Source organism: Hippopotamus amphibius, chromosome 12, assembly GCF_030028045.1.
Source record: "Hippopotamus amphibius kiboko isolate mHipAmp2 chromosome 12, mHipAmp2.hap2, whole genome shotgun sequence".
Classification (NCBI taxonomy): domain Eukaryota; kingdom Metazoa; phylum Chordata; class Mammalia; order Artiodactyla; family Hippopotamidae; genus Hippopotamus; species Hippopotamus amphibius.
Window position 1 is genome coordinate 24,034,744 of NC_080197.1, and position 238,315 is coordinate 24,273,058.

Genomic DNA, 238,315 nt, shown 5'->3' on the forward strand with positions numbered 1-238,315 from the left:
TCTTCGTTGCTGCGCGCGGGCTTTCTCTAGTTGTGGGCTCTAGAACACAAGCTCGGTAGTTGTGGTGCATGGGCTTAGTTGCGGGATCTTCCTGGAGCAGTGATGAAACCCGTGTCCCCCTGTTTTGCCAGCCAGATTCTTAACCACTGCATCACCAGGAAATTTCCTCCCATAACTCTTATCTGGGCCTTTCTTAGGGTGCCTAGTGCTTTGTAGCTTATGCTACGGTTATTCTTATATCCTCTGTGAGATTGTCTCAGCCCCTGCTTTCTCCAAGTGCTCCACTTTTTGTTCAAGTGTTCAATTTTTCCAGGCATTTCCTGACTACCTCTTACGTGCAGAGATTGTGTTATGCTCTGGGGATACAGAGTTGGGTAAGACACAGTCCCATGTTGAATGGATGGATGAATGAAAATGCTTCTCTGGGCCTCACCCAGCTTATCACAGGGGATTTGAGCTGCAGAAAATAGTAGCTATAAAGTCCAAAGTTGTTAGCCTGGCATTCAAAACCTTCTACAATCTGGTTCTAATTTTGTCTCCCCTATACACACCCATAGCTCCAACCAAACTGAACTGGTTTGGTCCTAGAAAACCCTGAGATGTCACCACCTGTGTGCATTTATCCAGGTTGTGCTCTTCTCTCACCGTTTCTCTTCCTGTCTTTCTCTTTCATTCCTACCTTCCCCCTTCCCCATCTCATTTCACCCTTTTTCTTTCATTCTTACCTCCTCTCGCTTCTGCTTTCCCTCTTCCACCATCCCCCTCTTCCCTTTTCCTTCCCATTATCTCTCCCTGAGCTCTCTTTCAACACTTCCCTCTATCCCTCACTTACCTCTTTTATTTCCTGACCCCCTACCTGCTCTGCGCACAGTCCCCTCCCTCTGGGGGCAAAATATGGGATAAAACAAATCTAAATCAAACAACTTCTAGATCTCATCACAAGAAGCCTTCAAAGTGGGGTGGAAGAGCGGGGGGAGGGGATCCTGGAGGCAGAGAAGACGCTGCTTAGCGACTGCTGGTGCATCGCCGAGAGCACTGTGTCAGTTACCTACCTTCAACCCACCCCCAGTTCTTCCTTTTCCACCCTGTGATCACAGAATTTTGAAAAATCAGAACTGCAAAAATCCTTGACATTCATCCGCTCTGCCGCTATCAATTTGCAGCTGGGAAAGTGAGGCACGGGTAGAAAAACAGCGGTACAGGAAAGGAAAGCAACTAGCCATTGTCACCCAGAGAGTCAGTGGCTCAGCAGGAACTAGAGTCCTAGGCCTCCAGACCCCCAGCCAGTGCGTGCCCTTTCACCGATACCACACGACCTTCCTTCCTGTGGCCGCTGGTCCCTCCCCTTGATTCCTACCCACCAGGTTTGGGATGACATCTAAGGATTCCCAGTCTGCCCTCCTATCCCCCATCCCCCAACCCCCACCCCTGAGTGGGCGTAAGGTCCAGTGAAACAGGGGCAGAAGGGACAACCCATGCCAGAAGGGCCAGCCCTAGATCCTAGGGGCATAGTTGGCAGGGGAGGGATGGTGAAAGTGTCACTCTGACCTGTAGGGGGACCGGTCTCCTCTTTGGAGAGCTCCATTAGAAGCAGCCTCTGTTTCAGCAGGCCATCCTGGAGGGACCTCTCCTTGCCCTTCCAGCCTAGCTGGCTGCCTGGAGGACCTACCTCATTCTGCCAGCCAGCGACCACCCAGGAGCAGGATGGTCCACACTGCCGGCGGGGTTGGGGGTGGGGGGGAGGCGGGGAGCGGTGCAGAGAAACAGAGAAAGGGTTTCCATCAGCTCCACTTTCAGTCCTGCTCCTCTGCTCCACAAAAGGCCACTGTCTGAGCATAGAGCAACCCTGGAGGGAGGCCTCCCAAGGTGCTCGGCAACAGGGCCAGGTTTCATCACGCTGGGCCTCCTGGCCAAGTAAACATCAGGGTAGGAACGGGCCCAGCAGTTTCTGCAGACAGGCTCCTGGCTCTGGGCTGGCTCAGTGGCATCCTCACCTGGGGCTTCCCCGAGACAATAAGGAGGGCCAAGTTCATTTTCCCACTTTTCTCCAGAAATGGAGAGTCAGGGTGAGGAACTGGCTCTATCTCAGTCCACCTCCTATTGTTCAAGGAGCACAGAACCATCCTATTCCCCTCTTAAGAAGCAGATGTTTTACAAGAAACTTTAAAATTGGTTCAGAGGGAAAAGAAAGCTCCGTGAGCTTGAGTAATCAGGGAAGACTTCCTAGGGGAGGTGTGATTTAGGTGTGATTCTGCCTCACTGTGTAGGTAGAATCTCCACAAATAGACAGGAAGGAGAGAGGCATTTCAGACAGAGAGCACAGAACTGGCAAGTTGTGGTGTCTGGAAAGCAGGAGCATTTGGGGTCAATGAAGAGACCTATTTGGCTAGGGTAGAGAATTCACACAGGAGAAGGTGGAAAATAAGGCTGGAAAGTTTGGTTAGGAACTAAACCACAGCTAGTCTTAATGGCCATGTGGAAGAGTCCTTACAGTTTCCAAGCAGAGTGGTGATGGGGTTCTAAAAGCAGAATTTTTGAACGCTTAATCTTAAGATGTTATGAAAGAGGCCCCAGGTTGAGCCTCAGTCCTCTGGGAAAACTTGGGCTGGTTACGGCCTCTCTGGGGCTTGGTTTCTTCATCTTTAAAATAAAAGCATTATACCACAGAATCTTAAAGCCCTTTCCATCTCTAAAATGCAAGGATTCTTGAATGGAGTAACATGGACTATAGGATATCAAAGGAGGAGAGGCTGTGGCCACACCGTGGACACCTCCAGGCTGCATTTCTGCAATGATTCATCTGCTTAGAGCTGTGGAATGGCTGTCACTGCCACCACCACCGCTGCCAGGCACTATGCTAAGTAGTTCCTTTTTTTTTAAACTTCATTTTTATGAACAGAAAGTGCATGTACATACTGCAAATTTTAAGTCATAAAAAGATACATGTATGGTAAAAATAAATTTCCCTCCTTCCCTCTTTCCAGCCATCCATTTATTCTCCCACTGTACCCTGAGTTTGGTTTCACAGCTAACCCATGCATTTTTAAAGATTCTATAGATTCTTTTTCTTTACACAAATGGGAGCATACTAGACACACTGTTCTGTACCTTGCTTTTCTAACTTGAAAATTCTGGAGATCTTTTCATATGAGTCTACAAAGAGCTGCCTCATTCTTTTTTTCTTTTTTAATAAAATTTTAAAAATTTTATTTATTCATTTACTTGGCTGCATCGTGTGTTAGTTGCAGCACATGGGTTCTCTAGTGGTGGTGCACAGGCTCCAGAGCTCACAGACAGCGCACGGGTTTAGTTGTCCCACGGCATGTGGGATCCAAACCATGTTCCCTGCATTAGAAGGCAGATTCTTAACCACTGGACCGCCAGGGAAGTCCCCATGGAGCTGTCTCATTCTTCATATGGTGGGACCATGATTAATTAAACCAGTCCCCCATGGATAGATATTTAGGGTGTTTCTTTTCTATCATAAACAATGCATCAATGAATATCCTGAACAGACATCATCCAGCATATGCTGGAATAGGTCTATAGGATACATTCCTAGAATTAAAACTCTGTGCAAAGTCCTTTATATGACTTAATACTCTCAACAAGGGTTTAAAGTGATCACAATTATACTGATTATGCAAACGAGAAACTTGAAGCACAAATTCATTAACTTGCACAAGTCACACAGCTCTTACGTAGTAGAGATTCCAGTGTGAACAGTCTGACACGAGAGCTAACACACTCAATCATTCCACTAGTGGTTCTGAAACTTTAGTACACATCAACATCACTGGGAGGGCTTGTTAAAACATAGATTACTGCGCCCTACCATAAGAGCTTCTGATTCAGCTCATCTACAGTCCAGCCCAAGAATTTACATTTCTAACAAATTCTTAGGTGATCGCTCTTTGAGAACCATTGCACTCTACTGGCTCTTCCGCCTTCAGCAGTGCAGGTTGTCTAAAAAGAAAGCAGTTGATACTTATTATCTGGCTTTGATAGGACCAGAGTTGAGAGGCACAGGAAAGAATTCCTGGAGCCCATCTATATAAGGTCTTTGAAGGCCCTGCACAGTGACTGGCACATGGTACTCAATAAATACTTGTTGAACGAACGAATAAGGAAATGAGGTATATGTATTCCATGCAACTTGTTGCTACCTCTTTTCCCAGCCCCCTGGGAGCCCCTGCCCCTGGGGAAGCTCCCCTGCCCACACTGGCTGAGATCTACCTTCATGTCATAAGAGCCTACTAGGGACTGAATGTGTGTTCCCCTCCACCCAAATTTGTATGTTGAAGCCCCAACCCCCAATGTGATGGTATTTGGAGGTGGAACCTTAGGGAGGTAATTAGGTTTAGAAGAGGTTTTGCAGGTGGCGCCCCCACAATGGGATTAGGATCCTTATAAGATGAGGAAGAGGACTTCCTAAGTGGCGCAGTGGTTAAGAATCTGCCTGCCAATGCAGGGGACACAGGTTCGATCCCTGCTCCAGGAAGATTCCACATGCCACGGAGCAACTAAGCCCGTGTGCAAAAAAAAAAAAAAAAAAAGAAGAGGAAGAGCCCAGAGCTCTCACTCTCTCTCCGCCACATGAGGACACGGTGAGAAGGCAACTGCCTGCAGGCCAGGAAAAGGGCCTCATCAGGAACTGAATCCACCTTCACCTTAATCTTGAACTTTCCAACCTCCAGAACGTTGAGAAACAAATATGTGTTGTTTAAAACTCAGTTTATGGTATTTTTTTATAGCAGCCCAAGCTGACTAAGACAGAGCCCTTGGGAGCAGAGCTGTTTATTTCCTTCCGTTCCTCCCTTGGCTTATAATGAAATCAACGAAGCGGCTAGGTCTCTGTTACTGATGGAAAGGCAGCATCTCAGAATGCTAGAGCTCGATCGAGATGAGCTAGTACAGTGCTCTCATTTATCATTATTAATAGCAATAGCTATAATTCATAGCACACCCATGCACTTGACATGCTTACCTTTTTTTCTTCATTCCCTCTAATCTAATTCCCTGCACTTCCTTTCCCCTCTTTTTCCATTCCATGCATTTGATGTGGCTAGTATACACACACACACACACACTGTGGGAAAGATTTAAATTCGAAATTCGGGAATTTGGGAGGAAACCTGAGGTCTGTGGAAAGCCCCTGCTGCAAGAGTAGCACTGACAGAGACATCCCACAAACATGAAGAAACAAAGTTTTCAGAGTCAGGCATTGTTGCACCCACACATCAGTCCACCTCCTCCAGGTGCTCTGTTACAGAATTACAGCCCTGAGCTTGGGGCCTTGAGGACCCCCACAGCTTCTTCCAGCTGCTCCCTATGTGGCCTTTTTAAATAAAATTATTTATTTATTTATTTATTTGTCTGTGTTGGGTCCTCGTTGCTGCCGGGCTTTCTCTAGTTGCAGCGAGCAGGGGCTACTCTTCCTTGCGGTGCGCAGGCTTCTCATTACAGTGGCTTCTCTTGTTGTGGAGCACAGACTCTAGGTGTGTGGGCTTCAGTAGTTGCAGCACTTGGGCTCAGTAGTTGTGGTGCACAGGCTTAGTTGCTCCACGGCATGTGGGATCTTCCCAGACCAGGGCTCAAACCCGTGTCCCCTGCATTGGCAGGCAGATTCTCAACCACTGAGCCACCAGGGAAGTCCCTCTCTATGTGGCCTTGAACCCTGTGCCTGCTGCCTCCCTCTCCCACAAGCCTCTGTCCTGGGTTCCGTTCCCTGTTGGTGCCCTTGTTATGCACGCCCCAAAGCCAGACTTATAGCTGAAAACGTTGTCTAGGCCCCAGGCCTCTGGACAAGTAAAACCTCAGAAGCCATCTGTTGGACAGCTGGAGTGAAGGAGGTCATTAAGGAGAGAATTTCAGGGGCCAAGTCAGATTCAGCTGGTCAGCTGCCCTTCAGGTAGCAACCCGGCCCAACTGACATTATTGAATACAGAGGAGGCAGCCCTCAGGCAGGTGTAGCCACACACAGCCGCTGTCCATCAAGCCGAGTCAGGCAGAGGTGGTCAGGGAGGGACAGTCAGGCAGACTCAGTCACTCAGAAACCGGGTCCCTGACATACAGTTAGACTCAGACGGTCAGCCAGCACCAGCCAGCCGCACACTCGGCCACGCAGTCTGGCAGATGCGGTCAGTCCACCCGTCAGATGGCCAGTCAGGCGGACCGCACCAGGCACAGAGGCTGTAGTGAGGCCAACGTAGCCAGCCGGCTCGTCAGCCGGCCAGCCGGGGGACTCGGGCAGACACGCAGGCCCGGGTGTAGTCAGAATCGGCTGGTCAGGCTGTCCGCGCAGCCCGCTCAGCCGAGTCGGGGTCAAAATGCTGGCACAGAGAGATCGGAGAACTGGTCGGCCAGTCACAGACGGCCTCGGTCAGTCAGAAACAGCTTGTCGAGCACAGACGGAGTCTGGTCAGTCAGAAAGAAGCAGTTAGATCGACTCCGTCAGACACGCCCCGTCAGGCCCGGATCCTGTCAGCCGGCTAGGGCAGTCAGTCAGTCAGCCGCAGTCAGGCAGACAGATCACGCGGTCTTGGTCCATCAGGCATCCCTGAAATGTGTGTTCAGTCAGACACAGCCAGACAGGCGCGGATTATCAGGCAGTGATGGCGTCTGTGGTCACTCGGACACAGTCGGCCAGTCACACGGAGTCTGACTGGCACTGATGGAATCAGGGCGCCGCGGAAGCCGCGGAATCCCGGGACTGAGGCCACGGGCCTCCTTCTGGGAGGAGCTTTGTTGGGGGCGGGACCTCCCTTGGGGCGGGGCCTAGTTTCCGCACAGGGCCGCCCCAACGCTGCCTTCCCGGCAGCCTCAGGGCGTTGCCATGGCAGCTTCGGACCCTGCCGGAGCGGCGCATTCCCCGCCCCCGGCGCCCTCCCCCGACTCCCGCGCCTGCGGAGGCGAGGTCCCGATGGTGGCGTGGAGGGGCGGCGGGGGTGGGCAGGCTGCCCTCCGCACGATGGCAGAGGCTGTGGCTCGCGCTTTTGTCGTTCCCCTTGTGCAGATGGGGCTGATTGGGAGGCCAGGAATGACGCACGTCAAGCTATACAGTGGCAGACACCCAGAACCTCTGGGTCACTTGCTCCTCTCCAGAACCCCGCGCTCTCCCTCAGGAGGAATCAGATTTCCCCAGGCAGGGGGGGTATACGGAGAAGAGAGAACAGCCCACGCAAAGAGGTGTTTAGGGTTCTCTGGGCTTAATAATGACTAGGGCGAACATTCACCTTGAACCAAGTACTGTAATAACAGCTTCGTGTACAGTAATTCACTTGAGCCTCGCAATTTTCCTTTGAGGAAAATAATGATGATTTCCTTTTTACATATGGGAAAACAAACACAGAAGGGTTGTGACTTGACCAGAGGCAGAACAGTGAGGTGAGCCAGGATTAGAACCCAGGCAGTCTAACTCCTGACATTGGCTTCTGGGCCCTCAAGACACACCCTCTGGCCCTTTCCTTGTGACCATCGAGGGCAGAGCCTGAGTCCCCGTCAGCAAGCCTCCCTGCTCTATTTCAGAACACCCAACCCTGTGCATGAGGCTTCTGTTAGAGTCTCTGCTTCAAGGACTCAGAACAAGGAGCTATCAAAACCAGGAACCTGGCCAAACCAGGGGACAAACTATGGGTCTGTCTCACGGAGTTCAGAGAAGGGAAAGCCTGTGAGATCAAAGAAGCCAGGGCCAAGAGGCCACTGAAAGCTGTTGCTGGGGAACCCTATGAGCAAGGCCTCAGGGCTTCAAGTTTAAAGATCTTTGAGCAAATTCCAGCAATGTGAGCCTGGAGTTAGAAACACATCATGGGTCATAAACTCAAATGCCTACAGGGCCAGAAAGGTAATGAAAGTCACAAAAACAAGTCAAGTGACCAGACTGGCAAATTCTCCCCATCTAAAGTGGGCACTGCCTCTCAACTCCTGCCCATCATGTTCTCAGACACCTGCTGTCTCTAGCCTTCTAATTGAGTGATGTTGGCAAAGTCAATTAACATTGAGTCTCAGTTTTTCCATCTGTACAATGGGAAGGAAAATTTGACTTTATCTTGCAGGTGAAATTTTATGGCAATTAAACATGTTTTTGTATGTAGAAAATATTTTGTGAGCTGTAACATGTTCTATAAAGTGGAGGTGGTGTGAAGAGAAGGTTAATTGAATATGTGTTGTACATCTGCTACATGTTCTGCGGGTTCTGACAGCATTCCTCTAGGCAGGGCTTAGCATCCCTCTTGTACAGAAGATGAGAATGCCCTTCAAAAAGTATGCTGACTTACCCAAGGTCACAAGTTTGTATATGATGGAGCCAGATTTAGGAGTTAGGTCTCTCTGACTCCTAAGACCAGTCTCTTGCACCAGTTGTTTTGCAAAGTGTTGCTTGGTCCCACTACTTGCACTGAGATGATTTCAGGTGAAACCCAAATGAACAGTTTAAAAATAGTTACATAGTTTTTGTTATTTTCAATTTTAGAGGAAGCTTATTGATACTATAGATGTCCTAAATTTCACACAGCCAGGCTGTAGTAGGTTGAATAATGGCCTCCCAAAGACATAAGGTTCCTAATCCCTGGAACCTGTAGATATTAACTTATTTGGGAAGAGAATCTTCGCAGATGTGATTAAATTAAGGATGTTGAGTTGAGGAGATCAAACGGGATTATCGAAGTGGGCACAAAATACCATCATAAATGTCCTTATAAGAGGGAGGCAGAGAGAGAGAGGCAGACAGACACACAGAGAACAGCAAGAGACAAATCCACCTTGGAGGCAGAGATCAGAGTGATGTGGCCACAAGCTAAAGAATGCAGACAGCCAAGGGCGATTCTCCTGTAGAGCCTCTAGAGGCAATGTGGCCCTCTCAACATCTTGAATTCAGCCCAGTAAAACTAATACTGAACCTCTGGCCTCTAAAACAATGAGAGAATACATTTCTGTTATTTTAAGGTATCAGCTTTGTGGCAATTTGCTACATCAGCCACAAGAAACAAATACACAGGTCTGCAAGGCTTCAAAAATTCATGCTCCAAACCCCTAGTGTATACATAACACTAGCCTCTCTTATTAAAAAAATTTTTTTAATTATTTTACATTTACAGAAAATAAATGTAAATCTTTGATTTACAGAGTACAGAGATTTCCCATAGCACAGAGAGTTCCCATATACTCCTCCCCCAGTTTCCCATATTGCTAACATCTTACATGACTACGGTGCACTTGTCATAACTGAGAAACCAACCTTGGTACCTTCCTATTAACTAAACTCTACACTTTATTTGGATTTTACTAGCTTTCCCCTTAACATCCATTTTCTGTTCCAAGGTCCCACCCAAGATATTACATTACATTTAGTCTTCATGTTCACTTAGTCTTCTTTGGCCTGGAACAATTTCTCAGACTTTCCTTGCTTTTCATGACCTTGACAGTTCTGAGGAGTAGTGGTTAGGTGTTTTATAAAGTGTCCCTCAATTTGGGTGTCTCTGATGTTTTTCTGATGGTTAGGCTGGGGTCATTGGTTTCAGTGAAGGGTACCACAGAGGTAAAGTGCCCTTTTCATGGCATCATGTCAGGGGTACATGCTGTCAATGTGACTTGATCACCTTGAGTACCTGGCCCAGGTACTGTTTGCCAAGTTTCTCGCCTGTGAAGTTACTTGTTGTTCTTCTCTTTCTACTCTCTGAAAGCAAGTCACTAAGGGCAGCCCACTCTCGGGGGGGATTAAGCTCCACATCTTGGAGGGGATAAATTATTTGGAATTCTTCTATTAGGAAGATTTGTCCCTCCTCCTCCATTTATTTACTTATTCAGTTATTTATTTACATCAGTATGGACTCATGGATATTTAGTTTATACTTTGGGCTATAATCTGGTACCATGTTATTTCCTTTGTTGTTCAAATTGCTCCAGCTTTGGCCATTGGGAGCTCTTTCAGGATGTCTCTTGTGTCCTTTTGACACCAACTGTTTTGCATCTTAGTTACAATAAGATGATTTGAAGTGGAACTCAGCTGATCTTTTTTTAAGAGTTATATATTTACTTTAATAGATCTTAGGAACACATAATCTGCATGTCAAATTGATGATTTCACAAATATCACTTAGGACAATGCTAATGCAGTGATGGTTGTGCTGAGTCAATTCACAGAGAGGTATTAAGTAAAAACTGGCATTGATGGTACATAGGTATGGAGGAAGTTGTTAAGCTGGTTAGGGAATGATTCACGTTTGAGAAACTCTGTACTAAAGCAGAACCAAGTCCGAAATTCAGGCACTGATGCTAACGATGAGGAATATGAGCAGCCTCTTTGGGACACACCCACGCACAAACCATTCCCAGGGCCCTGCTGCCAATCAGACCTGCCTCAGTGCAGATGCGTGCTGAGGTTGATAACCGTGGAACTGCGCATGCCCAGGCCCGGGAGGGATGGATGCTGCCCTGTGTTTGTTTCCCAAACGAGCTGCGTGGGTGGCTTGCAGCTCAGCACCATTCCTGCTAATGAGCTTGGAACCGTTGGCCTAACAAACATGTTCTATGTCGCAGGCCTGACATCTGATGTTTCCCAAGGAGAAGTGGCAGGAAAGCTCGTTATTCTTACTTTTCCCCGCCGTGTTTCATCCTTAATCTGAGATAGGCAGAAAGACATGGCGGAGTCAGCGGGTCAGACCCGGTACACCCCTGGCTCACAGTCTTGTCTGGGCTCAGCAGACCGGTCCCCCAGCCCCACTGAGGATGCTCCACATTGAACTGAAGTATCTAGCTGGCCCTACTCTGCACGATCCTGAGCCCTGACCCAGGCCCTGAATCCACCTCCTGGTTGAGCGGTGATGTTCCAGAATCTCTGGCCTGATGTGAAAAAAAAGCCCTTCAAGAAAGAAGTCTTTTAATTTCCCCGCTTCTAGTCTGAACTGTGGGTGGCTGCAGGCTGATGTGTGCTCAGGCCTCTGAACCCTCTACGGTGCCTTCCCAGGGAGCTCTGGAGTCACATGACCTAGGTTAGACTCCTAGTTCTTCCTAAGAACTAGAAAAGTTACATTGCTTCTCATCTCTAAAAGGAAGATAGTAATAATACCTACTTCACAAAATCACTGTGCAAATGAAATGAGACAATATATATAAAGTGCTTAGCACAGTGCCTGGCCCACAGTAAGTGCTCAATAAATTCATTCATTTGTTTAACAGTTATTAATGTCGGCTATATATGGGCCACAGTACTGGGTGCCAGGGACACAGGAGAAAATAAGAAAGAGAAAAAATAAAGTAGCAAATTAATAAATAAGGTAAAGCACACAAAGCCAAAAGCTGTGTGCTGTGCCTTGCACATAGGAAGTACACAGACATGTTAATTATTAATAAAATAATGAAATATTGTGATGAATAATGAATGAAATAACCAGGGTCACATGATGATAACTGGAAGAAACCTTTTTGAGACAGGAAGGTCAGGAAACGTCCTCAAAAGAAATAATATCAGAGCTGAGACCTATAAGATGAGAAGAAACTTAGCCTTGCCGAGAACCAGGCAAAGAGCTTTCCAGGTAAAGTCAACAACACGGATAAAGGCCCTGAGGTTGAAATGTATGGATACCAAAGGGTAAAGGTGGGGAGTGGAAGGGATTGGGAGATTGGGACTGACACATATACGCTATTGATATTATGTATAAAATAGATTAGGTGATGAGAACATACTGTATAGCACAAGGAACTCTACCTAATGCATTGTGGTGACCTAAATGGGAAGGAAATCCAAAAAAGAGGGGATATATGTATATGCATAGCTGATTCATTTTACTGTACAGTAGAAACTAACACAACAGTGTAAAGCAACTATACTCCAATAAAAATAAAAATAAAAAATTTTTTTTAAAAGGCCCTGAGGTTGAGAAGAGCTTAAAGAGTAGAAGAATAGCAAGGAGGCCAGTGTGGCTGGGATGTAATGACAGAGAGCAGCAGGCCATGGTAAGAAGTTTGGATTTTTTGGGACTTTCCTGGCAGTCCAATGGTTAAGACTCTGTGCTTCCACTGCAGGGGGCACAGGTTTGATCCCTGGTTGAGGAACTAAGAACCTGCATGCTGCATGGGGCTGCCAAAAGATTAAAAAAAAAAAAAAAGTTTAGATTTTGTTCAAAGTGCAATAAAAAGCCACTGAAGTTTGAAATGAGAATAACAAGATCTGATTTCTGATTAAAAGTTAACTCTGATGGCCAAGAGGCACATGAAAACCTGCTCAACATCACTAATTATTAGAGAAATGCAAATCAAAACTACAATGAGGTATCATCTCACACCGGTTAGAATGGGCATCATCAGAAAATCTACAGACAGTAAATGCTGGAGAGGGTGTGGAGAAAAGGGAACCCTCTTGCACTGTTGGTAGGAATGTAAATTGATACAGCCACTATGGAGGACAGTATGGAGGTTCCCTGCAAAACTAAAAACAGAGTTACCGTATGACCCAGCCATCCCACTACTGGGCATATACCCAGAGAACACTATAATTCAAAAAGACACATGCACGCCAATGTTCATTGCAGCACTACTTACAATAGCCAGGACATGGAAGCAACCTACATGTCCATCAACAGATGAATGGATAAAGAAGATGTGGTACATATATACAATGGAATATTACTCAACTGTAAAAAGGAATGAAACTGGGATATTTGTAGAGACATGGATGGACCTAGAGACTGTCCTACAGAGTGAAGTGAGTCAGAAAGAGAAAAACAAATGTCGTATATTAACACATATATGTGGAATAAAGAAAAATGGTACAAATCAACCATTTTGCAAGGCAGAAATAGAGACACAGATGTAGAGAACAAACATATGGACACCAAGGGGGAGAAGCAGGGGTGGGGGGTTGGGGTGGGATGAACTGGGAGATTGGGATTGTCATATATACATTACTAATAAGAAAAAAATATCAAATTGTACACTTTAAATATATGCAGTTTATTGTATGTCAATTATATCTCAATAATATTCTTTAAAAAAAATGACAATTAAGAGGCTGAGTCACCCAGACTAGAGATATTGCTGATTTAGACTAAGTTATAGATCAGCTCTGTCCTATGACTTTCCGGATGGTGGAAATGTTGTATATCTGTGCTCATACAGTAGCTACTACCCACCTATGGCTCTTGAGCACTTGGGATGTGGCTAGTGCCACTGAAGAATTGAATTCTTAATTTCATGTCTTTTTAGTTAATTAAAATTTAAGTAGCCTCCACAGTTCACTTCCAAAATATACAAATAGCTCATACAACTCAATAACAAAGAAACAAACAACCCAATCAAAAAAAAAAAAATGGGCAGAAGACCTAAATAGACATTTCTCCAAAGACAACATACAGATGGCCAACAGGCACCTGAAAAGATGCTCAACATTGCTAATTATTAGAGAAATGCAAATCAAAACCACAATGAAGTATCACCTCACACCGCTCAGAAGGGCTATCACCAAAAAGTCTACAAATAATAAATGCTGGAGAGGATATGGAGAAAAGGGAATCCTCCTACACTTCTGGTGGGGATTGTAAATTGGTGCAGCCACTGTGAAAAACAGGATGGAGATTTCTTTGAAAACTAAAAATAGAGCTACTATATGGTCCAGTGATGCCACTCCTGGGCATATACCCGGAAAAGAGGAAAACTCTTATTTGAAAAGACGCATGCACCCCAATATTCATAGCAGCACTATTTACAGTAGCCAAGACATGGAAACAACACAAATGCCAATCAATAGAGGACTGGTTTAAGAAGATGTGATATATACAATGGAATATTACTCATCCATAAAAATAAATGAAATATTGCCATTTGCAGCAACATGGATGGACCTAGAGAATATCATACTAAGTGAAGTCAGAGAAAGACACATATGATATCACTTACCAGTGCAATCTAAAAAATAATACAAATGAATCTATATACAAAACAGAAACAGACTCACAGACATAGAAAACAAACTTACAGTTACCAAAGGGGAAAGGTAGGGGGAGTGGAATAGATGAGGAGTATGCGATTAACAGATACAAACTACTATACATAAAATAGATGAGCAACAAGGGTTTACTGCATAACACAGGGAACAATATTCAATATTTTGTAATAACCTATAATGGAAAATAATCTGAAAAAATATATATGCATATATAACTGAATCACTTTGCTATACACATGAAACGAACACAATATTGGAAATCAATTATAGTTCAATTTTTAAAAGAATAGCCTCCAGTAGCTAGCAGCTACGATATTGGACAGCACAGGAAGTTGGCTGTACCTTAAATATATTTAGGAGGAGGATAGAACTTGTGATGATTGGGGGATAGGGAGTGAGAGAAAGAGTAGAATTAAGGATGATGCACATTTTTTATTGCGGAACTGGGTGAATGATACTACCATTTACTGACTTGGAGAAGAGCAGGCTCTGGGGAGATACCAAAGGTTTTGTTTTGGGTTCTCTTTTATTTATTTATTTATTTATTTATTTATTTAATTGGCTGCGTTGAGTCTTCATTGCCGCACGTGGGCTTTCGCTAGTTGTGGAGAACAGGGGCTACTCTTCCTAGTGCTGCTCGGGTTTCTCATTGCGGTGGCTTCTCTTGTTGCAGAGCATAGGCTCTAGGCACACAGGCTTCAACAGTTGTGGCACGTGGGCTCAGTAGTTGTGGCTTGTAGACTCTAGAGCACAGGCTCAGTAGTTGTGGCACACTGGCTTAGTTACTCCATGGCATGTGGGATCTTCCCAGCCCAGGGCTCGAACTCATGTCTCCTGCATTGGCAGGCAGATTCGTAACCACTGCACCACCAGGGAAGTCCTGTTTTGTTTTTAAATATGTATGTATGTATGTATGTATTTAGCTGTGCCGGGTCTCAGCTGGGGCAAGCCAGATCTTCACTGCAGTGTGGGGGATCTTTAGTTGTGGCTCATGGGATCTTTGTTGCAGCATGCGGGATCTAGTTCCCTGATCAGAGATCGTACCCAGGCCCCCTTAATTGGGAGTGCAGAGTCTTAACCACTGGACCGCCAGGGAAGTCCAAGAGTTTTGTTTTGCACAAGAGGAGTTTAAAATACTGTTGGAACATTCAAGTAGAGATATCAAGCAGGATACGTACATGGTTGCCACCATCATCTTTAGGTTCCAGCAATACCAGCCTGTTGGCTGCTTAGAAGGGCAGGAGATCAGAAAGGGGACCAAGAATTCCACACTGAGACTTTCCTTCTCCTTGTCTTGGTTATTGTTTCAATCATTCACCAAGCCAGCCAGTCCTTGTTTTAAACCCTTGTATGATCTGTGGCTCCTCCTTCCCCTCCTCCTTCTTCTCTCCAGGTATTGAGCTGAGGGGCTCCTTCCTTTGCAAACTAGAAACCCTCACCCCACCTGTTTTCTACTCCTGTAGTCACTCCTATGGCTCAGGCCTTTGTCATCTCACTGTGGACTAGAGCCCCAGTGCCCAGAGCCCCTGGCCTTCTCACTGCTCCTGCTTTCCACCTTCCAGCAGAAGGGTCTTTCTGATCATAGGATTTTCCTCCTGGGAATCCTGTCTGGGTCTGCATCAAGAGTCTTAAGCCTGAACCAATCCTTTGATCTTTCTTTACATTTCTAGAATTGCATCCAAAGGAAATCAGAAGCTTCCACAAAGTTTGAAAATCCACAAGAATGTTCCTCACGGCATTTATTATAAAAGCTAGAAGTATACTTCTCAACCATACCTTACGTGACCTATCAGTAGTGTTTGACACTGTTGATAACTCTCCCTTGAAACACTTTCTTCATTTACTTCCAGGATACCATGTTCTGTGGTTGTTCCCCTACCACTCTGGTCACTCCTCAGTCTCCTTTGCTGGTTCTTTCTCCTTGCCCTGATCTCTACATGTTACGTGCCCTGGCCTCAGGCCTGAGAGTTCTCTGTCTCTGTCTCTGTCTGTGTGTGTGTGTGTGTGTGTGTGTGTGTGTGTGTGTGTGTGTACACCCTTGGTTCTCTCATGCAGCCTCATAGCTTTAAAGATATCTATATTCTGATGACTCCCAAAAGTATATATCCAACTCCGACTCTCCCCTGAATGCCAGACTCACAAATCCAACTGACTACTTGACAGCTCCACTTGAATGTCAAACAGGCATCTCACACTTACCATGCCCCAAACGGAAGTCCTTGGTATTCTCCGATCTCACTTAATGGCAATTCCCTCCCTCGTTTGCTCAGGTCAAAAGCCTTGGCGCCATCCTTGATTCCTCTTTCCCACTTCACATCTGGTCTATCAGCAAATCCTGCAGACTGGATCTTATATTTATCCTAAATTCAATCTCCGTTTTGCCATCTTTGCTGCCATCACCCTGGTACAAGCCACTATCCAGTTTCACCTCATTGACAGCAATGGCCTATTAGCAGGTCTCCCAGCTTCTACCTCTGGTCCCACTTGAGCTCTTCTCCATGCTGCAGGGCAAAGCCCTCCAACGGCTCCCATTTCACTCAGAAAAATAGACCAAATTCCGTTTTCCATTCTTCGCATCACGTGAGCGGTTTAAGGTCTACCCTCTTGCTCGCTCACTCTGCTCCAGGCTGTTTGCTGTCCCTGGATCAGGGCAGCCCCACATGCCTCAGCTTTATGGCCTGCGCACTGGCTGCTCCCTCTGCCAGGAAGGCTCTTCGACCTGACCTCCCCTTGGATGGCTCCATTTCCCTCACCTATGTCTGCTCAAAAGTCACCTGGCCACCATCTAAAAATTCCACACTCACACCTCATAGTCCCCTTCTCCTTTTATTTTTTCATACTATTTTCACCATCTGCCCCTTTACACATTTTAAGGATCGTCTGTTTTCCCTACTACAGTGTAAATTTCAAGGGGGAAGAAATTTTCGCGCCCCTTCACTGCTGCATTCCCCAGTGCTTATGTGGCACACAGTAGGTGCTCAATAAGTAGATGGTAAATGAGGGAACGAAGGAAAGATTGTAAGGAGCCTCAATGTCCAACAGTGGGGGTGTGAGGGAACGGAGAAATACGCATGCCCGGGGAATTCTGAAAAACTACCGTTTGCAAGTGCAAGCCAGGAGGACGTATTGTCTCACGTGACGCCTCCCTCGTCCTTCCCCCTGCCGGAACGTTTCAGTCCCGGAACCTTGGCTCGCGAGTCCCGGCGCGAAGGCACTTCCGGTGCCCCTCTTCGCGAGCCAGCGAAGAGAACTGCCAAGTCAGTTCCGGCAGAGAGCGCGGCGAGAGGCGGCTTGCGGCCTTCTACCCCGGGGCCCTCCAGGCCCTCCGGCCTCCGGTCGGCAGGTGAACTGGGGGGCCCCGGGACAGGCTCGGGCTGTGTCTTGCCGAGCCCCAGAGTCCTCGCCGCAGCCGCCCACTGGCAGGACCCGAGCCTGGGAGCCGCAGCGACCCTCTCCCCCACCCCCACCTCCGCGACCTAATGGCGGCGGCCCCTCGGTCCCGGAACCCGCCGACCGCCGGGTCTCTTGACCCAACGCTGCTGCAGGGCTTAGGCGAAGCCTCCGCTAGGCCACCGAGGACGTGGCGCCTTTAGGCGTCGGGCGTGGCAGGGCGAGAAGAATGGCGGCCGCTCGAACGCCTGGAGGGCCGTTAGAGCCTCGAGGGCCCTGGAAGGCGGGTGTGCGTGGATGCCCGCGCGGATCCGGGACCGGAGGTGACCCCTCTGTCCCAGTTGGACGAGACCTCACCTCGTCCGGACGACGACGGACAAAGGCCTTCACAGGCCCGAAGGTGAGCGGAGCCCCGGCCGACGAGCGGGGGAACGTTGGCGGGTCCTCGGGCGGTTGGTCGTCGTTCCACCGAGACCTTGATGTCGGAAGCTAGAAATGGTAGAAGAACGGACCACATGTGGCCGATAGGACGTGCCCACCACTCTCTGGGAAGAGTTACTGGCCGTTTATAGAAGGCCTGTGTATATAATATGAAAAAGCTGCTCTCAACTTACCCCCCAACCTTTCAAAAGGAAACTTTAGCTACATCTAGGCCTTCTAGGTGTAAAGAGGTTGCCGACGTATGATAAAGTAGAGTTAGAAAATCACACGTCTTGTAAATGCCCATTTGTTTTTATTAAAAAAAAAAAAACACCTAGAAATGTCTTTTGGAAATGACTTTTCGAAATGGAGTTGTTTGACCACCTCTAGAAGCGACATCAGGAGCCACAGAGGTCCACGTTGGTTCAGTGGGTTAGAGGACATGGAATAGAAGACCTTGATGAAGAAAAGAAGGTTCTATGCCAGACTGGTCGTACTTAGAAGACATTTCCGTAATATAACCATTGTTTTGTGTGTGCATTTTACTCCTCGCCACTGTATATATAGTTGGCAATAAGTACTTTTTTGAAATATGTAGTCTTTCTAGATGTTCTGAAGTGCCTGATATTTGTTAGAAGTAGAGGTAGTAAAAAGACATTTTGTAAATATCTTTTTGTTAAAATTCATATGAAGTGTTTGGGGGGCGGGGGATTTGCCAAACCACCTTTTTGAACGGTCCGCATGGTGTTTGTGCACTGGTTCAGGGTGGGGGGGGGGGAGGAGAAGGAAGTGCAGAGCGCTCTGCCAGTGTGTTTATAGTGAGGCGGGATTAACCATTGTCTTTTTTATGTTGGTGCGTTTTGTTTCATTTTGCTGTGTATATAGTGTATATAAAGGACAGATGAGTCCTAATTTACAACATCTAGTCTTTCTAGATGTTAAAGAGGTTGCCAGTGTATGACAGAAATAGAGTTAGTAAATAATACATTTTGTATGTCTTGTGTTAAAATTTCTAGGAAAGATTGTCTTCTGAAAATGTGAGCATTATAGCCCTCTGGGTTGGTGGAGTGGGGAGAGAGGAAGGGGGTTGGTCTTAGGCTAGAATGCTCATATTTTGAAGACACTTACCCATTATAACTGTTACATGTGTGCAGTTTACTCAAGACTGCTCTGTATATAGTGGACAAATTAAGTCCTTATGTGAAACATCTAGTCCATCTAGATGTTTAGAAGTGCCCGACGTATGTTAAACGTAGAGGTAGTAAAATATCCCTTTGTAAATATCTTTTTGCTAGAATTCATGGAAAGTACTGTCTTTGGGAATGTTAAATGCTAAGCCACCTCTGTTGAGCAGTATACTGTTGTCTGTACTTGTGCAGTGGTTTGGAGGAGGTGGGAGGGAAAGAATTGCAAAAGGTAATATGCTAGTGTGTTCATACCTGGACATTTTCAGACAACCATTTTTTGTATGTTATGTGAATTTTGTTTTGCTGTGTATATAGTGTATATAATGGACAAATGAGTCCTAATTTTGTAACATCTAGTCTCTAGATGTTAAAGAGGTTGCCAGTGTATGACAAAGTAGTAAAATTAGCATATTTTGTACACTTTGTGTTGAAATTCTATAGGAAAGCTTGTCTTCTGTAAATGACTTTTGGATATGAATTTGTTCAGCCACCTCTAAGCATTACACATGCCTGTACTTGTCCACTGGATTGGTGGTGGAAAGGGAAGTGAGGGAGGGAATGGTTCAGGCCAAAATGGTCATATTTAGAAGATACCTCAGATTATAACCATTGTTACACGTGTGCAATTTTATTTAACAGTGCTGTGTACATAGTGGACAAGTAAGTTCTTATATGAAATATCTAGTCTTTCTAGATGTTTAGAAGTGCTTAATGCATTTAAAAGTAGAAGTAGTAGACTAGTGCTTCTTGTAAAGTTTTTAAAAACTGATGGGAAATACTATCTTTGGAAATGGAATTGTTAAACCTCTGCTCTGAACAGTATACTCTGTGCTTGTTCATTGGGTTGAGGGAGGTGGGAGGGAGGACTGCAAAATTTGTTTTGCTAGTGTGTACTAGAACATTTCAACTTAGGCATTGCTCTATATGTTACATGCATTTTGTTTAACTTTACTGTATATATTATGTATATACTGGACAAATGGGTCCCAATTTTATAATATCTAGTCTCTAGATATTAAAGAGGTTGCCAATGTATGACAAAAGTAGAGTTAGTAAACTAACACATTTTGTACACTTTGTGTTAAAATTCATTGAAAGCCCGTCTTCTGAAAAGGACCTTTGGAAGTGGAATTGTAAATCACATCTAAGTGGCACATGTGCCTGTACTTGCCCACCGTTGGATAGATGGCGGAAAGGAGGTATTGGGAGAAATGAAGGGTTCTAGACTAGAATGTTCTTATGTAGAAGACACTTTCAGATGTAGCCATTGTTACACGTGTGTAGTTTATTCAACACTACTGTGTATATAGTGGACAAACTTAAGTCCTTATTTGAAACATCTAGTCATTTCTAGATGTTTAGAAGTGCACAAAGTATGTTAAAAGTAGAGATAGTGAAATAACATATTTTGTAGATATATCCTTTTGTTAAAATTCATATGAAATACTGTCTTAGAAATGGAATGATCAAAGTGATCAAACCACCTCTCTGAGCTGAGCAGTACACATTATTTTATTTGTGCTGGTTCAGGGAGAAAAAAGAACGTGCAAAGGGCTTTACACCAAGATTAACCATTGTCCCATATGTCTGCATTTTGTTTTACTTAGCTGTGTATATAGTGTACATAAAGGACAAATGTCCAAATTTATAACATCTAGTCTTCCTAGATGATAAAAGAGGTTGCCAATGTATGACAAAAATAACAAATACATCGTGTACACTTTGTGTTGAAATTCATAGGAAAGACTTCTGAAAACAACTGGAGGAAGTGAAATTGTTAAAATCCCCTCTAAGCTTACAGGTGTTTATTAACACTTGTCCACTGGGTTGATAGAGATGAGAAGGGGAAGGGTTCTAGGCCAGAGTAGTGTTCCTGTTTAGGAGACGCTTTGAGATTATAATTACAGCCTTTGTGTGCAGTTTATTCAGTGCTACTACACTGTATATAGTGGACAAACAAATCTTTATTTGAAACATCTAGCCTTTTCTAGATATGTAAAAGTGCACAACATATGTTGAAAGTAGAGAGTTAAAGTAACACCTTTTAAGTATTTTTTTCTGTTAATTCATAGGAATGGTTGTATTTGGGGAGTGGAATTGTTAAACTTGAGAGTAAGCTGACTGTTCACTGGGTGGTGGGGGAGGGGGGAGGGGACAGGTAAGGAAGTGCAGAGAGAAGGGTTCTGAGCCCATAAGTATTCAGACAAGTTCAGGTTGTCTAACCATTGTTCTGTTTGTGTGTTTTAGTTGATATTGCTGGGTATTAAATAATAAGCAAGTCCTAATGCCCAAAGTATATTAAAAGTAGATGTAGTAAAATAATCCTTAATAAATGCCCTGTTGGTTTTTAGGAAGGGCTCTGTCTTCTGGGAGTGTGTATGTTAATCCACCTCTTGGAGCTAGATGTAGTCTTACACTTAGTCGCTGAAATGCTGGAGGAGGGGTAAGAGGAAGGGTGAAGGGAAGGGCTTTTGGCTAATATCTGCATATCTAGAAGACAGTTTTAGGTTATAACCACAGGTCTATATGTGCATTTTTGTAAAGTACCAATGTTTATTATGGACAAGGTTCATTATTTTGCAACATCTAGGCTTTTTAGATGTCCTGAGGGGACAGTATATGATAAAAAGTAGAGCTAGGGAATTAGCCAATTTGTAAATATCTTTGTTATAATTGATTAAAAAGAAAGGCATCTTGGACATGGAATTGTTAAACCGTCTCTGAGAAATATACATCAGGACTTGTTCATTAGGTTGGCAGCAGAGGGGCAGAAGGAAGTATAAAGGGAAGGATATATGAGGATGTGTTCATATTTATATTTTGATGATAACCATGGATGTGTGTGCATCTCTTGGCTGTGCTATAGGAATACATTGTTAAGTAATTCAGTGGAAACATATCTCCTTGCTAATACTTTAATAGTTTAGATTGGATAATGAATTCTCTTAAAAGCATTATACTTTGTGTACTCTGTTGCTTTATGTCTCATTTTTAATTGAACATTTAAGGGAATGCAGTATTTTAATCATAAGTCTGCCAATATCTTTATCTAGAGGCCTGTTGCCATTTTTGTCTTTTCTGAAATTTCTGTTGCCAAGAAAGGCAGGATTACATTTGTTTCCTTCCAGATTGAGTTGGTGTAGTGTACTCCTGGTTATGAAAATACTCATTGCCTTGGGACTTTGAAATGGTAAATATTCATGATGTGTGAAAAAGCATGATGCATAACTGTGTGATCTTAATTACATACAAATGGATGCTTAGTTGTGTAAATACACAAAGAAGACCTAGAAGGACACATCAGACAGTAAACTGCTTGTGATGATGGATGACTTTGTTTTTTGCTTCTTGTGTTCTTTGGTTTCCTATTACGCACATGTTAACTTTTAAGAAATAAATGTTACTTTAAAAACCTTAATGAAGTCTCCATAGAATCATAGTGCCCACAGCCTTCATGCCTGGGCTCTAAGGTATCTGATGTGTTATGTCTTTATGATGCCTTCCATTGCTTAGGTTAACACCCCCACTACACCACACACACACACACACACACAGTAACTCCAATTCCAACTGTGCTCACGCTATTCCTTATGCCCACAGTGCCCTTTCCACATTTTTCATCTAGCAAAATCATTCTTCATTGTCCTCTCATTTTATATAGTCTTGCCTACAAGGACCTGACACCCCAGAATTAAAGTGCCAGAACCCAACGTCAGAAGTTAGGCCCTTTCCCTTGCAGCCCTTACTTGTGCCTCTTGTATCAACATATGGAACCTACTTGTACTGTCATCGTCACCTGAAATTCTACTGGATCGAGCTCTGGCTTAAATCGTTTTACCACAGGGTACAGCACAATGCCTGACACATAGTAAGTGCTTAGGGAATGTCAGTTGAACACGAGACAAAAGCTCAGCTTTTCAGACTGCCTTGTATTGCATAACTGCCACCAGCACTGGTTGAATAGTCAGGGCTTCCCAAACCAGAGGGTGAAGTTTAGATGCAGGACCACCCACCCCTAAATCGGGCATGAAACATTCTCTAATGGAACATCAGAGGGGTTCTTATGCCTAGCTTTGAGGGTGAAGCTCAAGAGACGCTGGCCTTCAAATGTGGGGAAGTGGCATTTCTAGTGTTTCCGTGGGTGGGCCGGGAGCCAGTGAGGGCAGGTAGAGGAATCCCTTCCCATTGCCATCTTCTGTTGATGCCCCTATAAGACATGTTAGCTGACCAAAATGGGCTTCAGGGAGGCACATATGCCTGGAACCCCAGGCCTAGAAGGGGAGAACCAGGTGCATTTGGACAACTCATCCAAGGCCAGGACCAGTCTGCAACCCCAATCCACCAGAGCTGGAGATAAAAGCTGAAGCTCTGTAATTTAAGGTGCAGTCATCCATAAAGGTCTTGGCGGGGAGGGGGGTGGCGCAGGGAGGAAGGTAGGCTCATAAAGAGACAAGGTTAGCTCTCAGAAAGGCCGTCCTGGACTCCCAGGCAAAGCTAACCCTCAGTGGATGGAAGAGGAAAGTGAAGTCCAGGGAGGAGACTGGCTGCACTGGGATCACATCTCATAGCTAACGATATGTATTGCCAGGGAAAGAGCACTGGAAGGGAGTCAGAGGCCTCAGCTCTCTTATGAGATGGGGAATACTGGCCACCTGGTCCCATCTGAGTTTCAAAGCCACAAATTTCATCAGCATCAGAGTCTGGGTCAGAAGCTTCTAAATCCCAGTCTTTACTAAAAGGAAGCAAGGTCCTTGGAGAGATGGCTAATTCCAGGGCTGCAACAGGAAAGTACAAGATCGTCCTAGAATATCCTGTTGTGGCAGAAAACAATAAAGTACCTCAGAGAATGATAGAAGCATGTCAAAAGGACCCCAGAAGCCACTTGAAGTGGCTTCCATTGGCCTAATCTGTGGCAATTTGTGCATCAAAATAGAAAATGATAACAGATTATAACACGTTGAATAAAATAGGAAGCCATGAGTTCAGTGCTGGTATAAATAAATGAATAAATAAAGTGTGATAAAGAAGGGGATATTTACATAGTTCCAAAGCACCGCCTCACAAAATACTTATTAAAAGGGAATAAGACACACTCAACAGAGTGAAAGGGCAACCAATGGAATGGGAGAAAATATTTGCAAATCGTGTATCTGATACATCTAGAATATGTAGAGAACTCTGACAAGAAAATCAATCCAATTTAAAAGTTGACAAAAGACTTGAACAGACATTCTTCCAAAGATGACATACACATGACCATCAAGCATATGAAAAGATGCTCAACCTCACTAATAGAGAAATGCACATCAAAGCCACAATATCAACTCACCCCCATTAGGATGGCTACTAACAGAAACAATAACAAGTGTTGACAAGCATGTGGAGAAACTGCAGCCCCTGTTCACTGTTGGTGGGATGGTAAAATGGTGCGACTTCTATGGAAAACAGGATGACAGTTTCTCAAAAAAATCAAAACTAGAACCACCATATGACCCAGCAGTCCCGCTTCTGGATATACATCCAAGAAATATGAAAGCAGGTCTCAAAAAGATATTTGCATGCCCATGTTCATAGCAGCACTATTCACAAAAGCCAAGAGGTAGGACCCAAATTTCCATCAACAAATGCATGGATAAACAAAATGTGGTAATGCACGCTATGGAATATTATTCAGCCTTAAAAAGGAAGGAAATCTTATGCTACAACTGGGATGAACCTTGAGGACATTGTGCTGAGTGAAATGTCAGTCACAAAAAGACAAATACTGTATGATTCTGCTTATATGAGGTATCTAAAGTTGTCAGGTTCATAGAGACAGAGCGCAGAAGGGTAGTTACCAGGGGCTGGGGATAGAGGAGAAAGGGGAGTTGTTTAGTGGGTACAGAGTTTCAGATTTGCAAGATGAAAAAGTTCTGGAGATCTCTCTCACAACGTGAATATACTCAACTCTCCTGAAATATACAGCTAGAAATGGTTAATATGGTGAATTTCCTGTTATATGTTTTTTTTTTTACCACAACATACATACATACATCCATTTTAAAATAAAAAAAGAAATAAATAACAAGAGTAACTTTACAGTGGAGACACCATTTTAATCCAATAATCAAAGTTACCACCAGTAATGGGACAAATTGAAATCTTGCACCACTTGATAACATTCAATGGGAAGAACACAGCATCACTCCTGAGATTTCCTGCCCAAGATGCATAACCTAAATCAAATCATGAGAAAACATCAAACAGGCCCCTTCTGGTAGAAAGAACACTAAAATAACTGGCCTATAATCTTCAAAAGTATCAAGGTCATGAATGTCAAAGAAAAGCTGAGAACATATCAGATAGAAGGGAACCAAAGAGGCCCACCAACTAAGTGTACTAGAGGATCATGAACTGGATCCTTTGCTATAAAGGATGTTATTGGGACAACTGGCAACATGTGGATGGGCCCTGAGGATTCGATGGCTGTAATGTGTCAATGATAATTTCCTAATTTTGATAGTTGTGGTTACGTAAGAGAATGTCTTTGTCTGAAGGAAATAAACACTAAACTATTTGGGTGTGTTGATGCATCTGGTCCTGATTTACTCTCAAATGGCTTTTGTTTTGTTTTTTTTACTGTAACTGCAACTTTTCTGTGAGATGATTTCAAAATGTATAAAATTATACAAAAAAGAAATGTCCATGATACTCTGTTAAGTAAAAAGCCAAAATGCACTGCCCGTTATGGTAGCCACTACCTACCTATAGCTATTTAAATTACTTAAAATTAAAAATTCAGTCCTCGGTCCCATTAGCCACATTTCAAGTGCCCAGTAGCCATATGTGGCTTGTGGACATGTATGATAGAACACTGTCATCACTGCAGAAAATTCTATTGGACAGAGCTGATATAGCTTCTTCCTTTTTTTTTTTTTTTTGCTAAAGTAATAAATAAGGAAATGGGTATGACTATGTGAACTTTGAGAAGGTTATGTACCAAATTGTTAATCGACTTATCCTTGGGAGATGAGATTAGATGGATGAAGTAGTGGAAATGTTTCAATTTTCATTATATACATTTAAAATTTGGGATTATGAAAAATTAAAACATTTTTAGAATTTTTCTAATATTTATTTCTATATAGATGAATATCTACCTACCTACCTACTACCTGTCTATATTTTTTTTAAACTCTATGTTCATTAGGTTAAGCTTATTGGTTTTTTAAAAATATTTATTTATTTATTTTTATTTGTTGCACCAGGTCTTAGTTGCTGCAGGCAGCCTCCTTAGTTGTGGCATGTGAACTCTTAGTTGCGGCATGCATGTGGGATCTAGTTCCCTGACCAGGGATCGAACCCGGGTCCCCTGCATCGGGAGCGCAGAGTCCTATCCCCTGTGCCACCAGGGAGGTCCCCATCTATATTTTTTAAAGCATGTTTTAGGAATTACTTGATGTCAGTGAAGTTTTGAACGACCTTTCTTGTGATGAAGACCTATGAAAGGGGAATTTAAATTTCATGGCACTACCAATAATGCCTGAAGAGGCAGATAGCTCACGGGCTGCCACCTGCTTCACCACACAAAACAGGAGCTTGCACACCTCAGGTGACATAACCCAAGAGTCCCAAACAAAGGGTCAGGCTCTAACTGCAATAGGACAGGCTGCCATTAAACACGAGGAAGAACTTTCTGAGAGTATCAACATGAAACCTTTAGGACAAGGGATCATGGAAGACTGAGGATGTTTAAGAAGAGAAACAGACCCAGGTTTGAATTCTGGCTCTTCTGCCAAACCAGCAGTGTGAAGATGGGGAGAATACTAACCTCGCATGAGTGGGCATGAAGCGCCCGGTGATGCTCTAACTGCTTTATATATGTTGTCACTTCATCCTTAAATCCTTTTTTTTTAACTTTTATAAACCACACTCCTGATATTCACCCCTAAACAAGCTTCTCCTGCAGTCTTCTCTATCTTGGGGAATGGCTCCTCCATCCTTCTACTTGCTGAAACCAAAATCTTTGGAGTTATCCTTAATTCCTCTCTCTCACCCCTCACATTCAATCCTTCAGCAAAGCCTGATCGGTTCTACCATCAAAATATATCCACAATCAGCCCCATCGAGACACCACCACGATCAATATGGTGATCAGAGCCACCATAATCTCCTGCTTGGATTATGGCACTGGCTTGCCAACTGTCCCCCACCCCCGCCTCCCCATCCCACCCTCATGCTTAAATCCCAGGTCTGTAGCCAGAGCGTAGCCCTCCTCTGCTAAGAACTTTCCAAAGGCTCCCTTCACATGATCATGAGCTGGCCCCTGGCCCTCCTCTGCCCTTGCCCTCTTCCAGTTTCTCTCTCCTTTGACTCCATTCCAGCCACACCAGCCTTCTTGCTGTTACTAGTCATGCTGAACCGGCTGTGTCTCTGCCTGGAACTATCTTCCCCCAGATATCTGCATGGCTCATCCCCTCACTTCCTGTGCTCATCAATATCATGGTCTTGGAGAAGCCTTCTCTGACTACCCTTTACAAAGTAGTAACCTTGAACCCACCTCCATCCCCTGTTAACCCTGATTTGTCTTGTATTCTTTAACCACTGACCCAGAATGTAAGCTCCTTGATGCCAAGGACTTTGGTTTGGTTTGGTGCTATATCTCTAACCTCTGACCAGCTCCCTCTCCCTACAGCATGTCTGCTAATTGCAGATATACTGGTTGAATTCACCTAGATTTTCGTTCAGTCCTGCCAGTTCCCATATGCCTTCCTATTCAGTGGAGATGCCAGGAGCCAGGCCGCTAAGGGACAGAAGACAAGCACTGGCACAAAGGGAGGAGGAGGAGGAAGGAGGCAGCCAACAGGCTCCAGGGCTCTTCTATCAAAAACGCAGAGGACCCCATGAGCTGGTAATCATGGAAGCTAAGATGTGTATGATAACAGAGCAATGTGCAAATGCAGAATGATTCACTGCTGAGAGCTTTTTACATGTGCAAATCCCCCAGCTGCTGTGATCTGTTAAACTGAGAAGTGCCCATGTGTGGGACTCTTTTATTTCAATTCTGTGGGCAGGGCTGACCTCCCAGTTGGTCTACAAGTCTCACAGACCTACTATCTGTATTATTTTGCTCCTGGGTACCCTTTTTTCTCCCACCCCAGGCAACTGCTTTCTGAGAGTCAAATTCTGAATTTAGTGTTTTATATGGACTACTTAAGTTAATCTTCACGACTTTATGAAGTGGATGCTTTTATTGTTTCCATGTTACACATGGGGAAACTGAGGCAAAAAGCAGTCACTTGCCTCATGTCACACAGCTCTTTGGAAGCAGAGCAGCCTAAATCCAGAACTCCCGCTCATAATCCCGCTCCTTCTGCTCTATGACATCAGTAAATCAGACAGCAGGCCAGGAAAAGGGCTGGCTTTATTGGGAAGAGGCTTCCAGAAGAGCGATGAGCAATTCCTCTCCATCTCGACAAGAAACAAGAAAAAGTTTTGAGGGAGTTCCCTGGCAGTCCAGTGGTTAGGACTCGGCACTTTAACAGCTGGGAGCCCAGGTTCAATCCCTGGTCAGGGAACTAAGATCCCACAAGCCCCATGGCACGGCAAAGTCTTGAACAGTAGCATGAGTTTTAAGTTATGACCGGAAGAAGGACTTTCTGATAGTATCTTTCAAGATAAAAACCTGCTCTCAGGGCTTCCCTGGTGGCACAGTGGTTAAGAATCTGCCTGCCAATGCAGGAGACATGGGTTCAATCCCTGCTCCAGGAAGATCCCACATGCCGCGGAGCAACTAAGCCCATGCACCATGGCTACTGAGCCCACATGCCGCAACTACTGAAGCCTGCACGCCTAGAGCCTGTGCCCTGCAATAAGAGAAATCACTTTAATGAGAAGCCTGCACACCACAAGGAAGAGTAGCCCCGCTCACTGCAACTAGAGAAAGCCCACATGCAGTAACGAAGACCCAATACAGCCAATAAATAAAAATAAAATAATTTAAAAAAACATTCTATAAAAAACAAAAAACAAAAACCTGCTCTCAGGAAAAGATATGGTCTCAGTTTCTAACCATTAAAATCATAGATGATCAGCGTTGTTAGGGCTTAAAGACATTAGTCTACCTCCTTCCACGTGATAAACCTTCAATAAGGGAGCAAGGGGGGAACACCCTCACCAGAAGCCAACCATTCTAGATACTAACTTTGTGGTGCCAGAAGGGACCTGAGGCCAAGAAGTCTAGAGCTGAGTAAGAACAAGCAGACCCCTAATTTAAGGTACCCTAGGAGAAGGGAGCTCACAGTAAATGTTTAGTAGGAGGCACAGATAAAAGAAGGGAGTAAAGACAAATTTCTTCCCCAGCTTCTTGGATGAGAAAAAATTTTGTAACTCTCTTCAGGGACTGAGCAGATTCTTCCTTTCAAATAAGGAAATACTGTTTCTCTTTTTTGCCTTGGCTGTCAGGGAGCTCAAAGATAGATTTTATAATCATCATGGCTAAGGCTTGTATAATACAAATCCATACTGACTTCCTCTGCTTTCTTCCTCATCTTATCATTTCTAGTGAAGTAGCGTGTTTCCCCTTTTGCCCTGGATATCAGGGAGCTTCTCACTAGATTTTAAAATAAATAACCAGGACTTCCCTGGTGGCGCAGTGGTTAAGAATCTGCCTGCCAATGCAGGGGACACGGGTTCAATCCCTGGTCGGAGAATAGCCCATGTGCCGCAAACAACTAAGCCCGGGTGCCACAACTACTGAGCCCGCGCTCTACAGCCTGTGAGCCACAACTACTGAGCCCATGTGCCGCAACTACTGAAGCCTGCGAGCCTAGAGCCGGTGCTCCGCAACAAGAGAAGCCACTGCAATGAGGACCCATGCACCACAACGAATAGTAGCCCCTGCTCACCACAACTAGAGAAAGCCCACATGCAGCAACAAAGACCCAATGCAGCCAATCAATCAATCAATCAATTTATTTATTTACTTAAAAAGAGGTTAAAATAAATGTAATTGGAAGAATGAAACTTTTAAAAATTAAATTAAAAAATAAAGTAAAATAAAATAAATTACCACCTAACTACAAAGTCAATAACAAAGTTAATTAGAGCTATGATTTTTATTTTGAAATAATTTCACACTAAAATTGCAAGAATAGTGCGGCCACTATGGAAAACAGCATGGCAGTTCCTCAAAAACTTAAAAATGGAATTACCATATGATCCAGCAATTCCACGTCTGAGTATATACGAAAGGAATTGAAAGCAGGGTCTCAGAGATACCTGCACACGCATGTTCACAGTAGCATTACTCACAATAACCAAAAGGTGGAAGCAATCTAAATGTCCATCAACAGATGAATGGATAAACAAAATGTGGTATACACATACAACAGAATCTTATTTAGCCTTAAAAAAAGGAAATTCTGACACATGCTATGACATGGGTGATCCCTGAGAACATTATACTAAGTGAAATAAGACATTTACAAAAAAGGCAAATATTGTATAGTTTCCACTTGGTTAAGGTATGTAAAGCAGTCAGATTCATAGACAAAGTAGAATGGTGGTAGCCAAGGGCTGGGACAGCAGGGTGGGGAGTGGAGAGTCATTGTTTCATGGGTTGATTTTGACAAGATGACAAGAGATGGATGTGGTGATGGCTGAACAGTGTAAATGTACTTAAATGCCACTGAACTTAAAAATGGTTGAGAGGGTAAATTTTATGTGTATTATACAATTTAAAATATTTTTTTAAAAATTATAGGAATGGTTCAAAGAACTCCTAAGTACCCTTCACCCAGATTCGCCAATTATCGTTTTTCTATATATGCTTTGCTGTTCTAAATATACACACAACATATTTCTAATCATCTGAAATTAAGCTGAAGAAATCATCTCTTTTAGCAGCCAAGTACCTCGGTTATTTCCTACGAACAAGGAGATTCCCTTACATACCCACAGTACTATTACCAACATCAGGACATCTAACATTAATACTGTTATCTCATGTCCTGTTCATTTTCACACTTCACCAAGGGTCTTGATAATCCTTCTTCTTGATTCTGATTTTCTGTTGGGCTTGGAGGGAGGCTTAAGAATATGTACCAGACCCTGCAAATTTACAAATGGCAGTAGTGAAGCTCCAGAAAGGGAAGGAGCCTGGCTGAAAGTCACACAGCACTTCTCCAGAAGTGCCACCCTCCCAATGCTCTCAAGTTCTGTCCCCAGAGCTAAAGCTCACAGTCTTTAGAAGCCACGAAAAACCCTTGTTCCAGCTTCGGTGTCGCTTTTCAGCCACTTAGAAACCACTCGTCTTCATTGTCAGCTCTGAACCAGTGATTACAAATTCTGCAACTTAACACCCTTGTGGTTAAACCCCTTAGATCCGCAAATAACAGAAAAGCATCCCAGCAAAACAGCCTGTGGTGGGAGTGATGGGAGTTGCAAAGTGACCCATCTCACCCCTTAGACTTCCCATAAGTAGAAGGTAAGATTTTCCCATGAGTTATATAAAAGGAATAGAGGATTTAAAGAGTATTTTTTGCTTCCAACCCTAAGTTGGGATCTTAAACACTTCCTATAACAAATGCTGGCAATATCTCCTGTGTTTCTCAAATGGTTTTTTTCATTTTCCCCAAACTGTGGAAGCTATCAGTGCTGGGGGCTATATTTTTGGCTTGAGTGACCTGGGTGTGCCTCTCCAAGTATGACTAGCCTTATTTACATATGGAAAATCATCCCAGAGGGTGAATATATTCTCTCCAGCACAGTTCCAGGGTTGTGTGTACAGAATTTGGTTTGGAAACAGGTGGCTCATGTGGGATAGCTGAGTAAGGGCGCTGTCACAGTACACACGCTGCACTGCGCTGCTGCCTGCCTGGGAAGGTGCCAGGGTGCAGTGAAAGCACTCGAGTTTCCTGGTAGCCGAGTGAGCTTAGACCAGGCCTTTGGCTCCCTGGGCCTCAGGCTCCTCATCTATCAAATGGGGACAATGCCACCTGGTTAGTTGCCAGGAAGTATTTTCAGGATAAGTGATGGCCTCTGTAGAGTCCTCACACAATGCGGGCAGGCAGGGGGCCCTCCATACCTGAGCCGAGCCCTTCTCCCTTGTGACAGGTCACAGTGGGCTTCCTGACCCTTGGATCTGTGCCAGGTGGGCAGTGAGAACCTCTGTAGCGCTGAAAACATGTTTGCTGCTATCACTTGTGCCAAGGCGTGTCAAACTGGTTCCTTCTCAATGAGCTTTTCTCCCAAATAAATCCTAATGTGTCCTCCCTGTCTGATTCTGATCCCTGCTGCTCATTGCAGAGCATGTGGAGGAGAGAGGATTCTGAAGCTCACAGCGTGGAAGATAAGAGACTCTCACACACCCACAACCACAAGCCCTCCCCACACTTCTCCCCTCCCCATTTTTCCTTCAGACTGCACCCTTGCCCCTAGTGCTAGTTAGTGCTTTGGTGACCTGCCTCTGCCCTCTCCCTCCAAGGCTGCCCCTTAATATTAACTTCTTCACTTGGTGAAGGATGTGGGGGTTGGGTGAGATGACAGCCAGGACCCTCCTATCCCAAATCCCTTGGAGACGGTCTTTATCATTGATTATGAAGGCTTAGCCTTCCAAAGCCCCGGTTTCCTAGTCCATTGAAGGTGGAAGAGAATCTCTGGATGGCCAACGTGATCTTTATCAAACGTGTATTGAGCACATACCAGGTACCAGGGACTTTACATGTGAAACCGAACGTAACTGGGGCCTCCTGCTGCCCACTGTCTGCTTGGTTACTGAACTCAAAGAAACAGCAGTACTGCATAAAATCATAAATAAAAGCTACTCAGATGTTTACCTGGCGACTTTCCTGGTGGTGCAGTGGTTAAGAATCTGCCTGCCAATGCACGGGACACGGGCTCGAGCCCTGGGCTGGGAGGATCCCACATGCCGCAGAACTACTAAGCCCCTACGCTGAAACTACTGAGCCCACGCACCACAAGTACTAAAGCCTCTGCGCTCTAGGGCCCGCATGCCACAACTACTGAGCCTGTGTGCTGCAGCTACTGAAGCCCACATGCCTAGAGCCCATGCTCTGCAACAAGAGAAGTCACTGCCCTGAGAAGACTGCACACCACAACAGAGTAGCCCCCGCTCGCCACAACTAAAGAAAGCCCACGTGCAGCAAAGAAGACCCAACATAGCCCCCAAAAAAGCAAGAAAATGCCACAGGAGAAACACATCCTCAGTGCACAGGAAAGCTCTTTGAAGACCTCTCTGGGCATTTCTCATTCTCAAGTTCTGTCTGTTACATAGTGGCTTCAGAAAAAGCTTTGCTTTCTCTGCTCCCCTCAAGACTTCCCAAAGCCCCAGGCCTCACAGCCTCTCCCCCACACATGGCGCCCTTGCTTCCAGGTTGCTCTTCTAATTTCTCACCCCTAGAAAACATGCTCTGCCTCTCACACGGGAAGTTTTTTCCCCCACTTCCCAGGAAGCTGGACGCAGGGGTCTCGGTGAATGAAACCCTCCACCTTGCTATACATGTATCACTTCTTTTCATCCTCAGCAGCCATTAAGGGGCAGACCTAGGACCTTAGCCCAAGTCATTCGTCTCCAGTCCGATGCTTAGCAAGATGGCTGCCATTGAATAAATGCTCAATAAAAAGCTTCCCACCCCTTCTCTGGTCGTGTCAGGTCTGCTCAAGAACCTTCAAGGACTCCCTATTGTCTAGAGAAGGGGTCAGCGAACAATGGCACACAGTTCAAATCCAGCCCGTCACCTGTTTTGTAAATAAAGCTTTATTGGAACATTAAAGGCGCTTTCACCAGAGTTCAGTAGAGACCGTAAGGCCTGCAAAACCTAAAATATTTATTATTTGGCCTTTTATAGAATAGAAGGGGCCAACCCCTAGCCTAGAGAATAAGAGGGAATGCAGGCTGCCTCTTACCCTCCTTTAGATCTGCTACAGAGCAAGTATTGAAAACTTAATAAATACATTTCAAATGAATGAACAAGATGTCCACACCATCATCTTGGGGCCACAGCCCTACACGCAAAGAGATCTCTAAATACAGTCAGATACCCCAGCTTACCTGGTCCCAAAACCATGCCACCCCATCCCTGTAGGTCACAGGCAGCCCTTCCAGAACTGCCACAGATGTCCCAGACTCCTCGACCCTCTGGAGCTATCAGGGAAGTTGAAATGATTAAGTCCACTGCTTCTCTCCTCTCTCACATCCACACCTTCTGATAGACAAATCCCCTACTCCTCCGCCTTTGCTGTGTAACATGAAAACAATTTTCTTTTAAATTCAACAAACAAAAGTATAACGTTGAATATGCTTTTCAAACTATACTCAGCTCTCACCTGTGAAAACCGCTGATCTCATCCAACATGCTCGTTTTGCCACTGGGGAAACCGGGGTGCAGGTGAAGGACTCGAGGTGCTCAAGGGGGTGCCGTGAGACAGGAGCAGAGCCAGGCTCTCCAGAACTCCCGACGCCGGCTCAGCGCCCGGTGTTTCTCTGAGTCCACTCCTTGCGGCGGTGGCGTAGGTGGGTGGCTGGGTACTGGGTAGGGGAGGGCTCCTGTCTCTCCTGGCAGCACCAGGCTGGGCTCTTGTGCTGCCATGGCCTCTACCAGGCCCCTCAGGGCTCTCAAAGCTAAACCATGGGGTTTCCCAAGGAAGAGAGGTGACTTGGTCTTGGGTCTGTGGTGCTGGGGCTGGAGCGAGACAGGAACCCTGAGTTCTAGGCCCAGCACTACCAACAAGGAGAGCCAGCCAGGCCAGTGGCTGACGGCTTTCAGGACCAACCAGAGGGACCAAGGAGCGCTCGTTAAGTCCCACTGACTACCTCCTTGTCTCTGGTCTGCATCCTCTCTCTCAGGCTGCCTGCTCCTCGTCCTTGACCCAGGACGCTGGCTCCCGTCATGCTGCCCATCTGTCCCGGGCTCCTTGTACCTCCCCCGACGGTCATGCCTCACTCCAGTCTCTGGCAACACCCTGTCATTCTGACAGAGCTGCTGGACAAGCTATTGGCAAACCAGCAGCCTGTGGGCCCAAACACAGCCTACATGTGTGTTTTGTTTGCCTAACACATTATTTCAAAAACAATTTGAATTCGTTGCTCACATTTGAAAACCAGTAGGAATCATCTAAAACATTGCCTTTCTGGGTTCTCCTGAAAAATCTAAAGATGGGCAGTAGCGGGCCTGCATTATTTCCTGGCATGGCGTCAGCTGACTGGGGCTACGGAGCACCTGCTCCACCTGGATGGGAAATGTACACACCAGTCCCCCCCCCCCCCCATTCCCTGCTGCTTCCCTAGTCCTTCTGCTACACTCCGTGAGATGACCTGTCTGGCCTCGAAAGGTATTTGAGTTTGCAACCCCGTCTTGCCTCTGTCTCCCATCTATCTCCTCAGATAAGACCCTCGCACCCTGAGGCCACCCCCAGTGATTAACCCATCCCCACCCAGCCTCCTGACCATCACTAAGCCCCACTCGTGTCAAGGGAGACAGTGCCCCAGTTGCTGCCCCCAAACACCTTTTCGCACCCATAGCTCAGCCCCCAGGATCCCCCACTTAAGCCCCACAGCTCCCATGGTGGTGATTCAGGAAATACGGTGGTCAATCCAGCATCTTTTATTGATTCTGAACAAGGACCCCTGCATTCTTATACTGAGGCAGGAGTTCTCGGATTTTGTAGCGGGGTGCTATAATGGTTTGGACAATCCTCAATGGGGGGAGATATTTCTGGGGCGCCATAAAAATGGGATGACGACGTTTCGTCTTCTTGTCTAAACTACACAAATCCAGCATCATAGCCTTGGGATTGTAGATCCCTTTCTTCTTGGTCTGGACTGGGGTGAATGGTGGACACCGGCGAGGCTCCACCAGCAGCCGTACCAGGTCCTTCCGGAAGATATTCCAGCTGTTCTCCTTGAGGAACTTCTGACACATATCTTCATCACTGAAGGTAAGGCACAGAGGCTGAGGTTCCCACACCAGCTCCTCCCTGTCCCCCTGCCCCTCTAGCCCCACCTGCTGCCACTCCTTCCAACCCCTAAACACTCGGAGCTCCGTCCCACCTCTGCGCCTTTCCCCAGACTCTTCTCTCTGCCCCCTTTACCTTTCCACACCTTCATCCCCTAGCCCTGCACTATTCCATGCGGTGGCTGCGAGCCACGTGTGGCTACTGAGTACCTGAAGTGTGATTAATCTGAATTAGAGATGTGTGTTCTGAGGGTAAAATACACACCAGATTTCAAAGCCTGAGAACAACAACAACAAAAACAACGCAGAATATCTCAGTAAATTTTATGTTGATTACATGCTGATAGTATTTTGATATACTGCATTCAATAAAATATATTATTAAAATTAATTTCACCCATTTCTTTTGATTTCTTATAACGTGGCTACGGAAAACTTTAAATTAGTATGTGATCATTAGCCACCAGGGAAATGTAAGCCAAAGCCACACGAGATACCACGTATGCCCTGGTGGTCTCAGCAGTGCCAGCGTCAGCTCCTACCAGCTCACAAGAGCAACTCTGTGCTCAGTGATAGCAGGTTAGTAGCTCAAAACTGGCCATGGCCGTAGCATGTGCACCACAGAAATCAGCAAACACTTCCAATCAGGTTACCTCCCACCTCCCAGAGAGCTGCTTGTTGAACATTCCCCAGCACACCACTGGAGAGTCTCCACCTAAAAAGTCCCATTAACTCCCAATTTCTTACATAATAAATAACAATATCTAACTCTGACTTTGCACTTACCATGCACCAGGCACTCTACACTTGTTCACTCTTTTGGGGTTCATGACCACCCCATTTCACAAACACGGAAACTAAGGCTCAGTGCGGCTACGGAACTCACCAAAACCTATGAGGGGGCAGGCATGTGCTTACAAATTCTTAAGAGATCTTTTTTTGTTTGTTTGTTCATTCAGAGTCCAAGTTAAGACAGACAAGATTCCACGTCACCTAGTGATACTGATGGATACATTGGTTTCTAGCCTAGTGTTTCACTAAATGGGGCAGCTCTTCTCAAGGCCTCAGCTTCACGCAGGGGTTCCAGTTCCACTCTCTGCCTCGCTGGAACTGAAACTGTCATCTGTCCTTGTAGGATGCAACACTTCAGCCCATGGTGCCCTCAGCCACCACCCCCACCCCAAGCCTGCCCAGCAGTCCAGCACTAGATCACACTCTGTGCTTTGGTTTTAGGCTGCTCTGCATTTGGGCCCTTGGAGATTTCCCTTCTTTCCTGTGAACTCAGCTGTTCGTATTCTGCGTGGCGCTCCCTGAGTTTGCAGGGAGAGAGGCTTCAGAGAATCTAGCGTCCACGGGACAGGTGTCTCACCCACTGACTGTGTGATCTTCAGAATGTCACGTCCCCTTTCCGGGGCCTCACACTCCTCAATTAAAACATGGAGGATTTGAACTAGATAATGGATATATTTTCTGCCTGCTTTAGCAGTCTAGAAAACCGTGAGTTCAACAATTAATGAATAAGGCAGAATTCTATCTGTCAGCATTGCAGATGATTGCAGCAAAGCGCTGACTGGGCAGCACAGATGCTGAAGGCCCAAACATCTGCCACCCTCAAGTCTATGTCAACCTTCTCTAAATTTCAATTCCAACAAGATTAACTGACACCCAATCATGTACCAGGTGTTATGTGAGAAGCTAAGGCTCCTTAAATCCTTTTCGGAGTGGGTGACTCTAAATAGGTATTTTCTATGTTGGTAGTACAGGAGTCAGAGAACTGGGGCATCACTGAGCTACAAGGAACCACCAGTGTTTCCCAACTTTTTTTTTTTTTCTACAAAACTGCCCCAATTTGGACCAGAGCTACATATCATCTGTTCTTTTATTAATGATTTTTCTTAATTCTACTTAGTTTCTTTTACTTAAATATTTACTTTGGCTGTGATCTAAGCAACAAGATTATCAAATCATGGGTTTAGTGAGCTAGTCATGTTTTTCTAATTCACACTAGAAAAAACACATAGCTGTTTAAAATCCGTGTAACACCTAAAGTCATCCTGTAAGCCTTCTGTGAGTGTGTTCCATACTTTGGGAGACACTGTTCTAGTCTAATTTTCTTGTTTTGTTAGATTGGAGTCTGAAGCCTAGAGGAGGGAAAATGACTTATCCAAGGTTATGTAGACGCCATGTCAAATTCTTTCACGTGCTTATGGGACACGGCTGAAGCAATTCTACAGATCTGCTTGCCTTCACACCTCTTTCTCAACCACAGAAATCACTTGCTTCCCACACCTGCCCACAAAACCATGGCGGATCACAGCATCACCACAAAAAAAAAAAAAAACGGGTGAAAATGCAAAATTGTATAATTGGTGTGATCGCCATTATGAGACTTTGTGCACCTGAGTGATAAATGCGTATCTGGCATATAGCCATGCAGAACAAATACTGAAAGGAAATATATAACATGCTAACTGGGATTGCTGGAGAAATGCAAGTGCTTTTGGTCTTCACCTTCTTTAAATGTTCAGCATTTTCCAGTGTTCCCCAATGAGTGTGCCCCATACATTCACTCACTCATCCAACCTTCATCAAGCACCTACTGTGTGCCAGGTACTGTACAGGTGCTAGAGATGAAAGGCTGATAAAGCCCAATCCCTTCCTTCATGAAGCAGTTAATCAAGTGGTGGGGAAAGAACTGTGCGAAAACTACACGGCCCTAAACAGCTGTAAGACAACGTGGTGTGGCCACTGTGAGAGCTGCAGAGGGAGTACTGTGAGTGCACAGAGAGGGGTACTTAGCCCAGCCTGGGGGCAGCCAAGAAAGATTTTCTGAAGGAGGTGAATCTTAAAGAATGAGCAGGAATCAGGAATTCCCTGGCAGTCTAGTGGTTAAGACTCCACGCTTTCACTGTGGAGAGCCTGGGTGCAATCGCTGGTCAGGGAACTAAGATCCCATAAGCTGCGCGCAGCCAAAAAAAAAAGAAGGAATTTATCAGAAAAAAAAAAAAAAAAAAAGCGGGGGCAGGATAGAGGGATGGTGTTGCAGGCAGAAGGGCCCGCTTTGGCAAAAGCATGTATGTGCCCCGCCAGGAGGCAATCTACCTGGGTTGCTGGAGGGGGTCAGAGGTGGCAGGAGGTGCTGCAGCATGTACGTGGCTTTGAATCTGCACTTTCTCTTATAGGCAGTGAGGCACCGCTGAAAGGTTCTGAGCAGGAGTTTCCCATGGCCAGATCTGGGTTTTAGCAAGAGCACAGCATGCAGAAGGGATCTGACAGGGAGAAGACTGAGGCAGGGGACCAGCAGTAAGATGGCTGCAGGAGTCTAGGCTGCGGATCCCAAAGTGGGGGTGGGGAGGTCACTAGGGAGGTGAATGAGACCCACTGGGCTGTGTGAAGAAAACAGTGGGACTTCATTTATATTTATCTTTGTCTTCTTCTTTTTTAAAATATTTGGCCAAGTCACGAGACTTAAGGCATCTTGGCAGTGAAAACGCAGAGTCCTAACCACTAGATCACCAGGGAATTCCCTCTTTCTCATATTCTTCTCTCTGGCCACACCTAGCAGCATGCGGAACTTCCCCAACCAGGGATCAAACCTGCGTCCCCTGCAGTGGAAGCTCAGAGTCTTAACCACTGGACCACCAGGGAAGCCCCATGTCTGATTCTTTTTAAAACCTATTTTTGCATGTTTATAATGTATATGCTATATTAGTATAGCAATATATGGATATAATAAAAATAAATTAACATGTTATTTATATTACATATTTATTCTATGGGGTATACACTCAAACACTCTTTAGTAATAGCAGTGTGAGATCAAAACAGTTGTGACCAGTGGTCAGACAATAAATTACTTCCTATGTAAAAAATAGGTTTTTTCCCCACACTATAAAAGTATTCACTCTGGAAAATTTGGAAACTAGGGAAATATAAATAGAAATCTTTTTATCAAATCTTTCAAGACAATTGGTTTTTAATTATAAAAGTAATATATTATCATTACCAAACATTTGGAGAATAAAGGGAAAAAAATCCACTTGGAATGTCACTACCCTGAAAACAGCTTTAAAAAGTGTATCTTTTTTTCCCCCTTATTATAAAAGAAATGTGTACTCGTTGCAAACAAACATCAGAGGAATATATAACTATAACCAGAAAGTCCCTCTCAGCCCTACCTTCCAGAGAGAATGACTATTACAAATTGGGCAATACTACAGATATCATTTTTGCTCATTTCCTTCTAGATTTTTCTCATGTAAGTGTTCTACAAAGGCATAATCATAGTATATATAAGTTTGTACCCTGTCCTTTTCATGTAGCATTTTATCACTCATTGTATTTATGATTTTTTAATAAAAGCTACTTTCTATCAAGGGAATGTAGCACAGTTTTCTACACTATCCCCTCTGTGGGACATGTGTGGGTGGGGTGGTTGTTCTCCTATTATGAACATGGCAGCTCTAAACATCTTAGTGTATGTAGCTTGCCCTATAATTTAGTTGTATAAAGAGAAATTCGCAGGTAGACCATTGCTTCAAAGGTAAGAACAGTTTTGTGGTCCTTGAGACACTATTATCTAAAATTACTATCAAAAGGATTGAGCCAGTTTTGAGGGTACCAACAATTACCAGTTTCATTCTACCCTTGTCAGCAGTAGGTATTATCACTTTTTTCTTTCTTTTACTAAAATAAGAGGCAAAAAGAATTGTTCATTTGATCTGGTGGGATGTATGCACATTTCCAGCACTGACCTGGGGTACTTGATATTGAACTTCGACAATTTTTCTATTGTCTTACTGTCAATCAGTTCACAAAATTTCTCTTTCCTGATCCGTATCACTTCCGCTCCCAGGCTCACGAGGATCAAGGGCCGCGTGTCATGTTGACTCTCCGGGAGGAGGATCTGGTGAAGGCCCTAGAGAAAAGAAGTCCCAGAAAGTTCGACCTTGAGACCATCCTCTTCTACAAGCAGATTTTCAGGATGGGAAAAACAAGGCCCCAAGCAGGAGATGAATCCATCTGGGGGCATTCAGCAAGGGATAGGGATACGTCCAGGGGCTCTCTTTGCTAATGACATCAAAGTCCTCAGGCTTCTCAAATTAGAAGAGCCCTCAAGGCACTTTGTCTGTTGTCCTACCTCCAGGCAGTGGACTCTGCAAGAATCACACTCACACAGTCACTTGCCAGGTTGACGGCATTTTACAAGCTTTACCCAGTGTCCAATCGCAACTCTTCTTTGTGCCGAGTCAGCCCATTTTCTCTTCCTTGGGACTATGACAAACAGCTCATTTTCCTCTTCTACATCCTCCCTTTTACAGCCACCACACCCTCCCCTGCCCTTTCCTCCAGGGCTTTGTTCGTATGTGCGTGTCCCCCAGAGCCTTAGTTCTTTCTGTCCCTCACAGGCTCTGGGGCCACCGGCGGCCTCTGCGCAGCTCACATTGCTGCTCGGACTCCCTGGCGTGGACTCCTACTCGGTTATATCTGGAAGGGAGATGGAGATCAACAGGCACATCTGCTGGCTTTACAGAGTGTAACCCCCTTTGTAAGGAGACACTCTGAGATGGGGCAAAGCCGGGACCAGGGTCCTTGCTGCTGAATCCCCAATCCAGTGCTCACTCAGCCTCTCGGCTATTAAGACTCAGGCAAGGAGGGGAGAGGAGGTCAACTGCCCAGAGCCTACAATGCCCAGCAGTCCTGGGCTTAAGAAGACACGAGCCATAAACCAAGAGGTCTGCTCCATGGAGGCCGTGTGGGACTGGGAATGATCCTGGCTTCAGAAGGAAGATCCATATGGTTACTTGTCATGTGACTCTGGGCCATTGTTTGCTCACCTGTCAAATGGAGGTGAGAATACCTGCCCTGCATATCTCCTAAGGATTCTCAATTCAAAAGGAGACATGAAGTAGGATTTGGAACAGCTTTCCCTCTCCCGCCCTCACCCATACAACCACCACCATTTGGGTTCTAGACTTTGAAGAATGACCATCTGCTCTGAGCCCTGGCCTTGTCTCTCCTTGGTAAGACTGGAATAGAGACGTGTTATCTTTCTTACGAAGCTGTTGAAAGTCCAAACAAGATGGTGTGTGTGAGGACGCTCTGGGAGATGTGACACTCCTCATACTTCTGTTGTGCTCAGTGCAATGGGCACGAAGGCCCTTCTAACCAGCGCCAGGCCTTGCACAGGAGCTAGATGGCTGCTCTTTAGTCAGCTTCTACTGTGTAGGAGAAACATGTATATAAATGTCGTCCTCACAACCACCCTGGGATGTAGGGATAATCAGTCTCAGGTGTGGAAAATGAGGTTCAGAAAAGGAAATTTACTTTTCAAAGGTCATGTATCTTATAATTATGATAACAGTGATGGTGATGGTGACGGTGATGACAGCACCAGCTAATGTTTAATGAGCCTTTACTAAATCCCAGGCCCTCTTGTAGCTTTGGGGTGTGTTAGCTCATGGAATCTTCACTAGAACCCCATAAGGTGAGTCCTTTTATTATCATCATTTTATAGAGGATGCTGATGAGGTTAAGAAACTTGTCCAACATCACACAGCATGGAAGCAGTTAAGCTAGGATTTGAACTTGGATGCGTCTGTCTTGAGTCCATGTTTTTAACCACTACACTCCAAGGAAACTGAGGCACGAAGAAGTTAACTAACTTGCCCAAGGTGACACGACAGAAAGGGGTGCAGCCGGGATGTGGACCAGCAATCTGTCCAGGGCCTGACAGAGGGCAGCGCCGTCAGCAGCACTGTTACCCACCTCCAACCCACCCGCCACGTTCCAGCCAGGGTCAGGTCTTCAAACAGCTGCCCAGAGCCGCCAGGATAAAATCAAACTCTTCCCTGTGGCCACCAAGGCTTCGGCTATCTCGCCCCTGTGGCTCCTGCCTCGTTTCCTCTGTTCCAGCCACACTGCCCTCCCTTCCAGTGCCCTCAACATGCCAAGCTGCTTCCCGCCTCAGGCACGACCTGCTGTTCCTCTGTCTGGAACACCCTTCCCCCCAGGTTGTCTGTAGTTTATTCTTTTTGTCATGCAGGTCTCAGCTTAAACGTCACTGCCTCAGGGCAGCGTTCCCTGACCGCTCCGTGTCAGAAGACCACCCCCCCAACCCAGATTTCTGTTCCGTTCCCAACAGCATTTCAAAACTTCCTGTGTGTTTGCCACTTTATCTGTTTACTAGACTCCAGACTAGATCATAAGCCCCATAAGGGCAAGGATGATGTCAGTTTTCTCGCCCACACTGGCACCTTGGGCCATGCTTGGAGCATGACAGATGCTCAGGAAATACCTGCTGAGTGAATGCTCACATGGAGTCACAGACCATTAGAGTGGACAGCTCACCCAGGTCAATGTCCTCATTTTCTGCTGAGGGCACAGATTCAGAGAGGTAAAGTGATTTGCCCAAGGCCACACAGCAAACTAATTAGAAGCAAAAATAAAAGACGTGAGGTGGCCCAACTGCCATCTCCCTGCTGCTCTGCCCAGTCTTGACTGTGTCTGAGGCCTCAGCCTGCCTGTTCCCTGGAGAAGCTGTCCCCTACACCTCCTGGCTCAAAACACGGGTCTCTTTACTCCAGGCCCCAAGCACTGCTGTTTCCAGTGCTGACTTAGCTGTACACTCCTGCCTCCCAAGGAAAAATGTGATCTCCCACCTCCAGGTAGGTGAATACAGTCACAGCTGTTACCACTCAGTCTCCTGCAAATGAAGGCAGGCCCTTGAAAGCAGGGAGAACAGAATTTTACCACAGGCACAGCACAGGCGTTTTCTTCCACAGGATCAGGTTAATGAATATTTGGTGGGGGAGTTTCTATGCCCCGGGCCCTGTGTGGTGAATGAGGTGGTCAGGGCCTGGCTTCAAGCCTTCCAGGATTGCCTAGAGATTCAAGTCCAAAGTCCCTCTTGTTCTTGTTCCGTCTTCCACAGCCTCCTGCTCCTGTCACCCTAACCAGAGTGGGCAATGCCTTGCCTGCCTTGTGGTGCCTCCCTCCACCCAGGGTGCCGCGTGGGCCAGCGCCTCCGCCGGGCAGTGCACGGAGCTGCATGCACGGCAGGTCCGCGTCCAGCCCTGAGCACCTCCCTCTGAGACACTGAAACTGCAGGGAAGCGGGAGGGAGAGGGATGCAAACTGCATCACATGAAGACGGAAGGAATGGAGGAATGTTTTCCCTGAATCAGAAAATAATTAACGGGCACTGGCATGGTGCCTGGCTCCACAAATGCTGAATGAAAAACAAAACAGCATTCTTTAAATATCTAAGAGGCTATCATGTGGCAAGGAAGCTGATTTCTGTTTGTTCTTGGCGGGCGGGTAAGGGGGGGCCGCAGAGCTCCTCAAAAGTTGCAGGAGGCAGAGTTTTACTGAGCAAAAGGAAGAGCTTCTGAAAAGCTTGAAAATATTTACTCAGCGTTGAGCGAGGGCTGTGCCAGGGCCTGGAGCTCCAGCAGGGCCGGGCTGACCTCCCTGCCTCCGGAGGCGCCCAGGGCAGGAGCACTAAGGGCCCAGCACACCACGGGGTGAGGACCCTGGGGGGTCATGGCGACAACCAGGACCACACACCAGAAGACAGTCCCCCCCGCCCCCAGGAAGGGCGAGGCGCATCGCTACCCAGCAGGAGGCCTCCTGCCCTCCCCGTGCTGCCCACCCAGCCACCCAGCTCCAGCACCTATCACCCAGCTCCCATGATGGTCAACTCATGGCCAAGCTGGTTTCACCCATACATTTCTCCTCCACGATTGGATAGTTACTTTTTTTTTTAAGATTTTTGTTTTGATGTAGAGCTTTTTTTTTTAAAGAACTTTTATTGAGATACAGTTAACATACAATAAACTGCATATATTTAGAGCGTACAATTTGGTATCCCAATCTCCCAATTCATCCCCCCCAGGCCTCCCCGCTTTCCCCACTTGGTGTTTGATGTGGACCATTTTTAAAGTCTTTATTGCATTTGTTACAATACTGCTTCTGTTAAATGTTTTGGGTTTTTGGTTGTGAGGCATGTGGGATCTTAGTTCCCCCACAAGGGATCATACCTACACCCCCTGCACTGGAAAGCGAAGTTTTAACCACTGGACCGCCAGGGAAGTCCCATGAGGATTCTTTAAAAACATAACCACAATACCATTATCATACCTTAAAAAAAAAACCAACAATATTCCTTAATATCATGGGATTTAGAACAGGATGATTTTAAACCTTTACTCTCATTACTCAGCACCCCCAGCCCCTGGTGTTACACACACTCTCGTGTGAACAAGGCTCTGCACACTTACCAAGACTTCTCCTTGCTCCACGGTGTGGATCTTCATGTAGACCCCCACTGCAGCCTCCTTGGGGAGATCACCATACTTGGTATCCATCATGGGACATTCCACCACATGAGGACACCTGGATCTGAAATTTGACACCTTGTTAAAGAGAACTTGTTTGTAACACAGTTCATGAAGCCCTGGGTAAGCAGCCCGCACGGTACCCCACATTGAGATCGCCCCTCCCTTCTCCCAGGTGGTGAGAAAATGGAAAATCAAGCCCCGGGAGAGACCGACTGTCAGGAGTTGGAGAGGTTTAATATGGAGGAGACTTGGGAGAGGGGGAGATAGGACCCCTTTAAACACCAGAAGCCTGTGATGTAGAAGAAGAGGCTGACGATCTCATGCACCTGAGCCAGGCCTGATGGGTGAGAAGTCCAGGCTGGCCGGCTTAATGCTCAGCACGAGGAAGGGATATCTCATCAGCGCTGTCTGAAAACGGAACAGACTGCTTTGAGAAAGAGTAAGCTCTGTGCCCCTGGGGACACAGCAGAGGTTGGGGCTCTTTTTGACAGGACAGCAGAGAAGGGGTGGTTCCCTTAGTTTGTTTACAAAAATGGGTTTCCGTGGGTGGTCTGCAGACTGAGTACTTTGTTCATGTTGGAGTGAATTTTACACAGGCAATCCTGTTGTGGTTTCTTTGGTCTCAGGCTAGGTAGAAGGAAGAGACAGAGTACGCTATTTGGATTAGAGGCAGGGGAAAGATTGTTCATCAGCTGAGAATATAGCTGAACTCACCCAACACACACACAAGGCAGGCTTCCATTCTAGCCCCGACAACATGCCCCGCACGTGTCTTTTATTTTTTACTGTGGGGCCAGCCTGTCCCCCTTCTCCTCACTGTTTACAGCAGAGAAACTAAGTCTGTTCCATCTCTACCTTCAGAAGAACTAGGAGTGGGGTTTCAAGCACTTTGGAAAGAGTATCCATCAGAGATAAAAACAACAAAGCAATCACGGAGTGCTCATTACGGAGGCAAGCAGGCTGGAAATGTCAATAGGCAAAGGATGCCAGTGAAGTGGTACCTGGGGCCCTGGGGAGATTGTGACACTGATGCCATTATGAGTATGATATTTTTATTTCATACTTAATGGGGGCAGTATGCTGCTCTGGGCCAAGCACTGAGCTGCCTCTAGGACAGTGGCCACTGAGTGCCCCTTCCTCTCCAGGAAAGGCAAAAAGTGTGGCTTTCATTGTGCATCCACCGTGTCCCTGTCACGACAGTTGTACCAGAGAACAAGACTGAGCACTAACAAGCTCCTCAGGTTTGAATCCTGGCTCTGCCAATTCCTATCTTTGTGACCTTGAACAAGTAACTTAATCTCTCCCAGTACCTTGGTTTTCTCACCTGAAAAATGGGAGTGATAATAGCAGTACTTACCTTGTAGGGTTGTTGTGAGGATTAAATTAGATAATCCAGGCACAGAGTAATTTCCATAAGTGTTAGCTATAATTATCATTATTTCATTTCATTGCTGGTTTACAATAAACCTGAGACTTAGATGTTATTAGCTACAGGCCAGGAAACTAAGTCTTATAGAGGGCAAGTCCCTTGAGCAGGGACACAGAGCTAAAATAAGTGGCCAAACCAAGATTTGAACCCAGGTTGGATTGACTCCAAAGCACTTATCTACTGCCTTCCTTAGATGGGTAGACTTTTCTGAAGAAGCTCAGGGTCAAAAAGACCCAGTGATACACAGACAGAATGTCATCACCAAAGATGTGTCCTGCCCCTTGTTCTTCAGATGGGTTCCCTGAGAAAGGAAGCAGCTGGCCGCCTAACGTGGCCCTGTGAGTTAGAGGCAGAGAAGGCAGCCCCAATATCAAACCCAGGACCTCTCTAGGCTGCCTTCTGCACACTTCCCAACCTTTGGGGTCAAGCTATGATTTCTACTTTTGAGCCCTTCCCAGCATCCCTGACATTCTGCCCTGTCAATTATATCCCCCTTTTCAACCAGATTCTGGACCCTTCTATCAGTCAAGAGCAAAGCTTACCTGATCTTTGAGCCCAAGGTCTTTGGAAGAGTATTTCCTGAAGTTTTAATCTTTCTGCTGAAGCTGGATCCCTGTTGCTCCTGGGCTTTCCGGAGATGCAGAAGTTTCAGAAAACTAAAATCCTGTACAGGATATGACCTGATCTGGAAGTCCTTAAATCTCTCCGCAGGAGACATATCTGTTAGAGAAAGCACAGGAAAACACATTAATGGGTCTTTGCATATATGAGGATTGTGGTGGCAGTGTCTGTAGGTATATCACAATCTCCTGCCTGGCTAGTCTGATGCATGGGGGAATTAAGAAAAACAGAAAAGAAAAACACTGTGGCCTCCATGTATTGTCCCTCTGTGCCAGGCTCTGAGCTAGAGCCTCTACATCCATTACATCCAGACAAATGTCATTAGCCTTATTTAAGAGAGAAAATAAGAAGCAAAGTTTAACATCCAGGAAAGGGCTGAAGCTTGTATTTGAACTCAGGTGTTTCTGATTCAAAGCTAGTGTCTTTCCATTAACGGATCACATTTATCTGGGCTTTCAAACCAGGGTTGGGGACAGGGACAGCAATAAAAGATAAATGGATAACCAGCCATAGAACCCTGGACAAGTCTCAATCTCCTGGAATCCTCCTAGGACTATTGTAAGAATTACAGATAAAGTATGTGCTATGTCTAACGCAGTGCCTGGAACATAATAGGCCCTCTGTGAGAATTTTTTTTTTAATTAATTAATTTTATTGGCTGTGTTGGGTCTTTTTTTTTTTTGCTGTGTGCGGGCTTTCTTTTTAGTTGCGGTGAGTAGGGGCCACTCTTCGCCGTGGTGTGCAGGCTCCTCACTGCCGTGGCTTCTCTCGTTGCGGAGCACGGGCTCTAGGCACCTGGGCTTCAGTAGCTGCAGCACATGGGCTCAATAGCCGTGGCTCACAGGCTCTAAAGTGCAGGCTCAATAGTTGTGGCGCACGGGCCCAGTTACTCCGCGGCATGTGGGATCTTCCTGGAGCAGGGATCGAACCCGCGTCCCCTGCATTGGCAGGCGGACTCTCAACCACTGTGCCACCCAGGAAGCCCTGTGAGAATTATTAAAAAGATCTCCAAGAGAATACCACTCAGAAACACTAGCCTGAGTGAAAGAAGCCAGATACAAAAGAGTACATACTATATGATTCCATTTACATGAAGCCCTAGGGAAGACAAATGTAACCTGTAGTGACAGAAAGCAGATCAGGACTTCCTAGGTGGCGCAGTTGGTAAGAATCCACCTGCCAATGCAGGGGACACGGGTTCAAGTCCTGCCCCAGGAAGATACCACATGCCGCAGAGCAACTAAGCCCGTGTGCCACAACTATTGAGCCTGTGCTCTAGATCCTGGGAGCCACAACTATTGAGCCCATGTGCTGCAACTACTGAAGCCCACGTGCCTAGAGCCCGTGCACTGCAATGAGAAGCCCATGCACCACAACGAAGAGTAGCCCCTGCTCACCACAACTAGAGAAAGCCTATGTGCAGCAATGAAGACCCAACACAGCCAATAAAATAAATAAATAAATAAATTTATATATATAAAAAAAAAAAGAAAGCAGATCAGTGGTTGCCCAGGGCCAGAGGTGAAGGACAGAGATTGACTGGAAGGGGTGCAAGGGAACTTTTGGGGGTGATGGAAATGTTCTATAACTTGATTGTGGTGATTACAACAGAGGTAAATTTGTTAAAGTTCATTCAACCACACACTTTAAATGGGTATCTTTTATTGTATGAAAATTAAACCTTAATGACATTGGTTTAAAAAATAGATCTTCTGGACCTAAATAGGCATTTCTCCAAAGAAGACATACAGATGGCCAAGAGGCACATGAAAAGCTGCTCAACATCACTAATTATCAGAGAAATGCAAGTCAAAACTACAATGAGGTATCTATCACCTCACACCGGTTAGAATGGGCATCATCAGAAAATCTACAGACAGTAAATGCTGGAGAGGGTGTAGAGAAAAGGGAACCCTCTTGCACTGTTGGTAGGAACGTAACTTGATACAGCCACTATGGAGAACAGTATGGAGGTTCCTTGCAAAACTAAAAATAGAGTTACCATATGACCCAGCCATTCCACTGCTGGGCATATACCCAGAGAACATCATAATTCAAAAAGACACATGCACTCCAGTGTTCACTGCAGCACTATATACAATAGCCAGGACATGGAAGCAACCTACATGTCCATCAACAGATGAATGGATAAAGAAGATGTGGTACATATATACAATGGAGTATTACTCAGCTGTAAAAAGGAACAAAATTGGGACTTTTGTAGAGACATGGATGGACCTAGAGGCTGTCATACAGAGTGAAGTAAGTCAGAAAGAGAAAAACAAGTATGGTATAGTAACACATATATGCGGAATCTAGAAAAATGGTACAGATCAACTGGTTTGCAAGGCAGAAATAGAGACACAGATGTAGAGAACAAACATATGGACACCAAGTGGGGAAAGCGGAGGGTGGGGGGGATTGGGGAGATGAATTGGGAGACTGGGATTGCCATATATACATTACTAATAAGAAAAAAATATCAAATTGTACGCTTTAAATGTATGCAGTTTATTGTATGTCAATTATATCTCAATAAACGTTCTTAAAAAAAATCAACAATAACAACAAAATAGATATTCTGGGAGTTCCCTGGTTGCCTAATGGTTAAGATCTGGGGCTTTCACTGCCACGGCCTGGATTCAATCCCTGGTCAGGGAACTGAGATCCCACAAGCCATGCAACATGACCAAAAAAAAAAATCTCCAGTGCTAGAATCAACTATTAAAATTAATGTTAAAAGAAATAAACCCAAACTACATAAGGAGTAGGCCTGGAAAAACAGAACACATATAAAAAAGCCCTAAGTACAACCTATTTAGAAGACATTTTAGCAATACTTATCAACATTTTTAATGTACATAGCCAGTACACACTGAACCAATTACTTGATCCAGTAATTCTAAGAATTTATCCAATATGTTTTTGTGCACAAGTATGCAAAGATAAACACACCAGGAGATGCACTATAGTAGGATAATAGTGAAAAACTGGAAATAACCCAAAATATCTGTAAAAGGTAATTGGTTTAATTGTGGTATATCCGTATAGGAGAATAAAACTCAGCTATTAAGAACCATAGATCTAGACTTCTGCTTCCAGCCAGAGTAACAGGGACTACTCTTCCATCTGAAACTAATAAAATACTGGGTTAAATACATGAAAAAATGGTTTTCAAGGCACTGGGCATCCCTGCGAGATAGAAAACAAATGGGGTGAGCCCTACTATTGCCCCAGCTGACCACCTGGAGACTTTCTGGGCAACGGTACAGGAAAGGGAAACCCAGGAGGAGCCCAGCAATCTCTCTAAGTTAATGACCAGAAGTGAGTCCAGGGAAGACAAGGCAGCTGGAGTTCACAGAGCAGAGTCCCAGAGAGGAGGGAGCTGCACAAAGAGAGAAGTCGGAGGACCTTCTGAGGGTCCCTTTCAGTCTCAGCTGAACACTGAGCGATACAGGTATGACGCTAGGAAACCACCAGTGGTTAGGCAGCCACTAAGATGGCCCTCAGTATTTCCCACTTCCTGGGGGCCACACATTTGTGTGCCATCCTCCCATTACGTGTGGGCTAGACTTGATTCTAACAAATAGAATGTAGCAGAAGGGATGGGATGTCACTTTTGAGATTAGGTTTAAAGGATTGTGGCTTCTGCCTTGGGTATACTATGTGCTGCTCTCTCTCTCTCACACCCGTTGAAGCGAGCTGCCATGTCATAAAACAGCCCTGTAGAGACACCCACAAGGTGAGGGACCAAGATTTGCAAACAGCCATGTAAGTGAGCTTGAAAGTGGGTCCCTCTCAAGTGAGTCTTCAGATGAGATCACAACGCTGGCAGATGGCTATAACCTCACGAGAGAACTTGAGCCAGAGGCAGCTGGCTAAGCCATGCTCAAATTTCTGACCCACAGAAACTCAGAGATAAATACTGTTTTAAGTCATGTTTTGGGATAATTTGATATGCAGTAATAGATACTAAAATACTACCCAAGGCTGAGGAAGGAACCACCCAAAATGTTTAGAAGGATAAATAATCAGAGGACACAGGACCAGAAATAGTTCCTATTCCCAACAGCTAGAATAGAAAGCCTTGCAAGTCATGGGGCACTGTGGAATATTCAAAATGATTTTGTCTCACAAATGGAGCAAAATTAGCTCTAGATTAAACACTGCTCTGGTCTTACCTACCAAAGCCTAAATGCTAGTCTTTAAAAGATCAAAATATTTCCAAGTAACTTACTTGCATCCCAGAACAAATCTCAAAAATATTTACAGAAAGTTTTACGTATGCAGCACCCAAAACTCACAGTTTCTAGCATTCTGTGAAAAATTACCAACCATGCAAAGAAGGAGGAAAATATGAACCATATAAAGAGAAAAAACAATTAACTGAAACTGACCCAGAAATGACACAGATAATAGAATTAGTATGCAAGGACATTAAAATAGTTATTATAATTGTATTCCAAAGAGGAAATTGTGTATATATTAAACAGAGACATGGGAATTATTTTTAAAAAAAGACCCAAGTCAAACTTCTAGATATGAAAAGTACAAGTCTGAAATGAAAAATACATGGATGGGGGACTTCCCTGGTGGCGCAGTGGTTAAGAATCCACCAGCTAATGCAGGGGACACAGGTTTGATCCCTAGTCCGGGAAGATCCCACAAGCAACTAAGCCTGTGTGCCACAACTACTGAGCCCGTGTGCTGGAACTATTGAAGCTTTCGCACCTAGAGCCTGTGCTCCACAACAAGAGAAGCCACTGCAATGAGAAGCCCGAGCACTGAAACGAAGAGTAGCCCCAGCTCTCTGCAACTGGAGAGAGTCTGAGTGCAGCAACAAAGACCAAATGCAGTCAAAATAAATAAACAACATTTTTTAAAAAAGAAAAGAAAAATACGTGGATGGGATTAATAGCAATTAGACAATGCAGAAGAAAGACTACTGAATTTGAAGACAGCAACAAAAATGATCAAAAATGAGAGAAAAATGAAAACAACAAAAATTAATAGAGCATCAGTGAAACAACTTCAAACAGTCCAATATACATGTGACTGGAGTCCCCAAAGTGGAAGAGAAAGAAGGAAACATAATTTTTTTTTTTTTAAATAACAGTCAAAACATTCCAAATCTGGTGAAAAACACAAACCCAAAGATCCAAAAAACTAAATGAACCCCAAACACAAAAACATGACAATTTTGCCAATGTGCAATGTAACCAAATTGCTTAAAACTACCAATAAACAGAAAAAAAATTTTTTTTAATTTTATTTCTTAGATTTATTATTTACTTGTTTATTATTGGCTGCATTGGGTTGGGTCTTCATTGCGGTGCGCAGGCTTCTCATTGTGTGGCTTCTCCTGTTGCGGAGCATGGGCTCCAGGCGCACGGGATTCAGCAGTTGCAGCACTTGGACTCAGTAGTTGTGGCCACAGGCTTAGTTGCTCTGCAGCATGCGGGATCTTCCCAGACCAGGGCTCGAACCCATGTCCCTTGCATTGGCAGGCGGATTCTTAACCAGTGCACCACCAAGGAAGTCCCAACAGAAAAATTTTAAACCAACCAGGTCAGGGCAGTGGTGATCATTTTACCATGTACAGAAACATCAAATCACTATGTTGTGCACCAGGGACCAGCATCGTGTTGTGGGTCAATTATACTTCCAAAATAAACACGCTCACAGAAAAGGAGATCAGATTTGTGGTTACCAGAGGCAGGGGATAGGGTGGGGGGGGGGGAGCTGGATGAATGTGGTCAAAAGGTACAAACACTGAGTTATAAGATAAGTACTAAGTAATAGAGATGTACAACACAATTAATATAATTAACAGTGCTGCATGTTATATACGAAAGCTGTTAGAGTAAATCCTAAGAGTTCTTATCACAACAAAAATAATCTTTTTCTTTTTCTTTTATTTTGCAACTATGTGAAACAATGGATGTTGACTGAACTTGTAGTAATCCTTTCATGATATATTTAAGTCAAATCATTATGCTGTATATCTTAAACTTGCCCAGTGCTGTATGTCAATTATATTTCAATAAAACTGGAAGAAAAGAGAACAGCCACAGCAAAAAAGGCATTATTATGTACAAAGGATACACAAAGTTATGCAAAGAGATTATACAAAGAATGTTGGCAGACTTCTTATTGAAAACAATGCAATCCAGAAGACAGACTTTAATGCAAATCTCTAAAATACTGAGCAAAAACAAAAACAAAAAAAATCTGTTAACCTTGAATTCTATACCCAACAAAAAATTTCTTTTAAAAATTAAGACAAAGTGTTATTAGACATAGAAAAGCTGAAAGAAATGTTAAAGGAAGTACTTTGGGCAGAAGGAAAGGGTACCATGGAAATCTGACCTATACAAAGGCATGACAAGCATCAAAAATGGTGCCACATAGGTAAATATAAAATGTTTTTGTATTATTTAAATATATTTAAAAGATAATTGTTTACAGCAAAAGTGACAACCATGTATTGTAAGGCTATTAACATATGTGGAGGTAGAATATATGACAATAGCCCAAAATCTGAGAGGAGAGAAATGGAAGTATACTATTGCAAGGTTCTGATTCTATATGTGAAGTGGCATAATACCATTTTAAAGGCATATTCAACAAACTATAAAGCAACCACTTAAATAACATGACAAAGAGTTAGGGCTAATAAGCCAGCAGAGAAAATGAAATGGAGTCATACAAAATAGTCCAAAAGAAGGCAGGAAAGAAGAAGAGTATATTTAATACCACTGAACTATGTGCTTTAAAATGGTTAAGACAGTAAATTCATGTTATGTGTATTTTGCCAGAGTAAAAAAAAAGAAATGGGGGGAAAATGTGTGGGATGTAGCTTTTGCTCTAGTAGATTAGCAATGGAAAAGAGAGAGAAAAAGAATTGGCATAAGAGAACTGAAATTTACTGAGCACCTCCCAGGCCCTGTGCACACATGATCTCATTTAGCCCTCCTGGTCCCCCGTGTGGTGACAACAGTGAACAGCTACTATTTACTAACCACCTAGGTGGTGTTCGAAGACCGTTATATATTCATTTGCTTGATTTTGTAACCAGCCTATGAGGTAGGGACCATGAGTCACATTTTACAGACTCTGAGGGCAGCAGTGTGCAAGCACCCAGAGTCACTTGCCCAGTATCCACACAGCCAGTAAAAGAAGGACCCTGAATTCAAACGCAGTTTGGCCCTGGGCCTATGCTCTTAACCACAACACCAGCGACAGACCCCAAGACACCAGGCCCAGAGGCTTGAGAACTCACCAGAATCACCCCACTAATCAGTGGGATTCAAGCCTGGCTCTGTCTAGCTCCAAGCTCTCTTTCTTCCGCCCCTCTCCCTGGGAGAACCTGAAGCAAAGGGGAAAGGCTGAAACTGGCTGCAGAGGTGGGCAGGAGCCTCGCCTGGGAGGGCTGCATGGACCAGGTTTCCACAGCTGGCAGAAGAAGGATGTCTGTCCTGCCAGGTCTTTCCAGCTCTAGATTTCTAAGGTTTTGTGGACCAGGCACTGAGAACCCGCAGATCAGGTGCCCCCTGCCGTGCTGCGGGCTGCCGGCTGTGGGTATGGGCTTACCCTTGAGGTGGGTGTGTGCAGGTCTGTCGTCTATCAGCTCCAGGTGCTGCCAGGTCCATCTGTGGTAGAAGGGCGAGGTCCCAAGGTCTATCAACCGCAGGACGTCACAGCTGCCCTGGACGCGTCAAGGGACACAAGCAGAAGGTTCAGCCCCAGCTCCAGGCAGGCTTGGCTTTGAAGATAAGCTCTCTTTTGTTTTACTTGCTTAATGCAAGTGGTTTCAGGTCCTTTTTAAAAACGAAAATGTTATCTACTCATCATAAAAAATTAAAATAGCTAAAGAGTCAAGAGAACTAAAAAAAAAATCACCATTGAGGATGCTATTGGGACAATTGGTGAAATTGATTACAGACTATAGATTATATATTATATCAATGTTAAATTCCTAGATTTCAATAATTATTCTGTGGTTAATTTCTGATCTTAGAAAATAATCACTTAAGTATATAGGGGTTAATGAATATGATGAATGATACTTAACTCTCAAATGATTCAGGTAGGAAAAAAATATATATATAAAAGCAAATGTGGCAAAGTGTTAACAATTATTGAATCCAGGTTAGGGTTATACAGGAGTTCTTTGTACTGTTCTTGCAAATTTTCTGTAAATTTAAAATCACCCCAAAACTAAAAGTTTAAAAAATATTCAAATCAAACAAAGAAGAACAAAGAGAAAGTTAAAACTATGTTAATCCTAACACTCAGAAATAACAAGTGTAACACTTTGGTGAATGTTATTTCAAACTCTTCTAAGCACATAAGATATACAAATATAATTTTTCATAAATGAGGCCCTTTATGTAAAACAGACTCTTGTAACCTTTTTAAAATCTCAATAATACATCAAGGACATCTTTTCATGCCAAGCAATATGGCTCTATGCTGTTGTTTTTAATGATTGCATATTAGTCTATGTGTGCGATAATTTACATAAAATTAAAAATAAATATTCAGTTGAGAAAAAGAAGTCAGATACAAAGAGTACATACTATATGATTCCATTTACACAAAGTTAAAGAATAGGCCAAAGTAATCTGTGGTGACAGAAGTCAGGAGAGTGGTTACCTGTATGGGGTGATTTTGTCTGGGAAAGGACAAAAGGGAGCCTCTGAGATGCTGAAAATGTTCTCTATCTTGATTTGAGTGATGCTTACACAGGAGTACACATATGTAAAAATTCATCAAGCTGTAAAAGTTTAGATTTGAGGTCCTTATTGCATATACGTTATACCTCAAGAAAATATTTTTCAAAATTAATATTTAGTTGTTTCTAATTTGCCAGTATTATATATAACTCTGATTTCATTCAGGACAGCAAAATCCCCAGTTAAAAAGATTCACCACTTTCCCAAACTCTCCTACAGTGGGGCTAGCAGTGACCCAATTCTGGCTAATGAGATAGAACTGGAAGACTGATGGATAAAGCTCTCAGGAAAGCTATGGTTATCCTTCCCCCTACACTCTGCCTGAAACTCAGATGTGATGGCTGAAGGTCGAACAGCCATATTGTGACCATTAGGATGAAAGCCATAATCTGTGGCTGATGAAGGGAGAAGCTAGAAGGGGCCTGGTTTCTTGATGACTTCCTAGGACAGCTGTTCTAGCCCTGGATTACTTAATTCTAGACTATCATTTAATACTGTGACCTGCAGTGAGCAGCAACTTTAACTGATAACATTGTACTTACATCTTAATGCCCATAGTTGCCATTAAGGCTGTCCACAAGTACTTGAGTTCTCCTCCCAGGCACATGGCAGAATTATACTTTTCTACCCTTTGAATTAGGCATGGTCTTCTTACTGCCTTGGCCAATTTCCTTAGCAAAGTGATTTGTGATATTCTGGATAGAAACTTTAAAAGCCAGGGATTTCCCTGGCAGTCCACTGGTTAGGAATCGGTGCTCTCACTGCTGGGGCCCCAGGTTTGATCCCTGGTTGGGGAACTAAGATCCCACAAGACACTCAGTGTGGCCAAATAAATAAATAAATAGAAGTCAGATGCAGATGGCTAACAAACACATGAAAAGATGCTCAACATCACTAATCATTAGAGAAATGCAAGTCAAAGCCACAATGAGGTATCACCTCACACCAGTCATCAAAAAATCTAGAAACAATAAATGCTGGAGAGGGTGCAGAGAAAAGGGAACCCTCCTGCACTGTTGGTGGGAATGTAAATTGGTACAGCCACTATGGAAAACAGTATGGAGGTTCCTTGAAAAACAAAAAATGGAACTACCATATGACCCAGCAATCCCACTACTGGGCATATACCCTGAGAAAACCATAATCCAAAAAGAAACATGTACCACAGTGTTCACTGCAGCACTATTTACAATAGCCAGGACATGGAAGCAACCTAAATGTCCATCAACAGATGAATGGATAAAGAAGATGTGGCACATATATACAATGGAATATTACTCAGCCATAAAAAGGAATGAAATGGAGTTATTTGTAGTGAGGTGGATGGACCTAGAGTCTATCATACAGAGCAAAGTAAGCCAGAAAGAGAAAAACAAATACTGTATGCTAACTCATATATATGGAATCTAAAAAAATGGTACTGATGAACCCAGTGCCAGGGCAAGAATAAAGAGGCAGATGTAGAGAACGGACTTGAGGACATGCAGTGGGGGGCGAAGGGGAAGCTGGGACGAAGTGACAGACTAGCATTGACATATATACACTACCAACTGTAAAATAGATAGCTAGTGGGAAGCTGCTGCATAACACAGGGAGTTCAACTTGATGATGGGTGATGACTTAGAGGGCTGGGATAGGGAGGGTGGGAAGGAGTCATAGGAGGGAGGGGATATGGAGATATATGTATAAATACAGCTGATTCACTTTGGTATACAGCAAAAACTGGCACAGCAGTGTAAAGCAATTATATTCCAATAAAAAGCTTTAAAAAAATAGAAGTCAGTACTTGACTCTCAATATTACTTTCTCTTGTTCTATTGATCACTGTGTCAAGAGTGGCCCAGGTCTCCATGTGACCTGGGTCCCTGAATGACTAGAAGGAGTAAGGCTTCCTGCTGACCTGCTCTGATCAGGTAGTGGAAGGAAGGAATATATCTTTGTTAATCCACTGAGATTTGAGGATTTTTTAAATAACTGCAGCTTAATCCAGTTTATCCTAATATAATACCTATGCTTGACTATCTCCCTGGGATTCATTCCTAAAGGTATTATGCATGTTTAAAATTTTGATACATATTTCCAAACAGCCCTCCAGAAATGTTAGATAAGTTTAGACTGTCTCCAACAGTGCATAACATGTTGTAATACATCTTTGTAGTACATTGACAACTGGGTTTCCACAACCCTTTTAATCTCTTCTAATCTGAGAGACAAGAAAGATATGTCATTTTTCTTATGTATTTCATACTTTATAAAATCTTACTTTTTTTAGTAGGAACTCTAAAAGACACATCATAAAGGGTTAAGGTTCAAGACAGATTACTGTTGAGGAGGAAGAAGAAGAGCCCTTATTATATTATAGGCATTGTGTTAGGAGTTTTATTCTACACTCATTCAACAAATATTTATCCACCAGGAACTGCAGGTACTAGAGAAACACACATGAGCGGTTCTCTCCGGAAAGACTCTCGTGGGTCTTTAATCACATCTGTATCTGTGGAGAAAACAATTTCACCATGTGTTCCCAAGTGATAAACTGTTCAAAATGAGTTGATTATGGGCATTAATTATGTTTGCAATCCTAGCGGAAATCGCGTTGCCCAGCCCCAAGGACGCCCGGCCACCCGCTGCTGATTTCTCCCTCTAGTGGAAATATCGGTAAACTACAGGAGTTGGGGCAAATATTTTTAGCAGATGAACGTTCAAGCAGCTGGCCAGGTGGGAAATTAAAATGAGAAAAAAAGAGCAGTCCCTGTAGAGGTGGAAGGTGCACTTCAACTCCAGCCAGAGGGGCCACACCAGAATATAGCCTGGTATTGCCTGATCTTCTGAATATTCAAAAGAAGCCAGAAATCAGAATTTTTATATAGAATCTTCACAGTAACAATTATATCAGGTTTTAGCAAAAGACTATAAGGGACAAACCAAATCATCTGCTAGGCAAGAGGCCCTCTACCTGCTGTCACTTTGTGGCATCTATACTATTTTTCTGAGAATGAAGTTCAAGCACTAGAAATCCCTGTGATGCGTATTCAGATGCAGATTTGCAGAGTTAATGAAGCAGAATCTCTAGGGTGAGGCAGGACTCTGCCTGTTTAAGAAGCACTCTAGCAGTTCGTTATGCTTACCAAAATTTGAAAACTCTTCCCTTAGATCAGGGGTCCTCCAGCTTTAGTGCACATCAGAATCACCTGGAAGCAGATGTCAGTGTTGTCAGAACACAGATTACTGAGCCCCCTCCTCCCAGAGTTTTGGGTTTAATAGCTCTTGGGTGGGGCCTGAGAATTTGCATTTTTAATGAGTTCCCAGGTGATGCTGATGCTGCTGGTCCAGCGATAACACTTTGAGAACCACGGGATTAGAGGATGACAGAGGTGAGTGAGTATGTGCTAAACGAATCTCATCCTCACAGGCTTGATGAAATAAGTACACAGTCCCATTTTACAGATGAAGAAATGAAAGCTAAACCAGATTAAGAACTTCCTGCTGGTCAGAATGTAATCATCATGCTGATTAAAGGAAGTCTTGAATTTATATCCCTTATCACTCATCTCCGCCATCTTTCCTGGTGATATGGTATCAAAAGAGCTTAGAGTTAAATTTGGAGACACATGGCATTCTTGGTTTTGGAGGTAATCACCCCAAAATTTTAAGAAAGAGGAAGCAGATAGCGGGAGCAGGAACTGCAAATTATTCAGGTTGGCCTTCGGGGCTCTCCACCACCAGTTCCTCTTCTAGGCTCTCTCCCACCTCTCCTCCCATGATCATCAGGATTCTCCAAACTTATCAAACTATTCCCCCCTCCACTGGCAAGGTCCTCATCCTCATCCTCACCTTCTCTGGGTCAGATCCTGTGCATCCAATCCTCTTTTAGTGTTAGTGTGTAGAGGCTGGAAACCAAACACTACATTTCCCAAGCTCCCTTGAAGCTAAGTCTCTGGATGTGATTTGGGTTCCACCAATCCAATGCACCTGGGCAAGGCTTGGTTTGGGAACTGCAGGACATCCACTCTGTTAGTGGAGACAGTGGCTGTAGAGGTAGCTTCTTGAACTTGGCAGGAACAGCAGCACCAGTGACAGTCCAGTTCTGGACTCTGATTTGGAGTCATTTGGGACTTTTCAGTCTAGAGTCTGTTTCTTCAGGTCTCCCCTCACCAGTAAATCTGTTAGCCATTTAACATCCTATAGTAAATCCCTTCCTGCTTACATTAGCTAGACTTTGTTCTCTGGGACTGAACCCAGAATCACAACACAAACACATCCCTGGTGATGCTGAAACAACTGGCTCTTGGGTAAAAGTATGCAAAGTCGATACATTTTACTGTTATGAAGGGTGTGTTACACACAATTTATAAATAATAATAAAATATACCACACTCTTATTGGAAATTCCATATAGCCAATCGATTCTCACAGAATGCTTTTGTTGACTTTGGCTGAACTCTTGTATCTGTAGCTAGACTATAGTCACAATTCAACCATGATTTTTTTTTTTTTTTGGTCCATACTCCGGGGTATGTGGGATCTTCCTGGAGCAGGGATACGAACCCGTGTCCTTTGCATTGGCAGGCAAATTCCCAACCACTGTATCACCTAGGAAGCCCCTCAACCATGATTTGACAAACGAATTTGCATCCCAATCTACTCCTTTCCCAGTAAATTTAAGATTATTGAGTCTGACTTGTAATCTACTGATAAACTATTTCTCACCCCCATGTAAATTATATTCATGAAATTGAAACCTCTTTTAGCTTTAACACCATGCATATCAGAACTTCAGCTGTTCATCAATGATATAACTTTTATGATGAATCTATGATGAGTCATTTTTAAATATTGGAAAAACATTTCCTTAATTTTCTTCTCTTTACAATGTAATGGCTACAGACCCAGCCCACTTTGAAATTTAATCTGCATCATAAACATTTTCTCTGTAGCTTTTCTTTTTAACACTTGTTCTTATTTATTTATTTATTTAGGCTGCGTTGGGTCTTTGATGCTGCACACGGGTTTTCTCTAGTTGCAGCGAGCAGGCGCTACTCTTCATTGCTGAGCGCGGGCTTCTCACCGCGTTGGTTTCTCTTGTCACCGAGCACGGGCTCTAGGCACGCGAGCTTCAGTTATTCTGGCTGGCGGGCTCTAGAGCACAGGCTCAGTAATTGTGGTGCATGGGCTTAGTTGCTCCGTAGCATGTGGGATCTTCCCGGACCAGGGATTGAATACGTGTCCCCTGGCAGATTCTTAACCACTACACCACCAGGAAAGCCCACTATAGCTTTTTTAAGACAATCAGCAAAACCATAAATCAAGACTGGACTTAGAGTGTCTGCCTATTTCCATTGTAGGCATACTCCCACCATGGCCGATTTTCAGCTACCAATGGGAAGTAACTGAACGTGGAATTGAGAAGAGATGTGCACAGTGGTATAGATTTCCACCACATGGATACGATAAGCAAAAGTAACCTCAAGAGCATAGATAATAGTAAAATGCAATACCATCCAGGAAACAAGTTTTTCAGTATTTATTACCCTTATTTTCAATATAAAGTATTTAATTGTAGGTTTATATAATTTCATTTTTAATAATTATTGTGTGTACTGACTTGCAAAATTCCAAAGAACTTAACAATCAGCTCTCACAGGCCAGGAAGAGCCAGCTCCAGCACACAACAATTCTTGCCCCCTACTTTTGTCTAAGGGCCGAATATTTCAAGGCTCATCTCCCACCTCACCTCCACCAGGAAGCCCTCCTTAGAGCCTTCAGCCTTTAGAGAGTTCCCCATTCTGAATTCTTGTAATTCACAGAGCTTGCACTAATCACTTGGTAGTTGGCCTTGACAACTTTGTTTGTCTACACTCAGAATATAGTGGAGAAGATATATAAGGAGAGAGAACCAGTCTTTTCCACCTGTGTATATCCCTCCGGAGCCTGAACCAATGTGTCATAACCTTGGCAAAGACTCGGCAAACGCCTGTGATGGCTTAACAGGTCAGCAACAAGTACATGCGGGATACTAAATATGGGAGTCTGGGGGCAGGATTCTGGCTCTGCTACTTACTGGTTAGGTGGCCTTTCTTAGAGCTTCAACTTCTTCATCTGTAAACTTGGAATAATAATATCTTCCTGGTAGAGCTATGGTGAAGATTTATGGTAGAATGGTACTAGGTACACGGTTATTTATCAAAGCACTGCTTGAAATAGCAAACGTTGAGATAACCTAAATATTCATCAATTAAGGAACTGGTTAGATAAAGTACAACTAGCTAGTGGTAAAAGAGGTACTAAGCTGGTGGTAAAAGAGAATGAATGAGTTCTTTAAGGTACTGATATGGAACAACCTACAGAAATACTTTTAAATGAAACATCAAAGTTCAGAACAGTCTGTATAGGATGACACCACTTACGAAAAAAAGGAAAAAATATATATACACTCATTTGCCTATATATACAGAGAATGTGTGCAGGACAGAGACATAAGAAACTGGTGCTGGTGGTGGTCTCTGGGGAAGGATACTCAGGGGGAGACGGGTAAGAGGGAGACCACTCTAGTGAATATTTTGAATTTTGAACCATGGGAAGTACTACCTATTCCAAAATAAACAAAAAAATATTAATGATGCTAGTAGAACTCCTAGCACAGGAGTGAAGAGCCTCAAAAAAATAGTGGCTCTTATGATGATGATGATGAAGAACTACTTAGGGTTTGAGCAGAGTCAACAGTTAACAGAAAGGTCGACTCAAATCCCAAATCCCAACTCCTGGGAAGAAGAGCTTTGGGGTCAGAGAGACCTGGATTGAACCCTGCCTCTGCCTCTCATCAACTGTGTGACCTTGAACAAGCCACTTAACCTTCCTTTCCACCTTTGTAAAATGGAAATAATGACAATACCAACCTCCTCTGGGTACACTGTAAGCACTCAGTAAGTGTTACATTTTCTTTTCATTATGAACCAACAGAGAAGTTGGCAAAGGACTTAAAGCCATGCACAAAACACAAAATTTAGATAGTAAACAAATGATTCATTTTGCTAGTAATCAGAACAAAATATAAGTTAAACCCTCAATGAGGTAGTAATTGCCACCTATTAAATTAAAAAACTTTTGAAAGAATGACTGGCAGAGGTTGGTGGCACTGGCAAAGTTGGACACTGCCGGGAACTAGAAAAAGTGGATCTCTCCTTTTGGAAAGCAATTTGTTCCAAGAGTCATAAAAATGACTTCAAGCAATTCCACTTTTGAAAATCTATTCTGAGGTGATGAGCTCACTTTTCCCTCACCGGAAAGTTTTATAATGTGGTTGTATAACTTTTACAATTTAAAGATTATAAAAAGTGGGACTCAGCTTCCCTGGTGGCGCAGTGGTTAGGAATCTGCCTGCCAATGCAGGGGACACGGGTTTGAGCCCTGGTCTGGGAAGATCCCACATGCCACGGAGCAACTAAGCCCATGAGCCACAACTACTGAGCCTGCATGCCACAGCTACTGAAGCTCTCGTGCCTAGAGCCTGTGCTCCACAACAAGAGAAGCCACTGCAATGAGAAACCTGCACACCACAACAAAGAGTAGCCCCCGCTCGCCACAACTAGAGAAAGCCGTGCACAGTAGTGAAGACCCAATGCAGCCAAAAATAAATAAATAATAACATAAATCTTAAAAAAAAAAAAAGTGGAACTTCCCTGGTGGTCCAGTGGTAAATAATCCGCCTTCCAATGCAGGGGATAGGGGTTCAATCTCTGTTCGTGTAACTAAGATCCCACATGCTGCGGAGCAACTAAGCCCGTGCACCACAACTACTAAGCCCAAGCACCTCAACTAGGGAGCTTACACGCCACAACTAGAGAGAAGCCTGTGCGCCACAATGAAAGATTTTACATGCCACAACTAAGACCTGACGCAGCCTAAAAAAAGAAAAGAAAAAAAAGTTAAATCTTAAAAAAAAAATTAAAAAAATAAAATAAAGATTATAAAAAGTGATGTGGCATTACTAAAATTCAAGAGCCAAATGCATAATTTAAATATATTACCTGTAAATAAACATGTATATACGCTCAAGGAGGGGGTACCCTCCCTCCACACCTGCCCTTTTTCTAACATAACAGCTATATCTTAACACAGCAACCCTCTGAGGGAGAGAAGCCGAAGTGCGTCCTTGTTTAGCCAGGACGTGGGCGCTCAGAAAAGGACACGTTACTAACCAGGGCTCTGCCCGGTCACCTGGCCACAGGACATTAGACTAGACACTCTCTTCCCAGCTTCACCACCCCCCACCCCAGACCTCTCACCTTACAGACAAACATGACGGAGGACGATTCTACAAAGTCCTTTGAGATCAGCTGCCCGTATGAGAACTTCTCTACCTTCCCCTGGATTACGAGCTTCCAGAGCTTCTCATCGGACCAGGAGTGAAACAGATCCATCTTCCTGAGAAGAAAAGCCTGTTAGACTTCATCGCCCTTCATCCCCAAAGGGGCTCAGCACTTAGTGATTCCTGGAAAAGGAACATGTTCTCCTGCTCTTGCAAAGGCCTGAGGTGGAAGATTTCACACATACCCTGCCCGATAGCCTAGCCTACAGCCATCTCCTGTCACTTGTCCTTTGCTCCCCTGCCCTATTCTGGAGGCCCTGCCCTCCAGCTGCTCCCCTCACTACACTTCAGATGCACCTGGGGTGATCGGAGCTCTGCTTCTCTCACTTCCACTCCTCCCTCCAGGAGCTTCTTCTGGCTGAATCCCCTGCCAACCTAGCTACGACCAAGCTACTCTCATTCCAAGGAGCACCTGAGAGTTCCTCACTTCAGCTCACCGGCTGTTCTGTCCCCCAGCAAAGCAGCCTGGGCCCTACCTTTGTTTTGGGCAACTCATTCCAGCCCCTGTCTCCTCCAGTCTATTGGCTTCCGATCCTCAGCCCTGGGCCTGGGAATGGGGGGCGTCTGGACTCTCCTCTTTTGGCCTGTTGGTGCCCTGTGGTGGAAGGCCCACCCCGCAGTGACCACCCCTTCCCCTAACTTGAACCTCATACACCGCCAATCATGGGCTTTCCTTCCCTCACAGGTGGCCCCGCGGGGCTGCTAACAAAAATCATCTTAGCTCTGCTCAGCTCCAACAGATTACGAGCTCAGAACGCGGTGACTCGGGCCTCAACCTGCGGGTGGTGGGAGGGGGCACCGAGCTCCATCCAGGGCATCAAAGGGGAACAGGGTCGGTGCCACGTCCAAGGAGGAGAAAGGTCTGGAGACACAGGAGGAAAGTGGGGCCACCACAGAAGGAGCACCTCCTGGGCCAAGACTGGGCCACACACTTCCCACAATCACCTCATTTGATTCTTACAATGAGAGAGGAATCGTTTACCCCCATTTTACAGGGCAGGAGATTAAAGCCCAGAGAGGCGAAGGGACCTATCTAGGGTCCCATGGCGGGTAAGCCGAAGAGCTGAGATTAGAACACAGTCCTATTTTTCTTCCATTGTGTGAAGAAATGAATGGCCCCCCCTTCAGGACTGAACCCCCCCTCTTCGGGCTGCAGCCCTTCATGCAGATGGCTCTCTCTCAGCTCCAGCCCGCAGGGCCTGACCCCCCTGCTCATCACGCTTCCCTGCGGCCCTGCAAACCTACAACCTGTATTCTCAGTGCCAGTGCAGATATTCCACTTGATTTTCACTCTCTGCCTCAAGGTGAGTACCTAAAGGTAACTAAGTGAGCACCTGCATGTGCCCGGCGCTGTGACAACCCAGGGCTGACCATGCTGAAGAAGGTGCCCTGGCCACTGTGCTGCTTCCTGTCTGATGGCACAAATAAACTCTATAGAAAGTGTTATGGGATCAAGAGTCATAGTTTGGATGGGGCTTTATGGAAACACAGGGTATGACAGAAGCCCTGAGGGGGCACCCTCTCTATTCTGGGGTGAGGGAAGGTGGGCTTGGTTAGTGAGGTGGGGCAGTGAAGCCCAGGAACTTCTGAGCCAGACATTCTGGACACATCACCATCCTGAGCCTTGCTTCCCTCACTATAAACTGGGGAGAAAAAGAGAAACGGCATCATGAGATTGAATGTGAGATTAGAGAAAACGGGTGGTACAAAGGGCTGAGCACCTGCCCGGCCCAGCCAGTGCTCGATGCGTGTTAGCTGTTCCGTCGTTACTATCCCATAAGGAAGGGACATGTGAGCTGCCACCTGAAGGTGTGTTAGAAGTTTGCTGGACCAAGAAGTTGGGTGGGTGGTGGGTACCGAAGAGCATTCCAAGCAGAAAGAACAGCGCTAGTGTTCCCCGCTGGGCCTAGGACAAAGGTGCCTAAGAAATACACAGAGGGAAGATGCTGGCTGGTGGAGTTACCTGAAAAATTCAAACCGAAGTTGAGCATCCTTTTTAACTTCTTGATCCAGTTTATTGGCAAGGAAGTCCTCTCTGTCAACAACCAAGAACTCTGTCTCCTCCATACAGACCACGGTGGCCCTCCTCACTGAAGAAGTCAGAAAGCCCACCTCCTGTTGGGTGGACAGGGGCGAAGGCTAGTGAGAGGCCACCCCCGGCTTTCTGCCCGCAGCCTTGACCATCTCTTCCCTGCTTCCACCTCCCCCCAGAAATCTCTCCTCCCTAGACGGCAGCTTCCCTGGCCCGTCCTGTGCCCCTGCTCACTCCCCGCTTCTGTGGGCCCACTTCCCCTCCTTCTCAACATGCTGCCTGTGGAAAAGAGGCAGCCGGCTTGACCAGGGCAGAGGAAGGAAGCTGGAGAGGCCCTGCTGAGGAGTCACTGCATAAAGAGGGGGTTATAGAGGGAACATACTCTTTAAATAGCACAGATGAAGCGGTAGGACTTGGACATCACCGGGTCCAACTCAATCGGCATTTGACAGGTAAGGGCGCTAGGACCCACGGCAGGGCAGTGACCCTCGCAGAGTGAAAGGCAGGACTGGGCCTGGCCTAGAGGTTTCAGCGGGAGTCTTGTCACACCCCCAACCCTGCCCCAGGAAGGCAGACCCTTCCCCCATGCCTACCCCGAAACAGCTGCCCTTTTGCAGCAGCATCGGGTGGGGGTCCAGGAAGGCACTGCTGCCATCCTCGTCCTCGGTCACGGCCACCGTGCCCACGTAGATGAAATAAAAGCTGTTGCCCCTCTGGCCCTTCTTGACAATCACACGCCTGCGACCAAACCTGGGAAAGGACCACAGCCAGCTGATCTGGTAGCAACGCAGAGCCCGGTCCCTGTGGGGAGGAGATCTGCACCGGCCGCGCTCATTGCTCTGGAGTATGAAAGCACAGACTGGGACTGGAAGGGACCTCAGAACAGCCCAGCCCTGGCTCTACCAAGCTGGACCTCTTCGCTAACCTTTGTCCAGCTGCCCGTCTCCATCAGACGGAAGCTTCTGGAGAGCAGAGACTTCGTCAGTCTGCTTAGGCATGTAAGTAAATGCTCAATGAACGGTCGCTGAATAAATGAATGAACACATGCTGGAAGCAATGGATGAGTAGCTAAATGATTCTGAGCACTGGCTTTAAAGTCAGAGCAGGATCCAAATCCTGGTTCTGCCCTTAGCTCTGGGACACTAGGGAACTCATATCCCCTCTCTGAGCCTCAGTTACTCTTGTCTGTAAGGCGCAGATGAGCATACCCAGAATGAGATGGATAAATGGTCTTATTATGACCCCTAATAGCTCACTACCCAACTGGGAACCTTTAGGGCAGAGGCACCTTCAGAGCAAACTAAGAGTTCTTACCCTCCGAGAAGGACAGTTTCTGTATTTCAAATGCAAGTTCAAATCTCACTTCTTTTTAATATATTAATTTCCTTCCTTCATTCAATAAGTTAGACAAATACCAATGGTGTCTATCAGGCATAGTGATAGAAACCATAAATTTTGTTCTCAAAATAATGGTTAAGTACAGGAAGTAAATAAGGTTTTAAAATGCTTTAAGAGAGGTAAAGCACAGGCTAATTCAGAAGCATAGAGAAAGAGAACTTAACCTAGTTTAGGGAGGCCAGAGAGGGCTCTAGGATGGTGGCTGGAGTGATCCAGGTGGACAGAGAGGTGGAAGATTGTCCTTGGCAGAGGGACCACCATGTCCAAAGGCACAGAGATGGCTGGAAGCCTGGCACATTCAAAGAAATAACAGTAAGCTCCATTAGAGAGGACAATGTACAAACCGGAGGCTTTATCAATGGAGGAAAGAGGAGATGGCCCAGGTGACAGTGACTAGAAGGGAGAAGGCAGGCATACTCAGCCTGGAAATAAGACTTTGGGGACAAGAGAACACAGGTCCACCTTTAGTCCAGGGTAGACCCTCAGCAACCATCTAGCTAAATCTACATTTTGGGGGTGAAGAGGTATCTCATACAGCAGATATCTGTTTTTGCTGCCAAGCATCTGGTCACCTTTTTCCACCAACTGCACCCTGATTTTACTTTGGGGGAAACACCTTTTCTTGACTCTTAGACAATCAGAGCATCATTGACCCAATAGTGATTCAAGTGAGGTCAACCTGGTTCAGAAAGAACTAATCCCAAGGTTTTCACTTGACTGGGAAGATGTATTCTCTCTTTCCCAATGGACTGAACCTGGAAGTTTGGAGCTGTGGCTGTAGCAGCTGGCTTGCCATCATGAAGGGAGAGTCTCAGACAGAGACTCTCCTTTACATTTGCATAAGCTGCTTATGCAAACAAAGCGCCAAGAGATGGAGAGAGACTGACACAAATGTGGGTCCTGGTGACACTGAGCCCCTGAATCCAGCTGAGCCTGAAGCTGGAGAACTATCCCAGGACTTTTCAGATATGTGAGCCACCAATGCATTCCCTTAGGCTGGGTTTTCTGTCACTTGGAAGTGGAAGAATCCTATCTAATCTGCTAATTCCAGTCCCAGAAATAGTAATCAGCAACTAGCAGAGGGCTTTAACAATCACCACCTCCTGATGCTCACAAAAAGCCTGTAAAATTCATATTATTATCCCTATATCACTCATGGGGATACTAGGCTCAGAAAGGTTAAGTGGCTTGCCTGAGGTCACACAGCAGATGGGGCATTAAATTCCAGAGCTTCTAGGCCTGTGTTTTTTTTTCTTTCTGTGACACCATTCTGCCTGCTATAGAATCTTACTTTAAGACAGCAGTGATGTCCTCTCTTTTTCACTGGGCTAGAACAAAGCAGACGGTTCCCTCTGCCTGGAATGTCCTGTCTACACTTCCACCTGTCAACCTACCTATTCAAATGCCACCTCTTCTGTGAAACTCCCTTGGCCAAGCCAGGTGGAAGGTTACTTCCTCCCCCGGCTTATTATCTGTGAAATGGACCCTGCGTGGGTCACAAAGGGCCGTAATCTATAGTTAGTTGTGGTTATGTTCTAGACTGTGACATCTATGAAGGATGATAGGGCACAAACCTATACTGACCTTACATCTTAGATTTTCAAGACAGGCCTTACCTCAAATATTCTGCTAGGCTGCCCCCCTGAGGCCACTGAAATATCCTGGAAATAACTATTTCCACATGCACCTCTTAGGCTTCTCTATTACAAGGGATTTACATGTTCCTTTTTTGTGTGTCATGGACCAATTGACAATCTGGTGAAGCCTTCACAGAACAAAGTTTTAAATGTATAAATGAAATAATATACAGGGACTCCCCTGGTTGCACAGTGGTTAAGAATCTACCTGCCAGTGAAGGGGACATGTGTTCGATCCCTAGGCCAGGAAGATCCCACATGCCACGGAGCAACTAAGCCTGTGAGCCACAACTACTGAACCTGCACTCTAGAGCCCATGAGCCACAACTACTGAGCCCACGTGTGTCGCAACTACTGAAGCCCGAATGCCTAGAGCCTGTGGTCTGCAACAAGAGAAGTCACTGCAATGAGAAGCCCACGCACCACAATGAAGAGTAGCCCCTGCTTGCCACAACTAGAGAAAAGCCCGCGCGCAGCAACGAAGATCCAACGCAGCCAAGAAATAAATTAAATAAATAAATTAATAATAATAATAAACAGCAGAATTACAGTTAACAAAAAACCAAGTTTGTGATATAGCAATATATGCACCTCTTTATTAAGGCACTGAAAAACAAGAGCCAGAGTAGATCTAATAACTACCATCAGTTCGAAGATGTGATAAATCTAAATTATCTTCTGAGAAATCTGCAACAACTTGAATATGTGATAATACATGTAATTTCTTTTGGTAAAAAAAAGTTACACAGTGGTTTGTTACCTACATTCATGACTGAAGGAAATTATAAATTTCAGAGGTTAATGAAAATATAGATATAATATTTTTCCTCATCCAAGTTGTTCCTACCTGGATGTGGTACCTCATCTGTGATCCCTTCTGGCTTTCAGGGCCTGGATTTGAGTCTCGGCTCTGCTACTTACTTTCTGGGTGAACTAGGATGAGTCATTTCCCCCCTCCCCGAGCCTCAGTTTTCTCATCTGAAAAATGAGGGAATTAGACTAGATCCTTTCCGAGGTTCCAACTAGATCCTTTCCAGACTCAGTGGCTCCTTAATTCTGGGTAGTTTCTCAATGAATGGCTGAGACACAGTGTGCTGCAGTCATAATGGTGAGTGTGAAGGTGCAGTGACAGATGGCTTCTCACAGCTGACACCCCACAGAGGGGCTGGTGGACCTGCCATGGCCTTCGCAGCTGGGCCCTTTTTGCCCAGCCCAGCCCCAGCCCAGGGGCCAAGGGGTGTGCCCCTTACTGACCTTTCAAAGCGTATGACCTTGGCCAGGAGCAGCTGCAGGGGCTCCGAGTAGTTCTGGTAACTATCCAGAACCTGCAGGAGGTTACAGAGGGACTGGATCTCGTGCTCTGCCCTCCAAGCGGGCTTCTTCTGCGCAATCTGAATGGCCCTTGGAGGGAAGTGACCCTGGGGAGAGAGAGCCAAAGTGACACAGAGGACCCAGCAGTTTCCCCCAAGGGGCTGGCAGGCAACTCCCCACACTCTTGCTTTCACACTTTTCCACCCCCCAAACAACAGCGGCTGACTTGGAAGGAGTGCTTCCTGTGTGCCAGGCATTGGGACAGGCACCTTACACACACTGTCTCATTGCATCTTTACCTAAAGAAGTGAGGCATGAGTATTATCCCCTTTGATAGATGAAGACGCTGAGGCAGGATTATTACCTAGATCTGCTACATGCCAAGGCCTATATCCCCAACTACTCGTCATACTACCTCTGCCGTCCACTGACACCCCCCCACCCAGGTCAATAATGGGGCTCCCTGGGCTCCAGGGGCCCTTTGACACACTTCAGTCATGGGAGACCTCCCCTGCCTCAACCTATGACTCAGCATGCTCTGGGAGCCTAAGGAACAAAGAGGACCTACAGAGGCTCTTAGCTAACCCTCAGGAGCCAGGACCTGTGGACCAGGGCGCGGGCAGATCTACCTGTTAGCTCACCACTCCTACCTGCCGGGGAAATGGCACTGCGAGTTGTTAACACCCTGCACGCGCTGCCCACTGCACTTAGGAGGAAAGCTTAACTCCTACCATAGCCTGGGGCCCCCCATGCTCTGACGCCCTACCTGCCTACTGCCCCCCCAACTTCACCTCCTGCCTCTCCCCTTTATTCTCTAGTCTCCAGCCTTCTACCCATCTCTTGCGTGTGCCAAGCTCATTTCTGTCTTTCGGTCTTTGCTTGGGCTGTTTCCTCTGCCTGGAATGTTCCTCCCCTGAGTTTTCCTGTGGGTATGTGGAGAGGGCTGCGGCCGCCTCCTCCTCATTCTGCTCTCAGCTCATGTGGCACCACCTCCTCCGGGAGTCTCCTCTGGATCATCTGAGCTAAAATAGCAGACCCCTTCCCAGCACTCTGCAGGCTCTGAATCACTATCTTCAAAGCATTTAATGCTTTCTGAAATGGTCTTATTCTTTTGTGTTAATGTGGATATTACCTGTCATTTCCTCGCCCTACACATACACACACACACACACACACACACACACACAAGTGTCTAGAGCTGCATCGTCCAATATGGCAGCCAACAGCCACAGGTGTCTGTCTAAGTTTCAATTAAATTAGATAAAAAATTAGTCCCTCAGTCACACTAATGACAAGTGCTCAAGAGCTACGTGTGTCTGTTGGCTACTGTATTGGATAATGCAGACTACTAAACATTTCCATCGTTGCAGAAAGTTCGACTGGACAACAGTGCTCTAGAATATAAGCCCCAACATAAACACCCTAGTGGCCTCATCTACCTTTTTTACCACTCTAGAATAATGTCTCACGTGTAGCGGACACTCAACAAAATAAATATTTATGGAAGGAAGGAATGAATACCTCAGTCTTACATAACAGTAACTGTCATAGAAGCAAAAGGAAAGTGGGACATGATGCAGAATTCTGGTCATCACACCACAGATCTGAAGCCTTGCATATTCACTCAAAAAGGCAGTGCAGCACAGTGGTTAGAAGCACACAGGCTCTGCTGCCAGGTGCCTGGGCTTGAACTTTGTCCTGCAACTTCCCAGCTGTGTCCTAGTGCAAGTCTCTTCTCCCGGAGCCCGTGTTTCTCTGCCTGATAATAACAGAAACTATATGTACAAATAGAGTTAATATGTGTCAAGGGCTTATAATGTGCCCCGCACAGAGCAAGGGCTATGGAAATGTGGGTCTTTTTTATGGTCTGAATCCAATCTTTCTCCTTTCTCTCTCTTACTCTCAATAACCCATTAGGATTTCTGTCATAGTGTCTATTTATGGCAAAACAGATGCCTCTGCCTTCTATGAACCAAACTTATTTTGGGGGCCTACTTAGGGCCCAAATTCCTGCAGGAAATCCTTCTTACCACCCCAACCCCTGAGACTCCCTTTTGTGATTCCTACAGAACTGACAGTTTGTTATTTAACCTTCTGGGTAAGTTTCATCACCTTAACTGCGAATTAGCTCCTTAAGGGCAGATGCGAATGTTACACAACCTAGCACAGTCATCCTTGTCCCTCAGTATCCACCAAGTGGGGAGGAGGGATTGGTTCCCGGACCCCTGCCAATGCCAAAATCTGCAGGTGCTCAAGTCCCTTACCTAAAATGATGCAGTATTTTCACATCCTCCCAAATACTTTGAATCATCTCTAGATTACTTATAATACCTAATGCAGGGACTTTCCTGGTGGCGCATGGTTAAGAATCCGCCTGCCAATGCAGGCGACACAGGTTCGATCCCTGGCCTGGGAAGATCCCACATGCCTCAGAGCAACTAAGCCCATGCACCACAACTACTGAGTCTGCACCCTACAGCCTGTGAGCCACAGCTACTGAGCCCATGTGCTGCAACAACTGAAGCCCATGTGCCGCAACAACTGAAGCCCATGCACCTGGAGCCCGTGCTCCACAATGGGAGAGGCCACCACAGTAAGAAGCCCACGCACCGCAATGAAGAGTAGCCCCCACTCACCGCAACTAGAGAAAGCCTGTGTGCAGCAATGAAGACTCAACACAGCCAATAAATAAATAACTAAATATTTTAAAAATACCTAATGTAATGTAAATACTATGTAAATAGTTGTAAATACAATAAATAGTTGCTGACTGCAAGTATTATTCATGTTTTGCTTTTTGGAACTTTCTGGAATTTTTCTTTTCTGAATATTTTCTATCTGTGGTTGGTTGAATCCACAGATGTGGAACCCGCAGATACAGAGAGCCGACTGTATTCCCCACCACCAGACACAGATCTAGGCCTACCTTAGGAGCTTATAAACATATCAGGAATGGGTAAAAGGGAATATTACTCAAACAGAGCCCTGCCTGTTTCTCACACACCATTTCTCAGCACTGCCACCCTCACTCGCTTCAGGCCAGCCATTCCCTCACTGTGTTCCTCTAGCACACAGGAAGGAAAAAGGAAAATAAGGGGGCTGCCCATAATCCCAACGCCCAGAATTAGCCATTAACATGTGGCATTCTTGTTTCCTGCCTTTGTCTTATGTACAAATAAAATTTTTGAAAATAACACAATACATGACTTTTCTCCATTAAAAATCAGAACAATATAGATAACTAAAATCCCCTTGTACCATGCTACCCCTAATCTAGACCTGCTCTCCACCACCAGAGTTAACCATTTATTTACATATATTATTACACACTTATGCATGTGACCACAGAATATGTAGAGAATTGTTTTATTATTTACATAAATGTTAGACTGCTGACATCATTTATGCAACTTGCTTTTTTTTTTCACTCAATGTTTTTTTTTAAACTGTGTTTTAGAAATGTACCCATTGGGACTTCCCTGGTGGCACAGTAGTAGAATCCACTTGCCAGTGCAGGGGACATGGGTTTGATCCCTAGTCCAAGAAGATCCCACATGTTGAGGAGCAACTAAGCCTGTGTGTCACAATTACCGAGGCTGCACTCTAGAGCACGCAAGTCACAGCCACTGAGCCCACATGCCTAAAGCCCATGCTCTGCAACAAGAGAAGCCACCGCAATGAGAAGCCCATGCACCGCAACCAAGAGTAGCCCCCACTCACCACAACTAGAGAAAGCCCATGCGCAGCAACGAAGACCCAATAAAGCCAAAATAAATAAATAAACAAACAAGCAATCAAGCAAGACTATTTAAAGAATAAAATATTCAAGAAATTAACTCATTAAAAAAAATGTGCCCATTGTTTCCGATGTCTCACAAATGCTATAATAAACGAGTCTATGATTCTAAGCCTCCATAATTTTTAGGATTTTTTTAAAAATTTATTTTATTTTATCTTTGGCTGCGTTGGGTCTGTGTTGCTGCGTGCTGGCTTTCTCTACTAGTGGTGAGCAGGGGCTACTCTGTGTCACAGTGCGCAGGCTTCTCAATATGGTGCCTTCTCTTCTACAGCACAGGTTCTAGGCATGTGGGCTTCAGCAGTTGTGGCACGTGGGCTCAGTAGTTGTGGCTCGTGGACTCTAGAATGCAGGCTCAGTAGTTGTGGTGCATGAGCTTAGTTGCTCTGCAGCATGTGGGATCTTCCTGGACCAGGGCTCGAACCCATGTCCCCTGCATTAGCAGGCAGACTCCCAACCACTGCGCCACCAGGGAAGCCCAGGATTATTTTTTAGAAGTTTAGCATTAGTAGAGTCCTAATACAGACTATACTGTAGTTTTCAAGTGTTGTCCTGAGAGACAGCTTATACATGTATAAATTGTGTGTGTGTGTATCAGCTTGATTCAGATATAACTCACACGACATATGATTAACCATTTAAAGTGTACAGATCAATTTTTAGTGCACTCACAGAGCTGTACAAACATCAGCTGTACAGACATCAGTACAGACGTCACCACAATGGATTTTAGAACCTTTCAATCACCCTAAAAGAAAGCTGGTACCCATTAGCAGTCACTCAAAGAGCAGGTTTTTAAATTGGGTCTTTACTCTCCATCTTTGTGTTGGAGACACAGCCAGTTATAACTCATTCAAAAGGCAGAGAGGCCTTGCCTAGATGATGGGTTTTTCCTTTGTACTCTCCTCTCTCCCTCTATTGCTATGCACAGAATTGCCTCCATCTCTAGAGTTCTGTGGCTCTCAGAGAGACCCCTAGTTTCTCCTGTCTGAAGGGCAAAACTTGGGTAACCTTCAATGCCCAGTGTCAGACACTGGCTGGTCTTGAACACTGAAGAAACTCAAAATTTGGATGACATTCCTGTGCTTCATACATGATGGGGCACGAGAAATTAGTTATGCCCAGGGGAGGCAGGCAACAGAAGCCACACCGTGCTTCCAAGGGAGGAAGGGGTAGCAGCTGGTCCTGGTACCAGTTACAAAGCTTTGTCCTCCCTGCTTTTTGTGAGAGAAAAACCAGCACGGCTCTTCCAGGCCAGGGTCGAGTCAGGCGTACACTGGGGAGAGCTTCAGATCTTCCCTATAAATAGGGAAGCCCCTTTAAAATTTAAATTAAATTTTAAATTTTAATTTAATATCCAGGATTTGGTGGGGAGAAGCCAGGAAGGTAATAGTGCTTGAAATCTGGAGAACAAATCACATAGTCCACATGACGTGAAGGCATCCCCTTCTCAGAATGGCCACTGAGCCCGGTAGGAGACAGATGTGCCCAGCATCTCTCAGAAAGCCTGGGGCAGAGCCAGAATTCACACACAGGCCATGGGTTTTCCCACCACCTTGATTGTTTCTCCTCTGTCTGGGGCTCTCACATCCTCTCCTTTGCCTTCCACTGTTTTCCCACTGGTCCAAGTGTGGGCCATCTCCTCTGCTGGTTCTGCTCAGCTATAAAGCAACAACAGGTTCTGGTGGGTGGGGTCGGTACTTGCAGTCTTGGAACACCAGAACTGAAAAAGATCGCTGAGATCAGCTATGTTATAGGTGAAGAAACTAAGGGGCTAGCTCAGGGTGGCACACTGTGTTGGTGGCAGAACCTGGTCTGAACCCAGCTGTCCTGATACCCAGCCTAGGTCTTCTTTCAGGCTATGATGCAGGGAAAAAAAAAAATTCCCAGCAGCAAGGTCAGAGCTTTCTATACATACCGACTCTGCAACGAAGTCCATAGTATCAAATGTGATTCGGCCTTGTTTCTTTTTCTGGAAAAAAAAAAAAAAAAAAGGAAGGGGGGTTGCAGAGAGCAAGGAGAATCAGCAAGACTGCTTCTAGAATTTTGCACTGAAACCCTTCTGCGTACCTGCAGCACCGTGGGAAACAGGAAGGCTTTGGAAACCTCCTACCAACTGGGCCTCTCATGTCCACCTCTGCTCAAAAGCCCCAACTCCGCACAAGACTTGGGCTCAGGGACTTCCCTGGTGGCGCAGTGTTTAAGACCCCATGCTCCCAATGCAGGGGGCCTGGGTTCGATCCCTGGTCAGGGAACTAGATCCCACATGCACCCCACAACTAAGGACCCCTCAAGCCACAATTAAGACCCAGTGCAACCAAATAAAAATAAATGAATAAATAAATAAATATTAAAAAAAAAAAAGACTTGGGCCCAGCATTAACAATGTATTATTAAGGAGGCAGAGAGAGACTGGGGGGGCGGGGGGGGGGGGAGAGGGAAAGGAGGATAAAGAGGGGAAGGATGGGGAGAGAAAAAAGGGAAAAGAAGAAAAAAGGGTGGGGGAGTATAGAGGAAAAAAAGGAACAGAAAGGAGGGATAAAAAGAAAGGAACAAAAAGAAGCCGACCTTCGTTAAGTGCCTGTAACAAGCCAGGCACAGCTTATCTTGTTCCTTTTCATCAACAGGACAAAGCAGGTATTACTGAGCAGCGCCACGGAGGACCTGAATGGGGTGAAGTGAGTCGCCTAAGAATCATACAGTGAGTAAATGGTCCTCGTCTGAAGGATGGCCAGGAAGAAGAGGTGTAGGAGGCCTTAGGGATGAACTAATCGAACCCTGTTTCCTAACAGATGCAGAGGGCATGTGGAAAGAGTAGAGAAAGGGGCAGAGAGAGAGGAAAAAGCTATGTAGGCGGAAGTGGTCGGGAGAAAGAGACAAACAAGGCCCTGACCACCACCCTGGGTCAAACCAGGACCCCCCATTCATCTCTCCGGTCATACTTCACGTCCTTCCCCAAGGCCCACTGGCTCCCTGCCCTCTCCCTCCATTTATAGTTTGTGTATCCATGTGGTGCTTCTCAGGGAGGCCAATGAAAGAAAGATGTTCAGAAAGATCTGGATTCACATACTCCCCTGAAAACCAGTCTATGACTTTCTCTGCCTGACACTATGGCCCAACTCCTGGCTCCCTACCCAGAAGACACAGGACTCCCATAGGCTGCCCCGAGAGGCTTCTGCTCCACTCAAGGCCATCCTGACAGGGCGATGTTGTTAGGTGTAGCCTCACGCTTCCCTGATGACGAGCCTGACTCTGGCTTCCAGCTGCCCAGGCACCAGCCCAAGTCTTCTGGTAACCACAGACTCCTGGTCTCTAGGGCCCTTCGCTTCACCACCACATGACACCCTGAGTCAGAATGTCCTTCCTGTGGTTACAGTGCTCCTGCTCCATCCCTTCTCATTTCATGACCCAATAACAGGGCAGAATCTGGCTGCAGACTTGTTTGGTTTGGCCAGCATAGTAGCTTGAAAATATTGGGCTGGCCAAAAAGTTCATTCGGGGTCTTCCATACGATCTTATGGAAAGAACTTTTTGGCCAATCCAATATATGAATTTGAATGTCTTTAGATGGGGCAAACCCTTCTCCTCTAGCTGCCCCCAGGCACCTACTCCCTGCTACATCTTAAACTCAGCCACACATACACAGTTACATTACTCACTGGCCCCTTAGAAACCACCTAAGACGCCTTCCTTTCCCTATCACCACCCCTCCACGCCCCTCTCCATTCTGGGAAAGATTTTGGGGGCAATCGCTGGACGCAGTGGGGAGGCAGGGCTGGCACAACAGGATCTGGGCAGGGCTTGTCCAGGTATTGGCTGGGGAAACTTTGGAGCCCTGGATAGTAACGAAGACACCTTTGGGGACCCAGAAAAAGTTAACAGAATGGTGATCAACTTTTCTGAGCCAAAAAGGGGCTCAGGATCTACCACTGGGATAAAATATTTGAAATTGGGAACTTCTAGAAAATCTAGAAAGCATGATCACCAGAGTAGCCCTACAAATGTCCCCTCTTGTCCAGGTCGGGGGAGAGGAAAGCAAGCAGAGAAGATGAAGAGTTGATAGGTATTCGGGAAATCCTGACTCCACTGTGACTCCTGGATTTCTTCTGGCTGTTTTGATCACCCTTGGAATGGAGATGGCTTCTTCCCCACTCCCGATGTTTCTCTCCATGTGGAGGGTGTTGTACTAGCAGAACACTACTAGCCCCTCTCCTTTTACATTGAGGAGTGACTTAAACTCTTTAGTGAATTTAGAAGGAGAAATCAGGCATGATCATCCCCTTCTCCTTCCCCCGCATCCCACATTCTGCTCTGCCCTTTTCTGCTATGAGTGTGGGGCATGAGACCCTGCTACTGCAGTGGAGGCCTGCCTCGGTCCAGCACTGCCTGCCACTGGGGTTGTCGGTAAGGCCGTTCAATTATGGGGTTTAGTATTAGGTAAACTTCTGGCTTGATGACACCCATCAGCTTCTCCAAAATAAGTTTCATCATTAATAAAAGTGACAGCTCGGTCTCCCATCTGCTTTACCCTTTGTCTTCTTTCTGTTGATTCGGAACTTGGGCTGGGAAGTGAGGTGCTATTTATTGGACCCCTTTAAACCCTCTATAAATCTGCTAAGCCCAGCAGCTTACATCCCAGAAAGAGAAGATAGGGTGCTTTCTGTAAGCAGTCTCAATGATCTGATATTCCCGAAATCCCCTGAGGCCTTGGCGGAACATTTTACACACTCGGTTCATCATGATGATATCCATGGTGAGCTGGTACAGCCCCTGTGGAAACAAAACAAACAAGATCCATGGAAACCATCTGTTTTCAACAGTCAGGCTGGATAGTGCTGAACGAGGTGAAATGTAATATTAAATGCAGTGGTGTTGCTGGAACCATAGCTACATCTTCAGGAAGTTTTCAAACCTATTGAAATCATATTCGTAGCTTGAAATTGGCCATGGTGGGAGTATTTATGCCACAGAAATTGGCAACTACTACAAATGGGGGCATCTCCCTCCCCAGGAGCCTGTTAAAACATTTGCCAGCACAGCTTTAGTTAACTGTCAAGTCCTTCACTTTGGTCCGGAAAATAATGTGCACAAGTAATGGCAGGCAGTGAGGTGCAGGCAGTGAGGGAAGATGTGAAGAGCTTGCATGCTGGAATCAGGTGCGTCTGAGGGGAAAACGGGCAGAGAGAGGCAACACTGCTGGCTTGGAAGGCAAAGGAGGGGCTGAGGAATGTGGGTGGTCTGTAGAAGACAGGAAGTCAAGGAAAGGAATTCTTCCCTCCACTCTTGAGAAAGGAACACAGCCCTGCTAACACCTGGATTTTAACCGGTGCCAGACTTCTAGCCTCCAGAAGATAATAAACACGTGCTGTTTTAAGCCACTAAATTGTGGTACAGCAGCCAAAAAAAACTGATATAACACCTAATCCAAGATAAGCCATCCTATCTTTTCCCTGGGAATTTGAAACTGGAGCTGAGAACAAATCAGCCTCTCCCCATCCCAATGTGACCTGAGGAGTAAGCGCAGTCACTCTTACCTGCCAAGTAAATACAGGGGACAGGGAAACAAGTTCAACACCAAAGAGACAAATCCAGAATGTAAAACAATCTACAAGTCAACTAACCCAGTTTCTTTAAAGAGTCAGTTTCATGAGGAAAAAAAAGTGAGGGGGCTGTTCTAGATTAATACTTAAGAGACATACGTGCAAATGCAAAATGTGAACCTTGATTGGCTCCCAGTTCATAATAACAAGCTGTAAAAGACATTTTAGGGACAAATAAGAAAACTGCATCTGGTAGAGTCACGGGACTGGACATGGCACTAGAGTGTGTGTCAATCTGGGCAGAGCTCACATAATTTTGAGTGGAAAAAAAGGCGAAATGAGATGCCATTTGTGATACCATGTTTTTAAAATGTACTGCATACTGCAGTTGCTTATGGATACGTACACATATAATAAAATTTTAAAATACAGATCGGAAGGGTACACATCAGTCTCAGGAAAGTAGTTACCAGTGAGGAGAAAGGGAGTGAGATGGTGAGGACCTTCACCTGTAACTATAATATTTTTTAAAAATTAGATATCTAAAGGAAGTATGGGGAAAGTCTTTACTAATAAAATTAGCATTTATTGAATACAACTTGTCAACGTCAGGCACTATTCTAAGTCCACTATATGTATTGACTCATTTAATCCTCAACAATAAATCAGTGTAGTAGGTACTAATGTTATCACCACTCTTTTCAGAAGAGAAAACAGGCACAGCAAATCAGGTAATTTGCCTAATACTAATACTAACTAATGCTAATATTAGTCACATGACTAATAAAGTGACAGGGATTTAAGCCCAGGAAGTCCGGCTGCAGGGTAAATAAGTGTAACCTATTACTCCACCCTGATTGCAGGGCCTTAATCTCTCCGACTCTCCTAATAGCAGGAAGGGTGAGTACAGAGCAGTTCTCAGGGGCTCAAAGTGTAGCCAATGCCAAGGGCAAAGTAGGCTACAGGGCAGCAGTCAGAATTCAGTCTTTCTGAAGCCTAATCTGGAGCTCTTTCCTTTGTGACTCTGAAAGGTACAGGGTGGCCACGTTTATCTGAGGCCGCCTCCTACACCTGTCTCTCCCTTCCTCAAAATACCTGTTCAGTCTTCCACTCTTCCCTCCCAGGGCCCTTGACACTCCTCACCAATTCCTTCTTCAGGATCTGCCAGGAATGGGACGCCATATACCTCCTCATGGTTCCTGAGTTGGTGAATGACACAATAGTCCCTTTGCCTTTCAAGGGCAGGACTACAAATCTTTCCCCAAGAATCCAGTTATACTAGAAACAAAGTCTCCCTCAGTGGCAAGGTAAGAGCTCTTCTCCATTCCCCATACCCGACCAACAGTGGCTGGAAGCCTTGTTCTAACGAATCTATTCTCAGAATCTCCTTATGTCACACTGGAAGATTCTGGAAGGAAGCAAGAACAGTGAGAAGTAACTGGAATCTGGGAATCTAACATTTAGTGAGCACTCATAGGTATTATTTTAATTAATCCTTCCAACTATTACAAGGTGAGGGACTTCACACCCACTCCCTACAGGAGGCTGAGGCTCAAAGCAGCTAAATGACAGCCAGAGTCACAGGGCCAGCTTAACAAAAGTAGGAGGCTTCTGGGCTTGGGGAGGGGGCATCCAAAACCTCAGCCTGGGGACCACTCTGAGGCTTAGAAATTAGAGATGACCCTTTAGTGTAGGTGCATGGCACTAGCCTATAAATCTTGTTAAATCAACAAATCAGGAACCCTCTGCAAATTGGAAGCCCTCAACCACATGGGGTGCCAAGTGTTAAAAGGAAATTGATGACCGGAACTTAGTGACTCTGAGGTCCTTCCAAAAGGGAATCATATAGATTCTAAAGTACTTTTTTCTGCTAGATCAAAGATGGCTGTTGATAATCCCAACTTGCTCTCATACAAGAATCCTCAGTGAAAAACTATGATTTCAAGAATCGCCCGATGTGCCACTCTTATCCAGCTAAGCCCCCCAAGTGGATAGGCAAATGGAAGGGTACTGAGTACAGTGAGGACAGCTGCACACAGCTGGGAAGAAAGACTCAGGCTCTAAAGTACTAAATTCAAAGGCCGCCACTCCTGGGGACACTAATCACGTACAGAGGTGAGAAGAGAGAGAACTGGTTTTTCCCCCTTACCTGGAAGAAAGATGTAAAGAACTCAGGGAGAAACAGAGGAAGAAAACATTTTGGGAAAAGAGAGAAGCAGTGTGGACCTAGTCTTGAGGAAGGAAATATAAGAAGATCCCCTTCAAAAGTTTAGAGGGTTTCAGAGAGAAACTATTAGTGGACATGGCGAAAGCAAAAGAGACGGTAGGAAGTGGATATGGATGGAGGTGTCCCATCAGTCCCCTGAGTTGCCTCAGGATCCAAGTGACATGGAGAGGACCCAGGCTAAGGAGGGGCAGTAGAGGCTGCCAGCATGTAGGACCAAAAACCTGATGGAACCTCCAACGTGGAAACTCCCAACCTCATCTCTTGCCAGCTGTGGTTGTCTCACTAGAATAAAGCTGTAAAGATATATGAAAAAAGGGCAGGTCCTGTTCAGGAAGCATAAGCTATGTCTGGAAAGTGAGACGCCCAAGAGTTACCACAGGAAGTGGGGTTAAACTGGCAGAGGCCACGAACCAGCCACCCATGGGCCAAACTGAGCTTGCAGAATGCTTTATCTAACCACATGGTTTTGGCTAAAATATTGTGAAAACTTAACTTTCTTATCTTTAGTTAGAGAATCAGCTCTCCAATTCACTAAAGTCCTCACCTTACACAACTGTGTTACCTGTGGGCATGTTACCTACTTGCACCCCCTGGTATAGAATCTATATGGCCCCTTTCAAGTCTAAAATCCTCTGACGATAATCAGTGGTTGCAAAATGGTAGCCTATGGGCCATATCTAGCCTGCTGGCAAGTTTTTTTTGTTTTTGTTTGTTTGTCTGTTTTGCTGGCAAGTTTTGACAGAGTTTTTTTTAAATTTTTGAATTAGTTGTCAACACCTAAATACTGGGATTTTATGGGTAATTTTCTAGGAAAATATAATTTACCAAAGTGACCCAAATAGAAACCATCTAATAGACTAATTTGCATAGGAGAAACAGAGAAAGTTGTAAAATAACTTTCTCACCACCACTACCACCAAAAAAGAAAAAGTACCAGGTCCTGAAGTTTTCACAGGCAACATCAGATAATTCTGATGTTTCTTAAACTGTTCCAGAGCATAAAAAGAAGGAAAACTATCAAATTCTATTTATTAAGGAGCATACTGATACTAAAACCTGATAAAGGTAGCATAAAAAGAGAAAGCTATTCATTTCATTTACAAATATTGTTTTTAAAATCTTAAATAAAATATTAAGCAAATGAAATTCAATAGCACATTTTAAAATAACATATCATTCCAGGAATGCAAGGATGGTCAATAGAGAATGTATAAATATAATCTGTTACGTTAGCATGACTAAGAAGAAAAATCATCTGATCTTCTTCATACATTAAAAACAATTCTGGGGGGACTTCTCTGGTGGCACAGGGGTTAAGAATCCACTTGCCAATGCAGGGGACACAGATGCGAGCCCTGGTCCAGGAAGATCCCACACGCCGCGGAGCAACTAAGCCCATGGGCCACAACTACTGAGCCTGTGCTTTAGAACCCGCAAGCCACAACTACTGAGCCCATGTGCTGCAACTACTGAAGCCTGTGCACCTAGAGCCCGTGCTCTGCAACAAGAGAAGCCACTGCAATGAGAAGCCTGCACACCACAATGAAGAGTAGCCCCTGCTCACAGCAACTAAAGAAACCCTGCGCACAGCAATGAGGACCCAATGCAGCCAATAAGTACACAAAAATAAATTTAAAATTTATTAAAAATTTTTAAAAATAAAAACAGGTTTTGATAGGCACATGAATGAACATGTCACTCTTGTTGGCATCTGGGGCTCCAACGTGCTTAGCATGCCTCTGTCAGGGAGGAAGAAATTTTCCTCTACTGTATGCTTCTAGGTTCTTCTGGCTGGTCTAAGAATTAAATTGACAGATTAACAGGAGAAAATCAAACAAAAGTTTAATAACATGTATACTTGGGAGAGACCCAGGAAAACTAATTAACCAAAATGGCCAAAATCCTCACCTTAAATTTCAGTTTCTTCAGCTAAAAACAAGAGAGGATGTTGGGAGTTGTAGTTTGGGACTTTTTCAAAGGAGAGGAAGGCAATTTCACATGGAGATACAAAAAAACAAATACTTGGTAAATAAGAGTTTGCTGGGCCACGCAGAGACAATGGGACACACCATGCACTCTGATCATAAGGTCCTGTGCGTTTCCCCCACCACACTCAGCTCATGTTCTTTGCAGGTTTGTCTGGTATTAGCTCTATTCCAGGAATGGGCCCTTATCTAAATTCTCCAGGCAGCTAAGGGGGAGGTTAAAAAAAAAAAAAAGACTTCCTGTGGTTGTTTCTTAAAAACAATCAGGTTAAATTAATCTTAATGCCAAAGAGACACATTTTGGGGGTGGGGGGGGCAAATTTTGCTCCCCTACACCTCAGAGCTGTCCCATTGGTTGATGGCTGCTCCTAAAGGCATTCACTGGGCAGCATGTCTGGGCTGAGCAATCCAGAAAAAGCCCTCTGGCAAAGGTGCTCAGGGTAGGAACCCATCCCGTCAGTGAGGAAATGGCAAGTGCCGAGAAGACACAGAGGGTTCAAGTCAATAGAGAAGGCCTGGGACTGAGGTCTCAGGGAAAGAGAGAGGGCAGAGCTCAGAGTCCTCCAGAGAAGGTCGTGCACCTTGAAGGCAGAACCAGCAACACCTTCTGTTGAACACTGGGACTGTAAGGGCTGGCTCTGGGAGCTTCCCCGGTACCACCAGCACCAAGGAGAAGCAGGGCATGGGGACTCATCGGGGAAACACACAGACATGCCATTTTTGCAAGCCTGCAGCTGCTGAGCTCCATCTGCCAGGAAAAGGAAAAAACCAAACCAATTCACTCACACAAAACTCTTGTTCTAAAGAGCTTCACTAATGACCTTAAAGGACTTCCTGCCAGCTGGGAATTCTACTCTAGTCCCTTCTCCAAAAAGACAGCTTGACCAGGAAGAACCCATTTCATTTAAAGGGGAGTTATAGTAAAAAATAAATAGCACCAGAGCTATATAAATATATCACAGAAAAGTGGGAGAGGGAGACAGGGAACAAGAAAAACAAATGTTAGATAAAAGGTACTCACCAAAAAAAAAAAAAAAATTAACATGAAACAGATGATAATCCTGAACAAGAAAGGACTCAAAGGGCTTAATGAATTTTAAAGCAAGAGATCAAAGCAAAGATACAATAGTTCAAAGAAGAGATGATGAAGCAACTGTAGGAGATGGCAGTGGCAGAGCTCAGGAAAGAAAGCATTAAAAAAAAAAAACCTCAGAAGTGAAGGTTACTTCAGAAACATCAAAAAGGAAACGAGTTCTGCTGAATACAGAAGATAAGACTGCAAAAAGCAAGTGAAGGAGTTGGAAATGAAAAATTAAAAGGGAACCAAGAAATAACGTAGCTAACAAGTACAGAGACATAGAGGGCGAGAAAGTGAGAGGGTTGAGCACATGGGTTTCTTCAACTTCTGTAGCTGTAAATCTTAAGATATATTTTAAACCTGATAACCTAGACACAGATGTCTAAGCATATTTAAAGATATAAAGGGAACTAACAATAATTATTAAAACTGGGTAGGAAAGGATGAAGAAAAGCAGAAGTAGAAAAATTACTCTTTTTTGACTTTTGTAATAGATAGATATCACCTATTCAAATGAATGAATCAGTTTTTAAGTAATAAAGCAAAATCAATGCAGTACAATAAAGAACACAGAGCTACTGGTAGAACACCACAGTACAAACAGGTTCATTGAAACTGGGAACTAGGAGGGTTGCAATGGAATAGAAATTAGTGAAAGGAGAAAAAGGCAAAAAGATGAAGTATCTATGCTTCTGATTTTACACCGGTTTATCAAGAATGAGAGTTACTACTAATAAGAGTTAACTACAAACATAATTACACACATAGGGTTACATTAAGCACCCTACACCAGTTACCTTCTCCAGCTCATCAAAACATCAAAAGATAAAATAGACCTTCAATCCCAAGATCAAACATATATGATTAAAAAAAAGGTTATCAAAAAAAAGTTAATAGTCAGTAGAGAGACCAGAGCAAGCCTCTTAGACTTCATAATAAAAAATTAAACACACACACACACACACATACACACACACACACACACACACACACACACACACACACACACACACACACACACACGGAACAGCCTGGGGGCTTTTTGTCCAAACCACCTCATTAGCTAAACCTGCCTGCTCTTCACTGTGAGCACAGCTGTCCCTGCAATGATGCACGTAGTATGTGGTGTGTATAAGTGAAATTGACAGGGATTGAGTAAGATGATAAAACAGTCAGCTTAGAAACCCCATTAGGGAATTGTAGATAGAAAGGGAACTTTAGAGGACTTTGGGAGACCACTGTCAGATTAATGACCACTCAAGAAAACCCTGAGACAAGGCAGGCTTGCTAGACTCATAAAGCGGAACGAGTTGCTTAGCATCAAAACCACACTGGCTTGCTTAAAAAAATCAAACTAACTTGATTATCAACAAAATCATGCAACAGATGCATAAGACATGCCCCCAAAACAATAAAACAATGGTAGCATGAGACCTGTACCCTGCCCAGTGAGCTCAGTAAGTTAATGACCCCCAAAACATGCTCTTTGCGCAATGTCCTAAAAACAATAAAACAATAGTGGAGAATAAGTCCTACACCCTGCCCAGTGGTGTCATCAAGTGAAGGACCCCCCGCACATGCTCTGTGCGCGCACGCACACAAACACAATCATTTATGGAGACGTGACATTTACTCAAGAAAGACAAGGAAGGTCTTCTCCCCCGCCCCATCTTCCTTTGATTATAAAAAATGTAACCCACTGAGCATTCGGGGCAGCACCTTGCTTGCCTCCCCGCGTGTAAGCCTCACAAGCATCCTAATCTAATAAATCTTCTTATCTATCACTTTGCCTCTCGCTGAATTCTTTCTGTGCTGAGACATAAAGGACCAGGCTCCTCAGAGGCCCCCAAACCATGCTTATCCGTTTCAGAATTATAGGATTACTAAATCTGTTGAAAATCTGAATTTCTTGTCCACTGGTAATTTATCTTAAAAATTTCTATTTAACATCTCACCTTTAAAAAAATGCAAAATAACAAGTGTTGGCAAGGATGAGGAGAAATTGGAACCCGTGTGCATTGTTGGTGGGGAAGTAAAATGGTGGAACTGCTGTGGAAAACATAAGGGGGTTCCTCAAAAAATGAAACACAGAATTACCATATGATCCAGCAAATACTTCTGGTTAAGTAAGTGGATAGGGTAGGGGATCCCCAGAGAAAGAACCAGGCATGGCTTTCTTGACCTAGAAGAAGCCATTTTTGGCCTAAAACATTTTGTGATCTAAGCCTGGCCATAAGGCTTGTCTTTGAACAGGTCTCAGTAATTAATGATCGTAAGGGAACAAAACAATACAGAAACATTGCCTGTTTTCAGGCACAAGAAGTAACAAGAGCAAAGATTATAAATCAGTCGTAAAGATTCCCAGTTCTGTTTCAGTGGTAAAGATCAGCCTGAAACGCTCCACCACCACATCAACTGGAACCTCAGGGATGATGATGTTGACCTTCTCTAAACCTTGTGACTTCAATCAACTAAAGCTTGGACTCTGTTGACCGCCCAAGCCCCTTCACGAATATGCATGTGCCCTTAGCTTAAAACTTCCCCAGTTTTGCTGTTTGAGGAGACAGTGCTTTGGGAAAGACCCCCAGGGTTCTCCTTACTTGCTGCAAGTAATAACAAATCCTTCCTTCTCCAGATCTTTGGCTTGGTTGTGTCTTTTGGATCAATACCCACCAAGAGGCAAACCCAGTTTTTCAGGTAACAAGTATATACTCAAAGGAATTGACAACAGGAACTCAGAGATTTCTGTACACCAATGTTCAGAGCAGCTTTATAAACAATAGCCAAAAGGGAGAAATAACCCAAATGTCCATTGACAAATGAATAAACAAAATGTGCCGTATATATTTCATATATATATATATATATAATGGAATATTGGCCTTCAAAAGGAAGGAAATTCTGATACATGCTACAATGTGGGTGAACCTTGAAAACATTAAGTGAAATAACACACAAAAGGACAAATATTGTATGATTCACTTATATGAGGTACCTACAAGAGTCAAATTCAGAGAGAGAGTAGAATGGTGGTTCCCAGGGGCTGGGAGGAGGCAAGAATGGGGAGTCATTGTTTAATGTGTTCATAGTTTCAGTTGGACAAGACGAAAATGTGCTGGAGATGAATGGTAGTGACAATTACAGGACAATGTGAATGTACTTAATGGCACTGAACTGTATACTTAAAGATGGTTAAAATGGTAAATTTTATGTTTTATATATTTTACCACAATCTTTTTTAAGTTAAGAAAAAATAAAAGTATGTCCCTGAGACAGGAGGGGAGGGGGCAGGGCACAAACTTCATTTATTTATTTATTTATTTATTTATTTATTTATTTATTCAGGGCACAAACTTCATTTATTTATTTATTTATTCATTCATTCATTCATTCATTCATTTTTCTTTAAGAACTTTTATTGAGATACAACTGACATACAATAAACTAAGTATATTTAAAGTGTACAATTTGATATTTTTTTCTTATTAGTAAGCTTTCCTCATTTGCCGTCCATAGGTTTGTTCTCTACACCTGTGTCTCTATTTCTGCCTCAGCACACAACCTTTAAAAGAATGACACAGCCGTTGAGGATACGACAAAAACTGGGTAGAACCAATTAGGCCCAAGGTGGTGGAAGATTCGACTTACAGTAGACCTTGAGTTTCATTACACACTCATTGTATACTGAAATATTATAATATACTCATATATTACATTAGCGTATGCTAAATGATACACCCACAGGCACCATAACAGTTCTGAGGCTAACCATAAAAGGCCAAAAAGTGGGCCAGTGGTCCAATAGTTGGAATAATCCTCCCACTCATTAGCCTATGAAATTACCCAGCCCCTAAAAACTAGCCACCCCATATTTCGGGGCCTCTCTTACCTTCTGAGATGGCCCATACTCTGTGTAATGCGTTTCTCCCAGGGCCACTCGCCTCTTGTGATGAACCGCATTCTGCCTATGGAATGTGCACCTCTGCTTTCACTTTACTATGGCTCGCTCTTGAATTCCTTCCTGTGCAAGGCCAAGGACCCTCACTTGGTGGCCCATCCCAAGACCTGGGTCTGGACCATCCTCCTGCACCCCATTTTCCTGCAACATCTTTACAAAGTAAGAGGAGGAAGGTGGTCTTCTCTACCTCCTCACTTTTCCTTTGATTATAAAAATGTAGCCCACTTAGTTCTTGAGGCAGAGCCCTCTTGCCTGCCTGCTTGTATCCTTCACAAGCGTCCTATATTAATAAAGCTACTTCTTGCCTATCACTTTGCCTCTTGTTGAATTCCTTTTGCGCTGAGACATAAAGAATGTGAGCTTCATAAAGTTCTGAGACCAGCTGTGTGGTTTCAGCTGGGAGATTGTGTGTTCGAGTCCCCTCTAAGCCAGAGACTGTGGGTTCGAGTCCCCTCTAAGCCAGAGATTGTGGGTTCAAGTCCCACCTAAGGTGTGAGGTTGTGATGTACAGTTTCATTCCCCTTCCCCCACCCTTCCTGAATGATTCTGTTTAGAAGCCATCAGGTGAGGCCAGGCATGGTAGGCACCTGTCTGGGGGCAGAGGGAGGCTGTGGTGGGCCAGCACGAGGTGTTGAGCCCTGAGCAGGGTGAGGAGAATAGGGGTGGGGGCATGGTGGTGGGGATGGGGTAAGCGTGCAACAACAGGAGACTGGTTACATTTAGGAGGCCCGGTCATAGAAGGGAATTAAGTATATGGAAAGAGAGGAAACTAGAATAAATCCTGTGGTGCTGGACTGGAGTTGAAGGTGTTGGTGTGAACTCATGGATTTCAACAGACAGATGTAGAAATAAGCAGATATAACAAACATATGTGCACTTACTGTATATACACACATATATACCCTCGCTCTGTCCATGGGAGTGCCTAGGAGCAGTGATCATTCCAACAGCAATGAAAAAACCCCACTGCCCAAATCTTGGTTTCTAAACATCATTCTCCACTAAAAGAAAAAGGGTTTCTCGGAGAAATGACTGATTCCTAAGCTGAGACAGAGAAGGTACAAGCTATGCTAGAAAGTAAGGAAATACTCAAAAAACGATGTAGATGTGACAAAAGGACACAGAAGTCAGCCTGGAGGCAGAAACAGAGACACAGATGTAGAGAACAAACACATGGACACCAAGTGGGGAAAGCGGGGAGGGTTGGGGGGGGATGAATTGGGAGATTGGGATACCAAATTGTACACTCTAAATATATGCAGTTTACTGTAAAAAAATAAAGAAATAAAAAATTAAAAAAAAAAAGAAGTCAGCCTGAAGGGGTTCCCACTGGTTAAATCTGAGATAACTGGAGCATCAGAATAAATAATGAATTCCAGTGGCAGCCAAGATGGAGTAACCCCAGTACAGTCTCTCTCCCTCATCCATTACAACTAAAAACTCTGGACAAAATAGAAACAGCAACTAACTTGAGACTCTGCACTCTTTTTGCAATTTTCTATGAATCTATGATTATTTCCAAGTAAAAAGCTTTTTTAAAAAAAGGAATTAGGCTTCTGTTCCACAACCCCCAATAGTGTGCCATCAGAAGGCACCAAAGTCTGTCTGAGAGAGTCTGAAAATTATTACTGGAGCTTTCCTTTCACAGGCATGGTATGCAATCCACTCTTTGTCCTCTTTAATCAACGTTTACTGAGTGTCAGCTGGGAGTCAGGCCTTGTGTAGGAAGCTAAGTGACATGAGATGAATGATTTATGATCCATTCCCATGGGAGCTCCCAACCTAGTGCTAATAAAAATGTCTAATATGATAAGAGCATTGGACTAGGAAGTCAAAAGAATTTTGTCCTCCTGGAAACACTTACTAGGTTTTTGATTTTGGACCAATCCTTTGCCTCTTGGTATCTTGACTTCTTCACCTGCAAAATTCAGGAGAATGAAATAAACGTAAATATAGATTTTAAGCTTAACCTGGGCCCTCTGGATGAGTTCAAGCCATCTTGGGTTCAGGTATCTGAAATTATGTGAAATTATATGCAGAAGTATGGAAGTACATCCCTCTTCTAGGAAGAAGTATTATAACTTCTTTAAAAATAGATTTGGGGGGGCTTATTGACCCATAAACAGCTTAGAATAACTGAATCTGACTTTTGGATTCAATCTCTGAGGTCCTTTCCATCCTAACATTCCACAATTCTAGTAGATCTCTAAGACCTCTCCTTCCATCTCTAATAATCTGTGATTCCAATAGAGATGAAAGGAATGGGCTAGAGCTCTAACACTCATGATTCCTAGTACCACAACAGTTCATTCCTTTCTGCAAGAGGACAAGGATTTGATTTTTCAACATGCAGTTCTAGGCTCTTTATGATTTAACCTCTAACTGACCTTCCAATCTCAGCTCTTAATCCCTTCTCCAGACCCCACCTCAGCCTGCAGTTTCCACAGAGCTTTGTTCCCATTCACTCTGTGCCTTGGTACAGACAGTGCCTTCTGCCTGGAATGCCCCTAAATCCACGCTTTTTCTTCTTGAGTCTAGGCTTAAAGGTCCCCTCCCTAGGAAGCCTTCCAAGACCCCTCATCCTTGCAGCAGGGTTTGGTGTGCTCCCTTAGCCCTGGATACTGACTGCCTATTACCAACCAGGAAATAGGGCTGTTGGTTCATTCAGGGCAGCAAACCAAACTGCCAAGGGGCCTGGCAGAGGAAGTAAAGGTTTGAAGCTGGTAGGTATAATAACCTCTAGGTCCCTGTCTTCCCACCTCTGAAAAGAAAACAGAGAAAAATATTGGCTCTAAGGGAAATGACAACCTGAGAGCAATAGTAAATGAACTATTCTGAATGTTAATGTAACATGAAACAACATTCTATTTCAGAGAACAACAGGGAGTGGTGGGGATTGAGGCTGACTGGAACAGAGTATCTCGTCTAAAGTAAGAAGGCTCAGCTCTAGCTAATTGTTAACTGGCAGGAATGTGGGTGGGTCCAGTGCAGCCAGCTTGTCCACTTTTTCAAGGAAACCTGGAAATCCAGATTCGCATGTGAAATCTCCCACTTTTTTACATATTGCTAACTAAAAACATTAAAGACCCATTGTGATGACTTGCAACGTTTTCAGGCTGTGGAAGCTGTTCTGTGAGGATCTACTTCAACCCATTTACAAGAGTACATTGTATGGGGGAGGCAAGTTTTATACCAGGGCCACTGATGTGTTGATGGTTGTTAAAAAGGCCCACTCATTCTACATAGAAATCAAAGGGACTGCAAGGGTCATACAAAACCTTTCATAAGGGTCCCCTGTCTCTCCCTTAGTTTCCCTGTCTGTAAAATGGGGATACAAACATATTTGTGAGTCAGCTGTCAAACAGAATATAGTATCACTCTTACCACAGGGCTGTCAGAGCTACCTGCTTTTACCTGCATCACCTCACTGAATTCTGGTAACTACTAATGAGGTAAGTTCTAGTACATCCACATTTTACAGATAATTAAACTGTAGCTCAAGGACAGCAATTTACTTAATGAAGATAAACGTTTAAAAAGCCCTTTCTTTCCAAAGTCTTCACTATTTAATCCTCTTAACAACTCTGGCCTGAGGCAAATAAACCCTGCGGGGATTCCACCAAGGCAGCCAGACTGCAACAGGGTAGCACAGCTTTACCAGTCAACGTATTCATATATGTAATGTAAAATTTTCGAGTAGCTACATTTAAAGTAAAATGACACACGTGAAATCAATTTTAACGATACATTTTATTTGACCCAATATATGCAAGATAGTATCAATCCAACATGTAACCAATATAAATTGAGATATTTTACAATGTTTTTTCATTCTAAGTCCTGCGTGTATTTTTTTTTTACATTACCACAGATCCCAATGCCCACTACCCACATGTCAAGGGCTCCGTAAGCATACGTGGCTACTGGCCACTATAGGAAGCCGCGCAGTTAGTCTACTTAGTAATCCTGAAGCAAAATCCACAGAGCCAACCTGTCCCTTGGTTTCAGGGGCCACGCAAAAAAAATTAAAAAGTAACGGCAAAAAGTTCTTGAGGATTTACTCTGTGCCATAAGAAGACAAGCTTTACTACGTGTGTTGAGGATCTTACACACATTATTTTGTGTCATCCTCGCAACAAGGCGCGCGTACTGCCCTCCTCTTTGGACTCAGAGAGAGAACTTCCCCGCGCTGGGCCCTCCTCCAGCGCCTGACCGCCGTCCCGCTCCCCACCTCCTCCCGGGCGCCAGCTCCCGCGAGCCGCGGGCTCGCCCTCATCCTAATCAGGGTCTGCCAAGGAGGCGCGTACACAGGGGCAGACGCAGGTCACCTGCAAGCCGAAGCGATCTAAGCGGATAGGGACCCTTTGGGGCCCCTCCTGCTTGGGTTTGGGCTTGAGCGGAGACTCCGCGTCCCAGCCCTCCTCCGACTCCTCCTCCAACTTTTCCTCCTCCCCTTCTTCCTCCTCCACGAACTGGTACTCGGAGGTGCCACCTTCCGGGGCCGGCCATCGCACACTTAGATTGGCCGCCGCCTCCTGACGGGACTCTGAAACGCGCGGGGGCGCCGCTTCCGGGAGCCCGGACTCGGCTTCCGGACGCTCGCGCGCCGAGCTCATCATAGAGAAGCCAGCGGGGACGCCCACTTCCGGCCGGCCCCGGCGCTTAGCTGGCGCCGGCAAGCTGGGCGCGCCCTCCTCCCACCTCCCTCAGGGTCGCGCGGGCTCCGCCCTCTAGAGGAAACATCTCCCTCTTCACCCCGCCCACTCGCAGACGCAGTGCTGCAGACGCAGTGCTGCGCCCACAGCTGCGGGACAAAGGATGACGTCCGGAGCCGGAGCCATGGCTGCGAGTGAGCTGAGCGTGGCTGTAACCGAGAGGCCCGCGCCGCCGTCGGGGAAAGAGGAAGGGTCTGGTCCGAGCTCAGGCCCGGAGCGTAACTCTACGGGCTCCTCCTCGATTCCTGAGACCCCACCGCCTGCCCCCGAGCCCTCCGGCCCCAACGCCGCGGTCCCCGAAGCGAATTCTACGCCTCCCTTGGCGGCCGCCGCCGCCCTGGAGCTGCCCCTCGGGCCAGCACACCTGGGCTCCTCGCCGCTTGCCGAAGCCGCTCCGCGCTCCCCTCCAGGCCCTGGCGGTTCCCGACCCGGCCCAGAGACGTTCCGCCAGCGATTCCGGCAGTTCCGCTACCAGGATGCAGCAGGCCCGCGGGAGGCGTTCCGACAGCTGCGGGAGCTCTCTCGCCAGTGGCTGCGGCCCGACATCCGCACGAAGGAGCAGATCGTGGAGATGCTGGTGCAGGAGCAGCTGCTCGCCATCCTGCCCGAGGCGGCGCGGGCCCGGCGGCTTCGCCGCCGCACGGACGTGCGCATCACTGGCTGAGCGGCGGAGCTGTGGGCGGCCCGGCTCGGGCGCTCTCCGGACCAGAGCCCTGATCGGGTCCGGGGCCCTGAGCCTGGCTCCCCGTTACGCGTTAATGAAAAACGAGTTTGGGCAGTTCCTGCAGTCTCGTGTGTCCTTTCGGTTCGTTCTTTACCGTACTTATTATCCCGAGCCTATTTCCAACCTCCTTTCTGGCTGGTGGTGAAATCAAGTTGGGAGCCCATGAGAATAAAGTCTTTGTTTCTTATTAACTTGGCCTTCGTTGGCTTTTGTGGGATCATTATGTGTTGGCTAGGCCTGGGCCTCCACATCTGGGAAGTTTTTCTCCTGCGCGTTCCCCAGCGCCCACTTGGGTTTCCTTTGTTGTGTCGGAGTCTTTGTAATGAGGCTCCAACAGCCTGTGTTCCATATTTGCCCCTACCTCTCACTAGCTAGAATTTGAGTTTGTTTTCCTACCTAAGAGGATTGACGACAGTGATACTCTTGCCTTATAGATGGTTGTGGGATCGTGCAGGCAAATAAGTGGCTCTACTAAGTGCTTATTTAACTGGCTACTGCTATACCAATACTGCCACCAGCTTACTCTATCAGCCTGTCCTTTGGCCACAGGCTTCCCCAAAAGCCCAAGTTATAGGGCTGTTTTAGTAAGTGCTTAGTGCAGGTCTTTACAGAGAGATAGGCCAGTTCTAGTTTGTGAGCTCTGGTTTAAACCTCCAGACTCACTTTTCTTACCAAATTTTAGGCCTCTCGAAAGACTTAAGGAGCAGATCTGGTGTGAACTAATGGATTGCTACTAATTTAATGTCTCTCCAACTGCCTCCTTTAACTTTAATAAGCATAATTGTTTAGGAAGGGAAGAAGAGATTTGGCAAGTAATAAGGAAGCTCTGCAGTATAACCTTAAAGCCTACTCCATTCCTTAAGTCTTCTGCACACCTAGGAAGGAGCTGATTGGGGTCCATAGGCAGTGTTTGGCTTGGCTTCGGAAGGGTACTAATTTGCAGTGGGTGCCATCATTTACTATAAGGAAGGCCAGAACTGTCTTCCCTGCACTACTTTTCAACAATCAAAAATCGAATACTCCTTGGACTTCCTAGGTGGCGCAGTGGTAAAGAACCTGCCTGCCAATGCAGGGGACACGGGTTTGAGCCCTGCCCTGGGAAGATTTCACATGCCACGGAGCAATTAGGCCTGAGCGCCACAACTATTGAGCCTGTGCTCTGGAGCCCATGAGCTACAACTATTGAGCCCATGTGCCACAACTATTGAAGCCCATGCACCTAGGGCCCGTGCTCCGAAACAAGAGAAGCCACTACAATGAGATGCCTGTGCACCACAATGAAGAGTAGCCCCAGCTCGCAGCAACTGGAGAAGGCCCGTGTGCAGCAACAAAGACCCAACACAGCCAATAAAAAAAAAAAAAAAAAAAAAATTGAATACTCCTGCAGCTCACATTGCAAAGCATGAGCCTGACTGGGCTAGAGGGTGGTGCGGGGCATTTTACTTTTGAATAGTAAAGACAATTAAATGAATTCAAAAGTATTTTGCATACTTCCTTGGGATTTTGGATTTAAGCCTGCATCTGCCTCCCTGCAGAAGATAAATCTATTTACAATGAAAAAGCAGACTTCCTTTAAAGGTAATGTTTATATAAAATTAATGCACATTAAAAATAGGGTAGGGCTTCCTAGGTGGTGCAGTGGTTAAGAATCCGCCTGCCAATGCAGGGGACATGGGTTCGATCCCTGTTTCAGGAAGATCCCACATGCCGCAGAGCAACTATGCCCGTGAGCCACAACTACTGAGCCTGCGCTTTAGAGCCCATGAGCCACAACTATTGAGCCCATGTGCTGCAACTACTGAAGCCCATGTGCCTAGAGGCCATGCTCCGCAACAAGAGAAGCCACGGCAATGAGGAGCCCGTGCACCACAATGAAGAGTAGCCCCCACTCACCACAACTAAAGAAAGCCCGTGCAGAGCAGAAAAAAGACCCAACACAGCCAATAAAATATACATACATAATTTTAAAAAATAAGGTAGATAATAACAAATGACTGAAACATAGCAACAAAAACCTGTTTTATTTTTTCCAAATACAGATACAGAAGTTTGCATGTTTTGCAAATATTGCTTCAAAGCAACATTTCTATATACATACAGCGCCTTCTGTTCTAATAGCGCGTAAACATAGATATGTGTCCACAGTGCAATGTTGGCTCATCAAAGGTCCACCTTGCATACACTCATTACTTAAAGAAACAAAATGATTAGTCAAACCAGAACTGTTTTTGTCAAGGCAATTTTTTTTAATAGGTGGATAGTTTTTCTCAAAAGAAAACTTAGGTAGTGTACATATTTCTAAATGGTAACAGTAATATTTGCAAATAACAGTTTCCAGTGCTCCAGCTTGGGGTTAATTCAACTTGACCCGGGAATTGGGGACGGAGCCCCTCAACATGGCTTTAAATTAGGGAAGCACACTGAGGTTATCAGAATTTGGGAGTCATCCCTGCTTCCCTAAGGACAAAAGTCACAATGAATGATACGGGATTCTTCCCTTTACAAAAAGCATACAGTAAACCTAATAATGGCCACTTGGCAAAATTAGGGTAACTCAGTTTCTTCCATCTTGAAAAAGACATGAGATTGACTCCCTTAAAGTTACAGCTTCCCTAGAAGTGATGCTCAAATGTGTTTTCGGGAAAGAAAAACCAGTAATCTAATAATACAAGTCAGCATACCTCACAGTTGTGGCTACAGAAGATCATCCTGTTTCTTTTCCCTTTTCAGACAAGCTTCACACCGTTCCTATAATGTGGCCATCTGATAAATTATGCAAAACACAGATACCATGCACACTCCTTGAGCGTTTCTTCCCACACCAGAAACACCAACGTTAGCAATGGGAAACAACCTCTTATTAGAGGAACTGTGTCAGCTTTATTACAAACGTCAAAGCCACATGTATTGCCTCTGATGGATAAGCTACAGCAGGTCAACTTGTCCTAAATTCATTTTATATCAAATGGTGAATTAAATCACTAGACAAAGCATTTCCTGAAACAGATCTTGGTACAGAGGCTTTTGTGACCGCAATGACCTGTGCCTTACAGCCTAACCATCCCAAAGGTCACCGGAGATACTGTCATTGCTATTGAGATATTGGCTACTTCACGTTTACATAGTAAATATTTGCAGCATATAACATTACAGATTCATAAACCCATAATTAACTCGTGAGTGTTAATGGACAGCTGTGCTTTGACTTCTGCCTTTAGTGATACGAAAACTAAACAGTAAAACGGGTCACTCCTCAAAGCATGGAACATTTTCTTTAACTCTGCCTAGTAAGGAAAAACAAAACAATTACACGTGGAACCGTAACCTGCAAGAGGAACAAATGTCTCAAAAGGTACAAATTGTACCTGGACCTTAAGCAGCATAATCACCTTGATCTCACAAAATAATACAAACAGGAAATTTAAAGTGTTAAAGTATAATAAAACAATTCTGAAAATGCCGACTACTGAACATATACCCTTCAGGGAAGGAGAAAAGTGGTGGCAGATGTAGAATCTGGTTTGTTTACCACAATATAAAATAAGGTAATTCCCCAAACCACATTCTTTGTAACAAATCTTTACCGTGAAAGAGTTCAAATTTGGGGGAACCATTTTTGGGGCTTTAAATAGAACTGGTAAGCTGTCAATATTAAGAAGTGGGTAGAAAAATGCTGTCCTTTGGGTTCCAGACCCTGCCTGCTTCAGTTTGGAATTCCTCCTAGATTCTTATTACAGTGAGATTCTAGTTCTTCCACAGGCTGTGTGGGTTCTGCAACAAAAGACACAACCCAGCCAATTCTGGGGTGAAAGTGTACAAAACTTGTCCCCGGTACCATGAAGTCATGCAAGAGAGGTGTTGAGAACGTGAAGAGTCCTAAGCAGAAGGCAGGGCGGCCAAGGCCTCTGCTCCTTCCCAACCTCCACAGAACGGTGAAGTCATGACATTCCCACGAAGCTGGAAAAATGAAAATGATTCCTGCTGCCTAAATCCATGCCAGGCAGAAAACCAGAAGGCTTGGCATGTGCCCCAACCTGACAGAAAAGTCAATTAAATAAGCTGCAAGTTGAATTTACAACTGTTTCCGACTATACTTTTTTGGCTCTCATTCCATTTATCATCAGTGGCACGATTTCAAGTGAAGTTTGTGCAAAAAGACTCACTCTCCATTCAACAATGTGCACAGAAGAAGGGAATCCCCAGAGTCTATTTGCTACCTTCTTGGTAGGCTTCGAGATCAGAGTGCCCTCCCTTCCAGCAGCCAAAATGGCATCTTTGTCCAAGTCCATCACACCCCATGCCCAGATCCCTGAAGTCAGTCGGTGTCACGTGCATTCGGCATGCTAGGTTTATTTATTTAAATATGTGAAGCTCCTCCCGCAGGTGCCCCAGGATTGTGCCCCCATTAGTCTGGGGTGCCCAGTTTCACGTTGAGCAGCAGAGCGCGATCTGCTGCACCTTGCCCAGGTCCGTCAGCAGCTGCTTGATGCAATGCTTGAGCTGCGGAAGCCTGGCCAGAGGCTCCGGGGGCTCCAGCTCCCCAGTGTAGTCCAGCCAGCTCTCCAGCACTGTAGGCAGAAGAGAGAGAGGACTCAGTGAGTTTCCAACACTTGATTTGCAAGAATGTCAGCAAGAATTTCAGCACTTTATCCTGCCTGACCACTTGTGGGGGGTGGGGAGGGAGGGCCATTTAAGACAACCCTGACTTATCACCCTCTCTGCAAGGTATTACTCCTAGGACAAAGCTCAAATGCTGTAGAGCACTGCAGTCCAATAGAATTTTCTGCAATGATGGAAAAGGGCTATGTCTGTGTTGTCTAATACAGCCACTAGCCATATGCAGCTATTGAACACTTCTAATGTGGCTAGTGCAACTGAGGAACCGAATTTAAATTTTCGTCCATTTTAATTAATTTAAACAGCCACACATAGCTAGTGACTACTGCATTAGTGCACCTCTACAGTCAGGCCGGCTCTGAAGGACCCACCTTTCTCAGTGTTACTGTCCCATTTATAAGGCTTTCCCATGCTGAAAATCAGAGAGCCTGGTGTTTTAGCCTTCTGTTAAGAAAAATGAGAACCTAAAGGGACTTGAAAAGGTCTATCTTCATCTCCATAAATTCTGATTTGCTCCCTACTGACTCCTATCAGCAGTAGCACAGAATACTCTGATTTTATTTTCTAAGTATTTAATGTAAGATGTCCGGGTACTAACAAACGTGATTATAATTACTTCAATATCTAAAAAGCTATCTTGCTTCTGAGAGCAGAAATTTCTCAACAGAAAGATATTTGTTCTTCCCCAAGCCAATCCCTTAAGCTCCGGCATTTGGGGAGAGGCCATCCTAGAACCCAGCATCTCTGACAGGAGCCAGCCCCTCCAGGTAGGCCCTGTGCTTATTACCCCAGCCTGCCCGTAGTCTTTCTAATCTGTGCACCAACTTTTACTAGCACCTCCTGGACCCTGCAGCCAGACGTACAGAAAGAGGACTATGTAGTGCCTGCTCCTCCAGCAGCCTGCATCCTCATACACAATCCTCTGCCCTCCTCAGACCAGCCCTTCATCTTCCTACCCACCTTTCTAAATCCTTTGTTCCCTGCAAGTTACTTCTCAGGGAAGCCTTCCCCAACTCTACAATCTGAATCTGGTCCCTGTGTCACAGCTGCTGTGCTATCACTTGATCTCCTTTGGGGCACTTATCCTGGTTTGTAATTAAATATAACGGGAAGATTTAAATAATATCTGTCTCTAACGTAAGATCAAGCTCCGTAAGGGCAGAGGCCAAGCCTGCCTTGTTCACCATTATACCCCTAACACTCAGCTACACCTGGAACATAGTAGGTTCTCAACAGAGGCAGTGAGAGAATGCGGGAACAGTCCAGCGATATGCCCCACTGAGCCCTAGGGCTCTGCAGAGTTCACCTTCCTCCAGATTTCTCGTTGGTACCTAGGGGCTCCAAGGAGGAACCTTCCCTCCTCCTGATCCCAACAAGTACAAAGACTTGAAAATAAGAAAAATAAAACTGCCTTCTCAGATGGAACTTGAAAACCAAGAGTAAAGGATCAAAGTTAAATGAGAGTGACCAGTGACTTCCTGAGCAAGAAAAACTTCATAGTGACCCGTTTCAATACAACAGTAAGTCTTATTTAAAAAAAAAAAAAGAAAAGAAAAACAAAAAGAAAGTCCACAAACTAGAGGGAGATAGGAACTGCTCAGCAAAAGAGCACAAGAGTAGATGGAGGGACTTCCCTGGTGGTGCAGTCTTCCCTTAAGACTCTGTGCTCCCAATACAGGGAGCCCGGGTTTGATCCCTGGTCAGGGAACTAGATCCCACATGCCACAACTAAGACCTAGCATAGGTAGGCAGGCAGACAGACAGACAGACAGACAGACAGACAGATATGCATGCATAGACAGATAAATATCTTTTTAAAAAAGAGTAAATGGGGGACTTCTCTGCCGGTGCAGTGGTTGAGACTCCGAGCCCGGGGGGACTGGGTTCAATCCCTGGTCAGGGAACTAGTTCCCACATGCATGTCACAACTGCGAGTTTGCATGCCACAACTAAGGAGCCTTCCTGCCACAACTAAGACCCAGTGCAAACAAACACATAAATAAATATTAAAAAAGAAAGAAAAGGGGCTTCCTAGGTGGCGCAGTGGTTGGGAGTCTGCCTGCCAATGCGGGGGACACGGGATCGATCCCTGCTCCGGGAGGATCCTGCAAGCCGTGGAGCAACTAAGCCCATGTGCCAAAAAAAAAAACAAAAAAGAAAGAAAGAAAGAAAAAAAGAGTAAATGGAGAAAAGACTCAAAGTCAATGCCTTAAGAGCCCAACTGGGTAAGTCCAGAGAGGCAATCAGGGCTGGCTGGGTTGATTCCAAGAGAAAATGTCAGTCAGTCTGTCCTTGGCAAGATGATCCTACAACTGGTTAGAGGCCCCTCTTAAAGCTACTGGAGCTACCTCAGATCTGCTTCAGGCTCACCCAAGATGTCCCCCAACACTGTGGTGACCCAGCAGACATGCACAGGGAGAAAGAGCATTAATCAGTGCGCAGACCAGAAGAGTCTAGGCCACTCATACTCTCTGAACTTGGTTAAGAGGAGTGTTTGGAGCCACTAAGGTGGAAGCCTTCTCTCTAGATCTGCAGGAACAAAGACCAGACCCAGAACTGTGGGAGCCAATAGCACCTCCTCTGAACCCCAGCATCCAGCAAGCCAGCCTTCTCTCCACACCAGGTGCTGAACCATCACCCAAAGTTTCTCTTTTAAGGAAGCTCAACAGCTTCTCAACAGTATAATGGCTGCAAGCAAGGCAGAAGGTTATAAAGGTAAAGTTTCATCTCAAATACACTCCCTCAGACCATCTAGATAGAGGTCAATGCTCACTAAGGTAACATTTAAAAAAAATTTTTTTCTAATGCTAAAAGATGCAGTATTTTCATGGTCATTAAATATCTTTTATCTTTTAGTTTTATAAGACTGTTCACACAACTATATAAGTTATTATATAATGGTTAATACTAAAACAATGACATTTTTTAAAGTATTTATCAGTCAGTATAACAGCTTAGACTTTTTAAAAAGGAATGTTATATCTAAACTCCTACAAAAGCTTGGTTTATCTTGATGGTTTTTAGATGAAACGAAGATAGTAGAAATAAAATGGGATTCTGATGAGTCAATTAAATACAATGCAAAGTCTGTTTATCTAAATAAAATCTTTAAACTTTATAACTCATTTTCATGGTTCCCATACCTCTCAGGGCCTGGAATATCAGAACACAAACAGCATATGTGGCCCCAAAAGAGCAAAACACGTAAAAGTCCTCTGGAAGGCCAGAGAAGGGAGCCCAGGTTTATCATCCTGGCCACGTGGATCACTCAGTGAGCTCAGGGCTGGAGCACCCCAAGCTGGGCGGGAGGAGTAAATCAGTGATTAAGAAGTAGGTAGGCTCTGACTTCTCCCCTAGGAGCAGGTTTCTTCGGCAACAACAATATCTTCACCCTGTTTCCATGGTGCTAAGCATCTTCTCAGGGACCCAGAGCCAACTCTACTGCCATTCTCTGAAAATGTACAATTTTCAGTCTGGCATTCGATCCCCTTTCAGCTTTCCAATAGCACAGTTTTTCACAGATCTGGCATCAGTTACAGTTCTAAGGAACGCTTTCAGGAGGGAAAGAGAGACAAAACACTGCCTTTCCGAAATGCCCTCACAATGGACCCTGGACTGGCCTCCCATTCCTGGTTCCACAGGTTTGCTTCTGGGGCAGAACAGAAAGCATGAGGGCATGTTAGGCTCTCTTCCTCACACTGTCCTGCAACAGGGCCATCCCTTTCCCAGTCAAGCCAAGTCCTCTTATCATCCAGCCTCAGTCAGTGCTCTCTTAAAGGCTCTGCTTAAGTCCCAGGAGCTCCTTCCTGTTATCACTTCCCCTCATAGCAGCTCTCCTCCCCTGGCCTGGCCTCAGCCTCATCTTGTGACCCTTGCTTACATAACACATGGCATTTTTCTTCTGAGTTATTTCATCCCCAATGACAGTAATAAGAGCCTGGCTGTACTCAGAATCCTCCAACAGAACATTTATTTCTTAATCAGCCTCCTTTCTAAGGATGAAAACAAATAATTAGGAAATAAGAGAACAATCAAGAAGGAAGTTTGGGGGACTTCCTAGGTGGCGCAGTGGTTAAGAATCCACCTGCCAATGCAGGGGACATGGGTTCGATCCCTGCTCCAGGAAGATCCCACATGCCGCGGAGCAACTAAGCACATGTGCCACAACTATCACGCCTGCACTTTAGAGCCCATGAGCCACAACTACTGAGCCCATGTGCTGCAACTACTGAAGCCCACACACCTAGAGCCTGTGCTCCGCAACAAGAGAAGCCACTGCAATGAGAAGCCCGCGCACCACAATGCCCCATAGCCCCCACTGACCGCAACCAAAGAAAGCCCGTGCACAGCAAAAAAAGACCCAACACAGCCAATGAAAGAAAGGAAGGAAGGAAGGAAGGAAGGAAGGAAGGAAGGAAGGAAGGAAGGAAGGAAGGAAGGAAGGAAGGAAAGAAAGAAAGAAAGAAAGAAAGAAAGAAAGAAAGAAAGAAAGAAAGTTTGCCTTCAAAACCCAAACTGAACAACAACAACAACAACAAAAACCCAAACTGACAATGTAAAAGAATGAATTTAGAACACTTCCTAACACCATACACAAAAATAAACTCAAAATGGATTAAGGACCTAAATGTAAGGCCAGACACTATAAAACTCCTAGAGGAAAACATAGGCAGAACACTCTATGACATACATCAAAGCAAGATCCTTTTTGACCCACATTCTAGAATAATGGAAATAAAATAAAAAATAAACAAATCGGACCGAATGAAACTTAAAAGCTCTTGCACAAAGAAACCATAAACAAGACAAGAAGACAATCCTCAGAATGGGAGAAAATACTTGCCAATGAAGCAAAGGACAAAGGATTAATCTCTAAAATATACAAGCAGCTCATGCAGCTTGCTACTGAAAAAGAAAATAATCCAATCCACAAATGGGCAGAAGACCTAAATAGACATTTCTCCAAAAAAGACATGCAGATGGCCAACAAACATATGAAAAGATGCTCAACATCACTAATCATTAGAGAAATGCAAGTCAAAGCCACAATGAGGTATCACCTCACACTGGTCAGAATGGCCATCATCAAAAAATCTAGAAATGATAAATGCTGGAGAGGGTGTGGAGAAAAGGGAACCCTCCTGCACTGTTGGTGGGAATGTAAGTTGATACAGCCACTATGGAAAACAGTTTGGAGGTTCCTTAAAAAACTAAAAATGGAACTACCATATGACCCAGCAATCCAACTGCTGGGCATATACCCTGAGAAAACCATAATCCCAAAAGAAACATGTACCGTAATGTTCATTGCAGCACTATTTACAATAGCCAGGACGTGGAAGCAACCGAAATGCCCATCAACAAATGAATGGATAAAGAAGATGTGGCATATATATACAATGGAATATTACTCAGCCATAAAAAGGAATGAAATGGAGCTATGTGTAATGAGGTGGATGGACCTAGAGTCTGTCATACAGAGTGAAGTAAGCCAGAAAGAGAAAAACAAATACCATATGCTAACTCATATATATGGAATCTTAAAAAAAAAAAAAAGGCACTGATGAACCCAGAGACAGGGCAAGAATCAAGATGCAGATGTAGAGAACAGACTTTAGGACATGGGGTTGGGAGGGGGCAAAGGGGAAGCTGGGACAAAGTTAGAGAGTAGCACTGACATATATACACTACCAAATGTAAAACAGACAGCTAGTAGGAAGCTGCTGTATAACACAGGGAGATAAACTCAATGATGGGTGATGACTTAGAGGGCCAGGATAGGGAGGATGGGAGGGAGTCGTGGGAGGGAGGGGATATGGGGATATATGTATAAATACAGTTGATTCACTTTGGTATACCTCAAAAACTGGCACAAGAGTGTAAAGCAGTTATATTCCAATAAAGAATTTAAAAAATAAAAATAAAAATGATACCAAAAAAAAAAAAAAAAAAAAAGACCAAAAAAACCCAAACTGACAATACCCTGGGGATCCAGAGTTCAGTCCTTCAAGCCCATCTGTTACCACTAACATCTGGGAGAAACCCAGGGGCTACGTAAATGACTCAGTCAAGTTCTTAAATCTCTACTGATAAAGAGGAAAAGGCTTCATTTTAGATTTTAAGAAAGGGTGAAATAAAAGGTGTTTTCAGATCAACCCTCAGACATTCTAAAAGTTTAAATAAGTCAAAGTTTCAATTTCCCACAGAACTTGGTTAGTAAAGATCTGCTCAGGTCACACAATGCCTGCAGGCAGAGTCCAGCTGCTCTTCTGGACACACTCCTTGGCAGAAGGGACTGGGAAAGTGAGGCAGGACCCCTGACATCACACAAACCTCAGAAGTGCTCGATCAATGCTAAAAGTAAGGCTCGGCCAACCTGACGGGAGAATGAAGGTGATGAGACGGACAGAAGAGGAGGCAAAGAACATAGCTGCCCCTGGAGAGCCAGATCAGGGGGTTCAGAAAGCAGCTCATCCTGGAGGGCCCACATGCCTGCCAAGGGCAGGGAGCCAAGGAGCAAGCCCTACCATCCAGCTCCTTCTCAATGGAGTCCATCCTATGTGTGACTTCGTCCTGAAGAGATTCCACATGCGTCAGCAGGTTAAACTGCCACTGATGCTGGGAGCTCAGCAGCCCCTCTCCACCTCTGTCCAGCAATTTCCGAGTGGGCGCTTCTTCAGGTAGGACCTTTTTGGAGACATATTCCCTCATCTGGGGATGCAATAGCATTGAGGTTACTGCATGGAGACAGCTCCCAACCCCTTTTCCAACCAGCCAGTGTTTGCAACCATTTGAAAACCCAGTTACAGTTTGAATATTTCAAATCTCTACCTCCCTGCCCCCTTCCTTCTCTCTTGGGCACTGGGCAGAAGTGTGCCTGCTGTAGCAGTAACAACCACCTCAGGGCAGCAGAGACCTCTGGCTCAGAGGATCTCCACAGCTGCTTCCCAACGAATGGCCCAATACCCTAGGCCTGAAGTAGATCTCAGAATGGCTTCCAGAAACCTGAGATCAGAGCAGAGCAGGGCAAGTGTAGACGAGGGTTAGTATGTGGGTGTCAGACAAACGAGCTTTAAGTCCTAGCTCCATGTCTTGCTGAGCACATGCACCTGGAGGAGTTACTTCATCTCTCGGGCCTCTGTTCCCTCATGAGAAAGAAGGAAGTAGTGAAATCTACTTTAAAGGTTCATGAGGACGAAATAGGATAACATTTGTAAAACACAGTGCTGGCCTATGGTCAGCCTGCTGTCAATGAAAGAGATTTTTAACCACAGCTGCCTTGTTTAGGCCCAGTATTTCCTGATTTTTCATGATGTGCCAGATACCACTAGGCAATTTGCCTGGTTTTGCACCCCAGAAAAGGTTTGTGATCACAACCTTTCATTCATTCATTTGAAATGAAATAGGTTCTAGTTAACATTTATTTAGGGGTGACGATGTGCAAAGCCAGGTGCTGAGAGCTCTTCACAGAAATGCTGCACAGTAACTGACAGGGCACTGTCACTGGCTCCACTGACAGGTGGGTGAGGAGACACATCTGAGCAGGTGAAGCGACCTGCTCAGAATCATACAGGAAGTGGCTGAGCCCAGATTTGAAACTGGATCTGTCTCCAAAGACTGTGTCCTCACCAGCCTTACCCAGCACTATTCAGACTCTGGCAAGGACACAAGACTGAATGAGGTAATAATGCCCACCCCTGAGGGGCTTCTAACCAAGGATGCTCCCCCTCAGCAAGATGCAGCAATGGACTTATGCTGGTGATACCATCCCACAGTGAAGTCTGTGAAAGTAAGTAGGACAAGGGTGGAGAAGCTCTCAAATCACACAAATCCTCACTGACAACTGGGGACGGGGCGGAATGAGACCAGGGAACACTGGCAAGAGAACACAGAGGGCTCCAGGAGAGAATGACATGAATAACAAAAAAACTGAGAGAATTTCTTGGAAAAACTGATGAAACCAGCAAATATTTTGACAAAATGGACTGTTCTTATGTCAGGGCTATGAAGTTAAAAGTAAAGCTATCACAGAATTGTACTGACAGACTTACACCTAACAAAGCACTTGACTCATTCTTTGCTCATGCTAGGATTAGCACCTGGGGCAATTATACATTGCATTGAAGAAAAAACTCATTTTCCTCATTTACTTTCATTTATCAAGTTCCAATCGACCCTTGCAACCTCCCACCTCTCCATCCCCAACCCCACTGACTCTGCCATTCTGTGGACATTTCCTAGAACCAATGATCTTTGGGGTTTAAGTGAGCTTTCTTGACTTTGCACCCATTTTAACAGACCAAAAAATATCTATGATAAGCACATTTATATACAATTTTACAACAAATACAAGTCTGTAATAAACACCTTCCACAGAACATTTAGCCCTAAGAGGAGAAAGTACAAGCACTCAAACACCGAACTGAGAAACAGTGGAAGCGAGACCCATACCTTTGGGGAGCTGGGTTTGGGGTCACTGTCCCCTCCTCTCCTGTCTTGGTCTAGAGGCCAGCCCAGGCGTGGAGAGAGGGAATCGTCACCGTTCTCGTGCAGGGGGCTGACTGCATCGTCGAGGGCAGAGCGCCGGGTCTCCACCACTAGTTTCTGTTCCACAGCAGGGTAGTAGGTGCGGGGCTTCTGATAGCAGTGCTCGCTGGTGATATATGACTCCTCCACAGACCGGGGCAAGGGCAGGGGCAGAGGCTTCTCCACTGCCCCGTTCAAAGTTCTATAGCTTGGGGCCTCCTCCCTGCTCTTGGCTTCAGTGACATGGATGTGTTTGGAACGAGATCTCCCCTCCGCCAGATGCTGTTTCCAAGGCTGACACCACAGCTGCAGATCAGGATGCTCCCGGCTTCTGTTGGGAGGCAAACACAGAAAGGGCTCTGGAGGACCTGGGACCACTGCAGGGGCTTCCCAACGTGGGGGGGACCTCCCACCTGGGCCAACTGGTACAAGGCACCATGTGCCACACAAGAGGGAACTTAAATCCACAGCCTCTGAGGAGACTACTTTCAGGCAAGTTCCTGCTGTATCGCTCACAGTGGGTGGGACTGGACTTGGAGTCAGAAGACCCAACTGCATTCCAGCTCAGCCGCTGATCAGCAGTGCAGCTGGGCCGAGTCACTCAGCCAGCCTCATTCCTGTTTCCTCCTCTGCAAAACTGGCTAACCATCTGTCTGCCAGCAACCACCCAGTTTGCTATAGATTAAGTGAATTAATTTGAATGGAAGTACAGTACTTTGTTGGCAGTAAAGTGCTCTTCAAATGTGACTTACTAAAAGTAACCTTATTAATAAAAAGCCATGATAATGCTGGCACTCAATTACACACACCCAATGGTGACCCGGGAGGAGGTGGTAACCAAAAATCATCTAGGCGTAGGCCTTTAATAACAAGGTTTTTAAACATGCTTCCAAAATCTTCTGTTAGCACCATTTCAAAGAGGAAAATCTGTTACTAAAGAACAAGGATTTTGCTCCCTTTTTGGGCCACAGACACCTCTGAGAATCTGAAAGCTCTGCCTACATGTATATGTGTACATAAAACTCTATGTATGACTTTAGAGCTTCCCACAATCAAGCACTGCCCGAGGTTTGACCCAACAGAGGGTCTTTAAATTAATTTACTGGATCATAATTAATTGTAAAAAAGGAAAAATAGAAAATACCAGAGTGCACCATTCTAAGTAAATGTTTTGTGAAATATTAGTTTCAGTTTTGTACATGTGAGTGATATAAAATGTACTTCTTACTGTGGTATATACATATTTCCAAGTTTAAAAGCCACTACTTTTAGATAAATTTTACCTTTTAACTCTTGTTTACCACCCAGAACTTCCATTATAACCTTTGATCATTAAATGAAATGGAAGAAGAAAGGAAAGGAGAAAAGGACAGAGGAAGAAAAACTGGGCTTCCCGAGTAAGGCCCACCAGCTACCAGCAGTTCCTGGCTGGCAGGGGTGTTTGCAAACAAGTGGGAGGACAGACAGGTGCTACTTACATTTAGTTCACAGATGTGCAGAAATGTGTGGGAGCCTTTCCAACTGTCACAATGACTACTGATTGTCACAAATGTATTACTGCCATTCAGCTCATTGAATTCAAAGATGCTAAATATCCTATAATGCTCGGTACAATTCTACACATACAAAGAATTATCTCATAGTACAGTTATAAACATTGCCTTCACCAGTCCCAACTGAGAAACACCAAAACCAGATCAGCAGGAACTCACCAGCAACTCCCACATATACTTATAGGTACCAGCCTCCGCCCCCTCCCCCAAACACACGCCCACTTTCCTGAAGCCTTCCTGCAGAAATGGAATAGGCCATAAGTATGACAGCACGGAATGATCTAAAATGCTGCTTGCAACAGGCCACAACTATCCTTTCTCAGCTCTCCCACTCCAGCAATTCTCAACACCACTCCTATCCACTGGGGAAGGAGAGGAAGCCACCAGCATGGAGGCAGCTTGGGTCCCTGGCTACCTCCAACAGGGGATAGGGGGCAGCCTGTACCAGGAACCCAGGACCCCAGACACGCCTCTGAAACCATAACTGCAGCAGAGGAAATGGGAGTCACTGCTAACTTTCAGGTCTACTGTAGTCTGAAATCTGTTAACCTGGAGCAGATAAGCCATAGTATAGACCTGTTCTTGCATGAAAACCACAAAAGTCTTTGCTTCCTCCCTCCTACAATTTTCACCCTCCCAGCTAAGATTTGAAGCCCCAGCTACTACACAAGGATGACCCTGGCCTCTCTTTGTAAGCCCTGTCAATCATGAAGAAGGTATGCATAAGCCATGCGTGTTACTTTCGAAATAACAACAGATGCTCTGAAGTTATTCCCAGTTTTATTGTTTGCCTTTGAAAATGAATCCACCACGTCACTTAGGGACAAAACTTCTGAGAATGAAGATCTAGAGCCTGTGATAGCAGAGACTAGGCAGGTGTACAAAGACACACTGGGACCACCTCCCCGTCTCCCAGGATCTTTTCTCCACATATAATGACTAACAAAATCTCCCTATACTCTCTCCTGAACTGCTTGGAGAAGTCAGATTTAACGCCAGTACAAAGTCACTGCTATAAAGATGAAGGATCTAAATGCGGATTTGGAAGGAACAAGGTACTAGAAAATGGGACAGGGCTGGAGCACTGGTAAATCAGTGAAAAGAAGGAGAATATCATCTGATTGAATCCTCAAATGAAAAGAAACACAGCAACATTTACAATCACGAGCATCATCTGAGGTTTTCCCTCACCTTCCACCTGTCTCAGTCAATTTCTGGCATCTCATTAAGAAGAAATTCATTTGGCTTATATGGAGTAAAGGTTTCTGATTTTATAAAATGTGGGGGAATACCTAGTCTATGACATCCAAAACAGGGTCACTTGATTCAGTTCACCTCAACAGATACTGTCACAGTAATGGCTAATTTCCCCCAGTAACTATCCTCTTATACCCACCTCCACCCTCACTGCTGAGTTTGCGCAAGGACCCCGGCCACCTGGCTAGCCTCCTGCAGTTAGGGGCATCCGTGAAACCACTTGCTCCCCCTCCTGGGGGTTGGAGCAGAGCTGAGGTACAGATGAGTCTGCTTGGACCATGCAGATGAGATTAACCCCAATGGAATGCCAGAGCAGTAAGACAGAAGGAACCCAAGTCCCCAAGTCCATAGCTGGAATCTTGGAAAAAGGTCATCTACCTGGCCTGGCCACCTGCCTACCTCTGGACCATGCTTTATGTTAGAAAGAAAATTCCATTTTGTTTTAGCCTTTATTTTTTTGCTCTTTGCTATAGCAGCTTGGCTTTTACCCAGATCAACACATACCCTTGCTGAATGTGCCCTGCTCAACCACTCCTTGCTATGCCAGTATTTGAAGCCAGGCCTCTGTGCACCAGAACGCAAGCAAAAGCAGAACCCCATTCTGTCATCTCCGGGCTCTGATACTCTACTTCACCTAACACCAAGAGGCCTCCAGGACTAATTAGCAAGAGGAAACCTTTTTAGGAACTGACCTATCAGGTCTAACTCACCTGTGGCACTAGAGTTTGCATTGTCGATGACTTCACTAAAGTGGCACTCTATGGGTAGGCTCATAGAAGTTAAGGAGAGAGGCTATCCCTGCCACACACTGTGGTAACACCAAAAGAAAATTCATGGAACCACTGAGGAGAAGCATTTAGAAAGATTAGGACAAGTACTTGATGGGAGCTGGGCTTGAGTTCTAGCCCTGGCTCTGCCCCTGGAAACCACAGGAGAGGGGCTACCCCACTCAAGGCCCAATTGCCCTACATGGTAAAGTGGGAGCGGATTATAAACGCCAACAGACCCAACGTGAGCCACATTTCTTTCTCAGAGCTGATGTGACCCTGGGTCATCTGACACATAGAATGCAACCACAGAAGTAAACTCACACTCAATTTCACTCCAAATTCTGGCCATTAAAAACCAGAAGTCCAGCTCCAAAAGGCCTAAAACTTTTCTATATGAGCAAAACATCAAGAGACACATTTATTGAACAACCACTATGCTAGAAAGTAGGCCCATCAACGTCTCTTCCAGCAGCTTTCAATTTTACTTTGTTTACCAATCAAGAATGTTTAGGATGGGAGTTCCCTGGTGGCCCAGTGGTTAGAATTCTGGGCTTTCACTGCCACGGTCTGGGTTCAATCCCTGGTCGGGGAACTGAGATTCCGCAAGCCACGAGGCATGGCCAGAAAAAAAAAAATGTTTTGGATGAATGGATAAACAAAATGTGGTATTACATATAATGGAATATTATTTAGCCTTAAAAAGGAAGGAAATTCTGATACAGACTACAACATAGACAAACCTTAAGGACATTACGCTAAGTGAAATGAGCCAGTCACAAAAAGACAAAAATACTGTAGAATTCCTTTTATATGAAGCACCTAAAGCAGTCAAATTCAGAGAGACAGAAAGTAGAAGGGTGGCTGTCAGGGGCTGAGGGAGGGGAAATGGAGAGAAGTTGCTTAACGGGTACAGAGCTTGTTTTGCATCGCACAGAGTTCTGGAGATTGGTTGCAACAGAGTGAATGTACTTAACACTACTTAACTGTACACTTAAAAATGGTTAAGATGGCAAACTTTATATTATGTGTTTCTTACCACAATTTAAAAACAAAAACAAAAAAAACTCAGAACGGTACAACAAAACATAAAACAAACTGAACTATAAATACACCATATCGTGACGACAGTAGTGTTTACAAGGATACACACATTTGTTAAAACTCAATGAACATTTAAAATGGGTGAACTCAATTATATGTAAATTATACCTCAAGAGAGTTAATTTTTTTAAATAAAGAATATCATGTAACTGAGAATTTCTAATAAAGGTCTCAAACTCATCCATCTTATCACTGATTTTGTGGCTTTCCAATTTCTCACATTTATCCTGCCCTCTGCCCATGCCAAATCAGACTCATCCCCAAAGCTTCAGGTGCCACACTTACTGCAAGATGCTCATCTTGAGCTGCAGGCCATGCAGAACCTCGATCACTCTCTGCACATCGCCGAGAAGCTGGTGGGTGGCCACAATCTTCTTGGCATTCTGGTGGGAATAGTTCTCTTCTAAAAATGCCAGGCCATGCATATGTCCCCTGCTCAACCACTCCTTGTCATACCAGTACTTGAAGCCAGGCCTCTGACCTAAAGCAGTGACAATGAGAGAGTTAATCTTCGGTCTGAAGGAAACCCAGACCATTTCATCATCACACAACTAGCACACGAACTACTGGAAGGATGGACTGGTGTGTTCACTTTGTTCATTCATTCATCCAGTGTACATTTACTTGGCACCTACTATATACTGGGCTCTATACTAGGTGTTGGGATTAAGACAGTGAGAAAGGTATATGAATTTCCTTATCTCTGCAACTGGCCAGAGGTAGAGTGGCAACTTGGACATCTTGTTAAATTTAAATCACATCATTCCCTCTTCCATTTAAAACCTTCAATGACTTCCTATTGTGCACAGAAGAAAAGCCAAAGCCCTAACTCTGGTCTAATGAGGCCTGCAGACCCAGCTCCTTCCTGCCCTCTTTGTCCCACCCTTTCTGGAACACGTTCAAGCTCTTAGGACCTCTGCTCAAGCATCCCCACCCCGTCTGGAGCACTATTCACTACTCCCCAAGGCCTATGGAGGACTGGCTCCTTACCACCTCCTCAGAGAGGCCCTCTGTTACCTCCCAAAGTAAGAGAGCCTCTTCCGTGCCTCCTAGTAATTCCCCTTCTGAGGTCTTTTGCCCCCTCAAAGCATTCATCCCTACCTAACATGTTCTTGTTTATATGACTTATTTTGACATCTGTTTCTGGCCCCAACCCCACTAAGAGCCAGAAGAACAGGAACCGTTTTGTTCATGGTTATATCCCCAGTGTCTGGCAAAAGGCATCTTGAATGGATTTATCACATGGAAAGAAACCCCAAGTCCCCCTCCAACTATTACCTACCACCTAACTAAATGAATGGTCAGGCCCCCAGTCCCTTCTCTGGACCTCCATTTCCCATCTATTACAATGACAGATGAACTGAACAGCTTCAGCGGTCCTGTTCACTACAGGGATACTAAGGAAGGACTGAAAGCACAACCTCACGTGACTTGGCAGTGTTTCCTGCTGTAAAAGCCCAGGGAACAGCTTTCACCTCTCCATGGCTATAAAAAACCCTAATATAACAATCCTTATCAAGGTCCTTGGGCTCTTTCTGGCTTTACTAAGACACATGGTGGAGATGCACCTCGACTCTATTAACAACATCTTTAAGTAACCTCTAAAGAACAGATCTGTCAGGTTAAACTTCTGGCCCAAGACTGCAGAATCAAACACACTCAATAAATGTGACAGTCACTGAGTGCTCAGTTCAAGGAATCTATTCCCAGTCTTGGCAATTTAGTTATAAAAGTTCAGAAAGTGCATAGTGATTGAGGAAGATGGTATATATGACTTCTAAAAAGGGAAAAAAAGTGGAAGGAAAGAGAGAGACAACAAAGCGGACAAAAGAGATGTTTAAAGGGTGCCCCAAAGGAGCCCTGAGGATTATGTGTGGAATCTCAGAGGCAGCTGCCACAGAGGTAGCCTGAGCAGCAGGATTCAGAGCAGCACTACCTGTTTTACAAGACAAAGGTCAGAGACACCAGCTGTCATCTCCTATCTGGCACTAACTGGGTGATCTCAGGCCAATCACGTCCCTTCTGGGCCTGTTGCTTGCCTGTTAAATGTCAAGGCTAAACTAAGTGGTCTCTGAGATCCTGCCCATCAATTATACCCTATGACTCATGGACTAATCTTCTGACCATAGTCTTTCCTTGAGAAAAAGGGAAAAACAAAGGCAGACTGCTCTCTGTCTATGGACTAATCTAACACAAGAAGACACAGTGTCACAGCAGAGGTTAGCAGGCCCAGGGGGACCTATTTGGCTGGAAAAATAACTGTGGTAGCCCAGTGCCTCCCTATACAACCAGAAAAATCAAAAGAGTTGGTCCCACAAGTCAGTTCTAATTCCAATTTGTGTCATGAGATTAGCATAGTCATATGTATCCCTGGGCATCAACTTCTTCCTCATAAGCAAAAATAGGAATAGGAGCTCCTACCAGGCCCACCTCATATGACTAAAAGGAATAACAGAAGCAGAGGCTCTCAACCATTGTCTAGCTGTAAGGGGATCATGGGACTGGACCCAAGGGGAGTGACCTTACAGGTGATGAATGGAGATGACGTCACCATCCCACTGACAGCAAGACAAGAACCAGATTTATCATCCACCTGAGATTTCTGGAAAGGGGAACTCAAGAGCACAAGCCAGCCCTGTGGTCAAGGAACAATGAAACGAACTGATCCTAAGGAAGTAATTCACTGCTCTGGGTAGCAGACAGGCTCCTTGCAAACACACCTCTCCCCATCCCCTCAAGGGCATATCTCCCTTTCAGGTGGCAACGATGCAGTGCAAGGCAGACTCCACAGTCCTGAAAAGCCAAGGACAGAGCCCACACCTTCATGGACTCTCAAGAAAAGGTGCTCACTGTGGCAACACATATTCTAAAACTGAGTAACAAAAGATCAGCCTGGCCCTACACAAGGATGACATGCAAATCTGCACAGCATTCCACAGTTTATAGAGAGTTTCAGACGTCAAGATGAAAAAGTTCTAGAGATCTGCTATACAACACTGTGCTTATAGTTTATAAACAATACTGTACTGTACACTCACATATTTGTTAAGAGGGTAGAACTCACGTGATATGATTTTTACCACACACACAAATTCTAGCTCAAGGACAAGCCTTCCACTAGGTGAACCTCTTCACACATGCTCTCTTACTGCCAAGTTCAGGACAACTGGCCACCAGGTGATCTAGCCAGAAAGGCGAGGAGGAGGCAGTCTAGCCGATGCTGAAGAAATGAGTCTCAAGACCACAGACACTCAGGCTGCTTCACCGCCAGCTGTGCTAAGGAAAAGGCTACATACTGTTAATATCCCTGACTCCAGAAATCTCTACCTGGAGGGTCTTGGCAAACATAACAGGTGTATTTCTCAGGCACATTTTCTTCCAGTAATCCCATGCAGACCCCATGCTGCCAGCACTGGCACTCTTCACACTGTTAGAATTAAAGAAGCAACAAAAATTAAAACTTAGAAGGAATCCTCCACCCAAAAATAAGACCTACCTGTGGGGGAGGGGGCAGTGGGAGGTGGAAGGAGGAGGGAGGGAGAGCAATCCCCACTGACTTACATGGGAGTTGAGCTGCAACCACTTTTCCAGAGCTGTGCTGGCCAATACGGCAGCCACTAGCCACCTGTGCTCTTAACATTTAAATTAACAAACTAAGTTTAAAGTTCAGTTCCTTAGTCCCACTAGCCACATCTTAAGTGCACAACAGTCATATGTGGCTAGTGGCTACTGTGCTGGACAGCACAGAGGAAGAACATTCAGATTAAACAGTACGGATCTCAGAAAAATGACTATTTTCACTCCCATTTCTAGAGACTTTCACTTTTCTGATCACAGTATAAAGACAGAGGAAAAACTGTTTAGGTCCTTAGAGGAAAGTTAACTTAGAAAGACAAAAACCTGAGTTTGAATTCTGGCTCGGACATTCATTAGCCGTGTGACCTTGCACAGGTCACGTCTCCACCCTGGGCTTCGGTTTCCCCATCTGCAAAATAGGATACTATTCCTACCGACCATGTGAGGCTATTTGTGAGGAATCAATGGGTCACATGTCAAAGCTCATTATCACAGAGCCCAGCACACAGCTTTTAGGTATTAAGAGCCTATCACCGCTACGAATGAGTAGGCTAATTCACTTTGATGCCTCCTGGAGCAACCATGTGCCAGCAGTTTGCATTTATTCTCTCTAAAGCTTACCAAAGGTCACACAGCTGAGAAGAGGCAACAGTGGATCAGAACACAAGCCTGGCTAACTGCAAGGCTAGTTCTTCTAACCCCTAGGTGCCGCTGCCTTCCCTGGGGAAGGGAGAAAGGGAGAAGAAGGGGCAGGAGGCAGAGATGGAAAAGGAGCAGAGGATGAGGGCAGCACTGGGAGACAGACATGTGGCTGGCCTGAGGATAGTAAGCCCAAGGGCTAAGGGTCCACAGGAGGGAATGGAGAGGAAAAGGATGCCAAAGGAGATACTAGGATACTTCAAGCAATTCCAAACCAGGGCCCTAAACCTTTAACTACCCAACCAAACGGACAGCTCTGGAAGGTGGACAGTGAGTTTCTGACATGGTCTGGAGTGGGGACCACCACCAGCCTGGCCACAAGGGAGAAAGTCCCAAGCTCACAGTCCTCAACCACTTGGAGACAGATAGGCCCCAGCATCAAAGGGCTTTTATGGATAATCATATCAGAATCAATAGGGGCAGAGCTGGAAGAGAGACTTCAGATGAGATGTGATTCAGATTCTTCAGTTTCCAGTGAGGGAACTAAGGCTCAGAGGGAAAGAAAAGAGTGTGAGACAACAAAGGCAGTTAGTAGCAGAAAACAGGCTAATAATTAAGAATGAATGCCTCACCAATAACTTCGTATCTTAAAAACTAGGATACACCAAAATTGAATTAAATACACCTAAGTTGAAAACTTCAAAGTAACTTTTCTCATGTGAGTCTGGCTAATACACATTATTCATTTTTTAAAAGCTTAAATTGGGACTTCCCTGGTGGTCCAGTGGTTAAGACACTGCATTTCCACTGCAAGGGGGCATGGGTTCCCTCCCTGGTCGGGGAACTAAGATCCTCATGCCGAGGTCAAAAAATTTAAAAAATATAAATGAAATAAAATAAAAATAAATAAAAAGTTTAAATTTGAGGAGGAGGCAGGATAGCTGTGCCATGCGGCTTGTGGGACCTTAGTTCCTTGACCGGGGATTGAACTCAGGATCCCCCATCCCCAGCAGTGAGAGTGCTAAGTTCTAACCACTGGATCACCAGGGAATTCCCAAAAAGTTTAAAATTAGAAGTGAACAAGAACAATAACAGCAAAGATAAAATATCTAAGAATACATCTAAGACTAAGAATAAAAACATGCAAGGTGTGTATAAAGAAAATTTTTAAATATTTGAAGGACATGAGACTTAAATCAGTGAATGGTAAGTTGTACTTTACTCCTGCATAGCAAGAGTCATTATTATAAGGATGTCAGTTCTCCTTGGATTAATATATAAAAATAATGTAGCACCAATAAAATAATAAATTAATAGCTTTGGAACTATACAGAAGCTGATTCTAACAGCTTCTAAATTTTTAACAAAAACAAAAGGGGGTACTAGCCCTACCATATATTTTTAAAATATTATAAAGGTAAAATAACATAGAATTGTACAAGTAAATATACAGACAGAGAGATCAATGGAAGGAAGAGAGAATCCAGAATGAGATCCAAACTGCACAGGAAATAGAATAAGGATGGCATTTCAATAATGAGGAATGGTGTTGGGACAGCTGGGTAGCAAGAGCCCTCACCTTACATGAGGATAAATTCCAGGTGGATCAAATGTTTATATGGTTTTAAAAAAATAGATGAGGACTTCCTAGGTGGCGCAGTGGTAAAGAATCCGCCTGCCAATGCAGGGGACACGGGTTCGAGCCCTGTCCTGGGAAGATTCCACATGCCATGGAGCAACTAAGCCCATGAGCCACAACTACTGAGCCCATGTGCCACAACTACTGGAGCCCATGCGCCTAGAGCCCATGCTCCACAACAAGAGAAACCACTACAATGAGGAGCCTGTGCACCACAATGAAGAATAGCCCCCGCTCGCAGCAACTAGAGAAAGCCCGTGTGCAGCAACGAAGACCCAACACAGACAATAAATAAATAAAATAAATTAATTAATTTAAAAAAAATAGATGAAACCTCAAAAATACCAGAAGAAACCAAGAAAAATTCTTTTATTGACTTTTCTATAAACTATCATGAACTTCCAATGAGGAAGCAACTGCTACTGAAATCTCAAAAGCCATTAAAGAAACGTTTGATATATTTGACCTCATAAAAACAAAAAATTTGTAAGACAAAAGACAGATGACAAAGTGGGTACAAATATTTGTAACTGTTCTCACACCTGATACAAAAACATATCTACAAAAAGCTTATACAGGGACTTCCCTGGTGGTCCAGCAGTTAAGATACTGGGCTCGCAATGCAAGGGGCCTGGGTTTGATCCCTGGGTAGGGAACTAGATCCCTCATGCTGCAACTAAAAGATGCCACAACTAAAAGATGCTGAAACTAAGACCCAGTGCAGCCTGATAAATAAATAAATTAAAAAAAAAAAAAGCTTATACAAATGGGTACAAAAATGACCAACCACTCTCACCATTATTATTCAACATAGTTTTGGAAGTTTTAGGCACAGCAATCAGAGAAGAAAAGGAAATAAAAGGAATCCAAATTGGAAAAGAAGTAAAATTGTCACTCTTTGCAGATGACATGATATTATACATAGAAAACCCTAAAGATGCTACCAGAAAACTGCTAGCACTAATTGATGAATTTAGTAAAGTAGCAGGATACAAAATTAATGCACAGAAATCTCTTGCATTACTATACACTAACAACGAAAAAGCAGAAAGAGAAATTAAGGAAACTCTCCCATTTACCATTGCAACAAAAAGAATAAAATACCTAGAAATAAACCTGCCTAAGGAAGCAAAAGACCTGTATGCAGAAAACTATAAGACACTGATGAAAGAAATCAAAGATGATACAAACAGATGGAGAGATATACCATGTTCTTGGATTGGAAGAATCCACATTGTGAAAATGACTGTACTACCCAAAACAATTTACAGATTCAATGCAATCCCTATCAAATTACCAATGGCATTTTTCACAGAACTAGAACAAGAAATCTTACGATTTGTATGGAAACGCAAAAGACCCCAAATAGCCAAAGCAATCTTGAGAAGGAAAGACGGAGTTGGTGGAATTAGGCTTCCTGACTTCAAACTATACTTCAAGGCCACAGTGATCAAGAAAGTATGGTACTGGCACAAAAACAGAAAGGAAGATCAATGGAACAGAATAGAGAACTCAGAGGTAAACCCAAGCACATATGGGCACCTTATCTTTGACAAAGGAGGCAAGAATACACAATGGAAAAAAGACAGCCTCTTCAATAGGTGGTGCTGGGAAAATTGGACAGCAACATGTAAAAGAATGAAATTAGAACACTTCCTAACACCATACACAAAAATAAACTCAAAATGGATTAAGGACCTAAATGTAAGGCCAGACACTATAAAACTCCTAGAGGAAAACATAGGCAGAACACTCTATGACATACATCAAAGCAAGATCCTTTTTGACCCACCTCCTAGAATAATGGAAATAAAATAAAAAATAAACAAATCGGACCGAATGAAACAAAAGCTTTTGCACAAAGAAACCATAAACAAGACAAGAAGACAACCCTCAGAATGGGAGAAAATACTCGTCAATGAAGCAACAGACAAAGGATTAATCTCCAAAATACGCAAGCAGCTCATGCAGCTTGCTACTGAAAAAGAAAATAATCCAATCCACAAATGGGCGGAAGACCTAAAAAGACATTTCTCCAAAAAAGACATGCAGATGGCCAACAAACACATGAAAAGATGCTCAACATCACTAATCATTAGAGAAATGCAAGTCAAAGCCACAATGAGGTATCAACTCAAACTGGTCAGAATGGCCATCATCAACAAATCTAGAAACAATAAATGTTGGAGAGGGTGTGGAGAAAAGGGAACTCTCCTGCACTGTTGGTGGGAATGTAAGTTGGTACAGCCACTATGGAAAACAGTTTGGAAGTTCCTTAAAAAACTACAAATAGAACTACCATATGATCCAGTAATCCCACTACTGGGCATATACCCAGAGAAAACCATAATCCCAAAAGAAACATGTACCGTAATGTTCATTGCAGCACTATTTACAATAGCCAGGACGTGGAAGCAACCGAAATGCCCATCAACAAATGAATGGATAAAGAAGATGTGGCATATATATACAATGGAATATTACTCAGCCATAAAAAGGAATGAAATGGAGCTATGTGTAATGAGGTGGATGGACCTAGAGTCTGTCATACAGAGTGAAGTAAGCCAGAAAGAGAAAAACAAATATTGTATGCTAACTCATACATATGGAATCTAAAACAAGCAAACAAACAAACAAGGACACACGGCTGGGGGTGGTGGCGGGAAGGGGAAGCTGGGACGAAGTGAGAGAGGAGCATAGACATATATACACTACCAACTGTAAAACAGATAGCTAGTGGGAAGTTGCTGTATAACAAAGGGAGATCAAGTCGATGATGGGTGATGCCTTGGAGGGCCAGGATGGGGAGGGTGGGGGGGAGTCACAGGAGGGAGGGGATATGGGGATATGTATATAAATACAATTGATTCACTTTGGTGTACCTCATAAGCTGGTACAAGAGTGTAAAGCAATTATATTCCAATAAAGAGCTTAAAAAAAAAAAAGAAAAAGATCAACCATCCAACAGAAAACTGGATAAAGGACACGAACAGGCAGGTCAAAGGAAAAAAATCTTAAATAAAAAGATGTTTGACTTTCGACCCCGGAAATCGTCCGGCGGCCGATCGAAGGGTATGCTAGGAGCTACAAAAGCTGGGAGGAGGAAAAAGGAGGCAGAATGCAAAGCTCCCTGTTAACGACTCCCGCACCTTCCCTCCTTTGTGAAGAGGCCAGCTGGGTGTTCCCTGACCTCTGAGGTGCTTCTTACGGGACAGAGGGAAGTCCACACAGACTCTGTGTTAGGGGTCAAAGCCACAAAAAGCTTCTGGAGCTCTTACGCGTTCCCGGGAACACAAAATTCAAATCCTTGTTTAAATCTTTGTTTCACCACGGGTTGTGTGACCTTGAGCGAGTTATTTAGTGGTTTCTGGGTGTTGGATGTCCACTGTGTTGTAGGAACTTTGTGTTTATTATTTCACTCAATTATCACAGTAACCTTGTGACTTAGGGTTTTATCCCTCCTCTGCACAAAACCTAGGAGGCAGTGTGAGCGTGTTAAGCTTCTGAAGGTCTCCGTTTGAATCCTGGCTTCGTTACTTAATTGCATGACTTTGGGCAAGTTAGAGTCGATTCTTCCGTACCTACTTTCAAGTCTTGCTCTGAGGTTAAAAGGAGTCCTCGCCAGAAATGCATGACGTGTTTTTTAATGTTATTAATCTCCAATGTTATTCGTAGTGATTGGGTTTTGTATTCAATTGTATACCTATATCATAATTAAACCTATTGTGTTTAAAAAAAAAAAAAAGATGTTTAAAGCAACCATTAGAAGAATAAAGTAATGTAAGGGAATTTGAATTAATATAAATTAACATGAAATGAAACCAGCCCAATAATATGCACACACATTAGTATTTCTAGATTCTGAGATTACATGTAAATATCAATTAATTCTTCATACCTTTATGTATTGCCTGAAGTTTTTATAATAAATATTTACTACTTTCATCATACAAGTGTTATTCTTATGAAAGACTATAGAGTATAATTTTCATTTATACATGTATATGTATATGTGTATTCCAAAATAATAACAGTGATTATCCCTGGGTAAAAATAATCTGGGTAATCCTTGCTTTACTCTTTGTAGCTACTGGAAAATGCAGAAAATCACAATCACAAAAATTTTTTAAGTTTATTAAAATAAATTACAAAATGGCTATACTAATAGATTGTTTTTTCACTTATTTGAAGAGCAAAGATAAAAAAGTTCGATAGTACTCTGTACCGACAAGGGCGCTGGTAAGACTGTTCTTTGGTACACCAGGGAAGGTTTATATTATATTGCTATGACAAATAACAGTATTTGTCAAAATAATAAATGCACACATACTTTGGCCCTGGAATTCCACTTTCAAAACTTGGTCCCACAGGTATACTTACATAAAATTATTCATTACATCACTGTTAAGATTAGAAACAATCTAAATGTCCATCAACAAGGGAAGAGTTAAATAAATGATGATCCATCCATTATGCAGCCATAAAAAAGAATGGGGAAGCTTTTTTAGATTTGAAAGTGGAATGGTCTTCAACTTATATATCATTAAATGAAAAAGAAAAGTTGAAAACACTGTGTATTAAAATAACATCGTGTTTAAGAAAAAAAGATGATTGTACAGCAACGTAAATGTACTCAACGCCAGTTCACTTAATGCCACATACTTTTTTTTTTTTTTTTTTTGGGCACACGGGCTTAGTTGCTCCGTGGCATGTGGGATCTTCCTGGAGCAGGGATCAAACCCATGTCCTCTGCATTGGCAGGCGGATTCTTAACCAATGCGCCACCTAGGAAGCCCCACATACATTTAAAAATGGTTAAGATGGTAAATATTTTATCACAAAAAGAAAGGAAAAATATTGGAGAGAATATACTCATCGCTTGTTTAGCCACTGAATGTTTCTGGAGTGATACACATGAAGATGACAGGGGCTGCCTCCAGGGAAGGCAAACCAAGTTTTTAAAATGGGCTTCTTTCTTGTTAAAGCTGCTACACAATTTTCACTGGGGTCACCTAATGTTACATATTGGTTGCTCTAGGGCAAAGGTCAGCAAACTATAGCCCACAGGCCAAATTCAGCTTGAGTCCTATTTTTGAAAATAAAGTATTATATTAACATAACCATGCTCATTTCATTTTTCTGTATTGCCTCTGGCTACCTGGGGCACAGTTGAGTAGTTGTGACAGAGATCACATGGCCCAAAGCCTAAAATATTTATCTTCTGGTCCTTTAAGAAAAAGTTTGCCAAAACCTGCCCTAGAGCAATTAAAATAATTTAAATATTAAATGGGTTTCCTGATGTTCATTTTTTATGTGGTATCTAAATTTCTCAAACATTCATGATTATTAAGTAGGATTTTAACCTTCCAGTGATTTAAATTAGCACTAGTAAATAAAATCAAATAATAATATATATGAGCAATATTGATACCAAATAATGAAAATGATCAAGGAAAACTATTTCTCTAAAGTAATCTTCTAGAGAACAAATTCTAAATGTACTCTAGGGTTGTGCAAATTAGCAATGTAAGTTTAAAATTTATTTTAAGAAAAAATCATTTGAACTTAGATGATGAATACATTTAAAACTAGATGAATACGTTTTAAAAGTTTAAACTGTATTTGTTCAAGCCAGCTCTCTCTAAATTTATGTCTTTTGCTCAAGTTCCTGAGTGGAAAAGGTACACTGCTCATAATGACAGGTATAGTCAATAACTGTGCCCCTGTAACACAAAGCCAGCTGGACAACAAGTGGACAGACAGCAGAGAAGAATCTTCTACAACAAAACCCAGGGTGTTCTAAGTAAGTTCATGACCACCACAATGTGAGACAGGAAGCCACAGTGCTGAGCTGAGCTGGGGGAAGGCCCATGTGGCGCCTGGGAAGCACAGGACATGGAATTCAGTTCCTGACTGCCATGCGACAGCTGGTGTGGCCTCAATTTTTCCAAACTTAGTTTCTTCACAGCACAAAATGGCACTTCAAGCTCTACCCCCCAAACACCCCACGATCCTTGCCACTTACAGAAAAGTCAATGGAGAAAGTACCATGGTGGATCAGAACCGTGTCTCTTATACCGATTAGCCAGAAGAGCCTTGCCAGGAGAGGCCTTCATTACTCACCCATTAATGATTTCTATGGACAAATGAGGACCAAATCAGGCTTCCAAGGCCCGGAAGTGAGCACACGCCCAGAGAGACAGGATGAAAACTAACGATCTTCAACATGCTTTTAAAAGCCAAACATAAAAAAAAAAAATTCTACTGAAAACAACAACAACAAAATGCTTTTCATGTTACATAAGTTTTTGAACTATATTCCACTGAGCTTCAGAGATTCTACAAATGGGTGTGTTTTATAAAACAGGACTATTTCAGAAGACAAAACAAAAAACGTCCACACTCCAAGCTTAACATTAAGACAACAGAGCCCATCGGTACACATAATTCTGTACTGCTAGGCTAACTCAGTATTATGTGGTCCTCAGAACAAAGCTTTTCTTCCCATCTCTGATTAATCAAAGTGACTACATAGCAATGGTGTTTAGGAAAAGTCACCCATACGATGGCCATGTTCATTAGGCTTGTCTCACAAAAAGAGGAAAACAGCTGAGCCACTGAAATGCTCCAAGTTGGCAACTATCATCACAACCCCAACTGCATGTTAGACCTTATGGGAAGAGGCCAGCCATTCACATTTCTGAACTTAAAAGTGAACATTATTCATTTTGAGCTTTCAAAACTGCTTTTATCTGTTATACATTTTGGGGTTCTGTGAAAGCGTCCACTAGGGAAAAGGGTTCTGATACTGAAAAAGTGATTTGAAAACCAGTGACCTAGTGCATACGAAAGCTCATAAATACCAGGGGCTGTTTGAGACCATTCATGTACCTTGAATTCCCAGAGGTTGCCATGAAGGCTGTTCAAAAAGAAAGAAACTCCCAAAAGAATTCTAACCAATATAAACATGACTTACTTAAAAAACTCAGGTTCCCTGAACAGGCCAGGCAGTAGCCAAGATACACAGGGTATTTATGACAGTCCCTGGAGTCAGCCAGGCAGCACCCACCTCCACCTGAACTGTGATGAAGGGCAAGAGAAGGGCCAGGGGCAAGCAGGTGCTGCCCAGTGATGCCCTCCCCAAGCAGACAGGGAGGCCCCCCAACAGGCACATCCCAGAAATGGAGATGACAAACACAAATGCCAGGAAAATAAAGAATAAGAAACAGACAAGTTATAAAACTGGCCTCCACTTCTTTAGGCCATAAAGAAAATTACCTCAGAGAGAAGACATGGGTCCATAGGAAGATCAAACTGCCCCTCCAGAGATCTGGGTCCCTACTGTTCAACTCCTCACTGTGTGACCACGGGCAAGGCCATTCCCATTTGTGGGTCCAGCTGGCCCGCGCAGAGCACAAGAGGTTTAGACTCAATGATCCCTCAAGTCCTCTCCTATTCTAGTAACAGGCGATTTATACCAGCCTGAGATGCAGAGGAAGCTGAATCAGTAAGCAAAGCTCAATCTGCTGCTGATAGTACTGCCTACCTGGGGCTTCTGACATGACTTGTTATTTTTGCTGGCCTCAAACTATAGTTCCTCAAAGTTCCCCCCAAGGACCAGTCTGTGCTTCTCTATACCTGCGTCTCCCAGAAGTTCCACCTACCTGAATCATGAAGTCATTTTCCTCCTGAACCTCACAGATGCAGCGGACCACTTCAAAATCATAACGGTCATCCCCCTCAAGTTCCTCGTCTAGGTTAGTGGTCACATCGACATCTTGGACGTACTCCTCATCGCTCCAAAGAAAGCTCTCGGAAGAGGACTCACTCGGATTATCTTCTTCTGAGAGGAAAGGGAAAACAAGTCACTTTTTAAAATTGTATTTATAAAATTAAAAAAAAAACCCTAGACTCTCAAGAGTAGAAATGACCTCACAGATGCTTTCCTCTGGGAACTTTCACAGAGCTGGGAAACGCAAACTCCAATCTGTTCCTCGGGCCTGTCATCTACGAACAACCCAAATGATATGTGCTGCCCGGCAGTGAACTGAACTCCATTTCCTCATTTTGCTGACAGTGAAGCCCAAGGTAGGTGGCTGCTCAAGGTCACAGAGATCACTGGCAGAGAAACTGCAGCTCCACACGAACCACACAGATCATCATCCCTAGCGACTCAAATGTGTTCCTCAGCCTCACCCCATCCAGCCATGACCTGGCTTACAGCCAAGTCTGTATCCACAGCCACCTTTAAAACCCTGTAAACAGTGCGGAATGAGGAAGGGGCAGATTCCAGGGATCAACAGAACCAGAATCACTAGATCTTGGTGGCTGATTAGTGGTTATTACAGCTAACACTTACTGATCGCTTATTCTATACCAGACACTGATCTAAGTACTTTCTGTATACTTATTAACTAGTTTTAAATTCATAATCACCCTATAAGTTGCTGAAGAAGGGGAAGCTTCAAGGCTGACTCAGATTTCCCCAAGCAACCAGGTTAGATGCAGAGGCCACCAACAAGAAACAGAGGAACAGGAGGGGCAGCTGTGCAAGGAGGGGGGGGATAATGGATTTGGTTACAGACACACTGGCTTAGAGGTACCTAAGAGACATTGTACTAAGACCAAAGTCGGAGAGAAGGGACATTCCGGGAAGGCACAGCTAATGGCCTATTTAATTTCATGTACTTATTTAAAAGACCTGACAGATTACCTGCAGAAGGCCTGAGAGTAGATTACAATATCAACATAAATCCAGCCTTCTCAGACTGTAGTGCTGTACAAATGATCAAGCCAGCAGAGCCTCCTTACCAGACACTTTCACTTTCCCTTTGTGGTTTCCAGATTCTGAGCCATGGAGCTGTGGGCTCATATGGACCCCAGGCTTGTGTGAGGACCCACACCTGGTGACAGCAAATGCCTTGGGTGGAGAAGGTTCCTGGGAGGTGTCACTGATCTCCTCACTGCAGGGGCATTCTGGAAGAACAAGATCAGCAAGAAATTAGCACCCTCAGACATCAGCAGGGCATCCAGAATCAACTCCATCCAACCAACAGTTCTGCTGTTCAAACAGCTCAAATGCTCAGAAACAATTCAGCTAGAACAGATTTAGGGATTAACACTTCTCGTTACCTCCAAGAACCTCAAAACGAAAAGCTTCCTCCTCACCATCACCCTTCTCCCCTTTTCCTGATAAGACTGCTTTTCTAAGCCGGAAGACACTTTGAGAATAAAATGTGGCATCCCTTTAGGTCCCAAGACCGGAACACTGATTTTCTTAAAAATCAGCATTGTTGTTGGGGCTAGACACACACTTTTCAAGAAGTGAATCCTTTCTTGAAAGGGTTTGGAGCTGTATGTTTAAGAGCTGTGTGTGCAAACAACTACAGTCATTCATCTGTGTATCCCTCTCTTACAATGATGCTTTCATCGTGACAGGGCATGCCAGCCAACGCAGCAAGAGGGAGGGCTTTCTAAATGCCAATGTGGCCTTGTAGCACCTGGGGTGAGCTGAGCCCACAAGCTCCTTTAAAGGTCTGCTGGCCCTTCCTCTCAGAGGCCAGGATTAGGGAGAAGCAACCCCTCCCTACCTATAGTGTGGAAATCTCCGTGAAATGCCCCAGGGGAAAATTTACCAGGTTTGGTTTTCTTTTTCTTTTTCTTTTTCTTCTTTGGCTTCACCCTCACAAACTCTTTGAATTTCTTCTCTTTATTCTTCTCCTTGTCTTTTGCAGCTAGAATTAAATACAAGTGTAAGGACTGGAATTCTAACATTTTGCTTTCAGTGCCAGGATGTTTATTCTTAAGTAAGTAAGCATGTGCAATGTGAAGAACAAAAATGGGCAGTAGGACAGAGTTCCAGGACTGGTTTGGTCTGGGAGGTCACCTTCCATCCCCCTCAGAGCTCTGCAGCCCCTTCTCTATCACTGAGCCTTTAGGCCCGAGGCTGGCACACTCTGGCCCACTGCCTGTTACTGTAAATAAGTTTCATTGAAATAAGCTATGCTCATTGTTACATGTTGACCATGGCTGCTGCCACACTTCAATGGCAGATTGGAGGAGTAAAGAGGACCTTATGGCCATCAAAGCTGAAATTAGGAAGTGAATGCCCAGGTGCCACCCACAAAGATTCTGATTTAACTGGCTTGAGATGCAACCTGAACATCAGGATTTCGTTTGCTTGATTCTTCTCTTTTTTTGAATAACTGAAGTACAATTCACATAATATAAAATTACCCATTTAAAAAGGAACAATTCACACCTTCTCAAAACCACAACTTCATTCTCTGCTACTTTTCACAGCAAAATTTCTTAAGTTATCGGTACTCCCTGCCAAACTTCTCAATTCAGTTTTCCTAATTCCCCTCTAAAAAGCTTCCCGCCTACCACTCAACTGAGAGTGTAGTTTTCAAGTTAATAATAGCCTCACCATTGCAAAAATCCAATTTTCTTCTATCTTATCAAACATATCTGTAGCATTTCAAATAATTGATCATGCCTTACTTTTTAGATGTTAAGATGTGTTTAAGCATACATACATCCTGTGAGCTAGCCATTCCACTCCTAGATATTCACTCAAGAGAAAGGAAAACTTATGTCCATACAGAGGCTTGAATAAGAACGCCCACAGCAGCTTTGGTTTCCCAAGCTGAAAACTGCCCAAATGTCCATCACCAGGAAAGGACAAATAATTTGTGGTATATCCATGCAATGGAATACTTTCAACAATAAAAGTATAAACTATTAACAACATGCAGCAACATAAGTGAATCTCAAAATAATAAGTATGCTGAGTAGAAGGAGCCATCGCATGCGTGCTGCATGATTCCATTTATACACAATTCTAGAAAATGAACACTAAACCTATACAACAGAAAGCAGAAGAGTGACTATCTGGGGATGGTGGGGAGGAGTGGCGAGGAGGAACTAAAAAGGGGCATAAGGAAATTTTAGGAGGTAATGGATATGTTTACCATCTTATTGTGGTAATGGTTGGGTACACATACATGTCAAATCTCATCAAATTATACAATTTAAATATGTGCAGTCCACTGCACAACAATTAAGCTTCAATAAAGCTGTCAGTAGGGAGCGAGGGAGGGAGGGAGGGAAACAGAAAGAGCAACCCAGTGGTATGTAGTACATTCACAACATTGTGCAACCAGCTCTACCCTAGTTCTAAAACATTTCCATCACTCCAAAGTAAATCCACTTACCATTAAGCAGATTCTCCCCAACCCCTCAACCCTTGGCAACCACCAATCTGCATCTACCTCTATGGATTTATCCATTCTGGACATTTCACATACATACAGTAAGTGATCTTTTGTGTCTGGCTTCATTCACTTAGCATAATGTTTTCAAGGGAGAGCGTTTTTAAAAACACTCTCCAAGTGATTCTGCTGTAGAATCAAGATGGATCACAACTCAAGTGTGGGGTAGGGTAAGCAATCATGTTCAAATGATTTTAACTGAGCGCTTGTGTGCAACTACAAACATCTCATTTAACCCTAACAACCACCTGTGTATGTCATTCCAGTTTCACAGATAAGGAAACTGAAGCGTGCTGAGGTGAAGACACCTGCTTGACATCATGCAGACATTTAAAAACAGGTTCATGTGGCTCTCCAGCGCCAAGGCAGCACTACCACCCAGGCCCCTCTCCCAAACAAGCATTCGGGACCTGTCAGACAGGACGATGGGCTGGCAAGCCTGGTTCTACAGGCAAAAATTAATCTACGGGCTAAAGAACACCAGACTTCAGGGTCTCTAAGCTCCATTCCTGTTAAAATACCCTGCAACTGGGAAACAAAGTTCAACAAACAAGAACCCTAGAAAAGACCTTAGTCTAATTTACGAGAGTACTCTTTTCAAGAGTGAGAAACCAGAGCCCAAAGAAATAAGTTGACTAAGCCAAAGTCATGCAGTAGATTTGCAAAACATGGTTAAATGCCTCCTAAACTTCATAAAAGCTACCAACAATATTTACTTTTCATCTGATCCTGGGAACAGTCTTCCTCAGGAATAGAAACAGAAAACTCATTTCTGTACATCCTCTTGGCTACAAGCACATTATCAGTCATGGTTTAAGTTCACTTATTTAACAAATATTTGAGCATCCACCATGTTCTAAGCACCATTCTAGGGAGAAGGGAGAAGGCAATGAACAAAAAAAACAAAAACAGTTGCCCTCACAGAGCTACATTCTGCGGGGTGGGGGCAGAAAGTAAGGCAGTTACACAGCATTTTAGGAGATGATTATTGCTATGGAAAAATAAAGCAGGGAAGGGGGACAGAAGGGATGAGAGGAGGGGAGATTTGCAATTTTAATTGTCTGTGGTCAGAGAATGCCCCATTGAGAAAAGGACATCTGGGCAAAGATATGAAAGGAGTGAGAGAATAAAATATGCAGAAATCAGAGAGAAGAGTCTTCCAGGCAGGGGACAGCAAACACAAAGATTCTAAGGACTGGCGGGCCTTCAGTGTTCAAGAAGTAGGCACAGGGAACACTTCCTAACTCATTCTGCGCAGCAAGTACTACTCTAATACCAAAATCAGATAAAGACATTACAAGAAAGGGAAACTACAGACCATCATCTCTCATGAACACAAACGCAAAAGTATTAGCAAACTGAATCCAACATTATATAAAAAGGATTCTATACCATGATCAACTGCAGTTTATTCCAAGTATACAGGAAGGCTGGGTCAACGATGATAATCAATTAATGTAATCCATTGTATCAACAGGCTAAACTGATGCAGAAAAAGCATCTGACAAAATGCTACACTTATTCCTGATAAAAATTCTCAGAAAACCAGGGATACAGGGAAACGTCCTCAACTTCATAAAGGACATCTACAAAAAACTTACAACTAACTTCATATTTAATGGTGGGAACTGGATGTTTTAAGATCAGGAACAAGGCAAGGATGTACCCTCTCAACACTCCTATTCAACACGTTACTAAACATCCTAGCTAGCATAATAAGACAAGAAAAGGAAATAAAATATAAATTGGAATGGAAGAAATAAAACCATTTATGCTTTACAAGGAAACTGGCCCTTACTATGAGCAACTTATGAGGCCACTGGAAATATTTGAGCAAATGATTGATGGGATTTGATGTACCTTCACCCACACACACACAAACTATAGCCCAATCCAGTTTTTGATTTGTAAACTCAGGTTTTAATGACCTTCAAACTAAAGTAACTGTATCCATTAGCTTACTGAAATGCTAACAGCATTAACCCAATCACCAGCAGAACTGGCTGAAGAGATACCAACTACATTCTTGATCCTTGAGACAGAAAGGTCCAGATGTAGGATATAAATTGCCAAATGCCAGGGTATACCCAGTTATCACCTAAGTATGGGAGTTGCTTTGGTTTCTCCAACAACAATCTTTTTTGCATTTCACATTTTATAAAATAATATCACATCCTTTAGGGAACCCAACAGGCAGTAAAAAAAAAAGGATAGGGAAGTTCATTCTATACAAGAGATTCCTGAAGACCCTAAGTTATTCAAACTCACATAATTCATGACTAATATTTCCAGAAAATAAAGGGATAATGAACAGATTTTCACTGGCCTACCAGCTTTGAAAGCATGTGGTTGATGAATTTCCTCCATTTGGTAGGATTTGTATTAATTCAAATTTTATACATAAGGCTTTTTATATCACACAACTTCAAATTGATATACTTCAATTTTACAAAAAATACATCTATACCTTAACATGATTACCACCTTACAGAATAGGAAGTGAAATTCAGAGAAGCTGCAAGATCATATAAATTGGTGTATGGAAAAGATGAACTCAGACTTATGGGTCTGAGGACCTGGGCCATGTAGTGGGCCCTGTGCCCTGTCCCTGAAATAGGAACACAGCACACAGGGCATGGATCTGCTCTATAGTCACCACCACCACCACCCTTTCCCTGGCTGTGCAGGGTTTGCTGGGTGTAGCAGAAATCTCCCAGAATCTTTTCTACCCCTCCTACACTGTGTAGCATCTAAGGGATTTCGACAGGATTCACTTCGCACTCACTTAAACCTGTAAGAGTAATCCCATGCCCTCTGTCACAGTGATAGGCTTAGACAATCTGAGCCTGGGCCAACTGGTTCATAAGGCAGGGACAGAAATGGACTAATCCAACCCGAACTTGGGACTCTGATCCAAAGTTTTTAAGAAGGGTATGCTCTTACTTTCTTGTCAGACTTGAATGAAGCAGCATGGAGCCTTAAATGATACTGGCTTCCATCATTTGACCACAAGGGTTTAACCTGAAAACAGCACTGAGAGGTGAGATGATAAGATGACCAACAGTCCTGGAGCAGTACACCTCCCCTGGACTTCCCTATTACGTGACCTAACACATCCCCTTTATTATGGAATCAAAATGAATTGGGTTTCCTGTTACTTGTAACTAAAAGCATCCCAGTGCTGCAGCTGGTCAGAAACATGGTCATATTAAGCTTTAAAGCATCCCCTCTTGAGACTTCAAGTAGAGGAATAGGAAATGAGGATAAAAAGAAGCAACATTCTAGGGAACTGTTCTATAGGAACCTGTATACTCTGAACACAGAGGGAAGAGAGAAAGCCTTCATAGGCTCACCCTGGCTTCTGGCTGAAGACCGTAAAGTCACATGTGGCCTTTAGGTGGTGGAGCTCACAGGGAGAACTGCCCAGAGGAGACTAAGCTAACCCAGGTAAGTCCCTGAGGAATAGGGGCAGACAAGGTGACAACAGGTAGAACTCATTCATTCTGACTACCCATGTGCACAGGAAGTCTCCTGCAGGGAAGCACTCCCATTCCCCACTCCAGGGCCCAGGGCCAGGGCATCCTTCCCTGGAATCCTAAAAGACAGCAGAGCCTAAAGGTGAGAGTGTGTTCTGCAACTAGATTCAAATTGTGGCTCCACTGCGTGCTAGATGTGTCGATATTGGTTCAAGTTAATCCATCTCTTCAGCATCTCAGTTTCTAATCCATAAAGTGATCACAATAGTACCTGCCTCACAGGAGGGGAGGGGAGGGAGCAAGGGAGGGAGGAAGTGAGGGAGGGAGGGAGTGAAGGAGGGAGAGAGGGAGGGAGCAAGGAAGGAAAAAGAAAAAGTGCAGACAAAGAAGCACCCACTCTGGTGCTCCAAGGCTCCCTTCGGCCTGAAGCCAAGGTTTACCCAGATTGAGAATACGAATGAAACGGATGTAACAATAGGTAATAAGCACAGGTGAGGTTCCCACTGATCCTCAAATATTCTTTCCTGGCCAAAACTCAGACTGGAACTCAGGACTGGAACTCACCTATGCAGAATCAAATGCAAACACCAAGGAAGCCTGAACTCACCCCTGGAAGAGAATTTACTAAATGGATTCTGGTATTCAAGAAACCTCACTGGAAGAGCAAATCTAAACTGACTCTCCAAACTAACTTATGTGACTAAAGGCCCAGCTGAGCGAAGAGGAAACATCTGAAGGCCAGAGTTAGAAAGGATACCTTAGGGACAGAAGATCGTGACAGTTTGTACCTCTCAATGCTTCTGAACTTTGTTCTGCTTGTTCCCGGCACAGAGATGCTTTCCTATTCCCCTGCCTTCTGGTCCACCCCCTACCTACCCTCACCCTTTAAGGCCTAACTCAAATGTCACTCTCCTCCTCTCAACATCCCTACCCCTTGCTCTTCAGGCAAAATCCAAATCTGTGTTCCCATAGCACTTCATATGTTCCTTACACAGAACTTAGTGGTTCTCACTGTATCTGTTTATGTGCTTTTCTCCCCACATGAAAGAGCCTTGTCTCATTCACACCTAGTCCTACATCACCATTTTGGAAAGGAGGAAATCAGATCTGTGAAGAGCTTAGATCAGGTCACAAGTGAACAGTAGCAGGATTGTGAATAATATCGAGCCTGTAGACTGCAGATCCGAACTGCTTCTCCCACCTAACTTTACCAGCAGCAAAATGGGGGGGGGGGGGGGGGGGGCGGGGGGGCGGAGTTTGGAGGACAGACTAAAAAACAACAAACAAAAAAACAAACTCTGCAGAGCATTTTGTGGTCCTACTGAACCAGAAGCCCCAGGAATCTCCATCTGAGAAATCTATTAGAACCCAAGTTCCTATCTGCCATAATCAGAGTACTTGGCATAAAGTGGGTACTTTTTTTACAGTAACTGTCCCCAAGCAGCACACATTCTGTAGTATCTTCTTTTTCATTTAAGCATAGTGTCAAGTTCACACTGCCTGTGAACTAGGACACAAGCTGCCTGGTGTCAGTCTCACCTTGAAACATCTCCCCAAATGAACTTCCCCCACTGAAATTCTATCCCTAAAGATAAGAGCTTTCTTAGAAGTTGAGATGAAAACTAGATATATGCTGAGAGAACAGGTGGTTCTATTTAACTGGTTTTATTCTTTCAAATCTCAAGAAATTTAGTTACCAGATTAGTCAAGCACCTAGCAAAAGCATGAGGAAACGGAAGGAGGCTCTGATGTGAGAAAAAGTGAGGGCAATGCCTGAAACAGGGGGTGCCTTCAGGAGGGCTGGGGCCTATGGAATATTCTGAATATGCCTCTGTGTTTGCTCTCATTGATACCCAGTGGGATGATGAAGGCTGAACATGTCTACTGACCCCAGTTCACACATGGTAATAACTGAGGCTCCTCTGGTTAGTGGCAGAGGCAGGACGAGGGGCCAGGTTTTTAATTTCCCAGCAAGAGCACGGCAAGATGAATGGTCTAGTTTCCTTCGGCCTGGGAACCGCTGGAGATCTCAGCAATCAGGCCTGGGAGAGCTGTGAGATCATCTGTGTGGTCTCTGTCCACCTGACATGGGGAGGGGTGTGGGGGGATAGCCCTTCCTGGCTGCACAAACCTGCTCTTCATCTGAGAGGGTACAGGAATGACCAGGCTGTACCCCAACATGAGTGAGAGGCCTGTGTGGCACACTCTGCCACCAAACTGACCAGTTTTACAAAGGACCAGCAGGGCGGTAACAAGTTAAAACACAGGGATTTACAAGACCCTTTTGTTTGCTCTAAAGCATTTTGTAATTGTCCACCCCTGCCAACCTGGCGAGAATACCCATGGCAGATCTTGTAATTTTAAAAACCTGGCAGGCAAAAATCCCCAATTCACCAAGGGCCTTCCAAACCTCAATGAAAGGGATTCCTCAAAAAAAAAAAAAAAAGAAAGGGATTCCTCTGTATTAAGAGAGAGAATTTTAAAAATCCCATATCAGTATATTGGTATGAGACCCAAACACTGTACATAAAAGTGGAAAATCATTCACTCTTGTTTCTTAATTTTATCAAAAAGGCAACACCTTGTCTATTGGTTTTGCAGGTCAGCTGAGTTTAGAAATCAGCTCTTTGACTGCCTGAGTTAACGTTTTCACTAAGATAAACACCTACTATTTACTAAGAGTTTATCGTAGGCCAGACATTGTGTTAAGCATTTCACATTAGGTCACTTAATATAACAAAGTTCTGAGGTAGGTAGTTATCTCCATTTCACAGATGGAGAAACTGAAGCTCACAGTCCTTTGCCCAAGGACACAGAGGAAGCAAGTGGTGGAGGCTAGATTCAAATTCAGGCATGCTGATTCCAAGCCTGCTCATATTACTCAACTCAAATCAAGACCCTCACGTATAGTTAATCAGGAATTCCAAAACCCAACAACAGGCCCACACCCTCCTGTGCGGGAACACCCACCCTGTACGGGCGCATTACAATGGGCAAGGCCCCTCCTTGGACAGTCACCACGACCTGTTATAATCCCCATGCAGATCAGAGGCCTCCCTCCTGCCCCCGTCAGTCATGCATCCACCTACCTCCAAGAATAACCAGTCCTGACCTCAAATATAACAGACTCGTAATCTGTTTTTGAACTTAATACACATATCTATCATATCACATGTATGAGTTTATGTTAGCTTCTTTGGCTCAATATTATATTTGTGAGATGTGCCCATGTTGGTGGGTAAAGCTGTAGTTCATTCACTCACTGCTGTGTAGTATTTCACTGTATCAAGACACCACAATTTACTTTTTTTAATTTATTTATTAACTGGCTGTGTTGGGTCTTCATCGCTGCATGCGGGCTTTCTCTAGTTGCTGCCAAGTGGGGGCTATTCTTAGTTGTGGTGCGCAGGCTTCTCAGTGCAGTGGTTTCTCTTATTGTGGAGCACAGGCATGGGCTCCAGGCGCATGAGCTTCAGTAGCTGTGGCACGTGGGCTCAACAGTTGTGGCTCGTGGGCTCTAGAGCACAGGCTCAGTAGTTGTGGCGCATGGGCTTAGTTGCTCCTCGGCATGTGGGATCTTCCTGGACCGGGAATCAAATCCATGTCCCCTGAATTGGCAGGTGGATACTTAACCACTGAGCCACCAGAGAAGTCCTGACACCACAATTTATTTACTCAATTTATTCTTCACATATTTATTTACTGTGAAAAAACACTTGAGCCATTTCCAATTTAAGGCTCTTAAAAACAGTGCTGCTGGGACTTCCCTGGTGGTCCAATGGTTAAGAATCCACCTTCCAATACAGGGGATGTGGGTCTGATCCCTGGTCAGGGAACGTGGGTCTGATCCCTGGTCAGGGAACTAAGATCTCACATGTAACAGGGCAACTGAGCCTGCGTGCTCTGGAGCCCGTGCGGCACAGCTAAAGAGAAGCCCGCATACCAAAACGAAGAGCCCTCGTACCACAACTATCCCACATGCCACAACGAAGACCCCAAGTGCCACAACTAAGACCCAACGCAGCCAAATAAATAAATATTAAAAACAAACAAAAACAGTGCTGCTTTGAACATGTGTGCACATTTCAAAACAATTTTAAATGCCTAACAAAAGGACCTTCCCAACATTTTTGGAGGGGGAAGTAGTTTAACTCCCATGTTACATATTAGAAGATGAGGGATTTAATCAATACCAGAGAACTCTGAACGGCAGAGCTGGGTCTTAAACTCAGACTTTTAGGCTCTCCTACCACTGCTCCTTCCTTCCTTCCACCACAGCACTGGAAAGGGAAGGAGGAGGGGAGGGTACTGAAGAAAATCACAGGTCACTGACCAGAGCAAAGCAATAAGCCAGACCAATCCACAGAGACAGAGGGGCTCAGACAGAACTGCCCTCAGAGAAGACCCAATCCCTCAAGTCACGGCTTCTTCTCTCAGGCTTTGTCTCAGAATGGGGATGGGGGGTGGGGGAGTGGGGACCCAGCAGAAACAGGGCTCAATTCCAAGTCTAATCTAAAAATAAAAAGTACAGGGACTTTCCTGGCAGTCCAGTGGTTGAGACTTTGCCTTCCAATGCAGGGGGTGCAGGTTCGATCCCTGGTCGGAGAACTAAGATACCACATGCTTCCCAGACAAAAAAACCAAAACATAAAACAGAACTTGTTATTACTGTGACAAGTTGAATAAAGACTTTAAAAAATGGCCCACTTCAGAAAAATCTAAAAAAATTAATGAATTAATTAAAAGTACAAAACAAATGTTTTTTTTAATGAGAAAAACAAGGAGATAATCACTTCAGATTCCTAAGATTGGGCAAATTTATGTCAGATAATACCAAAAGTTGGTGAGGATATAGACAAATCACAGAACTGACAGGAATGTTAAAGTCAGAACCACCATTTTCAAGTATATTCTGGTACATTAACTAAAACCCTTCCATCTAGCAATTCCTCTTCTAGGTAAATTCTTGGATGAAATGCTCACGCACAGGGGATGTGTACACAGACAGTCCCTGAAGCATCATCTATAAAAGTAAAAAACTAGAAACTTCAATGACCCTGAGTAGGAAGGGGTTAAAGAAACTATGGCACACTTAACTATTGTTTAAAAAAAAAAAAAAAAAAAGGTTACAACTACTAGGTGGGGTGGACATGCCCAAAACCCCACAATACACCAGCTGAAGAGTCAATGAGATCCACCTACAGGCTGCAACCTGGATGAAACTGAGCATAATGCTGAACAAAAGCAGGAAGTTCCAAAAGAGTATGTGACAGGATACTATTCATACATATTTTTAAAACACACGCTATCATTTACCAATATGAATGTTACTAACACTCAAAAAATACTATATGGAGGGGAGGGATAAATTGGGAAACTGGGATTGACATATACACATTACTATATATAAAACAGATAACTAATAAGGACCTACTGTATAGCACAGGGACCTCTACTCAATACTCTGTAATGGCCTACACGGGGAAAGGATTTAAAAAAGAGTGTATATGTGTATATGTATAACTGATTCACTGTGCTGTACACCTGAAACTAACACAATATTGTAAATCAACTATACTCCACACACAAAAATTTTTTTTAAATACTATACATTACTTCTCAATGTATATGCACATATTTGGGAAAGCATAAAGGGAAATTAAGGAAAAGCAATTTGGGGGTTTGTACCTCATCCTAGTGTTTTGTTTCCCTTAAAAAAAATCTGGGGACTTCCCTGGTGGCACAGTGGTTGAGAATCCACCTGCCAATGCAGGGGACATGGGTTCGAGCCCTGGTCCAGGAAGATCCCACGTGCCACGGAGCAACTAAAGCCCCTGCACCACAACTACTGAGCCTGAGCTCTAGAGCCTGTGAGCCAATACTAGGGAAAGCCTGTGCGCAGCAATGAAGACCCAATGCAGCCAATAAACAAATAAAAATAAATTAAAAAAAATTTTTTTTTAAAAATCTGAAGGAAATATGGCCAAATGTTAACATTTTTAAGTCTAGGTGGGGTGTGGATACACACATTTGCTATATATTCCTGTGTACTTTTCTATATATTTAAAATATCCCAAAATTTTTAAAATAAAAGACTAAAATCACTAAAATATTTTCTACCTATCAGATTAGCAATAATTTAAACTCTGATAATACTGATAAGATTGAGGTGCATAACCCGCTGGTGGGAGATTACAAACTGGGACAATCTTTTTGAAGGGTGATCTGGCACCATCTATCAGAAATTTAAATATGTATATCCTTTTCCCAAGCAAATCTCACCTCCAGAAATTTATCACATGAATTTACTCGTATAGGAGAGCAAATTAATCTTCAAGAAGGTTTACTTTGCTTTAGCACTTGATACGAGTGAAAAAAATCAGTGAATCATAATTTTTTGTGGGAAAATGTTTAAAGTCCAGTACACCCATACAATGAAATCATGGCTACTGTCAAAATGAGGTAAAGCCACGTATCTATACTGACATGAAATGAGGGCCAAGATATCTTTAACGAAAAAAGCAAGCTGCATATGATACCAACTGTATAAAAAGATATTTTCTATTTAGACAATAGAAATTTGCAATTTGGATATGCACCGAAAATATCTGAAAAGTTATAAAAGAATTTATTAAAAACAGTTACATCTGCAAGGGAAGTGGGACTACCAGGGGAGGGAGACCTTCTCCCTTAGTATTCTTTCTGTATTGATTTTACAGCAATCATTCGTTACTTTTATACTGTGGGGGGGGGGGGGGCGCGAAAACTATAGATTTTCAACTTAGAGCCACTGAATTGGAGTGTCTGTAAAGTAGGGCCCAATAAATCCATATTTTTAACCAGTCACCCAGTGACGCCCAGGCAGCTGAGTTCACCACTGCTCCAGGTGAGAACTGGGCCAGGTTCTAGGCCACTGGAGGCAAGGAAAGGATCTCACTGACAGGTCTCTCAAGTTCTCGGAAATAAGCCCTCCCCAAGAATTAACCATGTATTCAATGGCAGGGAGAGAAACTTACTTAAAAGACACAGAATGGCCACCAAAGCCAGTGGAACTGGCCAGTAAGACATTATTAACATCCCTAAGGAATCAGTGTTTGGCCCCAATAAAACAAGCATCGCCCAGGCAAGAAGATGCTCCCATCTAATACTCTTTGTGCCAGGAATACCCACAACCAAGAGCATCAGGCAGAATGAGACTTAGGTTTCCTTTTTACTCCCCAGAAGAGAGGCGTTCGATAAATACTTGTTGAATGAACAAGTCAATCTATCTTAGCCTGAGGCACTTCTAACTCCAGTGCTCTGATCCAATGCTCAATAAACAAGGTCTAAGCTACACAGAGGAGACTTTTGATAGCTGTTGGTTTCATTTTAAATAAGTAACTGGCACCAGGCATTGAGCATCAGTCTACTGCTGTCTGATTCATACCACCCTGCTTTGAAAGAGATCCATCCACTGGTGGGTACCCGAGTAGGACTCTGGTGAAGTCACTAAGGTGGTGAGTGCTGCCGTGCCCTGCAGCCCACATGGGAAGTCCCCTCCTGGGTGACGACTGGCCAGCTGGCCTTCCTCAGGCAGCTCCTTTTAGCTCAATACTTGGGCTCGCCAAGTGCACAGCTAGACTGCCTACAGCTAGTCTACAGCTAGTCATTGAGCTATGTGGGCCAATTCTGAGGCCGCCAGTCACATGCAGCTACTAGCACCCAAAATGTGGTTAGTCTGAATTGAAATGTTCAGTAACTATAAAACACATACGGGATTTTAAAGGCTTAATACAAGAAAAAGAATACATAATAGTAATTTTTATGCTGATTACATGCTGAAATCGTAATATTTTGGATATTTTGAGTTAACAAAAGCTAAAGAAATTTCACCTGTTTCTTTTTTTGTTTTAAAATGTGGCTACTAGAAAAAGTTATACGCTGACTCACGTTATATTTCTAATGGATAATGCAGCACATGTGACTAAGAAACTGCCACTTGACACATTATGTCTTCACAGCTTGGCTAAGAACTGACATCTCACAGGGTCAGAGATCACCTTCGTCTGCATGGCCCTGCCCTACTATCCTGAAACCTGACTCAGTACTCCCTTGGGAACACTGTCAGATGTCCCAGGAGTTCCAGATACCATCTAATACCTATGTGTTTTAATGAGAAGCTGCAAGCCAAAAAATACATAATGATGTTACAATTTCAGGTACAACGAAGGTTGGAACCTTGTAGAATTTCCTGGAAACTCATTAATTATTCTGAAATTCCCAAGAAACACATAACTTTTCAATTTCTATTAAGTTTTAGAAGAAATCTCCAAAACGGTTCTCTTGTATTAAGACATGAACATGAGATTTTACGGTAACCCTTACTACCACCACTGTAGTTTCTATGCAAAATAAATAGTGTTGTTAGAAAATATCTTCAGTTGCAATTACGACAAATTGGACCCAACGGGAGAATCACACATCACCTCTTAGTTCTTTTGTTCTGTTAGCAGGGATGGGGCGTAGGTTTGGGAGATGGGATGACTGCACCCATGCTGTTCTGAGCACTAGTTCTCCTGCTGGCTTCTAATGCATCTCTCCTTCCTTGACTGTTGCCACCCCATACCAGGAGCACCAAGACCTTCAGAGGCTAAGTGACTTTCTCAAGGTAACTTGAGCAGCAAGAGGTGGAGGTAAGAATGAGAGTCAGGCATTTCTACTTCCTTCAGGAAGGCTACAACTCCACAAGGCAATTCCTGAGGATCACTTGTCATTTTCAATTTTGAGGGATTCAACTGGACCTGACCAACCCAACACCTGCTTTCTGTGTCAGCCCTTTATGATACAGACACAACCCAGAATCAAAATGCTTACTCGGGGAACTGGCCGAGACCCGCTTCCTGGTCAGGCTCTCCTGGCTGGCCTTGTCTGAAGCTGAAGAGCCCCTCGTCTGGACATGCCTCTTTCCTGGGTTCTCCTCTGGCTCCGGTGACTTGTCCATTCCGTGGAAATACTTCATGTGATAGTGCAACAGTTTGGCTTTGCGGAAAAACTTTAAACAATCCACAACCTTGCACCTAAATTTGTGATCTAGGTCGACAGCTGGTGCTTTAGATGTCACAAAATCATCTGTTCTCTTAAAAGTATTTGTTACTGCAAAGACAAAAACAAAAACAAAGATCCCCCATGCTTATTCAAGCTACTACAACACATGCATTAACATAACACATGGCAACAGAGAGTGAGAGCACAGCATGCAGATGTGGACCGATCGATGACCACTGCTGTTTGAAAGAATGGATGTAACTTCAGGGTAAATAATAGAGACTCAACTGTGATTCATCTTTTGAAAGAAGAGATCAACTTTTTGTTTCTTTTTTAAAGCAGCCACACAAGTTCTCAGGGTTTCAGAAGAACAAGGGAAAATCCTAAAAAAAAAAAAAAATCAGGGATCCAACCCAGCACTTGTTACTCACTGGTTGGACCAGATTCAGACTTTCTACCATCCCAATACTTTTGTGGAGACAGGATTAGAGAATATTCTGGTGGGATCTTGTTATGAAACTGAAAGGATCTTACAATGATTTTTGCACAAGGAGAGTAACTATTACAAAGCTTTTAGTATTGAGCTTTTGTGATTTCAAGACTACGTACTCTGTTTGATCAAGAGGACTCAGAAAAGAGGAAGAAAAAAGACAACCAACTGAATGGAGCTGGAAGGCATGTGGAGAACTCAGAGGACTCAACGATCAAATTCAAAGAGACAAAAAAAGGTTTGACACTCCCTCCCCAAACCAAATAAAAAGAAGGCAATGGTCTGTCATGAATCAATGACGAAAAGTAATGCTGTCACAAGGAATTCATGAGTGTTAGAAACTCAGTTTATTGAAGACTCCCTTCACAATGCCCTCGCACCAATGAGAGCAATCACCTTAAACTCGAATCACTCCTACTCTACAGATTAAGTCACCCAGGAATATCCTGAATGGATGGACCTTTCTCGAGTGAATCAAATTTTTCCTAAGTGCAACAACACAATTTCCATTAGAAGCAAACAGCGTGCTGAACTTTCGGTAAATATTATGATTATTTTTTCTAGTACCATTCCATAATCAGAAGGAATTAAAAAAAAAATTCTTAAACTCAATCTAAATCATCCTCTACATTTCAAAATCAGCACTAGGGTATGATTGTAAAACTGGTAGGCTTGATGATCTGATGGATTCTGTTACACAGGCAATTAAAACAAGTAACAAATTACACACACACACACCCCTCCCAAAGCAGAAAGCCTTAAATCACTTTCTATCCATGACAAGAGAAACAAGAAAGAGATTCAGGACTTCCTAGGTGGCGCAGTGGTAAAGAATCCGCCTGCCAATGCAGGGGATGCGGGTTCGAGCCCTGCCCTGGGAAGATTCCACATGCCACAGAGCAACTAAGCCCGTGCGCCACAACTATTGAGCCTGTGCTCTAAAGCCCGTGAGCCACAACTACTGAGCCCATATGCCGCAACTATTGAAGCCCACGCACCTAGGGCCCATGCTCCACAACAAGAGAAGCCACTACAATGAGGAGCCTGCGCACCACAATGAAGAGTAGCCCCCGCTCGCAGCAACTAGAGAAAGCCTATGTGCAGCAACGAAGACCCAACGCAGCCAATAAATAAATAAAATAAATAAATTTATAAAAAAAAAGAAAGAGTTTCAGATCAGTCAGATACAGTTAAGAAAAAGTAACATGAAATGAAATGGAATACATACTTCTCATACAAACAGCTGTGCTGTACAGGAAAAACAAAAAAGTCAGTGAAGAAATGAAATATTCAGGGACTTCAATGGTGGTCCAGTGGTAAAGAATCCACCTTCCAATGAAGGGGACGCAGGTTCAATCCCTGGTTGGGGAACTAAGATCACACAAGCCGAGGGGCAATTGAGCCTGCGTGCCTCAACTAGAGAGCCCGTGTGCCGCAAACTACAGGGCCCATGCGCTCCAGAGCCCGCATGCTGCAACTAGAGAAAAGCCCATGCACTGCAATGAAGAGCCCGCACACCACAACAAAAGACCCTATGTGCTGCAACTAAGGCCTGATGCAGCCAAAAATAAATAAATAAATAAAATTTGAAAAGAAATTCAAAATTCAAGCCTCCAATACATCCTAATATTCTTTCTTAAAACAAAATACAAATAGTTTCTCTGGAATTTCCTCCCCTTCAGCCTATTAAGTTGAACCATATGAATTTGCCATTTTTGTAGGTTAAGAAAAGTTAGATACTGGCCATTTCATATGGTCCAACCTAACAGTTCCTTTTCCATCTGACAGCTAATCTGTCAAAAAATCACTGCAGGAAAGTCCACTTATCACTGTATGAACAAAGCTAAGGCCTGAGGAGATAAGAGAGCGCTAACCCTGCCTACTACCACCTGAGCACCACAGCAGTCAAGTTCAGCTACAGTAAACTCAGCCATCCTTTGGCTTATGTCTGAAGCCCTGATCGTGACCAACTTATTTATAATAGAAGAATGTCAAAATACAAAATAGCTTTGAATTAAAAAAAAAAAAAAGCTACAAATAATGAGAACTTTGAACCAATTCTATGAAAAATTACCACTCTTTCTGTTCAAAACCTTTGCACCCTTGTATACACACACCGGCCATTTGCATTAGGCAAAGACAGGACAGTGGTTAAAAGTGTGGGCTCTGTAGCTGGACAGCCTGGTTCAAATCCTGGCTCCTCTGATTACTTCTCCTGCCTCCTCAGTTTCCTCATGTGCAGAGTGGAAATAGTAATAATGGTAACTACTTCATTGAGTTGTAAGAACTAAATGAATTACGTGCAAAGATTCTAGAAAAACACCTGGCACATAAGAAGTGTTCAATAAACACTGGCTCTTATTACTATTTAGTATCATTTTGTTCAGTATCCTGGGATAAGCCATAATGGAAAAGAATATTTTTAAAAAGAGGGTTGGGGGGGAATGAATTGGGAGATTGAGATACCAAATTGTACACTCAATATATGCAGTTTATTGTATGCTAACTGTATCTCAATAAAAGTTCTTAAAAAAAAAAAGAATGTATATATGTGTATAAAGTATCATTTTGGACTTAAGAACAAGTGGGACTTACGAACAGCCTTTCAGGAATTAACCTGCTCACAGCAGAAGGGCAGAAGTCCCCATCACTCCCAGCCTCACTGCATGCTCACTCCAGAGGCAGTACGGTATAATGGAAACAACCCAACTTTAAATCCCAGCTCTACCCTTCATCAGCTGCATAAATAAGCTGTGTATGGTTTTTTTCTAAAACTATTGTGATTATCCAGGTTCCCATCTATAAAAAGGAATAATACCACCCATTTCAAAAGAGTTTGAGAGAGGGCTATAATATATACACTTGGCACAAAACAGGCCATTTCAAATATAAAATAATCTTGGTAAACAGGCTTATGTCGTTTACGGAACGTGGCTAGAGACAGATGTTTATGTTAATTATCAACCAGAGTGAAATATTCCTTCAACTAGCCCTCATAAGCTCTGGCTGGGAGACACATCACTCTGTAAGCATTCAGTTTTTTTGTTTGTTTTTTTATTTGGTGTGCCAGGTCTTGGTTGCAGCTCACAGTCTCCTTAGTTGTGGCATGCAAACTCTTAGTTGCGGCATGCATGTGGGATCTAGTTTCCTGACCAGGGATCAAACCCAGGCTCCCTGCATTGGGAGCACAGAGTCTTAACCACTGTGCCACCAGGGAAGTCCCTGTAAGCGTCAGTTTTGTCCACATCCTACTAGAAATGTGAAATCCAAAACCAACCACAAGATTCCTAGCATGGCCATTCGTGGGATTATTACCCCCACCTTTCAGGACCTCTTACTTTCACTAATTCAGCTCCCCCAAATTGTTTTAAATAATTACATTATATGGTGCTGGACAGTACCAAGCTTGATCCACCAAAAACCTAAACTTTGTGTTGTCTGTCTTTTTAAAACATGAATTAAACTGCATTTCCATTTTCCCCAAAAGTTTTATCAAACTGTACGTTGGAAGTTACATTTATCCCTAATAAACTCCATCTTATTATTTCAGTCCAAGAACTTTATAACTCTTCTTTCTGTACTCCTACATATTCTTAGGTCTTTATCCAAACTGTTGATAAAGATCCAGTAGGACAGCTGAGAACAGCCTTCAGAATAATCTTCAGGCTGACACCAACGATTAACCTACACTCTCTGGGTAGAGTTGCCTGAGCCAAGTGAATTTCACCTACGCCGATTACCAATGCACTCATATATCTATTTCCTCCATGTCCATAGATAGATTTTTTTAAAGTGATGTGGCTAAACTATCTGCTGAAATAAAGATATACCTAGTCTGATAGTCCTATACTAGACCCCCAAAATTCATATGTTGAAACCTAATTCCCAGTGTAATGGTATTTGCAGGTGGAGCTTTTGGGAAGTTATTAGGTCATAAAAGCAGTGCCCGGACTTCCTAGGTGGCGCAGTGGTTAAGAATCCACCTGCCAATGCAGGGGACATGGGTTCAATCCCTGCTCCAGGAAGATCCCACATGCCACGGAGCAACTAAGCCCATGTGCCACAACTATTGAGCCTGCGCTATAGAGGCCATGAGCCACAACTACTGAGCCTATGTGCTGCAACTACTGAAGCCCACGTGCCAAGAGCCCATGCTCCACAACAAGAGAAGCCACGGCAATGAGGAGCCCGTGCACCATAATGAAGAGTAGCCCCCACTCACCGCAACTAGAGAAAGCCCGTGTGCAGCAACAAAGATCCAACACAGCCGGTAATAAATTAAATAAATAAATATATTTGTTTTAAAAGAAATAAAAGCAGTGCCTTCATAAATAGGACTAGTGCCCTTATAAAAAGAGACCCCAGAGAGCTCCCTTGCCTGTTCCTCCATGTGAGGTTTACTGTGAGAAGACAGATGTTTATGAACTAGGAAGCTGGCCCTCACCAGGCACTGAATCTGCTGGCACCTTGATCTTGAACTTCCCAGACTCCAGAACTGTGAAAAATATGTTTCTGTTGTTTATAAACCACCCAGTCTATGGTATTCTGTTACAGCAGCCCAAATGGATTAAGACAGATAAACTACCAATCCAGTAAGCCTCTCAAAAGGAAATATGTTTAGTTTGTCAGGATAAAAACTCTTCCCCACAAAAGCAAAACTGTTGATTCCTCACAGATAAGCAGAAAGTGGAAACAGCAGCTTGGCACACAGGTGGGCCACCTGCCTCAGGTGTGGTACTAGGATCAAAGAGGCTCAGGTAAACAGATAAACTTCCCAGGAGAAAAAACACTACCTGGGGTCACTGTCATGAAGCCCCTGGCCAAACCAAGAGCTCTTTTCAAGATGGCAACATTAATAACACAAAATGAGTTGCTGGTTTTTGTCTGAAGGAGTAAGAAAGATTTGAGAATTATGAATCTTCAACCATGGAAGTTCAGGAAGATTCCCCCATAAACTCAACTCAGTGAAATATATATAACTCTTTGATATGCAAGCCCTTCTGATTACAAGCCTGTAAGTATAACCTACCTTGCAATGTGGGGAAAACACAATCAAAACAAGCATCAGGGTGAGACAAGCAGCAAAGAGGATAACAGCCTGTGACAAAAGCTGATAAATTACACAATTAACTACAACTTCAGACTCACAAATGAAATAGATCAAACACCCTGAAGACTTAAGCTAACTGCTCCTTTTTCATGAAGGTCTTGCAAACTGTACTATTACATTTCTGAACCCAACAAATTTTTATAGATATGAAAAACTGTATTTTCCAGACTTTAAATTTTATCCTAATTTTTCCATATGGCAGCCAAATGAGCCCTCTGTATGCACAATGAAAACTGCCAGTTCGGCCAGTGCAGGCCTCTTGCATACCTCTTCCACATGCAAACCAAGCCCTGTTCAGCCTTCAAAGGCCACCTACTTGCACAATGCTTTTTCCCTGGTCTCTGAGCAAAAAAGATTCTATCTTGCCTTCTCTGAATTCCCATAATTACTTCATGGAAAATAAATCTTGTAGTATCTGCCCCTTTCTATTTGTATTACAGTTAGTTCTGTTCATTCCTCATTTTAAAATACTGAAACAAGGAATGTGCTCCATTCTTTACTTCTCATACAGTACTCATCTCAGTGTACTACTACTTCAAATGAGAGTTCGCCTCTCCAAGACAGTTTCCTTATCATTAAATGTGAATAAAAATACTTATTTCACAAGGCTCCCACATGTTTCCATGAGGTAGTAGAAGAGAAAGCCTATTACTAACTGCAACAGGTTACTCGAACATTAGCTGTCATCTGGGTTGGCAGTGACCTCACAATTGTTTGCTTAAAACAAGGTTATGCATAATCGCAGCCAGGGATTCATGTACTAGGGCACGATTTGAAAAAATTTAACATCTAACTGCCCTACTTTATTAATCAAACACTGAGGTGTTAGAGGTGATTATTAAAAACACAACAGGAACAGCAAAATGATGCAACCAGCAAAAATGTATTACATTTTAAAAGTAAGAATTTAAAAATAGAATATGCACAGTATAACTATGCTAAAGAAAATCCACAAAAGAAACAGTATCAGCAAAACAAAATTATATATAACATATAAGTGTATTTTTTTTAGAACTGTAAGAATGTAAACAATGGTAATCTTTTGCATATAAGATTTCAAGTAAAATAAAACTGATTTTTTTCCTACTCTTTCATGTTATAATACTCACATTATTTCACAGTAGAAAGAATACAATTCTCTTATATATTATGTTATACTACTCCTGCCCAGAATGGTGCTCCTGTGACAAAAGAAACATGGTGATGGAAGCAAGGTCAAGCAACCAGGAGAGTCCTGGTTGCCAAAAGGGCCTGCTGGGCCACAGTCTATATAAATCCCAAGTCTCATACACAGTGTCTATTTCCCAATGGGAGGACAGTTCATTTAGAACATGACGTCACTAATGGCACCGACTAAGCGACATCAACCACTCTTGGGATACTATGGTCATTTGTCAATATGAAAGCAGCAACTAGGCGACAAAGGGCAGAAAATATGTAAATTAAATCCTCCAGAGAGCCTGATTCAAAAGCTAGGGGTAATCGAATTATCCTTGGGATAGAGGGTAAACTACCATTTAAATTACTATTTAAATGCTATGCTCTTGCTCAGGTTTACAAATTTTTGTATGGAAGAATTGAGGCAAAGCACAGAGTTCTATCCTAGGCTCTCAGGCTCAAAATCCCAAGTCACCCTCTGCTCTTGCCTCTCTCAAATTACTACTATACCTTGGTACATGAGGGGGAAAATGTTCCACAGAATTTGAACTTTCTTTTAATAACGGTATAACTTCAAGGAATGTTTTCTTTCTGTTTTTTGGGGGAAAGGGGTAGAAATAGACTATAAAATGTCTCCTAATAATCCCGCCTCCTGGTATTCACGCCCACGTGTAGTCCCCTCCCCTTGCGTGTGGGCAGGACCTATAGCTTGCCTCTAATAGAACAGGCAAAGGTGACGGCACGTCACTTCATGATTATGTTATATAAGATTGTAACATCCATCTTACTAGAAGCCACTCTCCCTTGTTGGCTAGATGAAACAGGCTGCGATGTTATGAGCTACTCTATGGAGAAGCCCGTGAGGCAAGGAACTGAGAACACCCACAAAAAACTACAGCCCTCGGTCTGACAGCTTGCAAGGAACTGAATGCTGCCAACAACCATATGAGCCTGGAAGCAGACCCTTCCCCAGTAGATTTTGCAGATGAGGACACAGCCCTGGCCAACCCCTTGATTTCAGCCTTCCAGAAAACCCTGTTAAGCTGTGGCTGGACTCCTCACCTACAGAAACTGAGAAAATAAATGTGTTGTTTTCAGCTACTACGTTTGTGGTAATACTGTCACACAGCAATAGATAATATAGAGTAGAATCAGAAGCTGTCTTGTTTTCTATTTGCTTGGGCAATGCTTTATACTTTCCCTTTCATGATAAGCACATAATAACTTTATAATAATAAAAGGTTTTTAAACTATGTTTTCTGAAACTTGGCTTAGAAATAATGTCCTATATAACCCCTCTTTTTTGTACACCCATTGCCAGTACCTCAAAACCTCACAGTTGGATTGACTGTGATCATATGGTATTCACTCTGGCTGGCAATACTCAGTCGGGCATTCTAAGCCCATGTCAACCTAAGCACCACCTCGCTTTCCAAAGTCCTCTCCCACTAATTAACCCACAATGAGGCCTCAGTAGCTGCCCCAGCCTATTGCTGGCCCCACCAACTGCTCCATACTCTCACAGCTTCCACCTCTGCTCACGCTGTGCCCTCTCCCCGCCATTCCTCCCTGCCTCAGCCGAGTCTTTACTTCCACTCAGACCCAGATCACTCTGAATGCAGGAAGGCATCCAGATGGCCCTGGCTCTCAGGGACCACATGCTATCAACTCCTGGCACAAATGACTACCGCACCCCGTCTTCAGCACCGCAGATCCGCTTCTGGATCCTGCTGTTCGCCACTTCTCCAGCCAGAGGATAAGGCTCATTGTCTCGTGTTCCCTCAGCACCAACTCCAATGCAGCTGGTATTCTTGTCAACAATGGCACTACGTGACCCCAGTAGCTTAATACTTTTTTGACATGTACTTCAAATACTATAATGAATAAAACATTATTCCTGCGAAGGAATAACTTTCTCAGCTGTGAAGCAACAAAAAGCAACCAAAGAGAAACGTGAAAAGATTTAAATATTGACAGCAAGTCCAGTCAAATGCTTAGAATAAACAAATAACAAAATGTCCACAAACAGAGCATACATAAATTATGGGAAGTCTGCACTATGAAAGTCTAATCAGTCATTTAAAAGAATGAAGTACCTCTGTACTTACTAATATGGATAATCTCAAGATATACTGTTAAATGAAAACAGGAAGTTGCCCAGTACATACTGTATAACCCCATGTATGGTTACAGAGCGGGGAAAAGGTGTTATAAAAATGCAAAGAAAGGAAACCGGGAGGATAGATATCAAACTGTTGACAGCTATGGAGAGAAGCTTAAGCCAGCAAGGCAGATGGTAAAGAGGAACTTTCACATATTCTTCAGAAATGTCAAGGTCATGAAAAACAAAGACTGAAAAATTGCTTCAGATGAAAGGAGACCAATGAAACATGACAATTAAATCCAATGTGTCATCCTGAATTGGATTCTGACCAGAAAAAAAAAAAATGTTTTCCCCACTTTTGCTAAAAAGGACATTATTAGAACTGATGAAGTGTGAACAAGGTCCTGACTTTGATAATTATATTGTGGTAATGTAAGAGACTGTCCTTGTTTTCAGGAAGTATGCACTGAAGAACGTAGGGGTAAAGGTCTGCAACTTATTTGCAAACAATTCAGAAAAAATACTTTTAAAAAATAGAATAATAAAGCAAGCATGGTAAATTGCTAACAAGCAGGGAATCCAGCTGAAGGTATAGAGGAATTCTTTCTACTATTTTTGCAACTTTTTAAAAGAGTTTTTTATTTTATTATTTATTCATTTATTTTTGGCTGCGTTGGGTCTTCGTTGCTGCGTACGGGCTTTCTCTAGTTGCGGAAAGCAGGGGCTACTCTTCCTTGCGATGCGTGGGCTTCTCATTGCAGTGGCTTCTCTTGTTGCGGAGCATGGGCTCTAGGTGTGCAGGCTTCAGCAGCTGCAGCACAAAGGCTCAGTAGTTGTGGCTTGCGGGCTTAGTTGCTCCACAGCATTTGGGATCTTTCCAGCTCAGGGCCTGAACCCGTGTCCCCTGCATTGGCAAGTGGATTCTTAACCACTGCACCACCAGGGAAGCCCTCAACTTATTTTAAGTCTTAAATTATTTCAAAATAAAAACATCTTTAAAATATATGCAAGGAAAAAATACTTTGAGGTCACAGAATAGCTAAGTGGGAGGAAAGCAACCCTGCCAAGGCTATTCACCTTCAGCCCTCACAAAAATCACTGAGCATTTATTCCACAAGATGGCAGAGCTGCCCCAAATGCACGAAGCTAAAGCCCCTCTTCTGCTCCAGACTAGATGGTGTTGCCTTCCCAGCTCTTCCTCCTGCTGCCCAAGAGCCTCCTTCACACCAATTTCTCAGATCCTGACTCCAGCCTGTCGGAAATTCCAAGACTGGCACCAGGCTCAGGACAGCGACCTCTTAAACAGTGACTAACACAGCAGCATCCTGGCCTCCAGGGGCCTCACTGGATGTTTCTGAGGATGATCCCGCCCTCCTTCCTGCTTACTTACATAATACATTCCTGGTGAATGAGTTCTCAACAACCCCCCCTCTCTCCTAGCAATCTTTCTGGATCATCCTGTACTCACTACTAAGCCCACGTTCCAAAAGAAACACCAGGAACACTACTCAGTTTCCAGATCAACACTTCCTCCCTCCCCAAATTAAAGAAGTCCAAAGGCACCACCCTGCCTGGAGTACCCACATCACTTGTACCACACACTGCTCTTCTTAGTAGGCCACCCTACTAAGCCTCTTACTCGGAGTGCTGCTTTAACAAGTGCCCTCAAGAGCAGTGCAAGTTCTGTGTCACACACTCTGCAAACTCTCTAAAAGCAGGGACTATGTTCACGTCACTGGATCTACACAGCACCCAGCATCTCATCAAATGGCATTAGCTATGCAGTCGGAAGATGGGAGCCAGAATGGCCCAGCCATTAGGAAATGTGCTTCTCTAACTTTGGCTAAGTTACCCTTTCTTGCCAAGTACTAGACTCTTCTATAAAACGAGGAGAATTAATAGTGAAAAATTAGAAATACCTTAAATTTCTTTCAGCAGTGGATAGTTAAATAAATTATGGAATATCTATCCAATGAAATAAATTATATGTAATAGTGAAAGAGCTATGAACTGATATGGGAAAATACTATAAATAAAAATGACAAGCCATTGACTAATATAAGAATATGATTTCATTACTGTGTTTTTAAAAAACTACGTGGGTACATGTATGTTTGTATATGCACAGAACCATGTGTGGAAGGATGAAAGACCAATAACCAAACTGTTCCATGGTTCCTTCAAGAGTGAGAAAAGTAAGGGAGGATTGTTCACGTTTTTTTCTTTTACTCAGTTTTAGGTTTCCCTAGCATGTATTGGTTTTTAAATTTATAGGGGAAAAAAAACAGCAAAATGACTCTTCATATACTAATTTTTAAATAGGGGTCCTAGCTGCCTTTATGTCAGAGTAATTATGAAATTTCACCAAGAATTAGTATTCCTTAGTGTATTAATTGTGAAAAATCAAATTTAAATTTTAAAAATCAACATTAAATAAAATCTTTCATGGGACTTCCCTGGTGGCCCAGTGGCTAAGACTCCAAGCTCCAAAGCAGAGGGCCCAGTTTCGATCTCTGGTCAGGGAATTAGATCCCAAATGCTGCAACTAAAGATCCCACATGCCACAACAAAGATCCCATGTGCTGCAACTAAGACCTGGCACAATTAAATAAATAAATACTTAAAACAAACAAACAAAAAATCCTTTCTTTGCTGTTTCCTATGACTCCAAAATGATGACCATACTAAGTGCACACAGTCTGCGATGACCTTAAGTTCCTGCTATGTTGTTTTTCAATGAAGAATACCAATGATTAACTGATGTGATTTAACTTTTAGTATCTTAGAAAATATTAAAATACACACAATACTGTAAAGCAACTATACTCCAATAAAAATTTTTTTAAAAAGAAAATAGTAAAATATCTTTTCACATTAATTTTCAAAATAGATTCTTTACCTGGTCATATACACTGGAAAAGAATCACTGCATCAAATAGCACTTACTTAAAATTCTGTTTGAAAAAAGAGTTGTCAACATTATGGCAGATCTAGAAATGTTTAAATTAAGCTGGGCAATGATCAATCGATAATGCTATTCACCATGTCAACTGAAAGTATCCACAACAACACATTCTTATAAGTGTGTGCCTCCCCTGAGGTCAAGGAGATAACTTATTCATCTTTCTGTGTTTTCATAACCCCCTCTAGCTTTCCTCTCACCCCCCTCAAAGTTTTGGTACCTAAGAAATGCTCAAGCCAAAAAAAAAAAAGAAAAAAAGAAAGAAAGAAATGCTCAAGCAATTGTTGAATGAATGATCTGATGATAAATATTACCCACTAACTGACTGATGAAATAAGTTTTCCAATGTATCCATTTGCTCTGGCTGGGAATAAAAGGTATTCAATAAAAAGTGTGCTAAGGGTCGTCCCTGGCCGTCCAAGGGTTAAGACTCCGCACTTCCAATGCAAGGGGTGCGGGTTCTACCCCTGGTCGGGGAACTATGATCCCCATGCCACACAGCGTGGCCAAGAAAACAGTAAAAAAAAATTTAAAAACTAAAAAAAAATAAAAGTGTGCTGAATGAAAGCCCAGAGGTGAGACTGTCCCTGCTGTGCTTGAAGGATAGCAAGGAGGCCTGTGGCTTCAGCTGAGGCAGCAGGAACGAAAGAGACTGAGGAAAGATGAAACTGGAGAGGTGACACGTGGCCAGAAGAAGCAGGGCCACTCTGGGCCAGGGTAAGGACCCGAGGCACTTACTCAGGACCCGATACTAAGAGTTCTGGGTGGTGGGACACATGAATGTTAGTTTCATCTTTTCTAGATTTCTTTTCAAACTTATGAATATAAAAAAAGCAAGTTACCAACAGAGAATACGTTGAATGTAGACAAGATCTCTTCCATAAACAAGGTAAAATGTACCAATGAAATCCCTTGTGGAGTTTGAATAAGGTCCTGATTTTGATAATTGTGGTAACATAAGAGAATGCCCTCATTTTTTAGAAAATATACTTCAAAATATTCAGAGGTAAAAGTCTGCAAAATATTGTCAAACAATTCATAAGATACCTTAAGGCCACAGAAACAGCTAAGTAGGAGGAAAGCAACTTTACCAATACAGAGTTCCAAGTGAACATCTGAGGGCCATCTCCCTACCCTGCAAACGAAGCACTTTCAATAGCTCCAAAAACAAAAAAGCAACTGACCTCAGTTTGGCAGCAACTTACCTGCTCAGTCTTAACCCACTTTAGGAAGCCTACAATTAAGTCAGAAAGCATTCCTAATAGTCTCAGAAAAGACCCTATGATTATGCTCTTGATGCTGCTCTGCCTCTGTCTCCAAATGCCTAACTGCTCATCCTTCAAGGCCCTGTGCAAGTTCCATATTCTTCCACCCCTGTCCCCAAATCAGCAACCTAAATATCACCTCTCTCCAGTCAGATCCAAAGAGCGTTTAATGAAGACTACGACCAAGAGTGCCCCATTCATCGACAGCAGAGCTCCCAGGCATATAACAAGGGCTCAACAAGAGAATCCTGAGTTCAACTTTCATGTGGCAGGCACACATTATCACAGTCAGTCTTCTTTCCCATAGTTTTAAGTATTTCTCACGACACCACCTTACTTTTCTCTCTTGTAATACAGGTACCTGCAGCCTTACTCATTCCTCTGGACAGAAAGACCTACAAGGGCATTGACCAGATGTCTCACTCATTTCTCTAACCCCCAGAACAATGAATTCTCAGCCAATGTCCCACCAGCACGTCTGATGACTGACCACAGACACTCCCAACTTCCCAAAGTATCATGGCTCTAAATCTATGACTCTCCTACTCAAGAAAACAGAGAACACAAGTGCCTGAAACCTAAACTATTGTAACCATTACACTAAATCAGACCAAGTTAATTTAAAAATAAATCATTTAAAAAAACTATTATAGACATTACACTGAAACTAACCTGGTTAATTTACAAGTAAATCATCTGTAAACTTTTTAATAATTCAGTGACAAATAACTTTCTATTCATTTTATAACTGACAACATAACAACGGGACACTAGACCATGTGGCAGTGCCCCATTTCTAACAGGTACTTAGTTTAAAAAAAAAAATTAGTTGAATAAGCCTGTACTTCTCTTCGGTCTTCTTTCTTGTTTATTCTATGGTTCATGTAGAATATTCACAAATGACACAGCTTAGAATAGAGTCTGGCACTTAGTAGGCACTTGTCAAATATTCATTGACTAAAATGAATAAATGGACTGAAGCCCATTTTCAAACAACCCTGATTATCTGTAATTGACCAAATAGGCTGGGCCCAGATTTAGAGAATAATCTGAGATCTCAACTTCTAAGGGCATCTATTCTAATTTCTGTTTTACAGAATAAACAAATGCTTACTCAAGTAGAACCTTTCAACTTCATTCCCCTTTGGCATTTAAGTCATGAAAGCAAATAACTTAGAGCCTACTCCAAAAGAGAAGAGTAATGGAATCTATGCTGCATTTACTCCTCATAGCTCAAGCTCTGGGTAACTGTACTGTTACCATTATTACACACTCTCTTGGAAAATGGGAAAGTACTTCAGTTAGTTGCAGTGGTTTCAAAATTTTTCCCCAGAAAATCCTATGTGCAACATAAAGAAGACAACATGAAATCTCCCCATCATCCTTTCAAAGACTCACCTGTCCCACCCTCACTTTACCTTATTTCCATCTTCTCCACAAATCAGAGACGCAGCTAAATTAACTGACACGAGACAGAGACGTGTGTGTGTGTGTGTAAACTTTAAAATAAGCACTGGGATTCAGCCTCTACTCTAGACTCCTCACTCACCTCAACTGCATAGCATATACCCTAGTGGTATAGGAACAATTCATTGCCAATTTCAAGTGATGTCTAACATAACACCACCCTTAAGACAACATAATGAAGAGCTTAGTCTGCTGGGTTAAGGGACATCACTGAAATAGACAAGTTTTCCATCCCAAAACGGACTACTAAATTCTGAGATTAAATTTCCACCAAATTTGCACATCAAGTCTAATAATTTCCCCCACAGGATAGAAAGTAGGATGAGGAGAGGAGCCCTGCCATTGAGAGGAGGCTCCACAAGAAAGGAGAGACCCCTTGTATCCACGAGCCCACATGGCTGAGGCCCAACACCCTGGACCCAGTGGAACAGAAGACCAACATAAAGGCACCAGGGAGACTTGAGTACTTTCAGTTTACTCTTTTCAAAAATCTGCTCTGCCAGTGCATTTATGTTTACTACACAGAATCTGATCAAGGCAAAAAAAAAAGAAAATCTGCCTCTCAAACCTAAATTGAAATTATCCAAATAGAAGTATGCAATTCTGTATACATACAGTCATTATGGTATAAAAGTCTTATAAAAACAAAACTATTTAAATGTCATTAACCTTTTAACACAGTTAAATTTTCTATTTATAATTTAAATTACTTTTTTTTTTTTTGGTCACGCAGCACAGCTTGCAGGATCTTAGTTCCCCAAACAGAGACTGAATCCGGGCCACAGCAGTGAAAGCACTGAGCCCTAACTGGACCACCAAGGAACTCCCCCAAATTTAAATTATATTTTTTTTTTAAAGAACTTTTATTGAGATACAGTTAACATACAATAAACTGCATATATTTAGAGTGTACAATTTGGTATTTTTTTTCTTATTAGTAATGTATATATGGCAATCCCAATCTCCCAATTCATTCCCCCCCAACCCTCCCTGCTTTCCCCACTTGGTGTCCATATGTTTGTTCTCTACATCTGTGTCTCTATTTCTACCTTGCAAACCGGTTGATCTGTACCATTTTTCTAATGTTTGAAATTTGCCTTTCCAGAAGAAAGGCAAAGAATTTCAAATCTTACATTTATTATTAAATATATAAATTAAGATTTAAATTTAGTATAACACAAATGAGTATATAAATGCATAGGTTTCATGACAGCTTATATTAAAGTCACAAGCATGTAATGTCAAAATACAGAACTGGACTTCCCTGGTGGCACAGTGGTTAAGAATCTGCCTGCCAATCCAGGGGACACGGGTTCAAGCCCTGGTCCGGGAAGATCCCACATGCCTCAGAGCAGCTAAGCCCATGTGCCACAACCACTGAGCCTGCGTCTAGAGCCCGTGAGCCACAACTACTGAGCCCTTGTGCTGCAACTACTGAAGCCTGTGCACCTAAAGCCCATGCACCGCAACAAAGAGTAGCCCCCACTTGCCGCAACTAGAGAAAGCCCAGGTGCAGCAACGAAGACCCAACACAGCCAAAAATAAATAAATTAAAAAGAAAAATGCAGAATCACTAAACATTCAACTGACTACATTCTCTCCATTTGAAACAGCCTAATAAGAGATGTGCTACACCTCTATTCATATAGTTCCGTCTGCTGGCTTGCCTAGCACCACGTGTTACTCATGGGACAGTGCTATACATCCAATCAAGACTCAGCTTAAACGTCATGCCTCCCAAGTTAAGACAGTCTTCAGGCAGGCATTAAGTCTGACCGATCTTCTGTCACTGATGCTTGTTAGCACAGCGCCTGCTACTTGGCAGGTCAACAGGACACTCTAACTGAACTGAGCAAAAAGAGATACGCAACCAGAGCTTCCACATCTGTGTATGCAATGTCTCTTCTCACTTTTCATGCCCTAACTGCAGGAAGACAATTTCATTTAACCTTTACTACTTCCCTGAGTCTCTTGCTAAAAACTTGCCTGCACATTCTTCTCCAGGAACTACACATGACCCATAAATCTCCACGAGTTTTTTCATTCTTCCTCTGGGCTCATACACACCCAAGAAGCTCTGCTTTGGAACTACAGAGCCTGTCCTCTCCACACATGTGAAGGAAGAAAGTTACAGACCACCCAGGTTTACCAAAGGAATGCTTCCCAGGTCCAGAGCCATGTCATCAATAGAATCTCATGAGACTTGATTCCATAACTTGTTTCTGGCTAAATTCTCCAATGAGGCCATGTCTTCCCTGAGTCCAGAAGAGGGCTCTCCTACAAGCCCTTTGGCCTTCACGGATATTTAGGAAACACCAGAATTTACCTACACTAATTCCCTTCTCCCCTACTCTATCTCTTTCAATTCACGATAAGTCAAACTTTACAAAATAACTTTTTAAAGACGAATGTTGATCAAGAACCTTGGAACATAAGCCATGAGTAGAAGACATATTTTGATTTTATCAAGGTTTTTAGAACTTCCTAGGTGGCACAGTGATTAAGAATCTGCCTGCCAATGCTGGGGACACAGGTTTGAGCCCTGCCCCAGCAAGACACCACTTGCCATGGAGCAACTAAGCCCGTGGGCCACAACTACTGAGCCCATGTGCCACAACTACTGAAGCCCACGTGCCTAGAGCCCATGCTCCACAACAAGAGAACCACAATGAGGAGCCCACGCACCACAATGAAGAGTAGCCCCCACTCGCCACAACTAGAGAAGGCCAGTGTGCAGCAACGAAGACTCAATGCAGCCAATAAATAGATAAATAAATAAATTTATTTTTTTTAAAAAAAGATTTTTAAAGGGTGGCTTATCCTATAATTATATTGATTTTTTTAATATGGAGTTTATAATATGGGAAAATGCATATGCAATAATATCGACTGTACACATACTAGGATCATAAGTATATTTTTTAAATGCTGAGGAAAAAAGAATGTAGATTTAAATTTTTTAATTTCAGTATTATGAAATACAATAAATAAAAGTAAAAGACAAGTGACGGACCAAGAGAAAATACAGTACAATGTAAATAAAAGACAAAGGACCAGTATCAATAATATACAAAGGAAACTTAGCAAATCAATAATAAAAACAAATAATCCTACAGGAAGTGGGCAAAGAATATGAAAAGACAATTCACAAAGAAAGATAAAAATATTCAACAAACATATGAAAAACTGTTCAACCTCATTTAAAAAAATACAACTTAAAAAGTAAAACCTTATTTCCAATGTTAACATAAATTAAAGAAAATTCAAAAGATGAATAGTATCCAGATAGCAAGGATGTAGGGAAAACATACTCTACCATACTCTTGGCCATACTATAAAGTGGAATGCGCTTTTTGAAGGGTGATTTGTCGATGCAATTTACAACGTGCATTCTGTTGAATCCAGCAATCACACTTATAAAAACATATCCTATAGGGATTCACCAAGTAGTCAAAAATAAACGTTCAAGGATTACCACTACATTATTATTTGAAATACCTTCTTATTGCTCAGAAATAATCTAAATGTCCATCAAAAGAGCCCATTTATCACCAACATAACATTATCAAAACTAAGAGTCTGCATTACCAATAATATCCAAATAGCTTTTAATGCAACAAGCAATCACTACTTGAGAGGAAAAACAAATCCCTCTGTGTAGTCATGGATATGTACAACTTCCTAAACTGTGTGTCTATTAACACAAGGTAGAGTTTTCTCACTCAGTAACGGTAGAAGACCTCTTTGGAGGAAACAACTCTTTTGCTTACAATCATGATAAATTCTGGGGCAAAACTATAAAAAAAAAAAAAAAAACAAACCACACACACAAATATCTAAAGGCACTGAAGAGCAAGAAAGAGAGGCAGAAACAGGAGTTGGACATTTGGAATAAGAGAAGGGCACTAGGTGAATTTCCCATTTTGCAAGGCTTTTCACCTAAAGGCAGGCTCCAGTAAGTAGCACTGCATAGCTAAAACCCTTCTTATTGGCTGAAGAAACCGAAGACACAGTTCAGTGCAACTACAACAGCTAGAAAGTGAGAGGTAAAATCCTAGAAAGAAGAAAGCCACAAAAGGGTGGCCTCACTTAATACACTGAAATTGTGTCTAAATCTCTGGCTGATCTCTGAACTTACAGAGTTTCAAGAAGACCAACTAAGGCTCAAAGACTGAACAGAGGTTTTTCAGATGCTGCCTATTGCAAAGGAAAAGAATTTGGAGTTTGAGTTCAGCCAAATGAATTGCCCTTTAAAACAAAGAAATCATTATTCTTCAGAGGAACATAACACATTCCAAGCTACAACCTATCACAATGCACAAGATATAATCCAAAACATTAGACATATAAAGAAAAGGGAAAGTGTCACCTATAGTGAAAAGTCAATCAACAGGGATTAACTTCAGGATAATCTAGATGTCGGTAGACAGGGATTTTAAAGCAGCTATTAAAACTATGCTCATAATGAATAAACAGACACAAAATCTCAGCAGAGAATCTCGGGATAAAAGGGACACTGTAAAACTAAAATGCACTAGAAATAAAAAATTCACTGGATGGACTTAAAAGCAGGCTGGAGTTGAGAAAAGAATTTGAAAATAGATTGAAAAGTTTTCAGTCTGAAAATGAAGGGGGGAACTGAACGAAAACAAAAAAGTCAACAGAGTCCCACTGACCTGTGGGACAGTATCTAAAGGTCTAAAATAAATCTGATGAAATAAATCAATTTCCATATTCAAGCTCAGTGAATCTCAAGCAGGTTAAATACAAAACTAAAACAAATTTAAACACATCGTAGTTAAACTGCTAAAAACCAAAGGTAAAGAAGAAAATCTTGAATGCAGCCAGAAAGAAAACACATTACAACCAGGGAAACAACAACATGAATGATCACTAACTTCCTTTCAGAAACAATAGAGGACCATGAATAACATCTTTTAAAGTACTTAAATAAAAAAACTGTAAACCCACAATTCTATATCCTGTGACAATGTTCAAATAAACAAAAACCAAAAGAATCTGTCACCAGTAAACCTGTGTGTACTACAAGAAAAAAAAAAAGAAGAAATGAAAAACACTGGATATGGTAAATCCATGTGTAAATCACTATCTCTTTTGTATTATCTTCTTTAAAATATATAATCATTTAGAACAAATTATAATACTACACTGTGGACTTTACAGCTTAGGCAGACACAATTCATGTGATAAGTAGAGCATAAAAAGAGGGCGTTAATGGATTACACAACATTTTACATAAGGTGGTTCAATATCAACTCTAAGTAAACCATGAAAAGGATATATATATGCATTTATCATAATGCCTAGAGTAACCTCTAAAAGAAATGCTAAGAAGTATAGCTGAAAGGTAAAAGATGAATTAAAATGGGATTTTAAAAAATTAAATTAACCTGAAAAAACACAAAAGAAGGAAAAGAACAAAACATAGGATAAACAGAACACAGAAAGTAAAATGGTGGACCTAAAAGCAACCATATTGATAATTTCATTTAATGTAACTAAACTAAACATTGAATCCTTACCCAACTATCTATCTATAAAAGACACACTTTGAACTTAAAGACATAGTTATACTGAAAGAAAATTGATAGAATAGAGAATAGATAGACCATGCATACAGAAAGCAAAAGAAAGCTGCAGTACCTGTTCTAATATCAGACAAAGTACACTTCAAGTAAAAGATTATAACCAAAGATAGAGTGATATTTCACATTACAAAGGGGGCAATTCAGGAGTTTCCTGGTGGTCTAATGGTTAGGATTTTGGACTTTCACTGCCCTGGCCCAGGTTCAATCCCTAGTCAAGGAACATCCCGCATGCCACGCAGCACAGCCAAAAACAAAAAATGAAATCCTGCAGAGTATGTTGTTTGACTAATGGGATTACATTAGAAATCAGTAACAATAAGGTATCTATAAAAACCCCAATACTTGGAAATGAAACAACACACTTCTAAGTAACCCACAGTCAACAAATAAATCACAGATACTTTGAATTGAATGAAAATGAAAATACAAGAGCATATCAAAATTTATAGGATGTAGCTAAAGCAGTGCTGAGAGGGAAATTTTATAACTTTAAATGCTCATATTGGAAAAGAAAAAAGATCTAAAATCAATGACCTGTGTTTCTAGAAAAATTTAAAGGAAGAAAACAATTAAGATCAAAACAGAAATCAATGGCATAAAAAAAACTGACAAATCGAGAAAACTAAAGTAATAGGTTGGTTCTTTGAAATTATTGACAAAATTGATAAGTCCTTAACTATACTAATCAAGAAAAGAGCGGAAACACAAATTAGCAATATCAGAAAAGACAAGTATATAGTATTTTTAAAAAGCATATAGCATTAAAGTAAGAAAATACTAATAATAAAAGGGGAAAAAACATCATTAGAAACGTCCTTTTTTTTTTTTTTAGTTCACAATCAAAGCATAAACAAAAGTATATATTAGAAGAGGATTATGTTAACTCTAAATATGAACCTGCCACAGAAGAAATCTCTTGTAACTCAGCAAGGGGTGAAGCAGGTTCCGTTTTCATAGTGTTTTCTCCCATTGACTTGCAGTTCAACTCCAAGCTTGCAGGCCCCACTCCATCCCCAATGGAGTGGCAAGTTAGTGCAGATGAGACCTGGCCAGCTTCCAAAGGAGATTTCAACTGACCTAGAAGAAAAAAAGAAAGATTGGGGAACATATACACGTATATAATCTGAAAACCAAAAGTCCCACAAAAGACTGATAAAGCCAGGGTCTTTTTAGAGGAAACTATTCATTTAACAGCATAAAAGAATACATTCACAGGTTCCAGCACACATAGCCATGGCTGAGAGCATATCAAAGAAAAAGGCTAATAAGAAGCTTAAGTGAAGGGCGGATCTGCTGGAAATATTAACAAAAAGGCAGAGGCACTGGAGTGAGATGGCATCAGAAAGACAGAGAGAGGAACAGGGCTCTTCAAGCACTGTACCTCCAACCCAACATTCAGACATACATAAACAAAACCAGTCACAAAGGCATACAACAGTTTGCCTACTGAATCCTCAGTGAAGACTAATATAAGAAACACTGCAGCCAATTCAATAACTTGATTTCAAGACCATCTAAAACTTGTATAAGGCAGTACACGATGATTGATTTAGATTGGTTCTCACTAGACTGGTAGCAGGTTGGCAAGACCATTCCAGAACAGACTCCGACTCACCTTCTTCAGATTTCTTGGTAGTGGATGATGTGTTTTGCAAAGGATCAGTATTAACCGTATCAACGAAATCTGATACAACCAAGTCTGGATCTAGGATCTCGTGGGTCCCGTTAGTAGACAGCCTGGAAGACCGTCTCCTTGATAAGTCTTTGTTAGTGTTTTCCGAGTAGTTTTTTGACTTTTCCTGGGCTATAAACCATTAAGAGAGTTGTAGTCAAGACACCTGAAGAAATAACTCTGCTACTACAGATTTCTGGACTGGCTGCCTCTATAACGGCTTCAACCAGAGACTTCTGGAATATTAGATTAATGATGAAAGGAAACACCCTATCCTGGTGTACAGTTTTAAGTAAAGGTACAGTCTTTCTGCCAGGATATAATTTCCCTAATTTAAGGATTCATGATCTGAAAATATGTGCCAAAAGGTCACGTCCCAATCTTGACAAGTTCTATTTTGGGGCTTTCCAACATAAAAGTCTACATACTTACTTCCCAAGTCAATAAGGTTTACAGAGCCTTAGAGCCATCACAAATCCTTTCTGCAGCCAAAAGGGTATTTTTTAAAAATCAATAAGTAGTATTTTTTTAATGGAAGTGTAGTTGATTTACATTGTTATGATAGTTTCAAGTGTACAGCAAAGTGACAGTTTCGGGTATATATATATATGATGTACATATATACGCACATATGTGTGTATATGTATATATTCTTTTTCAGATCTTTTCCACTACAGATTATTATAAGATATTGAATATAGTTCCCTGTGCTATACAGTAAAATCAATAAACAGTATTTTTAAAGTTTCACTTGGCATATGAAATCCGTCCCTTCCTAAGCCATTAAATTTCCAGTGGAATCCAAATCAGATGTAGTTTATGGGTATAGAGACAATACCACTGCACCCAACATTAACACAGCTTGTGCTCTGAGATTTATTTTTCCTCTAGCAAAACTCCTCTGATCCAACTACATCCCACTCACACTAGCCCCTGTGAGCAAGGACAAGCATTAGCACCTATAAGGAACAGGGGACAACATGGACACAAGGGAGCTAACCCAACGGATGTCAGGTTCTAGCCACACATACACAAACCGAAGACTCACATGAATTTTTGTCAAGCCGAGGACGTTTTAAGGGGACTTCACTTCCTTTTGATATTTTCCGTCTTCTCAATTCCAATGTTATTGGTTGCAAAGTTTGAGAGTTTGAATCCACAGCTACAATGTATATAAAACCGCACAAAAAAGGTATGTAGTTTCTTAGTGACCAATCCTCATGTTATATATAAATAAAACACATATAAACATCCACACATTGTTGCATGATAAATAGGCCCTCAAAGAGCATTTTTACTTAAACCAAAAGTGAAAAAAAAGTGAAATGGGTGAGAAATTACTTCCTTTCAGGAGATGCCGACACCCTGCAGACTGACCTCCTGAATCTTTTTGGTCTCTCCTATGACCCAGCTCTATTCACATACTTATCTCCTGAAACCTTCTCTTTAAACACCCCAACGTGACTGCTTTAAAATATGAGGGTAAAAAGGCAACGGAAAAGTCATTTTTATCACCATCAAATCTTCTCATCAAAATCTGGCTTATCCAATACTCAGGAAATCCACCAGGCAGGCTAATTCTTAAAATTCTTAAGTCAGCCCTAGGACTATGGCTTGATTATTATTTTCAACCTCTACCTGCTAAATTGGTTAGCTTGGCATTGGTCCTAATTTTAAGGGACCAAAAAGAATGTCAACATTTAAAACCTCTTAAAAACAATTTCAGAAAAATCTCAGGAGATTATGCTATTTGATAGTCAGTGTTCCAGGCAAAGCTGCTTAACATTGGCAAATCCAGCCCTGATATAATGCAGCAGTGCAGAAGCTGAACCCTTAGATGATACTCACTCTTTATTTTTAAACCTAACACTTAAGAAGTTCTCCCTCACGAGGAAAGGTGAGAATCCAAAAGGCAGGCAAAAGAAAAAATTAAAAGTGCTCACTTTGGCAGCACATATACTAAAATTGGAATGATATAAAGAAGATTAGCATGGCTCCTGAGCAAGGATGACACGCAAATTCATGAAGTGTTCCGTATTTTCTTGTTGTACAGCAGAAACTGGCACAACTGTGTAAAGCAATTATATTCCAATAAAGAGCTTAAAAAAAAAAAGAAAAGAAATTGGGAAGCTTGAGGGAATGGTAGGGCTGGGGGTCTAATGAAGGTTGAAAGGAGAGAAAGCAGCAGCCAGGAGAAAGAAGAGAGAGGAAGGCAAGGAAATGGGAGGGGGAGGGAAGAGAGAAGACTCATCTAAGACCAGTAGCTTCAGATCTGCCATGTCAAGTCACCAAAGGAGACAGGGCTGAGCTCTGAGGAGAGTGCTGAACTCTTTGGCTCTTCCTGTGTTCAAGCTTCTCAACGTGCCAACATTATTTTGTTCCAAGGGTGGGAACTTGGAGATCACACATAATCCAAATTAAACACAAACAACCCTCCCTAAATAGCTCAGATCCTGTTCCAATAAGGTCTGTACAATCTAGAGAGCACAAAACTCCACCGTGTCAATGAACTTATTCCGCACAAATTTTAAAGGGGATTTGAACTATGCATGAGATACTGGCAAACCCCCTTCACTTTGATACCATATACAAACTGGGGCTGACCATAGACAACTTCAGTGTTTCCCTGGGCAGGCTGTTAACAATTAGCATTCCCAGATCCTGCTCCAGAGATTCTGACTGGGGAGGAACGCCTCAGGCAAGTGCTCACAGTAAGCCTGGGAAACTCCAGTTCTCTGTTAAATTGATCCTATCTGGTGTGAAATCCTACACTTAATAAAAAGGGCTGCTTATTACATCCTACATCATAACATGGTACACTGCCCAGAGGTTTAAAACCTCCAGACTTTCTCAACTAGGGTTCCTCATTTGAAAACAGAACACAAAGGTTATTTTCTCAATTCTTCCAGGAGTGGTTTATCATTCTAGTGTCATTCTCAATTTGCAGAAGTCAATTCATTAGAGGTCAAGGATGCCTTAGGCATTAGAGGTCAATTCTCTCTTGGAACCCTACTGAGAAAGCCAGTGAACTTATTTACTTAGGCTGCACCAGGTCTTAGTTGCAGCACGCATGCAGGATCTAGTTTCTCAACCAGGGATCAAACCCAGGCCCTCTGTATTGGGAGCATGGGGTCTTACCCACTGGACCACCAGGGAAGTCCCCTGGGTGTTCTTCTTTTATACTGAGTGTTTGAACACCAGTGTGGGTTTTGTTTTTGTTGTTGTTGTTTGGTTTTTGGTTTTTTGTTTGTTTGTTTTGGGGGGTTTTTTGGCTGCACCACGCAGCTTGCAGGATCTTAGTTCCCCAACCAGGGATTGAACCCAGGCCCTCGGCAGTGAAAGCGTGGAGTCCTAACCACTACCGCCAGGGAGTCCCTCCAGTGTGTATTTTACAGTTACAACCCATCTCAATTCAAAGTAGTCACATTTCACGTGCTCAGTAACCATGGGTGGCTAGCAGCTACCGTATCGGACAGCACAGGTCCAGGCCCTAGTTAGGCACAGGGACAACTGCAACATGCTCAGATCTTGAGAGTGAAACCCAGTTATAACCACTGAAGGGCAAAGGGCCTTATTTCATCTGGGAAGAAATCAATCTATTGTCTAATTTCATACCTTAAAATTAGAACTAAGATGTAAGAAGGCTGTCTACTGGGAACAAGTACTAATATATTTATTTGAAGTAAATAAAGGTAGAGTTTTTTCCACAGCAATTCAGTCTGGTGTAGATAGAACTGGCTTTGCATTCTATATCATATGGGAACAACAAATGAGCTAACTCTGCAGCTCCACAGTTTTGATGAAAATATATTTCATGTCATATTTTATATTTTAAATTTATCTCTGGCAGCTTTTTAAATTTGTAAGAAAAAAACAGGTATCACTTTTTTTTTTTTGGCTGCACTGTGCAGCATGTGGGATCTTAGTTACCCAACCAGGGATCGGACCCTCGTCCCTGCAGTGGAAGCATGGAATCTTAACCACTGAACCACCAGGGAAGTCCCCAGGTATCACTTTAAAACGTGCTAGGGGATTCACAGTTTTTCAATATTTATGTAAAGAATATGTAAGCAAGAATGTCTGAAGGCCACTGCCAAATAATCATAGGCAGTGTTCAATCTAGAGATCCTGAGGGCTCTTCACACCACTCAATCTAGGGGAGGAATGTTTGGCTTAGGAAGAAATTCAGGGTGTGTTTCTCTCTTGGCTATTCTAAGAGAATTCCATGTTTCAACTTTTTAAAATTATTATGTATTCTTCCCTAAATCCTCTAACCTTGACTCTACCAATTACCTGTCTCAGCTTTTTATTTAGACTATAAAAATTTCTGATCCATAATCACTCTCCAAAGAGTTCAATTTCAAGTGGACCCATACCTATCTAGGTCCAGTGTTCTTTCTTCTGCCTCCTCCAGATGCCCACACCTACCTACTTCTCCTTTCCCCTTTCACGTCGCTCATGAAAATGCTATTTCCTGCTTCTAGGTTCTAGTAAGCTTAAAGAGAAATCATTTGAATTGGCACAAGCAAAAGGCCTTATCATATAAGCTGAAGTATCTAGTGAAGAGTTATCACTCCGGAAGCCCAGTCAAGAACATGTTTCCCAAACTTATGTTCACCTGGATACATGCCTCCCGTAAAATTCAGCTCTACGGGCATGACGTGTTTTCAGATGACAGGATGATTCAAGGTCAGTCACCAAAACAAAAGCTTGAAGTACAGAAGTTATAAAGAACCACAGAGGACTACAGAAGAACACTCCGGCATTGCACACTTGGGAAACTCACCAGCAGGAGCGATGGAAGGGGGTCTGCCTCGCTTTCTTTTGGGCTCCCTCACGTTTTCTTGTGGACTCTTCACAATGTCATTTTCAGGTTTCTTATCCACTTGAGCATCTCCAGAATACTCTCTGTCATTTTCTGAAATGTTCTCCTTATCTTCCTTCTCGTTCTTGGGGAGGCTCTTCTCTGACACCTTCCCCTTTTCAGAACAGATTAACTTTCCTTCTTTATCAGGCTGCTTGGGTCGCTTTTCTGTCTTTAAGGCTTTGGCCTCTTTGTCCTTTTTCACATTGGCTGTGGCTTTTCTCTGCTCTTTAAACTTCTCTCGTTTATCAGGAGATGATGAAAGACTTTTGTGTTCTGTTTCTTTAGGCCTAGCATTACCCACAATATTCTAAAATGAGCAAAATAACGATGAAACACACTTTGTGATTACTTGCAAATATAAAATGAGATGTTTTTTTGTAAACTTATGAATACAAAGAAATTAAAAGAGGGCATGTATCAGGTCGCATAATGGAAAGCACCACTGAAAATATACACCCATATTCTAAGGTTTGAAAACCAGTCCAAGTTTAAAGAAAATAACAGCCATGTTCAATTCCTTTTCAGACAATGCTATTATCTCCCTTATGATTAATAAGTCACTAAAAAAATATTTAAAGGGACAGACAACTACCTCAGGGACCTCTTCTGGGAAGCAATCTTTCTGAAAGAGATGTTCTAAGTAAATGCCTTCATACCCCGTCCGTCTCATCCCAAGCATGACTACACTGACCCAGGGCCTTTCAGAGGCCTGGCTCAGTGTGCCAGCAGATGCTGATGTCCTGTGTAGAGAAGAACACAAACTGACACCTCGAGGCTGAACCAGAAAGCTGTAAAGATTTTCCAACTCAGAAACAGGGTCTCTGCCTCCTCTACTGGGTAAAGGCTGTGCTCAGTTCAACAAGCCACCTACTGTGCTCCTGAGCTACTGAGTTTTTGTCCATCAGGAGGAAGTACTGCTTCAATTGGTTACTTTCCTCCTAAATTACCTTTGTAAAAATTCATCTTAAAAATCTTGTGTCCCAGTATACTGTCTCACAATAAAGCCAGCTCTGAAAGCTCTGGAGTTTCCAAAACTACAATTAAGTTTATTTGTGTAAATATCTTCCTTCCAAAACCTCAAGAGAAGAGCAAGACCACCAGTTCATGTCCATATGGGATCCCTAGCACCGAGCACACACTCGGCACACAGATCTTTGCCAAGAGCAGGAAGGAGTGCCTAAATATACAGTGAGTAAAAGTTTAATTTGTTCCAGAGGGAAAAATAATAAACAAGGAGAATCCCTGTGGTTAGAAACTAGAAGGAAATTTTTTTTCCAAGTCCCCAAAATTTTCTGAAAGCAGCCAGGTTTGAGAACAAGCACTCCTCAGTAACTGCTGGCAGAAACATAAATCGCAACCACTGGGAAGGCAGATTGGTAATTTGGGTCCAAAGTCTTACGTTTAATACTTTTGAACTAGAATGAATTCCTAGAAATGAAATCTGCTAACAAAATAATCAGACTTGTGTACCCAGATTTACAAATATCCTAAATGACCATTAGGGAACTGGTTACACAAAGTAGGGTTATATACATATTATAAATACTACATAGCCATTAAAAGCTATATTCCCATACAGTACTTAGGAACTTGGGGAAAATGTTATTTTGTTAAAAAAGCAAGATATAGAACAGTAACGTTTGACTCAAATTTGGAAAAGAAATATATATATACATAAATATCTTTTTTAAAAAATATAGAAGGCTATACATTAAATTTATGAGCAATTGTATCTAGGTGATAGAATTATACAATTTTTACTTTGTGTTTTTCTGTACGTTCTAAATTTTCTACAGCAAACATAGTTTTTATAACTTCAAAAAAATATAAATATTCCTGAAATACAGATTATCAAAACATTTAGGGCAGTACAATCCTATTACGAAAAAAAACAATCTATGCTAATACTATATGAAAAAAACTTTAAAACTATCTGACAGATATTTCTAAGAAATTTTGCTTTGTAAGTGGCCTAGCTGAGAAGTCATTTATCCAAACCACTATGTCCTCTTGGAAAAGAAAAACAAACAGGAGCCATGGGCTTGTGCTTGACCACTTGCCAGGTCTGAGATGACATGAGACACTCAGAGCCAGCTGGGAACTGAGGACTGAAGACCCACAAATCCACACAGGGTGAGGTGCCCATCTCCAAGCCAAGGCACCATTGAACGTCTGTTACCAGGAGCCCTAGTTTCCATTTGAGGAGATTCTAGATACAATCTGACAGTTCTGGACATGTTCTTAATACAGTCCTCTATCTATATTAACTCATTCCACAAACTTAACACAAAAATTGGCAAATTGAAGGCCAAAATAATGTTTTAGAATGCTGCGTGGCTCCTTAGCTGCCTGAGAAGTAAATAACCAAAGAGAAAACATCTTCTGGGCTACAGCTTTATAATTTTGCCAATTTTCTGAAGAGGAAAACCAGAAAGGCAAAACACTTTTAAGGTTATCTTTAACAATATTACGCATCATGATGCTTTGAAATTGCTAAATATATGTTCAGAAGAATTTATTAAAATCTGTGATAAGTGGAAGCTTTGATCATCGTAAGAAATGACAGAACAGGTTCCAGGAGTACCAAATACTTTCATATCAACAACCACCCAAAGAAGTAAATAACAATTAGCAACAAACAGAATCTTCCCCCTCAGCTATTTCATTAAGACATAAATATGAAAAAGACTAAAGGGGAAAAAAATCATGAAGAAAGTAGGCAACACTTCTAGATGGCCAGAATCTATCTGTGTGCACCATATTTCCAGTATCAAAACTCAGGACCTGTGCTTAGACAAGTACATGGATGGTGAAAGGGACAAAAGGAAACAAAAGTTTCAACCCAGGCACATCTAGCACAAGTGATTGCCAAATCTACGCCAAACGGTGGCTCTGTAACCACCAAGCCATGGTCCTGAGCTGAAGGACAAAGTTAGATGAGGAGAAAACATATCTAGATCTCTTCAAGCACTCAAGCAAGTTCCCTGTGAGGGGAAACAGCTCTGGGGGCAGGGCACAGGGAGAGAGAAAAAAGAGTAACAACCAGGCACTTTGGAAAAAAGACAGATAACACGTAATGGTACTCTGAAAAGAAGAATCAGTATGAAAAGGAAAAAGCAGAGAGAGAGACGAATATTTACAACTTCTGAAAACTTGTGTATTGCTTTCTGGTGACGTGTCAAAGGAAGGAAAGATTTTCTCATCATAAATGTAATGTCTTTATTTGAGAAACAAAACTACAACATTAGCATTATTCATACCACAAAGCATAAAACCACATTTCTCACCTGATCTTTGGAAAAAGCTTTGACATGAATATGTTTGACAGTCTGAACTACTCCATCATAAAATTTCACAGTATAAGTACCTAAAATTCAAAAAGATATCATGATTTTTTAATTTGCAGTTTCATGAAAGCAACAACATTTTTCAAAGCATAAACACAAGGGAGCTCCAACCACAATAATAAGCTTATGGGAATTAAGAAATTGTTCAAGAATCATATTCAGTCTTACTTATGTCCAAGATAATAGCACACTTGCCTTTATCTTTACAGATCTTTTTATTTACACAGATCAAAATCCATCTAAACTCCCCCTCATTTTTATGATGCTTCACTAAATCTTAAAAACTTGCACTGACTTCAGATCAAAAACAAAGAGCAGTAAAACAATTAAGAATGTAAGGAAACCAACAAGGAACTATTAGAGAAATTAAGGAAACAATCCCATTTACTGTTGCATCAAAAAGAACACAATACCTAGGAATAAACCTACCTAAGGAGGTAAAAGACCTGTACTTAGAAAACTATAAAACACTGATGTAAGAAATTGAAGGTGGAAAGATATACTGTGTTACTCTCTTGGTGGGAATGTAAACTGGTGCAGCCACTGTGGAAAAAACAGTATGGAGGTTTCTCAAAATACTGAAAATAGAACTACCATATGACCCAGCAATTCCACTCCTTGGTATATACATGAAAAGAACAAAAACACTAATTCGAAAAGATACATACACCCCAATCTTCACAGCAGCATTATTTACAATTGCCAAGATACAGAAGCAACCTAAGTGTCTATCAACAGATGAACGGATGGGGGGGGGGGTGGTACACACACACACACACACACACACACACACAGAGAGAATGGAATACTACTCAGCCATAAAAAAAAGAATGAAATTTTGCCATTTGCAGCAATATGGACTTGGATGCACTTGGAGGGTATTATGCTAAGTGAAATAAATTAGACAAAGACAAATACTATATGATCTCACTTACATGTGGAATCAAAAAAATACAACAAATTAGTGAATATAACAAAAAATATACAGAGATACAAAAAGATATAGAGAACAAACTAGTGGTTACCACTGGGGAGAGGAAAATGAAGGAGGGGCAAAATAGGGGTAGGAGATTAAGAAATACAAACTATTATGTATAAAATAAGCTACAAGGATTTACTACAACACAGGGAATATAGCCAATATTTTATAAGAACTATAAATGGAGTATAACCTTTAAAAATTGTGAATCACGATATTTACACCTGTAACATATAATACTGTACATCAACTACACTTCAATTAAAATAAAAGGGATACAAGGAAAATGCAGATTTATTTATTGCTTGGTGAATTATTAATGTTTATCACTTAATCTTTATTTTCTGGGCTTAGAAGTAGTAATATCTTTTAAACTTTAAAGGAAATACGACTATCTGCTAAAGATACTATGTTTTTAGACATCACATTAATCTCAAACTCCATATGAATTACCTGCATGTTACAATATTTCAAAATAGAGACTAGACCAGAGCACAAAATGGTGCCCGCTACATTGTTAGTCTTATTCTTTTTTTTTTTTAAGTCCAACAAAAATCACCCTCTGCTAAAAAACTGAAACTGGAAATCCAAATAATCTAATCTCCCCAAATAAGGCATCCAACTACAAAACTTCTTATTAGTTGCACCCAAACCAACACTCTCAAACTTTTGCATTTTAGAACCCACCCGTGTCTGTCTCTCCCTTTTCTGGTCCCAGGGATTTATTAAAAAAAAAAAAAATCCAGTTAACCTTGTCAAGATTACCCTGTAATGATTTACCACTGGTAAACATGGTCAGTTTTCAGGACCAATTTACTACACAACATGGAAGGAAAAAAATAAATCCCAAGGGTTGGGAGCCGAATAATGCAGTGATGAAGTTAAGATCTTCTGGCTGGTTGCCTCCTTCTTATACATTCTCTCCCCACCCAGCCACCCTCTCTGCTAGTCGTGAATAGGGCCCTGTCCATGGCTAGCCACCTCTATTGAAACTCTCCCTCTTCAGTGTTCAAAGTCCAAGCAACATGAGTCCAATTACTTTCCAAACCTTAAACTGTCTTGTGACATCTCCACCTCCACATCTTTATCAAAGTGTTTCCCTGCCTGGAATGTGCCACCCACTGATCCTTAAGTGCTCAACTCAAAAGACCACAATAGTTTGGTAAAAACTTCCTGAATTCCCTGCTACTGGAGGTTTCTCCCTTCTCTGAATTTCTCAGACTCATTGGGTACCTAGCCTGCAGAGCCTCACACTTAGGTGCCTTCATATAGAAGGCAGATCCCAAATCCAAGACAGGCTCTCCAAGGTGCCAGAGACACACCTGACACTTGTTTCTCACACAGCGCCTGGCTCACCATATGTGGACCAGTGTTTCTCAAAGTGTAGTCCCCAGACCAGCAGCATCGACAACTCTGTGAACTTACTGGAAATGCAAGTTATCAGCCCCACCCTCACTGTACTGAATCAAAAACCCTGGGAGTATGACACAGAAATGTGTGTTTTTTTTTTTTTTTTTTTTTTTTTGGGCACACGGGCTTAGTTGCTCCGCGGCATGTGGGATCTTCCTAGAGCAGGGATCGAACCCGTGACCTCTGCATTGGCAGGCGGATTCTTAACCACTGCGCCACCTAGGAAGCCCGAAATGTGTGTTTTTATAAGGCCTTGAGGTCACTCCGGTGCACACTGACGTCTAAGAACCACTGTAGTAAACAATTCGTAATTATCTATTGTTTTACTCCTGGTAATTACAAAATAAAAGTGATTATTTGTCACAAGTGTTACCAACACAGAAAAGTGGCTGGCAAACAAGACAGACACAAGGATATACAGTTGGTTTTATATGCCTATTTATACGGATATATAGTTGGTTGGTTAAAGTAATCAATGAGATGACAGGTCAGCAATGACTGACGAATACTTACAACAAGGGCCTGGGTTCCTGTCTTCCTGTTTCTGTTGTGAGGGTGTTGGCAAGCAAAGGGGCAATGATAAGCAATGCTGTGGAACTCTAAACAGACCCTTTCCAAGCAACCATGGCAAAGCTCTGGCCACTCTAAGGATGAGAGTGGGGAAGAGAAGAAACCAGCTCTCAAGAAATCTGAAATATTAAGCATGCCTACAAGCCACCCAAGCCTATACTTTCAACTATCTTATCAACAAAGTTCAGCATCAGTTACATCAAAATGAAAACTGTCCACTTTTACAGACATTTCAAACATCCAGAAGGACAATATAAACAATGCTACCCCAAAATCCAACATTTTCAGCTATTTGAAATTAATTCTGAAGCTTACTCCTGAGAGCAGGCTCAGAATAGAGGCCTTAGATGAAGGGATGGACCCCCAGTTCCATGGAATCTGCAACAGAGCTAGAAGCAGAACCCAAGCCTGTCGGCTGACGTCTAATTCTTCTCCCACCGCCCCATACTGCCTATTCCCCAAGTGCCTCAGCCTCAATTCCAAACCACAGACCCAGAGCACCACTGGCCACTCTGAAATGACCCAAATTATGGCCAAAGGTGCTCAGGGATTACTGTTCTGAGATAACAATCCTGGCCCAGACCCTTTTTACTTCCAAACAACCACAAGGGATCACCTTGAAACGTTCTCCCTTGATTATGCACACAGCCTAACCTGGGCTTCAATAAATCTAAGGGTACGAAACAACACATACCACAGCCAACAGCGGTCTAGACCCACTTCTGGAGAGAGGCCCCCAATCAACTTTAATGGTTTCATCCTCTCACAGGTGGCTGGCAACAGAGCTCTCCCATGGCCACAAACAACATCTAACAAAAAACATGTAAATGACAGAATTCAAAATAAGAACATTCTTGACACTAAGGCCACCTGCCTCACGCTCCCTTAAGAAACTCCTGTCTTTACCAGATGAAACAAAGCTTCCTGGCCTTGCCCTCTGGGGGTTAAGAACTCAGTATATCAGACAACCTTATAGAAGTCAGTAATAGCAGAAGGGATATAAGAACAAAACTAGAGACATGTAGCAAGCGCATCTTCTCTAGGACCAAGGAAACAGGGATACACAGGTGACTCTGGAAAGGACAGATTTCTGTTGCTTTGAAATCTACCATAACTGTGACTCTAGGACCCTTTTTCTATCCCGCTCATTCTCCACGAGTCAGAGAATTCCATAGTATCATGGACAGGAGCTTTCAAACGTGGTTTCTCAAAGTCCTGAGGTTCCCACAGATGTGCCTCAGGGAGTGGGCAGAGGGATGGGATAAGTGCATGTTTGCAGGCAAACCTCTTCCTAAGTCTTTTCCTCTTAGCAATTTTACATAATGGGCTTAGACTCTGTAGCCAACAATTTCCAAAAATGTTCCTCTATTCCAATTCCTTCTCCCACTTCTAACTGCTCAGATGAGTCTACAGCAAGGAGAGTGAACTGCCTATAATCACCAAGCAAGGACTGGGACAGAGCCTGTCTCCAATTAGGGCTCTCAAGACACCACTGGGCCCCAGGAAGCACAGACCATCTACACTCACCCTACCGTATCAGACACAGACACACACACACACAGACACACACACACGCAGAGACACACACACACACACACACACAGACACACACACACAGCGAGCATCTGGCCCTAACTGATAACTCCTGCTGCTTAAGGAAAACCCTGCTCCAGAGAAGCAGCCTGGTACTGTAGGAACTGCAGTTTCAGGAATCTTGAAGCCCCACAGACCTCCATTTAGACCTCAGCGCTTCCATTTATGTATACACTCTGTAAGCTCAGTTCCTCATCTGTAAAACAAGGATGAGGTTGATGGCAACAACCTTTCCACATCTGTGTGAAGACTAAATGAGATCAGATATGGAAACTGCTTAGCAAAGGGACTGTCACAGAGCAAGGGATCAATATGTGGTTCTAATTACCACCATCTACCAAGCCACTGTGAAAGAGAACCCCCTTCCCCCCACACAGAAGATAAGAGCCAAGCTAACACCTGCATGTATGGGCCTAAACTGCCCTTTTATCTCTATTCAAAGCTGTTCATAGTCCCAGTATTCCCACATTTCAAATGTAGGATCAGTTACAGCATGAAGAAAACAAAGAACAGTAACTTCTTCAACCAGAGACTCTAGAAATAAGACCATTTCCATAGAATCTCCTGGTATAAATGCAGACTTCAGGCAATGAACAAAGAGACTGAACTGGGGGATGAAGAGGGGACAAGGGGGGGACGTAACCCAACAGCAGGCATAATTTTAAGGAAGAGGGACCTGATTCGCCTGCACACTCAAGTTAACCACAGATCAACAGGAAGGAATGATTCCTCATTTTGCTGTAAGTATGAACCTACTTTCAGTTTCCCCCATAGAGAATGCCTTGCAGAGCAAGAGACACAAACCCCCTGACAGACAAGTGGCTCTGACCTCCCCGGCATAAAAAAGGGGAGTGGAACTAAGGTTAACTCACCAGAGATGGCTTCTAAACAAAGATTCCCTGGAAGTAGAATTCCTTCTTTTGCTCCAACACAAACTGAGGATCTAACAAGACTACCAGGTGTGGCTGCCTTCATGCAAAAGGATGCTTAATTGCCACTGCCAAAGAATCATTCCAGGTAGAAAGGGCTAAATAACATGGCATTGCTCTCCTCAGCTGCCAAGTGCTAAAGAACTCCCTTAAGAAACTTTAAAAGCTACTATCAAGTTATGATTCACTTATGCCAGATTCCCAATGCCAGCAGCCAGTGCTCTCCACTCTGGCTAGAGCCCCCACCCACCAGCCTGCTCAGTCAGTGCTCAGCCTCAGAAAAACCACCAAGGAAGTTAAGAGTGGAAGAAAAATCAGACCAAGCCTTCCCAAGATGAATCTACACCAAGTGACTTCACTATATCCCCAGCCTCCTCCTAGCAGCACCAAAAAGACAGAATAACAGTTACACGAAATAAAGGGAGCACCTTGCCTGTAGAGGTTCTTCTCACAGTACCATTAAGCTGTGGTGGCCCGGGGCAGAAAACACCAGGGAAGGAGTGAACTTGGAGTCTAGCATTGTCCCTCCCAATCCTGCAACTGAATTACTAGAATAAATCATGATCTAGAAACTGTCTGCCAGCTCTCCTGGATTAAATCTAACCCAAAGGCAGCACCTAAGAGTCATTATTGCATCTCAAAATCAGGCACAGATCTGAGCCCCCACAAAGGCGAGCTTTCCTTCACAGTCCATGATGGAGCAATAACGCCACACAGCTGGTTCCATTAACGTTCAGGATTTCCCCTCCCCCGTGTCTCTCCTCTCCTCACTCTTCGAATTAATCTCAGAAACCAGAAAGGATGGCAGCATAATACGGGACTTCAGACCCAAGAACTCTGGGAAAAACAGGTTCTCCCAAAAATATCCACTCATTTTCAATGTCCTCCAATTAACTAAAATTCATTGAACAGAATTTGAAACTTATAGAACTAACATATCAGGGTAGCAAATGACCACTGTAGGAACAACCATTACCTCAAGACTTTCCCTCTTATAATATTAGCTCATGGAGGAAATAAACTGAAAGGTTTTTAAAAACAACTTGCAAAGCTCTGGTTGCCCAAGTTTAAAAGCCATTTAAAAACCTTAATTGATAAGGCCAATAATTCAGCCAATGACTTTTAGCCCTTAAATGATTACTTGAAAAGATTTCAGACCCAATCGACACAAAAAAACTCAGTGACTGCAGACAGGGATCCCCCCTCACCCTCCCCTATGATTTGCCTGCACCATTCTGCACCTGCCATACCTCTGTCTGGTGGCTTTGTCTCAACACCGACTTCATTCTGCCTTGAACTAGTTCTTTATTTTTAATCCATGATGTCCAGGCCTGGGCTCTACAGATATTAGATGCAAACAGTAGTTTCCTAAGCCTTTACTGTTTCCACCTAGACCCCAGCCCCACCCTCTATGAGACAGCTCCCAGGGCTCCCCAAAGCCCCCTTCCTCAATCTGCCCTACCTTTCCCACTCCTTTATCTCATTCTCTTCTCATTTCTGTCCTTCATGTGCCTCTGAGACATCACTGGAACAAAAGAGGAATGCTGCTTCCTTTCTGCTACCTACTTTACAGAGTTACCCATGTTACTACCCACAACTTTCATTTAATCTAAGGGGCAGCCATTTCCCCGGGGGAGCATACCTCCGATGAATATTATTCAGGGGATATAATACACAACGTAACCAGCATAAATCAACCTAACAGATTTTCAGCAACACATCTATGTACACTAAGAAACACCTTTATTTCATTCATATCATATAATTTAAATCCAGTAAGAGCAGAAAAAATTACTAATTTGGAAAATAAGACTAAAAAATAAACTGTCTTTTTTTCGCTGTGACTTTTTTTACTGAGGTATATAGTTGCTTTACAATATTATATTGATTTCAGGTGTACGATTTTAGTGATTCAAAATTTTTATAGATTATACTCCATTTTGTTATTATGAAATATTGGCTATACTACCTGTGCTGTACAATATATCCTTGTAGCTTTTTCTTCTATAAGTTTGACTTTATTTTCCCCATATAAGTGAGATCATACAGTCACCATTTAAATAAAAATGGACCTATATATTGTATTTAATGAGTGTTTGATGTAATAAACTAGGTCTTGTACTAAAAGGATATGAAGCAGTTTAATAACAGGTAAGCTGCCCTTTAAAATAAATTTTTTGGTTAAAGTGATACATACGAAAAGTAGTAACGGGATTTCATTTTGAATATTGGCTTATAAAAGTAACTTAGGGAAACAAGGGACTATCCAAAAAGACTTAATCAGCCATGAACAGGAGGATCAGTAACTGTGTAGACAACTTAGAAGATACAACCTTGCTTTGGAGGTCTGTGTTAAAGGACTGTGGTTTAAGGATAACGTACATCTGTCAACCCACACTGATCTAATAGCTGCTGGGACTCGGGGTGGGGTGACTGTAGCAACAGAGGAACTAAAATTTCTGCTACATGCAAATGTATGTTCATTTTTTACCATTTCAACCCATTTTCAGACAAAAGTTCTTGGTCACCCCGAGTTCCAGCATTTAGCAGAGTGCTGAATAAACACGTGAATAACTTCACTAAATGAAAAGTCAAACTGACCTTAAAATAACCCCTAACAGTGGTACTAAGAGGTCTGTTTGCCCTAAACATTCACTGCAGAGATCATGGACATATCACAAACATCTTGGTAGAAAATGCTAAAAAAAAAAAAAAAGGAAAACAGTATCACTTGCACCCCCAGTCTGTTCGCTGTGTGTCAGGATGCTGACCACTCATACTACCTTTATAACCCTCCTCGCCTCCTGCCTTTGTATCAGCAAAATGAGCCCCTTTGGGTCATGTTCCCCGTCCTGACTCCTCACATGTTCTAAACTCCGGCAAAGGCATTCCAGCTCAGTGCTCTAAATCCCAATACCCCAATTTCAACTAGTAACTCTGACATTACAGACCACTCTCAATCACCATGCATCCACAAGCCACATTTTTAAGAAAAGTTTGTTGTTTGCTTCACCTCTAGGCTGTTCACATGTAACTAAAAGAAATACTAGGGAGTTATTTCATCTGTTATATTAGGAACTCCTAGACAGCTAGAACCTGCACACTTCTCAGCAGATGACGGATGAACCATGACTGTTTTAGAAAACAATGACTAAAATTTAGAAGGCAAAGAACCAAACTCCGCCTTTTTAACCTAGCTTCCTCTTCATTTATAATTTCTTCCTAACTCCTGACATAGTAATTAACTTAAAGAGAGGATTCCTAGGCAATAAATACATACTGAAAATACACTATCAAACTCCAATATTACAAACTCACCCTTGGGTCAAGAGTAAAAACAATTACAACTCAAATGCCTTACCATCCTTGTTAACAGCAGTGACTTTGGCTGGGTAAAAACGACAATCAGACCAGCAAGCAAGGACCTGCTCGTTTATTTGAAATTCCTAAAAAATATTAAAAAAACAAAAAAAGATCCTGTTACCAATCCAATCTCATAAGACACACATGGTAAGTGAATTCATAAAAGAAGCTGAAATTGACAAGGAAAGGAAGGGGAGATGGCTACTGGGATGGAGGAAGATGTTTCTGCCGTTCAACATTGGGAGCCAAAACAAAAGGGCTGGACACAGAATTTTCCCATTTTAGGAGTTCTGGACAGGCGCAGTACAGCACAGCACAGATGATAATCCTATCCTATCCCTGAAAATGAGTCTAAGAACCCAGGACCACAAGCTGGAGAGAGGCTACTTCATCTTGAGGGACGCAGCATTCATGCCACCTAATGCCATCCACACTTTTAAAGGGTCTTTTGACAAAGGAGGCACTCATTCACCATTAATATTTCATACTGTTTTCCCAGCACACAGTTTGCATTGCTACATTTTGAAGAATGAATATTGAGCAACCAAGTTGGACAACAGTCAACAATCCTAAATTGGGGGCAGGGAGAGGCTAGTGAGAGTTCAGGTTCCCTGGTCAGGATTAAAGTGGAAAATAGAACCCAGGGCTGAGTCAGATCCAAAGACAACAGAATTTCTACAGATGTCTCAATGCCTGTTTAAAAAACTGAAAACAAATACTTTGTCCTTCATTCTGAAGTAATAAAAGCTCCAGGCATAGTGATGAAATTTAGAAAACAGGAATTGAGTCCAGTCAATTCCAAGTTTTTCAAGGGCTTATAAAAGACCTCAATATGAGGCTAGCACAATGCTCCACATGGAATGATTGCTTAACAAATGATCAGACAGCAGACGAGCTTACTAAATGATCTAAAGGCACACAGTGGTATAAAAGAGAGAGAGAAAGTCCCCACTCGTCATCAACGCAGTCTCAACCAAGTTAGTTTATGAGCTGTCACGTCAATCACGTCATACGTACAGATGACAGCTGAGAATCTTCAACAACCCCCAGGGGCTGTGAAGATCTCGGAGTTGCACTACAAGCCTAAATAAGGATGGTCCCCAGCTGCTACGGACTTTCACACTAAACATCAAAGACTGGAACATAAAGTACCCAATGGCTGATCCTCTCATTACTGAACTGCCCAGATTTGTTACTCACAGACGATCCTTCCTCATCATGTAAGCCCTCTTTCCTCAGCTGTATTTTCTCTAAAGGGCGTAAATAAGGACTGTCCCAGCAGAACCATTCATCATAACGATGGTTCCAACGCTTGAAATGGATGAGTACTTTTCCTTCTTCGTAATCAATATCTTCTATGTGAGCTGGATACCTGAGTTAGGGAAAAAAAAAAGAAAAGAAAATGAAATGTCTTTAATAACCACCCAAAATAATCAAAATGATACCTTTCCAAACCCCTTCCCAAAGGAGTAGGTCTCAAAGTACTAAATAAAGCCTATCACTTAGAGGTTCTGTGTCATTGTGTCAAATCGAAAATTATGAAAGCTAACAGACTTGGGGTTCAAATCCCATCCAGGATATTCCTTAGTCTGTGATTAAATTAACCTTTCAGAGCCTGAGTTCCTTCCTGTGAAGTGGAGGAAGGATACCCAACATACTGTTAAACAAGATGATATATATACAAGACCTGAGCACAGAGAGGCAGGAAGCAAACGTTTAAGAAATAGATTATATTTTACGTGTTAAAAAATTAGAATGACCATGCAGCCAGATTGTGTTAGTCTCAATTTTAAGAATTTTGTAATCTATATACTGGAATACTACGAAGTTGTTAAAAAGAAGATGGCTCTATGTCAAGATATAGAAAGCTCTCCCAAGATGAACTATTAAATGAAAAGAGTGAGGTGCAGAACACTGTATGGCAAGTAAGCTACTGCTTATTTTTTTAACAAGACGAAAAATATACATATTCACACATGCTTAAATATGCATAAAACATCTAGAAGAACACAATAAAATAACACCAGTTACTTGTGGAAGTACGGTCAGCTCAAGTATAGTCAGTTCAGTAGATGGGCTCTTTCAATCTCCAACTCACTCTTCTTCTAGACTGAGCTGGGAAAACGAACAGCTATGTTTGCTTGACTCCCTTACAATTGGCAATCAAAGTCATGGAGACCTATGGGTTTGGAAGCAACCGTAGTGGCCAGACCCAGTGCTCTAGTGCAGGACCTCTCAAACTTTCATGCAATGCAAATCAGAGGATCTTGTTAAAATACAGATTCTGATTCAGTAGGTAGAGCTAAGGACTAAGACCTTTAAACAAGCTCCCAGTTGATACTGACATGCTGGTCTATAGTAGCAAAAGGGTCTAATGTCTAGACACTGCCTTCTTAAGTGTAAGGCAGTAATGGTGGGGGTGGCAGTAGCAGCAGTGATTTCCTGACCTCCCGATCACAGAGTCAGTGGTGGGTCCTTCAAATTTACACTCTGAGGGCAGCCCCCTAGTGTTCCACTCCTCCAACTCTTCCAACAATTTTGTAAGTACCCAATTCCTTGTGTTAAATCCTTTTTGCAGTTCAAGTACCCAGAATGGCTTCTGTTTCCAGCATTTAAACCTGACTGATACAAGAGGGAAACTGGGTATGGGGGCAGGGAGGGGCAAAAGCGGGAGGGAGAACTTTTGCAGTATACCTTTCAAAACATCTTCATTTTTCAACCATATAAATGTATTACTCATTCCAAAAATAAATGGTTAAAAATAAAGAAAAAGAAATAGGCAAATGTTCTCTTAAATACACTTGTAATAACCAGAATGCTCTTCTAGATTGAGAAAGTTTAGATTCTACCTATTCGTATTTCCTCCCTACAACTTTGACATGCACCATTTCCCTCCCTTCTTACATCTAATACTTAGTACCCTACTGTCCTAATAAAATATGTGCTACCTAAATGAATAGGCCTGCTTCCTTCTGTGGTTTGTACATTGTGTCCTCTTCAACCCTACACTAGAAGTCACTAAGGCAGTTTGCTTGGAGTTAACCAAACACACACAGTAGGTTGCAGACACTGGACATTCCATAAACGTTCAGCAAATGAATTCCATTCTCCCTGTTCTTCCCGCAGGTCATGTGTCTTGTCAATTCTTCAGCCCCAAGGCTCTCAGACTCCAGCTACCCATTCCAATTTCAGTCACTCTCCATGTTCAGGCCCCAATCGCTTCTTGTGGGTACTTCTCACACAAGACTGACAGGGTCTGCTTTTCAAAATTCCTTATGGTATTATGCATACATTAATTGCTAAAAAAATCTTAACAAAAAGAACAAACAGCCCTGAAACTAGTCTCCCTACTCCAATCCAACTGACACCCAGCTGCCGTAAATACAAGCTCTCTTGACAACAGACTAGCTAATTGTACGATCTGGTGAACTGAGTAGTACAATAGCAGGACAGAAAAGAGGCTTCCCTAGGTCTATTCCTCCCTATAAAATGAGGAAAAGGATATGGATGTTTCAACTGTATTCCTCTTGCCCTCTCATTCAGCCAGCCTACCAGAGACTAGTAAGCCTCCCTAACTCACTCCTATTCAAGCCCTTTTTTTAGTTGTTTACTAACTCTGGCAATGGTTTTCAAACAGGTCTTTGGACCAACATGCAAAATTAATTTTTCATATAACTAAATTTATTTAATTTATAGAATTTTCCTTTATACTAAGATAACACTCTTTCTAACTTTTTGGTGCTTAAATATACTTTTCAAATTAAAACAATGGTAATTGTTTTTAATTCTTATGCAGCCATTAAAAAGAATAAGGCAGCTCTCTATGTAATGATTTTTAAAGATCTCTAAGAAAAATGGGAGAAAAAAAACAACTCAAGATGCAAAACGGTACTGAATGCACTACCATTCATTTGGGGAAGGGGAGAGAGCCAATACATCCGTACCTGGTTTTAAATGCGTGGGCTATCTCTGGAAGGATGATCAAGCAACCCGGTTTGCCTCTTGGGAGGGGAACTGGATAGTTAAGGAACTGGAGAGGAAGTATGAGACTTATTTTATTCAATGTATATCCTTTTGTTTGTTTTGAATGTTGTACCATGAGCATGTATTAAATATAAAAAATATAATTAGTTATTTATTTTAAATATTCTTATTTGGCAAAATAAGAAGTTGGCACCTCAGGACAACCCCAAATTCTTTTGAATTTGCACTTGGTCGGTGCCTTCTAAAAGTCTGGTAAGTCTGGATCCATAGAATTAATTGCAAAATCCTAGGCTAGCAACCCCGCCGCACACACTCCGAGTATGAAGGACTTCTGGGCCCCTGGCTAGCCGAAAGCTACCCCTGTTCAAAAAACTTCACATGGCACAGGCATCCCACTGCCTGCAGACTACACAAATCTCTCCAGGAGGATCAAGAATAACCAAGGGGTCAGTAAGTTCTCCTATGGAGAAGGTGGTTCTCCCTACTTCTCTAAAGTGTGACAAGGATGCAAGTCACTCATGGTGGATGGGGAAACCCAACTGCATTTCAGAGAAAAGAGAGGCAGCTGATCTTAGAGATCAACCCAGTAAGATCTGGTGGATCACAAATGCACAGTTGCCCCAGAGACAGCTCAGATTCATCAGTCCACAGAACGTTATCAAGTGATCTGGCCAGTCAATTCCAGGTCTTGGAAGAAATTATAAAACGTATGTAGTTCTGACCCCTGCTCTTGAGAAGAACCAGACACCAACTAAGTTTTACAATTACTATATGGATAGACATTTTCCCAAAGAGGAAATGCAGATGGCCAAGGGACACATGAAAAGATGCTCACCATCACTCATCATCAATCACAATGAGCTATCACCTCACACCTGTCAGAATGGCTATCATCAAGAAACACCACAAATAACAAATTGTTGGCGAGGACGTAGAGAAAAGAGAACCCTTGTACAAGAGAAAAGAGAACCCTTGTACATACACTGTTGGTGGGAATGTAAACTGGTGCAGCCACTGTGGAAAATAGTATGGAGGTTTCTCAAAATACTAAAACTGGAACTACCACACGACCCAGCAATTCCACTCCTGGGTATATAGCCAAAAAAAAACAAAAGCACTAATTTGAAAAGATACATGCACCCCAAAGTTCACAGCAGCATTATTTACAATTGCCAAGATATGGAAGCAACCTAAGTGTCCATCAACAGATGAATGCAGGGTGTTCTCTGGCGGTCCAGTGGTTAGGACTCAGTGCTTTCACTGCCATGGCCCCAGGTTCAATCCCTGGTCAGGGAACTAAGATCCCACAAGCCACACAGAGCAGCCAAAAAAAGAAAAAATAAATATTAATTTTTTAAAAAACAGATGAATGGATAAAAAATATATGGTATATATATACACACACACACAATGGAATACTATTTAGTCATAAAAAAAAAGAATGAAATTTTGCCACCTGCAGCAACATGGATGGACTTGGAGGGCATTATGCTAAATGAAATAACTCAGACAGAGAAAGACAAATACTGTATGATATCACTTATATATGGAATCTAAAAAATACAAAAAAGTAGTGAATATAACAAAAAAGAAGCAGACTCGCAGATACAGAGGACAAACTAGTGGTTACGGGGCAGGGCGAGAGGAAATAGAGGGATGGGAGAGTGGGAGGCACAAATCAGTGGGTGTAAGACGGGCTCAAGGATGTACTGGACAACATGGGGAATATAGTCAATATTCTGTAATAACTATAAATGGAAAGTAAGCTTTAAAACATGTATAAAAACATTTTTAATTAAAAAAAAAACTGCCAGAACCAACGAGGACCTACTGTATAGCACTGGGAATTCTACTCAATATTCTGTGATAACCTATATGAGAAAAGAATCTAAAAAAAAATGAACATATGTATATGCATATAGTGAATCACTTTGCTGTACACCTGACACCAACACAACATTGTAAATCAACTACACTCCAATAAAATTAAAAACAAAACAAAAAACTATTAGGTGGAACCACATGAAACAGCTGATAATCAACTGCTTCTTACTGACAAAAATAGTAACTTTATCTGGTTCAACCTAGATATTGGAACAACTATAAGGGAAGCTGGAGAAGATGCGGCAAGGTTGACAAAAGAGGAGATGTGAATGGAAAAAAAAGGGGAGAGAGAATTTCCAGCTTCAACATGTAACTAACAGCCACTGATGAGACTCCGGTTTCCAAACTAACATTGCAGCTAGGAGTCACATTTCTAACAGAAGTACTAGCCCGAAAGGAACAGACATTGAACACCAAACTGAAACAAAACTTAGCACTGGGGAGGAGAAAGGGATTGGGAATAGCCAAGAGACATTTGCTTGTGGTTTTAATTTTTACACTGATTTAGTCACATAATACCTGTGTAAGCAAAAATAAATACTTTTAAATTAAACATTCTGAAAAATGTTTAATGGGCAGATATCAACCAACAGCTTCATGGTTGTTGGATGCTGCTTGGCACATCCACAAAATAGAATATTATGCAGCTGTAAAAAAAAAAAAAACGAGAACAAACTATGAATTGACAAAGAAAGATTTCCCAATTTTAAAAAGGCAAGTTATAACATCATGCATATCTTATACCTTTTGTGTTACAAAGGAGGAAAATAAGAATATATAGTATATTTGTTTTTGCTTAAATATTAAAGAAACACTGGTAGGATGGACAGAAATTAATAAAACTGGTTGCCTTAGGGAGTAGAGTGAGTATAGGGTAGATAAAGAAGTAGAAGCAATCATTCTCACTGTGTCTCTTGTTACACTGTGCTGACTTTTTGAATCTATTCAAACTCTATCCAGTAGGTTATCAATTAAGTCTCTTGCATTTCCCAGGTAGACTATCATATTATATTCAAATTATGATTATACTGTCTCACTTTCAATTCTGATACCTGCCATTTATTTTTCTCATGTTATCACACTGATTAGTGTTTCTAACATGATGCTGAAAACTAGCTGAGATAATTGGCATGCTTCTCTTTAATGAAAATGTCTCCAGTGTTTCACCATTTTAAGTATGAAGTTTGTAAAGGTTTCTTATTAATGCCTTTAATCAAGTTTATGAAATTTTTCTCTACAGCTAACTTACTGAGGGTTCATCAAGATTAAATTCTGAGGGACTTCCTAGGTGGCCCAGTGGTTAAGAATCTGCCTGCCAACGCAGGGGACACAGGTTCGATCCCTGCTCCAGGAAGATCCCACATGCTGTGGAGCAACTAAGCCCGTGTGCCACAACTATTGAGCCTGCGCTCTAGAGCCCTTGAGCCACAACTATTGAGCCCATGTGCCACAACTACTGAAGCTCGAGTACCTAGAACCCGTGCTCCACAACAAGAGAAGCCACTGCAATGAAAGGCCTGAACACCACAACGAAGAGTACCCCGCTCGCTGAAACTAGAGAAAGCCTGTGTGCAGCAACGAAGACCCAACACAGCCAATAAATAAATAAATTAATTAAAAAAAAAAAAAGAACTTTGAGGGACTTGCCTGGTGGTCCAGTGGTTAAGAATCTGCCTTCCAATGCAGGGAACGTGGGTTTGATCCCTGGCCAGAGAACTAAGATCCCACATGCTGTGGGGCAACTAAGCCCAAGGGCTGCAACTACTGAGCACATGGGCCACAATTAGAGAGCCCACACACCATAACTATGGAGCCCACACACTCTGGAGCCCAAGCACCACAACTAGAAAGAAGCCTGCACAATGCAACTAAGACCCAACACAGCCAAAAGTAAAATAAATAAATAAACAAATAAATAATTTTTTTTTAAGGAATAAATTTTGAGAATTTTCAGACTTTGTCAAGGCGATTGTATAGCTCTTCTCTTTTATTCTATGAAGACAATGAAGTAATACATTTTCTAAGTTTAAATTATCATTACCCTGCTAAAATAAGTCACATTTGGTTGTGTGTGTCATTCATTTAATAAATGTCTCTTTGGTCTTCTAAGCATCTCATTGACAATTTTTGTGTCTCTTTTATCAACAGAATTTGTCTGAGTTTCCTTGTATTATGCCCTTCCTGCCCAGTTTCAGTATTAGGCTACACTAAACTCACAGAATGGACTAGAAAGCTTTATTTCATTTTCTATAAAACTGCCTACTTTGGGATGTTTTCATAAGATAGTTCTTTATCTACCTTTTCCAATGCTTTTATGGTTACTAGGTTGGTCAAGTTTTCTGTCTCTTCTTCAGTTTATTTTTCCTAAACTAATAAGAGTTTGAAATGATCATCAGATACAATTTAGGTGTTCAAAATCAATAGTTTTCCTTTGAAGAAAAGAGCTCAAGAGTCAATAAAATTCAAACTTAAGTCACAAACAGGATTTTTATATGGCAAATACAAGCACTAGACTGCTAAGCATTTTATCGGACAGAAACTCTGCCCTGTAGAGTCCATTATTCAAACATTCCTTAGTTTGTATTCTGAGACAAACTGCTAGGTCCTGAAGACAAAACAGATAACCAAACAAGGCTTCTAGGGTGGCAAGGAAAAAGAAGTCTGGTGGGCTCTGTGGAATTCCCCACCCCTCTCCTCAAGCAAAGAGACCAAAAACACTCGATCTGCGGAGGGAAAAGCATAAAGGAGTACAGCCCTAGAATTACCTGGCCTGCCTATACCCCAATAACCAGGACCAGATGGAAGAGACTCTGGGCGCACAGGCTTCAGTAGTTCAGTAGTTCAGAGTGTGGCACGTGGGCTCAATACTTGTGGCTCTAGGCCTCTAGAGTGCACGTTCAGTAGTTGCGGTGCACAGGCTTAGTTGCTCTGCAGCATGTGGGATCTTCTTGGATCAGGGATTGAACCCATGTCCCCTGCATTGGCAGGCAGATTCCTAACCACTGTGCCACCAGGGAAGTCCTGAGTGTTGTTTAAGGCCACTAAGTTTTCAGAAAATTTATTCCACAGCAATAAATAACACAGTAGCATTTTTCCCCAATGCTACTAAAAGTGGGATCCACAGATAGTATATAGGTTGGAGGCACTAGTCCCATGTTTTTTTGAGTTTAAGACACACTGCTCTAAACTACCAGAAAGCCAACCTACCCTAGGGCTCCACCAAGGAAAGGAGAGAGATGTAGGAAAGTGAAACCCAAACCAAATGAGAGGGAATAACTCCACCTGCATGTCCAGAAAGGCAGAGAATAGTCCAGGTCTAACACAGAAATACAAGGTTGGCTTGTCCACAATATATGACCTCAAGTCCCAGGAAGGCTTGCTGCTCAGAGTCTTTGCTGCTTTTGAGTAAAATTAGGCTGCCCAACAGTGCACATGCTTAAATTAGAACAGCCAGACAGTGCCCGGCAGAAATCTGTTTGGTCCCCCCACACACACACCAAAAATACAAACGGAAGAAATGTTACAGGGGGAAAAAAGAGGAACAACAAGGATAACAATTTCCCTCTGATTTCCTACTCCAACTCATCATCATTCACTCACATGGCTACTAATAAGCAATGTGTGTAGTTCATTCCAGGGGTTATAAACTGCCTTTACATAAGACATCTCACGGGGCCTTTACCACCATCCCATGAGGACTTAAGGGATTGTTATTATCACTGCACCCATTGTACATCTGTGGAAATGGAGGCTCAAAGAGAGTGACAAGGAAGAGGTGTACAAAGATCACTATCCAAATCTTCTCACTAAACCCAGTGAAGAGCCTTCTGCTCTTTATCTGACTTCACATGCAAATATCCTTGTAGTAATGTGAGTCCACAGAGGTGTCTTTTATGTTAGCTACCTAATGTAGCTATGTAGCCCATAATTTGCCTAAACTTTTCCCCAGGGGTTGGGCATTCAGGTTGCTTCCAGATTCTTCCCTATATAAACAGCCTTTCTGCAAACATACAGCAGTCATTTACCTCAAGAATCAGAGTGTGTGTCTCTATTCCCGGTTCAGGGCACACACCAGAAGCAAACGACTTCTATGCACAAAAGTAACACTCTAAGCCATCTCCCGCCTTTGTGGAGAGGGGATGGAGATGGAAATTGCATTTAGTGTAAAACAAAGGGCTGACTATTAAGCTGCAGAAAAACTGTGCTGTTTTGGATGCCTTAACCCTTTCCCTACCCCTTCACCACTTCCATTAATCAACATCTGACACTTCTAACTCAGGAGATGTCTTGAATTCATCTCTCCTCTCTCTGCTGATCATCTCTGACAACTGAACAGTCAGTATGTCCAGGTTAACTCCTATACCCCTCTATCACTACTGGCAAAGGGCCAGATACAGAGACACTCAAATCAACAACCACTCAATCCTCATTTTACTTGAACCCCAGCATTACAAGATTGAGGCGATTACTCCCTGCTTCTTGAAATGCCTTTTCCACTTGTCCACTACATACCTCCCTCATGGATTTCCTCCTGTCTCAATGGTCACTCCTTCCCAGTCTCTTTTGCTGGAAATTCCTCTTCATCTGCTAACATCTAGATAATGGAAGGCACCAGGGCTCAATACTCCTTTTTATCTATATTGATTCCCTAGATTAGCACTGTCCAATGAAACCTTCTCAATGGAAATTTTCTATATTTCCATTCTCCAATATGACAGCCACTAGCCACTGAGCACTGGAAATGTGCCTAGTGTGACTAAGAAATTGAATTTTTAATTTTATGTAAATAGCTACTTGTAGCTAGTGGCTACTTTTTTGGACAGTGCAGCCCTAGAAGAGCTCATCCAGTCTCATGGCCTTAAATCCCATATACTTACAAAAGACACATCTGATAAAGAACTGTTATCCAAAATATACAAAGAACTCTTAAAACTCAACAATACCAGGGCTTCCCTGGTGGCACAGTAGTTAAGAACACACCTGCCAATTTAGGGGACACAGGTTTGAGCCGTGGGCTGGCAAGATCCTACATGCTGTGGAGCAACTAAGCCCATGAGCCACAACTACTATGCCCACGTGCCACAATTACTGAGCCCATGCACTGCAACTACTGAAGCCTGCATGCCTAGAGCCCATGCTCTGCAACAAGAGAAGCCACCACACTGAGAAGCCTGCGCACCGCAACAAAGAGTAGCCCCCACTTGCCACAACTAGAGAAAGCCCATGCTCAGCAACAAAGACCCAATGCAGCCAAAATTAATTAATTAATGTTTAAAAAAAGAAAATATATTCGACATATTTCAATAGAGAATCACAAATTCAAGTAACAATGAGATACCACTATATACCTATTTTAATGGCCAAAATCCAAAAACACTGACAATGCCAAATACTGGCAAGGATGTGGGACAACAGGAACGCTCATTCACAGGTGGTAGGAATGCCAAATGGTACAGCCACGTTAAAAGACAATTTGGTAGTTTCTTACAGAATAAAACATACTCTTATCACATGATCCAGTAATCACAATCTTTAGTATTTACCCAAATGATTTGAAAAGTTATGTTCACACAAAAATTTGCACACAGATGTGTACAGGAGCTTTATTCATAACTGCCAAAACTTGGAAGCAACAAACATGTCTTTCAGTAGGTGAACAGATAAACTGTGGAATATCCAGGCAATGGAATATTACTGGGCAGTAAAAAGAAATGAGCTATCAAACCATGAAAAGACATGAAGGAACCTTAAATGCAATAACTACGTAAAAGAAGCCAATCTGAAAAGGCTACATACTGTCCAACTATATGACATTATGGACAAGGTAAAACTATGGAAAACAGTGAAAAGATTTGTGATTGCCAGGGATTAGAGGAAAGGAACAGATGAAGAGACAACGCACAGAGGATTTTTAGGGCAGTGAAACTATTCTGTCTAACACTATAATAGTGGATACACGCCATCACACATTTGTCAAAATCACAGAATGTACACCACCAAAAGTGAACCCCAATGTAAACTATGCATTTGGGCGACAATGACGTTGCAGTGTAAGCGCATCGATTATAACAAATATACCACTCTGGTGCAGGATGTTGACAGTGGGGAAGACTATGTAGGTGTGAGGGCTAGGGATAGGAACTCTATACTTTCTTCTTAATTTTGCTATGAACCTAAAACTGTTCTAAAAAATAAAATCTTTCTTTTTTAAAAATCCCATATACTCACTGCCAACTCCTGAATTTGCATCTCTAACCCAGAGCTCACACCTAGATGCCTGACTATTATTCAACCATCTGTTCAACATCTCCACCTGGTTATCAAAAAGGAATCCCGTATTTTAAATGTCCAAAACCAAACTGCTGGTTTTCCTCATTTTAGGAAACCGTTATTATCTCAGTACTTAGACTAAAAGCCCTTGGAGTCATCCTTGACTCTCCTTTGTCTCTCACAACATCATCAGCAAATCTATCGGCTGTACCTTTCAAAAATACCCAAACTCTGATCACTTCTCATCATCTCCACCACTGCTTTTTCGTTCAAGCAACTATCACCTTTAATTTGCCGGCGACAAAAGACTCCTTACTGTTCTCCCTGTTTCTGCCCATGCCTGCCTACAGCATATTCTACACACAATAACCACAGCCACTTTTAATAACTGAAATCAGATAATGTCACTTTCCTGTTTAAAATCTTTCAATGACTTCCTATTACACTTAGAATGAAGTCCAAACCCCCTACTACGGCCAATTTGGCTCCTGCTGACATTGGTGGACTCATCTCCTACCTCTGGCCCCTTACTCTTCCCCTCCTTTCCATTGCCCAGAACGCTGTGCCTCGACTGCCTCTGTCTGGAACCCTCTTCCCCTAGACATCCACCTGGCTCACTCCCCCACTTACTTCAGATCTCTACTCAAATGCCTCCTTGTCAGACAGACGTTCCCTGAGCACCCTCTATATAAAAAAATGCCCGTCATACACATACAGTGTCACTCTCTGTCCACTTATCATTACTTATTCCTCTTCCTAGCATTTATCACCACTTAACCTCAAAGGTATTAGTCTGTTTATTCATGGTCTATCTACCTCCTAAAGATCAGGGTCTATGTCTATCCTAATCACCAATCTAGCTCCAGCAACTAGCACTGAATACATAACTTGGCATCAGTTATCTTCTGGGAGCCTTCTGAAATTCCCACACACAAAATTAATTGTTCCCCACCCCCAGGGCTTTGTACATGAACTCTGTGCAGAGTAAATATCACCTCATGATATAATTAATTTCAAAGACTTTACTCTCTATCCTAGTTACAGGTCACAGAAGGGGGATCAAAGCCACACCTTTTCAAGCTCAGAAGCCAGACTACCTAGATTCAAATCCCAATCCATCACTTACTAGTTGTGCAACTTTTGGCAACTTACTCAACTGCTCTGTGCCTGTTTCCTCATGCATAAAATGGGAATAATAAAAGTATCCACTTCATAGTATTGTGAAGATTAACTGGGGTATAATATGTAAAGCCTTTAAATTTGTGCCTGATGCAGAGTAAGTCACTCAATAAATGTGAACTATTAGCAAAGACATATAAGCATGAGATGATACAATTAACAATCCTTGTCCAGCAATGCTAAAGCCAAAGCCAAACGCTTCACTGGCCTCTAAACTTCTTGAGGGACCTATTGATTTGTCTTCACTCCATAGTACCTAGCATAATGCCTCAATACACATATGTAGAAAGCCCAGAAATGAGATTACTTTTTTTAAAAAGATGGTATAAGAAGTGAAGAGGGTATGAACCAGGAACTCAGATTTCATTAGCGCTAATAATCCTTCTGAAAAAGAAATAGAGGAGAGAGCTAAAGACATTATGAAACTCAGATTTTTAAATCCTTTGCACAAGAAATGGAAGGAGACCACGATCAACTTAAATGGAAACAAAGTGGTGGAAACACGCCAAAGAGTCAGGATAGCAACAGACAGAAGGAGCCTTTTTCACTGTGTTCAGAGCAAGAACAGGGAAGGCCAAGCCTACTGTTCAGGGCAGATGGTATGCTCCCACCAGATGACAGGAAGAAGGCAGAACACATCAGAAAAAGCAGTTTCCATTCCATCCACCAAGCATCATTATTAGGAAACTGCAGCCTCTCATACGTTAGACAGCTCATCAATGCAACCTTGGAGGTAAAAGGGCAGGCAGGATTACTCCATCTATAGAGCAAGAAATGGATATGTGGAAAGTTCACCCCAAAGTGGTAGGTCCAAAATTAGAACATGGATTCTTACCAATACTCTACAGACTGCTGGGTGAGATAGACATATTTGAGAAATAATGACCTCCATGGAAAATCTAAATCTGTATTTTATAGATGCCCCTCTCTAAGAAAAGAGAAATCTTAATTCCATGATTTTGGGGGGATTTTGTAATTTAAGAAAAGCTGGCTTGGATATTTATAAATAATTAAATTCTGGTAAGGTACATAACACTGTCATCAAACAGAACTGGGTCAGGTCTCAGATTCAGCAGTGATTAACTCCTAACCCTGGCTGGGCAAGTCATTTTACCTCTGAGCTTCAGTTCCAAATGGGCTTGCTATGGGGGATTAAATGAGATAACCCATGTAAAGCAATTAAAGCAATTAGCATCGCACCTGACACATAGCAAATCTTTGATAAACATTAGCTGTCACTGCTATTGTTAATAGTTTAACAGAATTAGGCACTTCCCCGGTGATTCAGTGGTTAAGAATCCACCTTCCAATGCAGGGGGCAAGGGTTCGATCCCTGGTTGGGGAACTAAGATCCCACATGCCGCACAGTGTGGCCAAAAAAATAAAAAACAGAAGTAGAATATGTGGGGATTTCCCTGGTAGCACAGTGGTTAAGAATCCGCCTGCCAATGCAGGGGACACAGGTTCGATCCCTGGTCCAGGAAGATTCCACATGCTGCAGAGCAACTAAGCCCATGCGCCACAACTATTGAGCCTGCCCTCTAGAGCCCGTGAGCCACAACTATTGAGCCCATGTGCTGCAACTACTGAAGCCCATGTGCCCAGAGCCTGCGCTCCACAACAGGAGAGGGAGCTCCACAATGGGGAGCCCGTGCACCACAATGAAGAGTAGCCCCCGCTCGCCGCAACTAGAGAAAGCCTGTGTGCAGCAACGAAGACCCAACACAGCCAAAAAAATAAATTAATTGATTAAAAAAAAGAATTTAAAAAAAGAGTAGGTAAGGATGTGGGAAAACAGGAAGTTTTAAGGACTACTAGTGGGAATATGATTCAGAAGCACTTTGGACATCAACTTGGCAATTTCCAGTGAAACTGAAAATGTGTATATCATACTACTCAACAAATTCACTGGAGTAGGGCTTCTCAAACTGCAGTGCATGACTCATTAGCGGATTGTAAAATCAAATTAATGGTTCATAACCAGCATTTTTGTGTATGTGTTAAGGAAACATCAGAGTATAATGCATGTATTAAGGTTAAGGATTGTTTCATAAAAGCTTTTGCTTCATTTAAATTTATATTATGTATATGGACCGTACCACACTGGATTTAAAATATATTTCTTACTATAGGTTACAGTCAAAAAAGTTTGAAAGCCACTGCCCAAGAAATATTCTTGCACATGTACACAGAGACATTTACAGAAATGTTCACAGTAGCAACGTGTATAAAGTGAAAAAATGGAATCTAAATGTCCAGCAGTAGGAAACTGGGTAAACAAAATATGGTATATTCATACAGTAGAACTCTACACAGAAATTAGGATGAATATCTCATGTCAATATGGGTAAATCACAAAAACATGAAATACAGAAAAGAAACAATGAGAACACTTACATGAATTTTTTTAAAATACCCTAAGTGATGCTAACTGGTATTATTTATGGATACATACAGTAAAGATGTAAAACATGGACAGAAAGGATAGAATTAACTACAGGATGCTGGTTGCCTCTAAGGAATGTAGGAGGGGAACTGAATTGGGAAGGGTATAAAAGGTACTTGCATTATACTGGAAATGTTTTATGTCCTTTATTTTTTTAAATGTAAATAAATAAAAGTGTTAATATTCAGTAATTCTGAGAGATAAGTACACAGATTATTTTATGGTTAGCTGTACTTTCAAACTTCTTCAATATTTTAATTTTTTCCCCCAAATTTAAAAAGAATTTTTTCTCTTGATTAAGCTGCCTTAAAAAAATACTGAGGGAAACCAAAAAAGGGAAATAATTATGGAAATAAAAACAGCCTAAAAACGACTAGGTGTTCAAAGTGTCTGTAATTCTTATATCAAATCTCCCAGCCCTAAAAGGCAGCAGAGACATTTTCTACCCCAGCCATTTCCCCTGCGTCTCTTCCCATCTTCTCTTCCTACATTCCAGGAGCTGGTCAGCCTATTCTGCGATAACCCTCAAGAGCAAGAGCACGAAACTCTCCCTAATGAAAATTCACAGAAAGCCATGAGTTCTGAAACTCCCACTTTCCCCTTAAGCATTAACAAATAACTAAATTCTAGGATATCCTCAACAACAACCATCACTTTACAGTTTGTAAGGCCCTTTCCCACATATCCTATTATTTGATTCTCAGAAAAAACTCTGTGAGGTTGATATTACTAGTACCCACATTTACAGATGAAGCTGATGCTCAGAGGAGCTGATTACCAGCCAGAGGTCACAAGTCAATGACAAAGTCAGGACTACAACCTCTCAGTGTCTGAATCTAATCACCCCTAAAACGTGATGGCTATGTTTCAACTGTACAACACACCCATTAAACAGGAGGGGTTGTTCACAACACACAAGCTGTTCCAACCTAACCCCTTTTCATTCTTCTCTCCCTGATCTTTCAGACAGGCAGCCAAGGGCAAGAGACCTGCCACTATTATGAACTCTTCCCTTCCCTGTAGCCACTCCTGCTTCTTCTTCCCACAACTTCTTCAGATGAACAGGCAGAAAAGGGAAACAAATGTAACAGGATGGCCACCTTGACACAGAGATCCCAGCATCAAAGAGAAAGGACATTCCCACAGCTCTAGACTTAAGTCTCCTTCCACCTTCCAAGAGTCAGGGAGCAGGAAAACACTACAGAAAAGCCCAGGCTACCCCTCTTTATCAGTGATGGCAAAAGTCCTTTACTGAAGGGATTTAATTAACAGAAAAATGTAAAAGTACCAGTTTTTTAATCGGTCCCGGGCTTCCAACTGGGCTCCCACTTCAAAGCTGATTCCTCGTCTGTTAGGTGGATGCTTTGTCATTTTCAGTCATCAACGGGGCTGCCTTTATTCTCCTGAAAAAGCCAATTAAATATTTATGAAACTTAGGCAAAGTCTGCCCAGAGTGGAGAGTCACTCACTACACATAAAAGACAAACAGGCATTATTCAAAACACAAAGCTCCAGGAAACCCTGTCAGAGCCCTCTTCTTTACTCCTGCCCGAATCCTAATACAGGTGTGTCCTCCACTGGTTCTTCCTTCTCTATTATGCAGCATCCTGTAGTCTCTGGAACTGTGATGAGACCCTCCCTCAACAGTGCTTACCAAGAATTCACCTATAAGGGGCACCCCTCAGAACACCAAAAAAAACAATCACTCTCAAAAATAAATTTAATCATTTGCTGAAGCATGCCACAAATATCTGCTGAGAGATTATTTAGGAAAACAGTCATCAAGACCAAAAGAGACACAGTTCCTGGCCTCATGAAGCCTCCAGTCTGCTGGGGGAAAAAAATGTAGCCAGTAAGCAGACAAATGACTTAACTGCAAGCTGTAACTGCTGTGAATTTTAAATGCTAAAAAGGAAGCAAACAAAAGCTGAATGCTGATTTCTGGCCCTACTTGTGGAAGGCTGGACAAGAAAGATCTATTCATTCTTTGATCTATTTATATTTTCTACCCCTTCTTGAGTATATTCCGACAATTTATTGACACATTTTCCTAATTCTTTATGGAGCCTTTTGGTACTGGGATTGGTGGTCACTTTCCATATGAATAAAATTTATCTTTAGGGGCCAGTGGTGGTTCTGATGGAGATGTAGCCACTCTGAGCTCTTGGGGCACCTTGAGCAGGCCACCTCCATACAGCAAGGCTATCAGTAAATTCTCTTCCCCGAACCCTGGATCCCAACAGTCTACACTGCCCAAGCAATGTCAGAGCACTGCCAGAGCAATATCTGCCTCACGCCAGGAGGACAATCTTTGCAATGGATGAATGAGGAATAATCACAGAAGTGGGACCTCATGGGAATTCCCAGGCTGTCCAGTTGTTAGGACTCAGTGTTTTCACTGCCTCAGGGCCCAGGTTCAATCCCTGGTTGGGACAAAGATCCCGTGAGCCGCACGGCGTGGCCAAAAAACAAAAAATGGGAGAAAAAAAAAAGTGGGTCCTCATATCTAATGTGTAACACCATCACATTTTCTTGCAATACAGTACATGAAAAAAGGATATAAAATTACACCTTTTGAGCTCACATTAAAATTCACGTGCATTAAAAAAAAAAAGATTGGAAGAAAAAAAAAACAGGTTGTAAGTGATCTTTTCCTCTTAAACCGTTTCCTAAATTTAGTTTTTCACAATGGAAATTTTCCATGAGAAAAAAAATAAGTAACGTAAAAGATGCACTATTAAACAACTCATTCCAAAGGGCTGATACTGGAGAACACACAAAGTAGATCAGACCAAGACAGGAATGTTTGACAGTTTTAAGAAGGAAGCTGAAACCTAATAAACTGAAAAGCTATGTCAAATGAGTATTTGGATTATATGGACCCTAGGAAAGGGTGAGTCAGAGGTTTGACTGGCTATACTTCACACTCTCCAGGAAAATGAGATATCAAATCTAACAAGTAAATTCAATCAGCAGAAAAGTCTTCACTTTGACTTACCTGAAACACCACCTCAACTTATCTTTTTTATTTTTGACTTCATGCTTACCAAGTAATATTCAGATTGTTTTGCCCCTCAGATCATATGAAAAGGTGATGCCAGAGAAGAAGAAAGAGTGGCACTGAAAACTCAGCAGAGTATTTTTCAGACTCCATGCAAGGAGACAGCTCCCTTTTGCAGATGTCATGTAATGTACTGTAATGTAATAGGATTAAATGCTCAGCCCCACCCCTTACTAGCTGAATAAATTTAGATAAATTGCTTAACCCCTCTGAATTTGTTTCCTGTCCCTAAAATGGGGATGGTGATAACAGTACCTATCTCTAGGCAGTGGGTGTGAAGACTAAATGAGAATGCATTTAAGGAACACTGGTTCGAAGTAAGGACTTCAGTTAGTAGCTACTAATAATTCTACACGTACTATCACAAATGAAGAAATTAGGTTTAAAGTAATTGAGCTAAGGTTCAGGTGCTAAGTGACCAGCCCCAGAACAAAGGCCCAGGTCTGCTTGATTTCTGAATTCTTTTACTACACAACTTCCCTAGAAGGCCTTCCATTAAAATAAGTATGGGAACAAGGCAGTGAATGAAAATGAGCAAATTATTCTTAACGGCTCAGGAAAACCAATTCCTCTTGAGGCTGAATTGTTGAAGGCCTTCCTTATGAACTGAAACCTCTTTCACTGTAACTCTGACCCACTTATTTGAAGCTTCACTCTGATATCACATAGAACAAGACTAAGGACTAATCTGGCTTTTCTGGCCCATGCCCAAATCTTCCCTCCACTCCTCCGGGATGGCAGAGTTTATTTTTAAATTTCACATTAATTCATTAAACAAACCATCAGTGAGCACTGTTCTGGAAACCAAGAATCGGAAATCCAACCCAGTTGCAGCTCCAGTCCACCCAGGAAGACAAACACAAATACTGAGAAGAGATGAAGGAGCTCTAACAAAGGGCAAGGTGGGGGACAATCATCTGAAAGTCTCAATGTAATCTCACAGCATCTACTAAAGAACAAAAAAAAGTTCAAGACAGAAGCAAGGGGACTTCCCTGGTGATGCAGTGGTAAAGAATTCACGTTCCAATGCAGGGGATGAAGGTTCAGTCCCTGACTGGGGAACTAAGATTCCCTGTTGCTTCAGGGCAACTAAGCCCGTGTGCCACAACTACTGAGCTTGCACCCCTCAACGAGAGAGCCTGCGTGCCCCCAACTACAGAGCCCACTCGCTCTGGAGTCCACATGCCACAACGAAAGATCCTGCATGCTACAGCTAAAACCCGACACAGCCAAAAAAATAAAGAAAATGAATATTTTTTAAAAAAAGACGGAAGCAGGAATTTAAAAGATTACATAAGAAGTACACTTTTACTTCTTACATTTAGTTTTTTTTGTTTGTTTGTTTTTTTATTGGCTGTGTTGGGTCTTTTTTGCTGTGCGCGGGCTTTCTTTTTAGTTGTGGTGAGTGGGGGCTTCTCTTCATTGTGGTGCGCGGGGCTCCTCATTGCCGTGGCTTCTCTTGTTGCGAAGCATGGGCTCTAGGCGCGTGGGCTTCAGTACTTGCAGCACGTGGGCTCAATAGTTGTGGCTCACGGGCTCTAAAGCTCAGGCTCAATAGTTGTGGCGCACGGGCTTAGTTGCTCCGCGGCATGTGGGATCTTCCTGGAGCAGGGATCGAACCCATGTCCCCTGCATTGGCAGGTGGATTCTCAACCATTGCGCCACCTAGGAAGCCCTTACATTTAGTTTTAAACACAAAATTTTCTCCAGATTCTGTAGCTTTTAACTTACCCATTCTTCAGGGCCTTACCTTTTTTCTTCCAAAAAGCTCCAGCTTCCAGAATAGAAAAAGGAAATATGTTCAATATGGACACCCAGAAAAACTATGAGAAAAAAAATCTGATGCAATCTGTATTCACATATGATTCCATTTAAAGTCACTTGGCAGGACTTCAAACTACTCCTTTAAATTCAAATTTCCCTACACGGAATTCCCTGGTGGTCCAGTGGTTAGGACTTCACACTTCCACTGCAGGGGGCATGGGTTCGATCCCTGGGGGGAACTAAGATCCCACATGCCATGCGATGTGGCAAAAAAAAGAAAAAAAAGAAAAAAATTAAAAAAATATATATTTCCCTACAATGTGAGCCCACTGCTACACAGAAGACAGAGAGCCTAGTTTATTTCCTTAAATTCAGTATTCGCAGTCAATACCCCTGTATCAATGATAATGAAAGCTTTAAATGTACACTGTGTAATATAGTTTAAAGGGCACTTTCACAAACAACAAACTGGGAGAAAATACTGCAACACATATGACCAAAGGGCTAACTTCCTTTATTAACAAAGAGTGCATACAAGCTAAGAATAAAAAAGTCAAACAATTCACTTAAAAATGGGCAAAGTGTAAGAACTGGCAGGTTCCCAGGGGTGGGGGTGGGGAACGACTTAATGCAAAGGTCTAATAAGCATGTGATATTATATCATCCACATAACCTCACACTAAATTAAAGGAAAAGCAAATCAAAATAACTACTTTTCACTTCTCAGGCTAAAAATTTCAAGGTAAAATACCCAGGGTTTTCAGGGATGAGGAAAAAAGATGCTTAAACACTGTTGGTAGAAGCATAAATTGGAAAATCTTTTCTAGAGGCAACTTGGTGCTATCTACGAAAATGCAAAATACCTGCAACCCAACAGTCCCACTGTCATCAGTAACGTATCCCAAAGATACATCCCCCAAAGTCTGCCAAATTACTTGTAAGGATAAACAATATAGCTTTGTAATTTCTGCAGCTAAAATGTCCATCAAAAGAGGCTTGGTTAAGTGAATTATGGCCATCTATACAGTGGAATGTTGTACAGCTATTAAAAGGAAAAATGACAATCTGCAGCTGCTGGTATGGAGCCATCTACAAGATACACTGTCAAGGAAAAAAAGACATGGTGTGCAGGCACGTGTACAGCATTACCTCTTTAATGTAAACAGACATATCTATTACAGTATAGGCATAAAATCACTTCTTGGAAGAAAGAAAAAACTGTTTAGTAGTTCCCTTAATGAAAGGAATACAGCATGAAAACTTAACTTCTCCTTTTTTACCTTTCTGCATTGTTAGAATTTTCTAACTTTAAGGATGTACTTCTTTGTTTTATTTTAATTGTCAGCGGAGATTATCTAGTTGATAAGATTTTAATTTTGAATTACTTCTTTATATTTCTTCATATTTTTTAAAAATGTTATTTAAATATATAAAAGTCCTTTCATCCTTACACTATTTTCTGGACCTACACAACTGCCAAATGATGTAGTTAGGACAAAATGTGATATTCCTGTGGTACAGAAAGGAAACTGAGGAGCAGAGGGGCTAACTGCTTTAAAGATCCTCCAAGGCAGGAAACATCCCTCTTATCACAGGTAACAGGACTTTCCCAGAGGTAGACAAACCACTTTTTGAAGGCCCTTCCTTTTTCCCCTACCAAAGTCGATGCTATGCTTATATTCATGCCTTTAGATATAAACATAATTTGAATACAGGAAGATAAAGCAATTGGATGCTTTTCAAATGTGACAGAATTACCACACCATTATACAACAAGCAGAAATATTTAATCTTTCAGAAAGGACAAGACCTAAGAATGGCCCAGCTGTGGGAAAACTGGAACACTTGAACCACTGCCTGAGGCCCTGACCATGGCCATCTTTTTATACCTCAATCTGGAAGCAAGCAACAAGCTGTAAAACTGCTTCTACACTTGGACTCAGTAATTTCAATCTAAAGAATACAGTCCAGGATAAAAATAAATCATTTGTGAAAACGAGGGAAAAAAAAAAGCTTTGTATATACGATTCTGGGGAAGTTAGATATAACGTACATGTTTAATAATAAGAGAATATTTAAACAAAACCTAATGTAGTAGGACTACACTATAAGCTCCATTAGGGAAAGGAATGACTGATACTCAACAGATGCCTAATAAATAAAATAAAGAATGTTACTCAGCTACTAAAATGATGAAGATGTAAATTAACCTTACAAAACAACAGTAGATATAAAATACCCTTATGCAAACTAACAAGACCTACATAGGAAACACTGACAATAGTAATAATAGCTAACCCTACATATATTAAGTCATGTAATCCTTACAACAACCAGAGATAAGTACTAATATTAATCTTCACTGTAAAGATAAGAAAACAGAGGAACAGGAAAAGTTAGGGACACCCTAAGACAGTGATCCCCAACCTTTCTGGCACCAGGGAGGGGTTTCGTGGAAGCCAATTTTTCTGGGGGGTGGGGGAAGGGTGATGGTTCAGGCTGTAACGTGAGCAATGAGGAGCAGCAGAGGAAGCTTCACCTGCTCTCCCGCCGCTCACCTCCTGCTATGCCGCCCGGTTCCTGACAGGCCACAGACTGGTACCGGTCCGCGGCCCCGGGGTTGGGGACCCCTGCTCTAGGACACTCAGATAGAAAAGGGCTGAAGCAGGATTTGAGTCTAAGCCCTGCAGCTCCAGATTCTTAATCACTAACACATGTTTGTTTATGAGCTACATCTTTGAATTCTCTTTCTTAACTCATCAAATGAGGATTAGTGGCCCCTAACTCAGGTGCAAAAAGGAAAAGATTTGCAGGACTTCCCTGGCAGCCCAGTGATTAAGACTCTGCTTCCATGGCAGGGAGCTCAGGTTCTATTCCTGGTCAGGGAACCAAGATGCCGCAAACCGCGCAGTAGGACAAAAAAAAAAAAAAAAAAAAGATTTGCAAAGCCCCTATATGTCTAGCACAAAGTAGGTACTCAAAAAATGGCAGCAGAATTGTCTGAATTCATAACTCACATAGTTGATGTTGTACTGACATGGACCCTGGATTTTATTTTGGGAGAGGTTTAAGAGTACTGTAGCCATGGTAACCGGAGGTCCTGCCTTCAGCAACCACATTGTGCTTGGGGAGAAGAGTCTGAGGGCTCAAAGTAAAAAAGAATTTGTGATAGGTGGGCATGGAACAAGATCTTTCAATGAGTCAGCTCTAGACAGGGTTAAGGGAAAATAAACTCTGGAAAGAATGTCAACCACCAAAAACTGCAGAACAGGCTTCAAAAACAACCTAATAGTGCTTACACCAGGCTTGCAATTCAACCTCCATTAAAGGGTGATGGTACCTTTTAAACTTAATGTAACCCGCTTTCAAATTGAGGGACACTTCATGTGAAAGACCAGCTTAGATCTCTATGCCTCCTTCATTCAAAAAATATTTAGTTGGTGGGACTGTAAGTTGGTACAGCCACTATGGAAAACAATTTGGAGGTTCCTTAAAAAACTACAAATAGAACTACCATATGATCCAGTAATCCCACTCCTGGGCATATACCCAAAGAAAACCATAATCCCAAAAGAAACTTGTACCATAATGTTTATTGCAGCACTCTTTACAATAGCCAGGACATGGAAGCAACCGAAATGCCCATCAACAAATGAATGGATACAGAAGATGTGGCATATATATACAATGGACTATTACTCAGCTATAAAAAGGGATGAGATGGAGCTATATGTAATGAGGTGGATAGAACTACAATCTGTCATACAGAGTGAAGTAAGTCAGAAAGAGAAGGACAAATATTGTATGCTAACTCACATATACGGAATCTAAAAATGGTACTGATGAACTCAGTGACAAGAACAAGGACGCAGATACAGAGAATGGACTGGAGAACTCGAGGTATGGGAGGGGGCGGGGGGCGAAGGGGAAACTGAGAAGAAGCGAGAGAGTAGCACAGACATATATATACTACCAACTGTAAAATAGTCAGTGGGAAGTTGTTGTATAACAAAGGGAGTCCAACTCAAGGATGGAAGATGCCTTAGAGGACTGGGGCAGGGAGGGTGGGGGGGACTCGAGGGGGGGGCGTCAAGGAAGGGAGGGAATATGGGGATATGTGTATAAAAACAGTTGATTGAACCTGGTGTACCCCCAAAAAATAAAAATTAAAAAAAAAAAAAATATTTAGTGAGTGCCTGCTATGTGCCAGGGGCTGGAGATAAATGCCAGGAGGATGACACTTCCCCAGCCCTGTTCTCTAGTGGGGAGGGCAGGAACATGATAAACACACATACAAATAAAATAATTTCTGGGAGGATACGTTCTGCGGGGCGGGGAGGGGAGAACCCAACAAAGCAATGTGAGCCAGTGACGTGACAGGACCACTGTAGGTAAGGCTGTTAGAAAGAACTCTGAGGAGCTGAGGTCTGAGCAGAGATCTAAATGACAAGAAGACAACCAAGTGAAGATCTAGAGGAAGAGAATTCTAGGTAGAGGGGAAGTCCTAGAGGCAAGGTGCCTCAGGCAGGAATGAGCTCCCCTCCCCCTATGGCCCTGAGCCTAGGAAGTAGAAATGCTCCCTGCAGCCCTCACCACTTCCAGAAAAGCATAAATATCAGCAGGTCCAGCGACACCTATGTCTCTCAGGAGGAAGCTTCCAAGGGGACTCTGCCAAAGTTCTGTCTTGGAGGAAGGCCAGGGAGTATTTAGGGATGGAAGCAGACAGGTTTCAGACTCAGATTCTGGCCAATCCTGGCTCCACGCAATGCCGGTCAAGTGAAGATGAGAAAAATCACTGAGCCCCCCTCCGTCTGCCTGTCTATAAAATGGGATTAATAACCCCTACCTCCTGGGGTTGTGAGAATAAGCAAGCTAATGGATGTCAGGTACTTAGCACAGTACACACTAAACATTCAACACTGGTGATAATATGGCTATGTGATAGTAGTCGCACTAGCAAAAAGGACATCAGACACAAAGGATTACAGTCATTACTACGCAGTACTAACAAATAGTATTCAATACAAAGAACATAAAAGAGCACATCTTTAGTCCTAGGGAAGTGACAAGCTGGTTCAAGTAGGGGCAAGGGCCCCTCCGTCACTATCCTCTCCTCAGAGACACAGAAGGAAGACTGGGTCTAAAGCCAACCATTACCGCTCCTTCAGGCACTTCCCCAAGTCACACTAAAAGAGCTGAACTAGCCTCTTTCACTTGAGAGGGTAAGGAAGGAAACAAAGAGAAGAGGGGAGGAAAGGAAGAGGGAAGGAAGAAAGAAAAAGGCCAAAAAAAATCCCTTATTGTCTTCCCAGATACCTGAAATACCTTATCTTAGAGCCAATCTTTTCCTTCCACAATTAAAATTCAGACAGACAGCAAACAGGAGTTCATTCTGAATTACTGAGAATGAATTAGGTAAATCAGTGGATCTTCCCAGAAACAATGGAAATGCCTAGTGCCCAGGCTTGACTCCAGAATATACCTACTGAATGATCTTTGGCACATTACTCAACCTCACTGAACTAATCATCTTACCCTCACAAGTTCCTTCTCTTTTTCTCCCCATAACAGTTTAAGGCCCTAAGACTGGCCAACGTGCCAAGCTAGAAACATGGGCATCGCCCTTGTATCTCACTGTCAGTCACCATTCTGTCACACCTACTTCTAGGTTTCTCCCATTGCTCAGTGGTTGCCCTGTTCAGGCCCCCATCAGTTCTAAGCAGATTACTGCAACAACTGTCAATGGACCTCAAAACCTCCAGCCACACCCTCCCCAGATTCAAATCAATATTGCCGTATAAACTGACTTCTGAGTGCTTTCTTAAGACAGACACTATTCTAAGTGCTTTATATATACATCTCATTTAGTGTCTACCTCATAGGTTTGTAATGAGGATTACTATTATTCCTGTTTTAGAGATGAGAAAACTAAGGTTCAGAAAGTAAGCTGCCCAAATGACAAAGCTACCAAGTACTGGGACAAGGGATTGAACCCAGGTAATCTGACTAGGCAACTACTGCACTGTGGCTACTCTTCATCAATGCTACTACAGTAATATTTCTAAAGCACAAATCTGATAAGACTCCTCTGTTTAAAACACTTTGGTGGTACTTCCCTGGTGGTGCAGTGGTTAAGTACCCACCTGCCAATGCAGGGGACACGGGTTCAATCCCTGCTCCAGGAAGATCCCACATGCTGTGGAGCAAATAAGCCCGTGAGCCACAACTATTGAGCCCATGTGCCGCAACCACTGAAGCCCGTGCTCCTAGAGCCCATGCTCCGCAACAAGAAAAGCCACCGCAAGGAGAAGCCCGTGCACCATAACGAAGAGTAGCCCCTGCTTGCCACAAGGAGAGAAAGCCTGCGTGCAGCAATGAAGACCCAACACAGCCAACAAATAAATAAATTTCTAAAAAAATAAAAATAAATAAAATAAAACACTTCAGGTTATGTCAATTATATCTCAATTGGAAAAAAAAAGAAAAAAAAAAAGGTCAGTAGTTCCCCTACAGAACAGACTTCAGACTACTCAGTGCAGGCAGCATCAAGGCCATCAGTAAGTTAGCCTTATGACCAAACCAAACCAGGGGTTATTAAAAATGGGAGCTTAAAAGAGGAACAGACAAGCTCAACAGAGGGCCAGCAGCACATGGTGGTTACGAGCCAGAACTCTGAAATGAGACTGCCTGGGTTTGGACCCCAGCTCCACCACTTTCCAGATAACCTTGCACAAGTCATTTCCTCTCTGAGCCTCAGGCTCCTCAACTGTAAAATGGGGATAGTACTAGTACCTACTTCATACCTTCACACAGGTGCTGTTAAGATAAAAATAACTTAGCACAAGGCCTAGCACACAATAAGCTCTCGAGCCGCCAACACACCCAGACTCCCTGCAGTGCTGCTTCCTCTGCCTGGTCCTTCAGCCATCAGCACCACGCCAAAGGGTGCTGGGCCAGGGCCCACTCCATTATTCGCCAATGGCAGCCTTGCCTGCCTTCTGGACCACAACACAGCACACTACATTGAATATGCCTGATTTGAGCCAACCTCTCCTCAGGCAGTTAACTCCTTATAGGCCCCCCTAGCAACTAACAAACGCCCTTACTTGGTAGTCAGATGCTTATTAAATGAGATAGCCTCAGCGTCCTCACTGGCAAAATAGGAAGAAAGATGGAAAAGAGACCAGTATCATCCCCTCCTCCCCCAAGGGATACAGGGATTCGAGGAGACAATCATGGGGAGGCTCTTTGAAAAGTGCTATCCACAGGTAAATGCAGGAACTGTTATTACTCCACGGGGGTAGGGGGAGGAAGGCAAAGCATAGGGAACAAGGCACCTGAAGACAGACCACAATTTCTCCCCTGGAGCCTAAGAAAAGCTGTACTCAGTTTTCAGTCACGGGGAGGGCTCCAGCCTATAAATGGTAGCAAGCAGCTCTGGAGAGGGTTTGTGTGGATTCCTTTTAGGGAAGGGAATCTTTTTTAAAACATACCTAACTAAACGGTTCTTACAGAATTCCTTAATTGAAGTATCACTATATTATAAAGGAAAACAGTTTGGAGATGGAGTCATTACCCATGGGACTACCAAAGACATTTTCCTAAATTACAACCGATTCACTGCACATGGGGTTTTAAAGATAAAAAAAAAGTTATTTAACAGTCAATTAATTATCTTATTCTTTAAGTATTAACTTTCATTCCTGGTCTTTATTATTAATACCAGGAAATGGCTAACTTTTACTGAGTTTTCACCACAGACTCAATCCTTGACAAATATCTCATTCCCAACAATGCAGAGAAGTTGGCAGTATTATCCCATTTTACAGAGGCGGGAAAGGAGGCTTAGAGCAAATAACTTGCCATGGTCACCTGGCTAAGAGGAAGAGCTGGGATTTGAGAAGCAGGACCTCCTCCAAACCTACTGTATTTATACTGCATTTAAAAATAAGGCCTTTGAGGGAATTCCCTGGCAGTGCATGGTTAGGACTCAGCACTTTCACTGCTGGGGGTTCGGGTTCAATCCCTGGTCAGGGAACTAAGATTTGGCAAGCTGCAAGAGGCAGCCAAAAAAATTTAAAAATAAAAAAAAAAGCAAAGCCTGGGATTTCCCTGGTGGCACAGTGGTTAAGACTCCGTGCTCCCATTGCAGGGGGCTCAGGTTCGATCCCTGGTCAGTGAATTAGATTCCACGTGCATGCCACAACTAAGACCCAGTGCAACCAAATAAATAATAAAATAAATAAATATTAATAAATATTTTTAAAAATAAGGCCTTTAAATAACAAGGTCCTACTGTATAGCACAGAGAACTATATTCAGTACTCTATGATAAACCATAATGGAAAAGAATATTAAAAAAGAATGTATATACAGTATATGTATAACTGAATCATTTTGCTGTACAGCAGAAATTAACACACTGTAAATCAACTATACTTCAATTATTTAAAAAAGCCCTACAATTAACATATTAAGAAAATAAGGCCTTTGGGATATCTGAACACTGATGATATTAAGGGATTACTGTTAAATTGCTATTTGTGAAAATTTTAAGCGTCTTTCTCTCTTACAGAGCGTACTGATGTTGTTACAGATGAAATACAAACAAACAAGGTCCATGAGGGGATTTTACAAACATTTTCTAAGAAGAATAAAACAAAATAATGGTAATACTCAACTCTTCACAGTTCACCAAGTTTTAATAATCTTCCCCGCCCAATTCCGGCCTTTCTTAGTTGTTTATGGGGAACCAAGGAAGTGGTTGGGGATTGGTCATTCTTGGACTATCATTTTATTTATTTATTAATATTTATTTATTTTGACTGCACTGGGTCTTAGCTGCAGCATGTGGGATCTTTAGTTATGGCACATAGGATCTTTAGTTGTGGCATGTGGATTTAGTTGTGGCATGAGGACTTCTTAGTTGTGGCACGCATGTAGGACCTAGTTCCCCGACCAGGGCTGGAACCCACACCCCCTGCATTGGGAGTCAAGAGTCTTACCCACTGGATCACCAGGGAAGTCCCCAAGTTTTAATAATCTTTTAAATTACATTTTCTTACTCCTATTTTACAGATTAGGAAATGGAGAGAAAAGGGTAACATTTACTGACACTTCCAATGATTAATGTGAGGTAGTTATGATGATACTTGAGAAAGAAAACAAAGGTCCAGATAGGTTAGCAACTTGCCATGCTGGAAGTCAGCCTCCAATGTCTGTGCCACAGGGAGAGTCCCAAGAGGTTTGAGCCCCACGCCGTAGTGCCATGTAGCCCCAACAGAGTGGCAGATGCTGGAATGCAAACTTGGGCATTCTGCCTCCAAATCCTGGTCCTTCACCACCACATACCACACAGCCTGGACATAAAAGGTGGCCTCTTTATCTTAACTTTCTGAGTTGCAGATGTATAATTCTCATAAAGGTCACAGCATGACTGACTTCCTACTCATAAAAGCACTTTGGATAGCATTCACCACTCCATGAGACCAAGAGAGAGACCTTCAAGCAGCTCAAACCAGCTATGCCCCAGGGCTTCAAGAAGGGAAGAAAGACAGCTTCAGCTGGGAGAGTTTGGCTTCTACAATTAAGGGATGTTTACACAGTCAGGAAGGGAATCCGAGATGAGGTGGCAAGGCTACCTCTTCTCCCAACTGTGCCTCAGTCCTGTGTTCCAGGCTGCCACCTGTTTGATATTGTGACTAACGTGACTTATTCAAACCTTGAGGGAGGAAAGGTAAGGCAGCTACAGAGAGGAGGATGTACGAGCACCAGGCTTGCAGGCAAAGCAACCTGGGTCATCAGCCAAAGGACCCTGGACAAATAAATTAACCTCAGTTTTCTTGTCTAGATGAGGATAATAGATAAATTATAAAGATTCAATAAGATCTAACAGAGTGCTCCAAAAAATGCTAACTGAAATGCCCACATTTCCAGGAAAGGGTTACACAACCTAGAAATCCCAGCACCTGTAGAAGCAAGGAAGGCACGTCAATCCACCTAGCCATGCACCTTTCCACATGAAAAAGAGACCTCTTGAAAATCAGGTCTCTACTAGGACAAAGAGAACCCAAAGACTCATCGAAAATGCCTGGCGGGGGGCGGGGGCGGGGATGGGATGAATTGGTAGATTGGGATTGCCATATATATATTACTAATAAGAAAAAATATATATCAAATTGTACACTTTAAATATATTTAGTTTATTGTATGCCAGTTATATCTCAATAAAAGTCCTTTAAAAAAAAAAGAAAAAGAAAAAAAATGCCTGGGAGTCAGTCTTTAAAATACTAGAATTATGTTCCTGACAAGGGAAAAGCTCTTATCAAATAAAATCATCATTTAAAACCCTTCCCCAGGGCCCTCCTCTTCCTCCTTCCCCTAAGTCCACCGATTCAGGCACCATCTCCCTTTCATACAACTGCCCTATTTATGTTTGGTGACTCATACCCAGCTCCTAAAATTTTTCGGGATTTCTACAAGCTCATCTCTTCCACTATTTGACCAAAGAAAGCAAAGGACAGCTGATACCTAGTGCAAGATCTAGCAAAGTTGTCACAGCATTATTACAAATCAAAGTTTCAATTTTCAACAGGTTGCCCCAAGGTTAATCAACAACCTATAAAGGGCAGTTGCTTAGATGAATGAGACAGGAACAGCATCCTCCCTTTCTCCAAGCTTACAGTCTAACCAAGGAGGCTCTGGCTAAGCACACATTTTGGTTTAAAGAATGTTTATCCAAAAAAAAAAAAAAAAAGTTTATAAAGAAACACGTAAACTTCCCCCCATCACTTCCTAGAAAGATGAGGAAGGGGGATTAGGAGGTTATATACACCTTCGATCCCTGATTTCCAGGCAACATCAGCAACTGCCTTTGAGAATAATCAGATGTTCTCAGAGAACTGTTAGCTTTACTCACTGATTGTTATTTAAAATTTAAATTTCGTATCATTGTCCTCAGCAATTTCTTGTCAGGTTTTGTGGGTGAGTGTGTTCCTAGAAGGAATAGCACTTGGAAGTACTTTTTAAATAAAGTTTGAACTTAGGATACACTTTCAAATTTCCGATAGGGTGTTTAAGCACCTTTAAAATCCAGGAAGAAGTACCAGCTAGCTGATTTCCCACAGATATGGGAGACCTTGAGAGAAGAGGGCTAAATGCATTACTTTCACTTTCCCCAAACTCCAGCCAAAGGCAAACTACCTGCTTCATTTTTAAATTTCATTCTCCCTATTCTGCTAATTCAAAGCAAAAAAGAAAGCTGGGGTGAGGAGGAGGGGAAAACATTTTTTAATACACATCAGATAAGAGAATTTACAAATAAACAAAGATGCATGTAAACTACAGACTCCCTATTAGTGATTCAGGGAAGTAGCTACCGTTGAATGGAGAATTCAAGGAAGGCTTCTTGAGAAGCTTAGACGGTTTTGAATGAAATAAAGCATGGCAGAGGACACAGAAGCAGAAGAATGCTGAAGTTCGGTGTGAAGACAAGGTGGCTGCCTCAGCTAGAAAAGAGGCAGTGGCAGAAGTGACCTGGACATAGAAATGATTGGCACCATGCCCAACAGAGCACGTGAAGGAAATCAGATCTGCTACAAGCTCCCACAGACACTGGGTTTCTAAGCAAGGTACGGACAAAGGCTCAGAGCAGGGCAGCCCTTGGAGATAATCAACCCTTCATTTTACAAATGGGGAGAATGAGGTCCAGTAGCATTAAGGGACTTGCCTGAGGTCTCAATGTGAGTGGAAGAGCTGGGACTAGAGCCAAATCCAGGTCAAATCCCTTACTGAAGAGGATCTATCTGACATTCATGTGGAGGGGGGCGGGAAGCGGGGGGAGGACCAGGACACAAAATAGTCTAGTCATTCAGGTTTGTCCTGATTAGGGCCCAGAATAGGATAGTGCTGGGAAAAGACCAAGACAGGTAAAAGCCAGGGAAATAGGAAATAGGTACAGATGACCTAAGACACTTAGAAAGGAAAAACCTACTAAGACTTAGAAATAGATGTGGATACAAAAGGAGAGAGAGCATTGTAAGCTATGATTCCCATCAAAGAATGTCATATTTCCACACCAGCATTCACCTTTGCGAAGCTCCCATACAAAGACAAGTCAGTACCTTCCATTCAAGGTCCAGGCACCTGCCTCTTCCAGGCCCATTTCCAAAACCTAGAAAATCAAGGACTCCTTGGAAATTCCAATACCTGTGACCCCGCTGACTTGGAGTATCTCAGACTCACTACCCACGGTAGGGTGATAGATGAGGAACCAGAGAGACAAGTTGGCTGATTACTACATGGGCTATGTAGTAGTACTTACTAGAATGATTTTATGTCAAGAGTTATGTTCACCTTTAATCAAGAAATAGTTAAGCATTTAAATTTGACAAAATACACAGGAATCAAACTCCCGGAGAAGTTCTAGCCATGATTTTAAAAGTTAAATGCTAGAATAACTAATTGAATAGAAATAGTAGTCCTCCAAAGGGGACCGTGGCCTTGTACAAACTTTAAGGGATGAGCGTCTAGATAGAAAATGGAAAAGAATGTCCCAGCTTAAGGCTAACCACCACCTTTATTTTCAAAGAGAAATCTTTAACTTTGTGCATAGAACCTAACTACTCAAAGTGTAGTTCAGTAATACTAACATCACCTAAAAATTAGAAAAGCAGATACTTAGGCCCCACCCTAAACCTACTGGATTAGAATCAGCATTTTAGCAAGACACTCTCCAGCCCAGGTGATTTATTTGCACATTCAAGTTTGAGAAGCACTGGTGCAGAATACTTTAAGGGTGGACTATATATAGCAGTACATAGACAGGGTACCAAACAGGCAAATAAAAGACAAACTACCTGTTCACTTTCTGTATACCATATTTTATTAAGTACTGCTCAGACAGACCTCCAATATTTTTTAATGAATCTGGTACTTATTAATGACCATATGACATACATGCGGCATCTATTTCACTTCCTGAAATAACACAGCTCTAGCGTTTTCATGCACGTGAAATATAAAACAGCTTAGTTGTTCTGAAAATACAATAATGATTCATTTTATTCAAGCTCCAACACTGAGTTCAGAGCACTTCACCACAAGCCCCATTAATCCCTACAGGTTCCTGGGAGTATCATTAAATCCCCCAGCATCCCTAAGAAGCAGGTGCTTGGCAAACACCCAATCTTCAAATGAGATTCAGAAGGACGTGGTCCTGAAAATGCAGTATTTTTCTGCCTTGTCCTGCCAGGGTAGCTTCTCAGGCTCAAACTTTCTCCCGCACTGAGGCCTCATACAGCTGCACACTTAAGTACTCCCCAAAAGGGAGAAAGGTCAGAGGTGTCATTATCCCATAAGCACTTGAGATTACAGCTGTGGAGAAATTAATCTGGTTCGGGTTCCGGCTGAGAAACCCTAAGATCTGGAAAGACAGAGGGAAATACAAAAGAAAGAACCTACTGAGAGGCTCTTAGGAGAGGAGAGGTCTCAGACATTTGCAGACTTTAAGGCGGGGGTTGGGGGCAAGGCTTGGCAGATAAGCGAGAGGATTATGGAAAGAGATAAATATCCATCTCCCACCTCTACCCCAGGAACAAAAACAAAAAGAGTGACCAAGAGGCTCCTCCAAATGACCTCTTTTCTTAATAAAAGGAAGGAAAAAAGCCAATGTAGGGAGGAAGTTTATGAGCTGGAAGCAAGACTAAAGAATCTCTTGAGGGTTTTTCTGGGTTTTTTCCAATGAAGGGAAATAAAGCAAAGGAGAAAACAGTACCCATCTAACCAGAATCTTATAGGAAGCAAACCACCAGGAGGATTAAGAGCCCTGTGAATGACCAAAGAAATGCAAGGGGATTCCTTTCCAGTTTAAATCCAGTGCTGGGGAGTCAGACAGCCCTGGACTTGAGGTCACTTCCAGAGCAAGGGGAAGAAAAGGGAAAATCTTTACAGTCACCAGTAAGCAGAGCAGCGTCCAAAGGAAGAAAGAAACCAGAAAAATTCCCGGGGATAGGGCTAGCCAAGAGAAAAGAGTTCCAGTGAGCAGAAAGATAAAAGATAAAGTAGGCTTATTAAAGACAATATGCAGGCACCCCTTTAGGATGGGCGGGGAGATCCTCCCCTAGGGGGAGGGAACTGCGGGAGGTAAGACTGTAAGAAGTATGCGCAGAAAAAAGGACCCAGAAGCAGAGAAAGTGCCGTGCTAAAGAAAGATTATTTACTCACGAGAGGAAGGAAGGGGAAATAGGTGCACCCAAAGAGAAATGGGGTTCCAAAGAGGTAAGGAAGCTGAGGAAAGAAAGTTTCTTGGATGGCAGAAAAGCTCAAGAACCACAGACCATCCTCTGGAAATGAGCGAACTCAGAAAAAAGCTGTGCCCTCCCAGATTTAACAGGCATCAGGAAAGTGGCTGCACTCTGAGAATTGTGTAACCAAAAGTAGTGCATGCTGTACATTTGGGGGGCACAGGAAACAAATACATTTTCAGATACGAAAAGTCTCCTCCAGGAAATGTGGTCGATTTGGAGAACTCATGAAAAAGGGTGCAACCTCAAGAACAGAGTGACTGGAAAAAGCAATGAATTCCCTTGTGTAAATGCAAATATGTATCCTAAAATTTCAGGATTTGGATCTCATTTTCGATGAACTCTGTAAATGAGGTGCACTCCCAGATTTTGAAAGATTGGGGAAAGGAAGCAGCCCCTAAATTTAAGAAATTCCGAAAAGCACGTTGCCAGATTTGAGGCCTGGAAAAGGGAATTCCTTCCTGAAATTTGTGGGAACATAAGTACCCCAAAAAACTTTGGTTATTGGACCCCAGACTTGAGACTCGCTAATGGGAAGAACCCCCAAACGTGAAAGGAGATGCTTACTAAGACTGGAGGATCGAAAAAGGAGTATCCTCCCAGCTTGGGGTCATGGGTCAGGGGGTACATCCTCAGGGAGGCTTTGGACATTAAGATAAAATCCCAGGGCTGGAGCTTAAGAAACGGGGTACACAGACCACATTTCCGAAAAACTATAGAGAAAGGGGACACTCCCATAGTCGGGGGCTTGAGAGAGGGGTGTGCTCCCAGAATAGGATAAAAGAGTCAATAAAAGAAAACGCGTTCCCAAAGCACAAGGCAACAGCAGTGGTTGCTGGCGGAGCTCTCAGGGTCCACACAGCTCAGGCTCCGGCCCCAGCGCTTACACCCCACCCCCAACACGGCCCGCTCCGCGCCCCGGGCCCGCACCCCACGGCCCAGCCCCCTCGGGAGGCGTTGATTGGCCGCAGCCGCCGTCACTCCTGCGGGCCGCCCGGGAGATTGGGCGCCGCTCGCACGCCCGCCACGCTCGCAGCAGCGGTCCCCCGGCCTCCCTCCCGGCTGGGCGAGCCGGGCCAGGCGGGGAGCGGGGCAGGGCAGAGGACCAGAGCAGCGGTGCGTCCGTCACCCTCCCCGCCCGCATGGCGCGCGCGCGCGGCGCCTACGCGGCCCGACTCGACCCTGCCCCAGCCAGGCGGCTTCGCCTCGCCGCGCCTCGCCGCGAGCTCACCTCACAGCCCCGCTCCGGCTGCGCTGCTCCAGGACCAACCGACAGAAGGACTCTGCGTGCTGCGCACCACGTGACCCCCGGGACGCGCCCAGCGTATCCCCCGCCCCCAACACACACGCACCATCGCCTCCACCGAGTGACGCAGCGCCTCAGCGGCCCCGCCCTCGGCCCCGCCCCACCCGATCACCGTGGCGACGGCTCGGGCGGGCCACGCCCACTGCCCTGACGCGCGGGAACCCGCCTGCGCCCGGGTCCGGAGCACGAAGTCCCCACTCAACCGTGTCTACTGTGATCACACGAAGCCCGGGACTGGACACTCTCCATCATCTATTAATTTTGCCTCCTAAATGCATCCCGAAGCCCCCTACTTCTCTCCATCCTGCTGCCAACACTCCACTCTAGTCCACCATCACCTCCCTCATAGATGATGGCTGTCCTCTCCATCCAATTAGTTTTCCCCCTTCCAATCCATTCTTCACACCCTCACAGCGGGAGCTTTTCAAAACGCAACTATATTCACAGCCATCCCCTGCTCAAAGCCCGTTGCCCACTCTTCTTCAGATTAAGATCTAAATCTTCACCGTAGCCCATCTGCCAGGCTCTTCAGAGTCTGTACCTAACTTGCCTCCCATATTCTTACGCTTTGAGCTCCCCCACGTTCTCAGTTCTCTGCGTCTTTCAAGTTGTCAAACAAGCCAGGTTCCTTCCCGCCTCAGGGTCTCATCCCTCCTCCGCTTTACCTCACTAACTTATAGGAAAGGATTCCAGTTGTTGGTGTGGGGAGGAGCTGTATTCTGCCTCTGGGGACCAGGTCGGAGCTGCACCCACCCCCGAAGGGTCTGAGATGTTTTCGCAATGGGACTTGGGAAATTCCAAAGAGGAATGCTAAACATTTGTTATTTAGGAAGGCAATAAGGACTTTATTTTGCTTTGTAAAAACAGGGCAGCTAGACTGCACTTCTTAAAATGAAAATGTAATCATATCACTGCCCTGTTTAAAACAACCAGTCTCTGCATAACATCCTCCACCCTTGCTAATTCTCTGAGCATATTGCCGTGCTGTCGTTTCTATGGTTCTCTCCAAGCTCTTTCCAGGCACTGGGCCATTGACTAGGCTGTTGCTTTTTGCAAAACTGACTCTTTAACAGGTCTCAGTTTGTCATCTCCTCAGTAAGGCCCTCTTTAACTATATTACCTAGAAATGCTCCCCTTGATCTCCTGCTTCGTACAGGGCAGTTGCTCTCAATTGCATTTTCAGCAGACCATTTAGCATAGTTTGTAATTATTTAATTTGTTTGTCCTCTTGTTTTTGTCCCCCCCCCCCCAAATTAGAGTTAGGGACTATCTTGTATATACTGAATTGTCAGAATCTGACAAATAGTAGATGCTCATTGTGTATCTGTGGAAGGAATGAAAGAAAAGAGAATATTTGGGAGTGAGGGGAGGGCAACAGTAACTGAAAATAATGAGTGGACTCTTCTTTAATGACCTGGCCCTATACGAGAGGTCTCTTCAAATCTGGACTGGAGACTGAAGAGAGGATTTCCTGACCTGAGGTAGTCAGGGCAGAGGGCAGTGCTTAGGGAGAATTCTAGGAAAACAGGGACAAAAGGTTCAGCTGTACACACTTTGACAACACATATACAAAATGTGTAACCATACAGAGAAGATTATTGTGGCCCCTCCCCAAGGATAACATGCAAATTAGTGAAGTGTTCCATGTTTTAAAAAAAAAAAACACCTTTTGGAATTTGAGGACCAAAACTACCTACATGAACGCAGCTATGTGCTCAGGTACAGGAAGAAAGGACCTTTCCAGGGTCCTCTGGGTTTATGTTTATTAACATTAAATTGCTCAGATTTTAGCATCTATTGTAGCATATAGAGAGTTTTTTGCCCCACAACCACAGTGATACCAAGAATCCATAGCCCCATACAAATATAACATGTTTCTATACTTATTCAACCTGAACATATTGAGACCCCGACTCGAGCTGAGCATCAAAGACACAGAGCAGGGGACTTCTCTGGTAGCCCAGTGGTTAAGATGTCCTGTTTTCACCGTGGGAGGAACGGGTTTGATTCCTGATTGGATCCCACATGCTGTGAGGTGCGGCAAAAAAAAAAAAAGTTTACATCCTGGTAAAGAAATCCTCACAATTTCTAAGTTAAAATTCTTTTTGTCTGTTGCAAGTACAAACACAGACACTGTTGCAAGTATAAGCAAAAGAGAAATATATTACAAGGATGTTTGGGCACCCAGAGCATGGACAGGAGGGCAGATTTGGAAAACAAGCAGCACAAGAGCAGCTCCAGCAAGAAGCAAGAAGCAGCAGCTTCCTCTGCCAGCAGCACCACACATTACAGCTGAGATTCAATCCTAACATCCCTTTGTCTTTGAGTCACTCACTCAAGAGGCAAACTCTTGGCCAGGAGCTGATGTTGATTGGTCAATCTCAGGTCACATGGATTAGCCCAGGCTGCCAGGGGAAGAGAGGAACAATTTGCCCCTAAGAACATCCCCACAAATGAAAAGAGAGGGGGAGGACTGACACTGGGCAGGCAAAAATAACTTCATACAAGTATGAATAAAATACTGTGGGAGTTAAGCTTTTCTTGATTAAAAAACCTGTGGAAACCTGGCTTGCTAGCTTCTGAACTGAGCAGTCACTGGCTGCCAGGCACAGAACTCCAGTTTGTAAAGTTCTGGTCTGAAGTCCAGGTCTTGGGGACTTCCTGGTGGTCCAGTGGTTAAGAATCCATCTTCCAATGCAGGGGGACATGGGTTTGATCCCTGGTCAGGGAGCTAAGATCCCACATACCACAGGGCAACTAAATCCATACGCTGCAACTACTGAACCCACGTGCTGCAACTAGAGAGAGAAGCTGGTGCAGCAACTAAGACCCAAAGCAGCCAAATATAAAATAAATAAATAAATAAATAAATAAATAAATAAATAAATAAATATTTAAAATAAAATAAAGGGACTTCCCTGGTGGTGCAGAGGTTAAGAATCTGCCTGTCCACAGACGTAGAGAACATATGGACACCAAGTGGGGAAAGCGGGGAGTGAATTGGGAGATTGGGATACCAAACTGTACACTCTAAATATATGCAGTTTATTGTCTGTTAACTGTATCTCAATAAAAGTTCTTTCAAAAAAAAAAAATCTGCCTGTCAATGCAGGGGACACAGGTTCGAGCCCTGGTCCAGAAAGATCCCACATGCCACAATGCAACTAAGCCCATGCACCACAACTACTGAGCTTGCAAGCCACAACTACTGAAGCCCATGTGCCTAGAGCCCATGCTCCGCAACAAGAGAAGCTACCGCAATGAGAAGCCCATGCACCACCATGAAGAGTAGCCTCCACTTGCCGCAACTAGAGAAACCCCACATGAAGCAATAAAGACCCAATGCAGCCAAATATAAATACATAAATAAATTAATTTATTAAAAAATCAAAATAAAAAAATAAAAAAGTCCAGGTCTCACTACTGCCACTTTAGCACCACCGATCATTCTGCCTTAAGGTCCTCCCCAGCATCTCACTAGTAATTGGTGTCAACCTCCCAATTCTTTCTTACATGGAAGCTTTCTTTCTCAAGAAAGGCATTCAATTAATAGCTGTGATTGAGTAAACGAGTGAAAAAATGAATGTACAGCAGCCTCAACTCCAGAGAGTAGAATCTCTCCAACCATTTCAGAACTGTGGTCACAGCACATAAGATGACAGCTCCACAGTGAAACCCTGCATACACACAAGCACATACAATAGTAGAGACATTCAATCCCTGCATGGAAGTGTCTGTTCTCTCCCTAAGCATCACTTTTCTTCAACTGTAAAATGGGATGATATTTACCCTCATTCACAGAATTGTCATAATTAAGTTAAATAAAGGGAGAGTGTATTGCAAACTGCAAAGTTCTATATAAATGATTTTCAGATTGCTTTCTTACTAATTCACTGTCTAGAGTATTCAAAATGTCCCTAGCTAAAGAAAAGCAGAACTGAAGACCTGAGGCAGGATATACAATTAGAAAACTGATCTTTCTCAGCCTCTACCCAGCAAACCTTTATACTCTGTTCTAATGCAGCCCCAAGGCATTTACAATCAGTCTGTCAAGGGAAAAAGGGAAAACTAAAACAGAAGAGCAAGCCCCTTGGCTGTGACTCACACCCACAGACCCCATGTAGTCAGAGTATCACCAAGCTTGATCAAGTCAGTCTCCAAAGCAGGAACTGGGGTATGATATCTGCAGCACCATGCTGAGTGTGAGAACTCAGGAAGCCGGAAACCACAGTCACAGTAGCATCTGAAAGGCCCAGGAACCTCCACAAGGCACCAGGGGCCCAAGGGAAGTGGGTTGAGTCTTGGCCCTGGTCTGAGGTCTCTTCAATCTGGGCCTGATGGAAAATTCTGAGCGCCTCAAGACTTACTGCTCTCCAAGTGAGGGGGAGGAGAATTAAGTAGGAATTCCAATATATTTCCAGCATTTTGCAAGACCATAAGGAGGGGGGCAGGGTGGGGAGAGAAGAAAATTTTTTATTCTTTTCCTAGCCGCTAAAGAGAGTGATAAAATCCACCTGGACCACTTCAAGGGCAGGGACTATGTCCTGTTCTCCTTTGTCCCTTGGGAGTCCCAGTACCTAGCTGTTCCCTGTAATTTAAGCATACTTAATACTTGTTTCTTGTGGATTGAAACTTTTGCCAGCATAGAGATAAAGAGAAAGGGGGAGGACTTTAGCCCCAGAGACTACTAGAATGAAAGTTACAAAGAAGTCATTTAAAGAAAGTTTCTAAATCTGCTAGACTCCAGTTCACTCCCCAAATTTCTTGTAATTTAATTTTAAATAGTCATGCTATCCCATGCTTCAAATGCCAGAAATTATATAAAAGGTAAACAATGCAAAGTCTCCCTCAAATTTTTATTCCTCATTTGTCTTGTTTCCATTGGTAACCACTCCTCGTTGTTTTTCTGTTTTTTGTTTTTCTTTTTTTGCCATGCCATGCAGCATGCGAGTTCTTACTTCCCTGACCAGGAATGGAACCCATGCCCCCTGCTGTGGAAGCACTGAGCCCGAAGCACTGGACCACCAACTCTTACTTTCTTCTGAATACTTTCAGTATTTCTTCATGAGTATAAGCAAAGCTGAATATAAGTTCAAATGTATTTTGAACATTTTATACAAAAGGAAACATTGATACATGGTGTTCTCCACCTTAATTTCATCACTAAACACAGTTTGGACACCTTATAGTACATTTTATACAATGGTATAAAGATAACTTTCTCATTATCTTGTCTTATTTTACTGCTACATAGTACTTCTTGTGTGGATGTACTATAACTTGCTTAATCAGTCCCCTATTTAAGGACATTTGGGTTGTTTCCAACCCCTGGCAATTTAAAAGCTATGTTCCATTTACAATAGCCAGGTCATGGAAGCAACCTAAATGGCCATTGACACATGAATGCATAAAGAAGATGAGGTACATATATACAATGGACAATTACTCAGCCATAAAAAGGAATGAAAATTGATCATTTGTAGAGATGTGGATGGACCTAGAGAGTGTCATACAGAGTGAAGTAAGTCAGAAAGAGAAAAACAAATATTGTATATGAATGCATATATGTGGACTCTAGAAAAATGGTACAGATGAACCTGTCTGCAAAGCAGAAATAGAGACACAGATGTAGAGAGCAAAGATATGGACACCAAGGAGGAAAAGGAGGGTGGGTGGGATGAACTGAGAGATTGGGATCCACATATACATACACTAACATGTATAAAATAGATAACTAATGAGAACCTGCTGTATAGCACAGGGGACTCTACTCAATGCTCTGTAATGACCTAAATGGGAAGGAAATCCAAAAAAGAGGGGATATATGTATATATATAACTGATTCATTTCACTATACAGCAGAAACTAACACAACATGTAAAGCAACTATACCCCAATTAAAAAAATCAAACATTGAAAATAAATCAATAAATATTAAAAAAATAAAAACTACCTTCCATTTACAAATAGTTCAACACCTCTATGCAGACAGGACTCTAGTCTAAATTCTCTGGAAGGGCAGATCTGAGCCACAGGAGTATATGCATTTAAAATTTTGATAGAGATTGAAAGTTACCCTCTGTAGATTCCCCCAAAATATAACTCCACAGTTGCAAAATGTGTCACAAGTCGTTACTTGTAACATTTAAAATCTAGCAACTTATTTATAGTTTAAGAAACAAAAATTGTTTAGAGACAATTCCCATAATGTTATTCTCATTTACTTGTATTCTTGTTAGAGAAATGAGTAATGTTCTAGTTATCCAGCTAGGAATGTGTACAACCCACTGCCACAACTATGTATCTCAGCCATGTCATCACCATGCGTTTTTTTTTGGTTTTTGCTTTTTGTTTTGTTTTTTGGTTTTTTTTTAGTGCCCCACCTGGCCTGCAGGATCTTAGTTTCCTGACCAGGGATCGAACAAAGTCTTCATTGCTGCACATGGGCTTTCTCTAGTTGCGGTGAGCGGGGGGCTACTCTTCATTGCAGTGCATGGGCTCCTCATTGAGGTGGCTTCTCTCTTGTTGTGGAGCACAGGCTCTGGGCACACGGGCTTCAGTAGTTGTGGCACACGGGCTTAGTTGCTCCGCAGCATGTGGGATCTTCCCGGACCAGGGATCGAACCCGTGTCCCCTGCATTGGCAGCGTATTCTTAACCACTGCACCACCAGGGAAGTCCAGCACCGAGTCTTAAACGTTGGACCACCAGGGCATTCCCACCATGTGTCTTTAAAAGAGATGTATTAGAAATTATCTTGATGATCTTGATGTAGGGGGATATATCTATCAGACTTACAAAGGACAAGCCATTAAGGAAAATACTATAAATTCAACAGTATAAAAAAATCATATTCTATCCATGGATGTATGTCTACACACGGATGGTCTGGTTGCTATAGGGAAATGAGACAGGAAATGGAGGCTAAGGAGGAATTACTCTAAGAGGGACCATTCACTTTGTTTCCAATGTTTATAAACAACGTTGCAAGAAATAATTCCCTTACTGACTGTCATTTCACAATGTTTCCAGTTGCTACAGACAATGCTTCAATAAACAGCCTTGTATATTCAAAAAAGGAAAAAGAGGAAAATCTGGGACTGGGCCTCGCTTAATGAAAATTGTGTGCCAAGAAACAAATGTATGGTTGAGTGTATCAGCACAATTATGTGCATTTGAGGTTAAAAAAGTGTGGGGGGAGTGAAGAACATTGATAACTGATGCTCTGCCCCTCACACCCCCTGGGCTCCTTTTTGCCTGCTTATTGACTCACTAAGACCCAACATCTCTCTCCTCCTTCTCTGTTGTTGCACATTTGTGAGTTTGAAATCTCACCTCCTTGATGTCACCCTACCCAACCCAGCCTACAGTTCCCCTGGGCCTAAAAAAGTATCTGAAGTCCAATTTAGATTCCAAATTTCAGGCTCTTAGTAGTACGACCAAAGAAAGTCGTTGGATGACAATTACAGAAAAACCGGTAATCACAGGTATGCTTACACCTTATTCCACTTCCCCTGCTTTCCTTCCCTATATCATTGTCTTTTTTTTTTTTTCTTGCTACTTCATAAGCACTTTTAAGGCCTTTATGCTTTTCAAAAGTTTATTTAACCTACATGCTGAATCATCACCCTTCCTCTTCCCACTCATCTCCTTCTATTTTCAGGGGAGCCTTTTTATTGTGGGAGGTAAAATAGACTCAGAAACCTGACTAAAGTAGAAATTAAAGGTGCTATAAAACCGCAAATGATGAAACCTTATGAATACACAGAGAGCTGGACCCCACCCGCTTTGAACTCTCCCTGCCATGGAGAGTATGTGCCTTTTCAAAAGCCAGATGGAGAAATGTTACGTTTATATTTCCTATAGGTTTTCCAAATTTTCCTTTTGCCCCTGCACACTACACTCACCTTTGCCTGTCTCCCCTTCCTACTCTACTTCAAATTTTTATCCCTTTTGGAACAAAAATTAATGACAATGTTTATCGAACATTCACTATTTGCCAGACACTGTGCTAAGCACTTAGCATGAATTATTTCATTTAATATCAACAATAGCCCTTGAAGAGAGGTCCTATTTATTATCATCATTTTGCAGTTGAAGAAACGGAGGCCCAGAGAAGTTAAGTTACTCACCTGAGGTCACGTTGCTAAGAATAATTTAAGCACAGACAATTTAACTCCAGATCTCATGCTGATTAATCCTAAACTCACCAAATTCCCAGTTCAGCCTCCTCTGGTTCCCCTGTTCTCAAACTCTTCAATCTGTCCCATTCTACAAACTATTCAAGTGACCATTCAAGCATAATACTAGTAATAAGCGAAGGGACCCTTTAAAAACATGTCAAATCATCCACTCCTCTTGCACAAACCCATATAATGTTGTCCCCTCTCTAACTGAGGGTAAATCCAAAATCTTTACCTAGGGACTTCCCTGGTGGTCCAGTGATAAAGAATCTGTCCTGTAATGCAGGAGACATGGTTCAATCCCTGGTGGGGAAACTAAGATCCCACATGCAGCAGCCCATGCACCTCAACTAGAGAGTGCACGGTGCCACAAAACTACAGAGCCCACATGCTCTGGAGCCTCCACGCCACAGCTAAAGAAGAGAAAAAAAAAGTCTTTACCTACCAGCCATTCTTGGTCTGCCTCTTGTGTTCCCCAGCTCTCCGGCCTTCAATTCTCTTCTCTCTGCTTTGCTCACTTCAGTTGCATTACCATCCTTGCTTTTTCTTGAACATGCTGAGCTCAGTTCCACCTGGGGTCTTGTACTTCCTATTCCCTCAGCCTGGGGACATCTATCCTCAGATACCCATAAGACTGAGCACTTAATTTCCTTCTGGTCTCTGTTAAAACGTCATTTTATTGTAGAGGCTTTCCCTGCCACCCTAAATAAAACAGTATCCTGTCTTTCTCTATCTCCCTTAACCTCATTTATTTTTCTTCAAAGCACTTATTGCCACCTCATATATTATATATTTATTTTTCTGTTAATAGTCTGTTTCACATCTTTAGAATTTAAAATTCTTGAGGGTAGGGACTTTATTTTCTTTACTGCTATATCTGCAGTGCATGGAATGATACCCTGCATAAAATAGGTGCTTAATATTTTGCATGGATGATAATATTAAACAATATTTTTGGAGTGCTTCCATTACAGCAGGCACTCTACTTTACGTATGTATTTTCTCTTTTAATCTTTATAACAATCTTAAGGGATTTAACAACCTTTTTAATGTGATGTCCAAAACTTTTCAGTGGCCTGTGAATAACTAGCTCTCTGAGAAAAAAAGAAAAGGTTAATTTGTAGCATTTGTGATATCTGTGGTATAAATACTCACACTGTGGCTGATTTAAGACACCTAATGTGAGATCAACTGGCTCACAAAATTCCTGAACACTTATTAATTGACTCATAAGCTGGTATGAATCTGCTCCAGCACACCACTGCTACTGTTCTTAGCAGAGCATAGAAAACTCTTCACAATTAGCCCCTATCTATCTTTCCAATGGAATCTCCTCTGACTTTCCAACTTGCCCACACAGCCCACTTTCAAATCAGGAAGAATTCCTGTCTGTGTAAGAACATGCCCTGCTTGTTCTATACTTAATTGTCATTGGGCAATGTACTTTATTTCTGAGAAGTTCTTTCATCCTTCCTCAGTTTGGTTCTGTACTGGTGCGTCTTCAAAGCAACACCAAACAACTATCGTTTAACAAACAGTAGTTAAACAACCAGCACATTCCAGGCAGGATGTTAGGAGCTGGGGGGGTGGGTGGGGGGAGAGATAAAGGAGAGGCAGTTGATATTCCCAGAGTAGCTCACAATCTGGTAGTGAAAGCAGATGCTTAAGCAATTAAGGTGAATTACAATCTAAGAGGAGCAATAAGAAGGGATTGATTGAGTCTAACAAGGGTGGGCAGGATCAAGACCAAAGGAAATAAAATACAAATGCCTCTACAGACACACATTTTCAAGGCAGGGAGATACAGGCAATTTGAGAGTTCTGGAATGGATTGAGAAAGTGGTATAAGATAGACAATTAGGCTTTCTGGATTCCTCTCTGTTCCCCAAACCCTCAGTGGGAAACTCTATTCCACTCCATTATAGCAGAATTGCCAATGGGCAAGTGGTCAAAATCAATGAATAGTCATGAACGCAGGGGGAAATACAATAATAAGTCAACATCTTGAGAGAGGTTTGCCGAAATCTTATACCTGTTGGTTATCACCAAATCATAGCCAACAAAGTAGCTGCCCATGGATCAAAGAATGCCATAGAGTTGATAGACCTGTTCAATCAGTTAGAAACACTGGAAAATGTAGCAAAAAGTACATATCAATGTTGGTGGGATACAGAGAAAAGTACACTTCATAAATATATAATTGTAATAAAAATAATAAAGTATGTCAGCCACTGATTTATGTGATTTACTTGTATAACTCATTTAACTTTTGCCACACTTTTATAAAGCAGGTTGTATTATTATCTCACAGATATTTCACTGAGAAAACTGAGACTTAAGACAGGTTAAATAACCCACTCAATGTCACAGACATACAGCAGAATGCTGGAGCCAGCCTGTACTGGCTTGCAAGAGCTGATTATTAAATACTCAGTTGGTAGCTTAAAATAGGCCATAGTGGAAATATTTACACTATGAACATTGGCAAACACTGTACATCAGCCTTGCTTTTTTTTTTTTTCTTTTTTAAAGAGCAAATTTATCAGCACACCGTCGGTAGTCTCAGGTACTATTCCAGGCCCTGGGGATATAATAATAAACAAAATAAACAAAAATCTCTGCTTTTGTGAAGTTTATAGTCTAATGGTGGGAGATAGACAATGAACAAATAAATAAATAAATAAAATATGTGGCATGTCAGATGATGATGAGTGCTATGGAGAAAAATAAGTTAAAAAGGAGAATAAGTACAGCATGCTGCCATTTTATTTATTATTATTTATTTATTTATTTTTGGCCACACCACTCAGCATGAAGAGTTCCAGTTCGCCGACCAGGGATGGAACCCAGGCCCCTGCATTTGAAGCCTGGATTCTCTTTTTTTTTTTTCATTTTTTAATTTATTTATTGTTGGCTGTGTTGGGTCTTTGTTGCTAAGTTCTGGGCTTTACCTAGTTGCAGAGAGCGGGGGCTACCCTTCGTTGTGGTGCATGGGCTTCTCAGTGCAGTGGCATCTCTTGTGGTGGAGCACAGACTCTGGGCACAAGGGCTTCAGTCATTGTGGCACATGGGCTCAATAGTGGTGGCTCACAGGCTCTAGAGCACAGGCTCAGTAGTTGCGGCGCACAGGCTTAGCTGTTCTGAGGCATGTGGGATCTTCTGGGACCAGGGCTTGAACCTGTGTGCGCTGCATTGGTAGGCTGATTCTTAACCACTGTGCCACTAGGGAAGTCTTGAAGCCTGGTCTCTTAACCATTGGACTGCCAGGGAAGTCCCCGTGTTACCATTTTAAATAGGGTGGTCAGGGAAGGTTTCACTGCGAAGGTATAATCTGATTATGACCTTAAGGAAATAGGAAGGAGCAAGACCTGAAACTACCTTTGAGGCGAGTGTCCTAGGCAAAGCTTCAGCAAATGCCAAGGCTCTAAGAAACACAGACATACCTTGGGTATGTAAGGAACAACAAAGAGGCCAGTTAACTGGAACAGACAGAGAAGGGAGGAATCTGCAAGGGGGAGTGTGATAAGTGTACTTACACATTATTTTTTTTACTTAAAAAAAAGGTCTTGGTACACATAGCTGGGTAAATCATAAATGAACAGCAAAAAGAATTGATCGTGTTTCCTGAATGTTTCCTGTGAGTCAGGCACTGTGCTAAGTGCTTCACATACATTACTTACTTAATCTTCTCCATGTTATTTTACTTAATCCTCAGAACAGTCTGTGAGGCTGGGGAAACTGAAACTTAAATGCGAGTTTAAGCAAATTGTGCAGAATTATAATTTGTAGGGGAACAGATGAGAGCCCATGTCTGTTCCCAGCAGCTCTATACCTACCCTCCTCTATTAGAATTGGTAGGTAAATTTGTTGGATGTACGGGGTTCATCTGAGTGAAGGTGTTTCAGTGTAATTGCAGGGCAACAGAGGGGTGTTATAAGGCATGTGGGTGTGACTTGGCATATGATAGGAAAACAAAAACTTAGAGACCTTAAGAAAGGCATTAAGAATTAACTGGAGGGATAATTTTAGCTGAGGGTAATGGGAAAAGACACACAAAGAAGGTAGCATTTGAGCTGGACCTTGAAGAGTAAATATCAGATCCTTGTATATCGGTCAAGGTCATGTAGGGAGGTAGAGACCACATGTTATTTGAAGAGAGACAAACTGATATAATGGGTTGTCAACCTCATAACTGAAGAAGGAAAAGGAGAAATCTAAGCTATCACGAAGGTAGTAATTGTAGGAACATCTACAACCCTTAGGGCTGAGGGAACAAAGGGAAGAGGTTGGAATTATTAAGCACATAAACTTAGAGGAGGTGCCAAAGAGAACTGAAGCAGACCTCTGAAGAGAAGGCACTGCGATGGGTGTTTGTGTCTCTGAACTCAGAGGGGTTGGGAGGAGGCACTGGGCAGTCAGTGCTAATGAGTCTGATTCTGTGAGTGCTGGAAAACTGCAAACTGATTCAGCTGTTGTAATGGAGGGAACAGCCGCTGCCGGAATTAAGACATTTTGCTGAGATACCACTAATAGAAACAGGAAGCAAATAAGCAGGCTTCCATCCTTCCTCTTCCAGCCTTGCAGTATCACTCCTGTAGTTTCTATGCGAAGAGCCTAACAGAGAGCCAGCATATAAAGGAGAAATATTGTTTGCAGAGTCTCAGCCCCAAAATCGTAAAGCACAATGGTGAATTTATAGCTCAGACAATAGCTAATAACTGCCTCACTGTACCTGATTTAGAAGACTTTGCATAGGAAAACTGGACAGCTACATGTAAAAGAATGAAACTAGACTACTCTCTCACACCAGGTACAAAAATAAATTCAAGGGACTTCCCTGGTTTCTCAGTGGTTAGACTCCACGATCCCAATGCAGGGGGCCTGGGTTTGATCCCTGGTCAGGGAACTAGATCCTGCATACATGCCACAACAAAGAGTTAGCATGCCAGAACTAAGGAGCTGGAGAGCCACAACTAAGGAACATGCCTGCCGCAACTAAAGAACCCATCTGCCACAATTGAGTCTGCATGCCACAATTAAGAGCAGGCATGCTTCAACTAAGAAGCCCACATGCCGCAACTAAGAAGTCTGCATGCTGCAACTAAAAGATCCCTCATGCCACAAGAAAGATACTGCGTGTTGCAATTAAGACCCGGTGCAGCCTAAATAAATAAAGTAAAAAATGTCAGTTAAAAAAAAAAAGCATGCAAACAAAAAAACATAGAAAATGAGATCAGATTTGTGATTATCAGAAGTGAGAGGATCGGGGGAGGGGGAATTGGATGAAGGCAGTCAAAAGGTACAAACTTACAGTTATAAGATAAATAAGTACTGACGATATCATGTACAACATAATAAATATATATATCCAGAGAAAACCATAATCCCAAAAGAAACATGTACTGTAATGTTTATTGCAGCACTATTTACAACAGCCAGGAAATGGACGCAACCTAGGTGCCCATCAGCAAATTAATGGATAAAGAAGATGTGGCATATATATACAATAGACTATTACTCAGCTATAAAAAGGAATGAGATGGAACTATATGTAATGAGGTGGATAGACCTAGAGTCTGTCATACAGAGTGAAGTAAGTCAGAAAGAGAAAGACAAATATTGTATGCTAACTCATATATATGGAATCTAAAAATGGTACTGATGAACTCAGTGACAAGACAAGAACAAGGACGCAGATGCAGAGAATGGACTGGAGAACTTGAGGTTTTGGGGGGTGGGAGGTGAAGGGGAAACTGAGACGAAGTGAGAGAGTAGCGTAGACATATATATACTACCAACTGTAAAATAGATAGCCAGTGGGAAGTTGCAGTATAACAAAGGGAGTTCAACTCGAGGATGGATGATGCCTTAGAGGACTGGGACGGGGAGGGTGGGGGGAGTCGAGGTAGGGAGGGAATACAGGGATATGTGTATAAATACAGAGGATTGAACTTGGTGTACCTCAAAAAAATAAATAAATAAATAAATATAATTAACACTGCTGTGTGTTATACAAGAAACTTGTTAAGAGACCAAATCCTGAGTTCTCATCACAGAGGAAAACTTTTATTTCTTTAATTTTGTGTCTATATGAGATGATAGATGTGAACTCAACTTATTGTGGTAATCATTTCATAATGCATGTAAGTAAGATCATTATGTTGTACCTTAAACTTAGACAGTGCTGTATGTCAGTTATATGTCAATAAAACTGAAAGAAAAAAAAGGGTGGCTGTGAATGGTCTGGATCTTCACAAGCTTCTTTGCTACAGCCACATGGCCTCTGGCAGCGCCTTAAAGATACCGTATTTCCTGTTGCTACAAGGCCTTTCGTGGATTCTATTCTTTGACTAGATTGTTTTTCACCTGTTAAATGCTCTTTCTCACACTAAATATACTGTCATAACACCAGAAACCTCTCTTGTAGCACTTGTTACAGTTGTACATCTTCATTTATTAATATGGTCTTTTCAGTGCATTGACTTTTTAAAAACTAATTACTTTGTTTACTTTGTTTGTTTGTTTTATTGGCTGTGTTGGGTCTTTGTTGCTGCTGTGAGGTCTTTCTCTAGCTGCGGAGAGCAGAGGCTACTCTTCATTGCGGTGCACAGGTTTCTCAGTGCGATGGCTTCTCTTGTTGTGGAGCACTGGCTCTGAGACCTGTGGGCTCAGTAGTTGCGGCAGCCGGGCTTAGTTGCTCCACAGCATGTTGGATCTTTCTGGCTCAGGGCTCAAACCCATGTCCCCTGCATTGGCAGGCGGATTCTTAACCACTGCCCCACCAGGGAAGCCCTAATATGGCATTTTGATCAAAGTCTGCCTCCTCTAGCTAGACTACAAGGTTCAGGAGGACAGGGACTATGACTGTTTTTGCACTCCATTGCTTGTTTTCCCAGTGCCTACTTCAGTGACTGCCACATGATAGAAATTCAATATATATTTGTTTAAGAAATTATTTCAATATCCCCAAAACATGAGATGTGTTCTAGAAAGCAGGGATTTGCAGGAAGTTTGTGCCTTTTGACTGCCTTTATCTCTCTGTAGCACCTTGCTGTAGATTCTGAAAGTCCTTAGAAGACCCCTCTCTTTTTTTCTTTCCCTTTCTTTCCTTTCTTTCCTCTCTTCTTTTTAAAATTGAGGTAAAATTCATATAACACAAAAGAAAATTAACAATTAGCCATGCTAAATTATCCAATTTTTGGCATTTCCTACATTCACAGTGTTGTGCAACCATTGCCACTAGCTAGTTCCAGAACATTTTCATCACCCCAAAAGGAAATCTCATAGTCATTAAGCAGTCATTCCCCATTCCTCCTTCCCCTAACCCCTGGAAACCACTAGTCTGCTTTTTGTCTCTATGGATTTATTTATTCTGAATGTTTCACATACATGGAATTACATGTGACATTTTGTGTCTGGCTTCTTTCATTTACCATAATGCTTTTGAGGTTCATCTACTTTCTAGAATGTATCCGTACCTCATTCTTTTTTCATGGCTGAATAATATTCTATCATATGGGTATACCACATTTAGTTTATATATTTATCATTTGATGGACATTTGGGTTGTGTTCATTTTGGGCTGTCATGAACAGTACTGCTATGAACATTTGTTTACGGATATTTGTTTGAAAACATACTTTTGATTCTCTTGTGTCTATACCTAGGAGTGGAATTGCTGGGTCGTATGGTAATTCCATACTTAATTTTTTGAGGAACAGCCAAACTGTTTTCCACAAGAGTTGCACCGTTTTACATTCACAATAGCAATGTCTAAGAGTTTCACTTTCTCCATATTCTTACAAAAATCTCCTGTCTTTTACAACCACTGCACACAAGTCATGGTCATACTGCACATATTCCAGTTCTGATGCTTCATTTCTATATTGTTAGGACCTGGTTATTTGGAGACGTTTGTGCAAGTCATGTCTCTTTGGGCCTCCTCCAGAAAATGATTGTTAAGGAGTTTTTTTCCCTGCTCAAAAAAAAAAAAAACAACAACAACTCTATTAGATACACCCTTTCAGAGATGTTGTCTTTCTGGGCTATTCATTTTCATTCACTCATATCATGGAATCACATTCTTTTCATTCAAAATCACTGTGGGTTGATGCTTCTTTTGTTTTCATCCATTATTTTCAAGGTATATCTCCATCTTGTGATGCCTTGTCAGCAGGATCTTCCTCTCCATTGCTAGATTTGCTTAAATTTGAAATCTTTTGCAACGTTATGTTTGCAGTACTTTTTGCTTCTGATAGCAAATGTTTTAAAACAATACTCTACCTCCTAGCTTGCAATGTTTTAGCCACCTCTCTGGTTGTCAAATCAGAATATTTTGGAATAAAATATATTGCTTTCTCTGGTCCTCTAAGCTTGCTTCTCCCATTCCTTCACTTTCAATAAAATTATTATTACCCATTTTGTATGCATTTGTCAAAACTCATATATTGGTACAATTAAGATTTTTGCATTTCACTATATGTAAAATTTACCTCATTAAAAAAAAAAGCATTGACTTATATACACTACCAAATGTAAAATAGATAGCTAGTGGGAAACTGCTGCATAACACAGGGAGATCAACTCGATGATTGGTGATGACTTAGAGGGCTGGGATAGGGAGGGTGGGAAGGAGTCAAGGGAGGGAGGGGATGTGGGGATATATATATATAAATACAGCTGATTCACTTTGTTGTACAGCAGAAACTGGCACGACAGTGTAAAGCAATCATACTCCAATAAAGAGCTTAAAAAAAAAAAGAATTGTGAACAACTACTAAACTCTAGTTAAAAATATTCAGTGCTTGAGTTTACTAATGTCTGTAACTTTGAGAAGTACCAAAAAATTAAACTGGATAGATGGATGGAAAGAGGGATAGGTAGATGAATAGATAAGTGGTAAAGCAAATATTGAAAAATGTTAAATTTAAAATAATTGGTAGGCATATGTACTAATCTCTTGACCTCCCTGTTTGATAATTTTCATAGTAAAATATTAAAAAAAAAACCCCAAACCTCCTTAAGTGCTCTAATGACCTTTGTCAATCAACTCAGTGAAGATTCTGTGATCACTTCCATCATAGTCTGATCCCATCAGTTTACTTAATCCAATTCAAGTAAACAAACAAAAGTCTGATCCCATCAATTTAATTCATCCAATTCAAGTAAACAAACAAAATTTAGAGGAATAAATGAAATAATGTACAGAAAATGGTTTATAAACTGTGAAGTGCTACATAAACATGTTATTAGTTCTGTGATGGTCAAGACATTGAGCTTGTATAAAATCTTAATACAAAACACTGTCTTGAACCGAATTTTGTTCCTTCAAGAGTTCTCTAACTAATCTGGAAACTCCTGAAGGAAAGAGACTGTGCTTTTTATTTATTTGATACTCACAAATTGTCCACTGAGTGCAAAAAATTCCAAAGGTATTAAATAAACCCTAACAGAATGAATCAGTAATGTCACATTTCACAGATAAAACTCTAAAAGAAAAGGGGAGGGGCAAGATGGGGTAGGGTATTAAGAGGTACAAATTATTATATATAAAATAAATAAGCTACAACAAAAAAAGCTACAAGGATATATTGTACAGCACAGGAAATATAGCCAATATTTTATAATAACTATCAATAGAATGTAATCTATAAAAATTTTGAATCAATATGTAGAGCACCTGGAACTAATATAATATTGTCAATCAACTATACCTCAATCAAAAAAAAACCCCACAAACCTCTAAAAGAATGTTCTAAATTTCATTTTAAGTTATAGTTTATTGAATTTTTGTCATTTTTATTTTCAATCTAAAATAGTGTTTTGCGGTAGTTCCCTGGTTGCCCAGTTGTTAGGATTCTGGGCTTTCACTGCCATGGCCCAGGTACAATCCCTGAGATCCTGCAGGCCATAGGGCATGGCCAAAAAATAAATAAAATAATGTTTTGCACAATCCTTTTGTTCATCGAATGGACAGATGGACAAATAAGTGGCTGGTGATGTACCCCTGAAACAGCTCTTCTTTTAAGGACTAACCATTTACAAATTTATGCAAATTCCTTTTGGATATGTCACTACCATGCCCCTGACATTACTGCCAGTAGACAGGCAAGTATTTGAAACAAATGCTAAATTCAATCTTTAAGTAGATTGATTAGACAATCAAGTACCAAGTAGGGGTGGGTGAAGGGGACAATTTGATCCACTCAAATATGGCAGAAGTCATATGGGGGACTTTTCTGGTGGCCCAGTGATTAAGAATCTGCCTGCCAAATCAGGGGACACAGGTTTGAGCCCTGATCTGGAAAGATCCCACGTGCCATGGAGCAACTAGGCTCGTGCATGACAGCTACTGAGCCTGGGCTCTAGAGCCTGTGAGCCACAACTACTGAGCCCATGTGCTGCAACTACTGAAGCCCACACACCTAGAACCCAAGCTCCACAAGAGAAGCCACAACAATAAGAGGCCCGTGCACCACAATAAAGAGTAGCCCCTGCTCACCGCAACTAGAGAGAGACTCAATGCAGCCAAAAGTAAATAAATAAAATAAAATTTAAAAAAGTCCTATGGGTGGCAAAATTACCTCATCAGTATGAAATGGAATTGAGTTTCTCATTGTTACAGAGACTTGGGGTGGTGGGGGGGGGAGCTCATTGTGCCCTCAGTGGCTCAAGAATTGCTTGAATCTGTCAGGTAAACTATGCAACTAGTCTTCGGTCCAGGTCAGAAACTCTTGCCAATCTGGAACCTTGGTCCTCTGAGATAGTATCTGAGTTCTCTTAGAATGTTAATTTAAAAATTTTTGGAGATAATAAAACCCTTCTGTTATAAGTATCTTTTTATATAGGGAATTTTAAAGTCTTAAATGTGTGATTAATTGACTTGAGATTTGTGATCTTAATTGGAAAGGTATGAGACTACATTAGAATACTTTATGAAGTTTTAAAACTCACTATATTTGTGATTTTAGTTTTTTAGATTTAGAAGAACTGTTTATATACTTGGGAAAGTTTTAAAGTACTCGAAAATAATACATCATGTTAAATTGATAAAAGCATACTAAATTTGAGGAAACTTGTCTAACATAAATGGGACTGATTTTTTGAAGGGAGTTCAGTCTATTCAACTTGAATTCAACTCAATACTAACACAAAAAGTGAAAATGATTCTAAAATTCTAGATTCATAAATAAAGTTTCTAAGTCAGTCAAAGTCTCAAGGAAAACTTGAGACTTACTATATATGTTGAATATTGATTTTTAAAATGCACGTATGAAAAATAGCATCTCCTGTCCATAAAAGTCATACATGGACATTAAAAAAGTTACACTGGAAAAATATATTTAATTTTCAGGCAAATCTGTTTCCTCCTTTATCCCAGGCCCTTAGTTATGCTATGGTTCCTCTTTATAAATTTTAGAATAGAATAATATTCTTGGTGCTGGTGATGAATTAAATCCAATACCTTCGCTAAAAATGACTTGAAAACACAAAGATGAAAGTGGAATGAGTCCATGAGCCATATAGTGTGAGAGAGGATTTGCAAAGTGAATGAAAAGCATTCTTAATATTTTCTTCTAAATATATAAAAATACTTTTGTTTTAGAGACTGAGTTTTCCAGCTAGTGTTTCTTGATTGTGTGCTAAATTGCCAGGTTCACTCTGATAGTTCTGAAACAGAAAATAATTTAAGGGATATTCAATAATCTAGTGACTTAGAATTTAAAATCTTTCTCTTCTCAAATAAGAAGTCTAGAGGTCAGGGTCAAATTCTGTCATATTCCCAAACAAAACAAAAAAATAAAGAAGGGGCCACCACCTATGCTTTAGTATTTGCACATTTAACAAGTCACAACACCTGAATTAAAGGGAAAAGAGAAGGCAAAGGCTAGCTTGTCTATTCTGATATATTGTACTTCAGTATAATGTGGTGACTCTCAACATTGAAAAAGTTAAAAGAGGATCTGAGATTTCAGGAAAAGAAGTTAAGGGAATATTATTAATTATGCAAAATCTATTAACCCTGTAAAAGAAACACCTGAAAGAAAAGTTAACCTGAAATGCAAAGCCTCTTTACACCTAGATTTCCTCTAAAGAATTTTGTTTAGAAATAACAGATGTTTACTTTTTTGAGGATTAAATATTTGCCAGTCCTTTTACAGCTATTACCTCATTCAGTTCTCACTGTGCTCCTATTAGGCCTTCATTCACTCATTTAGTGTCCACCTGGCTGGGTATCTGGCTAAGCGCTGAGAATTTACTAGTGAGCATTACTGGCCAACGTCAAGAAGTTTAGTAATTATATTATATTCTTCTGGAAGTCGAGTAAAGGCTCTGAAGAGTTAATTTACTTGTCCAAGGTCACACAGTGTTGGAAAAGTTACATAAACTCATGTCAAACGTTTGCCCTCAATCATTAAGTTGTCAACAGACTTCTAGATTTTCTCCCTCGATTTTTTTTCTTGTACGTTATCTAAATTTTTTCAAGGATTTTTATCTTAGAGTTAACAGTATTATAGTCAATGACCTCCCTGCTCCCCGCTCTTTTTCACCGCACAGACCAAAGAACAAGTGGTGAACGTACATTCTAACTGCCAGGTATCTGGTAGACTTCAGGGGCAAGGAGCCAAGTCCCCAGGGCCAGGGGGTACATATTTGAAGAAACAATAGCAACCCTGACAAGGCCAGGCTATAAATCCGAGGGGTACAAAGCTGGCCCACTGCCAAGGGAAGCAGTGTTTTTTCACCTTCTCTTTGCCTTTTCCCACTACTTCCAAGGGTGCTTTGAAGCTCGACAGTCGAC

General features: G+C 42.7%; 3 protein-coding genes and 2 non-coding genes across 10 annotated transcripts; 3 read left to right on the forward strand and 2 right to left on the reverse strand.

Annotated features, from left to right (window-relative positions):
- Positions 1–35,540: 35,540 nt before the first annotated feature.
- On the reverse strand, positions 35,541–94,192 carry CNBD2 (cyclic nucleotide binding domain containing 2). The gene is made up of 13 exons (XM_057704051.1): positions 93,678–94,192; positions 91,214–91,267; positions 79,194–79,331; positions 76,480–76,533; positions 70,709–70,872; positions 67,013–67,169; positions 66,351–66,502; positions 64,305–64,443; positions 54,875–54,989; positions 47,203–47,380; positions 45,172–45,292; positions 40,646–40,809; positions 35,541–35,868 (listed from the first exon to the last, which is right to left on the reverse strand). The coding sequence occupies exons 1-13, from the start codon at positions 93,966–93,968 to the stop codon at positions 35,541–35,543; spliced, it is 2,055 nt and encodes a 684-aa protein (XP_057560034.1). The 5' UTR covers positions 93,969–94,192.
- On the forward strand, positions 94,032–94,973 carry SCAND1 (SCAN domain containing 1). The gene has a single exon (XM_057700781.1). The coding sequence runs from the start codon at positions 94,168–94,170 to the stop codon at positions 94,726–94,728; it is 561 nt and encodes a 186-aa protein (XP_057556764.1). The 5' UTR covers positions 94,032–94,167; the 3' UTR covers positions 94,729–94,973.
- A 2,354-nt stretch (positions 94,974–97,327) lies between these two features.
- PHF20 (PHD finger protein 20) lies at positions 97,328–217,329 on the reverse strand. 6 transcript variants are annotated; one of them, XM_057703179.1, is made up of 18 exons: positions 217,257–217,329; positions 198,186–198,300; positions 182,335–182,506; positions 181,133–181,217; positions 172,231–172,310; positions 168,863–169,250; positions 165,125–165,238; positions 164,020–164,208; positions 163,302–163,481; positions 142,069–142,347; positions 128,102–128,200; positions 127,278–127,442; positions 126,131–126,306; positions 115,940–116,039; positions 112,898–113,093; positions 107,857–108,262; positions 105,933–106,116; positions 97,328–99,356 (listed from the first exon to the last, which is right to left on the reverse strand). In XM_057703179.1, the coding sequence occupies exons 2-18, from the start codon at positions 198,266–198,268 to the stop codon at positions 99,214–99,216; spliced, it is 3,039 nt and encodes a 1,012-aa protein (XP_057559162.1). In that variant the 5' UTR covers positions 198,269–198,300; positions 217,257–217,329; the 3' UTR covers positions 97,328–99,213. The 6 variants fall into 6 exon arrangements, with proteins under 6 accessions (XP_057559162.1, XP_057559160.1, XP_057559161.1 ...); XM_057703177.1 differs by having other exon boundaries at positions 126,131–126,309; XM_057703178.1 differs by lacking the exon at positions 217,257–217,329 and adding an exon at positions 213,845–213,864 and having other exon boundaries at positions 126,131–126,309.
- Positions 166,012–166,118, forward strand: LOC130834268 (U6 spliceosomal RNA). The gene has a single exon (XR_009048650.1). It is a non-coding gene; the product is annotated as a U6 spliceosomal RNA (small nuclear RNA).
- A 1,547-nt stretch (positions 217,330–218,876) lies between the features above and the next one.
- LOC130834189 (U6 spliceosomal RNA) lies at positions 218,877–218,983 on the forward strand. Its single transcript, XR_009048583.1, has one exon. It is a non-coding gene; the product is annotated as a U6 spliceosomal RNA (small nuclear RNA).
- The last annotated feature ends 19,332 nt before the right edge of the window (positions 218,984–238,315 follow it).

What these genes read in the sequence shown, in the direction of transcription:
- CNBD2 (XM_057704051.1), bottom strand. Translation starts at nt 93,968, where the DNA reads ATGATGAGCTCGGCGCGCGAGCGTCCGGAAGCCGAGTCCGGGCTCCCG. An exon ending in AAAAGGGCAGCTGTTTCGGG is followed by an intron (nt 66,503 to 67,012) that starts GTAGGCATGGGG and finishes TCCACCCAACAG; the next exon opens with GAGGTGGGCTTTCTGACTTC. An exon ending in TGCACACACCCACCTCAAGG is followed by an intron (nt 47,381 to 54,874) that starts GTAAGCCCATAC and finishes TTTCTCTAACAG; the next exon opens with ATATGTCTCCTGCGGAGAGA.
- SCAND1 (XM_057700781.1), top strand. Translation starts at nt 94,168, where the DNA reads ATGACGTCCGGAGCCGGAGCCATGGCTGCGAGTGAGCTGAGCGTGGCT.
- PHF20 (XM_057703177.1), bottom strand. Translation starts at nt 198,268, where the DNA reads ATGACAAAGCATCCACCTAACAGACGAGGAATCAGCTTTGAAGTGGGA. An exon ending in CCCTTCCATCGCTCCTGCTG is followed by an intron (nt 165,239 to 168,862) that starts GTGAGTTTCCCA and finishes TATACATTGTAG; the next exon opens with CTGTGGATTCAAACTCTCAA. An exon ending in CTCAAGATGAGCATCTTGCA is followed by an intron (nt 108,263 to 112,897) that starts GTAAGTGTGGCA and finishes GCCTCCCAACAG; the next exon opens with AAGCCGGGAGCATCCTGATC.